This window comes from Lissotriton helveticus, chromosome 4_2 (assembly GCF_964261635.1).
Source record: "Lissotriton helveticus chromosome 4_2, aLisHel1.1, whole genome shotgun sequence".
NCBI classification, from domain to species: Eukaryota; Metazoa; Chordata; class Amphibia; order Caudata; family Salamandridae; genus Lissotriton; species Lissotriton helveticus.
The window spans coordinates 149,463,768-149,752,125 of record NC_136064.1 but is presented as its reverse complement, the minus strand read 5'-3'; the positions used below and the strand labels follow the sequence as shown (position 1 = coordinate 149,752,125).

At 45.3% G+C, this 288,358-nt stretch overlaps 2 protein-coding genes across 2 annotated transcripts; both read left to right on the top strand.

The window, feature by feature from the left end:
• Positions 1 to 54,675: 54,675 nt before the first annotated feature.
• On the top strand, positions 54,676 to 70,790 carry LOC144752002 (vomeronasal type-2 receptor 26-like). Its single transcript, XM_078639961.1, has 3 exons — positions 54,676 to 54,990; positions 57,525 to 57,648; positions 69,880 to 70,790. The coding sequence occupies exons 1-3, from the start codon at positions 54,676 to 54,678 to the stop codon at positions 70,788 to 70,790; spliced, it is 1,350 nt and encodes a 449-aa protein (XP_078496087.1).
• Positions 70,791 to 149,931: 79,141 nt separating this feature from the next.
• LOC144752001 (extracellular calcium-sensing receptor-like) lies at positions 149,932 to 288,156 on the top strand. The gene is made up of 6 exons (XM_078639959.1): positions 149,932 to 150,021; positions 150,625 to 151,464; positions 233,903 to 234,130; positions 237,795 to 237,851; positions 266,609 to 266,732; positions 287,246 to 288,156. The coding sequence occupies exons 1-6, from the start codon at positions 149,932 to 149,934 to the stop codon at positions 288,154 to 288,156; spliced, it is 2,250 nt and encodes a 749-aa protein (XP_078496085.1).
• Positions 288,157 to 288,358: the final 202 nt, after the last annotated feature.

The window sequence follows — 288,358 nt, the reverse complement described above, 5'->3', positions numbered from 1 at the left end:
TTTAAGCATGTTTATTCCACTTCCTGCAACACTTCATTAATGTGAATGTGAATGATTACAGAGTAGTCACTACACAGATAATAGTACCCCATGTGCCAGTTGTGGTAACTCTGAGGTACATTTATATATGACACAAGGCAAAGCTTTTCAGCTGCTGCTCTTTCATTCTGAATCTGAATGGAATATTCCATCTTCAAGTCTGATGGACGACAGAATGGGTTAGTGAGCATTGCTTCAGAAGTTTCACTAAACCTTCTCCTGAACGCAGCTGCAGTCATCCTCAGAGGATGCGCTCTCTGGGTCCAGTGGGTAATTCTCCCTTTTCCACAATAACACAGGTAGGCAGGTAGTTTAGTGACACCTCTTTAATAACAGTGCATAGCACACAAGGGGAATAAGGACGTCAGCTGGCAAGTGGTGTTTCCTGAACACAGTCAATAGCAATGTCTTTATAAGGCATGGTGATCCTGTCAGTCTTGGGCTTGTTCCATTAGAAGGCAATAATGGGACAGATCCACAATCCTGGAAACAAGAGGCAGTGAGACAATGAGTCAGATCCAGGGCTTGTGGTCACCCCTGGTGCATAGGTCCTGGTCACCAGAGCATGTCTGAGGTGTCTCTGCTGTGACTCATCCCTAAGCGGCTTGCAAGGATGGACATCACAGCTCACCCCAAGCAGTTGTAGGGTTACAATCTCTCATGAGAAATGGAGCTCCACAGGTATGTGATGACCACACTTGTCCTTTTTGCCTTGAAGCCAACCTCGGTGTCTGCCTGCAAGTTGTCTTCTGATAAGCTGGAAACCCTCTCCACGCCGGGGCAGCTTCTCTTGGGGGGTATAATGGCTGCATACGCTGGGGTGATTTTTACAGAGATCAGGTACAGTGAAAAACCTGCCCCAGCTTTGTGCAAAAGGTAAGAAGATTTAAGTCAGCAACCTGTACATCTGTTTTCTTAACTGATGATGGACCTTCTGTGTTGTAACCTCTCTACAAAATGTGCCTCATGGGCAGTTTGTATATCTTATCATTTCCAAACCCCCTAAGAAACAGAACAGCATATCCTTAATTTCCTACTCAAAGTCTGTCTATTAAAAATATCTACAATGTAACACAGCATGTGAACTGGTGGCCCCGACAAGGACTGCAGAGTATAGACGGGGCCCACACAACATCTGCACTATCCCCTCAGCCCCTGCCATCTACAACAAGGGCCTCGGTGTATGCATGGGGTCCACGCAGCATCTGTACACTCCCCCAACCCTGGCGTGTATGACAAGGACTGCAGTGTATGCATGGGGTCCACACAGCATCTGCACTCTCCCCCAACCCTGCCGTGTATGACAAGGACTGCAGTGTATCCATGAGGTCCACACACCCTTTTCACTATCTGCCCCTGTCGTGTGCACAATGACTGCAGGGTACATATGTGGTCCATGAAATGTAAGCCTTGGAACAATACATTTTGCAAATGCAGATTTTCCACATTTGTGCATTTACAGCTGCTTCCAATGAATGTGTCCACAGAAGCTGGGAATCCCACGCCAAACATGGGTGTGAAAAGGGATTTACAAATGAATGGCTCCATTCAAGCCCTGGGAATCAGTCATAATCGAGTAAATCAGCCATGAGTGCCGGGAGGAAACTTAGATATTGGTTTATTGGTTAGAGCTGATCCACAAGTAACTTACACCCACCAACCTCATAGAGTCAATAAAAATGACATAGAAAGGCTTCTAACATCCATTTATTATATTTCTGTTGATTTACTGAAGTAATTGAGCAGCAGCAGTGAGGACGGAATCGTGTAACATGTGGACAGTACATGGATCCGGGGTGGGCGGTGAACATGTATAACTGTAATACCAACCAGTTGTATGGATTATTTACACCAAATGCATGAGTCTCATTGGTGAAGACAAACACACAACTGAGCGGATAGAATACATTTAAACATATATCAACAAGGGCCTCAAAATACACAGAATTCCTCCTGTCTGTTGAGTTGTAATATGTGTTTTTACAGCACTCTTGTGCAGGTGAGCTGCTCCAATGTCTGTTTTTTGGGCCTTTCGATAGAGGCCTGAGCTCAGCCCTGCCTTTTACCACACATAAAGCATTAGACAAACGCATTTTAGTGTGGTGGCCCGCATCGAAACACTAAAATGCAAAGCTATACATTACTTTCTCCTTGACTCAACCAGCACTGACTCAGGGCAGACTGCACATCTGTTCACACTTACTGCGCAAAGTAAGTGTTCATGAACTCCAGGAGCTTGCACTGGCTGCAGCATTCATTATCATCACAGATCCTGCTGAGACGCGGCCCGGGCTGGCTGCAGCGTCATCATGTGACTGCAACAAAGAGTGTAGTGTGTATTCATTTGCTGACACTCATCTCTGAGTGCCTGCCATGGAGTAATACCAGTGCCTCATCACGCGACTGCCAGGGCATTCTTCAATAGCATTGGCTGGTGAGAGGGGATCACACAGCCATCTCAGAGGCTGCTTGTTCATCTATCCCTAGACTCATCACCCCCCTCTCATCCCCGATACCATTACCTCGTCTCTCTGATCTACCCCAACTTTTATTGCCTTCTTCTCCCTTCACCTCTCCCTCCCCCTATTGCCTCTTCCTGATTTTCCCCCTCCCTCTCCTACTCCCAATGCAAAAAAACACTTTAGCACTTTCTCCAAAACCCTCACACAATCCTCGAACCATACCCTCTCACCCCCTCTACCCCTAGATTCATCACCCCCCTTACCTCATCTCTCTGACCTTCCCCAATTCTTATTGTCTTCATCTCCCTTCACTTCTCCCTCCCCCTTATCGCCTCTTCCTAATTTGATATGCTCTGGTACACGCGCCTCTCCTTTCTACTTCCTCTCCAACATCCCCCCTTCTTGCACCACATCATACATCCACAAAACGATACCCCCTGCATCCCCCACTTACCAGATGATCTCCCCCAATTCCAAAAACACACTCTACTCAACGCTCCTCCCTCCACTCGACTCCCTTCCTGCTTCTCCCTTTGCCTCTTACCTCCTGGGACCCCCATGTCCCATTAATACACTCGCTTCAATGCCCCTCCCCCTTGACTCCCACATTCCTTACCCCTCTGCCACATATCCCCAGACTCTCCCCTTTTAATAAACTCTCTTATATACTCCTCCCTCCCCCTGACTCCCTTATCAATTCTCCCTCTGCCACTTACCCCATAGTACCCCCCTTTACAACTACACACTCTCTTCTATGCTCCTCCATCCCCTTGAATCCCTTACCACATCTATCTTTGACTCAGCTCCCCACTCCCCCTTAACTGCCCCCACACATCCCCCACAATCACCCTCCAACACCTCCCTGCTTTCTTCAACAACTCACAATCCAACAAATACACCACCTCCTACTTCCTCTATGCCACTTTCACCGAACTGTCTGTCCGAAATGAATACCTTTCCTACATCCTCCTGTTGTTCACCTCCACTCTCCAAAAATGATCATCCCCCTCATTATAATCCCACCCCCCCTCCAGGCTTTCCTCCTCATCCTCCACACGTTATCCCCCTAAACAACCTTAACTCGACCAACAGCCCCATAAATATGGATCCACAGCACTCGTCAACATACACACTGGCTTCCCCTACCATTGAACTTGTCCTTATGTCCCTCATCTTAGAACTCTCCTCACTCAGAAGCGATATCTCATTCCTTACTAAAACCATCTCCTCGCAAAACGACATTCTCCTCAACACACCCACATATTGTCCGCCAAACTCTATCCCCAACAGAAACACTCCTCCTTCTAGCTACTACACAACCAGCACCTTACCCACTCAACCTTCCTCAATCGTCCCTCCCTACAATACTTACATACCCACACCGCCACAACTTGGTACTCACCCAATACCCTCTGAAGCTGACAGTTCCACTAACTTAACTTCTAGAAACTACACAACCAGGACCTTACCCACTCAACCTTCCTTAATCGTCCCTCCCTACACTACCAACATACCTACACCGCCACAACTTGGTATTCGCCCAATAACCTCTGAAGCTAACAGTTCTACTAACTTAACTACCTCTCCCTCATCACCCTCGTCCACTATCCCCCTACTCAGCTGTCTACCATCCCAGTTCTCTTAGGAAAAGCAGACTAGCCCTTCCTCCGACCTCCCCTAGACCACCCCAACAACTTAGACCTATCCCCCCTTGTCCCCCCACTGCTCGCCCAATAACCTCTGAAGCTAACAGTTCCACTAACTTAACTTCTAGCAACTACACAACCAGCACCTTACCCACTCAACACTCCCTACAATACCAACATACCCACACCGCCACAACTTGGTACTCGCCCAATAACCTCCTGAAGCTAACAGTTCCACTAACTGAACTACCTCTCCCTCACCACTTTCGTCCACTATCCCCCTACTCAACAGTCTACCATCCCAGTTTTCTTTGGAATAAGTAGACTCCCCCTTCCTCCGACCTCCCCTAGACCACCCCAACAACTTAGACCTATCCCCTCTTGTCCCCCCTCCAAATTGCCCGACCCCACTCCCCTCTGTTGCATGCTGATTAATTGCCGATCCGCGTCCTGCCACGCTAATGAGATTGCTGAAACCATTCTTTGTGAAATCATTGACATTGCATTCCTAACTGAAACCTGGCTCACCTCCCACTCCACTGCCATCCTCGACTTGCTTATCTCCCCTGGTTACTCTATCATTAAAAAAGATAGAATCGGACAAACAGGAGGAGGACTCGCCATAATTTTTAAAATTGAACTTAACATCTCGCTCGTTCATCTACAAGACCCTTCATCCTTTGAATACCTCTGCGCTGATCTCATTATGCCTGACTCCCCCACCACCCGGTTGCACACTATCTACCATCCCCCTGGAAATAACAACCCCTTTACGAAAGAGTTGACTGATCTTATCATACAATCATCGCTCTCACATTCTAAAAATCTCTTCCTCGGTGACTACAACATCCATTGGAACAAAAGTGATGATCCTGCTGTCATCCTATTTAATGATACCATGGACATCACCAATATGACCCAACTCTGCCATTCTCCAACCCATAACAAAGGTGCCACCCTTGATGCCATTATGACAAGCAACGATCTGGCCTCCCTCTCAAATATACTTCCAGTAGACTGGTCTGACGACTACCTTATCCTCTTCACCATGAATAGATCCATGACTCGCCCCGCCCCCATCAGCTCTTTACCTAAGAAATCCACACGCAACCTTCACCTTATTCCTCCTGGCGAATTGAAATCCACAATTAAGGCCCACTTACTTCTCCCCCCTCTCTCGGATAGCACCACCGACCTAACTAACCATTATAACAATTCTATTCTTGAAGCCCTCGACCAAATTGCTCCAATCAAACTCAAACAATAAAAAGCAACCCTCCTAAATCTTGGTTCTATTCTGAACTTAATAATGAAAGACATTCTGAACAGGTTTGGAGGAATCATCCAACCGTTGACAATCTGGCTCTCCTTAGAACTGCTAGAGCCCAGAACAAAAAACATATCTTTAATGAGAAAGACTCATTTCTACGATCACAACTTGATCAGGCCAGAAACCGCCCTAGAGAACTCTTTAATATTGTTAAAAAACAAACCTCCACTGGCCCTCCTAAAATATTAGCCTCTATTGACAGATGAAAAGAAATTGCCAGTTTCTTTACGAACAAAATCAACAAGATCGAACTAACCTTCTCTTCCCTCCCACTCTCACTACAACCTACCCCCATCCTATACACCCTCCCCAACACTCCTAACTCTCCTCCGTCCACTTTTTCCACACCTCTCGATCCTTCTCATCCCCTCCCTGCTCTCCCCCAACAAGATACCTTTCCGAAAATAAGACCCCCTGCTAAAAACAATGCTTCATGAAGTGATTTTAGTCCAGTATCAGAATCTACGATCAATAATATCATTGCCAAACTCAGACCTTCCTCCCACTCCAAAGATCCTCTTCCCGCCCTTTTGGTACAAGAACTTACATCATTGCCCCTATATGGACCAAAATCATCAACTCCTCTTTTTCCACTGGCTGTGTCCCCACCTCCCTTCACCTTGGTCAAATCTCACCCATTCTCAAAAACACCACTGCTGACCCCAATGACCTTAACAACCTTCGCCCTATCGCTAACCTTTCATTCCTCTCTAAAGCCTTCGAAAAATGTGTCCTATTCCAATTAGAGAAACATATCGCCTCCTTCAACCTCCTTGATGTTTTCCAATCCGGCTTTAGAAAGGGATGCAGTACAGAAAATGCTATGCTAAATATCACTGACAACATTCATCGCTCCCTAGACAAAGGGGAATCCTCATTCCTAATCCTCCTCGACCTCTCAGCTGCATTTGATACCGTCCACCACCCCACACTTCTCAACACTCTCAAAGACCGGTTCGGATTAGATGGCAACGTATTCAAATGGTTCTCCTGATTCCTTCAAAACAGATCACAGCAAATCAAGCTCAGCCACTTTCTCTCTAAACCTCAACCTGTCTCACTCGGCGTCCCTCAAGGATCCATCCTCTCCCCAACCCTATTCAATCTGTTCATGGAACCACTCACCCTCATCCTCAAACAAGCTAATATCAATTACCACCTCTATGCAGATGACACCCAATTATATTACAAGATCAAATCCCACAAAGACATTATCCACCTCAATAAGACCTTGACAAAAATTCAAACCTGCTTCCATTGGAACCATCTCAAACTGAACCCGAATAAAACTGAAATCATCCTTTTCTCCCCCAAAAAAAACTCCCTTCCCATTTAACTCTGGATAAATGACATCAAAGCTCTTAACTACCCACTCTCCACCTCTAATTCTGTCAAATCCCTAGGCATCAGTATCGACCAGAACGTAAATCTCATCCCCCACATTAAAAATGCATCCAAAAGTGCGCTTTTCACCCTTCTCCACCTCGAGAAACTTAAACCATTCATTCCAGCAGACGATTTCAAACTTGTTGTCCAATTGCTTGTCCTTTCCAGGATTGACTATGGCAACGCCACTTTGGCTGTCACCCCTAAAATCCATCTTGCACCGATTAAATATGTCCTCAATCTAGCTGCGAGACTCATCTCTGATTGTAAAAAATGTGACCACATCTCCCCCGTCCTCAAAAATCTCAAGTGGCTCCCAATAGAAGGAAGATCCACCTACAAGACTGACTGAATCACTCACAAAGCTCTTCACCAAAACACCCCTTCTTACCTTACAACGAAACTACACAAAGCAGGTTGCTCCAGGTCCCTGAGGAGCACAAACTCCCTTGTCTTGATCCCACCCAGACTCAAATGTCAAAAGACCCAATCCCGTGCGTTCTCTGGAAACGCTCCTACACTTTGGAACTCTCTCCCTAAGGATCTTCGCTGCTAACCCCTCCTACCCTCTCTTCAAAAAGGAACTCAAAGTACTTCTTCTCAACAAGTACTGGGGTATCTAATGTTACTGACTCTGACCATGTCCACTCCTCTCTCTTCCCTTGTCCGCTCCTCTTTCCACCACCTCTTAAACCCTTCATTTTCTCCCGCCCCCTCTCTTCACCCCCTCTCTCTCCTAACTTTTAATATTCATTTTCCACTTCATGTTATCTCTCTGTTTCTTTGCCCCTTTAGCCCTGTTGAATGCATTATCATATTGTAACTCTTTTTCGCTTAATTGTTAATTTTATCTCATTATGTACACCATCCTTGTAAAGCGCTCTGATACTCTTGGGTCCAGTAGCGCTATATAAAACCTTTGAAATAAATAAATAAATAAATAAATAAAAGGATGCTGGCATAAAAAAAATCACTGGATGTTTGCACTTTACGTCCTGGAGATGTGCTTTTACCATGTGCATGATCGGAGGGTGGCTCAGTGCCCGGACCGCACAGTTCATTTTTAAAGCCTGCTTTGCAAGTTCACCTTTGTTGTTCTGGCCAAAGCTAACAAGTCTATCTAACCATACACACGAGAGGACCGGTGTCAGAAAAGCATTTTAGAGCAAACTCCTACTGCAGACGCTTGTCTCTTCCTGGAACCGGGTCCTATGGAGCTGGACAAAGGTTTGGAATCTTGCACTTTAGTCACCACCTAATTCCTTGCCTGGCAGGGTGGCCTACATCACTCTGCAGCAAACCAAACAGCAAGCCTCAAAGTGTAATGTGCTACTAGCTCCAAAGTGCCTCTGTTTTATTTCCTCCTCTTTTAGTCTCACTCTGTCTTCTATCTGCCTTTCCTCTCCCTTAGCTCCCCCTCTTTCAGTCTTCCTCTCTCCTCTCTCTGCCTCTCACTGTCTTTCTTTTCTTTCATCTCCCCTCCTTCAGTCTTTTCTCTAGCCTCTCTCTGCCTCTGCCTTTCTATCCCCCACCCTTCTCTTTCACCTACCTGCCTGCCTGCCATTGTTCCACACAAACCTTCAAAGGTGCTAGTGTTTGGAAAGGATGCTCTGGTGACATCATGCCCCATTGTATTGAAGGAATGTGTTTTAGGCAGTGGCTCATTTCTCAGTGCTTCATAATTTACCCCTTATTAAGGCAAGTATCAAAAGAATCGGTATGTGGTTTGATGAATCTTTCAAGTTTGACCATCAAGCAGTGAATTTAGCAGCCGTATGCTACGTCATGCTGAGAATGTTACAAAATATTCTACCTCTGCTTTCGTTCACCGCCAGGAGACTGATGGTCCAGGCCCTGGTCCTTTCCCGCCTGGACTACGGCAACTCCCTCTATTTGGGCGGCCTTAGGTCAACTATGAGAAAGCTGCAAGTAATAAAACATTGAGCAGCCCGGCTGCTATTTAACATTCCCATAACAGATGTGGCCCACCAAGCATTGAATACTCTACACTGACTGCCAATAATCAAATGAATAACATTTTAATCTCTTTGCATAGCGCATAAGACAATCTAGGGCAAAGGTCCCCAGCTCCACCATAGAAAGAGGCTAAGATCAGCCAATCTATTTTTGCCCACAGTCCCGCGTACAAAAAAGGGAAAGATACGGAGGCCGCTCCGTTTCATACAATGTCACTATGCTTTGGAAGGCCCTCACTCTTCAACTTCGTGCTGTGACACAGCATCTTTCCTTTCGGAAGCTACTCAACACCTGGCTCTACCAGAATAATGTGCTTCAATCATAAGCCATCCACACTGTTGTTCTTGTCTCACAGTACAAGTGCTGGGATCCCTAGGGTAGCCATGTGCTCTACAAGTGTATAATATAATATATATATATATATATATATAATAATTATCATAATGCAGGGACCCTTGCAGCATGACCCAAGGGTGTCTGCATTGATGCACTGCTGGCACAGAGGAGGAGGACAGGGATGTGTCATATCTTGTAGACATGGTGCACTCCTGCCATGGCAGTGCAGCAGGAAGGTTGGCTGCTCTGCCATGCATCAAAAATATAGTAAATGAGGCCCATATATTCCGGCACTTAAACCTGGACTTAACCCATTTCCGCCATGGACAGAGCAGACAGTCTTAACTTAGGAAAGGTTGTCAAAAACTTTGCAACTCTGTTAAAACACAACTCAATACAAATCTCACAACCATTGTCTAAAGATTATGAAACATAACCAAAGATACGAAGTAAAACTAAAATGTTAAGCAGAAATTGCTTATCATGGTAAACTAGTTGCAGTGACCTTCTGACTTAGGGACTAGTTTATTTCTTGGGGGATGACCCCTGTTCCAGCAGCGGTGACAGAGTAAATTACTTAGTCGACCTGGTGGTGTGACTGCCTGCTACATTTATAAATAACCACCAAGCTGGTGTTCATTTTTAAAGCATTGCCAGGAACTGCCGTCATAAAGGTTCCTTCCAAAGGATTTCACTGTTTGGTGCTGGGCTCGGTCAGAGCCCTGCAACAAACAATTTTCAATTTTTTTATTTTCAAAAAGAAATGCTCCCCTCACCATGGAAGACTTCTCCCATGGTATGGGAAACAATTAGCAGTTTTCACTGCCCCTTACCATGGCAGTGATGGGCATGAAAGGAGATCTCTAATTCCACCCATTTAACTTAGGAGGCCAGATTCACAGGTCAACTTCTGTCAGCCATTACTCCACAGGGCCATTGGTGGGTTTTAATCATGGCAGAGAAGGAGTAGTCTGCACCATGGTTCGACCTATGGTCAGTCCGCATATCAGTTTGGTGGGTGGGCCACTATGTTGGCAGTAGGTATACTCTTTGTGTATTACAACAGATTACTACATATCACAAAGTCACAAATGAGATCCTTGATCTTGTTTATGGAAGTTGGAATCCTGAAGCACCAAAATAAAAAAGAACACAAGCACTTTATTTCGAAGGAAAAATTACTCTTTTCCAAGGTGGATAGTGGCTGGACAAGGTTCAACTGAAGTCACTGGTTTTGGTGAGAAAAACTGTGATTGTGAAAATTCAAATTTTATGGCCTTTGAAGTTCTCTCATTAAGTAGACATAGTTCTTGTTTTCTCCCAGTCAAGATTTCTACCTTCTGACTGGGTGCTTTTTCGGAAAACGCTCGATCTGTATCTGTTTAAGTCCTCTCCAAAACAGACACCTTTTCCATGAGATCCTACTAAAGCTCAGGTTGTAGGAAGTCCCAACGTTTTGGAGTTTCTGGAGCAGTTCCTCCTAGGCACTTCTAAGGTTCTTAGGGTCCATAGAGAGCTCATACCACCTAAGGGACCAGGACACACTCAACCAAAGTCTAGTCCATTTCCAGTTGTATCTTCTCAACTGGTCGTTCCAGAAAAATGGCGTCTTGTAAATTTAGGGCCCAATTAGGATCCAGTTCAGAAAGCATTTCTACCGAATCGGTCCGGAATGCTATCCGGAATACTCAGATCGGATGAGTCCGACCGAGCGATTTGGATGTATCCGGATGCAGCCAGATACGGTTCAGTCTGACTCCCATTGACATCAATGGGAGCCTGTGTTCCGAAAGAGAACACAGGCTTCCATTGAAGAAAGGGGTTACTGGGGAAAACCTTGTATCCTGTGGCAGGCATCCAATGGTGCCTGACATACTGTGCATGGTTGGAAGGGGGTACCACCATGGACCTGATTTAGAGGGCCCTGGGTAAAGGGGGGCCTGCTATGGCAAAGTCAGATTCCAGCAGTCAATTTGTTCCAGAGAAACAGAATCGAAATGGCTGTCCAAATCGGTCATTGTAATTGTTTGCTTGGAAATTGAGTCCATACAGCTGTACGATTCAGCTCCAAAAGACTTGACCTGTCTGAATGCCTTTCGAAACTGATTTGGACAGCCCTTCCTAGTTTAACGGTATTGTAATCAATTGTTGGAAACTGTGTATGATTTGGTCAAGAACAAGATTCAAAACCCTTCCGAATCGGATCGTGGTCGGCCCCTGAGATGACTGTTGCCATAAAGGAGGTTGGTCTGCAGGAGCTACCAGCAGATAAAGTAAAACTTTCTATTTATTATGTTTCATCTGTATTTATCAAAAAAATAACTTTGGAATTTTTAATACATTTTTAAACAGTGGTTGAACTATCTCTGTAGCTAATTCCAAAACCAATGATACAGATTTAGTACTTCAACATTTTCTTTCTAGGACCATTTCCAGCCCTACAAAAGAATATTGTTTTTGGAGGCTAATTACTGCAGCAATATGCAAACATTAAGGGGGTGATTATTATCATGTATCGGAAATGGGAACGCCAGACAGTTTGTTGGAGGTCCCAACATAGGCATCACAACCCAACGCCACCACTGTGGTCGCAATGCCTATATTTTGTGTTGCAGTGAGTGCTGCTGACTGCAGCACATGCTGCAAGACAAAAGGGGTCACATGCCACACAGTGCCTGCCACATGGTGCAAGGATATATATGGGGGCCCTATAGGTTCCCCCAGGTTCCATGTCTGGTGTTCACGGGGAAGGGAGTCCGATACAGGCCCCAAAAGTCCATTCCCGCCTGCCTTTTCATAGTGGGTTACCCGCCATGTAAAGGTGGGTGGAAAGGAACATTGTAATCCATACAGCAGTGCCTGGCAAGCAAGGCCACCACTGTAGGCAATACAATTCCCTCCAACACACCGGCAGGCTCAAGGAGCTCGACAGATGTGTGGCCGTCAGTCTTTCCAACCACCAACATATCTCCCACCATCCTAATGTGGCAGGAGGGGATCTTGCTTAGGATGCTTGTGAGACCACCAGCTATTGATGAAGGTCTCACTGCCTTAGTAATCAGGCCCTACATTTGTATACATTCCCCATCTAAATAACAAGTGCCTTCCTTGTGGACCACAAACCCTGGCATGGGGTGACCTATGCAATATTTAGAAACAAATCTTCTTCTTTTCAAAAAGAAATTATTATTCTGACAGGTGTGCATTCAGGTTTAAATGCTGCAGCCTCAGACTACACATTGTTGTTGCTACGTAGGTGATTTATAGAGAGCATAGCTACTTTGCCAGGGTTTCCCAGCACTAGACCCGCAGAAATAGAGCCTTGGCACCTCAAACAGAAAACAACATTTAAAAAAGCCACATGTTAGGGTGCTTGCTAAAACCAATCCTCATGGGGGTCACTGCAACTGGGAAGGAAGATAGTTCCACAGTTTAGTGGCTAGGTATTTAAAGGACCATCCAACAGCCATCACCCGCTCAAACTTTGGGACCTGTGCCAGACAACGATGGGAAGAGTGAAGGCTTCTAGCTAGACAATAGAGAAAAATGAGGCAGCAGAGATTGGGGTGGGCGTAAGTCATGGAATTTGACTCCACAGAATTCCATTGAGTTACACAGAAACTCTGTGCGTTTCCATGTGGTTCTGCCAACGTGCGGAAATATGCATGCCGTGCTGTGATTAAGTGCCAGGAGCCAGTTTTGTGCTTAAAAATCAATGCAAACAGAACCAGGTGACATGCCATAGGGTCCAGCTACTTGAGTTGATTTTGCAGCTGCGCAAGTAGATTTTCAACTTGAGCCAAAGCCTCCTGAGCATGAATGATTGCGACCTTTCACAACTGTCTGCTTTATAAAAATGACATCAAATGTTCTCCAACTGACCAGAAATAACAATAGGGTACACCAAATCTAACCCCAATTCACCAATTTAACATCTTGGATCCACGAGCAAGAAAAAGTTCTGCTACGCAGCTATTTGTGGAAATTTGCTAGAACGCAGCGTTATAAGTGGGATGTGAAGTTGGGAAAATTCAGCACATTTCTCCAGTGGAATAGAATATGTCACCCATCTCTATCAAAGATAGACTGGGTCAATGCCCATCAAGAGCCTCTAAATAAAACAGAAAGCTTTAAACTGGATGTTTTGGCCTACTGGGAAGCAATGGAGATTCCTAACCTGTGCAGAATGTGAACTTGCTTAGACAAATCCCATGAGATGGGCCGCCACATGCTGGACGGCCTGTGAGTATTGAATAGGAGCTTCATTGACTACCAAAAAGAAAATGTTTCCATTAGCAATATGATTACAGCCTGGATGATGGTTTCATGGTCATAGCAGGAAGGTACCAAAACATTTTCCCCAAACATTTTAAAAGACTAACAATGAAGGTGTTATCATATTTATCTGATGTTCAAACTTGAGGTGGCTACCCAACCATATGCCCAGATTTTTACCTCCATTGTCATAGCAGTAACCTGTCTTAGATTTGGCAGTCCCTATTGATGCCTATCAACATATTTTCCATTTTACTGCCATTTAATTTTAGAATTTGTGCATCTATCCACCTGGCCACTGACTGTGGCAGTACTTGAGTTGGAGCATGCCCTTTCTATCATCAGGGGTCAGTCAGATGATTGTAGAGAAATCAAATCTTTCTTTATATCCTTTAAGATGCTCGGGGCACAGAGACACGCCCTAAGGGAATGTTATGGCAAATCAGCCCATTCGAAAGAGCAGAGCATTTAGGTGACACCGTAAATGAATGGTTGCTCAAAACAGAAGCAAACCAGATGAGAGCTACACCCAAAGGCCTACCCTCTTCTTGCCTCCCAAGAAACACCCTAAAGGACCCCATGTTAAAGGCTGTATTCAGCTCCAGAAGAATCAAGGCGGCAGTCTTACCCAAATCAAGAATGGATTTAAGTTTTCCATCAACATTAAACAAACAGACTCAGTGCTATAGACTGTGCAAAAGCCTCATTGAGAAACCGGAAGATAATGATGTTGCTTGAGATAGTCAGAGAGATGGAAATTGATAGGACAGAAGTTCATGAGTATAGATGGATCAAGTGTAGGTTTCTTCAATAAAGGGAGAACCACAGAGAATTTATATTTACTATTCCCACTGCAATCTAAGCAACAGTAGGGAAATTATCCAGTTTTGGAAGGGTTACATATGTCGTTGCAAACTTATTGTCTTTTTATTGACATTTTTTCAACACATAACAAGAAAAAGTATTAAAAACAAATTGATGAAAACGCATACATGTTATATTTGTTTTTATAAATAAATACTATATCAATTTAAATAACTGATTAATAAAAAAATAAACCAGGTAAATTAAATATGTCTATACATTTAAAAAATACATTCTCTTCATACCAAACGACAGATAAAACCACCGACAAGAAAATTATTATTACAACAATATTAAAATAGCAGTTAAATTAAAAAAACAATAATAAATATAAAATGCAATACTCAAATATTTTTATTGTTCAGACTTTTTTTTTTTTTTAACTTTATTTATTAATTTTTCTCGTCAAACAGCACAAGGAAGAAACATTCACTGAGGTCACACAGGTACATATCATAATCACTTAATCATCATTTAGGCACTGTACATGAGCAAATGGATAGCACGGGCAGATATTAGACACATAGAGTAGCGTATGCGATTCATTTTAGCAAACAGTACATAATAATAAGCAGATCTGGTTAGTCCTAGAAATATGTAACATGGGTAGTAGCAGTAATCAGCTAGACAATTGATATTAGCAGTCCCACAACCTTCCAAGAAACGACACCCTTTTGATTGCAAGGCACGTATAGTGTAGTGTATGTGTAATGTGGAAAAGTAAATTTTGCCATGTTCTGTGTCCCTACGTGTCCCCCATCTTATGTTATGTGTGTATGATTAATATGCATATGTATCCCCCATGTTCGATTAAAGACGCAATTACAGTTGTGTCCATCCCTAGTATGCCAGTTTCCAGTTCTCGTGAAAGCTACGAGTATTAGGCCTATGTAAAGTTACGTTGCCACGTTTCCCAGTGTGCACGTTATTTCATTGTAAAGTCCCCGTTTCTAGGCCTCAAAAGGGCCCGTACACCAGATTCAGCTCCTGTCTCCTGAACCCTCGCTGAGGAGCGATACAGCCCCCACCTGTATCCTCGACCCTTCACTTACTTCCTGCCTCACAGTGCCCGGCTCAGCCTGGCTCTGCCTACGAGTCTGCCAAGAATATGTTATGATTCTAGTTATCAGTCCAGCCCTCCTTCTCTGCATTCCTAAGCTACTGAATCGCATCAATAGTTTCCGTCATTGTCTAGCCTTTACGTCTCCATGTAAGAGAAATACTGTATTTATGGTCATTTAATATTCTTCATCACGCACTACATGTAGAATAATGTATGCTCCAGTCTTAGAGTCTGTTAGCCTCTCCCCTCCTGACTCTTAGTTTATATCAACATGTCCTCTAAACATTAGATACTAGATAGGGTTTAGGCACATGTCGCCCTGACTCTCCAGACTTCAGTCTCTGCTCCTAGCACAGAGTTCATAGCCCCCAGCTTCTCCTAGTAACACGTCATTGTCAGTTTGCGCGCACCATTAGGTTAGAGGTCCCGGCTCCTTAGGTAGCCCCCTCCATGTTTCCGCCCCATTTATGACATATTCTGTTACGTTTACATCACATGTCCATGTATACGCCTCTTGTTACACCTACTTTCACCCTTATCTTTCGCGACTGCTATTGACCACACCCACTGCTCCGCCTATTGTATGTATTGCAATGCAACAGTTTTAGTATATATGCTTGTGTACTGTTATTAAATGTTACGCCGATCCTGATCCTGCCCCCGGCAGCGCTGCCATCCTATTCCTGTGCAGGTTGTCCTGTTCCTGTCCTTTATGCTGTATTAAACCTGCAAACTCCTACTACCTCGAATCTTGACTCTTATTTATTGAGCTATCTGGTATTGCTATGTCCAGTCAAACCTAGATCCGGTATTATTTATTTATATACCACAGTCACCTTGTGTAATCCCCTATCCTGTCCGTGTATCGGGAGGGATCCTGCCTTCTCCACAATCTATCCCCTACAGCTTCCTTTTCAGTGGTGTACGGTGCCCCCCTGAAAATATCCTCGTGAAGGGTTCTGTGCAGGCGATAGGTATAACTGCATCATTCAATTGTCAACCTCCGAATCTGAAGAGGCTGCCGTGTCCTTTAACAAGTATATCTTAAGCGGTCCCCAAATATCCTTCGGCCGGCTCTGTACTGGGGTCAATTCTGCATAGGTGGTATTCTGGTCCTGACAATAAACCAAGTCATCCAACCATTCCTTAAACTTAGGTGCTCTCCCTCGTCTCCAGCGACATGCAACTCGCCTCTTAGCCAGCAACAGTGTGATATCCGTGAACTTTCTGATAGATTTGGGTACCTCCCTAGTGTATCCTAATAACATAATTAGCGGGTCTCTGGCAACTGCCCCAGACGTCATAACCTGTAGTGCAGCCTGTACCTGCGTCCAGTAGTCAAAAACTCCTGGGCATTCCCAAGCCAAGTGTAAGAAACCCGCCCCCGCTGCATTGCAGCGATCGCATCTATCGGTAGCCGCCAGTTGGAAGCGCAATTTTCTCACAGGTGTATAATAGAATCTTTGTAAAAATTTGAAATGAATGATCTTCAGCCTACTGCTAGACGCAATATTAGCCGTGACCGCACAGCAGTAGTGCCATTGGACGTCAGTAATATCTCGGTCGAAGTCTTCAGCCCAATGACGTCGCGCCGAGCTCTCCGGCCCCTGACGCCCTGACCTAATGGTAGTGTAAAGGCGAGAAACAAGATGGCGGCCATCTGACATAAGCATGGTATGCAATGATAGGTCCACCTCCGGTTCCTCCGGAAAGTTGGGCAATACTTCCTTCAATCCCTGTCTAAGGCGAATGTAGTAGAACACCTCCAATGGCATAGGTGTAACCGCGTGAAACAATTGGTCCTTGGTGCGGAACCGTCCATTTAGGAACAAGTCCCCCCATACAGAGATCTTTACGCGCCTACACATCAACTGAAACCCTGTTTCTTGTAAGAGTGTTATGCAAGGGTGATACGAAAGAGGAAGTACCGGGGAGTACAATTGCGTGGTGCCTACGTACCGTACTATCCTACTCCACGCATCGATGGTGCAAGTGACCGTGGTAAACGGCGTGGTTATATCCTTGACCGTCCCCAATATCAGACCATTAAGAGGAATAGGACGCGCGATCCAGTCCTCAGCAGCGATTTGCGGCATGCACGGCGTGGGTTTCACCCAATGATACGCATATTGCGCTAGTGCAGCGGCGTAATAAAGTTCGAAATCTGGCACATCAAAGCCTCCTGCCTCATAAGGCTGGGTAATGATGGACCAACGCAGCCTAGGTTGCTTGCCTCCCCAAAAGAGACGCAATAGCTCCGAGCGCAGCTGTTTAAAGAAAAAGACGCCTGGAAAGTATGGCACATTTTGGAACAGGTATAGGAATCGAGGTAGCACTACCATCTTTATAAGCGACGCCCTACCTGCCATCGACAGCGGCAGAGCTTTCCAGCGTGTTACATTATCAGCCAATTTAGTGATGGCCACGCCATAGTTCGATCTAAGTGTCACGTCCTTGTCCAAAGATATAACTATACCCAAGTATCTGAGATCTGTATCACACCATTCAAGCGGGAAGTCCAGCTGGAATTTCGGAACGGCACTCGTGAGCGGGAAAAATTGGGACTTCTTCCAATTCACATGTACCCCGGACAGTCTGCCGAATACAAGAAAGTCCCGCAGAATAGGATTGAGGTTGGTTTGGGGATGTTTTACATATAGCGTAATATCATCCGCATACAGCGACACTCCAATTTGGCGCTGAAAGCATTGAAAAGCACTGGCTTTGTGCAGCTGACGAATACGGCACGCCAACGGCTCAATTGCCATAGCAAAGAGTAGAGGGGAAAGAGGGCACCCCTGCCTGGTGCCTCTCGTGATCGGTATCGGGGCCGACAGCAGTCCGTTAACAACTACTTTGGCAGTCGGTCTGGTATATAATAGCTCAATCCAATCAATAAACAATTTAGGGAATCCCATCCTATGTAACACGGTAAATAGGTACGACCATTCGATCGAATCGAACGCTTTTGTGGCGTCTAAGAAAACAGCAGCGACAGGTAATTCTGGGGCAATCGTCTGAATCAAGGAGAATAGTGTTCTAAGATTATGTGTAGTGGCGCGGCCTGGCACAAACCCAGCCTGGTCCGGCAAAACTATTTTAGTCATAAGCAGTGACAGTCTGGTGGCTAGCACCTTCGCAAGGATCTTCGCATCGCAATTGAGGAGAGATAGCGGTCTATATGAGTCCGTATCTGTCGGCTCCTTACCCGGTTTCAGCAATGAGGTAATAACCACCTCCCTCATCGATCCCGGCAGCTCCCCCACTTCCAGCGACTCCTCATAGACCTCTTTAAGAACCGGCGCCATGACATCAATATAACATTTATAAAACTCCGCGGGGAGCCTATCTGAACCTGTCGCCTTACCATTGGCCAGCTACATAATGGCGTCTCTAATCTCATCAGTCTCCAACGGTGCACTAAGAAATTGCCGATGCACATCGCTGAGCCAACACAATGCAATGTCATCAAGAAAATTGCCCATATCGACCTCGGTATGTTGCCGTGAAGTGTAAAGTTGTTTATAGTGAAGTAGGAACTCCTCCTGAATCTCTCTCGTATCCTGACAGCGTGTACCGGTTGCTGTGACAATTTCTAATATATTGGCACTGAAGCGGGGCTTCTTCGTGATCGCAGCCAGCACCTTGCCAGGCCGTTCCCCTTCGCAGTAACGCCGTGCTGCCCAATATTTACCCTTAAACTTAACCTCTCTCGCTGCCTCCTCCTCAAACTCGGAAAGTTTGTCTCTAAATGTACGATGCAGTTCCGGGTCACCTCCTCTTGCCATACCAAGTTCAATTTCCTTAAGCTCACGCTCTAACCTTCCCAGTGTCCTCTGTATGTCTTTCAGTATCCCCCCACCCTTGGAAATGCAGATACCCCTAATCGTGACCTTGAATGCTTCCCACACCATCTCTACACTAGCAACTGAATCCTTGTTCCTGGGGAAAAACTCTTCGATTTCATCACCCAACTCCGTTCTAAAAACAGTGTCTAGGAGCATAGCAGGGAGCAATCTCCATGGAGGTCTAGACCCAGCATGACCGGGCACCAGCAGGGATAACAGCACAGGGCAATGATCTGAGTACGTTCTGGGCAAATGTGTTACCTTATCTATGCCCGTTACCAGCCCCCTCGACACAAAGCAGTAATCCAATCTAGCCCATGCGTTAGCGTAAGACGTGAAATGAGTGCCCTCTCTATGCGCGGGATGTGTGTATCTCCAGCTATCTACCAGTCCCGCTTCCTCTACGACGCCCAGCAACATATCCCTCCCCTGTCTTGTGATGTATTCCTATAGGTTCTGAATCGATCCCCCTATTCCTGACCCTATTCTGGTTAACAAACCAACAAGTTAACTAGCAGTCAGCCCATGAGGCAGCAAACCCCCATGATGCAGATACCGTTATCTGACGAAGCCAAACTACGGCACAGGAACGTGTTATCTGATTAGGTCATAACGCTTGCGATCTAATTAGACAAGCGATATTCCTCCAGCCCCTGATAAGGAATACAGAGTTCTCATAACAAATCAAACCTATGACAACCTGGGAAAAACCCCTGCGGCCATTGTTTTGATTTCACCAAGAACTTCAGCAAAAGAATGTGCTAACGACCTGGTCGTATGACATCCTTATTGACGTATCTATGTCCATCCTTACGTCAATCTCGGCACCTTAAAGGTATAAATATTACCGATATTGCCCTATGCAAACACAAGCGGTGGTGACGAGACAGAGCAGCCATACTTGCCGAAGCCCAGAGCAGAGCAGACCCCGCTGGCACAGCCCCGCCTTCCTGACGCGCTGAGAACGAGACGCGCTGCTTTCTCCTGCCGAGAAATCCAGCACCGGCGTTTCCGGGTAGCCCTCGCAGGCAGCCTGGAATATCGAGAGCAGAGAGAGAGATACCATCCCTCATTCATCCTAACTTCCAGGTACAGAACTGAATAACCCCTCACAGAGAATTCTTTAGTCAGTCACTTGGCAAAAACAAACTTAACTTAAACTGTAACTTTCTACTCCCGCCCACGTATTAGGCTTAGGTCAGGTACACGGGGTAGGCGTATCTAGAAACACCAGTTGAGTACGTTTAGTCAAATGTATATGTGTATGTAATATATTTTATTCATTTTAAACCTTCATATGGCTTAGAACCCATATCAATGTTTTTACAGTATTATTTTATACTTCTGCTTTTAATGTATGCACTTTACTTAACGATAAGTATTGCAATAATATCGATCCATTTCTCTTGTACGAGAAAAGAGACTGATCAATAAATAACATCTTTTATTGAACACGCCCGTCTCTTCCTTTTCTCTACAATCTGATGAGACTAAGAATGCACGTACTGACTGAGTAAAATAAATTGCCTTTTGTTCACACGACTCTTGAGATACACTCTTGATTAGGGGAGAGCAAAGTTGTCATGTTCTATGGTTGTCAGAAACTAAATCCCTTCTTGTCTAATCAGGGAAGTTAATTCCTTCCTGAACATTAGAGAAAGTTTCTAGTGAACTCTGAGCTAGCTGGCAAACCCAAAACTTTAAGTCTAATATCGACAGTAGTAGACCTAGTTAACGTCTGGTCTAGGCCTATACTATTGAAGGTATTATTCCAATGCGCAGAGCCTATTGGGATAATAGGAACTACACTACATGGCGCCCAACGTGTTTGGAAAGGGCGATAAAACTAACGTAAGACATTTAAAGTAACTCAGTCGTGCTTTCTCACTCAGACCCCTTTTTCCCATAATACTCCAAAGACGTCTGGAGTGGGTAATAAAGGTAATATCCGCCAAACATCGCAGGAGGAAACTCCTATGTATGGTACTTGGTTTAGTCAACGTTGAAGGATAAACAGTTCCAAAATATTGTGCATCTAATCTTTGTTTCCATAAGAAACCTGATCTGCAAACAAACAAAGTAACCATCCTGTCGGTAAAATGGTAGACAGTGATGATGAAAGAGAGGCAGTTAGATTAGCAACTGAACTCGCAGCAGCTGATACTGCACTGCAAGACGCAGACCCGGATATAATACTCATCCCGGTCATTAAAAGGAAATCTATAACTTTAAAACTTATAGAAAATGGACTGACACCTAGAGGTGGTACAGTCATATTCGTAATTGAGGCACACGAATATCGGCAGACAGAGGTATACTATTCATGGATACATTTTCCAGCAGCAAATGCTGTAACAAAGTACTTCCACTATTACAAAATAGAGGAACCTCCTGAAACGTACACTCCTTTCGAGGAGGTGGAAGTACCACTCAAATTTCAAGAGCACCTGCTCTTATTTGATGGCGCCCTAAAACATAATAATCACATCACCAGGCTCGGTCCCTTAGGTAGACCAGGAGCAACGTGGCCGGTCCTAGCCGGATACACACCACATCCAGACATCGACGGGATGTCTGCAGCAAACCTTTTAACACAGCTAAAACAATTAATAAAAATACATAGACAATTAGTCCAGTATGTGATGCGGACTTCTACAATTCAGCCAGCAATTAAAATTCCACAGCTGACCCCTCACCAGGGGAACACAAATAAAATTACACCACAGAACATACAGTCCTGCCTAGGTAAAGTACCAGCTAAACGGGAACAAATACCATTCTGGTTGGCACAGAAAATAACCCAAATAGAGGTGGTGTTTCCTGACACCACCCCGTTAGAAAAACACAGGATTCTGACTATCTGTCTTCCAATGGGAATCGCACCACACATTGAGGACTGTGACACTTGGGGTACAGTCTTTGCTTCCATTTACACAAAAACGCACGGTGTTCCATCCATTTCGGTAATACCAGATGTGCTAAAACAAATTCAAGACGAATATGGTCCAGAACCCGCTTTAACTCTTGGTATGAAATTACTAAAAGACTTCAAGCAGGTCTCAGCTATATTATTAGCCAACATAAAGGGAGAAGCAGCAAACGTGGCGATCCGCCAGAGGTTAAAGGAGACAGATATAGCAGACCAACCAGCTGAAATTGCCAGAATCATAGAAAAATCCTATGAGGAACTAGGTAGAGATAGTTTAGGTGGAATACCAGTAAAACCACAACTGATTGAAAGTCCTGAAAAAATATTTTTTAATAATAATTCAACATCACAGAAAAAGAGCTGGGATGGAAACAAACAATCCAATCCTAAAGAAAAGAAATTCCAGTCCAGAGGCAGGTCTCCAAGGCGAAGAGAAAAATCTCCGAACCAAAGACACAGGTCACCCCAGAGTGACCCCTCTGGGAAAAGATATAACCTTAGAAATAGGGATAATATAAAAAAGCCTGATAGATATCAAGACATTGATACACGTCCCTCTCAATCTTTTCAGACTTCCTCGCAGAAATCGGAAAGAAGAGGACGATCAGAACAAAGAGAAGAGCACGCCAAGTCCAAAGACAAGGAACCTGCTCAGCTAAAAAAGAAATTACAATTTCCAAAAAAGAAGGTAGCCAGTATCAAGGTAGTTAACAATGCCGAGAATACTGAGGACACAACTGAAAAACGGAGAATGGGCTCAGACAATGCTAGACAGCGCAGCAGAAGTGAGCATAGCTCGCAAAGTCCTTATGAATCATCTGGAGACAGTGGACACGAATGAATATCTTCAAGTGGAAACTGCAGACACCAGAGTTAGCAAACCTCACAAAATATACGAAATAACATTACGTATAGAGGGAGATAAGACTAGAAAAATAAGGGGACTATTTTGGGATAATCTCTCCAAGGGCTATGACATCCTTCTAGCTGAAAAAGACTGGCCACCAGAATTTGTCAGGGAGTGCCCTCATGGCGAAGAAGTAATTATGCCTGCCTTCTCAAACCACATCCCAATTCATAAAAAATACACACTTGCTAGAAAGTGGGCAGTAGCTCTAGCTCCTGCTTTATATAAAAATCACGTAGGATGGGATGAGGACTCTCCTCCTCACAAAATCCAGTTAAAATCTCAACCTACTGCACAAAGGCAGTACCCAATTAAGCAAGAAGCAAAAAAACAGGTAAAAGAAATTCTAGATCAGCTAGAATACCAGGGGGTGATTGAAACTTGCACCTCACAAATGAACAACCCTTTGTTTCCGGTCTCCAAACCAGACAATTCATACCGTCTAGTTTTGGATTACCGACACCTTAACTCATGTTGCAAAACTTTTGCAGTGCAAAACTCACATAGTGCTGCACTAATGAATAACATAGTGCGCAAAAAATACAAAACAACCTTAGACATCTCTAATGGATTCTTTTGTCAAAACATAGCACCAGAGAGCAGATATTTGTCTGCGTTCTCAATAAATGGCACTCAAAAACAATTCTGTCGGTTAGCCCAGGGGTACAAGAACAGCCCGGGAGTATTCTCAGCGAGAGTAACAGAATTACTACAAATATATGACGACGAAGCATTATCATATGTCGACGACATATACTTAACAGATGATGACTTGGAGACTCACTTGAAGAGAGTGAACACCATAATACTTGGGTTCGCAGCAGAGGGTTACAAATTCAACTTTAAAAAATCCAGAATTGCCCATCTGACAGTCCTGTTCTTAGGATATGAATTATCAAGTGAAGGCAAAAGCCTGGCTGACAATTTTCTAGAAAAATGTGCCGTACTCCAAGCACCTAGAACACTAAAAAACCTACAGTCAATTCTAGGCTTCCTAAATTTCGGAAGAACATATATTGCAAATTACGCAGAAAGGGTCAAACCCCTTTATGATCTAATAAAACCAGATTTTAAAAGATCTAATTAGACTCAAATACACACAGAAATATTGAGATCCTTACAAACAGACATGCTAATTAAAACAAAATTAGAAACACGTGATAACACACGCAATCTTGTGATCCGAGTCATCCCAGGGAGATGCGGATTCACATGCCTGACCTCTAATGAGGGAGAAAAGGTACCAATTGCATTCAAATCACACTTGTACACTAAGGCTGAAATGAAATTTAGCCCAACGGAAAAAATTCTTACCGCAACACAGACAGCTATAGCAAAAGAACGAGCCCTGGCACAAGGTAAACGAATAATAATCGTGACACCGATACCAGCCCTAGAGGCTGTAACAAAAGCAAGCATTCCAAATGCTAAAGCTCTCCATCCGAGATGGATACAATGGGCTAATTCTCTTGCTGCAACAGACGTGGCGTACGAATTTGATCCTTACTTAAAAACACAAGAATTTCTCCAATATGAATTTGAATGTCCTCCGCCGACCGAAATTCTGCCTCTAGAACACTACGGCTGTATAATATATACAGACGGATCAGCACAACCCGCAGTGGGGGGTAAGCAAGCTTACAGTGCTGCGTGCGCGATCGTTAAAGGTCGCTGGCACGAAGGAGAATTTAAACCAGCAATCACTAAAACAAAATCTCTAGGAGATTGTACAGCTCAGCGAGCTGAACTACTGGCATTCAAGATGGCGCTTGAAAATACCGATCGAGAATTCCCCACACTCATAGTGTGCGATTCGTATTATTGCGTTCAGTCTTACAATGAATACTTGCAGATCTGGCTTCAGAATGGTTTCAAGGATGCGAAAGGTGGCACAATCAAGCATAAAATGCTCTGGGAACAAGTAGTTCTTTTACAAAAAGAACTACCAAAGACTCACGTGATACACACGCTGAGTCATCAACGTGATGGCGTTCACGTTGCAGGGAATTCATTGGCTGATGAGGCCGCGAAGGCAGCTGTGCAAACGGCTTCCGTAGCTGCCATCACCCGGTCAAAAACAAAAATAGACAGCGAAATATTACAAGCTGTCAGCGCTTCAGAAAAGGATTCGATAGAAACACTCCCGAAAGGCTTTCCAGTAAAATATTCATACATAACTGATGCAAACAATGTTTCTTTTGCTCGAATCCCTGGAGTGGGGGATAGGGCAATTCCAAACATGGAACATAGGTTAGGACTAATATTAGCGGCACACGAAGGGCTTGCTTCTATACATGCTGGCGTCTCAGCCACAGTATCATTATTAAAACAGAGATACTGGTGGCCACAAATGAGAAGACAAACAAGGAACTATGTTCTAGAATGTGAAATATGTCAAAGAATGAATGAAAGTATCAACGGTGAGACGTCCAGCGCAGACGCCCCTTCTAATCTCGGATAAACCATTAGCCTGTGTTTACCTAGACCACTGTGGTCCCTTACAAAGGGATGGTAACTATAAATATATCTTGGTTGCAGTGGACTCATGTACGAGATTCATATGGATGTGGCCCCAGCGAACGGCTGACGCCAGAACTGTTATAAAAGATTTGCGAGTCTTTATTGGCACATACGCGATTGGCATGCTGCATTCGGACCACGGTCCTGCTTTTAGCTCTAGAGCTTATAAGGAGGCCATGGTCAGCATGGGCGTGACATTGCGGTACTCTTGTCCATTTCACCCTGAGGGGAACGGAATTGTTGAAAGAAAAAACCGTGACATAAAGCAATCTATAACGGCAAAGGTATTAGGTTCGAGAGCTGGGTGGGTCAAACATCTAATAAGTGTCCAACGTAGTCTAAATAACTTGCCAAGAAATTCTCTGAAGGGATTCAGTCCGTACGAATTATTATTTGGAACTAGGATGTTGATCTCTGACCTTGATAGTCAGACTTCAGTGGTGAAAGAAAAAAGCTTTGATATCAAAGACCGTTTGGCTATTTTGCAGGACTTAAACAAAACAAGAAAAGACCTGAGCAACATAAAGTTGAAACAACAGCCAACAACCACTGAAGAACCACCACCTGTCCCAGCAAGACCTGTCTGGATTCCAAAAGTCGGGGATATGGTCAGAGAAAAGATCGCGGTAAAGAAGGAATTTGGGCCTTCTTACAGAAAAGCAGTTCCTGTCTTGTCTGTCAACGGGACAAGATCAGTTGTACTACCGCCGCTTGCTGGTAAAAAGGAGAACCGAGTTGTATCCATCGACCTGGTAAAACCACAATCATGTGGCCGATAACAAATAGTAGGCCAAGTGGACTCCCAATAAGTAGCAGAACACCAAGGTTTGCTACCAGTACAGAGGTCCTAACTAAGAGGCTAATTACATTCGAAACGCCTACAAAAGAACAACAAGGACTATGCAACAATGCAATGGAACTTAGACCTCTGAAAACCCAAATAAAAACATTTAGCAGAGACACACCAATCTATAATGAAGTACCAAGTGCAAATGCAAGAAACAGTGATCCTGAACCAATTGGAACAATTGACAGAACTGCATCCGGCTACTTCATAAACTTCGATGATTCCTCTGAAGGCTTCAGTGAATCAAAGACACAGCCATCATCAAATACCTTTAAAGATAAAGCTAAAGAACTTTTGAAACAACTGAAAGAAACATATCTGGTTTCTCCATGGCTTGAATTTTGGGTGGGTTTTGGTGCATTTATCCTCATACTTTGGCTCATCATGGTACTAACTTTGGGACGCTTCATTGAGGGAAAATATGCTAAAATGGACACAGCAAGTCAGAAAATCAACTTGATCCTCAAACCACACACATCTTCACACGTCGAGAAAAGAGAACTTTCTTCAGCCAACTTCACAGCCAATCCTATACCGGGTGGGGTAGCATGGGATAACACTGACTATGAAATTTATGGTCCGGTCGAAATCCTGAAATATCCACACCAAATTAAGATCTCATTGAGTGACTTTGTAAAACCGAGCATATTTGCTGATGATTGGGACTTCGAAAGCATTAATAATATGATGTCTGACTTAGTAATGTCTGCTAAATTTACCAAACATGATTATTTGCAGGGTTCTACAAATTATGATAGTATGTACTGTTATAACCACTATGGTAATCATTTTCTACATAGATCTGCACAACCTAGAAATGTTTTAAATTATAATCAATGGGAACATTGTGCAACCCCTCCAAAAGGAAGCTCAAGAACCGTTTACGACAAATATTCATATTTTTCAGGTTTTAACATAAGTAATGCTGAAACATTTTATTTCAAATTGTCAAATAAGACAGGGATGAAGACCATGATAACAAACACGAAATTGATATATTCAGACTCATTCTTTGAACAAATGAATACTTTTGGTTTTGATTATTGGGACAAAAATGTTGAATTGAAAAGTGTTTGGGGTACAAAAGAATGGCAAGTACAGGGTATAGAATCTTTGTTTAGAGCCTGCATGATCCCGGAACAAATTATATTTTTAAATGACACTGTTCAACAAACCACCTGTCTTGGCCTAGCCAAAATCAAAGACTTAAATAAACCGTCTATTCCAAAACCAACAATGAACAGCAATAGTTCTACAGAAGAAGAGATAGACGTAAATTATGTATTAAACGAAAACAGAACACATCCAGATTGGAAACAGTGGTTGATCTGGCCCACAGATACTAATAACTGTCAAGACAGATTCCTGAACAAAACACAGGGGTTCAAAATGACCAGGCCAGACCCTAGATATCCTCAAAGACATCACCCAGGGATAATAACCACCTACAGTGTGGGCAAATTATGCCTTCAATGGCTACAAACTTCCACACTGGCAGAAATTAAGCAACACCTAACTTTACTTACTGATGGTGCTGACTTGCGTGATTTCACTATGGGACCACGCAAACAGCGTCAAAAGCGTTTCATAGCAGCCTCTGTATATGCAGCATACAATGAGGCCTGGAAGGTTACTCAAATTGAAACAGCAGAGAGAATACGGGAAATTGACCGTATTAATTTGGAAAAATCACTTTCTGTAGTGGACAATGGGTTAATGACTCTGTCCTCCAGAATTTTTTCTTTGGACAGCATTGTGTCTTCAGCAATCGACATATTATCGCAAGACTTATTGTTATTACAACACGGTCAGTCCCAATTGCGTTCTATTGTACAGCTTGGCTGGACGTTACAAAATCTGCGTTCAGGCTATGTGCCTTGGCGTTTAATCAACACAACGTCACTATTCTATATCTTTAACCTTACTGATAGACAAATCAGTATGGCCCAAAAGGGAGCTGATTATACAATCCTGAGCATTGAGAAACTTGAGAGATTACCAGTGACAATGTCAGAACGACCTGTCAGTGAATGGATAATACAAGGGATAATAAATATTCCAATTTCAACCTTCAGGTTTCAATACTGCCAAAAATATATACAGGCTGGCATGTACGAGAAATTGGGAAAGGGGTACATTAAAACAACATGGGACCTGCCCTATTCACATGCATGTGTCAGTAATAAAGGACAGAAAGTGTTTCTTAGTGGCAATAATTGTGCAATGTCACTAAGCGGTACACTTCTGTGTAACGGAATTAGTTTGCACGGAGCCTGTGAAGGGAACTCAAATAACCTTTCATGTCACCAGCAAGGCGCACCTGCAACAGAGATAGAACCATTCTTTCAAAGACTCTATAATGGGAGTTACATTCTAATTGTAGATCGCAGATGTTGTAGTCTTATGCCCGGGACTCCTTATCTCGTAACTACGACTGCGAAGGTCAAGTGCTGTGGACACTCATTGTTCCCCAGCTCCTTTCCAGACAGGGAGGCAAGGGCATGGCCCAACTTGAAAATTACTTCTATTCGAATAGATACTTTAAGCAGAATGAAAACAGTGCTTCTTCAGACGCCGACCAGGCTCACGTCATCAAAAGAAACATATGATCTACAAGTCGTAAGGACGACTGCAGAGATACATTCATTGTTATCAACTAATTCCCCCATACATTTCGCAGAAATCCTGAATGAAATCTTAAATATTTCTGATACCAGTGGGGTCTCACAAGTATTTAAGACAGTATTTTCGATGGCATTAACACCATTCAAAGCCATACTGGGTATTTTTCCAGACTTCGTCCATTCGATTTTTGGCGGACTTCCCCTCATTTTAGGACTGATTGCAGGAATCCTATTCCTAGTCCTTATTTTTCGTTATGGCAAACCATGTCACAGACAAAACACCTGCGACAAGGGAAGAAACAATCCTAGCCATTGGATACCGGGACCGGATATCAAGAATCCTGGGACTATCCCGGCTTAGAGACCTGAACATGACTTGGTTTCTATCCTTTCGACCTATGTGGCAACGATGTGTTTTACCTGTATTAAGGTGCCTGCTATGCGGAGAAGAATGCGTGTTAGACACCTGTCTGACACTACAATCGGATGCGCCAATGGATGCAGAAACATTGTTGAGTCCGATCAAGGCTCATGCTTTGTGTTGCCCTCAAAGGCTACCAATCCTGATGACGGCATTCATGGAAGCTTCACCACTACGATTAAGGGGTAGTGAAGTACAAGATGAAAGCAGCATCGATCAGGTACGACCTTCTGTCAGCAATCCAAATCGGAATGTCAATGGAGACAATCATGCGCACGAATGCATGGTTACACCTATTTCCGAGTTAGTGGAACTCTCCCAGGAAGCTGTTGACAACTTTTTCGAGAGTCTAAATGATATGATGTTCTCACCAGAGCAGAAATAGAGACTTTTGAGCAAGCTCGTACACGGCGTTCCCTGAATTTGGCCTTCAACTTTAATAACACAGTCACATGAACAGCTTTCCCTCCAGTTCACGGACAGCAATTTTTTCAGCAGCCCCAAATTATTTTTTACAATTTTTCGGGACACTTATCTTCTGCTTAAAGTAAGAGACTATTCCTAGAGAACTAAGATTTCTATTTTTAGACAGCTTATAGACATTAGCTGCCCGCTGGTCTGTTCATTGTATTATATTCTGTGATGAAGTGGTCTCGAACTTTTTTCTGTATTAAGAGCCATTTCATGTGTAAATCTCATATACCAAATAGCGTTATTGTATACAAATGCGTTATTACTTTAGCATTATTCTACAGCTTGAGTGCATACTATACAAATGACTGCATTTCTTCCGTATATTTGAAAATTTCAAAATGCATATATGTATTTTGGGGTGGTAAGGTATACACAATACTCTATAAATATATTGTACTATGTTTTACTATGCATAGATTAGTAAATATGACCATAGCGTGGAGTGGGTGTGATGTATTCCTATAGGTTCTGAATCGATCCCCCTATTCCTGACCCTATTCTGGTTAACAAACCAACAAGTTAACTAGCAGTCAGCCCATGAGGCAGCAAACCCCCATGATGCAGATACCGTTATCTGACGAAGCCACACTACGGCACAGGAACGTGTTATCTGATTAGGTCATAACGCTTGCGATCTAATTAGACAAGCGATATTCCTCCAGCCCCTGATAAGGAATACGGAGTTCTCATAACAAATCAAACCTATGACAACCTGGGAAAAACCCCTGCGGCCATTGTTTTGATTTCACCAAGAACTTCAGCAAAAGAATGTGCTAACGACCTGGTCGTATGACATCCTTATTGACGTATCTATGTCCATCCTTACGTCAATCTCGGCACCTTAAAGGTATAAATATTACCGATATTGCCCTATGCAAACACACGCGGTGGTGACGAGACGGAGCAGCCATACTTGCCGAAGCCCAGAGCAGAGCAGACCCCGCTGGCACAGCCCCGCCTTCCTGACGCGCTGAGAACGAGACGCGCTGCTTTCTCCTGCCGAGAAATCCAGCACCGGCGTTTCCGGGTAGCCCTCGCAGGCAGCCTGGAATATCGAGAGCAGAGAGAGAGATACCATCCCTCATTCATCCTAACTTCCAGGTACAGAACGGAATAACCCCTCACAGAGAATTCTTTAGTCAGTCACTTGGCAAAAACAAACTTAACTTAAACTGTAACTTTCTACTCCCGCCCACGTATTAGGCTTAGGTCAGGTACACGGGGTAGGCGTATCTAGAAACACCAGTTGAGTACGTTTAGTCAAATGTATATGTGTATGTAATATATTTTATTCATTTTAAACCTTCATATGGCTTAGAACCCATATCAATGTTTTTACAGTATTATTTTATACTTCTGCTTTTAATGTATGCACTTTACTTAACGATAAGTATTGCAATAATATCGATCCATTTCTCTTGTACGAGAAAAGAGACTGATCAATAAATAACATCTTTTATTGAACACGCCCGTCTCTTCCTTTTCTCTACAATCTGATGAGACTAAGAATGCACGTACTGACTGAGTAAAATAAATTGCCTTTTGTTCACACGACTCTTGAGATACACTCTTGATTAGGGGAGAGCAAAGTTGTCATGTTCTATGGTTGTCAGAAACTAAATCCCTTCTTGTCTAATCAGGGAAGTTAATTCCTTCCTGAACATTAGAGAAAGTTTCTAGTGAACTCTGAGCTAGCTGGCAAACCCAAAACTTTAAGTCTAATATCGACAGTAGTAGACCTAGTTAACGTCTGGTCTAGGCCTATACTATTGAAGGTATTATTCCAATGCGCAGAGCCTATTGGGATAATAGGAACTACACTACATGGCGCCCAACGTGTTTGGAAAGGGCGATAAAACTAACGTAAGACATTTAAAGTAACTCAGTCGTGCTTTCTCACTCAGACCCCTTTTTCCCATAATACTCCAAAGACGTCTGGAGTGGGTAATAAAGGTAATATCCGCCAAACATCGCAGGAGGAAACTCCTATGTATGGTACTTGGTTTAGTCAACGTTGAAGGATAAACAGTTCCAAAATATTGTGCATCTAATCTTTGTTTCCATAAGAAACCTGATCTGCAAACAAACAAAGTAACCATCCTGTCGGTAAAATGGTAGACAGTGATGATGAAAGAGAGGCAGTTAGATTAGCAACTGAACTCGCAGCAGCTGATACTGCACTGCAAGACGCAGACCCGGATATAATACTCATCCCGGTCATTAAAAGGAAATCTATAACTTTAAAACTTATAGAAAATGGACTGACACCTAGAGGTGGTACAGTCATATTCGTAATTGAGGCACACGAATATCGGCAGACAGAGGTATACTATTCATGGATACATTTTCCAGCAGCAAATGCTGTAACAAAGTACTTCCACTATTACAAAATAGAGGAACCTCCTGAAACGTACACTCCTTTCGAGGAGGTGGAAGTACCACTCAAATTTCAAGAGCACCTGCTCTTATTTGATGGCGCCCTAAAACATAATAATCACATCACCAGGCTCGGTCCCTTAGGTAGACCAGGAGCAACGTGGCCGGTCCTAGCCGGATACACACCACATCCAGACATTGACGGGATGTCTGCAGCAAACCTTTTAACACAGCTAAAACAATTAATAAAAATACATAGACAATTAGTCCAGTATGTGATGCGGACTTCTACAATTCAGCCAGCAATTAAAATTCCACAGCTGACCCCTCACCAGGGGAACACAAATAAAATTACACCACAGAACATACAGTCCTGCCTAGGTAAAGTACCAGCTAAACGGGAACAAATACCATTCTGGTTGGCACAGAAAATAACCCAAATAGAGGTGGTGTTTCCTGACACCACCCCGTTAGAAAAACACAGGATTCTGACTATCTGTCTTCCAATGGGAATCGCACCACACATTGAGGACTGTGACACTTGGGGTACAGTCTTTGCTTCCATTTACACAAAAACGCACGGTGTTCCATCCATTTCGGTAATACCAGATGTGCTAAAACAAATTCAAGACGAATATGGTCCAGAACCCGCTTTAACTCTTGGTATGAAATTACTAAAAGACTTCAAGCAGGTCTCAGCTATATTATTAGCCAACATAAAGGGAGAAGCAGCAAACGTGGCGATCCGCCAGAGGTTAAAGGAGACAGATATAGCAGACCAACCAGCTGAAATTGCCAGAATCATAGAAAAATCCTATGAGGAACTAGGTAGAGATAGTTTAGGTGGAATACCAGTAAAACCACAACTGATTGAAAGTCCTGAAAAAATATTTTTTAATAATAATTCAACATCACAGAAAAAGAGCTGGGATGGAAACAAACAATCCAATCCTAAAGAAAAGAAATTCCAGTCCAGAGGCAGGTCTCCAAGGCGAAGAGAAAAATCTCCGAACCAAAGACACAGGTCACCCCAGAGTGACCCCTCTGGGAAAAGATATAACCTTAGAAATAGGGATAATATAAAAAAGCCTGATAGATATCAAGACATTGATACACGTCCCTCTCAATCTTTTCAGACTTCCTCGCAGAAATCGGAAAGAAGAGGACGATCAGAACAAAGAGAAGAGCACGCCAAGTCCAAAGACAAGGAACCTGCTCAGCTAAAAAAGAAATTACAATTTCCAAAAAAGAAGGTAGCCAGTATCAAGGTAGTTAACAATGCCGAGAATACTGAGGACACAACTGAAAAACGGAGAATGGGCTCAGACAATGCTAGACAGCGCAGCAGAAGTGAGCATAGCTCGCAAAGTCCTTATGAATCATCTGGAGACAGTGGACACGAATGAATATCTTCAAGTGGAAACTGCAGACACCAGAGTTAGCAAACCTCACAAAATATACGAAATAACATTACGTATAGAGGGAGATAAGACTAGAAAAATAAGGGGACTATTTTGGGATAATCTCTCCAAGGGCTATGACATCCTTCTAGCTGAAAAAGACTGGCCACCAGAATTTGTCAGGGAGTGCCCTCATGGCGAAGAAGTAATTATGCCTGCCTTCTCAAACCACATCCCAATTCATAAAAAATACACACTTGCTAGAAAGTGGGCAGTAGCTCTAGCTCCTGCTTTATATAAAAATCACGTAGGATGGGATGAGGACTCTCCTCCTCACAAAATCCAGTTAAAATCTCAACCTACTGCACAAAGGCAGTACCCAATTAAGCAAGAAGCAAAAAAACAGGTAAAAGAAATTCTAGATCAGCTAGAATACCAGGGGGTGATTGAAACTTGCACCTCACAAATGAACAACCCTTTGTTTCCGGTCTCCAAACCAGACAATTCATACCGTCTAGTTTTGGATTACCGACACCTTAACTCATGTTGCAAAACTTTTGCAGTGCAAAACTCACATAGTGCTGCACTAATGAATAACATAGTGCGCAAAAAATACAAAACAACCTTAGACATCTCTAATGGATTCTTTTGTCAAAACATAGCACCAGAGAGCAGATATTTGTCTGCGTTCTCAATAAATGGCACTCAAAAACAATTCTGTCGGTTAGCCCAGGGGTACAAGAACAGCCCGGGAGTATTCTCAGCGAGAGTAACAGAATTACTACAAATATATGACGACGAAGCATTATCATATGTCGACGACATATACTTAACAGATGATGACTTGGAGACTCACTTGAAGAGAGTGAACACCATAATACTTGGGTTCGCAGCAGAGGGTTACAAATTCAACTTTAAAAAATCCAGAATTGCCCATCTGACAGTCCTGTTCTTAGGATATGAATTATCAAGTGAAGGCAAAAGCCTGGCTGACAATTTTCTAGAAAAATGTGCCGTACTCCAAGCACCTAGAACACTAAAAAACCTACAGTCAATTCTAGGCTTCCTAAATTTCGGAAGAACATATATTGCAAATTACGCAGAAAGGGTCAAACCCCTTTATGATCTAATAAAACCAGATTTTAAAAGATCTAATTGGACTCAAATACACACAGAAATATTGAGATCCTTACAAACAGACATGCTAATTAAAACAAAATTAGAAACACGTGATAACACACGCAATCTTGTGATCCGAGTCATCCCAGGGAGATGCGGATTCACATGCCTGACCTCTAATGAGGGAGAAAAGGTACCAATTGCATTCAAATCACACTTGTACACTAAGGCTGAAATGAAATTTAGCCCAACGGAAAAAATTCTTACCGCAACACAGACAGCTATAGCAAAAGAACGAGCCCTGGCACAAGGTAAACGAATAATAATCGTGACACCGATACCAGCCCTAGAGGCTGTAACAAAAGCAAGCATTCCAAATGCTAAAGCTCTCCATCCGAGATGGATACAATGGGCTAATTCTCTTGCTGCAACAGACGTGGCGTACGAATTTGATCCTTACTTAAAAACACAAGAATTTCTCCAATATGAATTTGAATGTCCTCCGCCGACCGAAATTCTGCCTCTAGAACACTACGGCTGTATAATATATACAGACGGATCAGCACAACCCGCAGTGGGGGGTAAGCAAGCTTACAGTGCTGCGTGCGCGATCGTTAAAGGTCGCTGGCACGAAGGAGAATTTAAACCAGCAATCACTAAAACAAAATCTCTAGGAGATTGTACAGCTCAGCGAGCTGAACTACTGGCATTCAAGATGGCGCTTGAAAATACCGATCGAGAATTCCCCACACTCATAGTGTGCGATTCGTATTATTGCGTTCAGTCTTACAATGAATACTTGCAGATCTGGCTTCAGAATGGTTTCAAGGATGCGAAAGGTGGCACAATCAAGCATAAAATGCTCTGGGAACAAGTAGTTCTTTTACAAAAAGAACTACCAAAGACTCACGTGATACACACGCTGAGTCATCAACGTGATGGCGTTCACGTTGCAGGGAATTCATTGGCTGATGAGGCCGCGAAGGCAGCTGTGCAAACGGCTTCCGTAGCTGCCATCACCCGGTCAAAAACAAAAATAGACAGCGAAATATTACAAGCTGTCAGCGCTTCAGAAAAGGATTCGATAGAAACACTCCCGAAAGGCTTTCCAGTAAAATATTCATACATAACTGATGCAAACAATGTTTCTTTTGCTCGAATCCCTGGAGTGGGGGATAGGGCAATTCCAAACATGGAACATAGGTTAGGACTAATATTAGCGGCACACGAAGGGCTTGCTTCTATACATGCTGGCGTCTCAGCCACAGTATCATTATTAAAACAGAGATACTGGTGGCCACAAATGAGAAGACAAACAAGGAACTATGTTCTAGAATGTGAAATATGTCAAAGAATGAAAGTATCAACGGTGAGACGTCCAGCGCAGACGCCCCTTCTAATCTCGGATAAACCATTAGCCTGTGTTTACCTAGACCACTGTGGTCCCTTACAAAGGGATGGTAACTATAAATATATCTTGGTTGCAGTGGACTCATGTACGAGATTCATATGGATGTGGCCCCAGCGAACGGCTGACGCCAGAACTGTTATAAAAGATTTGCGAGTCTTTATTGGCACATACGCGATTGGCATGCTGCATTCGGACCACGGTCCTGCTTTTAGCTCTAGAGCTTATAAGGAGGCCATGGTCAGCATGGGCGTGACATTGCGGTACTCTTGTCCATTTCACCCTGAGGGGAACGGAATTGTTGAAAGAAAAAACCGTGACATAAAGCAATCTATAACGGCAAAGGTATTAGGTTCGGGAGCTGGGTGGGTCAAACATCTAATAAGTGTCCAACGTAGTCTAAATAACTTGCCAAGAAATTCTCTGAAGGGATTCAGTCCGTACGAATTATTATTTGGAACTAGGATGTTGATCTCTGACCTTGATAGTCAGACTTCAGTGGTGAAAGAAAAAAGCTTTGATATCAAAGACCGTTTGGCTATTTTGCAGGACTTAAACAAAACAAGAAAAGACCTGAGCAACATAAAGTTGAAACAACAGCCAACAACCACTGAAGAACCACCACCTGTCCCAGCAAGACCTGTCTGGATTCCAAAAGTCGGGGATATGGTCAGAGAAAAGATCGCGGTAAAGAAGGAATTTGGGCCTTCTTACAGAAAAGCAGTTCCTGTCTTGTCTGTCAACGGGACAAGATCAGTTGTACTACCGCCGCTTGCTGGTAAAAAGGAGAACCGAGTTGTAACCATCGACCTGGTAAAACCACAATCATGTGGCCGATAACAAATAGTAGGCCAAGTGGACTCCCAATAAGTAGCAGAACACCAAGGTTTGCTACCAGTACAGAGGTCCTAACTAAGAGGCTAATTACATTCGAAACGCCTACAAAAGAACAACAAGGACTATGCAACAATGCAATGGAACTTAGACCTCTGAAAACCCAAATAAAAACATTTAGCAGAGACACACCAATCTATAATGAAGTACCAAGTGCAAATGCAAGAAACAGTGATCCTGAACCAATTGGAACAATTGACAGAACTGCATCCGGCTACTTCATAAACTTCGATGATTCCTCTGAAGGCTTCAGTGAATCAAAGACACAGCCATCATCAAATACCTTTAAAGATAAAGCTAAAGAACTTTTGAAACAACTGAAAGAAACATATCTGGTTTCTCCATGGCTTGAATTTTGGGTGGGTTTTGGTGCATTTATCCTCATACTTTGGCTCATCATGATACTAACTTTGGGACGCTTCATTGAGGGAAAATATGCTAAAATGGACACAGCAAGTCAGAAAATCAACTTGATCCTCAAACCACACACATCTTCACACGTCGAGAAAAGAGAACTTTCTTCAGCCAACTTCACAGCCAATCCTATACCGGGTGGGGTAGCATGGGATAACACTGACTATGAAATTTATGGTCCGGTCGAAATCCTGAAATATCCACACCAAATTAAGATCTCATTGAGTGACTTTGTAAAACCGAGCTCATTTGCTGATGATTGGGACTTCGAAAGCATTAATAATATGATGTCTGACTTAGTAATGTCTGCTAAATTTACCAAACATGATTATTTGCAGGGTTCTACAAATTATGATAGTATGTACTGTTATAACCACTATGGTAATCATTTTCTACATAGATCTGCACAACCTAGAAATGTTTTAAATTATAATCAATGGGAACATTGTGCAACCCCTCCAAAAGGAAGCTCAAGAACCGTTTACGACAAATATTCATATTTTTCAGGTTTTAACATAAGTAATGCTGAAACATTTTATTTCAAATTGTCAAATAAGACAGGGATGAAGACCATGATAACAAACACGAAATTGATATATTCAGACTCATTCTTTGAACAAATGAATACTTTTGGTTTTGATTATTGGGACAAAAATGTTGAATTGAAAAGTGTTTGGGGTACAAAAGAATGGCAAGTACAGGGTATAGAATCTTTGTTTAGAGCCTGCATGATCCCGGAACAAATTATATTTTTAAATGACACTGTTCAACAAACCACCTGTCTTGGCCTAGCCAAAATCAAAGACTTAAATAAACCGTCTATTCCAAAACCAACAATGAACAGCAATAGTTCTACATAAGAAGAGATAGACGTAAATTATGTATTAAACGAAAACAGAACACATCCAGATTGGAAACAGTGGTTGATCTGGCCCACAGATACTAATAACTGTCAAGACAGATTCCTGAACAAAACACAGGGGTTCAAAATGACCAGGCCAGACCCTAGATATCCTCAAAGACATCACCCAGGGATAATAACCACCTACAGTGTGGGCAAATTATGCCTTCAATGGCTACAAACTTCCACACTGGCAGAAATTAAGCAACACCTAACGTTACTTACTGATGGTGCTGACTTGCGTGATTTCACTATGGGACCACGCAAACAGCGTCAAAAGCGTTTCATAGCAGCCTCTGTATATGCAGCATACAATGAGGCCTGGAAGGTTACTCAAATTGAAACAGCAGAGAGAATACGGGAAATTGACCGTATTAATTTGGAAAAATCACTTTCTGTAGTGGACAATGGGTTAATGACTCTGTCCTCCAGAATTTTTTCTTTGGACAGCATTGTGTCTTCAGCAATCGACATATTATCGCAAGACTTACTGTTATTACAACACGGTCAGTCCCAATTGCGTTCTATTGTACAGCTTGGCTGGACGTTACAAAATCTGCGTTCAGGCTATGTGCCTTGGCGTTTAATCAACACAACGTCACTATTCTATATCTTTAACCTTACTGATAGACAAATCAGTATGGCCCAAAAGGGAGCTGATTATACAATCCTGAGCATTGAGAAACTTGAGAGATTACCAGTGACAATGTCAGAACAACCTGTCAGTGAATGGATAATACATGGGATAATAAATATTCCAATTTCAACCTTCAGGTTTCAATACTGCCAAAAATATATACAGGCTGGCATGTACGAGAAATTGGGAAAGGGGTACATTAAAACAACATGGGACCTGCCCTATTCACATGCATGTGTCAGTAATAAAGGACAGAAAGTGTTTCTTAGTGGCAATAATTGTGCAATGTCACTAAGCGGTACACTTCTGTGTAACGGAATTAGTTTGCACGGAGCCTGTGAAGGGAACTCAAATAACCTTTCATGTCACCAGCAAGGCGCACCTGCAACAGAGATAGAACCATTCTTTCAAAGACTCTATAATGGGAGTTACATTCTAATTGTAGATCGCAGATGTTGTAGTCTTATGCCCGGGACTCCTTATCTCGTAACTACGACTGCGAAGGTCAAGTGCTGTGGACACTCATTGTTCCCCAGCTCCTTTCCAGACAGGGAGGCAAGGGCATGGCCCAACTTGAAAATTACTTCTATTCGAATAGATACTTTAAGCAGAATGAAAACAGTGCTTCTTCAGACGCCGACCAGGCTCACGTCATCAAAAGAAACATATGATCTACAAGTCGCAAGGACGACTGCAGAGATACATTCATTGTTATCAACTAATTCCCCCATACATTTCGCAGAAATCCTGAATGAAATCTTAAATATTTCTGATACCAGTGGGGTCTCACAAGTATTTAAGACAGTATTTTCGATGGCATTAACACCATTCAAAGCCATACTGGGTATTTTTCCAGACTTCGTCCATTCGATTTTTGGCGGACTTCCCCTCATTTTAGGACTGATTGCAGGAATCCTATTCCTAGTCCTTATTTTTCGTTATGGCAAACCATGTCACAGACAAAACACCTGCGACAAGGGAAGAAACAATCCTAGCCATTGGATACCGGGACCGGATATCAAGAATCCTGGGACTATCCCGGCTTAGAGACCTGAACATGACTTGGTTTCTATCCTTTCGACCTATGTGGCAACGATGTGTTTTACCTGTATTAAGGTGCCTGCTATGCGGAGAAGAATGCGTGTTAGACACCTGTCTGACACTACAATCGGATGCGCCAATGGATGCAGAAACATTGTTGAGTCCGATCAAGGCTCATGCTTTGTGTTGCCCTCAAAGGCTACCAATCCTGATGACGGCATTCATGGAAGCTTCACCACTACGATTAAGGGGTAGTGAAGTACAAGATGAAAGCAGCATCGATCAGGTACGACCTTCTGTCAGCAATCCAAATCGGAATGTCAATGGAGACAATCATGCGCACGAATGCATGGTTACACCTATTTCCGAGTTAGTGGAACTCTCCCAGGAAGCTGTTGACAACTTTTTCGAGAGTCTAAATGATATGATGTTCTCACCAGAGCAGAAATAGAGACTTTTGAGCAAGCTCGTACACGGCGTTCCCTGAATTTGGCCTTCAACTTTAATAACACAGTCACATGAACAGCTTTCCCTCCAGTTCACGGACAGCAATTTTTTCAGCAGCCCCAAATTATTTTTTACAATTTTTCGGGACACTTATCTTCTGCTTAAAGTAAGAGACTATTCCTAGAGAACTAAGATTTATATTTTTAGACAGCTTATAGACATTAGCTGCCCGCTGGTCTGTTCATTGTATTATATTCTGTGATGAAGTGGTCTCGAACTTTTTTCTGTATTAAGAGCCATTTCATGTGTAAATCTCATATACCAAATAGCGTTATTGTATACAAATGCGTTATTACTTTAGCATTATTCTACAGCTTGAGTGCATACTATACAAATGACTGCATTTCTTCCGTATATTTGAAAATTTCAAAATGCATATATGTATTTTGGGGTGGTAAGGTATACACAATACTCTATAAATATATTGTACTATGTTTTACTATGCATAGATTAGTAAATATGACCATAGCGTGGAGTGGGTGTGATGTATTCCTATAGGTTCTGAATCGATCCCCCTATTCCTGACCCTATTCTGGTTAACAAACCAACAAGTTAACTAGCAGTCAGCCCATGAGGCAGCAAACCCCCATGATGCAGATACCGTTATCTGACGAAGCCACACTACGGCACAGGAACGTGTTATCTGATTAGGTCATAACGCTTGCGATCTAATTAGACAAGCGATATTCCTCCAGCCCCTGATAAGGCATACGGAGTTCTCATAACAAATCAAACCTATGACAACCTGGGAAAAACCCCTGCGGCCATTGTTTTGATTTCACCAAGAACTTCAGCAAAAGAATGTGCTAACGACCTGGTCGTATGACATCCTTATTGACGTATCTATGTCCATCCTTACGTCAATCTCGGCACCTTAAAGGTATAAATATTACCGATATTGCCCTATGCAAACACACGCGGTGGTGACGAGACGGAGCAGCCATACTTGCCGAAGCCCAGAGCAGAGCAGACCCCGCTGGCACAGCCCCGCCTTCCTGACGCGCTGAGAACGAGACGCGCTGCTTTCTCCTGCCGAGAAATCCAGCACCGGCGTTTCCGGGTAGCCCTCGCAGGCAGCCTGGAATATCGAGAGCAGAGAGAGAGATACCATCCCTCATTCATCCTAACTTCCAGGTACAGAACGGAATAACCCCTCACAGAGAATTCTTTAGTCAGTCACTTGGCAAAAACAAACTTAACTTAAACTGTAACTTTCTACTCCCGCCCACGTATTAGGCTTAGGTCAGGTACACGGGGTAGGCGTATCTAGAAACACCAGTTGAGTACGTTTAGTCAAATGTATATGTGTATGTAATATATTTTATTCATTTTAAACCTTCATATGGCTTAGAACCCATATCAATGTTTTTACAGTATTATTTTATACTTCTGCTTTTAATGTATGCACTTTACTTAACGATAAGTATTGCAATAATATCGATCCATTTCTCTTGTACGAGAAAAGAGACTGATCAATAAATAACATCTTTTATTGAACACGCCCGTCTCTTCCTTTTCTCTACAATCTGATGAGACTAAGAATGCACGTACTGACTGAGTAAAATAAATTGCCTTTTGTTCACACGACTCTTGAGATACACTCTTGATTAGGGGAGAGCAAAGTTGTCATGTTCTATGGTTGTCAGAAACTAAATCCCTTCTTGTCTAATCAGGGAAGTTAATTCCTTCCTGAACATTAGAGAAAGTTTCTAGTGAACTCTGAGCTAGCTGGCAAACCCAAAACTTTAAGTCTAATATCGACAGTAGTAGACCTAGTTAACGTCTGGTCTAGGCCTATACTATTGAAGGTATTATTCCAATGCGCAGAGCCTATTGGGATAATAGGAACTACACTACAGTCTGTTATACTGACCACACCCATCTGATCTATCCATACCAGGCACTAGTGTAACGTTAAAATCCCCCCCCCCAGATGATATGTGTAGCACCCGCCAACAACACATGTCCCCAAATTGTGGTGAAGAATTCCGGTGTGTCGACATTCGGAGCGTAGCAGTTTACTATAGCAACAGTATCCATACCAAATCTACCCCACAGTATCACAAAGAGTCCATCAGGATCAATGACCTCCCCCAGCACTTGATAGGTAATTGATTTTTTTATTAGAACAGCCACGCCCCTGGAATATGAAGAATATGAAGAGAACTTTCTGACCGAGGCCCATTTACTAGCATAGTTAAGATTCGATCTGGGGCAGAGATGTGTCTCCTGTAACAGAGCTATGTGGACATTATGCCTATCCAGATAAGCAAGGATATTTCTACCTTTTCTAGAGTCATTAATGCCTCGCACGTTCCAGGACATTATCATCAGTTTGCTCCCCGCCATATCAGCCATCATCATCGGTAGCAGCCCCCTCAATGCCTCCCCCCACACGCATTCTCCACCGCCCATACATGCCATCCCACATATCACAAGTACCATGCAGTTCCGTGTGTGACCTCTGTACAGTGCAACCAAACTCCCATGCTTCCCCCCTTCCCCCTACCCCCCTCCCAACTAGCTCAGGCATATCCCAGACCATCACCCAGACCAATCCAGTAGCCCACCCGTGCCCCGAGCATGCTGTCATCATCCAATCCCTGTCCCATACAATCAGACAGTTCCGCTCCCATCCAGCCCACTCAAGTTGGTGGCCCCCTCTCTTCGTAGTCTGCAACAACGCCATCCAGCTAGAACTCTGGTCAGTTACACCCCCAAACAGTCCCCCCCTGCCCATCTCAAAACGACCGACATGTAACAATTTCAACTTTGTGCCCACCCCCTCCCCCACCCACTGAAGTGTCCCCAATTCTCCAGCATTCACAATCCCCCCCCTCCCATCACCGCTAGCAACACGCCAACCAGCCGCAGTGTAACGAACAATGTCATAGGGGCACACCCTAGTAGGGTCATCCAAGGTACACACTTTAGCACCCCCCGTTCCTCGCCCCCTGTATCTAACCCGCCCTTATCGGGGCAAGCCGAGGGAGGGGGGTGTCGCCTGGCATACTTTACCACCCATAGTCCAATGTCGCCTTCATCTCTTTTGACCGTTCATTGTCACAATATCTCGGTAGAGCCACGAGGGCGGTGTCGTGAGAACAGCCCACACTCCAATTCCCAGATGTAAGTCACTGGAGGCTAGGAGAGCCCATAGCAATGTTCGTGCGCAGATCAGTCCTCTTCATTCTCCACCTCCACTTCCCCATGACGGTTGCCACGTTTGCGTCTCAGCTTTTTAAGGAAATCTTCCACCTGTTCCGGGTTCAAAAAGAAGTGCTGTTTCGCCTGATGCGTGATCCGAAGCTTGGCCAGGTACAGCAGTGCATAATCTATTTGTAGATCCCTTAGTTTTTTCTTTACGCCCAAAAATGTCCTTCTTTGATCCTGGACAATTGGCGTGAAGTCTGGGTATAGTGTAAAGGTGACCCCATCACATGTCAATTGTTTAGCAGTTCTGGCAGCACGGAGTGCAGTGTCCCTATCCCGATAATTTAGTAGTCGAGCAATTATCGGTCGAGGCGGGGTCCCGGGTTGAGGACCAAGGGAACAATGTGCATGTTCAACAATGAACTGTTTGGAAAAAGCGTCCGCCCCTATCGCTGTCTGAAGTATCCGTTCCACATATTCCTCCATACGCCCAGTATTCGTAGATTCCGGCACACCGACCACGCGTATATTATTCCGGCGACTGCGCGCCTCCAACTCCTCGTTCTTTGCCGCTATTACTTTAAGGATGTTATCCATTCGCGACAGTCTAGTAGCATGGGACGCGGTGGCATCATCATTATCTGAGATCCGTCTCTCCGCTTCCGTGAGATGTTCCTCGTGAACATCCATCTTTTGTGCAATAGCATCCATCCTGGAAGATAACCGATCCACGTTATCCACCACCGTCGCAAATCCTTGCTTCATTTCTTGCAGCAATAAATGCATGTCCGGTGCAGTCGCACCGCCGCTAGGCCCCTCTGTCGTCGGGCTCGAAGCTCCAGTCGGATCCATCCCCGTCTTCACGGTTTTCTTCGAGGTCGGGGGCTGATCAAAGGACAATTTTGGTTGTCGAGTATCTTGACGGCCCATGGTGGCACCGCTAGCCGATTTTTCCGCAGTGAGCGAACACGTGCGATTGTTCCCGCCTCGTGGTGATTTAGAAGTTCTAGACATGTATCGTTACGATCTTAGCGTTCAATTTCTCCGGCCACACTCGGGTCCCACTAGCTAGGTCCGCAGTATACCCTGTGACTCCACCTGACTTCAAGGAGCACGGCAGTTGGACCGGTCCACGTCGTTTAGGCAGCACCCCTGATGAAAACACTGCAGGCGTAGGCCCCGTGCAGCCTGCGTTCCAACCTCGTAACATGAGGTAATGGCCTGGGGCGTTCCGTTATGAGCCACGTGCAAGGCCTACAGGTACCGCACTTCCAGCAGCAGGATCCAGTATGTACTCTCAGCAAAGCCTAGTACCCCTGCCATACTCCTTTACATAACGCTGTGCCCCGCATTCGCAGCCGCAGCTTTCAATCCACTGGCCCAGGCAATGTCTCTACAGGGTACACCTCCTCCACTCATAGGTCGCGGGATCCCCAGTGTATAACTCCTACACCACAGGGCCGTCGAGTGAGCAGTTCAAGTCCGACACGCTACTCAGCTAGCACAGTGTAACCCATCCGCCTCCATTACAGTCAGTGCTCTCAGTCCACCGGCCGTTGCATCCATGTCGCCTGCAGTCGTTTCCCCCGGCGGTCACCGCCTTGAACTCCACCGGTGGCCTCCACGTGACAGCGCAGCTCTATAATGTCTCTCAACCGTCCCTACGGGAGGAACGGGCGGGGGAGGGGGGGGGGGTTCGCAGACCCCGGCTGTACCGTGATGGCAGCCTACCAGTGTCAGGGCAATCTCCACGTATGATACACCTTGCCGCCGATCTTCTGGCTGTAAATATGCTCAATGTTCACAGCACCGCGTCCGAAAACGAGCGCACTCGCGGGAAGTGCCCTCCACCAACTGCCGCGGCCTACTCTCCACACGGAAGCCTCGGAGTCCAGTAGTTGCAGCTCCCCGCCTCACGGTCACTCAGGCTCCACAGTTACTGTCGGTGCAATCTTCTCGCTAGAATAACTCCGCTCCACATGGTCCGATGCACCTCAAACTTGCAGCGAGTGTTAGACCATATGACGTGCACAATCTCACTAAGTTTCAACGACATCGGAGGTGGTTAAGGCAGGATAAGTGGTCGGATAGTGGCACAGGCTGCAGGAGCCTCATGAAGGTGCGGCCATGCTGCTCGTGCGCCCTCTAGCGCCCCCTTTATTGTTCAGACTTATCAAAATGTGCATGAATGACATAAAGGCAAACAAAATAAATTACACATTAATTACCAATTTAAAAAATAAATACTATGTAAACTAATTTGTAAAATAATTCTAATCTAAATATCTTCCAAGCTTAACTCCATGCAAACAAACCCATTAGTAAAATATACTAAAATAAAAACAACAAATTAACCTGAATGAACTAAAATACCAATAAAAGAATTGATTGATACACCAAATTTTAATCCAAATCAAGGCTTAGTATAATATGAAATATTAACAGTCAAAATAAATAAATTATACTTTAATTAACTTCCTACACTACTTTTCTACACACTCAATATCCTGATACTAGTGTATGAATGAATAATTAAAGTATTACTAAATAAATACAAAATATAAAACATACATAAAATAAACAAATTAAATATTAAAAAATAACAATATAATAATACTAAATTAAATATTTAATTTAACTTGTAACTTTATTAAACATTAAAATCTAACATATTGTCATATAAATAACTTCCCACTGCATACTCCTGCAAACCCAACAGCACGCTGCTATCATATAATTTGCTCATTAAATTAATAAATTATTGTTGTCAAACTATGTATAAAAAATATAACAATCATAATAAAAGCAGGATTTCGTTAATTTACTTCAAGGTATAGGATTAATAAGGAGATAATGGTGCAAGACTAAATTCTGAGCATATTCAAAGCTAAGTAAACTGAAATTAAAACATGTATTAGGTCAAGCAAAAAAAGACCCAGCCAAGAATAGATTTAAATGGTAAACCAGCCATTTCTAAACAATACCATGATGACTGTTTCTAGAAACATATGGTAAATAAGAGACAACATATAAGTATAGTGAATTTTTAGGCAATTTGCTTGCAATGAAAATAAGAAATAAAGCTGAAAAAATATAATTGAAGCTGCTCCAGATTTATGTAGGGAAAATAACAAATGATGGACATAATGCTGAACAGATCAAGCATTCATCCCCAGTCACAGATCAGGGTTTAATCCAAATATTTTTGCTCAGTTTGGGTTGGATGTTTCTCATGGAGAGCAGGGTCAGCATTGATTTGCATATGCCTGGATCCAAACTGGAATGGCAGAGAGCAAACAATAGATTAAAATCAGATTAATGTGGCAGCAATAGCGCTTTCTTCTGCTACTTTGCTTTCGGTAGGCGCTACACATGTAGAGAAAGGGCGTTGCCACGTATCCACCCATAGGATTCGATGCAATCTAAGATGCTGATGCAGTCCCAGATTTACTAACGCAAGTAAACCTGGGATTTTCCCAAAATGCTACAACTCCCTGAACGAGTTGTAATGAGAAGAAATATCTTTATTTCTCCTTGCTACTTCCTCTTTCTATGCCCGAACGCTGGCACTCTTGCACCACCGATTTACAGGAGGGGAGGGGTGTCATAGAGGATGGAGGACATATGTAGTTCATTCTTTGGCCGGGGCGGGAGAGAAGGTGATTCAGTTCTCAGTATTGGGAGAAGTGGTGTTTGAGCATACTCAAAAGTTCAATCAAATATTATAATATGAGAATCAGGGGCCCGTGAGTAACCTATATTCTGCCAGGGGTCTATCATTGTCTAATGCATAAGCATAGTGACCTGAGCAGTTGTTGTCCCCTAAGTACAAAACCTACATTTTATGGCGAGGCGTAATACTCTTACATCACCTATAATCTCACTTTCAACAAGGTTTTTCTATTTTTATTGGATGATGTATGGTCAGTGGCACAACACAGGTTTGAGTGGGGCCCCATCAGCACAGTACTCTGGCCTGAGAGCTCCTGAGTGAGTCTGGAGGCGCCCACTTTAAGTACCTTGCCGGGGGCCCCCTAAACTTTTGCTACACCAGTGTGTGTGATCTTCCGCTGTATTCACTAGTGTAAGCTAAAAGATGTTTCTAATTCAAAGTTTCAAAAGTTTAAAAAACACAGCCTGGCCGAGAGGTACACTGCAAGCTTCTCTGGCGAAATGACCTTATTTCTCTAACTATCCAACAAAGTAGCAAAGTGTGAAAAGTTGTTAAGTTTGTCATGCCATATTGTTGTGTCCAGTACAAAACCTACACTAGACATGGCGTAGACACGTTTGCACTATGGTGTTAAGGTTTGTGTGGGGCGATCCGAAGACTCATTGTGTGCCGGTGCTAGAAGGAGCAGGACAGTGGAATATCTTTGCAGATATGATGCTGTCCTGCTCTCTCCATCTCAAGCAATGGAGCACAGTAACTTTGAGTCCTGTGCTGCAGTGTGAGACATATTAAAAAATCTGGGCCTGATAATTTTATGTGTCAACCAGTTTGACATTAATTTCAATGCACTGACTCAAGCTTCCAGCAGGCATAGCTGATCTCATCCATAACACTTTCTTCACTGCCTGCTCTCATAAGCCGCTTCAGTACTTGAGCGGTCAGCAGGTTCCTTTTGTGTCCTATTTTGATGTTATGTGATTTGATACAGTATTTCTATGTGTTTTTGACAAAATGTGAAATCGAAAAAAGCTGGTGAGTGTGAATAGGAGGGGCGACAAAGGGTAGCCCTGTCGAGTCCTTCTCTGGATCTGAAATTCCCGAGATAGACTTCCATTAACCCGTACTCTAGCTCGCGGCGCAGTGTAGAGGAGCCGAACCCAGGCCTGAAATTTGGGGCCAAAGCCACATTTTTCCAGTACCCCCTCCAAAAATGGCCAATGAACCGCATGAAAGGCCTTCTCTGCATCGAGGGAGAGAAACCAGTGCGGCGATTCTCTGTCCCTCACCTCTTGTAGCCAGTTGTGTGTGCGTCTAAGGTTGAATTTAGTGGCCCTGTCAGGTAGGAAGCCGGTCTGATCCAAGTGTATCTGGTCCGGTATCACCGACCGCAGTCGTTGTGCCAAGACTGTCGCAAGGAGGTTCACCTCGGTATTAAGGAGGGATATAGGTCTGTAGGACGCGCAGTCCTCTCGCGGTTTGCCCTCTTTGTAAATTGGGGCGATGTTTGCCGTGGAAAGGTCAGTGGGGAGCATCCCTTCCTGATACGCTCCTAAGAAAAGGTTTCTCAAGTGTGGAGCCAGGATGTCTGCCGTGGACTTCTGCCGGGAAACCATTTGGTCGCGGAGTCTTCCCAGATCTCAGTCTAGCAATAGCCAGAGAGTCATCCTCGACCGTCATGTCGGCCTCAAGTGTCTTAACGGCCTCAGGGTCTAACGAGGGAATCTCAGTCCGGCTCATATATTGAAGAGCATCGTCGCAGGAGCCTAAGTCTCTGGCGGTGTAGAAGCACTCATAGTGGGTAGCGAAAGTCTCAGCGATGAGTGTATCTGTGCAGGTGAGCCTGCCGTCTGCATCTCTAACGTGCTCTATCCATCGGGCTGCCCGTTCCTTCCTACTGAGCCACGCCAGGAGCCTGCCTGATTTGTCCCCTACGTCATACAAGCGATGAAGGGTGGCCAAGTTTTTAGTCTTAGCCTCGTCAGTCACTAGCTCCCTGTAGTGGCGCTGTGCATCTATCAATTTCCGCAAGGTAGCGGGGGATTTTGTAGTCAGGTGCTCTCTCTCTAGGTCTAATATAGCCCGTTCAGCTGCAGCTACTGCTCCTTGGAGCTTTTTCCTTTCCTCTCCTAGTCGGTTCATTATCCTGTCTCTCATGACCGGTTTCAAGGCTTCCCAGAGGGTTACCCCTGAGTCAACCGATCCCTCATTTTCGGCCATGTACACACGCACATCAGCCCGCAGACCCTTCAGGACAGTTGGATTTTTAAGGTCCCAAGCATCTAGACGCCAGGTAGCCCACGTCGTTCCACGTTTCTGACCCACCTTTACCAGTAGCCGCGAGTGGTCAGAGATTCCTCTTGCCCTGTACTCTGCAGCAGTGTCTATGGTCAAGTCCTGTCTGGACATTAAAATGTAGTCCAGCCGTGAGAATACCTTATGTGAGGCTGAGTAAAAGGAGTATGTCAGTTGACCCGGATGTAACCACATCCAGACATCTGTAAGGCCTATAGTGGTAATCATCTGGGCTAGTGGGGTTTGGGTATCTTTAGTGGGTGGCGCCCCTGAACGGTCCATCTTCCTATCCATAACATCATTGAAGTCTCCGCCTATCAATTGTATGGTGTCAGCTGATTCGAGAAGTATGTTGGGAAGTGTCCTGAGTGCATTGGCCTGTAGTTTGGGGGGTGCATATACCGATATCAGCGTGTACGTGCGTCTACACCATGTCCCCTGAACCCCTATGCAGGTCCCCTGTGGATCTACCCAAGTGCGTGTAATGCAAAATGGGGAAGTGTTCTGTAGACTAATGGCTACTCCCCTGGAATCAGTAGTGTATCCCGCGTGTGCCAGAACTTTGTAACGTCCCCTGGCTATGAAGGAGCAATTAGATCCTTTAAGGTGTGTTTCTTGTAGGAAAGTCACATCTGGTCCTATTCTTTTAAGGTAGGCATTTACTAGTCCTCTCTTAACCTTACTACCAAGACCGTTCACATTTCAGGTCAGGACGCTGAGTCTGCAGTGGTCAGTAGGATGTGTTTCTAGTGCACTTGCCATTCTGAGGTGTCAACAAGATAATGTGGGTGATCCCTAGTGTGTGAGTGTAGAATGCCGCAACCATGTACATGACTGTAATCAACCAACTGTTTCCCTCCCGCCCCCTCCCAACAGTCCCACCACCAAACTGTTCGAACTTCCCAAATCCCCACCACCCCCTCCCCACCTTCTCCTCCCGTCCATCCCATACTTGTAACCAAGAAAGCACAGGACTTTCAGGTGGTAAAGGTCTGTCGCCCTCCCACTAACCACCCCAACTAGGTTGACACTAGGGCTCCAGCTGTTGCTGCCACCAGCTCAATTGTCCAGCCAGCGACAGGACGGGGCTCCCTTGCCCTGAGGGCCACAAGAGGTGGCAACTAAGCAATCAAACAACAATAGTGTCAGACAATACTCAAAGAGTAGTGGTTGTAACTTGCGTGTCCTCAGCAGCGGTGCACTGCCATTACGGATACCAGTTCCATACTTCCTCACAAATGGGAATCTTGTGTTTCCAGGTCGCCGTCGTCCGTTCCACCAGTCGCTCTCTGTTCCATCTCTCGGATCGCCGCGACTAGAGGGTGCAGTGAGTGGTCTGACGAATCCTCTAAGTCAGACAAATGTTCATTTTCCGCGTTCTCCAACTCTTCGACAGTATGGTGAGCCAGGCTGCTAAACCTGGACCCCGGCACCGGATTCTCCTCCGTGAATGCATTTTGGTTCCGTTCACCCCTGACTGTCGTGGGGCGTTCTGAATTCGGTGGCGAGTGTGTGTGGCGTTTCATTCTCGGAATATGGGACCTTTGCGTCTTAGGCGGGCTTCTCTGGAAGTTGGATGCCGCCATTTCGGAGCGGATCCTGTGACCCTCTTCCTCTGCCCCACGGAGCCGAGGTCGTTCCTCTAACCACTGCCAGGCCTCCTCAGGGCGATTGAAGAAGTAGGATCTGCCTTTGTATAGTACCTTCAATTTCGCTGGAAAGAGCAACATGTAGGATATATGCAGGTCTCGCACTTTTGCCTTAACCGAGTCGTAAGAACGGCGTTGTTTCTGCACATCCTGGCTATAATCAGGGAAGATCATGATATTTGCATTTTCCAATCTGAGTTCCCCTTTTTTCCTTGCCTCCCTCAAGATGAGGTCCCTGTCCGCAAAGTTAAGGAAGCGGGCAATGATCGGTCGCTGTCGTGCCCCCTCCGGAGGTTTTATGAGCAGGGCCCTGTGTGCTCTCTCTATGATAAAGCAGTTCGAGAATTGGGCCTGTGGAAATGTTGATGTCAACCAGTCACGGAGGAAGGCCGCTGCGTCGGTCTTCTCGATGCCCTCTCTAAAGCCCACGAAGCGGAGGTTGTTGCGCCTCGCCCTATTTTCAGCATCTTCTACCCTCCACAGCAGCTGTTTGTGTGACGCCTGCAGCTACGCCATATCTTTCCAGAGCGTGGCAAGAGAATCCTCCGCCTCGCCAATTCTGGTCTCAGTGGCAGTCACCATCTCCGTTAGATTTCGGAAGTCCTGGCGCAGCAAGAGGACCTCTGAGCCCACCTCACCTATTTTTGTCTCAAGTGCCGTTCTAGAGCTTTGAATATCCACCCTCGAGGCCTGGATCGCCTCCATAATTATGGCCATGTCCGTGCGTGCGCCGAGTGTCACCGGGGCCGCCTCTCTCTGCGACCGCGTTGTGGCATAGCTATCGATGGTCTCTTGTCTGGCCGGCTCGGCGTTGGGTCTCTTTTCCCCATGTCCAATCTTGGTCCTGGGAAGGAGCCTCCCGGTGTGGCCAGAAAGGAGGTGGTGGAGAGAGAGACACGCCGGTCCGGTCACCCCCAGATCAGTGGGTCCCACAGGTGAGCCACAGCCCGGGAGGCGAGGGCAGGGATGGAGGGGGGGGGGGGGAGGCACTCAGGATTGTGTCTACGAGTCTCTGTTGGACCGGGTACGGGCCGCCCCTCCTCCTGGGTCCGCCGCCCGTGGCGCGTCTCTCTTCGTGTAGGCGGCGGCGGTTGGTGTCTCCCACGTTGCACTCCCAGGGCGGATGGCAAGCCCAGCGGGGATCCCAGGCGCCCCAAGCCGTATCTCTCGGCACCCGCCTCCCTGGAAGGGGAATAGTCAAGCCAGGCCAGGCCTCGAGACAGCAGGCGCCAACTCGGTCCAAACCCACATATGGCGCACTCCAGGAGTCCCTTGGATGGTCGAGGCCGTCTCCCCCCCGGTGGCGACTCAGGTCACGGGTCCTATGTGACGTGGCCCGGGGTCTCAATCCACCCTGCGTTGTGATGGAGGAGGCGTGCGGGGTGGGGGAAGAGCGGGGGCACCGCTTCACTCACCAGCTGGTAGGAACAACGCTGTGCCCGGTCGTGGCCTGCCGTCAGGGCCCCCTGCCGAGGATGGCCGTCTACGTAGGCGGGGACCCGGCCAGCCAGCTGCAGGTGTATCAGGACCGGCGGCAGGAGCTCCAGCAATTAAGCCCCGGTCCCCGGGGGAGGGGGGGTGTCCACACTCGAGGCCTCAAGTCAAAATCGGCTCCTCTCCTCACCCGGATCGCCAGCCTCGTAGGGCTCCTCCACAGCCGTCTCACCCCAGTCTCTGCACGCCCCGTTCTCCGGCCCCAGCCGGGCAGCAGGCCCTCGCCCGGGCCTCCGTCGATCTCCACAGGCGCCCGCAGTCCCAGCTCCCCGCACAGCAGCCACCGGGAGGGGGAGGAGGGAAAGGGTCACTTCTCCGTCGGCTAGGCTCCGATTTAGGTCTCGCAATTGTGGAGGGCCCAATGGCCACGGGCGCCGGGGCCCGGGTAGAGTCCCTCTCAGGCCGAAGTAGCAGGCCCCCGCCTCCCTGGAAGGGGAATAGTCAAGCCAGGCCAGGCCTCGAGACAGCAGGCGCCAACTCGGTCCAAACCCACATATGGCGCACTCCAGGAGTCCCTTGGATGGTCGAGGCCGTCTCCCCCCCGGCGGCAACTCAGGTCGCGGGTCCTATGTGACGTGGCCCGGGGTCTCAATCCACCCTGCGTTGTGATGGAGGAGGCGTGCGGGGTGGGGGAAGAGCGGGGGCACCGCTTCACTCACCAGCTGGTAGGAACAACGCTGTGCCCGGTCGTGGCCTGCCGTCAGGGCCCCCTGCCGAGGATGGCCGTCTACGTAGGCGGGGACCCGGCCAGCCAGCCGCAGGTGTATCAGGACTGGCGGCAGGAGCTCCAGCAATTAAGCCCCGGTCCCCGGGGGAGGGGGGTGTCCACACTCGAGGCCTCAAGTCAAAATCGGCTCCTCTCCTCACCCGGATCGCCAGCCTCGTAGGGCTTCTCCGCAGCCGTCTCACCCCCGTTCTCCGGCCCCAGCCGGGCAGCAGGCCCTCTCCCGGGCCTCCGTCGGTCTCCACAGGCGCCCGCAGTCCCAGCTCCCCGCACAGCGGCCACCGGGAGGGGGAGGAGGGAAAGGGTCACTTCTCCGTCGGCTGGGCTCCGATTTAGGTCTCGCAATTGTGGAGGGCCCAAGGGCCGCGGGCGCCGGGGCCCGGGTAGAGTCCCTCTCAGGCCGAAGTAGCAGGCCCTGTCGCCATCTTGCCGCAGGTCCGCCGCGTCAGCCAACGTTCCCCTCTCAGCGCCGATGTCAGCCTTCCCCCGGCAGGATTTCAGGCGGGTTGGTCTGCAAAGGTGTCGGCGTCTCTCAGGCTCTAAATTGGTAGGCTTTTGGAAGTATGTGGTACAGTTAGGACGTCGGATTCATGCAGGACACCGGGAGGCGAGCAGAAGCACGTCCTACTCCTCCATGTCGCTGGCCACCTCAGGGTTCTATTCTTAGCCCTTTACTTTTTAATCTTTATATCACCCCTCTGGCCCACGTTGCAGATAGCATTGGATTAACATTATTTAAGTACGCCGATGATTCTCAGGTCGTCTTCTCCCTTTCTACCTCTGACAAGGCCGATACTTCCCTGCTTTAGTCCGGACTTGGGGAAATCGCTAAGTGGATGAGCCAAAACCTTCTCAAGCTGAATGGGGGGAAGACAGAAGTCCTTGTCCTTGGGCATAAACCTGACATTTGGACCTCCAGGCACTGGCCTCTTGATTTAGGCCCGCTTCCTTCCCCGGTGGAGCATGTGCGTAATCTGGGGATGATCATCGACAGGGATCTGTCAATGCACTGCCAGGCGAATAAGGTCTCATCTGCTTTACCATCATGAGCTGGTTAAAGAAGATCTTATGGATGCTGCCTAGTGACACCCAGAGGTCTGTGGTGAACGCCTTGGTCGCCTCCCAGTTGGATTATGGCAACATACTCTACCTGGGGGCAAACAAGGCAGTCATTCGACGCCTCCAACTTGTGCAAAATGCCGCAGCGCGCTTACTTAGTGGCTGTCGCAGAACTGATCACATAACTGGTCGCCTACCGGACCTTCACTGGCTGAGAGTGGACAGTCGAGTGAAGTTTAAGGCGCTCAGCTATATGCACAAGATCAGGAGAAAGCAGGCTCCCTACTACTTGCAAACCTTGGTGAATTCCTATTCCCTTGCCCGCTCTCTCCGCTCCTCTTCCCAAATTCTTTTCACTGTCCCTAAGTTCAGACTCTCCAGAATGGGTGGCAAATCCTTCGCCGTCCTGGGGCCAAGGCTTTGGATCTCCCTCCCTCTCTATATTCGTGCAGAGGACTGTTATACTCGCTTTGGCAGGGCCGTCAAAACCTGGCTTTTTAATCAATAACTGAGTGGCCTTCTCCAACTGTTGCTAGTTGCATTATCTCAGCACCGGGAAAGCCTTGTGGGTAGCTGTTGCACTCTAAAAGCTCAATAAATAAATAAATAAATGGTTCACCGTGTCAAATGCGGCTGAGCGGTCCAATAACATAAACACTGAGGGGAGCTTCTTATCAGCTGCTCGCCTTAGCTCATCCAGTGCTGAGAGCATCACCAGCTCAGTGGTGTTGTGAGCTTTAAATCCCGCTTGCTTAGCACGGAGCAGGTGATGCTCTTCCAGGACGGATGAGAGCACTCCAAGCACATGTTGCACACGCACCTTAGCCAGGTATGGAATTCTGGAGATCGGTCAAAAAAATTCAGATTCTTAGGGACTGCCCCTGATTTTTTTAGCAGTGGGATTACCATGGCTTCCTTAAATTTGTGTGGAACCTTCCCTGTTGCTAGAGACAGGTTCAGAAGGGATATTAGAACATTGGAATGTTGGGAGCTCCACTGAAAACAATGGAGTGCTCCGGGCTTATATTGGCTGGAGCTCCAACATTCCAATGTTTCTTTGTTCACAGCTATGGCTGTCAACAAAGGCTTCAGGGAGCCAGAGGGGATTCCAATCCCCTCACACTCCTTTAAGGCGTTGTTTTATTTGTTAGAACATTCTACCCTCTAGTGGCAGAATGTTCTAATAGCCTTATAGCCCTTCGTAGCTTGGCTATACCGGCTATTAACGGTGGAGAGGGTCTTTAATAGCCGGTATAGCCTGCTACAAAGGGCTAAAAGGATATAGTATCTCTTGCCTTACCACTGGTAGACCCATTTTTAACACCCTTGGCGGGCAGGGTTCTTCGGGTGACCCAGACTTTACCTTGGCCATGATATAAGCCAGAGCATTAAAATCAAGTGCAGGAAAGACAGAGAGTATGCCTCCCTGATAATCTGGTGGATCAAGCATTGAGGAAGGACACTGACTTTTACGAGTAGTGCCTAATTCTCCAATGATGTCTCTGACCTTGGTAAGAAAGAAGTCTTGTATCTTGTCACAGTCCTCCTGATTAATAACCAACGTCAATTCCTTCTTTTTGTCAGCTCCTTGAGTACTTTAAATGTCTCCTTTTGGCAGTGGCTTCCCTAATCTTTGAATCATAGCAAACAGATTTTGTGGTCATCAATGAGGCTTTGTAGAGAGCTAATTCTTTTATAGTTTTCCAGAGCTGATGGCGCATATGATTTCCGCCAATTCCTTTCACACTGGCAAAGCTCCTGTTTTTTCCTTGTAAGTGCTGCAGTATAGCAAGTGAACTGAAAATGGGCAAAGCAAAATATGGTTTTCAAATGGCAGATGTCAGGTGTGCCAACTCTCCCTTTCTGCATTGCCCAAGTGCAGAAGGATGCTTTGTCCACTCCATCCCATGTGTTTTACCAACATGCAGGTGTGGGCTTTTCCAACTTGCCTGGGCTCCACATCCCACACTCTCCAAGCACTCGAGATTGTACATTGTGATCTTAGTGCTGTCAGCTCCTCAGAGTGATCCTAATACTAAGATAAAAATGTGTCTTCTTAGCTCTTTGAGAGCTGTGACCCACTGACCGCACACACCTTTCAAACTGCTGAGATCCCTTTATATAATGTAAGGGCTGGGAGAATTGTGACAAGCTGACAACCCTACAGCACTGAGATCACAGGATGTGACCTGAGTGTTCAGAGAGACAAGATCCCTACTCAGAATCAGTGTGTCACTGCAACAAAATGTATAGAGCTGCCATAGAGGTGAGTATGAGCAGATATGATGAACCCTCCTATCCTTCTCACCTCTCTACCAAAATGACACTCAGACAGACATTTGTGCACGTGCTGCACATGCCTGAACCTGAGGCAAATTTCAGGATGACAAATGTGTTCATGATTGGATAATGGTCTACTGACACAAATTGCACAGCTTCTTCACTCAGATGTGTGCCTTTTATGAATGACAATTATTTACCTGACCCACTATGCATAACACATCTCGTGAATGGGGTCCATTGTCATAGTATTTGTGTAGGCCTGAAATCCTCAATGTACAAGTAGGGGTGTGTGTGCATGTCTGTGGGCCTAATCTCGATGGACAGGTTACTCTGCCACAACAGTCATCATCATCATCATCAACAGTGATGGATATCACGTACGCCAGGATATAAATCCCATTGTATCCAAAGGGATATCTGTGACCGTTGTGATGGAGTAACCCGCCCACCAACATTTAAATCAGACTCTGAATGTTTATTTTATGTTTGTTTACTCTCCCTGTTTCTGAGTTAGGGTTTATTTGTCTGACTTTTCTTCTGCTTTGACACCAGGTCCCCAGCTCCTTCTGCAGCGAGAGCTGCCCTCCTGGCTTCAGACAGGCTGCAAGGAAAGGGCAGCCCATCTGCTGCTTCGACTGTGTCCCCTGTCCTGCTGGAGAGATCTCTAATAAGACAGGTGAGAATAAGGTCTTACTAGTATTATATGTCAATCACACAGTTGGACCAGCATTGGCATGTTGATGAGTTGATAGCATGGTTGGATAACGCTGAGCCCATGCAAGCGACATAGTGCCCCTGCCTGGTCTTGGCTTGGAACAGTAAACTCAGCAGAAGTAGAATGTCCTCTCTGGGAGCATCAGATGAACTGGACTGGAGATGTTACTTGTGCTCTTTACACATAACACTTGTCTGCAAGCAGCTCAATTTCATGGACACATGATGTAGAAGACCCCTGTCCCCTCCTTTACCCTTCCCATGCTGTCACTTACTGCTGATGTTACTATTTTATCCGACCCCTGTATTTTGTACAGAGCTGGGTACACACTCTAAAAGTCAATACACAGATATAAATCCGCCAGTAAAAGAAATTCAATGACACAACCATAAACACAAATGTAATGTTTATGAAGCTTTACTGCTAACTGTGCTGAAATAAGCAATGAAACCAACACCAACTCTCATTAAAAGGATATTTGAGGCCGTTGAGAGTGCGGAATGTGCATTTCTAATGTTAAGAATGGTATCATATTTCTCAGTACAAGCAAGGAAAATGCCCCCCCCCCCCAAGTATTGAGTAAGAAATTAAACACTGCATTATTCCAGGGGTCAATGCACCCCTCAGGACTCTGGGCCCCATTTAAGTAGCACCTGCTCTGCCACTGGCAGCCACACCCCTGGACATTACATGGAATCTTTAGGCGAGTGGGTCACATTTCTTCATTTATTTCTTTATGCAATGGTTGTAAACCACACTTTTAGGAATTGGGTTTCTGGTTGGCAGAGGTATCCACCTGCGAAAGCAGGAACCACAATCCTAGTCAGGGTAAGTTACAAACACACCCTACATTAACCTGTGCTCACCCTCTGGTAGCTTGGCACAGAGCACTCAGGCTTAACTTAAGAAGCTATGTATAAAGTATTAGTGCAACACTTAAAAGCAGTCAAATAGTGTAAACACCACACAAAATAAATCCACACCAGGTTAGAAAAGTACAACTTAATTCAATAGATAAAACAAGACTAAAATGACAAAAATCAAATAAGTTGAATTTGAGATATGACTTTTTTAAACAATAAACTAAAACAATGCTTAAAAGCAATAGGCTCTTAAATGAGATATCTGGTCGCACTGGAACGGGACAAAGTCAAAAGTTCGGGACAGCCGCAATGGAGCATGGGCAGGATACAGTGACCCACATAGAGCCGCTGAACTAATGTACCTTGATCCTGGTTTGAATTAACGTCAAGAAAGATGCAGGTGCAGCCGAGCCGAAGTGTAGGTTCTGATCCCCCAACAGACATAGTCATCAATGTGTCAGTTCCAAGGATTATGCGCTGGTCCCAAATGCAATGCATCAATTCCATTTCTGTAGCAGAGAATGTGTTGGCTCTGAGTGTGATGTACTGGTTCCAAAGGCATTGCACATTTCTGCACCCTGCATCTACGAGTATACTCCTGTTTGCATCTACGCAAATGTGAAGATGCTCAGGTTCTTGTACCTACAGCGGCAAAGATGTGCTGGTTCCGATGAGGATGCATGAATTAGCTAGAGAAGCACCTAAGGCCTCTCTTCCAAGGTTTTAGGACTGAGGTGGCAGGGCAGGGCAGACTCACAGATGGCAGAGTCCAGGTGCAAAATGGAGGTAACTTGAAACTCTTTTATGTCACTGAGACATCAATCAGGAAGCAACCCAGCAAGCCCTTTGAGTCACTCTGGGTTCAAGGCTTTGGATGTCCCATCAACTCACACTTAAGCTCCCTTTGTGTGGGGCTGTCTAGAGGGAATGCACAATGCCCATCTGCCACAAACCCCAAACGTGTATTCAGAGACAGGCAAAAGGCACAGAATGCCTAAAGTAAGAAAAGAATATTTTTCTAAAAATGTAATTTTAATACCTTAAATGTAAAATCTGACATTACCATACATTGTGATTTTACATTGTGGGTCCACAGACACCAACATTGAAAATTCACAATAGGGAATTACACTTAAAAGATGTAGTAAGGTAATCTTAATGTTATCCAATGGGAGAGATAGACCTTGCATTAGTGTAAAATATATTTGGGAGTTTTTCACTACCAGGGCATGCAAGACTTAAACGTACATGCCTTACTTTTTAAATATACTGCATCCTGCCTTCTGAATTGTTCAAGGCCTACATTTGGGGAGACATATATATGCATACAAATGTAATGTTTAGCCCTGGCACAGGATCCTGAAGTTAAGAGAAACTGTGCTGAAAAGACACAATTGAATATCTGAAGTTGTACTACAAGCAATCTTTGATAACACAACATGATTGGAGACCAAGATTGACTGCTGAAATAACTAAATTCTAAGTATGCCACAAGAAGCTAAATGAGAGGGCCAAAATTAATGAATCAGTTATATCCGCTCTCTGACTTTGGTATGTGATCTACTTAACCAAATGAAAAGTTTCATTGGGTAAGTTCAGACATTGAGAAATGGAGTAGATGTTACTGAGGCATGTTGTGGTGCAATAATATGAGACTTATGAGTGTCCACAAAGCTATAGAAGTCTGAGATGCAAAGGAGTATTTAGAGAACTGGGACACACAAAATATTTTTACAAGTAATCAACGTAACTGAAAATACCCACAGGATTCCAGGCCGGAGTCCATTACTTGGGGTCCACAGAGACATTTAATTGCCTATGTTCCTGAATGGTTGAGATTGCAACCAAAGATATAAACATCCCGAGAACATTGCCCATAACTGATTGAAAATCCCTCAATACATGTATTTCCAGATTTCAGAGCATTAGGGCAGTGGTAAAGGAGACCCAGTCTGGTTATTACTCAGGTGCAGAATATTTGCTTTGGCCTCTTATAACAGGTAAGGTTACACATTGAAGTTAAGATTTATAAATCTACAGAGGAGAACTGGACCTGATTTGAGAGCATAGGAGTGACTCACATGGATCAGGTGAAAGAGCAAGTAGGCAACATTTGGAAAAGTATAAGGAGTACTTTATCGAGGGGTTGCAGAACACTTGTTGAGTGGATAGTGAGCCGAGCTGGAATATGCATGCTGTATGTATAGTTGTTCCTTAGGAACATGTCCTAACTATATGCCCCTGAGGAAAGTTTGCATAATCGGTTGGTGGAGCATTTCCAAAAACTCCAGCTGGTGGGAGTGAAATAACAACAGAAGGCTAATCAGAATCAACGCTGTTGGCTGAGGCTGGTGAATTGGGTGCAGAGCAGGAATATCGATGGGGAAATATCATGGGACAATAACATCGCCGCAGAAATATCGTTTGGCAGAAATATTGACAACAAAAATATAGATGACAAGAATATCGACTGACAGGTAATATCGATTACAAAAATATTGTTGTAAAAAATATTGTTTACAAAAATATAGTTTATTAATAATGTTAAATATTTTAGTGTTTTTAATAAGAATTGTTTGTCATTTTATTATATGTTTTAGAATTGTTCTACTTATTATATTATTTTAAGTTTAATTTTGTGTTATTAGTTCCGTAGCGGGTTGTGGGTTTATAGAGGAATGGGTGGGAAGTAATTGTTTAATTTCGTTTAGGTGTGTGTTGTGGTGTTTATATATGTAAATGGTGTGAAGGGTGGTAAGTAATTCATTTGTTATTGATTAATTATTAAATAGTTTGAAATTCATTTCTATTAATTATTTAGTAATTATTAATTGTAATTGTGTAATTCATTTTAGGTGTGTGTTGTGCTGTTTATATGTGTAAATGGTGTGAAAGCTGGTAAGTAATGAATTGTTTATTTATTAATTAATACATAATTAAAAAATATTATTTAATTAGTAAATATTAAATGTAATTGTGTAATTAATAGTAGGTGTTTGTTGTGGATTTTATAGTGCTAACTAATTATTTGTGTTATCTTTGTTAATAATATTATATTTATATTTATATATTAATTATGTTAAAATTTGAAATTAAATTTAAATAAAATGTTGATATTTTTATGTTTTATTGTTTCGGGATCACGCTCTTTCCCTACTGTTGCACTCTCTGGAGTAGGAATAGTCATTGAAGATTGCTCCCAAACTTATAGCCATGCATAACGACACCTAGTTAGAGGGAAGACTCCCATGCACAGTAAGTGTGAGAACTACTGAACCAGGATGGGGATCCTTTTGATGTAAAATTGTACAGGGCATTGTCATTATTAAATGTAGAGTACACAATATTAAGTATCATATTGGCCATTTGATTGGCACCACTGATGGTGGACAAGAGTGGGTTTATACCAGAGAGGAGCACACATGAACTTACAACACCTTTTCTGTATCTTGGACAAAACTCAGGGATCTCTGGAATGCCGATGGTAGTGTACTTGAATATAGGGAAGATGTTCTACATTGCTAAGACCGTTCCTGATTGATGTACGAAGAAAGATGGAGTTGGGAAGGGTAATTTATGATGGGTAACACTGTTGTAAAGTGACATAATAGACAAGTTAAGGATAGAGCAGACCTTTTCTAGGGAGTGGAAGAAATCTAGGTATATAAGGCAGGGGTGCCCACTCTCACCGTTCTTGTTCACCCTGAAAATTGAGCCTTCAGTGTTTCTTTTTTGAGGTTGGAATGGGTTACTTCGGCAGATGTTCTGCATGTGAGTTCATTTTCTAAAACTTTACTAGACCCCTGAGCCAGTCTCCCCATGGTAATTGAGCTCTTGACAGAATATAAGGAAATATCAAACCGGTGAGTGAGTCTGGATCATGGGAAAAGTGGGATTTCGATTGATCACAGTCTCACCTCTGGAATGGACTTCGGGCACATTTAAGTAATTGGGGGTCTGGATATACCATGGTATTGGACAACTGATTAGGAGAAATCTCAGCAGAGTGGTTTCTGTAATCCAAGGCGTGCTATCCTTCTGCAGCAAGGTCCCACTGTCGCTGAGATGAAGAGGGGCAATAAGCAAGCTCATAATCCTGCCACAGCTGCTGGTCTTTTTCCAGGATGGATCCATGGATAGATTTTAATAATGAATTAATTGCCATTTTGTCAGGGCTGATCTAGGCTGGGGCTAGGAAACTGACGATGAAATCAACAGGTGTTTTATGTGCCCATTCTGTGTCATGAGGTACTTAACCCACAGCTATGAAAGTTTTTAGGGACCCTCAAATACAGACTTTCAACATATGAGATTAGAGTGATTTAGTAGAAGGGTCAAATGGCAGGCCCTTTATGTGACTGAGCACAATGTCAGTGTGTTTAAGGTAAGTTGTCATCTTGATGAAACAAATCAACAAACTTTGATAATGTTTCCTGGAGGGAAGCTATGTAAAAACAAGTGTTCGGTCCGCCAGAGGAGAGTCCTGTTTGTGGATGTTGGGGAGAGTTTTAAAATAGAGTATGTTGGGTTATCTGATATCAATCATTCAGGTTCCCTTTTTGTCATGCACCAAGTAAAGACAACATCTAACACAAGAATCTGAATGCTGTCCTTTAGTTCTGGTGTGGGGTCTGCCTTTAGCTTGACATATCATGTTTGCCTTATAGAGTTCCTATTTCTCATTCACTTCAATTCTTTAACCTTCAACCTGAGATTATAGAATGGGGACGTTATCCTGCGTCCTGGCGCCCACTCTTTTTTCACTATTCTTTAACGGAGTGATGAGGTACCTAGGTGAGGCTCACGCGGATGCCCCCAAATTGGGAGGAGTGACAATTACAACCTTACTGTTTGTGGTTGATACCCTCTTGGTCTCAAAACCCCCCCAGGTGTCTTCAATTGCTGCTTGATTGCTTTATGTCCTTCTGTAAATCTAGAGGATTAGAGAAAACCAAGCTTATGCCGTTAATTCCACATTAATCATTTAAGCGGAAACTATTGCTCGATGGGACGTCCCTAGAGAGAGTGGACACTTTTGATTACTTGGGCGTAACCCTTGAGGAGAAAATGCCCTGGAAGCACCACATCTTGAAACAGTCCCTCCAGCAGAGGAAAACTACAGGGGCATTACTGAAGGAACACAGGCCTTCACAAACTAGGCAGATAGCAGCATTACTCCAAAACTATGACCAGAAAGAGGTAAGCTCTGCGCTTTATGGAGCTGAATAGTTGGGATTTGATAACCTTGAGGGTATTCTCCACACTGAAAATAAGTTCCTGAGGTCCCTTTGTTTCCTCCCACAGACTATTCCACTGCTCCCTCTACGACACAACATGGGTAGATACACAGTAGTGGACAACGCAGATCATGCCCCATTCTTTTTTAGGTTACGTCTGGAAAAAACACCTGAGCTTCTCCACTCTGTGGCTGCCCTTGAAGAAGTTTGTAGCCTAGATCGTTAAAAAGAAATTGGGTGGTTTACTAACATTTAAAAATCCCTCTTTGTGGTTGGTCTGGCAAATCTGTGGGCTGAGTCTGATATTAGTTTGCTACCTAGTAGGGACTGCATCAAGACCGGTTATTAAAATTGGTTAGACCAGAGAAATGTATCACAGCAGGTGGCCGCCGTACAACAGAATTCAAGCTATTTAGTATGTACGAGCAGTATATGGAGGTAATCACCATCCCAAATGATAGAAAGCTATACATACAGTTCAGATTTGGTACTGGCCCACTGAATTAATTTACAGCTGACTGGCAGCGGGGACCTGACGACACACTACCCTGCTGTCTCCACTGCTTAGGGGCTTATGAGACATTTAACCATGTTTCCTTTGCATGCCCACTGTACAAATCCCATAGGCTGATGTGGTTAGCCCCCAACTGTAGGCCGATGGGTACCCGATGCCATCAGGAGGTGCTGTGTATTTTAAAAACAGACTCCATGCCACTGTTATTTGTACAGTGGCCACATGTATTGGGAAAATGTGGCTTATAAGAAGACTTAGACTGAAGAATGCCTAAACTGCTTACTGTAGCTCTCTAACTTCACCCGGCCCTTTTAGTTTACAGATATAGTTAGAGCATCTTACATCATTAGCAGTAGTATCTGCACATCTGTTATCTTGGCTGTGGTCTCTAAAGTAAATGTTCACAAATTTCATTACGGACTTGAGATGCTATGGGAACAAAGCGCTTCTAGTATGTATATATGCCCTATTTATTTGCACAATTGTTTCCCCTTTAAAAGGGTTAAACACTGTAGGCTGCCTTTATACTAGCTAAATAACAAGTATGTACAGTGGTGTTTTATGTCTGAGAACACTGTTTGGAGCTCATCTTTGCACTTAACTTCATCAATATGAAGCTTTGTATTTTTATGATATCTGTAAGCTTAGTCGACTCAACTAAAGGAGCTACTCAGATGAACCAAGGAAACTGCGCCTATTAGACATTAGTCGCATGTTTTTAATAATTGTTTATTGCTGATGTATGTTTTTGGTCGACAAGCTCCAATGTCTCTTTTCTCTTTTTAAACTCACGATGTTTTATCTATTGTTAACCTTCTTATGAATATGTATTTATTGTCAGCTAGTGTTGTATATAGTATCATCTGTAATCATCGTAAGTGTTGGTGAATTTACTATCCATTGACTGACACTGGGATGAAAGTTTAATTTCTGCCTAACGCATGTTTTCCAGTGGATATGACACAGCAATCTACAGGGTAACACCAGCAAAACACAACATCTGCTATTTGGTTCCCCTCCTCCCATTTGTGATAAAGACTGCTGGCCTGATCTCATTTCTCCCCCTTCAACCCCATTTATGTCTGTGCATAATCCGGGGATTACATTTGTCAATTTCATGTTTTGGGGGCCTCATCTGACAGCAGTGGTTGGTGCTTGCTTCGGACTTTTCAAGTCTATAAAGAATTCTCATGCCTACAGCTGGGTCTGGCCCAGAAGATGGCCATTGATGCTCTCATAACGTGCCGGCTAGATTGTGCTAACTCTCTTTATGTTGGTCTTCTGGCCTAACAGCTACAGAAACTTCAGCTGGTACAAAATGCGTCTGCCCAGCTACTCTTAAATCGCCCCAGTGGAGCCCATATCTGTCATCACCTTAAGGAGCTACATTGGCTGCCCATTACAGAGAGGATCAAGCTCAAATGACTCACTCTGGCCCATGGGGCCTTCTATCAGGTTGGCACAGGTTCACTTCATATCACTCTGCCAGATTCCTCCACTCTTTGGGCGCCATGCTGATGGTGGTGTCTCGATTTAAGAAGCAAAAGTGTGGTGTCTCCTTCTTTGACCTGTTTGTGGCCAGGACTTGAAATGGTCGTCCTTTGGACCTCCGGGCCATGAAGCATATACCTGCCTTCCGACGTAACCTTAAAACTTGGCTGGTTCAAGCTGTCTCTCCGAATATCAGCTCCTTCCTCCGTCAATTGTTAGTCTGCCTAGCACCAGGACATCTAAGTGTAGCTGCGCGCTTTATAAATCTTCCTTGATTGATTGATGTAAGACGCTCTCACTTGTTGCCATGTCAGCAATAGCTAAATTGTAAAGTTGAAATGCAGGCAGATTTTTTTCAAAGAATTGGCTATTTATGCACTTCCACCCAGGTGCTTGAAAGGTTGTACCTCAGTGGGTGTAACGGCTACATTTGAGCAGTTCAGCACATGTTTCTGTTCTGCTTTGGTTTTCATGCTTCCTCTTCCCTTGCTCCTGTTCCCTCTGGGGGGGGCATGCATCCAATATTTCTAAACTTCTCTTCCATTCTTTACTCTTCTGTGACCTTTGCTTGTTATGTTATGAACCCTATCTCCACCACTTCTTAAGTCTTGCAACAAACCCAATCAGCATGCAACTCACCAGCATCCTCAACACCTCCTTCTCCACAGCAACCTTCTAGGACAGATGGAAACACATAGACATCATAACCCTTCTAAAGAAAGCTTCCACTGACCCCAGTGATCTCCAACATTCGGATCATCCTCGTTGCTCCCTTACCTGTCCAAAGTACTCACTAAATTCCTAGAACAAAACAACTTACTGGTCGAGTCACAATCAGTATTCTGTGCTAGCCTCAGCACTGAAACCACACTGATTGCTGCCACAGAAGATATCAGAACACTCCTCAATCATAGACAAACTGTGGCTCTGAAACTTCTCGGCCTCTCTGCTGCATTTGAATACCCTCTCTCAAAACACCCTTATCAACAGTCTGTGCAGCATAGTCTTACAGCAAGACTCCCTCAAGTGTATCACCTCTTTCCCTAAAGGATGCACTCATAGAATCTAGCTGCCTCCTTCACCTCTGTACCTAAAGATATCAAATGCATCACACTGCAAGCATAATCCGTCAGTTCCACCCTGTTCAACATCTACATGACACCCCCTTGCTGCCGTCTGATGCCATGGAATCAACATAATCTCCTACACAGACAACACTCAACTGATGCTCTTGTTGACTGAGGATCCCACCAACACCAAAACAACTTCTGCAATGCCATAGCCAAATGGATGAGAGACAACTGTCTCCCACTCAACTCTCACAAAACTGAAATACTGATCTTTGGGAAGAACCACTCTGCATGGGACCAGAGTGGTGGCCTGCAAAACTCAGATCTACACCCACACTGAGTGACCATGCATGCAACCTCAGTATGATCTTTGACAGCCAACTGACCATGTAACAAGTCAATGCAGTCGCCTCCTCCTGCTTCCACACGCTTCTCAAGCTCCACAGAACCTTCAGATTGATCCCATCCAACACCAGAAAGACAATAACTCAGGCCCTCCTTACTAGCCGCCTCGACCAAGGCAACACCCTCTATGCCGGCATCTCCACCCAGCTCCTCAGAAAATTCCAAACCATACAGAACACTGCAGCCAGACTCCCACCTCAAAGACCTCCACTGGCTCCCATCCAGAAGTGATGCCAGTTCAAAATTCTCTTGCACACATATAAATCCCTCCATGACCTCTCACTCACGAAGAACCCCAAAGGCACCAGACTGAGCTTCCAGGAATGAATGAAGAACGTGGCAGCCTGGATGAGTGACAGCTGCCTGAAGCTCAACTCAGAAAACACTGAGATCCTCATCCTCGGACCCTGCACCTCTGCTTGGGACAACACCTGGTGGCCTGCTGCCCTCTGCCGACCTCGCCCTGGCAGCGGTTCCCGCATGGGCAGAAACAGAACCAGGGAGAGCTTCCTCCTACATCACAGCCAAAACTTGGAATGAGCTTCCTGTGAACATCAGACACTCCCTGATCCTGCACACATTCAGGAAGGACCTCAAGACCTGGCCCTTTGACTGATCCGGAGCCGCCGCCCCCACACCACCAGCGCCTTGAGACCCTCATGGGTGAGTTGCATGCTATATGAACCCTTGATTTATTGATTGATTGATTGATTGACCTAGGACCTATGTACATCAACCATTGACTGAACTTTCACCAGCTCTCTAGACACCTGCACTCCTCTTCATTTGCCCTTGCACACATCAGTCACATCAGTTGGAGCCGCAGGGGTAGCCGCAGGGGTAGCCACTCCTTCTCCTACATCGCAACCAAGACCTGGACCAATATTTTTCTCAATCTCTGCAGAGCTCCCTAACTGGCAGATTTCAGGAAGAGACTCAAGACATTGTTTTTTGAAGGGTACACAGCACCCAGATACCCCTAGGGGCAACAGTGCTGCACTCTATAAAGGCTGTTTGTTTGACTGATTGATCTATGTGTAATTGTAAAACACACTATCTACCGCAAGTGCGTCCTGGTGCTGAGCAGATGTGTATGCCTTGATTTGCCGATTGTTGGTTGATTAATTGAAATTCCAGGTCTTCAGCTTCTTAGGGAATTCAAGAAGAAAGGAGAAGGTTTTGATGCTGAGAGGGAGCTAGTTCCATTCTTTAGGAGCGATGCAAGAGAACAACTATCCTCCTGATCTGGTTCAGTGTATATGTTGGAAGCGTAGGATGAGTCTGGCTGCAAAGTTCTGGATAGTTTGTAGTTTTCTAGTGAGTTGCTTGGTGATTCCGGTGTAGAGGGTGTTCCTGTTTCCAGCTTGCAGTGACTAGGGTGTGACAATATGTTTTTCTAGTGTTCCATGCCTTAATAGGCTACTCTCTCATCTTTCAGTAGATTACTCCTTTTCTGGTCATTACCAGCTACACTTGACTACCACACCCGGGAGATAATATAACAATACAACACATATAGGTGGCCCCAGCACCAAATCTGGCCCCTTAAAAGTAACTTCTAGAGACAAAACATCACTGACTGGTGACTGCTGTGCTTCTACCAGACATGGGTGTGTTGCACCAACAACCACAATAATTTGGGATATAGGTGTTTTCTGCTTACACAAAAATAATGAGTACAGCAACATATGTTGCCATTGAATACAACACAGGAGCATGCAGAGAATGTCAAGCTGAATCAAGATGAGGTGAGTTATAAAATGCAAGGGAATTTATAAATAGATCCTGGGGGCTTAGGTGCCCAGGCATAGTTCCAAAGAGTTATTTGGTGTTTTGGTACCAGCTATGAGTTTGGCATAACTGGAGCTTTACCTGAGTTATGTTTTTTTGTTTTGCTTTGCAGATGAGAAGGATCCCTAGAAAGAAGATCCCCATTTAGTAGACCCAGGGGCACATTTCAGAGGCTAGGTAGAGGGACGTGTAGTCATGTGTTTAGTGAACAGAGGATTGTTTGAACATATTGAGGTTCTCCTGTCGTAAAAACTATCTTATTCACCCCACTGGAGTCTCAATCAATCAATAAGGAGTTTGTAAAGTGCGGCTATTCACCCGTGAGGCTTTCAAGGTGCTGAGATGGGGGGCTGCTAATCCGTCTGGACATGGAGGCTCAGGTGAAGAGCCAGGTCTTCAGATACTTCCTGAATTGGGTTAGTGATTGGTTTCTCAATTGGAATTGGAAATGTGCAGTCTGTGATTGGAGGTGATACAATGAATGATTTTGATCTATAAATATTAAGAGGAATAATAAGAGGAATTCAATCTAGGATTTTGAAAAAGTGTACTAACATCAAACACAATATGCTTCATTACAGCACACTCTGCATTCACTAGATCATTCTTGCATCATAACCAATAGTTGTACAAGCCTCCATGCCTTCAACAAGACCCCAACATTTCTACATTGATCACTCAAATGTTATTGCAAACAGCAATGTTGTTATCGTTGTACTTTATTAGCTTATTGTTTGTGCTAAAGTCAACTTGAATGCTGGTTCGGATAGTATTTCATTTGCCATAAAATTCGTATCTACAGCCTCAATCTTTCCTTTCAGATTCAGCGGACTGTTGGCCGTGTCCTGAAGACCACTGGCCAAATGAAAGACAGACTCAATGTTTCTCAACCACTCTACAGTTCCTCTCCTTTGGAGAACCTTTGGGGACAGCTCTTTCATTTTTGACCAGCCTACTTTTCATAATGACACTGTTTGTTCTCTGTGCCTTTAGAAAGTACCAAGACACACCAATCATCAAAGCAAATAACCGAGTCCTCAGCTATGTGCTTCTTGTTGCCATCATGCTCTGTTTCCTCTCCTCCTTTACCTTCATTTCCTATCCATCGATGGTGACCTGTATGCTCCGACAAAACTCTTTTGGTATTAGCTTTGCCATCAGTATCTCCACTGTCCTGGCAAAGACCATCACTGTGATTATAGCGTTCAATGCTCGCGATCCCACCAGCCGTTCTTCAAGGTGGATTGGAACCAGAGTCCCCAGTGGTGTGGTGCTTCTATGTTCATTTCCTCCAGTCCTGATTTGCACAGTCTGGCTGATCCTTGATCCTCCGTTCCCAGTGAAGATACAGATACGAGACACCACCATCCTCCAGTGTGACGAGGGCTCTGTTCTCTTCTTCTATCTGATGTTGGGATATCTGGGCTTGTTGGCCTCTGTCAGCTTTGTGGTTGCATTTCATGCCCGTAATTTGCCTCAGAGTTTTAACGAAGCCAATCTCCTCACCTTCAGTATGCTTGTGTTTCTGGCCGTCTGGATCTCTTTCATACCTGCGTATCTCAGCACACAGGGGAAGTATATGGTGGCCGTAGAGATCTTTGCTATCTTGTCTTCAGCTGCTGGGTTATTGGGCTGCATCTTCATTCCCAAGTGCTATATCATCCTTTGGAGGCCGGATTTGAATACCAAGCAATACTTAATGCAAAAAAACAGCTCTAGTCACAACCAATAAAGTTTACATGTAATTGGTAATTTTTTGCAAATGTGGATTTTGTGTTTTCATACCACAGCACGGCTATTCAAGACCTCTTCATTGGAGCTTTGATTCCTTTACAATGACCAGCAGAGAGACTACAAATCTAGGACATTTAGATTCATGTGTTTGTTCTATCTATGATTCTAAATGTTACATCACTTATTACACTGAATAATGTACAATTTTTGTCCTTTTGATTGTTATAAGGATTGAAAATAAAAATGGACGACACAGGGACATCATGTACTCAGCTGATGCATGGGGTCGAATCTTTACTAAAACAGTTATGGGGTGCACATACCGATATAATGACAGGACATTTATACTTCCTCTTTTAGTGGAGGTTGTGATATTCTGAGTGCAGAGGGGAAACAGGTTTCTGCACCTTCCTGTTGGTGATTACTTGGAGCGTATGGTAAATATGTGCAGCGGGGAAAGGAAGAGAAGGGAAATGACTTCAATGGACAATAAAAGAAGCAAATCTCCATCTATGTCTTTTCTGGATCCTTCTTACAAGCACTCATGTTGTATAGAGACCCACCCATGGAGCAGTGAGCAAGGGCAGGGCCCGATTCACAGAACTAACTTAAGACAAAATACTAAACTTACTACCATTTTGTTATTCACAGAAGGTACTTACTCATTTCGGTATTCACAGAAGTTAGGAGTCCTAACTTTAGGACTCCTAAATACCTTCTGTGAATACCGAAAGTCTTAAAGTTAGGTTTCTTCTCAGTTTAGGAGTAGTAAAGTTAGGACTCCCAAGTTTAGGATTTTATCTTAAGTTAGTTCTGTGAATCAGGCCCATAATGAGGGGCCTGTTGAGTAGGGTTAAGGGGATCATCCTTCCCTGGCTGAGCTGCAAACCTCTGCTGCTGGCAAGGTACACTGACCCTTTAGGGCAACTGTGACGGCATCACCACGCCTGAAGGTGAGGTTGGCGTGTAAACAGTAGTACGGTGAGTGCCTATTAGAACAAAACATCCCCAGCATGAACTATATCCAATAATTAAGGACCACATTCTTGACAAGGTGTATAATTGAGGATTGCCTGCTTTTCTTATGTTTATTCCCCGTGACATTGAAGAATGCTTTTGGAAGAAAATGGATTATTATGCAGTGAGGCTGCTTAGGCTTCACTATGCAATAATCTCACAATAAACCAAACCCTAATAAATTGCTAGTTTAGTCCTGGTAGTGTGGCACAGAACAGTCAGGCTTTACTAGAGGAACATGCGATAAGAATGTCAGATTACTGACATGCAAAATCAGTAACTGACATGACTCGTAAGAAATCTACATCAATTTAAAAAAAAATAAAGCAGATTCATGAATATAAATTCAGACATCAAAGCAAAGACAATCAAATGGAGCATAAACAGAGTTAGGGATTTTTAAAGGTAAAATAAATCAGTGCTTTTGAATCTTGATAACGTTGCTGTCATTCAGAACATATATTTGTGACAATCAGCCACTTGCAGGTCGAGTGGAAAACATTGAGGGGTGTAAGTTGAGGCCGGTCCCAGGATCAGACTCCGAAAGCCAGTTGATATTTACCTGCGCAGACTAGTCCTGGCAGTCCCTGGTGCTAAAGAATGGGAAACCCAGTTGCTGATTAGGATGCTGCTGGTTAGGAACCGGATGCAAAATCTTGACAACGAGGTCACAGTAGTGGCAGGATGAGGATGCTGCAGGGTTCCTTCAAGGCATAGTATCAAACAAAAGTAGTGGTAGCAGGAGTGGCCACCAACACGCCTTAGCAGCAGAAAGATCAGCCTTCGGTCCCTGGGATATCCTAGAGTTTGGTGGAAAAAGCAAGCCGTCTTGAACTTGCTTAGGTCAGTGCTACACTTTCCACAATTACTAAAACATTTACTTTTAGGTGATTCCCTCGGCAGGCCCAATGACCAGTGATTCTTTGGATCTGGGTGTGGTTTTTGCTTGCAGGTTGCATCGGACTGGTATCTGCCTTTCGCCTGCAGAGGGGGTTAGCCATGCAGTTGCAGGTTGGTTGCCACAGGTGCAGTCTTTAGAACTGTTTCTTTGTGCAGGTCCTGCAGATACATACTCTGGTCTCTTCTCAATCAGATTTGAGGTTCTGGTGCCAAGGGTGCCCCTTAAATCCTGCAGTTAATGGTGTTAGGGATGAAGGAGCTACTAGCCAATGGGCTACTAGCCCCAGCAGCTTAGCTACCCCTGAGGTCACCTTTTTGTACTCAGAAGTCTCTGTTCTGTCACTTTTAAACTGATAGAACCCTTTTTCAACTGTTCAATCCAGGTGGCCAACTTTAGGGGCATGCCTAGCCTTCTGGGAGTGTTTGATTCCTGAATACCTAATGTATCGGTCTGCCCAGTTGCAAATGTGCCCCGGACAGGGGGTGGCCTTTTTCTCCTCTGTGAGGCAGTGGGAGCTTTAAAGCTCACCGCCTTGTTGTGCTACTTCACTACCCTTCCTGACAAGGATGGCAGTGACACTTCCTGCTCAGGCAGGCCTTTGTTTATGACTCCTGGGAATGATTACACCTCCTGGCAGGGGGTCATATTCCTGTTTTTGGGGCAACAGCTGCAAGTTGTCAGCCAGGGAACAGGAAGGGCTGGGGCAAATAGGTGGGCTACCTTTAAGGTAGCCACCTGTGTGCATGTCACATTAAATCCGACTTTGGCAGAAAGTTGAGTTTGATGAGGCAAGATATTTGATACCAAACATTACACATTCCAGTGGGCCCATAACGGAGCTGGCTACCTGGTAATGCTCGGGTGGCAGCCAATGTAATACTATGGGCACCGGGACACTTATAGTAGCTCCCAAAGGACAGAGGTTACTATAGGGACATATAGGCTTGCACTTATTTTTCCACACCCTTAATATATTGCACCCTGCCTTCTGGGCTCAGGAGGCTTACCATATTGGTGACTGACATATTACAACTAGTGCTGTGACTTTGCCACTAATATTGAGGGCAAACTCGAGTTTGAGATGTTGGCACTCCAGGCCCTTGTGACCCCTTTAATGTCCATGCCCTGTGTACCACTAGTACCATTTACATGAATGTAGATAGGGGTTAGAGTCCTTGCCAATCGGGGTGCTAATTTAATTGCATCATGCTTTCGGGACCGAGCACCAATGCTGGAATCTGGTTAGCGGGCTCCAAGTACTCTTTCAGAGTCAAAACCATCAGCTTTCTAGAGAAGAGTATGGGGTGATCATACGAAAAAGGATGCTTTCCTACAGCAGTTAATAGATCTGCATCCGGCCTTGTAATGACAATTGCATCGAGTGTAAGATGCAACTCCTGAAGTTTCATGCATTGCATATAGGCAATCCTCTTTTAGGGTTAAACCTATATTAACTGCTAAAATCCCACATAAAGGGAAACAACCCTCATGAATGAAAACATATAAACATAGACTAAAATGCTATTCAAAGAAAGGAAAAAGTGAGAGAGAAAGAGATATTTTTATTATTTTTTAGGGCCACCACTATGCAACTATGTAATACAGGGTAGCGGCAAGAAAGACTTCTCTAAAATTATTCTATTAAGGTTTATTTTCAATAAGATATCGTTTCTTCTTCCTTTTGTTTCTTCAAGTTGGTTTTAAAGGTGTAAGATTTGAAAGCTTGCTTATGCTCTGATCTACATACTGTATACACTGTAGAGAATCTTGAAATAATAAATCCATACTTGATCATTTTACAGTATTTAATACTAGACCTGGCTCTCTGAGAAGAATCTTGGCCAATATTTAGCTGGTCATCTGTCAAACATCCCAGGCATTAAACATTCATGCAAGGTATAGTGAAAAGTATCCGTGAAAAGTGCACACGAGTATTGGTGAGAAGATGATATAAGAATTTTCATAAGCCCTGCCAAGGAACCCAGTTACATGTGTGATGTGCTGCTCGAGTCCAGGTTTTTTCTCTGTATTCTGAACTTGTAGAACATGGAGTGGAGCAACGCATCTCTCATGGCCCTGGGAAATGTGCCAACCATGCTTGCTATATATGGGCCCAACATGGGTCTGGTCTGAAGTGTATAATTTATCTTACTGAAAAGTGTTGTCTGAACTGTACATTATTGACCAAGATTTCAAAATAAAACTGCTGAAAATCTGCAGATATCCCAAAAATCCTCCTTGCGGATAGCATCAGGCTTATTTTAGCCAATAAGAGTGACCTGCACTGGCTTTGGATCGAGGACCAGACTACCCTTAAGGGTTTCAGCCTTTACTTAGATGGGTCTGCTGCAGACATAATGATCAGAAATGCTCTGGAAATGATTTGCTAAATGAAGAGAGAGCCTCCTACATGGAACCTCTTCCTCTCTATATAAGCCTAGTACTTCAGGGTTCCAGGAGATGGACTTTGATTAGTAGAGAGGCCTATAGGATGTCAAGGATGCTGCCGCTTTCCTGGGACTGCATTGGAAGCCAGGCAGGCTCAGGAGAAAAAACCTCAGACCTACAAGGGGGCGGGTTCAGCTTCCATTTGGGGGATTCCTAGACATGCCTTGCCTTCCAATGGTACATTCTAATAATCTTCAAGTATCAAAAGAGAGAGAGGACTAGCAGGCTAGTCCGTATCCCCAGGATTATTATCTGTCATCAAAGAGGACTAGTCTATTTATGTATGATACAGGACTCAGGACTATAGGGGAGGGGAAGACAGGAAACACTTTTGATTTCCTTATAAAGCCCTCACCCAGTAACCTAGTTGGCGGCATGCTTCATCATCAGGCCCCACCCAGTGACACCGAATATGTCCCGGGTGTGCTACAACGCCTGTGTTACAGCGGAGTGGGTATTATGCTGAGTGTGCAGTGATAGTTAAATTTAAAAAAACTATCCAGTTGTCCCAATACCCAGAGGGTTTACTTTTCATATATGGGCCTCTGGTAGTGATAAAAACAAGGCGGTGGATGTAGGTGGAGTGATAGGAACTCCTGCATTCAGTGGGCGGTGTACATGTTTCAGCCAGGCCTTTCGTTAATAACTGACTTTCCTCAAGACCTTGATTATGTGAATGTGAGATCTACACTAGAGGTGAGTGTATGGTCTTAAATGTGTTGCAGACGCTAATGTGCCCTGCGTGTGGGAGGGGAATTCCTTCTCCAAGCATTACTGTACATAAAATATACGAGACAAACAAACAGTAAAGAGTTTTTGGCATGGTTTAGAATAATCAGGTCAATACATATTTGCCGTTAAATTTGTGCGAATTAGCAGAAAAATGCGGCAAACGTGAGACTGTGGCAGTGGCATAGTTTGGTGATTACCGGTATATGCGCTAATGAGTGTGGTGGTGTATATTTGAAAATCACAAATACAGGAAAAGAAAAAGAAATTTTGGACTATTCTCATGTTAGCAATTTAACTGGGTCAGTGGTTCTTCTCAGTCTACGCACTACTTTGGTAATCAGGACCCTCGTGAAACCTGTTGTGCTGCAGCAGATCTCCATTGGTAATGGACCCGGGTTCATGCCGTGTTTAAATATCCAACAATGCACGTTCAGGTGTTCCCAATGACTCAGGTGCTCTGAGTAGCATCTGTGAGAAAAAGACATAGAAAAAGACCTTGTGCCTGCAGTGACGTAGAGGCAGACGCACATATACTGGCGTACGGGCATAAACATGCCGGTCATCATGGTGACTATGTGTGCAATTAACTCCGAAGTGCTAGTAAGTGTAAACTAACTCGTTTATGATACAGAACTCATATTGCTTATGAGCCCTGATACCAGACAGTTTGGTGGGCATTCTTCTTGACAGATGTGCACATGTATATTTGAGATAGTGGAAGGTGGCAACAGTGATGGATGGTCATGCGTATGTTTTGGTCATCAGTATGTAGGTAAAGAGTAGCTCTCAGAGCTCAGAGTCGATATCTTGAGAGGAAAACATTGTGTCCTCTGGGATCAGGCCAGGGTACAAGAGGTGTGTGCAAATGCATTCAGGCCTTCAGGCTGAACCATGGGATGGAATCATTTAACCCGTGGTGTTGGGTTGATAGACAGTAGATCCATTGTTGTTCCTTAGTAAGTAGGATTTTTTCATTATTCTGGTGATTGTATTCAAACTGTTCAATCACCGCCCACGACATGTCATTAGGTGTGTGTCCTAGTTGCAGATAGTGATCCATAAGGCGACTGATGTGTTTCTTGCACCTTATCATGCTGCGGTGTTCGACTATTCTGGTCCTGGCCTTGCGTGTTGTCATGCCCATGTAGCGGAGGCCGCATGGGCATATAATTAGGTAAACAACATTGGTGGAATTACAGTTTATATGGTGTAGTTGTTTCCAGGTCAAGTGTTTTAGATTGGTTGTGTCTCAAATGGCATATGCTGCAATCATTTCAGGGGTAGTGTCCGGTTACTTTGGGGAGGCCCATTGTGTTCAGGATTGTGTTGGTGGTTGGTCTGTGGGGTACCCTAGGTTGTGTAGACACTAGTGAATCCTTTAGGTTACTTACGCATTTATATGCAAAGAATGGTTCCTCCCATTGTCTCGTACTGGAGTTTATAATGCACCAGTGTTTTCAAATGATCCTGGACACTATATTCGAGGCCACATTGTACGTTGTGATGCATGCCATGGATTGGATGCTTACCGTGTGATGGTATCTAGTAGAGCCTTCTGGTTTTGATTTCAAGCTCTTTTCTTGGTTTTCTGAATAATTCTCTGAGGGTAGCCGCAGTCCTGTAAATAGGAAACAAGTGCGGCTGATTGTTTTTTGTAATCTGTGTGTTGGCTACAATTCCTGTGTATGCGCAGGATTTGGCCAAATGGAAATTTTGACTCAAAGCTCTGGGGTGAAAGCTGTTAAAATGTGGGAGGGAAGTCCTGGCTGTAGGTTTGTAATAGGTGTTGGTGGTGAGGGTTCCCGCCTCAGCTGTTCTATTGAGGTCCACAAATGCCAGGGTGGTGGAACTGAATGTGCTTGTGGACCATAGGTAAGGGTCTCTCTCCTTTAGCCATGTCAGGAAAGTCATCAGGATTGCTGCTGGGCCTTCCCAGATCATAAAGATGCCATCGATGTAGCGTCGCCATACTTTGATTTCAGCTAGGTGTGGGTTGGTGGGAGATGACATGTGTGTCTGTTCAAAATGGTGGACGTAGAGTCTTGCTACACTGGGGGTGAAAACGTTCCCCATAGATGTCTCATTGGTCTGCAGATAGAACTTGCCTTCATACTCAAAGTAATTATCTTTTTTAAGAGCAAGCGTAGCACATATAAGGATGAAGTCCCCGGGAGTGTGGTATTCTCAGGGTGTGTTCATTAGTATGTTGTGAAGGACTTGTAATGTGGCGTCCGGTGAGAGGCTGGTATAAAGACTTTCAATTCTTTCAATTTCAATTCAGACCTTTGGTAATATTGAGTAGGTGTTTGGTGTCTTTTATGTAGGTTGGTGTCTGCTGAACCAGAGGGTTTAGAAAATTGTCACAGTATCTGGACAGAGGTTAGAGGAGGGAACTGATTCCAGAGACGATGGGATGTCCTGGTGGGGGTCTTGTTCCTTTATGGACTTTGGGTACTGTGTAGAAATATGGTACCCTGATGTTTTTGGCACCCAGGTAGTAGGCTTATTGTTTTGATAAGTGGTGCAATTCACGTGCTTCTTCCACAGGGTCTTGGTGGTGGCCTGTAATGTCATGCTGGGGTCATTTCTTAGACGTTTGAAGTTTTGTTGGTCACTGAATAGCCTGCGGCATTCCCTGTCGTAGTCCGTTTTGTCTTGTAGCACAATGCCGCCGGCTTTGTCAGCTGGTTTGATGATGAGCGCGGGGTTTTCTTGTAGGTTTTTGATGGTCTCTCTGTCTTCTTTGGAGAGGTCATTTTAGGTTCCGGGAGTGTTTATTTCTTCTATGTCATGATAGTCATCTTCTTCGAAAGTGGAGAATTCTACAGGGACACTGGTGGGTGTGGGTATGAAAGACAGTTTTAATTTCAGACCTGTTTCATTGATGTTGTCATTGGTGTCTTCATTGGTCATTCTGGGTTTCTTGCAGAAAGCCTTGAGTTTGAGTGTCCTGAAAAAATCAGCGAGTTCCACATGTAGTTGGAATTTGTCCAATCTGGTGGTGGGGCTGAACGATTCAGTACTGTTTCTTCCTGTGATGATAATGGTGTGCTTGATAGGTTGAATAACAGTGTAGTCTGTGGTTCCTTGTTCATAGTTTCTGATGTCCGTTCGTACCGGTTTGTTGTTCTCATGTTCTCTTCCGGTTGTTTGCAGTCACTGGTTCTTCTCCTTCTGCCCAGTCTATTTATTGGTTATTTCTTCTTCTGCCGAATGATTTGCAGCCCTGCCCTAAAACAGGCAGTCTTTGATTGCTTTGGAAGAATGAAGGTGGCCAAAATTGGTACATGTGAGGCCAGCCAAATTAAGGGTTCTGCGGAGGTGCAAAAGGCGTTGGCCCATAATTGTGTCCTTGTGGTTGTCCCTGCAAGGGTTGTTGCCAGCGTTGTTGATGCCCTTGTCCTCGTGACTTTGACGAACCTGTGCTGGAGTCACTGGATATTGAGCTACTGTCTCCAGATGCTTCACCGGACTTGTCCGATTTGTTTGGAACTATGTAATTATCATCTGTGTAAGGATATGTTTTCACATAAGAACATTTTTTTAAGTCTTTTTGGAGTTTTGTTATCTTGGATTGGGCCAGGCATTCTTTGTAATCGAGAAATCAACAGAGGAGTGTATTAACAGTAAATGTCAAAGAAGAGCAAGCATGTAACAGCACTCACGGTAGAGATTACCTGTGAGGGAAACCAATTCTGGTTATTCAGAAGGCCCTCACTCACCAACCTAGTTGGTGACATTCTTCATCATCGGGTCCCACCAGGAGTGGCCTAATGCCACCTTAGTGTGCTGCAACGTGAGTTTACTGCGGAGCTGGTTGAGTGATTGGTGAAGTGTGAGATAAGTGAGTTAATAATGTCCAAATTGTGTCAAAAAGATAGTTTATTTGTTTTGCCAATTGGACATGAGTAAAAATAAAAAGTTTTAGGATAAAGGACCACAATTAAAAGTCCATTTTTATCCCTGAGGTGTGGTCAACATGTTTCTGCCTATGTGTGAGCAATTAGTCAGGCATTCGTCAGGACCAATGAAGTAGAGTGGTGAGCCCCGGCGGTATGGGCGTGCTAATGCCCACCCGGACCACGGGTTGCTAATATTAAAAAGGTACAATTCACCCATTTGAGGTTGATAAAATGAGTATCATTGAGTTGGGTAACAACAAACATCTGTTTTTCAGTGCCTTGAGACCCATGGGTGACAAGTGTGCTTTACTAACACACATGTTATGTAATGTGCCATGAAAACCAACACATTTTTTGTAAACAAGCAGGATTCACCCAGGATATGACACAATGGGTGTGGCAGGCTGCGTACTAGGGAGGGTGCAAGGTAGTTTTACTTTCTCATGCTCTCTGTCGGTTTGTGTTGGTTTTTGGAGAGTGTCTGGGATGTGGAGGGTTTTTAGTCTTGTTGATGCCTGATCTGTCCCGGTCTTGTTTGTATTTTTTATCCATTTGTGTCTTTTGTACTGTGTTAATGTTTGTCTTTGTATTGCTGGGTGTTTGTCTTTTTGGAGGTTTTCTAAATGATGAAAAGGTATAGTTTTAAAGGGTACTTATTTGGGGTTTTGTGTGTCAGGGAGGGATAGGGACATGTCGGGAAGGGGGAAACACTTTCAGAGGAAGACTTGGATGGGCTCCTATGGCTCATCGTTCATTACCTGCCCTGGATGCTGGTTTCTGGGGATAGGGTCAGCCAGGGAAACCCGCCGAAGGCCAAAAAGGACAATGGGGAGTATGTGTGCTGGCACCTTATCAAATAATTTGGCCTTAATCAGACTTTCATTCAAATAAAACATTGTTGGGCTGGCGTGGTGGCAGTGAGATAGAAGGGCCAGTAATTATGGGGGACCATCAGTTGTAGCTAAAGTAGTAATGCAAAATGTAAACAAGGGACATTATTTGATTTGTTGTATTTTCACATTTCATCATGCAACGAGTAACGTACTTTGCAATGAATTCATAAAAATAAATCTACCTAAGGGAACTGTGTGTGCCTTGGAGTGGGTACATTAAGGCAGTGTAGAGCATCACAGTGGCAATAGGTACATTGCCATAACCTGGCACAAGGGGCTGATCAATGAGTTGTGGGTGGTTGTGTACAATGACACTGCATGGCATTATGAGCATTGCCTTATGTAACATACATGAATGACTAGGGAATGCTTCCAAAATGCCAAAGTTCCACCGTTAATGGCTAATCAGGAAATGTTCCATCTTCATTTGTGTTAAAGGGTTCATGTGTGTTGCATTGTGCTGCACACCTACACAGATTAATATGCCTCAGACAATATTAAATGTGCAGAAATGTGGGCTGTACAGGGCAACACAAAATAAAACCTGCTTACTAGGCATGCATCCTTGCACACAGTGGGAGGGTACCAAGATTTACTGCTAGTCAGCATGTTGTGCTCCATTGCTATTAAAACTCTTCTATGGCTTTAACAATGGCACATATGGTGTATACCTGCTCTTTCCACGGACACGGACAATGACAAGATATGGCCCGTCCTTAATGCAACCTTATATCTTCACCCTGCTCCTGGCGAATAGATTTGGGGCCCTAGAGGAGGTCGATTGACTCTCTATCATGGGGCAACCTTGGACATTTCAAGCGAGCGATCACTCAATGGGAAAGTCCCTGGTCCCAAAGCAGACTTTACCTAGTCTGCATGAAATTAACCCTACTTTGACCATTGAAGACACCTACATTGGGGAAAGCACTCTCCCTGACCGCCCCTTCACTTCAAACTCACCTGCCAGCCTTAAACCCTCCCCTACCCCCATGGTCTTACAATCTGGTATTATTACTTACCCATTAGCACTGATCCATCCATGTGACAGCAGAGGAAATAAATACAACGTAGCCAGGGGGGCAGATACCACAATAATTTTTAATCCCCCCGAACAAGCCTTCAGCAACAACTCTAGCACGGTACCCAAACTAGTCACTGCTATTCACACAAAGATTCTAGAGAAGGAGGATCTTGTAGACAGTCAGACGCAACAGACGAGCTGTCCTGGAATGTGGCAGGCATCAAAGACAAGCTTGACTGCCCCGACTGGGGGATGTTTGGAGATAAGTGTGATATCTGTATATTTCAGGAAACCTGGTCGGTGGTGGACCCACTCAGTAAAGGTTGTGCTTCATTCCACATTGCAGCTGTAATTGAGGGCGGGCTCTGCACTTGGATAGGGAGCCATCTCGGAGGTAGGACCACTCTAGTGCCACACATATCCCTAGACATAATTTGCCTTGTACTGAGGTGCAACTCAGAGCTAAAAATTGCCCTAATTAATATATACTCAAGGTCGGTTAGGACTGGCCGGGAGTCAGCATCTTTAGAACAACTTGATAATTTGCTAGCTAGCCTCCCGAATAATGCCTCAGTAGTTCTGGATGGCAATATAAATTGCCAATTTGAACCTCTGAAAGATCTAATTGGGCTCATTTTCTACCGAGAAGGATAAGCTGTGGGCTATTCCTGAAACAAATATTCCCCCTATCAGGGCCTGGCCACCAATGGTGTTTCAAATAAAGGCGCTCACCCTAAAGTACTCTTTGCAAGCCTGTAATGGTCATTTTGGTTCAGACTTCCCTGGGAACTATGCTTTAATAGAGCTGGCTATTCCTCTATTTTTGATTATATTTTTCTAGAAACCCAGCTCTGGCCTTTGGCCAGAGATTTTATTCTTTGCTCATGGCACGACAGCGACCATAACGCCTTACTACTCACACTAACTTTGCCTCCTATTGGGAATAAACCTGTAAAATCATTTGACGCTGACCACAGACTAACCCTTTCAAACAATAGACGGAAAGTTAGGTGGACCTGGGTGGAAAAATCACATGGCCTTTTTATTTTCTACCATTATTCCAAATATTGAGCCACTATAAGAGCTAATGAAGTCTGGAGACCTTGCTGTGTCTCTGGACAAATTTAAAGTAATTAATGAATCTACAGTCACAGAGCTCCAGGAGACGTTTTGGTCATCATGCACTAAGGGCCGTGGGAAGATGCCAAGATGTTCTTGGTTTAGCGAAGACTGTCGGGCGGCCAAAATGGCACTAACAGAGGGCATAAGAAATCAGAGTAACACCACAGTAAAAGCAGCTAGATATAACTATAAAACCACCATTGCAGGTGAAAAACTCTTATGGGAAACTGAACAGTGGGACAGTCTGAAATCCCCTCTGGACTCTAAAGGTATGAAATCTTTTTGGAGCATTAAAACTACTGGTAGTAAAAAAAGGCCATGTGGCACTCAAGCCAAACATTGTGGCTGACAGTTGGAGAGAGCACTTCCTAACCTTCTAGCCTCACAAGATGATGCAGAAGTAGGTCAGACCTTAGACACCCAGATTTTGCCATGGCCTGGGATAGACACTCCTGAGATAACCCTGACAGAGGTCCATAAAGCTCTAAACAAAATTATACCTGGTAAGGCAGCAGGACTGGATAAAATCCCAGGGCATATTTTTGGGTGATCTTTAATGCCATCTTCCAGGGAATAGTCCTACCCACAACCTGGCTAGGTGCTGAGATCCTTCCAGTGTATAAGAAGGGATCACCCTTGTCACCTGAAATTTATAGACCGATCAGTTTGATCGATGTCTCGCAGAAAATATTTGCTACTGGTTGCAATCCTTGCTTGAAGAACAAAAGATCTTGACCCCTTGCAGGCTGGTTTCAGGGAGAAAACGTCAACAATAGACCAGATATTCAGGCTCCAACTTCTCTATTGGATAATAGTCCATCTAGAAGGGGGTAGCCTGTACCTGGTCTTTTTTTATTTGAAGAGTGCTTTTGATCTGGTACCCAGAGACGCACTTTGGAGGGTCTTAAGTGAGTCGGGACTTCCCTCTTATCATTTAAATATACTGAGTAGATTACACAATGGAAATTATGCCCAAATCAGATTTGGGAAAAATGGAGAATTAACGCAGCCCATCCCCGTCAAAAGGGGAGTCAGGCAGGGATGCGTGCTTGTCCCCACCCTGTTCTGCATCTACATCAATGGGTTGATAGATGCTCTGAGGTCATGCAAAGACACAGACGCTCCGAAAATCACCCAAAAGCAATTTCCTGCTATGATGTCTGCAGATGATACTCTCCTCCTCTCTAAGTCGCCAGTGGGCATACAAAGACTCCTGGATGGGTTTTGCAAGTTTTGTAGGAGTAGGGTATTAGAGATTAACATCAATAAAAGAAAATTCACGATCTTTAACCCCAGTAAATCCACACGCCCTAACCCACATATGAATGGCATACCTCTGGACCAGGTCTCTGTATTTGATTATGTGGGCCTAACCCTTACTGAAAACATGACAGATGAAGAAATCCAAGCTCAAATTGGCACAAACTACAGGCGGCCTGGCCAAGTTTTTTAGAAAGACTTCCCATAAGCCCGTTAGTCCAGTCATGGAGATATATAAATGCCAGGTGAGGAGTGCCGCCTTATATGGAGTCGAACTCTGGGGGCACTCCAATCATAGGTCCTTAGCCATCACAGAGAACAACTTCCTTAGACAATTACTTGGGCTACCGGTACGCTCCCCCTTGGTTCCATTGCATATGGACCTAGGGGTTAGATCCTTTGCAGAGGTAATTGCCTGCAGGCCATTACTCTTCTGGCAGCGTCTTTGGGTAACACCGGAATTATCCCAGTACAGACTAGAGCTTTCGGAAATCTTGAGATTCCCCAGTTCAGGGAAGCTGCCATGGCTTCTATTTGTCAGGGAGAGCCTCTATGAAATAGGTCTAAAACAATTATGGGACAATCCTGAGACAGCTTGTTTGAGCATATCATGCAAGTCATTGAGCACTAGCTATTGGGGTAGACTATCCCCAAAACGTCATGCAGAACCCGCACACCGCACCCTCACCTCCCTCTTCTTGGAAGTAAGAGACACTTGAAGGCAGGAGGCATGTCTTGACGGAATCCGACCGGCACTAGGAAGGAAACTATGCATGCAGTTCCACCATGGCTGCCTCACCATGCTTGCTTTCATGGGTAAATGGTTGGGTGGAAACACAAGTGGGTGTCCGGCATGTAACCTATGTGATGAGACCGAAGTACATGTTTTCTTTTTTTGCCCGGGGTATGAAACAGAAAGACATAGATGGGTGCTTCAGCTGTGTAAAAACCTGGGCAGAGCACACTGCATGGAAATATTTAGAATCTTAAAATATAACACAAATTCTCATATAGTCTTTGCAGTCTGACGTTTTTTGAGCTCCATGTGGTCAGTCAGGTGAAACTTCCTCAAGATGCAAGGCCAAGGATTTGACTGTGCCTGATTCTTCTATCTTTTTTAATCTGACAAAGTTTTATTTCTGAGGAACTGTTTTTATTCTTTTTAACTTTTTAACCTGTTTTATATATTTGTGGCTGTCCTTTTTTAATGATGAAATACCGAAATAAAAAACATTAATACTAGTACTGTCCTTCCCATCACAGCACTCATTTATTCTGCCCTGAAAGCTGACTAGCTGCCTCTCATATTAATACAATATGGACATATGTGTGTCACGAGTGTTGGATACATCTGAAATACTGGGATGTTATTGTTTTTAACATAGAAATGTGACTATGTTTAACTGCACTATTCACAAAGCTATGTGCAGTTCTTTCTACTTTAGCTGGACATCTTCCATACAACCAGGGTGAAGTGGACAGCTACCAGCAAGTGTAATAAGGACATGCATGTCATTTTCTGGTGTCAGTGGAATGAATGAATGAACAAATGAGTAAAATTATTGTTCAGTAAATTAAAACTTACAATTTAAAACATGGAACAAAATCAGAGATCACATTGATGAAAAACCACAATAAAAGCCAGCTTTTCATGTGTTCTTGATTCCCCGGAGTCCATATATCAGTCAACGGCAGATCCCTTTTTTTGTATCAATGTTTCTCTCCTCAGTCCCAAAAATAGTCCTCTTCCCATCTGCAGTGAGTTGTTCGTACTGTTAGAGCGTTGAAACGTGTGCGTGAGAATAATGGGGAGGCTGGTATGAGCATGTTTTGGGAATTTACAGGTTTAAGTGCTTGGCGCATTAGCAAGTGAATAGGAATGTTGAACTAAGTGGTCTGGTTGCAATTGGAAGAAAGGTCAAAAAGTAACAAGTCCTTGGTCACAGAGACACTCTTAGTAAGGGTGCTTAAAACTTTTGGCCAGATGCAGGACTGACTGGAAGAAAGGATAAGTGCCTTCAAGGGGCGTTAACAATCCTAATGGTACATCGGTCTTAAAGGTTCACTGGATGAGAGTTTCTAGTACATTAGCAGGTTACTCCCAAAATAGAAAAGGGAGAAATACAGGCTCCCAACAGTGGAAATTGTACCTGTGATATTAGAAACCCACTAAATAAAGTGCTTATTGCATTTGCAGGTTACAGAATGGATATCATAAATGAGTAAGCATAGACAAAAGTACAATAAAGCCATTGACAATAAACATTGTGTGTCCTGTAACTGCAGATCTGGTTTAGGCAGTTTTCGTTCAACCAGTGACATACTTTTCTAGAATTTTCCAGACAGTCCTTGAAGACAAGCTGTGGATTCCACTCCTTAGGAAGTGGTGTTTCAAGAGTCCCTTTCACTCCTCCTAAGCAGACAATATGGCAAATGTCTTCCTTTGCATATTGGCACAACCGGCACGCGGTAACCGTGGTTTGTCTCAAACAGACAGGAGAGTTTCATACGATGTTAAAAAACCAATAACTAAGCAACTTGAGCTTTTCCTTTAGCCCAAACACTTCTCCTTTTTAAAAAAAATCTTTTTATTGTCAATTTTTTCCATTATATACACAAACTCCACCCTCCCACCTCCCCCACCCCCCAAGACCAATAATATACAAAAAGACTTATTACATTCATAAATCTCTGGTTAACACATTAAAGTTCATTAGGACATATGAAGAGGCAACAGTTAAATCATGATAAATAGATAGTAATATGAGATAATGGATATATGGCAGCCTATGTATGTCTCTGAATCCACTGCAGCAGCGGTGCCCAGATCTGCATAATCTTTCTTCTTTTGTTAGATCCTTTATTTTCATAGATTGCGACTTCTAGGCTGCAGGTTCCAAGTAGCCTAGCCCTCCACAGTTGGAAGGCAGGTGGTTTGGGATCGAGCCAAGATGAAGCAATACAGAGTCGGAGGATTGCCATGCCCACAAAGATCAACCCCTGCATGTTTTCCTGCCGCTCGCAGTTTGCTACCCCAACATAATTTCCTCGATTGAGACGTCCACTCTTATTTGGCACAATTCAGACAAGAATTCGGATATATCTTTGATCAGAATATTAAGCGTGTTACATGTTGCAAACATATGTATAATATCAGCCCCAGATAATGCACAACGTGGACACGTAGTACCCTTCCCTGTCGCCCATTTTGCAATTTTCTCAGGTATATAATATAGACAAAAGAATCTTTTATAGCATTGTGCTTGTAGTTTTATCGACATTAGTGATGTTTGGGTTAATTCATATGCGCGGCGGGGAATAGTAGGCTGTACTCCCAACTTGATGTGCCAAAAAGAATGCTGTTTATTCATATCATTTGGAAAGACTGAATTCAGGGACTCATATATTTCCCCAATCTTAGGTGTGTTATTTTTACAGAGATTATCAATCAGTTGATTGTTCTTGAAATTGCACCTCCCGCCAATTTTCTTTGCTAAAAAATCTCTAACCTGCAGGTACTTAAAAAAATCCCTGTGGCTAATTTTATATTCTACATGTAGATCTTCAAACACCTTAAGGCCCTCTGGTGTGTAAAAACAGCACAACTGTACCACTCCAGCCGTGACCCATCTGTTGATACAGCTATCCAGAAAATATCTGGTAAATCATTATTAAGACTCATTGGAGTGTAGTATGAGTATCGCCCAAACCCCAAGAGCCTACGTACATTGCTCCACACTTTGTACACCCCCGCAATTGATTAACCCAAACCGATACGCCTCTACTTCTATCACAGGCATAGCTAGATTGGGATCCCTAGTAACAAGCGCAATATCATTGGCGTATGCTAAGATTTTAGTATTATGATTGTGTATTTGAATCAGGGGTATTGATGCAAGGTTCTCCAGCCATCGGATCAATGGATCAATATAAATTGCGAAAAGAAGAGGGGAGCAAGGGCACCCCTGCCTTGTCCCTCTCGAAATCGCAAAATTCTCTGATAGAAGCCCATTTACCAATACCCTGGCGCTTGGTTTATTGTAGAGCCTTTGGGTAGCCTTGATGAATCTGTTGGTGATTCCACAATGAGACATTGCAGCCCATAAAAATCTCCAGGAGACCCTTTCGAACGCCTTCTCTGCGTCCAGCAGGAGAAGCGCCATAGGGTCTCCTGTTGACTACGTATAATCAAATAGAGAGATTACCCGTTGTATATGGTCAGTTGTTGACCTTCCTGGTATAAACCCATGCTGGTAATATGATACTACTTTATTTATTTTTGGTGCATGTCTAGTTGCTAAAAGTTTTGAGTAAATTTTGGAATCACCGTTGATCAATGTAATAGGACGGTAAGATCCTAAGTCGAGAGCGTTTTAATTTTTTTTCCAGGAACACCACAATCTTAGCCTCTGACCATGAGGCCGGTGGGCTCTCCCCCTGGAATATATGAATAAAGAATTCTGCCATTATTCTTTTTAATTGGTCAGCAAATTTCTTATAGAATTCTGTCGGGATCCTGTCCAATCCTGCTGCCTTTCCACTAGCTAGCGAATTTAAAGAATGGAGAATCTCAACCCAAGTAGGTAAATCATTCAGTATATCCTGGTCTTCTTTTTCAAATCTAGTCCCTGGGATTGTATTTAGATATAGATCAGGGTCCCCCAACCCCACAGTAGGTTCTGTGTATAGATCTTGATAAAATCTCTGGAACGATGCTCTTACTTCAGATGGTTCCGATGTTAAACCTAATCTTGGATCTTGAATTTCTTTTATAGTGCCTGTTGATATCTCCTCTCTTATACGTACTTCCAATTGATGTCCAACCTGTTCACTTAGCTCATATACTTTCTCTTTCTGTAATGATGCTTTGATGATGGCTTTTTCCCCTAATATTTCTGATATAAGATTTCTAGCTACGGCTACCTGAGTCAAAACATTATCTATCGCCTGGCCCTGTTGTGTTGCTATAAACAAATCCTTCTCAATTTTACTCAGATTTTCTTGTAATGCTGCCATATGGAGTTTTCCTTCCCTATTTTATCTGATTGAAAATTGTAGTGTCTCGCCCCTTATGCCGGACTTCAGGGTGTCCCACACTATTGCAATAGGCGCACTACCCAAATTGTCCTCGATAAATCCCAGGATCCACCCCCTCATGTGTTGACAATAGTTTTCATTCTTCAATAATGCCGTCTCAAATGTCCAGTTCATAAATGGACGGCTAGTCTGGGTGCATAGTAAGTTCAACATTAGTGGATTATGGTCCAACAGTACACGTGGAAATTTTTCTATCGAACACAAAGATTTCAATGAGTTCGTCATAAACATATAATCTAACCGTGCATGTCGGGAATGAGGATATGAATAAAAGGTGAATCCGGGATCTCCATTATGATTATGTTGCCACCCATCTATTAGACCATGTATAATGCACAAATCTTTTAGTGCTTGGAAAACTCTTGGTTTCCTACCATGATATTTGTAATCAGGACCAATTGTCCAATCCCCTGGCAGATGTAAGTTGAGATCCCCGCAGATCATGAGGGGTAGAGGCCAGTGTGTTAACTCGTTGGATGTATCAATCAGCATCTCTGGTTGATCTGAAACGCTCCCATAGATGGTGCATAGTGTCAGCCTGTTTAGCCCCTTATTATACAGGCATTCAGCAATTGCCCATCTACCGAATTTATCAGACAACACTTTATTGAATTGGAACCCCCCCTTTTGCTAAAATCGCCACCCCCTTAGTTCGTACGCCCTGTGTTGAAGCAATAATAAGTTTATACCCCAGCGTTTTAAGCAAATATTGCTGAGATCCTTCAATGTGTGTCTCTTGCATACAGACGATGTTGGCTTCCATTGATTTCAACCCCACTGCGACCTTCTGTCTTTTTTTAATATCGTTGAGGCCACATATGTTAAGTGAGACTATTTTTAGTGTAGCCATATTGTTGTTAGAGCTATTATGGATCGCCTAATGTCCTGATAATTATATATTTGTCTGTCTCTATACCCCTTGGCAATGTCTTTTCCAAACTCCCTGTGCTCGAAATCCATTGGTCTTGTGCCCCCCCCATTCTCCCTCAAACCCTCCCTTGGCCCCCTCTTCCCCGCTTACCATCCTATGAGGCTTCCTGAGTCCCCGGGTACCTTGGTATGGGCGTCTGTGTGGTCAGAGCGCCTCAGCGCACCCCGTGAGCTGGCCCTATATACTTGATTTGAACGGGTAGGGTCAATTATGAAATTAGACATTGACCCTGAGGTTTTATGAGAAAACAAAATATATATACCATATTTTAGTTCACAGTTTTTTTAAGTTTTCCCCTCCCCCACCCCTTCTGATTGCTCCCCATGCAAATTGCTGAATTGTCAATTCCCCCCCCTTTTTTTTAAATTATTTTTTCAGATTTCCTTTCCCAGTCTCTGAAATTTCCCTCAGGTAACCTTCGGCTTGGATTTCGCTTAAGAAGCTTCTTGTTGATCCCTTGTATACTATTTTCAATTGGGCCGGATTTTGCAGGAAGACTGTTGCTCCAATTTTCTCAAAGGGCGTAAATAATTGTCTCATTCTCCACCTTCTCTGAACGGTGGCTTGGGAAAAATCTGCTCTGGCAAAAAACATAAAGTCTTTGTGTGGCCTATGCTTTGTAGGCCTTGCCAGATCATAGATGGCTTCTCGTAGGAGGAAGTTCCCAAAGTGGACTAGCATAGCCCGAGGATATTGGCGTGTCTTTTGAGAATGTTTGGGTAGTGTTAAAGGAAATTGATGGGCACGCTGGATTTCTCTATCCATGTCCTAGGTGTCAAGTTCCGGGAAGGCATATTTTAGTAGATTGATCATCGAGCCCCTTGGGTCATTCTCCTCAAAGCCTTCTGGTATTCCAAGGAGCCTCCGGTTATTTCTTCTCGATCTATTTTTGTGATCTTCAACTTTCATCATGAGGTCCTTTATAATTCCATCATGTTCTTTCTCCTGTTTTTGTAGCTTAATTACATCAGTTTCCAAATTTTCTGCACGTACTTCCACTGAGGCCATTCTATCCGAGATTTCAGTACAGATATTGCCCACCTTTTTAATTGCCCCTTGCAGTTTTTCAATGGCAACATGATTCCTTTGGGCATCTTCTTTTAATGTCCTTATGAAAATTCTTAATGAAGCTCAGTACTTCGCTCAGCTAGGGCTCGGCCATTGTTCCCGTGCTCCGTCTATTTCCAGTTTGTTTTTGATTTCTCCCTGCTGCCTCATCCATGCTGTGCTGATTAAGGAGTTCTACTTCTCCCGATGATTTTAAGGTCGGACTTTTTCGTATGGGTTTAAGTCTTGCTCTTGACTGGTCAGTATTGCAACCGGGATCTGTAGTCTCTTCATTTGTTACGTTACATCTTCTTTTGTGTCTTGCCCTCTTCTTTTCCAGTTTTTTCCTTGAGTTCGTGAGTTGACAGGCTTCACTAAATTTTCTGGACTTATTGGAGTCTACAATATCCGAGGTTGCTACATCTGGTATTTGTTCTTCATTTGTTTCACTTGGTTCGCTTGTTTCGCTAGAAGTGGACATCCCTGTTTCATATAGGTCTGAGTCTGCGTCCGATTCCTCGGTAAGTACGTTATTTCCTAGCTGTAGCATTGTCTCAGGGGAGGATATTTGCACACGGGGAGAGGAAGAGGTTTGCTCATGGCTCAATACTCCCCTTGAATGCTTAGGGAGATTCTCTCTTTTCTTAATTTGCTCGCTTTGCTCGATTGTGGTTGCAATTATAGTTGTATTTATAGGTATAGGTGTCCTACTCTCTTCATTTCCCAGGATTGGGTCTAATATCTGGTTTCCTGATTTCGGGCCTTGGACCTTTTTTCTGCCTTCACACTGATTTGTCCAAAGGTGCATCAAAGTCATCCCCACAAGTACCGCTCACATTGCCTGCCAGATTACTCTGTAGTTTTTCAATTTTTGCAGAGTTGCTTGGTCCTTCTTTGACTAGCAGACTAAAGATGTTAGAAATCCTAGGCTGTGAAGAAGCTGGGAGTCCAGTGTCTTTCACGGCAGCTTTCAGATTTTTTATTGTTTGTAGCCTCTGTGCTTTTTTAGCCATTAGTTCCATATTTGCGTTGTCCTCTGTATCCTCTGTGTCTCTCCCCTTCTCTTTCTCTATCTCATTCTCTTTCTGTTTCAGTCTTCCCTTTTCCTTGACCTTTTCTGGGTTTTTATTTTATTTTTATTCTTGTCTCTCTCGATATATTGTGTACTCTCCACATTATTCTCTTTAGCTTTAGATCCTCTAGTTTCAGGTCGCCTTTGTATGTCCTTAGTTTTCTGCGGGGTAGGGTTTTTTGCGCTTTGAGTGCTTTTGGTGTCTTCCCGTCTCCCCAGATTTTCCGGGGTCTCTGTGCTCTCTGGGATTTCAAGGGTCTGTACGTGCCTCTCCAGCTGTGTCTGCATCTCATGCATATCTTGCATATCTTGAAAGACCTGGGCTTCCCCTTCTCCTCTTTCTTGGATAAGCTGTGATTGGCTTTGCTCTGGTTGTGCCCCTATTCCGTTATTCCCAGCGATATTCCCAGCCATACCCTGCATTTGTATTGGTACTTGCACCTGACCCCGTAGCCGGTTTTGACCCTTTGCTTTTCTGGAGGGATCTGGTGTCTTTCCTATTGAGCTTTTGTTTAATAGAACTGTCATAACTGTCCAGGCCCTTTTTTTGACACAGTAATTGATCTACTATACTCTTAATAGTATTTCAGTTTATATTAGTTGCATGGATTTTGAGTTGTAGCTTGATCGTGATCGCAAAATTGGGGGTGATATCTGGGTCTAATAGGGAACCCAGCCCCCTCCACTTCTCTACTTTCTCCTCTGTTCCTATTCCTGTTCCTATATCTGTACCCCGCTCCTGTTCCTGTTGTCGTTGTGGTTGTCGCATACTTGGCTGCGTCCTCGTTTGTTCTCTTTCGTCTCGCATTCGCAATTGCTATCCCTTTCTTTCTCTGCTTAGGTGATTAGCTCTGGCTCTGCTATTGACCCTGCGCTCCGCGCTCCTGATGCGTTTCCTTGACAACGATGCACGCGTAGCTTTAAAATGTCTGCTAGCAAGTCAGCAGATGACGAGAGAGAAGAGAAGTTTGAAGGCAGGCGCAGAGAGTAGTGAGCTGATGATATGGCACCGAGAGCAATGAGCGCGCTAAACAATGAGCAATGAGGAGTCAAGGCAGGACCAAGACAGGGCCGAGGTAGGCGGGCGGGGAATTCGAATAAAAATAAAATATCTCTGTTTCTCAACACAGAAAAACACAGAGCACCAATCATTCAGCTGCAGTTTTAGTTCACTGTACGCTGTAGTCGCTATAAGCGATGTAAGCAGCCTCGCTCTGTTCGGGCGTCCTCGAAGCTTAGGTGAGCGCTCCCCCCGCAGCACAGGTAGGGTTTTCAGGATTTCAGTCAAGGACTTTTCAAGCACGGGCAGAAAGTTAATTATCTTCGAGTTATCTTCAAATCTTGTAATGTCTTGTATTCGTGGTATACACTCTATACTCAGTAATAACCACCATCGGCTGCCGTCGCCACCATCTTATCAACTTGCAATTAGTACTCACAGTTCTGAGGCTGATGGCTTGACGGCTTGACGGCTTGACGGCTTGTCGGAGGGTGGTTTGTAATTACGATTGCAGTCTCATGCCTCCTTCTCCATCTGTAGCTGTAGTAGTCGTAGTTGTAATAATAGTGGAGTAGCTGTAGCTGTAGCTGTAACTCCCTCTGTCCTGGTCCATCAGCTCACTCGCTTGCCGTTTTTACACAATCTTATTGTAACACTCAGCCCCCAGCTCTGTCCTTTGTCTCAAGCTCAGTAATTCTTAATATTCTCAGTTTCGGTTTTCGGGGGTTTCAAGATTTCAGTTTTCCAGTTTTTCCCCAATAGAGATTCAACTTAGATCATCCAGCAATATTGCAATATTGCGGCACATCATGTCCTAAGCGTGTGTCTCCAGCATGAGTAAATTGCATGGGTAAATCAAGATGATAGGGCCAAGAGCTCACGGAGCGATCCTGCTGCTGCGACCTCTCACTCCGACGCCATCTTGCCTCTAATCCAGATCACTTCTCCTAATTAAGGTTGTGACTTGAGAAGGCCATATGAGCCTAGTGTCATTCACACATGCAAACTTTTTGTCAACAAGGGTTTGCAAAAAGAGAAGAGAGCTACTTGGCAGCTGAATTGATTGCTCTGATCAAGGTAGCCTGAGTAAGAGTTAATGCCCAGAGTGACTCCGCCTGCAGTGTTGTTAAAACTAAGCTCATGTATTCATGTGCATGGGTGTTGTCTAGATCAGATATAGCGCTCCACAGACATTGCTTAGTGTACCACCAGACTCATTTTTATCTTGTAGCAAGTTTTTAAGTAAGCACCAAAGCTGTTCAGGTTCTGCCTCCATACACCAAATTCCAATCATATTGGGGCTGGTGAGGAATGCCATGGGAGCTGAAACTGTGGTTATAAAATAAATGAAGGGGGAATCTTCACTATTGGATGGTATAGCCCTGACACACCCAAGTGGGTGTCATGCTTCATCACTGGGCTTAGCTCCTCATGGAGCTGGAACTGCAATGCACCATGAGCCCCGCAAGAGGGTTCTTTTGTGGAGATCTTCTCTTTTAGTGAGAGTAGATTGTCAAGGGGGTGTTACGAACTGTGACAATCTTACAATGTGCGATCAAAAGGTCAACATGTTTCACGTCTGCGTTGTCCCGGAGGGATCTGTTGTGTTTCTACAGCACCAAATGAAAACAAATATCCCTACCCCACTGCTGAGCGGGATGTGTGATCTAATAATGAACAACTACTTGCGATGCTCTCTGGAGGTGTTCAAGGGTCTTTGTACCTAAAGATAAACTCCCTACTTGACTCTCAAATTCTAACCCTGCTGGTGCTATTATGGTTGCGCTTTAGGTCAAGTCAGAGAACTATGCATTAAACTGCGGCTTCAAATAGTCTGACACAGAGATTAGCATGTGACCTACCCCTCTCTGTTTACCCAAGGCCCCCTCTTCAGTAAGCAGGGGAACATTCGAAAGCTTAGTATACCTGTAACTGAAACCACAGAACTAGAGCCAGGGACATTGACATTACGACTAGTGTCAAGTACCTCATAAACTGCCTCTACTCCATTTTGAAAAAAGCAGGCTAGTATATCAAAAAAGGATGGGGCATTAGGGCATTAGTTTAATTAATGCCACAGAGGATTTTTACAGTATTAAAAAGTTATTTTGATGAGTTATGTTATGTTATCTGGAATTTGTAGAGTGCGCGGCTCCTCCAAAGAGTGTCTCGGTGCTGAGGAAAGACCACCATAACCACTGACAGATAATCACCCTCATCCACAGAACCAGAAAAGCTGGAAAAGCCACGTTTTCAGATTCTGCCTAAAAAGCCAGAAGGTCCGGGATTGGTCGCAACGGGGGTGGGAAGGCTGTTCCAGAGTCTGGATGCCACTACTTTAAAATATCTTCCTCCTACCCGTGAGAGCCTGACCTTAGGAGTCAAGATCAAGCACTGGGTAGAAGATCTTAGGGAGCGCTGAGGCATGTAAGGATGAAATCGTTCCCTTGGGTATGGAGCCCCAATCCCATGGAAAGCTTTGAATACCAGGACCAAGGCTTTGAAGTGAATTTTTTTTTGCATTGGAAGTCAGTGAGGTGAGGACAAGAGATGAGAGGTATGTGTCTTGGGCCTAGTTAGGAAGATGGCCCTGGCTGGCATGCTCTGAATGATCTGCAGATGACCTAGTAGGTACTCTGGATGTCTCAGATACAAAGAATTAACATAATCCAGTCTCAATATCACTAAGGCCTGGACAACTGTTTTACAAGTTTTTCAGCATTTTCAAAGTCCCAAAACAGGTATCTGCCACTGATTGGACTTGCACCTTCACAGAAAGAGCAGAATCCAACTTCACCCCCAGATTTTTCACAGAAGTGACCTCAGACAATGGGAGGACATGTCTTGTGGCCACCAAGAGTGCCAAGCTTCGTGTGAACGAGGGCCAAAGAAAAAAATCTCTGATTTATCAGAGTTTCATTTTAGTTGATTAAATCATGAGACGATCTCAGAGAGACATTTCTGTATACTGGTCCCATCGAAGTCAAAGCCCTTCTCGCATGTGAACAACAATTGTGTGTCGTCCGCGTATGACACTATTTTAGCACCATGCTTCTCGGCGAGAAGGACAATACGGGCCATGTACAAACTAAACAGCATGGGACTGACAAATCGATCCCTGTCCCATCCCCACATTCAAAGATGGGATTTCTGCCAAAAACGATGGTGCCCAGTCTGTTTGAGAGCAGTTGCTGAGAAAAAATGTCAAGCGTTTCAATAACGTGCCTCCGAACCCACCCCCTCAAGTCTTTGTAAAAGTCACTTGTGGGGGACGGTTTCGAAGGCCGCAGAGAGGTCGAGTAACACCAAAACTGCGCTCCCTCTTCTATTTAACGTGGCTTTAATCATCTCAGCAACCTCCAGCAAGGGAGTTTCTGTGCTGAAGTTGGCTCTAAAGCCCGATTGACCGGGGTGTAGGAGATCATTGGACTCAATGTAGTTCATGATAACTTTGTTCATCTATTTTTCCAAGACCTTGGAGGAAAAGGGATGGGGGGATATAGACCTATATTTTCTCCTTACCTCAAGGTCTGCCGTAGGTTTTTTAAAAGAGGGAGGATTTTGGCAATATTCCAAATTTGAGGCATAAGGCCCTGCAACAATATGGTGTTTTAAATTGAATTAACAGCTGGATTAATCACTTCCGCTATGGATGACAAAACTTTAGAGGGACAAGGGTCTGAGGGCAAACCAAAATTAAGGTTTTTCATAAAAGAAAGAGATTGATTAAGGCTGATATTCGGGAATTGCAGAAGACAGGCATCCATGCTGTAGCAAGAGGGTGGATCACAAACTTTGTCCACCTCTAAAGGTTTTTCAATGAAGGAGCCCTGAATACTTAAAAAATGTGCATGGAAGAAGCTGGCCATATGATTGGTCCAGTCGCTAGTGGGGGTGAAAAGGCGGCTGATATGTGCAGGAGATGAGGAACTTTTTACAATAGTAAAAAGTTCTCGACTTTTGTTTGCTACCTGTTCAATTGTGGTGGCAAGAAATGATTTTTTTCTCCTCTCAAACTTTCCTGTAGTGTTCTTTTAATGTTTGGTTATAGATGGCTTTATCAAAAGGGCTGTAATGCCTTCGCCATACTCTTTCCAGATGTTTACACACACTTTTGCTCATTTAGCCAGTTTTCTAGGGAAAGTATATCCTGCTCGGGCTGGCAACTGAGGTGGATAGGGCATTAGCGCAGAGCACTCTGTATTGCCTCCGGTGAAATCAGGTGAAAAGGTCTGAAACTACCATGGGAGAGAGATTTTCCCATCGGGAATGATTTGTCAGGTGCCTTTCATATATTAAAATTTATTAAGTAATGGTCGGACCAGGTTAGGGCAAGAGGAGCCTCAGTTTCAATCCTCATAGAGGAAAAGACTTTGTACCTTTATCGTACATGGGTAAATTAAGATACAGGGTTAAGTTAAACATGTCTAAAGATTCGTACAGTTTTATTGTGTCTAGATCTCGAGCATTATCCATATGGATATTGAAATCGCCCAGATTCACGCACTGGCTGTGATTTTCGGCAATGAAAGCAGACAACTGGCCAATAGATTCTAAGTACGGTCCTGCCAGGCGCAGAGGGCGGTAAATCAGGGCCCCCGCGATGGACTGATGTGCTGAGACAGTTAAATGGAAACCCAAACTCTCCTCACCTTCCAGATCTGGCAGTGAAAGGAGAGTACATCTAAGGGAGCTCTTAACCACATCTGCTGGTGATGGAACCGCTCCGTCATCAGCCGCGGTGGCGCTGTGCTGATGACGGAGCGGTTCCATCATGGCCCACCTGACGCGCCTGCGCGGTGCTGATTTTGCGCCTGCGCGGTGCATTCTATTGAGCGGGCGGGGCCATGATGGAACCGCTCCGTCATCAGCACAGCTCACCCGAGGCTGGTGACGGAGCGGTTCCGTCACCAGCGTGTGAGCGCCGCGCACCCCCCGCCCCCTTAGCGCTGCAGCAGAATAGCCGCCGCAGCGTAGGTGTTAAAAATTAAGGTTAAGCTGCCCCCCCGCCCATAGTGGGGTCTTTCCTTATGATCAGGTACCCAGGTAGAATGGCATTGGCGATGGTAGGTTTGGAGGCATCAGTTAGCCATGTTTTCTGTCAAAAATACCACATCTGGGTTTAGATCGAATAATACATCGTATGATTGAAGCTCATGTATTTGTACGGAGCGTGTGTTTAATAAAAAAACTTTTAGATGTTTTCCAGCATATTCCTGAGAAGACCTATGTGTGCAGATGACGGATGTGACATCAGGAGACCCCAGATTAGGTGGCACTACCCAGATGCAGTCTTTGCAGCCGGTAGGGGTCTTACTCCCGGAAACGTAGTAGTGAGAGCTACGTGGCGAACACCTGCCAATGTCAAGAAGACGCTGAATGCTGTACCTGATCATGGGTCTTTGATATGAGTCTTTAGCTGAGCCAATTTTATCAGAAAGGAAATTATTTTTCTCCAGAATAATCAAATCCTTATACTCTTGGATGAATGATTTATATTTCTTTCTTACATCTAAGCTATAATGTTCTCTTTGCCTTTTCTCTTGTCTACTGCACTTTTGTTTAAAAGGCCATACATTTAGATGAAAACCATGGAGCTGTGGGATTACTTCTGTGATTTTTGACGGATTAGAAAGGAGGCAATTTGATAACTGGGGAATTGACTGAACATGTGAAATTTACTGTAGCTATGTTAGGATCATTTGGATGAAAGGGCACAGTACCAGTTAAAAGATCAGTAAGTTCAGCTATGTTGATCTCGTATCTGGTGCCTGTAAGGTATAGCCTAGGCAGTTTTATTGGCTAACTGGTTATCGACCAGATTATTTATCTTACAATGAATTGCTTTGTATTCTGACCAAATGAACAACTGCCCTGCTTCCTACCACAATTGAAGATTACCGGTAAAAATACCATTAAGGTATTACAAGCAATGTGTGTAGTGGTGTTGACCAATTGGTTAAGATTAAAACAGCTCATGTTATCAACACATTAGTTAAATCCTCTAGTTGGAAATTAAAGTCACCTAAAATAGTGTAATTTGAGTGTTGGATACAGGATTCCATTACATCATTTCCGAAAGATAAAAAAATTGGCCCTAGGTCCAATCGGCCTATACATTAAGAGTCAATTAAAGGTGTGATCATTGGTCAGTTTACATTTGAATGTGAGAGCTTCACAATCAAAATGTTTAATAGATTTGCATAGAGTCTCCAGGTATTTACGGTACACACACGATGTTGCCCAAAAGCAACATAGAATGTCGAAATGTAAGCAGCTAAATCAGGATCCTGCACCTCATCTGTTCATACCTCAGAAAGAAAAGCTATGTCCAGAGAATATCAGTCTAAATATTCAAATAATATGTATTTGTGTTTATTTATTGATCTGGAATTGATCAGGACATAACACACAAGTCAAATTATGAATGCTATCTGGAGTTGCAGTGAGTGGTGCAGGGGGCTTTTGACTGGAGATAAGAAGTGATGCTAGAGAGCTCAAGTGACATGTGAAAGAGCAACCTTTCCTGTCTGTTACTTAGCTCAAATGTGTTACATAAGGAATGCTTGCATATTTCTGAACTGGGGTGGCGGAGTGAGCTAAAGAATGATGATGGACTCAATCCAGATCTGTGACTGGAGTGAGTGTCTGAAAAGTTTCAGCGTCCATCATCTCCTTGTGTTTGCTATGTTTGATCCGAGTTGGCAGGCTATGCGCAGACGTGGGTCTCTTGCTCACTTTGAAACTGGATTCAAGCTAGCCATGTCTGATGAGGGGTGTTACCCTGAAACCAGTCTCAAGATGCTTGTTTAAGTTCTAGGAAGACCTGGCTTGGCAGTTCGGTCTGGATTGTTCCCATAGTGAACAGGGTCAAGATTGATTTGCATTTAGCTGGGTCTGAACTGGTGTGGTGAAGTGAGCTAAAGAACGATGATTGACTTAACCCAGATCTGTGACTGGGAGTGAGTGTCTGAAAAGTTTCAGTGTTCCGTCTATCATCTACTTGTGTTTGCTTTGTTTGCCCTAAGTTGGCAGGGTATGCCCAGTTGTGGGTAGTTCAAACGAGTCCCAATATGGCTGCCAACACTTGCTGGTTTGAAGTGTTGGCAGCCAATCAGATCTCATGCACAAAATCGGGAGGGTGTGCAGGTCCTCCATGTCCCTATTTGTATATTAGATTTTTTTTTACATTTCCTAGGAACGACTGAACGGGTTTACACCATTTAACAAAAAGAGTGCCCTCTAGACCCAGAGCTACCTTTCTGCCAAATTTGGTTTAATTCCATTAAGCACTTCAAACTGTAGCTGCGTCAACAGTTTCCTATCGAAATTAACATGGAGTAAAAGTGTTTTGGGTCCCCGTATTTTTATTAAAATATATATATGCACACTCAAACATATATGTGAGCAAGGCAGGAGATACTGCTGAAACGCATTACAGAATAAAGTAAAGAATGCGAAAAGTATTCCAGCCTGCTGAGTCGATGTCTGGTTTGGCAAAGAAAACTGGAAATTGAAGTTTATATATATATGTATATAAAAACTGCCAACAATTTAAAGGTATGCGTGGTAGAGGCATATTTCTTGTAAAAATCTGTGTGATTAAGGCATGCATTGTAAGGCCTGTCTGCTAAAGGCCATGTCCCCTGTGGTGCCTGCTGACATTTTAAAGGCAGCTCAGCTTTGTAGGCGGCTTTAAAATAAAACTATAATCCAAAATTAGATCTCAGCAGATGGATTAATCTGTCACAATAGTGACAGATAACCAGTTCCCTAAAATATAAATCCCATAGGAAATTTTGGGATTTTTATTTGGAGGACTGTTTATCTCGTCACCGTTGTGACAGCACAACCTCTCCGCCGTGATCTAATTTGCCATTTCTTGGGGCATAATTTATTCAACCCTGCTGCATAATTTGGCCCTCTCCTGTTGCTTAATTCCAGTAGCCTGAGCTGAGACAAAGAATACATCTAGTGGGACGAGATCTGCTGCATGAAGATGCCAGGACAGTAAGGGGGTTGGGTAGCCAAACTGGTCTAAAAAGGGAGAAAGACAGTTAGGGCAGGAACCAGGCCGACCTCTACTTCCATCGTCCACCACCAGATGGGATCCCCTGTATTTGAGTGTGCAGAGGAGCTGGAAGGTTAATGTATTGAAAATGTAGCCACACCTGTAGGAAGGACTAGTAATCCTGAACATCCACAATAGATTTTCACCTTTTTGTTCTTTGTGTTAAGCGTGCTTTCTGGGATACAAATATGTCACGCTATTACGGGAGTGGTCATCACAGAGGGCAACGCCCTGCACCCCATTGGTCAGGTGTTTCCCCCTTCCTTGCCATCCTGGAAATATGGAAAAATGTGGGATAGCTAGTCAGCAACTCAGATCCCTGCCTGAAAACAATAAGAGAAGGAGTGCCCTGCTAGACTCATGATATGCACCAAGGGAGGACACCACTCAGAGGACAGCACTCGTAAGGACTGAACCTGCTGCACACTCTCACCTTCTCAAAAGAGGACCTTGCCTTGCTTTGAAGTTTAAGGAGTGGACTCTCTGAAAGTAACTAATACAAAAGAGCTTCAATAAGTCACCTACATCATCTCCACCAAAAAAGACCAGCTGACCAGCGTCCAGTGGACTTTTAAGGATTTGAACAGGGGCAACTCAGAGCTTGTAGAACCTTGGAAACCCAAGACCCCAAAAAGGACCTTCTGGAGGAAGATCCAGAATTTTGAGACCAAGTGGAGAATAATAACAAGTGTGTAAAGCATTTAATAACACAAAGACATGTCTTTGTGTTATTAAATGCTTTACACACTTGTTACCTACGGTAGGCCTAACTGCTCATGAGTCAAGCTACCAAGGTTTGAGCAAGGAGTAGTTTTTTGAGACTTGACTGGACCTTATTTTCTGATTGTGGTATTATTACTACTTGTAGGTACCTCACCTGCACTTTCTAATAAACCACTTTCCAACAGCAGCTTACCAAAGTGGATCACTTCTCTACTGAATATTTGGCATGACGACATCTCATACAAACGGAGCATCATGCCTACAAATATGGAAAAGAACATCTCCATGGAAGGCTTGCCATCTTAATCTAACATTATAAAAGCAGTTTCCTATCCAACTGTCTTTGTAAGAAAAGCTAAGACCAACCCATAACTTTCTTCTCCTAAAGAAGCCCAGCTTCGACACTTTTAACCTTATAGTGTACAGTCCCTCATCCGCCAGCTCATGGGAAAGACATTGAGAGGCCATTATCAACCCCATGATACGATCACACCCCACACCCTCGGAGCTAGCAGTTTCTGTCCATGAAACAGTTCACTGTGGAGACATCAACACCCCAGTCTTTGCTCACACCCTACTGACCTAGGGCGGTGGTGACACCTGACACATTTCTGTGCTTGCTCTAGCCATGTTGTGTCCTCTTTCACAGACTCACACCCACAAGGGCTTAGAGCACATTGGGATGCAATAGTTTGATGAATAGGAGGAAACCGAAGACTCGCTGGTCCAGTTGAGCACCTGCATATCTGAGCCCTAAAACCGGAATACTTTACCTCTCAAATCAATTGTTTGTCCACTTTCCACTGATTTAGAGGTGTCAGATGCAATCTGATGTGGATTTTCAGCTCATTTACCCTTTTCTACACAGAATAGTTGCAACTCTTGTTATACTTTCTAGTTAAACAATGTTTATTCCACTTCCTGCAATACATCATTAAAGCAGATGATTACAGAGTAGACACTACGAGGAAGATTTACAAGCCCCGTACGCCACATTTGTGCCGCTGTTGCATCACTTTTGTGACGCAGCAGCGGCACAAAGCCAGCACCATGCTGTGGGTATTTACAACGTGACGCATCTGGGACATGCATCACATTCTAAAGCCCTGCGCCACAGGTGGGCGTTTCGGCACAGGGGGGGCGTTCCGGCGCAGGAACGCCTCGGAAAAGTGGCTGAGTGAAATCTACAAGATTTCACTCAGTCACTTTTACGGCCATACTGCGTCAAAACCCTGCACCTGCTTGAAGCAGGCGTAAGGATTTACGCAGCATTTTAGGCATAGGGGCACCCCGAGCCTTGCTGGAGCTGCTCCACGCTTGCGACGCAACTCTAGCAATGCGCCGCCTTTCTGCCGGGAGATGCGACATGCATCTGCCCTTTCCTGCGCCACAGAGGACCGCAGTTTAAATGCGGCGCATCAGTGGTGGCGCACGGGTGGTTTGGCGTGTTGCAACTGTTCTGGCGCATCCCTGCTGATTAGCAGAATTGTGCCAGTAGTTGTAAATCTGTCCCAACAAAGATAATGTTACCGCATGTGCCAGTTGTGGTAACTCTGAGGTACATTTATATATGACACAAGGCAAAGCTTGTCAGGTGCTGCTCTTTAAATCTGAATCTGAATGGAATATTCCATCTTCATGTCTGATGGACGACAGAATGGGTTAGTGAGCATTGCTTCAGAAGTTTCACTAAACCTTCTCCTGAACGCAGCTGCAGTCATCCTCAGAGGATGCGCTCTCTGGGTCCAGTGGGTAATTCCACCTTTTCCACAATTACACAGGTAGACAGGTAGTTTAGTGACGCCTCTCTAATAACAGTGCCGAACACTCAAGGGAAATATTGACGTCAGCTGGCAAGTGGTGTTTCCTGAACCCAGTCATTTTCACTGTCTTTATAAGGCATGGTGATCCTGTCAGTCTTGGGCTGATGGTCTAAACTGAGTCTTGTTCCATCAAAAGGCAATAATGGGACAGATCCACAATCCTGGAAACAAGAGGGTGTGAACCAATAAGTCCGATCCAGGGCTGGGGGTCACCCCTGGTGCACATGTCCTGGTCACCAGAGCATGTCTAAGGAGATTCTGTTGTGACTCATGCCTGAGCGGCTTGAAAGGATGAACATCATAGCTCACCCCAAGCAGTTGTAGGGTTACACTCTCTCTTGTGAAATGGAGCTCCACGGGTTTGTGATGACCACACTTGTCCTTCTTGCTTTGAAGCCACCCTCGGTGTCTGCTTGCAGGTTGTCATCAGATAAGCTGGAAACCCTCTCCACGCCGGGGCAGCTTATCTTGGGTGGTATAATGGCTGCATACGCTGGGGTGATTTTTACAGAGACCAGCTACAGTGAAAAACCTACCCCAGCTTTGTGCAAAAGGTAAGAAGATGTCAGTAGGTAATATGTACATCTGCTTTCTTTGCTGATGATACACCTTGTGTGTTGTAACCTCATTGGAAAGTGTGCCTCAAGGGCAGTTTGTATATCTTATCCTTTCCAAACCCCCTAACAAACAGAAAAGCCTATTATTAACTTCTTGCTTGCTCAAAGTCAGTCTATTCAAAATCTATACAATGCATGTGAACTGGTGGCCCCGACAAGGACTGCAGAGTATAGATGGGGTCCACACATCATCTGCACTATCCCCTCAGCCCCTGCCATGTACAACAAGGGCCACAGTGTATGCATGGGGTCCACCCAGCATCTGTTCTCTCCCCCAACCCTGCTGTGTATGACAAGGACTGCAGTGTATGCATGAGGTCCACACAGCATCTGTACTATACGCCCCTCAACCATATGTGACACAGACTGTGGTGCACATATGGGGTCCATACACACTGATTCCATGTCCATGGTTTATTGTACATTATTGGAAATGTAGGCCTTAGATGGTATAATACATTTAGCAAATGCATACATTCCACATTTGTACGCTTACACCTGCTTCCAAGGAATGTGTCAACAGAAGCTGGGAATCCCACGCCAAACATGGGTGTGAAAAGGGATTTACAAATGAATGGCTCCGTTCAAGCCTTGGGAAGTAGAGAACACAGTCTTAATCAAATACGACAACAAAAAGTGCAGGGAAGCAACTTAAATATTAGTTAAGACTGATCCACTAATAACTTACACCCACCTAACCCTGGGGTAAGCCCCGAACCACAGAGAAGCAATAGAGGGGCAATAGAAGGGCTTCTTCATCCATTTATTTATATTTGTGCTTATTTATTGAATTAATTGAGCAGCAGCAGTAAGGAAGCTGTTTCACAGCACGGGACAGTACATAGGTTAGATGCAGGAGGTGAACATGTCACTAGACAACAGACCAGTTGTACGGATTATTTATGCCATTTGAATGGCTGTGATTGGTAGAGACAAACACATCTGAACAAATTGAAAATATTTAAACCCATGGAAAATAGGGTCAAAAAATACATGGCATCCCTCCTGTCTGTCAAGTTGTGATATGTCTCATTACAGAGCTATTTTGGAGCAGATATAGCACCAATTTCTGGTTTCAGGCACTCCTGGTACAGAGGCCTGAGTAGTCAGATCCGGCACCAATGTCTGGTTTTAGGGCCTTCTGGTACAGAGGCTTAGGCGGTCAGAACTGGCACCAATGTCTGGTTTTAGAGACTTCCGGTAGAGCGGCCTGAACTGTCAGTGGACCGGAACTAGGAGCCCCTCCAGTATGGCTTTGGAGTACTAGAAGATGTTGGTTGATCAACTGCTGGTTTCAGGGATGGAGACAGGATATCAGGGACAGATACTGTTAAGGCCAGGGCAAAGTGGGCTCTGGACCAGGGTTCCAGCCTTTCAGGGGGACCCTGATAGAGCTAGCTCTGGTCTGTCCTGATAACCTTGAATAATTTTTAAACAGGTTCTTTGATTGTTTGTATGTGATTGATGTGTGAGTCTGTCATCGATATTTTGCAGAGAAGTGTTGTGTTTATATTTCATGCAACATCCTAAAAAAAGATTACTTAAGATAAAAACAGGACCTCACATTTGAGAAATGTGAGGGTGTCACAGAGATGATTTCCAATAATGTTTGTGATCTGCTACTGTGTTAAAAAAGCAAAAACACACCTCACTATCCCTAAAAATTAGGTGTAAACACATTTAAAACTGTGTCTGTGCACTGTCAGTGACCTGGCCAAAGAGGGCTGAAGGAGCTCAAATTGGATCATAAATTCAAACCTGTTCCAAACAGGGGCCCCCAAAATATATCTGGCTCAGGGACCCCCAAATCCTTAAGATGTCCCTGGTCAATGAGGTTTCTTGGAGCCAGGCAGAGCACCTATCTCAGAATCGGTGAAGGTGGCTTGCATTCAGCCTAGTTGGTGGTGCTCAGTCAACTGGGTGGAGGTCTGGGATAAATTGTACAGAGTTTGTCATAAACATGTATGGATGTATTTAGGGGTTTAGAGACCAAAAAATAAACTACATGAATTGAATGAGTCTCAGCAGCATTTAAAGGTATATGAATATATATTGCATATATTCTATAAATTACATCTGGCTGTATTAGGGGTGTTTGTAATAAAGGCTCCCATTGGTAATATATGGATCTCGTAGTGCCACGATCAATGCAAAATTCAAACTCCCTGCCTCTGCACCGTCAGACTGCTTAAAGTAACTCCACAGTGTTCCTACTAATCCCTCTTATACAATTTCTCTCTTTTTTCCCCTACTCCTTTCAAATGAGTCACAAAATAGCTGCCAACACTTCCTAGTTTCAACCGTTCACAGACAATGAGCCGCAAGCTCGTGCTCGTAAACCCTCAACAAATCAGAAGTCAGAATTATCAAATATCGATAGCTGTAAAATTTGATATTTCTCAAAAACTACTGAACAGATTTACGTCATTTAAACAAAAGCGTGCTTTCTGGAGCAACACCTTTCTCCCTGCCAAATTTGGCGTAATTCTGTTCGGTAATTTGTCCTGTAGCCTTGTCCAATGTTTCCTATAGAAATTGCATTGAGAAAAAACATTTTGGGACCCCCCTTTTTTCTCACCCCCCCCTTTACCAATCATCCCCAAACTTTGATGTTAGGAGCTAAGTTACAAAGAGATACTTTTAGGAAAATCTTGTAAAGATTTGTCAAACAACGCCAAAGTTATAAGCACTTTTCCTATGGAAATGTGGTCCTAACTATAACTACCTACTGGCGACCCCCATAGGTTTCAGGCATGTTTTAGGTAGAAATTTGTATTTAAAAAACCTTTGAAATTCACTGGAAAAAAACATAGGTTTCAAGCACAATATAGTTAGAAATTAGCATCTAAAAAAACTTAGAAAGTCACACAAAAAAAACATAGGTTTCAGGTACGTTATAGTTAGTTGGACATTTTACTCATACAAAACAATAGAAATTGCCCCGTTATAGTTAGTTCAGCTAACTATAACTTGCACCCCGGAATGCACTGCTACTATAACGTGCCTAAAACCTATGTTTTTTCAGTGAATTTAAAAAGGTTTTTCTTAAGTGCTAATTTCTTACAATAACGTGCCTGAAACCCCTGTTTTCTTTCAGTGAATTTCAAAGGTTTTTTAATTGCTAATTTCTAACTATAATGTGCATGAAACCTATGTTTTTTCTGTGAATTTCAAAGGTTTTTTAAATGCTAATTTCTAACTATATCGTGCCTGAAACCTACATGTTTCGACAATATATTCAATACATGTTTGATCTTTTTTTCGAGTCGCGATCACAGATGACACAGTCCACTAGGGAAGAGACATTGCTTGCAGTGCAGCCCACCGAGACCATTTATCATTGCTGGCTGTGCACACGCTAAATGCTTCTGATGCCCCTACCTCAGTGCACCACAACTCACGCACCCTTTATGATAGAATCTCTTCTGTATGATTTCAGATCTGGTGCCCCTACCTTACTGCAGCACAAGTCGTAGACCCTTTATGCTTGAATCTCTGTGTATGATCCGATAATTACTATTGTACTTGTTACCAGCACCAACCATTCACGGAGGGCTGGTTTACACTCACCCCACAAGCATCCTGCACATACGTCACTGGACATTTGACCGTGGTAATAAAAAGGAGTTGAGCGCACATGCCCGTACCGAGTTCCACTATCTATCTGTGCCCCTGAGTTCATTATGTATGCAACATGCTGCCCCTAGGCCCTACCCTATGACATAGTGCTCTGGACAGCGGATGCAACTATCTTACCTCTGACAGTGGAGGGAAACTTTAGTTATGTAACTTTGTCTCGGTCATTGTTAGGAAAAATGTAGTGTCGGCTCCCGCACTTCATTTTCCTGAAGCCACTGGTTAGGCCAGTTCCAGGGGGCAATATAAAATTATATTGGGGTGCCCTTGGGGGTCCCTGCTGCCTGCACGGACCACCACCTCCGTGGGGCTATGTTTGTTTTTTGTGGGGGCCATGCTGGCCTCCACAGTCTTGTAGACTGGCACCAGGGACCACCACCTCCCCAGGGCACACATTGATTAAATGTAGGGGTCTGTTGCAGACTCCCAGCCCTAAGGGGCCACTACCTCCCTGAAGATTTCTAGATGTTGGAAGGGGACTATGGGGTCCTCCTCGTGGAGCCCTTTATGGCCCTGGGGACCGCCATCCCCAAGGGTCGGCTTAAGCAATGTCTCTTGGTGCCTACCCCCGCGACATTGCAATTTGCTATTGCAGGGCGGGAGAACTGCTCCTGTCCTGTGATAGCAAACTTCTGCTTTGCTTCATGTAAGAGAGATCAGAAAACTGCTCTTTCTTCCATGAAGTGAAGTAAATTTGCTTTTGGGCAAAGGGAGGTGCATGTCATCCTCTCCCTTTGCCCAAAAGCAAGGCCGGCTCACACTGGAGGTGAGGAGCTGGCAGGAACTGTGAGGGTATTGGGGCTCCCCCTGTGGTCCACAACACAGAGGCCATGCCCTGGGCGATGGGGTCCCCAGGGCCAGAAATGGCCCGGGAGGGGGGCGCTCAGCCCCCTCCCTTTAGTATTTTTTTTTAATGAATGGGCAGGCCTCTGTAATCGGCCTTGAAAAGGGGTGCACGTGGCCCCCCTCATTAAATTTATGTTCAAAGTAATCAAATTCTGAGGTCCTGGGAGATGGGTCCCCGGGCCAAAATGGCTGTAAGGAACACAGGGGTATTTTTTTTCTAATGTGATAGAAGTCAGAACCCTATCACAGTGCTCATCGCTGATCTTGTGTAACGTTGCAATGGATTCACAGTTCCATCCTAAATAAATTATGAAATACTAACTAATTCAGAAGGTTATAGTTGTGGACTTTTTATACATGTCCTGAGAGTGAAATCATAATCACATTAAATTTGCCAGAGTTTGATATGTGTTGTAGTACATTGAATTCGTGCTTTTGTTTTGCCAATTCATGATGGGTTCGCAAATCCCCCCAAAATTTTGTATATTTGTTAGAAATATATCACTTTCAATGTTGGGTGATATGGTGGCTCTAAGACGAGCTGGTGTGTTTATTATGACTTTGTTACAGGTACATGAACGTGCGTATACACATCTTAACGTTGTTGAGAAAGACTCGGTTCCCTTCGTCTGCGAAATGAACTCGATCACGTCCGTAGATGTTGTGCATGTCAAAGCATATGTTCTTGTTATAGATGGAGCCCATCTTATGGTCTCTGAGGTAAGCAGAAACAGCTTTCTTGACATTCTTCCTAGCCTTTCCTATCTGTGGATAGAATTGATTCGACCCCTTCCATTTCTGTCTTTGACATTTTGAGGTAAAAGCAACATCAATTATGCAAATGTAGCCTTCATAATGATTTCCAGCCCTACCCCAGTCAATGTGCCAAGGTCATAGCCACCACAGTGCACAATCATAAGGTCCGAGTGTTGGAGATGGAAAAAGGTTTTAACAAAAGGCAGCAATTGGTGCCACTTTAATCCGCGCTTCCAAAACATTTAATACTCACATTTTGCAAACCTAGGTCTTTGTCATTACCTCTGTGTTCAGCATACCGTTTGCCCTAGAAAACATAACTGTGTCCTACAATCCATACTGTTAGCATTTTGAAGGGTTGTCTGAAAGGATTCAAATGATATCTGTAGCTAAGTAAGTCAGTTGGTAGAATGAGAATGAGAGTTATCTAAAATGGTGGAGATGGTACTGTTTTAGAAGAAGCAGAAAACTGATTGGCTGCTCACAAAGATTGAGTACTCAAAAATAGGATGCATGATACTTTGTAGAAAAATAATCTTTGTGATTGATTATACAAAAACATTTTGAAAGTTACAGTCCACAGGATAAGGTAATATTTGTAAGACTCAAACACACCTGCTGTTTACATTTGTAAGCTAGTGTGCTGAACTTGAAAATATGGTGAACTTATGAGCTGGCAGTACAGTTGAATGTTGCAGACATTGTTACTATAGAAACTAGGGTTACGGAGAATGGGGATGGGCTGGAAGTTAACTGTGGTTTTAAAATATGAAACGGTAAGTGATATGGTTTCATAGTTAGTTTTTCTAAATCAGTGCTATTGTTTGGAAGTGGTATGCTCTTAAAAAGTAAGTGTAATATTGTTGAGAATAGGTTTTTGAACTCTTATAATGGTTCGCAAATTCTACGTGAACCCACACTAAGGCACTGCGGTGGAGTCCCGACTACTATAATTTATAGAAGCAGAATGGGCACTTTTAGAAGGGAGTAATCAAGAGTTAATATGTGTATCCAATAGAAGTGGGTTTCAGAATTTGAAAAAATGAAGGGCGCATTTTGATTTGTTACTTACTTAAAGTCATGGGGAGGCCCTTGACTTTACTATTGTTATGTCCCCCCATTACACACTGGGCGGCTCTTTAGTCTACCGTCCCCCTGGTCCTTCCGGAACATTCTTAAAAGCCCTGGATGATGTCATTGTTCCCCGTGCCCTCCACTTCTCATGCTTCCTCCTCTTGGGCGATTTCAACTTCCATTTAGATTGCCCGGAGGCTCCCGATTCCAGAGATCTCAGGGATCTGTTCGATCTGGCACAACTGACCCAGTGGATCAAGTCTCCCTCTCACAAGGGAGGACATATGCTTGATCTAGTGTGCTCCAACTTTGCCATGTCAGTTTCCGACACCCTTCAGGTCACTTGATCTGATCAATATTTTAACCGGTTCTCTTGGACTATAGGGATACCCATTGACCTGTCTGCTGCGACCTAAAGTAGACCGATTCGGAAGATCGATATTCCAACCCTCTCAAAGGCCCTTTTAATCTCACGCCCACCGGTAGCCTTTGGTCTTGAAGGGGCGGTAGAGAGTTTTATCACCTGGAATCTTTACCTAAACCCTGGTTCTCGGATTCTCTTAGAGAGCTTAAATTTAGTTGCAAAAAGCTTGAACGCCGCTGGCACTGGGAGTTTTGCCCCGAGGCCAAAATTGCTCTTCGCAAAGCCCAGAGCAACTACTATGCAGCTATTAGGGAGGCAAAGAGTAGTTATTATGTGGAGCAGATTGCCAAGGCCAACAACAATAGCAAGGAAATGTTCTCTTCTGTCTCCTTGCGCGGAACACTCAGCCCTTCCAGCCTCTTTGCAATGGTGTGAGGAGCTGTCTTCCTTCTTCATTGATAAAATACAGACTATCCAAGACAGCCTGGGGACATCTACCCAGGAGTCAAGGGATCTTTTTCATAGGCTCCCCCCAGTTTATGCCCATAACTGGGGCCAATCCATTGGCTATTCTTAATTCTCTCAAGTCGGGTTCTCCAACTGACCCCTGCCCAGCTAGATTCCTGGCTGGGATGGCTGAGGTGGTCTTTCCAGAGGTTACCACTATTATCAACCTATCCCTACAGACTGTCACTGTACCCCTGACTTGAAAACAGGCTAAACTTCTGCCTCTTTTTTAAAAAAAACCTCCTTAGATCCACTTAACTGGCCAGTTATCGCCCCATCTTCCCCCTCCCGGCACTGTCTAAGGTCTGCGAAAAGGTGTTTTTTCGACAGCTTGAGGCATACGTGGAAGCATCCGGTGTCTTAATCCGGCGCAATCCGGCTTCAGGGCATCATACAGCACCGAGACTGCACTAGTGGAAATGGCTGAGGCGATTAGGGAATGTCTGGACGCGGGCGGCAGAGCAGCTCTGGTGCTTCTTGATCACTCTGCCGCCTTCGATGCGGTGCCCCACCAATTACTTCTCATTCGACTCTCAGACATTGGCATCGCTGGCCCTGCCTGGGATTGGCTGAAATCTTTTTTGGAAGAACACACCCAGCAGGTCTGGATGCCACCTTTCTCATCGGTTGCCAGGAAAATATCTACTTGTGTCCCACAGGGTTCTACTTTGAGCCCTTTGCTTTTTAATATCTATCTGACCCCGTTGATTTTTCTGGCAGAGGAGCTCGGAGCAACAATATTAGCTTATGCTGACGATACCCCGCTCCTATTTACTTGGAAGGACTCTGACTTGTCGAACGAAACTGCTCAGAAATGTCTTGCATCGGTGTTTCAGTGGCTTGCACTTGCCCAACTGAAGTGCAACGAGGACAAGTTGAAGGTCCTTCTGTAAGGTCAGTTCCCGCCTGCCTTTAGAGAATCGCTGTGGCCACCAGATTTCCCCTAACCCATTTCTGTGGGTAACGCAGCTAAGAACTGGGGGGTATGGTTTGGAGAAGATCTTCGGTTCTCGGTGCAAATTAAGAAACTCACCGGAGTGTGCTTCAACACTCTCAAATCACTAAGACGATTTCTCCCCCTGCTTCCCAGGCCAGCTAAGGAAACGGTCGCCCGGGCTCTTGTACGTTCTCACATTGACTCTGCCAAAACCCTGTACGTTGGCATCCTGGGCTATCTGGTAAAAAAACTGCAGCCCATACAGAATGTCGTGGCTAGAATTCTGTATAACATCTCCAGAAGAACAAGCATAAGGCAGCATCTTCGAGACCTACACTAGCTTCCTGTGGCCCAGAGAGTGCAATTCAAAGCTCCCACCCTGGCCCACAGAGCCCTGCATGGTCTTGGACCAATGTACCTTAGGAAGCATTTTGCTTTCTATGCTCCTAGTAGGCCTCTGCGCTCAGCCACCCAAGAGCAGATGGTGATTCCCAGATTCCGCAGGAAGCGGCTCGGATGTCAGTTCTCTCCCTTTGAAACTCGGTTATATTCAAGACTCCAGGCTGTTTAAAAAACAACTTAAAACCTTCCTCTTTAACCAGCTGGCTTAAACCCCTGGCCCGTCAGGCCAAGTTAACTTTACGTGTCAGGATACTCATGAGTAATTGTGCGCGGTATAAAATTACTCTAACATAACATTTAACATAACATTCATTTGTGTGGAAAAAGAGAGGAAACTTTGCCAATACTAGTTTAACTCTGTCGAGAGTGGTACATCACATTTATTGTGTTGGAAAGAAAAACCTTTTGGAGCTTCTGACATTTTCAAATTCTGCAATCGTATTTTAGAAGTGAGTTACACATGTTCAAGGTGTGTTATATATTGTGTGTGAGTGATTCAGTGTATGTAATGATCATTTTAACTTTATAATGCATTATTTGTAAAGATTACAAAGTATTAGAGAAATGTGATGTTTGAAATATGTTACTAAATGTAGGAATATGTATTGACGTTTGTTTTATTGTAATGAATTGACGATTAAATTAGGTTGTGCGTAGTAATATATATTGTTGCTTAGTGTCTAATTGTTATGTTGTTATGTTATTCGTACTTCTAAAGTGCAACATTCATCCTGACAGGATATCACGGCGCTAAGATTGTAACAGTATGCGGTGAGCAGATACCTAAGACTAGAGAGTTTATTCTGTTTTGGGAAACAACACAGTTTTTAATAATTTCCTAAAGGTAAGGTAGAAATCGTGCGCCTTAGATCTATTGGCAGATCATTCCAGATATTAGCGGCTAAGTGTGAAAAAGCACGCCCGCCCAATCTGGCTCTCTTTACTCGCGTAGTAGCTGCTTTTGCTGTAAATTGTGAGCGGAGGTTCCGGTTCGGTGCATAAAACCTGATCCTGTTTTTTAGGATGTTGGGACCGGTTTTATGCAGGGTTCTATGAGTAATACATAGCATTTTAAAAGATGCTCTTTGCCTCATTGGGAGCCAGTATAGAGCTCTCAAACAGCTCTTAGCGGAGTCATATTTTTTCTTGTTGCAAACTGCTTTTGCTGCCGGATTCTGGGCAAGCTGTAATTTCGTAAATAAATAATCTGCCATGCCGACAAACAGTGAGTTCCCATAGTCCAGCCTACTTATCAGTAATGACTGGACTAGTATCTTTCTGCATTCAATGGGTATCCATGGGAAAACTCGTCTTAGCATTTTTAATATTGCAAAACCCTTGCCACATATTGTAGTAACATTATTTTTTATGGACAAAGTGTTGTCGATATGAACTCCCAGATTTCTTGCGGTCAGGGTTGGATTGGGCGGTGTGCCAAGAGTGTTAGGCCACCAGGTGTTGTACCAAAGCTGTTGGGATCCGCCGAACAGGAGGATTTCTGATTTATCGGCGTTTAATTTCAAACAGTGACTGTGCATCTAGTTGGATAACTGTAATTAAAGTAGAAGAGACAACTGATGTTTAAAACATGTTGGTTGGTGTATTAAAGTGTATTCCAGTGTATATAACTGTGTACCCTGGTGTCTTTTATTATGATCAGAAAGGAATATATACACTTTGTTTTACACACATTTAGAGAGCCTGTGTGTGAAAGGCAGTATTCAACTATTTGGATGTTTCTTGTTATGTCTCATGTCACTAGCAAAAAGGTATACACACATGTATGCATGCCTTTAGAAACATGGGGGCAGATTTACGAGTTCTGGCGCATCTCTGCAAATCAGCAGGGATGCGCCAGAAAATATGTGACAACACAATTCCCTCCCTGTGCCACCACGAATGCGTTGCATTTACAACGCTGCGCACCGTAGCACAAGGATAGGGCATTGCGTGTCACATCCTGTGGAGTAAGGGTGGCGCATTGCTCTATTCGTGTCGCAAGCACGCTGCAGCTCCAGCAATGCTTAGGGGTACCCTATGCCTTTCATGCTGCATCACTCCTTACGCCATAAAAGTGACTCAGTGAAATTTTGTAGATTGCATTGCGTCACTTATAGGAGGTGTTCCTGCGATGGAATGCCCACGTGCTCCGAAGTGCCCACATGAAACCTAACGTTTCTTGAGGTGCAGGACTTTACAACGTGACACATCTCCCTAGATGCAGCACGTTGTAAATAAAGGTGCAATATGTCGCATGGTTTACGCTGCCGCTGCGTCACAGAAGTGACGCAATATCGGCGTAAATGTGGCACATGGGGCTTGTAAATCTGCCCCATGGTTTGAGTTAGAAAAGTTACATGGGAAGGGTTGCTGTTTTAGAATTTGCTAAGCGCAATATATTGAGCAGTTGGTGAAAACTGAAGCTGCAAGAGAAAAGTGAGGTTTAAGACATGTTGGTAAAAGTATTAGTGATTAGGATACTTGCTATGAGTCTGTGGAAAGGTATATTTGAAGTGCTCTTGTGAGTCAGGTATGTGTGTACTCGTACATCTATTGTCTGATATGTGATACAGCTGAAGATGAGAGCTTGAAAACCTGGTCAGGCTGGCTACCAGTGGACAAATCTCTCAGTTCTTCTCTGTCATTCGGTCACACAGCCTGTGATGTCTTCTACATGAAGGTGTTGTGGAGCCTCTCACATAGCCCTGCCCCCTCCCTGCACCTATGCAAACGTGCCTTCTGGCGCATTCTGGGTTGGAGGATTAAATCCCCTTGAACCCTGGGGGTCCTAAGTAGCCCACCAGGTACCTCCAGTAAGCCCCACATGGTGGGATTGCTGAGAGGTCGTCAGAGGCCATGCCCCTTTTTACACCACTCTGCTAACATGCCACTTTGACTTAACTGGTGGGCCGATGAGGTCCTCTTGTGTCCTGAGGAGCTCAGGACTAAAGTGAACTTCATCCCCTGAGCAGCAGTGTGCCAGGAGGTGCGTTTGCAGGGTGGCCTCGGACCACTCTCAGCAATCCAGCTGTGTCAGAATTACTAGAGATAAGAGGAGGGATAGTTGGCCCCCAGAGACCCTCAGGAGGTAGGGGGCTTCATACAACAACCAAGAGCATGCCAGGAGGCATGGTTTCAGAGTGGTGGAGAAAGGGGACCTGGCCTGTGTCCCCCTCTCAGAAATCCCACTAGCTGGGGCTACTGGAGGTATTAGGTAGGCTAGTTGGCCACTAACAACCCCCAGCAGTGAAGGAGACTTTAATCCCCTTCCCAGAGTGAGCCAGGGAGCGCCTTTGTAGAATGGTGTACAAAGAGGGGCGTGGCCTGCTCCTAGTACTTACCATTGCTGCTGTCTGGGAGTTACTGGAGGTAATATGAGGACTAGTTGGCATTCGTAGGTCTTGCCCCCCTTGCTCCACCACTCTGCAAATGCACTTCTTGGCACACTATGGTTTGGGGGATAAAGTCCGCTGTACTCCTGAGGGACTTTGGGGGCCATGCAGCCTTCCTGGTACCTCCTGTAAGTCCTATGCAGCAGAATTCATGAGCGCTAGTTAGAGGCCAAGCTGGCTTTCTCCACCATTCTGCAAACGTGACTATCTGTTAAAGAATCATTTGTAATGTAATAGGTCTTGCATTTACAAGAGTTAGAGTTATTGGCAATGTAAATGTAAACTTTTTTACTAATGTTTTTTGAAGTGGAGTGGATGTACATTTTGTGTAGTGGAAGTATGTGCTATGTTGTGCCGTGAAATTATGTAGATAGATGGTATGTTGTATTTAGTGTATAAGAATTATCGAGATTTGGTATATGTTATGGAGAGTAATTATGTGGTATGGGAGTCTGTGTTGTGGAGTGGTAACCTCAGGTTTAGTCTTCCTCATTTCCATAGAAGTTCAACTATGCACTCAATGAGACAAAATAAAGAAGAAATCATCGAGGAGCACTTGTGGACCTAGTCAGAGGTATGAGCAGGTCCACTGGAATTATGGGACTGTTTTGCTGCACTGACTTTCGCACAAGTATACATTTTACCACATTAGCCACATAATCCATCATCTGCTGCCTAATCTGCAGATTTGAACAAAAAAAGCCTTGTTTTATAGCTCAAACTTTACCAGAAATGCAGCAACAAGTGATACAGTGTGATACAGTGTGTTGGAAGGTCATTTGCAAACTTAGAATTGTCACCTGTTACTTATTTCTCAATGTGTTTGTTAAATTGGTACTAATGGTGTGCAGCCATTCTTGCTTCTTTCTGCACCTCGCTTACCTCTTTATGCATTTCTGTTGCTTCTTACTGGACCTTGCTTTCTTTGTCTGCACTTCTCTTGCCTCTTTCTGCTAATCTCTTCTACTTTTTGCTTCTCTTTTGCCTCTTTTGCACATCACTTGCTTCTTTGTGCACCCCTCTTGCCTCTTTCTGCACCTCTCTTTCCTCTTTCTGCACTCCTATTCCATTTTCTACACCCGTCCTACCTTTTTCTGTACCTCTGTCCCTTGTTTCTGCACATATTTTGTTTCTTTCTGCACCTCTCTTGCTTCTTTCTACACTCCTCTTGCCTCTTGCCTCTTTCTTCACCCTTCTTCCACCTTCCTGCATTTCTGTTGCCTCTTTCTGCACTTCTATTGTCTCTTTCTCCACCCCTTGTGCCTTTTTCTACACCTTTGTTCCTTTTTTTCTGCACTTCTTTTGTTTATTTCTACACCTCTCACTTATGTCTGCACTCCTTTTGCCTTGCTCTGCTCCCCTCTTACCCCTTTCTGACCTCTTTTGTTTATTTGTCACCTCTCCTGCCTGTTTCTGTCCCTCTCTTGCCTCTTTCTGTACTTTTGTTGCCCTTTTCTGTACCTCTGTTAATTCCTTCTCCACTTCTGTTTCCTCTTTCTGCACCCCTCTTGCCTTTTTCTGCACCTCCGTTGCTTCTTTATGTACTTCTCTTGCTTCTTTCTACATCTCTCTTGCTTCCTTCTGCACCCATCTTCCATTTTTGTGAACCTCTCTTGCCTCTTTCTGCAACTCTCTTGTCTCTTTCTACAGTTCTCTTGCTTCCTTCTGCACCTCTCTTGCTTCTTTCTGAACTTCTCTTGCCTCTTTCTGTACCCCCTTGTCTCTTTCTTCACCTATGTTAGTTCTTTCTGACTGCTCTTCCTTCTTTATGCACTTCTCTTGCAGATTTTGGCACCTCTCTTGGCTCATTCAGCATCCCTCTTGCCTCCTTCAGCACCTCAGTTTCTACATTGCTCTTGCTTCTTTCTGTACCCATCTTGCCTCTCTGCACCCCTTTTCCATATTTCTGTACCTCTTTTGCCTCTTTCAGCACCTCTGTTACTTCATTCTGCAATTCTCTTGCTTCTTTCTGCTCCCCTCTTGCCTCTTTCTGCACCCTTCTTCCCTCTTGCTGCACCACTCTTGTCTCTTTCTGCACCCCTGGTTGATTTTTCTGAACCTCTCTTGCCTGTTTCTGCACTACTCTTGCCTCTTGTGTACACCCCTCTTGCCTCCTTCTGCACCTCTGTTGGTTCTTTCTGTACTTCTCTTGCTTCTTTCTGCACCTTTTGTACCTATTTCAGCACCTCTGTTGTGTATTTCTTTCTTTCTACACCTCTCTTGCTTCTTTATATATTCATCTTCCCTTTTCTGCACCTCCCTTGTATCTTTCTGCACCTCTGTTGCTTCTTTCTGCACCTCAGTTGCTGCTTTCTGCACTTCTCTTGCTTCTTTAAACATCTCTCTTGCTTGTTTATGCACCTCTGTTGCCTCTTTCTGCCCCCTACGTCCCTCTTTGTGCACCTTTCTTGCCTCTTTCTGCAACACTCTAGCCTCTTTCTTCAGTTTTCCTGCCTCCTTCTGTATCTCTGTTACTTCTTTCTGAACTTCTCTCACCTCTTCTGCACACCTCTTGTCTGTTCCTGCACATCTGTTGGTTCTTTCTGAACTGTTCCTGCTTCTTCCTGCACCCCTCTTCTCTTTTTCTGTACCTCTCTTGCCTCTTTCTACAGCTCAGTTGCTTCTTTCTATACTTCTCTTGCTTCTTTCCGCACTTCTGTTGCTTCTTTCTGCAACCCTCTTCACTCTTTCTGCACCCTTCTTCCCTCTTTCTGCATCTCTCTTGCCTCTTTTGAACCCCTGCTTGATTTTTCTGCACCTCTCTTGCCTGTTTCTACAATTCTCTTTCCTCTTTCTGAAGATCTCTTGCACTCTTTTGCATCTCTGTTGGCTATTTCTGCACTGTTCTTGCTTCTTTCTGCACCTCTATTTCCTGTTTCTGCACTTTTCTTGCCTCCTTCTGTTTCTCAGTTGCTTCTGTTTTATCTTTTCTTGGCTATTGCTGCACCCTTCTTACCTCTTTCTAAACCTCTGTTGCTTCTTTCTGCACATCTCTTGCCTCGTTCTGCACCCGTATTCCAACTTTCTGCACCTCTCATGCCTCTTTCTGTACTCCTGTTCCCTTTTTTCGCACCTCTTTTGTCTGTTTCTGCAACTCTTTCCTCTTTCTGAAGTTCTTCTTTCTCCTTCTGCACCTTTGTTGCGTCTTTCTTTACTTCACTTTCTTCTTTCTGCATCCCTCTTGCCTCATTCTGCACCTCTGTTGGTTCTTCTGCACTTCTCATGCTTCTTTCTGCACCTATCTTGCAAATATCTGTACCCCAAATGCCTCTGTGTGCACTTTTCCTGCTCTTTCTGCACACCTCTGGCCTCTTTCTGCACCACTTTTGCTTCTCTCTGCTTTCTCCTGCCTATTGATGTACCCATTTTGCCTCTTTCTGCACCTCTGTTGCTTCTTTTTGTACCTCTGTTGCTTCTTTCTGCACTTCTCTTGCATCTTTCTGCACCGCTCTTCCCTCTTTCTGCTCCTCTCTTGCCCCTTTTTCATCTCTGTTGCTTCTTTCTGCACTCCTCTTGCCTCTTTCTGCACCTTTGTTGCTTCTTTCTGCAATTCACTTGCTTATTTCTGCACTTCTGTTGCTTCTTTCTGCACTCCTCTTGCAACTTTCTGCAGCTACAATGCTTCTTTCTGTACTTCTCTTGCTTCTTTCTGCACTTCTGTTTAGTCTTTCTGCACCCCTGTTCCCTTTCTCCTCAACTCTCTGGACTCTTTCTGCACCAATTTTTCCTCGTTTGCCACCTCTCATGCCTCTTTTTGCAGTTCGTTTGCCTCTTTCTGCACCCCTCTTGCCTCTTCTTGCAATACCTCTCGTGCATGTTTCTGCACGTCTCTTCCCTATTTGTGCACCGCTCTTGCCTCTTTCTGCAACACTTTTGCCTCTTTCTTTAGTTCTCTTGCATCTTTCTGCACCTCTGTTGCTTCTTTCTGCAATTCTCTTGCTTCTTTCCCCACTTCTGTTGCTTTCTTCTGCACTTCTCATGCTTCTTTTTGGACCTCTCTTACTTCTTTCTACACCCTTCTTGCCTTTTCTGCACCCCTCTTTCCTCTTTCTGCATCTCTCTTGCCCCTTTTCTCACCCTGTTGCTTCTTTTTGTACTTCTCCTGCCTTTATCTGCACCCCTCTTGCCTCTTTCTGCACCAACATTGCTTCTTTCTGTACTTCTCTTGCTTCTTTCTGCACTTCCACTTCTGTTGCTTCTTTCTGCACCCCTGTCCCATTTTTCCTCATCTCTCTAGACTATTCATGCACCCTTTTTCCCTCTTTCTACACCTCTCGTGCTTCTTTCTGCAGTTCTCTTGCCTCCTTCTGCACCCCTCTTGCCTCTTTCTGCACTTCTCTGGCTTCTTTCAACACCTCTCTTGCGTGTTTCAGCACATCTCTTGATTTTTTCTACACCTTTCTTCCCTCTTTGTACACCGCTCTTGTCTCTTTCTGCAACATTCCTGCCTCTTTCTTTAGTTCTCTTACCTCCTTCTGAACCTCTGTTTCTTTCTACACTTATCTTGCTTCTTTCTGCACTTCTGTTGCTTCTTTCTGCACCCATCTTCCCTCTTTCTACACCCCACTTCACTCTTTCTAAATCTCTCTTGCCTCTTTCTACACCTCTGTTTGATTCTTTTGCACCTCTTTTGCCTGTTTCTGCAACTGTCTTGCCTCTTTCTGCAATTCTTTTTCCTCGTTCTGCGCCTCAGTTTGTTCTTTCTGCCTCTCTTGTGTCTGTTTCTATACTTTTCTTTCCTCCTTCTGCACCTCTGTTGCTTCTGTATGCACTTATTTGGTTCATTCTGCATTCCTCTTGCCTCTTTCTGCACCTCTCTTGCCCCTTTCTGTAACTCTGGTGCTTCTTGCTGCACTTCAGTTGCTTCTTTATGCATTTCTCCTACCTCTTTCTGCACGCCTCTAGTCTCTTTCTGTACCCCTTTTTCCTCTTTCTGCACCTCTCTTGGCTCTTTCTTCTACTCTGTTGCTTTTTTCTGCACTTCTCTTGCTTCTTTATAAACTTCTGTTTTTCTTTCTGCACTCTTCTACCCTATTTTTGTAGTTCTTGTGCCCCTTTCTGTATGCCTGTTTCCTTTTTCTGTACCTCTCTTGCTGTTTCTGCAACTGTCTTTCCTCTTTTTGAAGTTCTCTTTCTTGCCTTCTCCCCCTCTGTTGCGTCTTTCTGCCCTTCTCTTGCCTCTTTCTGTACCCCTCTTGCATCCTTCCGCATATCTGTTGGTTCTATTTGCACTTCTCTTGCTTCTTTCTGCACATCTCTTGCAATTTTCTGTATCACACATGCCTCTGTATGCACCTCTCTTGCCTCTTTCTTCTCCTCTCGTGCCTCTTTCTGCACCCCTCTTGATGCTTTCAGTCCCTCATTTGCTTTTTTCTGCACTTCAATCGCCTCTTTTGCACCCATCTATACTCTTTCTGCACATCTGTTAGTTCTTTCTGCACTGTTCTTGCTTCTTTATGCTACTCTCTTGCACATTTCTGCACCCCTCTTGCCTCTTTCTGCTCCTCTGTTGGTTCTTTCTGAACCTCTTTTGACTATGTCTGCATCCCTGTTCCCTCTTTCTGAACCACTGTTTCCTGTTTATGTGACACAATTGCCTCTTTCTGCACCTTTCTTGCCATTTTCTGCACCTCTGTTGCCTCCGTCTCCACTTTTCTTACCATTTTCTGCACCTCTGTTGCTTCCTTCTCCACTTCTCTTGCCTCTTTGTGCACCACTCCTGCCTCTTTCTGCACCTCTGTTGCTTCTTTTTGCACTTCTGTGGCTTCTTTCTGTACTTCTCTGGCTTCTTTCTACTCCTTTCTTGCTTCTTTCTGAACCCTCTTGGCTCTTTCTGCATCCTTCTTCTCTCTTTGTGAACCTCTCTTGCTTCTTTCTGCAACTCTTGTGCGTCTTTCTTCAGCCTTATTGCCTCCTTCTGCACCTCTGTTTCTTCTATCTGAACTGCTCTTGCTTCTTTCTGTGCCTCTCTTGAAACATTTGGCACCACTCTTGCCTTTTTTGGCACCCCTCTTGCCCCTTTCTGCACCTGTGTTGCTTCTTATGCACTTCTCTTGCTTCTTTGTGCACCCCTCTTGCTTCTTTCTGCACACCTGTTCCCTCATTCTGCACCTCTCTTGCTTCTTTTTTCACCACTGCTGCTTCTTTCTGCACTGCTCTTCCTTCTTTCTGTACCCATGTTTCTTCTTTCTGCACTTCTTTTGCCTATTTATAGACCCCTCTTGTATCTTTCTGTACCTCTCTTAGTTATTTCTGTACTGCTCTTATTTCTTTCTGCACCTGTCTTGAACATTCCTGTTCCCCTAGTGCCTCTTTTTGCATCCCTGTTCAATTTTTCTACACCTCTCCTACTCCTTTGTGCATTTCTCTTCCCTCATTCTGCACCTCTGTAGCTTCTTTTTTTTCAACTCTGTTGCTTCTTTCTTCACTTCTCTTGCCTCTTTTTGCACCCCACGTGCCTCTTCCTGCACCTCTGTTGCTTCTTTCTGCACTTCTCTTGCTTTTTTATGCACATCTGTTGCTTCTTTTTGCACTTATTGTGCCTCTCTCTGCACCCCTCTGTACTGCTCTTGCTTCTTTCTGTACCTGTCTTGCACATTTCTGTACCCCTCATGCCTCTTTCTGCATCCCTGTTCAATTTTTCTGCACCTCTCTAGCTTCTTTCTGCACTTCTCTTGCTTCTTTCAACACCTCTCTTTCTTCAGTTCTCTTATCTCCTTCTACACCTCTGTAGCTTCTTTCTGAACTTCTCTGGCCTCTTTCTACAACCCCCTTGTCTGTTTCTGCACACATTTTGCTTCTTTCTTCACTGCTCTTGCTTCTTTCTATACCTCTCTTGTCTATTTTGGCACCCGCTTGCCTCTTTTGGCACTCCTCTTGCTTCTTTCTTCACCCTCTATTTCTGCACCCCTCTTTCCCTTTTCTGTACCTCTCTTGCATCTTTCCGCACCACAGTTGCTTTTTTTTGTACTTATCTTGCCTCTTTCTGTACCCATCTTGCCTCGTTCTGCACCTCTGTTGCTTCTTTATTCACTTCTATTGCTTCTTTCTGCATTTCTATTGCTTCTTTCTGCACCAGTCTTCCCTGTTTCTGCGCCTCTCTGCCTCTTTCCACACCCCTGTTCAGTTTTTGTGCACCTCTATTGCATGTTTCTCCATCTCTCCTGCCTCTTTCTGCAGTTCTCTTGCCTCCTTCTCTGCCTCTGTTGCTTCTTTCTGCACTTCTTATGCTTGTTTTTGTACTTTTCTTGCATCTTTCTCCCCCTCTGCTGCTTCTTTCTGAACTACTCTTGTTCTATATGCTTCTCTCTTGCACAATTCTACACCCCTCTTGCATCTTTCTGCTACTCTGTTGATTCTTTCTGCACCTCTCTCGACTCTGTCTGCACCCCTGTTCCCTCTTTCTACACCTCTTGTGCCTGTTTATGTAACTCTCTTGCCTATTCCTGCACTTTTCTTGCCTTTTTCTGTAACTCTTTTGCTTCCTTCTGCACTCCTCTTGCCTCTTTCCGCACCCCAATTGCCTCTTTCTGCACCTCTGTTGCTTCTCTCTGCACTTCTCTGGCTCCTTTCTACATGTTTCTTGCCTCTATCTGTAACTCTTGTGCCTCTTTCTTCAGTTATCTTGCCTCCTTCTTCACCTCTGTTGTGTATTTCTGAACTACTCTTGCCTCTTTCTGCACCCCTCTTTCTTCTTTATGCACCCTCTTGCCTCTTTCAGCACCCCTCTTGCTTCGTTCTGTACCTCTCTTTCCTCTTTCTGTATCCCTCTTGCCTTTTTCTGTTGTTTCTTTCTGCACTCTTTTTAAGAGTTTGGCAACCCTCTTGAGGCTCCCCTCTAGCCTCCTTCAGTACCTCTGTTGGTCCTATCTGCAGTGCTCTTGCTTCTTTCTGCACCCCTCTTCCCTCTTTCTGTACCTCTCTTGCCTCTTTCTGTACCTCTGTTGCCTCTTTCTGCACTTCTCTTGCCTCTTACGATACTCCCCTTGCCTCTTTATGCACTTCTGTTGCTTATTTCTGTACCTCTGTTGCTTCTTTCTGTACTTCTTTTGCCTTTTTTGTACCCCTCTTACTCCTTTGCACCTCTGTTGCTTATTTCTGTACTTCTCTTGTCTCTTTCTGTACCCCCTTGCTTCTTTCTGCATCCCTCTTGCCTCTTTCTGCACCCCTCTTCCTGTACCTCTATTGCCTTCTTCTGCACCTCTGTTGCTTCTTTCCGCACTTCTCTTGCCTCTTTATGTACCCGTCTTGCCACTTTCTGCACCTCTGTGGGTTCTTTCTGAACTTCACCATTTTCTTTCTGCACTTCTGTTGCTTCTTTCTGAACACATATTCCCTCTTCCTGCACCCTTCTACCCTCTTTCTGTACATCTCTTATCTCTTCCTGCACCCCTGTTCCCTTTCTCTGCACCTCTCTTGCCTGTTTCTGCAACTCCCTTACCTCTTTCTGGAGTTCTCTTGTCTCTTTCTGCACCTTTGTGGCTTCTTTCTGCACTTCACTTGTTTCTTTCTGCACCTCTTGTGCTTCTTTCTGCACTCCTCTTGCCTATTTCTGCACACCTTCTTGCCTCTTTCTGCACCTCTGTTGCCTGTTTCTGCAACTCTCTTACCTCTTTCTGGAGTTCTCTTGTCTCTTTCTGCACCTTTGTGGCTTGTTTATACAATTCACTTGCTTCTTTCTGCACTTCTGTTGCTTCTTTCTGCACTCCTATTGCCTCTTTCTACATCATTCTTCCTTCTTTCTGCACATCTCTTGCCTCATTCTGCACCGCTGTTTCCTTGTTTCTGCAACTCTCTAGCCTCTTTCTGCACCTCTGTTGCTTTTTCTTGCACTTCTCTTGCTTGTATCTGCACATCTCTTGTTTCTTTCCATACTCCTCTTGACTCTTTTTGCACCTCTGTTGCTTTTTTGTGCACCTCTGTTGCTTCTTTCTATACTTCTCTTACTTCTTTCTGTATCCCTCTTGCTACTTTCTGTGCCACTCTTCCCTCTTTCTGTACCTCTCCTACCTCTTTCTTCACCTCTGTTGCTTCTTTCTGTACTTCTCTTGCCTCTTTTTGTACCCAATTGCCTCTTTCTGCACCTCTTTGAGTTCTTTCTGCACTTCACTATCTTCTTTTTGCACTTCTGTTGCTTCTTTCTCAACCCTCTTCCCTCTTGATGCACCCCTGTTCCCTTTCTCTGCACCGGGCTTGCCTGTTTCTGCAACTCTCTTACCTCTTTCTGCAGTTCTTTTGTCTCTTTCAGCACCTCTGTTGTTTCTTGCTGCACTTCGCGTGCTTCTTTTTGTACCTCTTGCACTTCTTTATGTGCTATTCTTGCCTTGTTCCGTACCCCTCTTGCCTCTTTCTGTACCTCCATTGCTTCTTTCTGCACTTCTCTTGCCTCTTCCTGCACTTCTCTTCCCTATTTCTGTACCTTCCGTTGCCCCATTTTCACCTCTGTTGCTTCTTTCTACACTTCTCTTGTCTCTTTCTGCACCCCTCTTGCCTCTTTCTGCACCTCAGTTGCTTATTTCAGAAATTTACTTGCTTCTTTCTGCACTCCTCTTGCCTTTTTCTGCTTACTTCTTCATTCTTTCTGCACCTCGTTCTAAACCACTGTTCCCTTTTTCTGCACCTCTCTAGCCTGTTTCTGCAATTCTCTAGCCTCTTTCTGCACCTCTGTTGCTTCTTTCTGTACTTCTCTTTCATCTTTCTGCAACTCTCTTGCTTCTTCCTACACTCCTCTTGCTTTTTTCTGCTCCCCTCTTTCGTATTTCTGCACCTCTCTTGCTTCTTTTTGCACCTATGTTGCTTCTTTCTGCACTTCTTTTGCTTCTTTCTGCACTTCTGTTGTTTCTTTCTTCACCCTTGTCCCCTTTCTTTCATCTCTCTTGCCTCTTTCTGCACCCTGTGTCCCTCTTTATGTACACCACTTGCCTCTTTTTGCAACTATATTGCTTCTTTCTGTACCTCGATTGCTTCTTTCTGCACTTGTCTTGCCTTTTTGTACCCCTCTTACACTCCTCTGTTGCTTCTGTCTGTACTCCTCTTGTGTCTTTCTGTACCTCTCTTCCCTCTTTCTGTACCTGTGTTACCTCTTTCTGTACCTCTGTTGTTTCTTTCTGCTCTTCTCTTGCCTCTTTCTGTGCCCCGCTTCCCTCTTTCTGTACCTCTCTTGCCTCTTTGTACACTGCTGTTGTTTCTTTCTGCACTTCACCATCTTCTGTTTGCACTTCTGTTGCTTCTTTCTGAACCCCTCTTCTCTCTTTCTACACCCTTCTTTCGACTATCTGTACTTCCCTTGCCTCTTTCTGCACCCCTGTTCCCTTTCTCTGTACTTCTCATGCCTCGTTCGGTATGCTCTTGCCCTTTTTTACACCTCTGTGGGTTCTTTCTGCACTTCACCATCTTCTTTCTGCACTTCTGTTGCTTTTTTCGGAACGACTCTACCCTCTTTCTGTACTTCTCTTGCATCTTTCTACACATATGTTCCCTTTCTCTGCACCTCTCTTGCCTGTTCCGGCAACTCTCTTACCTCATTCTGCAATTCTCTTGTCTCATTCTGCACCTCTGTAGCTTTGTTGTTTCACCTCTGTTGCTTCTTTCTGCAATTCTGCACTTCTCTTGCCTTTTTTTTCACCCCTCTTGCCTCTTCCTCCACCTAAGTTGCTTCTTTCTGAACTTCTCTTGTGTCTTTCTGCACCTCAGTTGCTTCTTGCTGACCTTCTGGTGCCTCATTCTGCACCCCTCTTGCATCTTGCTGCACCTCTCGTGTTTATTTCTGTACTGCTCTTGTTTCTATCTGCACCTATCTTGTACATTCCTGTAACCCCCGTACCTATTTCTGCATCCCTGTTCAATTTTTCTACACCTTTCTTGCTTCTTTCTGTACTTTTCCTGCTTCTTTCAACACCTCTCTTGCTTGTGTCTGTATCTCTCTTGGCTTTTTCTGCACCCTTCTTCCCTCTTTGCGCACCTCTCTTGCCTCTTTCTGTAACACTCTTGGCTCTTTCTTCAGTTCTCTTACCTCCTTATGCACCTCTGTAGCTTTTTTTTAACTTCACTTGCCTCGTTCTACAACCTTCTTGTCTGTTTCGGCATACCTTTTTGTTCTTTCTGCACTGCTCTTGCTTTTTTCTGCACTCTCTTGCCTATTTTTTCAATTCTCTTCCCTCTTTCTTTACCTCCCTTGCCTCTTTCAACACCTCTGTTGCTTCTTTCTATACTTCTCTTGCCTTTTTCTGTACCTATCTTTCTTCTTTCTGCACCTCGGTTGCTTCTTTCTACACTTCTCTTGCTTCTTTCTGCACCATGTTGCTTCTTTCTACACCAGTCTTCCCTCCTTCTGCACATCTCTTACCTCTTTTCACACTCCTGTTCAGTTTTGCTGCACCTCTCTTGCATGTTTCTGCATCTCTCTTGCCTCTTTCTGCACCTCTCTTGCCTCTTTCCACATTCCTGATCAGTTTTGCTGCACCTCTCTTGCCTGTTTCTGCATCTCTCTTGCCTCTTTCTGCACCTCTCTTGCCTCTTTCCACATTCCTGATCAGTTTTGCTGCACCTCTCTTGCCTGTTTCTGCATCTCTTTTGCCTCTTTCTGCAGTTCTATAGCCTCCTTCTCTGCCTCTGTTAGTTATTTCTGCACTGCTCTTGCTTGTTTTTGCACTTTTCTTGCCTCTTTATGCACCTGTCTTGTTCTGTATGCTACTCTCTTGCACATTTCTGCACCCCTCTTGCCTCTTTCTGCTTCTCTGTTGGTTCTTTCTGCACCTCTCTTGACTCTGTCTGCATACTTGCTCCCTCTTTTTGCACCTCTTTTTCATGTTTATGTAACTCTCTTGCCTATTCCTGCACTTTTCTTGCAATTCTTTTGCTTCCTTCTACACTTCTCTTGCCTCTTTCTGCACCCTAATTGCCTCTTTCTGCACCTCTGTTGCTTCTTTCTGCACTTCTCTGGCTTCTTTCTACATCTCTCTTGCCTCTTTCTGTAACTTTCTTTCCTCTTTCTTCAGTTCTCTTGTTTTCTTCTTTACCCTCTTGCCTCTTTTAGCACCCCTCTTGCTTCTTTATGTACCCTTCTTTCCTCTTTCTGTACCCTTCTTGCCTTTGTCTGCACCTCTGTTGCTTCTTTCTGCACTTCTATTGCTTCTTTCTGCACCTCTCTAGAAGAGTATAGCACCATCTTGCGGCTCCCTTCTTGTCTCCTTCAGCATCCCTGTTGGTTCTTTATGCACCCCTCTTGCCTCTTTCTGCACCCCTATTCCCTCTTTATGTACCTATCTTGCCTCTTTCTGTACCTCTGTTGATTCTTTCTACACTTCTATTGCCTCTTTCGGTGCCTTTCTTGCCTCTTTATGTACTTCTTCTGCCTCTTTATGAACCTCTGTTTGCTTCTTTCTGCACTTCTCTTGTCATTTTCTGTACCCCTCTTACTCTTTCTGTACTTCCGTTGCCTCTTTTTGTACCCCTATTGCCTCTTTCTGCACCTCTGTTGCTTCTTTCTGCATTCCTCTTGCCTCTTTCTGTGCCTATCTTGCCTCTTTATGTACTTCTTCTCTTGCCTCTTTCTGAACCTCTGTTGCTTCTTTCTGCATTTCTCTTGCCTTTTTCTGTACCACTCTTACCCTTACTGTACCTCTGTTGTTTCTTTTTGTACTTCTCTTGCTTCTTTCTACACCTCTCTTGCTTCTTTCTGTAGCCCTTGTTTCTCTTTCTGCATCCCTCTTCCCTCTTTCTGTACCTCTCTTGCCTTTTTCTGCATGTCTGTTGCTTCTTTCTGCACGTCTGTTGCCTCTTTCTGCACTTTTGTGGGCTCTTTCTGCACTTCACCATCTTCTTTCTGTACTTCTGTTGCTTCTTTATGAACCCCTCTTCCCTCTTTCAGTACCCTTCTTCCCACTTTCTGCATTTCTCTTGCCTCTTTCTGCATCCGTGTTCCGTTTCTCTGCACCTCTCTTGCCTATTTCTGCAACTCTCTTACCTCTTTCTGCATTTCTCTTGTCTCCTTCTGTACCTCAGTTGCTTCCTTCTGTACCTCTCTTGCCTCTTTCTGCAGTGCTCTTGCCTCTTTCTGTATCTCACTTAACTCTTTCTGTTCCACACTTGCCTGTTTCTGCTCCTCTCAAAGCTCTTTCTGTACTTCTCTTGCCTCTTTCTGCACCATCTCTTGACTCTTTCTGCACTTTTCTTGACTCTTTTTTCACATTTCTTACTCTTTCTGCACCTCTCTTTTTTTGCAATTCTCTTGCTCCTTTCTGCACTTCTCGCTCCTGTTTCTATATTCAAATGTGAATTGCAAGCTGTCAAGTTTAAAGGTCTGTGTGCTCTTGACTGAGGTATATGTCTTCTTGCACATGTATTTTCACATCTGTTATGCATCTGAAGATGGTTCCTTAAAAAGGGGATAGCGTCTCTTATAGGTGATCAAATCTTCTTAGTTCTGCTCTGTCATTCGGTTGCATAGTCAGACATGTCTTATGTATGTATGTGTTATAGAGCCCCTCAAATATACTATTGAATACCTATGTGTCCTATATTGTGAGCAGAAAGAAATTCATACACCTTTTTTACACCAATTTATAGAGTCTGCTGTTTGAAACACAGGCATTCAAGTATTTGTATGTTTATTTTCATTTAACTTGTCACTCGACGAAAGCATAGACGTGCATGCATTGCATACCTTCATAACCTTAGTCAGACTTACAACAGTTATATGCTTAGGATTGCTGTTTTATATTTGTTATGCCTAAGATTCTAAGCAGTCGATTAATAGTAAACCTGCATGAAATTCGTGAGACTCTGCTGCAAGAGATGCTGCGCAGAAGCACAGGTACTCAAACCAGCCAGAACTCCAAGAGTAGCTGCATGCAGTCCTGACCGTGGGCCAATAACTACCCCACCTACAGTTCATAATCCAGATCAGCGAGAGATGTATTGTAGAGGCTTATACCCAGGGACCAATTGAAGGGGCACCGGCAACAGTTAAACACAAGTTTCATGCAGGTGAAATAGGTGTAGCAGAAGTTGAGCCGATAACTGATACCCAAATTGGCTAATGGCATGCATCCAAAAAGCAACTGCATTCGTTCAAGGTCCAGCCTCAATTGTATGGGGCTAGGCTGAACCACATGACATGCAGTCATTACAGTAGGCAGAAAACAAGCAATGCAGTGCCAACCAGCAAGAGCAAGAAGGGAAACCCACAGACAAAAATAGAATGAATAAAAGCAGGTATAACACCAAATATAGTCTGAAATATTTAACACCAGGCTTGATCCCACAATTTAAAAAAAATTAGCCAGTCCACGTTAAAAAGGACGCAAAAGTGGAGCAAGGGGCTTGCAAATAAGCCCCTTGGTGTATTAACTCCCTAAAATGGAGTGGGAGATTTGTATTCAGCAGTGACTGAATATCACTTGACATTCTAGCCACCTACAATTTTAAAGTCTGTCTAGCCGATCTGAGAGAGACTTCTTGTTGAAACAATAGCGCTTTGAGTCTGCTTAACTTGTTGAAGTCTGTCTTCAAAGTTGGAATTGAAGGCAACAGTGAGGTATCAACAACTCCCCATGGGGGTGGAAAAAGAACATTGCTGCAACATGTAACATGTTGTGAAACAGTTACTATATACTGGATGCCTGCCCATAAGCCGCAGCAATTATGTTTATTCAGGATAAGATAACTACTATTAGAAAGTAAAGTTAGCTTGAGAATTATTCCAGGAACTGGAGTCCCTTTTAAAAAACAGTACAAAATAGGGGCTGACACGTTGCAAGTACCATGCAATTTAACTTGTTTATATATTAGGGATTCCCAATGGTAGAATCACAGTCCTCTCTTGTAAGGAATACTTCCTTCCCCACCTGTTGATAGCAGAACTGAAAGGGTAAGGACCATAATTCATGGAGAAAAGTACTACCAAGCGGTTCGTACCTCCCAATCGGATTATGCTGTTCAGTGCCACAATGCAATTGCTCCCTATGGTAAATTGTTGTATGGATTAATGACTTCATGGTTGGCTGGTTTGGTTTACTTGTCAGACCCTAGTACAGTGCACTGAGTGTGACCAGGGCTTGTAAACCAAATGATGCTGGTGAGCTTGCAACACTCGTTGTGCCACCCACAGAAGCAGCCTGTAAAAGTGTGTCTCAGGTCTGCCACGGCAGAGCCAGTGTGCAGTCTGGTACTGTTAATTAAAATGTAACCCTACCTCAACCAACACAACATCCACTTTCTTGACCACAACACGGGTAAACGACCACACTGTCTATTTTTATACCCTTGGTGGGTAAATAACACTCCTCCTTAGGTCAGGATGTCTCAATAAATCAATATGGAACCATATTACACAGGCCAAAACTTACTGGAAACAGAAAAAGTGTAGAAAGTAGAGATAGTACCTCACGGTCATAACACCCGAGGGGGTTGCCGGTTTAGCAATATCCGGTATACCCACTTCTCATCATCGGTCACTCTCTCTACGTGAAGAAAAGAAAAGTGCACAAAAATATACTCGTGCACAGAATGAGAATAGTGACAAAAGACAGTGAGTGAATCTAAACAATTCTGTGACAACAGCGGCTTCTCTTATCCTTCCACGATGGGTTTGGGAATGCAATATCGCACATGACAGTCGGGTGAACAATACCGGGTTTTGGCCACTATGATGAACGTTCATTTGTATACAAACTGGCCAGCCCATTTACTTTTGATTTATTTTAATGTAGGTGGCTCTAATCAGGACGAGTCACTGTGAGACACGTGGTCATGTGACACGGTGTCGATTGGATGGTTGCCGGTATACAATGGCTGGGCAACCATAAGGTAAACAAATAAGCTCTTTTTACGAGAGTTCATGTGTGTCATGTGGGACGTCTTTGACTGCACCCTCTCGCCTCAGGGGTACAGTATGATCAGTACAAACCCTGTAATGCTCTGGTTTTATCCACACAGGTCCTTGTTCAATCAAGTTTTGATGTGAAGTTCGAGAATAGTGAACCGCCTTTCACGCCCTGATAAAGTTGCTGAATTTATAGCAACGAAACATGTTGGCCTGAAAAAGAAAGGAGTATGGTATATAATTAACCATTTTTAACGGAAGGTCTTGCAGCATCAGAATAAAGAAAAAACGGCCAGCAAGACCTTGCCAGGTTTTATCTATTTGTTTGTTTCGTTGTCTTGGGGTCTTAGTATGTATACATGTTGTCACAGTATTGTTTAGATTCACTCACTGTCTTTTTTCACTATTCTCATTCTGTGCACGAGTATATTTTTGTGCACTTTTCCTTTCTTCACGTAGATAGAGTGACCGATGATGAGAAGTAGGTATACCGGATATTGCTAAACCGGCAACCCCCTTGGGTGTTATGACCGTGAGGTACTCTCTCTACTTTCTACACTTTTTCTGTTTCCATTAAGTGTTGGCCTGTGTAATATGGTTCCATATTGATTTATTGAGACATCCTGACCTAAGGAGGAGTGTTATTTACACACCAAGGGTATAAAAATAGACAGTGTGGTCGTTTACCCGTGTTGTGGTCAAGAAAGTGGATGCTGTGTTGGTTGAGGTAGGGTTACATTTTGATTAACTGTGACTGAGTGGGGGGTAGCCTTACCTCCTTTTTCCCCCCTACACCCCTTGAGATTAATGGTTACAGTCTGGTACTGCCATGCTGACTGGGCAAGTGCACCCTCTTGCTATTCCCTAACCCTTCCCATTTCTGCATATTAGTCATCCCTATTGTAGACCCAAGGGCAGGGTGTATTGTACGTAAAAGGGAGGAAAAGCCCTGATGTGTGTGGCATGTCCTAATAGGGAATTGCAACCATTTTCGTTTTTTACTATTGCAAGGCTACCTGTTCCCCGTAGGCTAGAATGGGCAGTTTGATTCTAACATCTTATAATCCTAACTGATTCAGGGAACGAGGTAGAAATTTGAGTTTAGTATGCCTGAACGCAGAATGATACAATACATCTTTTAGTGAAGTTGGTTTCAACATTCAGTGTTTGAAAATACCACTTTTAGAATGTAGGCATTTTCTTGCCTAACTATCCAAGCCTGCCTCTGCTAAGTTGTGTATTCCTTGTCTGGAGTTTGAGTGACAGGGGCTGGGGGAGTCCAGGAGACAGGGTGAGTCAGTACAGGGCTGAATAGATAGATTTCCATGCATATGGGAGGGGGGTTGTACCTGGGACCTGAATAGGGCTGTACCTTCCCTCCACAATGCTGGCTCCACCTTTTGAGGAGCCTGCTGTGGTGTTGTGCCTTCTGAGGGACTGCGTGTCGCAAGGAGTTGGAAGCGCAACTCACGGATAAGAAGTGTGTCGCCGGCGCAGCCAATGTCATCGCATCACTGGAGAAGGGTGTTGCCCGCTTCGCATCGCAGAAGCGCCTCGCCACGCCAGGGATGAGTGGCACCGTCTCAACAGACGCAGTCGCATCCTCGGGAAGCGTGTCGCCGCTGCAGGCACTTTTAGCATCACTGAAGAAGGGTGTCACTGCTGCAGCTGTCGCATCGCCGAAGTGTCTTGGATCACCGGATAAGAGGACCGACTTTGCATAAGATGTCGCGGCATCATCAGAGAAGGAAGTCGCAGGGCCTGTTGCGACTCAGAAGAATCATTGAATCACCACACTGCCATAGGGCATGCACGCATCATGCCACAACAAGGAGAAGACACCATTTTTGTTTGATTGCACCGGATCTTCATCGCATCATGGCGCTGCTGATCGCACCATCACGGAAGCGCAGTAAGAAACCGATGCATCACCTCTTCACACCGAGAAGAACCAGCGCATCCCCTACTCATCAGTAGGAACCCGACGCATCACCGGTCTTGCGTGTAAGGAACCGTTGCATCACCTTCCCTGCAACACTTTCATTGTATAGCGTTACGCATCCAATGGTACATTGTACTCAAAGTGTCGCATTTTTACTACTTATGAGAACTAAGCTAATTTTACCATGTTTGAAGTGCAGTATTATGGATTTTTGTTGTTTGTGGTCTTGTGTTAAGTCTATATAAAAATACTTATTTTTATACTACAACTTGTCTGTTGTCCATCTATAGTGTTGTCACTGGGTTACTGTATGTATTCACACATGCTTTACACACTGCCTCTGAGATAAGCCTGCCTGCTCGTGCCAAGCTACCAAGGGGGTGAGCAGGGTTTATTTTAGGAGTCAATCAATCAATCAACGCATTTGTATAGCGCGCTACTCACCCAGAGGGTCTCAAGGCGCTTGGGGGAGGGGGGTCCGCTACTGCTCGAAGATCCAGGTCTTGAGTTGCTTCCTGAAGGAGAGGTGGTCTTGGGTCAGACGGAGGTGGATGGGGAGGGAGTTCCAAGTCTTGGCAGCCAGGTAGGAGAAGGATCTTCCTCCCGTGGTGGCTCTTCTGATGTGTGGAACGGCGGCAAGGGCGTGGCTGGTCTATCGAAGCTGGCGGGTGGGGGTGTAGAAGGTCAGGCGGTTGTTGTGGTATCTGGGTCCCTGGTTGTGGAGGGCTTTGTGTGCGTGGGTGAGGAGTCGGAACGTGATTCTCTTGCTGACGGGGAGCCAGTGCAGGTCTTTCAGGTGACCGGAGATGTGGTTGTATCGGGGGATGTCCAGGATGAGTCGAGCGGAGGCGTTCTGGATGCGTTGGAGTCTTTTCTGCAGTTTGGCTGTGGTTCCGGCGTAGAGGGTGTTTCCGTAGTCCAGTCGGCTGGTGACGAGTGCCTGGGTGACCGTCTTTCTGGTTTCGGTGGGGATCCATCGGAAGATCTTACGTAGCATGCGTAGGATGTTGAAGCATGACGAGGAGACGGCGTTGACTTGTCTGGTCATCGAGAGGGAGGAGTCCAGGATGAAGCCCAAGTTGCGTGCGTGGTCCGTTGGCAGGGGGCCACCAGGAGTCGTCCCAGGCGGAGGTTGATGATCCCAGGATGAGGACTTCCGTCTTGTCTGAGTTCAGTTTCAGGCGGCGGTTCTTCATCCACTCGGCTACTTCTTTCATTCCTTCGTGTAGGTTGGTTCTGGCGGTGGCGGGGTCGCTGGTGAGAGAAAGGATCAGCTGGGTGTCGTCGGCGTAGGGCTGGGTATACCCACTTACCCTGACTAGATGTTTGGTCAAAGGTACCTACCTCTGCCAACTAGAGAGCCCCAAACCTAACAAGGTGTGAATTAGAACAGGGAAATAGTTAATGATATAACCCCATGTATTAACCACACTGAAGATTCAGTCTCAGCTATAGTAAAAGGTAACTGATCGAACTTTTCAATGTGTAACATAGTGTCTGTTGCGTCTTTCATAGACAAAAGCTTCTGCTTATCTGTCAGAATAATTTGTAAAAATAAGTCAGAATCATTTAAATAATCCCATGGAACTTTTCAATTTTTCAACATTTGCAATGTCCAACCAAACTGCATTACAGACCGTAATTGATGTTGACCAACGCATAGCACAGATACATCATTTTGTACATTTTCAAACACAGAAGAAACAATATTATCCTGTGTGTAAATATGAGAAGACAAATTGTAAATGCTATTATCAACCACATCAAGAACTTTTCATAAATTATCCTGATCAAGTTATTGTAAGCGGAACGCAGCTTCTATTTGGGACAATTTCCAAAATTCAATATAAGCAGCATACATAAATAGTTTTTTATGAGGGGATTTTTTCCCTAAAAGGAAGTTGGGCATATTTATGTCCCTATTTAAAAGTGACAACTACCTGAACAACAAACTGGTAAGAGCCGGTCAACCCAGAACTCTGAGAAGCTCCAACTCACTCCTTCTTATTCCTCCGAAACTGAAAAATAAAACCACACAATATCGATCATTTACTGACAACACTCCCAGGATGTGGAACGCTCTCCCTAGAGTCCTCAGATGCAACCCCTCCTTCTCCTGTTTCAAAAGGGACTTCAAACTCCATCTCCTTAACAAATACTTTCCTAACTAACGTCAACTAACCTAGACTTCAATATCCGAGTTTACTCCTCTCTCTTGACATTCAAGGATAGTTGGTGACCGGACTGTGTTAACCACCTTATTGTTCATGATGTATTTTATTTTTTTGTGTCCATTGTTTGCTTCCTTACTACCTGCCTACGATGCAATTTCCGTCTGTTTTTTTACAGGGTGTATGTAAAGCGCTCTGATACCTACGGGTCAAGCTACCGCTATATAAAACCTTTTAAAATAAAAATAAAGCAATGTGGAGTGTCCCAACCATTGCTGCCATAATTTACCTTCTGAGTATGTAGTAGCGGTATGTGACTGAGGAAAGCGAGGGTCAGGTCTACTCAGTGTAAACCAGTGGAAGCATTAGAAAAGCGTAATTGACACGCATTGGCATTTATTAACCACATCAACCAGCCAAATTGATTACAGTCTGATGAGTTAAGAGTATCATTCAGAACCATGTCATATAGGTAGGCCATATAATAATGTTTGTAGTGTGGCCATGCTCCATAGGCAACCATTTGCTGAAGTAATGGAGCATTTACATTTTCTGTAGTAGTTTAACCAAAACATGTAGTCTGTTGCACTGTGTCATTCAAAAATATTAACGGTGATGGAATTAAACAAGCATGATGTATCTTGGACCTGCCAAACTGTATCAGTAAACTCCCTTTAAACTGTGTTGGACAACATTCCCATTGCGTATAATTCACTAAAGGTCTGACAGTTTTGTGTAAATAATGATGACCCTAATGTTGGAAACAGAATACGTCAGCATAGTTAGCAGAATTTAAATACAAATCTTCAGTCTCAAAAGCTGTGTAATATTTCAAATCTGAAAACAGAGAACGGGCTGTGTTGACATCCCAGTCATCTGAATGTATTCCTGGTGTGAGGACAGCCCCTAAAGAAACACAAAACATGTATGGAATTTGAATTATCTTAGTCGCACCATATATTTCGAATGGAATTTGGTCCCAAACGACACCATCACTACCTGCAATATGTTGAAATATTGAAAAATGTTTGCTCCCGTTTGGTCATCTGGTAGATGGCCAAAACGCCATCTAACAGATGGGCTGCAGAGCATTCAGGTGAGTAATGGCCATTTATTAGAAGGAAAAAGACTGTGACAAAATCATATAAAGAGAAACACCTTTGTTAGTACCATCCAGATGTACGCCCAAAGTGGAATCAGATAAGTTTTGCGAAACCAGGAGATGAGAATGCAAATTTGAGTTGGAGGCTCTTGTTCAGTGGAAGCTGAAGAAGAAGTAAACGTTGAGGAAAAGCAATATCTGTCCATATATCAACCACTGGCACCCAGGTGAAATATGTTTATATACAGTGTCAGACATCAAAAAAACACAGTCTTCAAGATAAATACAACCAAATGGTTGATTTGAATTGTAAAGCTGTGTATGAGAAGGACATGTAACCGTAGAGGGATTAATTAATTGACAAATGTCAAAAGAACGTACATAATTATGAGTCTGTCTTTATAAGCCATGCCACCAAAAACATTGCTGTAACAGAGAAACTGTTGCAGAGACTGCAGCATGTGCAAAACCATGCCTTCATGAGCGACAATAATCAACGCAAGTCTTCGGTCCTCGTTGGGAATCAGCCGATTCCCAACGGACGGAATAGTTTCCAATGGAACTTGATCAGGAGATAAGTGATCGAAATATTGTCAAGGAAAACCTTGTGGGAAGTGGGAATTCTGGGGCATATTACCATATTGTCTATCGCCGATTTAGCGGCCGCTAAGCGGCGATAATTCTATCGCCCCATTAGCAGGCTGTCGCTAACTGATGTTAGCGACAGCTTATAGGCAATAGCGAGCGGTTTGGGGCCACTTTGCATGTCAGCGATGTTTATCGCTAATGACATGCAAAGTGGGCGTACCCAACCCATTAGCGACTGAAAGCAGTCGATAACATCGCTATCGCCTATTAACAAGGCAGGCGTAGCGTTGGAAATATTTGCGCTCAGCGCGAATATCTCCAAAAACGAACGCCTGGTCAGACCATTTCTTAGCCATGTTATCCAATGGGAGGTGGATAACATGGCTAAGAACATTTTGTCGCTAATGCGTGAATATCGCTGTATTCTCAGCGATATTCACGCTATCGTAGGAAAAATTATTGCTTTGGAGATAAACCTTGCTATTAGCAATTTATCTCAGCGATAATTTCCGGCGATGCTTAGCGATACAAAAATCGTTGCTAAGCCTACTTAGCGATAAATATCGCTAATCGTTGGTAATATGCCCCTCTGTTCTGTCTTTCGGCGCAGCAATCGCTGCAAGAATATCATTATCAATTTTAGTCATGGAAATAGCTGCTACTTAACATGTGACAATTACAGATTTGGCTGCCTCATCAGCCAAAGAATTACGAACAGTGTGTGCTCTCGCACGCTGATGCCCAACAGTATGGATAACATGTGTGAGTGGCAAACGTTCCTTTAGTTCGGCAACTCAAACACAAAGCGTTTTATGCTTACTCGTGCAACCTTTAGAGTCTTGATAATCATTCTGAGACCAGAAGAATACATTGACATTGAAAGCCTGCACACAGTAGAAGGAATCGCACACTACAAGCAATCTACAAGCGAGTTCTAGAGCTAAACTCAAAGCATGGAGCTCTGCCAATTGAGCAGTGACTGTCCGTGCACTATGGAAGATTTAAACTCTCCAGCAACAGTTGAGCCTGTCACTATAGCCAGGCCGCTGAATAAGCATGTTTCGACCCAACGGCAGGCTGAGCAGAACCGCCGGTGTAGTTAATACATTTGTACAGATCAAGAGGAAGCAAAGACAACGGAGGAGGATGAACATGTCCCTATTGTAAAAACTCATGTGTCTGCAAAGAGGGATCAAAAATAAAAGTGACATCCGTCTTTGTCAAAAAACTTGCCCATTGTATCCAAAGGGATGTAAAGCTTTAGAATTTGGAACACTGTCTTTGTCGCAGCTTCCAAAGCTGGCTTTGGCGGGACCGTAGAAATGTGTTTTCCCAGTGCCAGAGAGCATTACTTCAGAATCACCATTAGCACAGCTGTCAAAATCTTTTCAATTGTCGAAAAGCACATTTCTGCTGATGTGTACTAGTGTGATTTGTAAGCTATTGGTACTGTGTCACCTTAATTGAATGTTAAATAAGTGAAACCTACAGTCCCTGGCACAATTCTTAAGAACAAGTACATGGAATTGTCACGTGTTAACAAGAAGTTGGTCACAAGCATATCAGACTGCAAAAAACGAAGAATTTCAGTGTGTTCCGGATGCCATCTGGATGATAAGAAAGTGGGCTGTATCAATGCGTAAAGCGGTTTGATACACAAGGCATAAACAGGAATTTATGTCCTCAATAAGTATAAAAATACCAGCAAGTATTGCTGTTTTTTAATGTAGATGGAGGTTGCAATTGTGTGCCTTTCTCCAGAAAGTGGGGGCCAACAGCCTACCTTCATTATTCAGTTCGTATCCCAGGAAAAGTACCGCCAAGCAGGCGATATGGGATTTTGCAAAGTTGAATTTGTAACCCAAGTCGGCAAAACTCAGTATAATACGATCTACATGCACAAGATGAGGTATATTAATTAATTTTCCATCAAATAAATGTCATAGACGTAAGAGAATGCATCAGGATCAATATCACGCAAAAGCGACACTATACGTGCCACAAAAGCTCAGGGACTATTCTTATAGCTCATAGGCAAATGTTGAAATCTTTTTTGATTGCTGACTGCAGTGAATGCTGTCCCGCTACAGCTTTCAGGAGACACATTGTGACTTTAAAATCCGTTGGAAATATCAAGTGCTATTTAGTATTTTTAGCAAAAAATGTTATTCACTAACACAGAGCTGTGTGCATTCGGTACGGCAAATGTACGACCCTGACTATTTAAATGTCTGTAATCCAAAAAAATACAATTTTGAACAATCCAGTTTCAAATCAATATCAGAAAAAGAGGATTATTCATAGATGAAAAACAGGGTTCAAGGACACCCTGATATTCCGATTGGGTCAATATTTCCCATACAGACGCTTTCATGCCACACTTGATTGGGTATTGTTGGTGGGGCTGTGGCCTAGATCGCAAAGGGATTTCATGTTCTGGGGAATACTTATCTCAGCCCACCTGATTACGATACACATCCAGAGCAAGGGCTAACACCCAATCTGCCGCATAAGCTTGTTTAGCCTCTTCTGAATATAACGTCCTCACCTCGAGAAGAAGCTAAGAAAAATAGTGGAGGCCAATCAGCCTCCCCCAACACAATGTCATAAAGAAGATGTAAGGGTGTCCCAAAAAGACCGCCTTAATCGTGCATTTTATATCAGTCATTTTCGAGGCTTATCTCATCAAGCCTATCAGGGGTGCCACTTGTGTGTCTGCCGTTTCCACGGTAATGAACGTGTCAGTTGCTTTGACCTCCAGACATTTATGGAGTGCTTCCCACATTATGGAAACTTCTGGCACGCTCTCTATGAGTGTTACCGCCCATGACCAGTCGAGGAGCCGGTATTCACCATCTGAATCATACTTTGCTGTTAACGCTGCACCTTCTTTCTTCTGAAATTGGGCTTGTTACATAGGTGGTCCCTCTGGTTTGGTTTTCACGTTAAACTGGCAATGCGGATCACATCGCTGTGGCATGGTCTCACCTTGTCTGTGATCTTGTCACTCTCCACCACCAAATTGTTTCTCTGATCTTTCCTGAAATGAACAATGAGAACGAGAATCAGGAACTTGAAACCTCTGGGGAGTTTTAATAGTAGAGCAGTCACGCAAATCATATCTACCCTCAGAAGCTGTAGGTGATGGGGAACATACATGTGACTCTGGCTTCTGTTGTTGCTGCAGCTGAATTTTATTCCAAGCCTTTTTAGGAAAGACTGGATGCCCGTCCTTTTCAGGAGGAGGTTTATTTTGAGGAGGCTGTGTAAAAGGTTGGACTCCCAAACTTTTGTGACCCAATGATTTATATACATCTGAAACAATAAGCGACAACTCCTGTTGCTTCTCTATGTCCACCATAGCTTATAGCCACTGACTTGGAAGCTAACTGCCTCACCTTTGACTTTGGTAAGGATCATATCAGGGACTGTAGGAAACATAACCACTAATCTTTTCCCCAATTCCAGGAATGACCCAGCCCCTGGTCATCCTGATCCTTCTTTAAAATGGTCTGTAGGACTGTCATGGATGGGGAGCCAAAGTGCAATGAATAAACTGCAGCAAACTCCGTCACCAAGGTGGTGCAATCAGTGACATCAGGAGTTATACCTTTAGGTAAACTTATTGCCAGGATACAGTGTTTTTCAGCAGGGGTAGTGTGTGGAAAACAGCCTCAAATCTGTCTGCTAACCAAAACAGTAATCATTCCTATTCTGAGGAAGCTTGCCCATCACAGAATTAACCCTGACAAGGCTAATGACTGCCACCACCATGCCCTGGTGGTTGTGGAGCAGCTCCAGCCGGGGCCACTTCTATATATTGTGACATATATTGTATAGCACTTCTGTGTATATGAATCAGAGATGTATGTAATTGTCTTAGCTCTGCGATTGTTACACCAAGATAATTTGGATGAGGTATAAATCTGGCCAAAACAGGCCATGTGACTCTTTCAACTTATAAAGGGCCTAAACTGACCACAGAAACAGGGTGAGGAAGGACGCCATAAAACCAGATGGTATGCTCCCAAGCTTACAACAGAACTTCAAGTAAGCTATAAGAACGATATTGTTCCGAAACATTGGCTCGTGCATATTCCCGAAATAAATTATCATTTGCATCCACTGCTGGAAATGTAACCCACAAGTATAAAACCTCGAAGCGGAATTCTGGATCCGCCTCGACTACAAATATAAAATCAGCCCTTGCATTAGGGACTCCATGTTGAGTCAAATGTGCTTTGGCCAGCATGCAGCTATGTGCCACAATAGCTATTGCCATTACTAAAATGATACAGAAGAAACAAGAAAAACTGCAGTGCAAAATCGGGTTCCGATGAGAAATACAAAATCTTCCATGGTCAAGTTTGAAAAACCTATAAAACTCTAATATAGGAGGAGAAACCCACACACTACTGATGTAAATGGTGAGAGGGTATTATGGACAAGGACACGCACTACTCAGGTGCCTTGTGAAAAAGAACCAGAGCAAACGTTGGTGGCGCCATGTTGCAGTCTGCACTTACACAGAACTATGCGCAGGTTTATGGGACCTTGGTGTATAGGGGCTAAGCCTTCCCACCACCTTAGTGCCCACTAGCCTGGGACCAACTAGCTATAGTGTCTCACTTGCTCTCCTACACATTCACAGAGAAGCAAATGATTTGACACCCCAGAACACAACACTTCTGACTCTCTCAGGAATCATGGTAACGAGGCAAAGCCCTTTCGCATCCACTCTTATTTTTGTCCACAATAAAGTCTGACAGAGACATGAAATAGCTTAGAATATTTATTCAAACTATCATAATCTATAATGCAGTATACATGCCACAACAAGCAGAAAAATCATGGCTGAAAGGCTCATGCTAACTGAGGGGCATATTATTAAGAACAGCGTTAAAATTATTGCCGCTTTATCGGCAGGAAACTGCTGCTAAAGCGGAGATAATGGTCTTGATAATATGCCCTTGTGAATTCCAATTGAAACCCATGTTCCTTTACCTCTCTCACTTTCTTCCCACTCTATTTCTTTTTTCTGTCCCACTTCCCTGTCTCTTTCTATCCTTCTTCTCTCCCCACCTCCCCTTCTTTCTCTCTTCTAATCTCTGTCTCTCTGTCTGTCTGTCTCTCTCCAACATGTACACACAGACATACAGACACACACAGACACCCTCCATCACACACATTCCCACATACCCATGTAGCAAATTATACATACACTCATACACACATAAAATGACTCACACATCCACTCACAAACCAACACCCACTCACAAACCTACACAAACATACACATACACACCCGCACCCAAACTCACACACACAATCCACACACATACACATACACACTCACTGCTGTTGGGACATTCAATAATTTGCCTAGATATTCCACCCAGTGCAAACATGTGTAATACATCTCAAAAAGCCAGCCACATTCATGAACACCACAGGTTGAAGCTGATACAACTTTAACCCTTTGCTAGTTTTCAGATCCGGTACTACAGGGACACACTGGCCATACGTCTTGCTGCTTCTGAGATCAACGAGAACCCGCATCTCCTTCCGAACATGACCCTGGCACTGAAGATATCAGACTCATGCATGTGGGAGATGAGAGCCCTGGGGGAGATTCTTGCAATGCTTGCTGGGACAGAGGAGATGGTTCCTAACTACCACTGCCAGCCTCACTCCACCATCGTTGGTTTTGTTGGAGGGAGTGCCTCTTCACTCTCCATAGCGATGTCTAATATATTGGACCGCTACAAAATTCCTCAGGTATGAGTTTTAATAATTATAGGATATATTATGCTATTTTTCCCATTTTTGTAGTGTTTAATGTGTTTGATTGTGTTTACTGTGCTGACTCCATGGCCCTCATTACGAGCAGCTGATATGAATTGCATGTGATAAAATCCGACTCCACTGTATAGGAATTTGTTGAATGTGATTAATAACATCTAATTATAAGGTTGTATTAGGATTTTGTTGCTTATTGCACCAAAGTCTGCAAGCTCCAGTAAATACTGGATATTTTCCCCTAACAAGTATCAGCATGTAAGACCTGCTGTTATTTAACAAAAACTTGTAATTGTAATATATGCATTAAGAGTAGCTACTCCACATACACAATTAACCAGGCAGCATATGATAAGTGTTTAAAAGTTGTCTGTGTTACCTACCTGGTCCTCATTAGCTCCTCCTTCCCTGTCCCTTGAATTAATGTCATATGGCCAGTTTTCATTCTTGGCAGTAAGGATACTCGATCGCAACACAGTACCTTCACCCCAAGAATGCAGTCTGCTCACAGAAATGAGATGTTGATGGACCTTCAGAATAATCACCTTGAAGACTACTCTGCCTTCTCCTTGATTAATCCTCTATGACGGCCTTGGGTAGTAAGGGCCATTGGAGAAATGACTACATGTCCACCCACCCATTTTTTACTGTTCCTGGTGGTAAAGAAGACTAAAAACATGTTAGTGCCTCCCCTGCCATGGCAGAAGCAAGGGAAGCATTGCTTTTTTCTTTATAAAAGAAAATCCTGTCACTGTGTGTTACCATGCTGCATCCTTCCTCTGCAGCTCTGTAACAAATAGTGAAATACATTGACAGGAACTGCTGTGACAGTGGTTCCTGCCGATGACTTTTTAAATGACTGTTTGCGACTTGGTCATTTATAAATTTGGCGGACGGAGTAGTCACGGCCTGGCAGACATGATGTCCTCCGTCTGGCTCCTGGTGACTACTCCATCTGGCTCAGAGTGAGGCATACATGTCCCTGACCTATACTTGACATACTGTTTTATTGTGATTTTAAGAGATACAACATTCCTCAACTGGCTCACAGGACAGCTATTGGCTCACTGGAATTCATCATGTCAGGATCTGTCCTACCAAACCCAGAAGCTCCAAGTGTGAGGCAGGAGTTGCAGTGGTGGATGAAGACCAGAATGCATAAAAGGGCGAGTCATTGTCTCTTTTCAACAACAGATGCCAGTGAGGTGAGATGGAGTTGAATGGATAGACTCTCACCAAATTCAAGGCCCTTGGTCATCAATTCAGTATCTCAGGGTATCAAATTGGAAGGAATTAGAATCCCTCAAATGTTCCCTTCTCTCTTTTTCTACCCTGGTCATTGTAGGGACAGAAACTATGATAGGGAAGTCATACATCAGCAGGTACGGGGGAAAGAGGTCAGCCTCCCAGGTCAGGATACTGGACCTACTACTCACTTGAGTGGAGAGCAAATCAATGTATTAGCACCAATGCACATTAGGGCATCTGGAACCTAGCAGCAAGATGGGCTGGGGAAATTCATCATGTCCTCCCAGGATATTGTTCTCACTCTTCAGATGTTTGTTCAGATTTGTCATATTAGGAGGAAACAAATGGTGGATTTGTTTACGTCACACAGAACTCTCTCCTACCTGTTCAAAATTAAGGATGAAGCAGTCTTAGAGGGGGATGAACTAGTGTCTTTGGCCCAGGGGTCTTCTGTAGGACTTTCTTCTGTTTCAATTGATTTTGAAACTTTTGATCAAGGTGAAGGAGAGTCAGTGACCAAGGAAGTTGTCAAAAGGAAGGAAGAAATTTTGCCACAAAACTCTCAAGTTACTGAATGCAGTTCCGAAGAGAGGATGGTTTAGGCAGAACTTTGTTGTGGATCCGACTGAGGCAGTTTTTTTTTGTTTTGTTTTTGAAGAGTTTTATATAGCGCAAACTAGACCCAAACCGAATTGGGTATCAGAGCGCTTTACATATCACCAGTTACATTACATGAGGACACACATTCATTTTAGGCACGGGGAGATTACGTGATTTGCCCAAAATCACAGGAGGTTTTGGTGTCATAACCGAGACTCGAACCCAGAACCCTAGGTTTAAGGTCGAGCGCCCTAACCGTTAGGCCAACTCCTCTTCAGGCAAAAACTCATGCATAGATGTACCATAATTAAAAAAGTTCCCCAGTGAAAATTTATGCAATTAAGAAGTTGAGCCTGCCTCAATGGGGCACATCACTCTACCCTCCCAATCAAATAATAATAATAATAATAAGGGAGATTTGTATAGCGCCTGGTTACGCTAAAAGCGTGTTCCCGCGTTTGAACTGAAAGCTCAGAGACAGAAATAGGGGAAAGGCCCGATTATCCTAAAAATAGATGTGTTTTAAGTTTCTTCCGGAAGCTCGGTTCAGAAGGATCCAAGCGAAGGTTGAGAGGTAGGGCATTCCAACTCTTCGCCACCAAATAGCGAAAGGACCTCCCTCCCATGCGGGTCCTGCTCACCGTAGGGACCTTTAAAAGGCCTCCGTATGAAGAGCGCAGAGCACGAGATGGTACATGCCTAGTAACCAGGTTCTGGAGTGGTGCTGGCGCCTTCCCAGCAAGGATGCGATGGCAGGTGCAGAGGGCTTTGAATTCAATTCTGCTCCTTACTGGCAGCCAGTGGAGGGTCTGAAGGGCAGCTTTGGAGTTCGATCTTTTAGGGAGATTTAAAGTAAGGCGAGCTGCTGCATTCTGTACAACCTGAAGGCGGTTTGTTGCCTTACAGGTTGCTCCCAGATACAATAAGTTACCGTAGTCCAACCGCGATGTGACGAGTGCATGTACCAGCGTTCCACGGGCGGACGTAGGAAGGAGAACAAGGACCTTCCGTAGGCTTTTTAAGACGCTAAAGCATTCACCCGCCACCCGGTCTATCTGGGGTCCAAAAGATAGGTCAGTATCGAGCCAGACACCTAGGTTTTTGACTTCTTGACGGGGCGTTGGGACCTCTCCTAGGCATGGGGGCCACCACGCCGACGACCAGACAGATGGGTTCCTCCCCACCACGAGCACCTAGGTCTTGTTGCCGTTTAATTTGAGGCAATTAGTGGACATCCAGGTTGCAAGATCTTGCATGCAAGCTCTGAAGCTGTCCATGGCAAGGCCGGGCGCACTTTAAAGGGAGATAACCAGCTGCGTGTCATCGGCGTAGGACACAATTTGCAGCCCATGACCCACAGCAATGGGAGCCACTGGGGAGACATAAAGATTAAAAAGGGTGGGGCTCAGGGACGATCCCTGGGGAACGCCCTGGCACAATCCAATGTCCCTGGAGTAGTGGTCGCCCTGGCGAACCTGAAAACTTCTCCCAGTCAGGAAGAATTGGATCCACTGGAGTGCAGCTCCTGATATTCCTCCATTGTTCAGACACTGTAGCAAGGTGGTATGGGCTACAGTGTCGAACACTGCACTCAGATCAAATAGGATGAGGGCCATAGTATGACCCTCATCGGCCCCCTGACGTAGGGTCTCCACCTCCATCAGGAGCGCAGATTCCGTTGAATGGCGGGGACGGAAGCCAAATTGGGTATTGTGTAATAAGGCAGCCTTTTCCACGAAGTCCATCAATTGCAGATTGACCGTTTTTTCAGCCACTTTGGCCAGGTAGGGTAGAAGGGAAATTGGCCGGAGGTTCTCTAGTTTATCAAAACTGATATTTGGTTTCTTCCTAAGGGGTAGAACCACCGTCTTTTTCCAATCATTGGGCACGGTCTTGGTGCTAAAAGACACGTCTAGTAGATGTCTAATGTAACGTTCCAATACCACTAAGCTATCCGCTAGAAGTTTTGGTGTAGTGGGGTCCCGTGGAGATCCCGACTTCACAGATCTGCAGATTTTTAGAAGTTCTTCTGGAGGCGGGGTGATAAAGTTGGTCAATCTTTGTCTATCCCCCCATTCCCTAGGGCTTTCCACAAATTCCAGCCCATTAATGGGTTGAATTGGAAATGACGAGTACATTTTAGATATTTTTTCAGAGAAGAAATCTGCGATCCTATCGCAGGATTCAGGTGAGCAGTCAGCTGGAGCAGTGGCTGGTTTTCCACTCGAGAGAGTTTTCATTGAGTTACCAGCTTCGCTGATTCTGGTCGTATAGTATGCGGATTTGGACTTTCTAATTAGTCCATGGTAAAGGCGCCTCTCAATCAAGTAGGCGTCTCTGGTTACTTCAGAAAGTGCCCTCCGCCAATGTCTTTCGACTCTCTTCAGTGCGGCTTTCCTGACTCGTAGTTCGTCATTGAACCATGGGGCAGTTTTTTGAACACGGCCACCAGATTTGGCTTTTGAGAGAGGAGCTGTAGAGTCTAGCGCCTCATTAATGCGCTTACATAGATTGGTATTAGCCGTGTCTGCATCATTCCCTCCGGGGTTTCCCCCTTTAATCAGCGCCTCGCAAAATTTATATTGGGAGAAGGTAGCACATCTCCGCCTAAGGTGGTACAGTGCCGCTGGCTGCGGAGATCTTCCTCCAGGAATTCGTATAGAGAAAGATACTAGATGGTGGTCCGACCAGGGAATAGGGATAGGGGTCATAGCTTCTACTTCGTCCCAGTTAACAAATATAGGATGGAGCAGATGTCCTAACTGGTGAGTGGGACCCTTAACAATTTGGTTCAGTTGAAGGGCTCCCAATGCCCGACAGAAGTTCTTACTGACGTTATCTGAGGGATTGTTAAGATGTAAATTAAGGTCTCCAAGTACCAGAAATTTTTCTTTACATAACGCGGTCTCTATAATGCCCTCAACCAGACTCTCCTCAAACCTGGCCAAAGGGCCTGGGGGTCTATAAATTAACACGCCCTTCAGCGTGGAGCCATTATTCACTTTAATGGTGAAACTCCCTGCCTCACTGTCTGGGATGGGAGAATGGTCTAGTTGGCATCGTAGATTTTCTTGGACTATAATTGCAATTCCCCCTCCTCTTCCTGTGGGTCTATCCTGCCTGTGCATTATATATCCCTCTGGAAGTGCCTCTAGGGCATCAGGTGTAGAACCTTCATCTAGCCAAGTCTCAGTTAGAAACATAAGATCCCACTGTTTCTCAGTGAGTAGATCATATACATCTAACTTATGTTTCCGTAGCGAGCGTACATTGAGTAATCCGCAATGCAAGATATAGGGGTCCATTAGGATGTCGGGCGGATTGCCCCCGCCAGCGTGGCGGTAGCCACCGCCACCCTGGCGGGGGCAATCCGCCCGACATCCGCATTCTAATTCCCCCCCGCCATATTAGGATGGCGGGGGGGACCGCGGTGGACGAAAACACCGTCCGCCGCTTTTCCGCCCCGGTCGCATTGCGGCCGGGGCGGTAATGGAACCATATGGTGGCGGTGTCTATCAGACACCGCCATCCATATTAGGGTGCCTGTCTGCAGCTGCTTTTCCGCAGCGGCAATGCCGCCACGGAAAGGCAGGCGGGGATTGCTGCGGGGGCCCCCTGCAGGGCCCCCAGGTTCACACCACTGTCAGGGGGCACATGGGGGGTACCTATGGTACCCCCCCACATTTGCATATGCAAAACGGCAGGCACCGCGCGGTGCCTGCCGCTTTGCATATGCAAATGCAAAAAAGCATTTTTAGCATCGTGGCGGGCGGTGCAGAGTGCACCGCCCGCCACAATGCTAAAACTACAGGATGTGCCCGCCACTGTGGCGGGCACATCCTAATGCCCCCCACGGGACCCCCGCCCTTATGGCGGGCGGTCCCGTTTCCCACTATGGTGACGGGCGGACAAAGTGCGCCCGTCATCATAATGACCCCCATAGTCCGTAGTGGCCATATTCTTATCAGGATCAGGATCATAGGAGAAGTGACAATATTCGCAGCCTATGTTATCCTCCACTCGCAAGTTATGCTTACAAGACTCAGCAATGTTGTAGCGGAAGGTTAATAGTTCCTGCTTACTCCACCGTATATGGTCCTCCCGAGGGGCATAGGGTATGGCCCTGGACCGCGCACGATCGCGGACGGGTGCAGACGGGCTTGCCTTAGGCGCGCCCGCTGCGCTTGTCCGCTGCGCTTACGTGGGAAACACATTTATAGAAGGAAGTGAATGGCCGTGGCCTAAAAGTGGGCGTGTCCCAGCGTTCGAGCCGCGATGGTGGCAGTGAAATCCTTCCCTGTGTCAGTGCTAAAGTCCGCTGTAACAGGGAAAAAGGCTGGCGTTTTTCAGGGGAGAGTGCTCAGGGTAAGTGCACAGGGAATTTTAAAACCACAAAATACAATTTCAAATGTTAAAATGATTGCGAGCAATCTCTCCCGGCTTTCCGCCTCAGGAGTCGGTCAGTTACGTTTATGGCGCGCTCGCAGATCAGCGCTTTTAAAGGGCAAGGAGAAAAGTGGGCGTGGCCTAAAAGTGGGCATGTCCCAGCGTTCGAGCCGCGATGGCGGCAGTGAAATCCTTCCCTTTGTCAGCTCTAAAGTCCGCTGTAACAGGGTAAAAGGCTGGCGTTTTTCAGGGGAAAGTGCTCAGGGTAAGTGCACAGGAAATTTTAAAACCACAAAATACAATTTCAAATGTTAAAATGATTTCGAGCAATCTCTCCCGGCTTTCCGCCTCAGGAGTCGGTCAGTTACGTAATATGGGGCAGAGCTCCTCACACTGATGTGGACCAACCATCCTTGACCCCAGGTCTGAATGTATGCCATCTTTGTTATTCTTACATTCTAAACATATGTATTTTGTTCAATAAGCGCTTATACTACACTGACTTTCAACATTGATGAGTGGCGTGGATGTGGCTTGTCTACCACATAGTGCTTCAATCTGTGCCTGCTGTTTCCTCATTAGGTCAGTTATGCTGCACAACATGATGTCCTGAGTGACAAGACCCAGTATCCATCCTTTCTACGTACCGTCCCACCGATGCACTTTCAGGCCTCAGCTCTTGCCAAGGTAGTGAAGCACTTTGGTTGGGCCTGGATAGGAATCTTGGCCTCAGATTATGACGTATGCTACGTGGCGATGAAGCAGATGAAGGAGGAGGTGGAGGGGATGGGAATCTGTGTCTCTTTCTGGGAGAAGATCCAAGACTCTTACTCCAAGGAAAAGATGAGGGCCATTGCTCAAAGAATAAGGAGCTCGTCTGCCAAGGTTATCGTATGCGATTGTTTCGAGCTGGACCTAAAGCCGCTTCTACTGGAGCTGATCGACCTCAATATGACTGACAAAATCTGGATTTTTCCAACTGCTTTTATTCTAACTCCAGGATATTTTCCAATGACCTCTTTGAGAATACTGAATGGCTCCCTGATATTGGTGCTAAATTCCCCAGAAATGCCAAATCTCAAAACATTTTTAGAGAGCCTTCAGCCATCAAGATACCCAGAAGACATTTTCATCTATTCCTTCTGGGAGGAAGCCTTTGGTTGTAAGTGGCCGAGCAATGACAGCTCTACAGTGGCAATGCCTGGAGAGACAGGGGGTGAGAAGCTGTACTGCACAGGCACTGAGGTGTCGGATGACCTGGAGTCAATGTTTGTATTGTCGGATATGAGTTATACTTATCAGAACTATCTGGCCGTGTATGCCCTGGCATGGGCTCTGCAGGACATGATGTTGTGCAAACCAGGGAAGGGTCCGTTCCTGAACGGCAGCTGTGCCGATGTGGAAGATCTGAAACCATGGCAGGTAAGGGGATAGGAGAGACCAAACTCAAACATTAAAATATATCTCTAACTAAATAGTGAGGACCTTCATAATAGTAGTGTTGGCATTGGCACGCACAACAGCCCTTAATTATCAAGCCAAAGTCCGCCAATGACTAGGACTGGGAGCGGTGCAGTCCTGATACAGACTTTTGGTGCTTCCCGACTGGGCCCGATATAAGTTCAATTCGTGTAATCAAGGCTGTAGCACTCTGAAATAATGACAGGCACAAGTTTAAATTTGAATATTTATATAAGAAGTTAATTGGCAAAACACTGGAAATATGCCATCAACACGTTTAGTAGCAAAGCGTATAATTCATAAGTACAAAGGGGCAGATTTACAGTAACTGGCGCATCCCTGTAAATCAGCAGGGTTGCGCCAGTTATTTTGTGTGAGGTTAAAAACGCCTTGCGCCAATATGGATGTGCCTCATTTATAATGCGGCGAACCGTGGCGCAAGGCTAGACAGAAGCGTGACACATCTGTCAGCGTATAGGTGACGCAGTGCTGGAGTCGTGTTGTAAGCATGCTGCAACTCCAGCACTGCTCATGGCCAGCCCATACTTGCTGTTCTGCGTCACCCCTTACACCTACTACAAGCAGGCAGCGGGGATGTAAAAGTAACTCAGTGAAATCTTTTACATTTCACTGCATCACTTTTACAAGGCTTCCTTGCAACGGAATTCCCACTCTGCAACATTATACCTGTTCAGGTATAATGTAGTGCGGGGATTTACAACATGATGCATCTCACTAGATGCGTCACTTTGTAAATATGTTGCATAGTGGCGCATTGTTTACGATGCCGCTGCGTCACATAAGTGATGCAACGGTGTTGTAAAGATGTTGCAAGTGGCTTGTGAATCTGCCCAAAGAACTTAGTAAAATCTAGAAAACATCTGGCATAGTTTGCTTATATACGAATGGGACATGGGGTTCCCAGATACAGAGGTAAGTGAGGGTTAGATTTATGAACATGTGAGTGTAGTGTAGTTAGTCATTTTGCTGCACTGTCCTGCTTGACAGTCAAAGGGCAGGAATGCACCGTATTTCGGTCAGTACGATGAATTCCTGTGTTTTCCTCTGCTCTGGCGCCCCTCAGCAACTAAGGATCAATGCAGGCACCATTGCACCATGGTTCAATGGTGCCTCGGTTGCACGCAGTATTGTTTCCGGATAAGCATATTCCTCTTTCTATTGTTGCTGCAGAATAGAAAGTGGAAGTAATAAGGCCTTGCCTGACTTCATGAATTTGACTTAAGGTCTGCATTGCCCATGTACCACATTGTGTGCAATATATGTCATGAATATGCCCCTCAATTCTTCCATCCTTTTACAGGACTTTACACAATAGTGTTCATACATTACTACACAATTCCATGGTTCTCAAGATATCTACCAATGAAGAGCAAACAAGAAGAAACATTTTACTGCGGAATACACTTTTCAGGCAGGGATTTTAAAGTGAGTTGACATCGAAAATAACCAGACAATTCAATTTTTCTCCCATCGTAGGTTACAGGATTCCTGTCAGGTGTAAATAACTCTTGTTTGCCCCAGATCTTTGCAAACAGTTCATCGGTCACCATAGTCATTCTGGCACCAGATCAAAAAGAATTCTTAAAATGTTACCAGTGACTTCAATATCTTCATAAGGGTCTTCACAATTAGACTCATCATCTTGTACAACAATAATCATATCTCTCAGACCTCTCACATAACTTTGTTCGTCATCTGAACTATCACACACATCTCCATCAGGAATGGTGTTTATTTTTTCCTTGGGTGTCTGGCAATCCTTTGTGAAATGCCCACATTTCGTACACATCTTACATTTTACATGTTTAGCTGGACACAGCCGACCATGTGTGGTAAATATTTTAGTAATTTCTATAATATCAATAGGGTGAAGCATGAAGATCCGTCGGTGTCTGGAGAGACAGGTTCGGGTCCGCATCACCGGCGTGTGGGGAGAAAGGGAAGGTCCTGTTCGGGCGCCAATTTGCCGTGGTAAATATTTTAGTAATTTACCTTGATCGGAATTTCTATAATATTAATAAGGTCAAGCATGAAGAGCAGAGCCCGTGGTGGTTAGAATTCAGGGTCTTTATTCAGTAACTCGAGTTAAGGGAGAGCTCCGTCACCTAAGGAGGCTCGGGAATGGTCTCTACTTTAATCACAGAAAACATGGCATTTATACACAAAAAAGAGGAAGGAGCTTCCCTTGAGTAATGTTCAGTTACAAAATGTGGCAATCATACAGAGATCATGGCAGTAGTGACGTTACTGTGTCATAATCATGAGGAAGTCATGGCAGAGGCGGAGAGTTGAAAAATAACCCTAGGCTGGTTCCTTAGATAAGAAAAGGAGAAATGGTCGTAATAGGATGTCTGGTGTCGTGTGTTTAGCAAACAGGAGCTGGTTTCTCGGAATTGGTTGTCGTGTCTTGGCAAACGGAGGCTTATTTCTCGGAATCGGCTTGACCATAAGAATGTGCAGTTGCAGTTTGAGGAGGAGATGTGTTTGCGCGCAACCTTACGTGTATGTGCCCGGGTTTTCTAGATACCGTCATAATGAACTCGGGACGTGGAAGAGAGGGTGTATAATGGGACATACATAACGACAATTTTCTATTTTCCACATTCCCTCCTTGTCCCATAATATACCCTTTTAAGATTGTCTTTCTTAATCTACCTCAATGTTCATTAGGCTGTCCACTTGTTCCTGTAATATAATCTTTTCCTTGTTTTTCTTTTTAGTTTAGGGTTGGGGAATGCAGGTTGTGATACAGAAACTACAGAGTGCTGGACCGCTCTGAATACAGAGGCAACAGGTGAAGGGAATGGCTAGAGCAAGACCTATAATTGTAAGTGCCTTCCATCCCCATGAGGACAGGAGGCCCCAGAGCCAACCCTTCATGGAACAGGCATCAGTGTCTGCGTCTAGTTTTCTGGAAAGTATATGAAGGCTGGAAATAGCGGAATACACCAAGGGTGAATTATCTGGAATAAATATACAGCAGCTGGACCCGATCAGTTCACATACGCCACCGCGGTCGGCCAATATTATGTCTAGAACCATGCGGTTCTGTAACGTCATGAGTCTGTCGGCAGCCATCTCAGCGGTGATGTTACTTAATGCACCAGCTGTTTCGTTTATGGCTCCCTGGAATACACGAGTCAGTTGTCTTATGTAGCAGCTGTTGATCATGGGCCCCCAGAATGGGATGATTCCTTTAAAGAAATCGCCAGCCTCTTGGTCCGCTGTATCTTCAGCATCTATGGCCCCCCTTTGCCGTCTATTAATTACGGTCGGAGGGTCGCTTAGATGGTAATCTGCTGGGGCGGTGTAGGTAGGGGGAAGGTGAAATGCAATGTAGCACTTCCCGGACCAGCCTTGAGGTAGCCAAGTGCGTGCGTGAGGTCCACAGATAAAATAGGTGTTGGGGGCAGTGGCCATCGTTGGGAAATTTAGGTCCGGTAAGGTGTATGTCTTATTACACTCACTGTCTCCCATTTTCTGACCCTTGCCCTTTCCTCTTACACAGAATAGGCCCTTATGGGGCACGGCCAATCCTCCCTGTTCTGTCTGTCTCTTCTGGACTGAAAATGTTTCCCTAAAGGAGGTAGTGTCGTTAAAAAGGGAATAACTGGTGTTTTCATTGTTGTCTGCTCGTCCCCATGTCGCTGTGAAATTTACCATCTTTTCGACAGCTCGTACTGTTTTTGTTTTTATCTCGTTCCAGGTACTAGTGTTCTTGGCCTTAGTCTCAGGAATGTTTCTAACAGAAGTGGAGAATATCATAGAGAGGGCATAGGTAGATCCAGCATAGCCAAAAGGGAGAGGGATAAAAGGCATTCCTCCGTGTACAGAGTGTGGCATTAAACCACAGACCCAACAATTGGTTTTGTTAATAAACATTTGATGTTGGTGGAGCGTGGAGATAAAAAATGTTATTGAAAAATTCCTTTCTTCTGTTCTCGAGATGTGGAGGAAGATCTACATGTGAATGCATAGCTGTGTTGTTCAAAGGCGTGGGGGAAGATAGTGGGAAAGCTAGATAAAGGAAACAACCTAGGCAAGCCGTGATAGAAAAGATAGAAATCATAAAGAGTAGGAAGATAGAAACTTTGTTATGCAATAATTTTACATTTTTAAATAAATTTTCCATGTTTTGGCTGCTAGTCTGAGTAAATTTTGCATACGTGACCGGACACTTTCCAGCAACCGCTTCACCAAAACTACGTCTTGGACTTAAATAGCCACCGGTAGGTCGAGGTTGGATGCAATGTCTCTAGCTTGTTTCTGATGGGATCGCAGCCGCGATCTGTATTCTTCTTGGGGGGAAAGTTCAGGAAGGGGTGAAATAGAGTCTGTTGTCTCGATGTCGATATCCTTGGGGTTAGCAACAATGTCAGTAGGAGTTGGGCCGAAGAATTTTTTACAGTGGCTGACGTGAAGCCATCCTTTTCGTCCTTCAACCTTGACTGCAGTTCTCGTCGTGAGTAGCACCAGCTTGGGAGACGTCCACCTTCTTTCCAGGGGACTGGCGCGATCAAAGTTCCTCACCAGGACCCAAGTGCCAGGTTGGATGGCGTGTTCCTCGGGCGTTGTTTTGTCTGGAAAGGCTGCAGCCACCTGTAAACGACAAGAACGTAGTGAAGACATCAAGGAAGCTAGGTAATCTGTCAGTACATTAGAATCAATGTCAGTTAACTTTTTAGGGGATGGGATACCCCAGATATTCGGAGGTCTCCTAAAGGGTATTTCATAAGGCGTCAGACCCGTCTGGGAATGTGCCACCATTCGCATGTAGAAAAGAGCAACCGGAAGGGCTGTAACCCTGTCTATTTGCTTGTCAGCACATATTTTAGCTAACTTTGTTTTTAGGTTCTGATTATGCCATTCAACTAGACCTGCGGCTTGGGGGTGTCGGACACAGTGGAATTTCCAGGTGTATCCTAACAGTAAGGAAACAGCCTCCATCAGTTTGGAGGAGAATGGTTGTCCGTTGTCAGAGTATATGACTCTTGGCAACACATACCGAGGAAAAAATTCCCTCACCAATTGTTTAGCTGTCATCTGGGCACCATAGTGTGGGACGGGGTATGCTTCAGTCCATCGGGTTAAGGTACGGACTACTACGAGGACATACTTATGTCCCCGACATTTCTCTATTTGTATGTAGTCCATTTGGAGGACTTCGAAGGGGTAATTTGGAGGATGGAACCCTCCTTGTTCAACTAAGACACTCTTCCCTGGATTGAACTGACAGCAAATCATACAGGTTCGTACTTTTTGTTTAGCCGCTGAACGTAGATGCTTGTTATGCCATATCAAATTTAGACTGTCTAACATCCCCTTTTCTCCTAGATGTGCGGGGCCGTGAGCTGTTTCTATGATTACAGGAACCATTATGTCAGGGAGAAACCATCTGGACCTATCCTTTGTTACCCAACCCTGATCTGTGTGAGAACCTCCCTCTTCTTCCCATTTCCTCTTTTCGGTCTCTGTAGCTTGGTTTTGGATGTCTACTACATCTTTGGTAGGGTCGATAACTGGATAGACAGTTTTGATGGAAATTTCAGTGTTTAGTGTTCCTGTCTGAGCAGCGTGTTTAGCTGTGGCGTCTGCCAGAGCATTACCTTTAGTGACAGAGTCTATAACCTTTGTGTGTGCTTTGCATTTCAGTATAGCTACTTCTGTGGGTCTGTGTATTGATTCTAGTAGCTGAAGAATAAGATATCCATTTTGTATCTTAGTTCCATGAGAGGTAAGGAAACCTCTTTCCTTCAATAATGTACCGAAGTTATGGACTACCAAGAACGCGTATTGCGAATCGGTGTAGATATTGACTCGTTTTCCTTTGGACCACTCACATGCTTGTGTAAGAGCTATGAGTTCTGCTGCTTGGGCTGAATGCACGTGTATTCTAGCTGCCAGAAGGACTTGTAGAGGTTGACCCAGAAACCGATCAAGAGAACGACCCTGAGTCACAGGTAGATGCTACAGTAGAGGATTCTCCTATACAGGTGGACTCACAGGTGGACACAATAGTAGAGGAACCTCCCACCCCTGTGCCTGCTATTCGGGCGGTTAGAACATGTAGAAAAGCTCAGTCTAATCATGGAGGGTCTCGACCAGGGAGAAAAAGGGTTGTATCGCCAGTGAAAACAAGGGAAAAAAACAGGGGGCATGGGGAAGATAGCGATAAACAAATCATGGACGATTACTTATTTATTAGGATAGCGGACATGATTGATTGTAAGATCAAGGCCATCATTAAACCGCTGGTGGCTAAAATAGATAAACTCACAGCTGAAGTAAAGAAACTAGGTGGGGCCCAGAAAAAGACAGCGGAGGAGGTGGTAAACACAATAACCCTAGTCACAAATCTAGTCAACACAAACAAAGAGCACACAGTGAGGAGGTCAGAGAGTGGTGAAAATGTGGCATTGACTATCCCCCCTGGACTGGAAATACACCAGTAACAGAACATAACCAGCCAGAGATAAGAGAAGTTTCCCTACCGAGACCAATTGTAACGACCACATTAAGGGGCTCATTAGGAAGGCGGACGGAAGAGCCACCGCGGCCCTGGAGTAGGCGGAAAAAGCCTTTTCCGTGTCCGCCTGCCGCGGATACTCCGTCTGCCATATCAGGATAGGAAAATGTGTCAAATTTCCGTCCGCGACGGAAAAGCACGCACCGCCGCCGAACTACACACGACCACGCGGCGGACGGAACACATCCGGAGGCTCCGCCGTACGTACTGACGTCTAAGACCGTCCCCCAAATCAAGATGGCGGAAAATACACATAAAACCGCAGCGGAAAAACAACCTGTCTGAACACGGCGGAATCCCCACAGCGAACATAGGTGACATAGCAGAGATACCCACCGCAAGCTGACCACCACCAGGGACCCAGCGCTACACGCTTTCCCGATGCTCTTCGCGATCCACCACGTCCTAGTCATGGCCCACTATCGACGACGACGCAGGTAAGGCACAAACCATTGGCTGTCTGGAGGGGAATACCAGCAAGGGACGTGACGTAGGGAGGGGGAGTGTCATGTTACCGAAACCACTGATGAGAAGCAAATACGAATACACATTTGTAGTAGGCAAGCAGGAATGACAACGACAGACCACGAGACTTGATAGACTACCTTTATTGTACATAATAGGGGTATAATCACAGTGTATGCGTGAGCATGGGCAAAGTGGGCACCAGAGCAGCAACATCATTGGTAGTAAACGAGAGGGCAGAATGCAGTATCAGAGCATCAACAGGGCATTGTGGAGTACAGAGCAGGTACATCAGAGGCAGTAAACGAGAGGGCAGAATGCAGTATCAGAGCATCAAAGGGCATTGTGGAGTACAGAGCAGGTACATCAGAGGCAGTAAACGAGAGGGCAGAATGCAGTATCAGAGCATCAACAGGGCATTGTGGAGTACAGAGCAGGTACATCAGAGGCAGTAAACGAGAGGGCAGAATGCAGTATCAGACCATCAACAGGGCATTGTGCCCAACAGAGCAGCTACATCAGAGGCAGTAAACGAGAGGGCAGAATGCAGTATCAGAGCATCAACAGGGCATTGTGGAGTACAGAGCAGGTACATCAGAGGCAGTAAACGAGAGGGCAGAATGCAGTATCAGAGCATCAAAGGGCATTGTGGAGTACAGAGCAGCTACATCAGAGGCAGTAAACGAGAGGGCAGAATGCAGTATCAGAGCATCAACAGGGCATTGTGGCGTACAGAGCAGGTACATCAGAGGCAGTAAACGAGAGGGCAGAATGCAGTATCAGAGCATCAACAGGGCATTGTGCCCAACAGAGCAGCTACATCAGAGGCAGTAAACGAGAGGGCAGAATGCAGTATCAGAGCATCAACAGGGCATTGTGGAGTACAGAGCAGGTCCATCAGAGGCAGCACGTGAGAGGGGCTAAGTGCATCAGCAGTCCATTGCACAGACCAGGTCCATCTGAGGCAGCACGTGAGAGGGGCTAAGTGCATCAACAGTCCATTGCACAGAACAGGTCCATCAGAGGCAGCACGTGAGAGGGGCTAAGTGCATTAACAGTCCATTGCACAGAACAGGCCCATCAGAGGCAGCACGTGAGAGGGGCTAAGTGCATCAACAGTCCATTGCACAGAACAGGTCCATCAGAGGCAGCACGTGAGAGGGGCTAAGTGCATCAACAGTCCATTGCACTGAACAGGTCCATCAGAGGCAGCACCTGAGAGGGGCCAAGTGCATCAACAGTCCATTGCACAGAACAGGTCCATCAGAGGCAGCACGTGAGAGGGGCTAAGTGCATCAACAGTCCATTGCACTGAACAGGTCCATCAGAGGCAGCACGTGAGAGGGGCTAAGTGCATCAACAGTCCATTGCACTGAACAGGTCCATCAGAGGCAGCACGTGAGAGGGGCTAAGTGCATCAACAGTCCATTGCACTGAACAGGCCCATCAGAGGCAGCACGTGAGAGGGGCTAAGTGCATCAACAGTCCATTGCACAGAACAGGTCCATCAGAGGCAGCACGTGAGAGGGGCCAAGTGCATCAACAGTCCATTGCACAGAACAGATCCATCAGAGGCAGCACGTGAGAGGGGCTAAGTGCATCAACAGTCCATAGCACTGAACATGTCCATCAGAGGCAGCACGTGAGAGGGGCTAAGTGCATCAACAGTCCATAGCACTGAACATGTCCATCAGAGGCAGCACGTGAGAGGGGCTAAGTGCATCAACAGTCCATTGCACTGAACAGGTTGATCAGAGGCAGCACATGAGAGGGCAGAATGCAGTATCAGAGAATCAACAGGGCATTGTGGAGTACAGAGCAGGTACATCAGAGGCAGTAAACGAGAGGGCAGAATGCAGTATCAGAGCATCAACAGGGCATTGTGCCCAACAGAGCAGCTACATCAGAGGCAGTAAACGAGAGGGCAGAATGCAGTATCAGAGCATCAACAGGGCATTGTGGAGTACAGAGCAGGTACATCAGAGGCAGTAAACGAGAGGGCAGAATGCAGTATCAGAGCATCAAAGGGCATTGTGGAGTACAGAGCAGCTACATCAGAGGCAGTAAACGAGAGGGCAGAATGCAGTATCAGAGCATCAACAGGGCATTGTGGAGTACAGAGCAGGTACATCAGAGGCAGTAAACGAGAGGGCAGAATGCAGTATCAGAGCATCAACAGGGCATTGTGGAGTACAGAGCAGCTACATCAGAGGCAGTAAACGAGAGGGCAGAATGCAGTATCAGAGCATCAACAGGGCATTGTGCAGTACAGAGCAGGTACATCAGAGGCAGCACAAGTACGTGTCCCTACCAACCCGTCACAGGAACCACAAGAGTGCCACGCAGTTCTCAATGGACACACCATGTGAAATAACATTTGAGTGAAGTGTTCAGCACCTCACATCACAGAATCAGGGGGACTGCGTGAACTACCTGCCTCGGACACACTGCCAGCACCAGCAACAGGAGTGTGAGACACAGCCACAGCCCGAGTGACACACACATGGGCCACGGACCCAGACACACTGGCAGCACCAGCAACAGGAGTGTGAGACACAGCCACAGCCCGAGTGACACACACATGGGCCACGGACCCAGACACACTGCCAGCACCAGCAACAGGAGTGTGAGACACAGCCACAGCCCGAGTGACACACACATGGGCCACGGACCCAGACACACTGTCAGCACCAGAAACAGGAGTGTGCAACACAGCCACAGATGTAGTCACTGACACGTGACCCACTGACCCAGACAGACTGCCAGCACCAGAAACAGGAGTGTGCAACACAGCCACAGATCTTCTAACTGACACGTGAGCCATAGACCCAGATACACTGCCAGGACCTGCAACAGGAGAGGGCACAACTGAGACTGTGCCACTACATGATGCATGACAGCCAACAACAGACACAGTGCCACCATCTGATACATGAGAGTCAACTGCACCAGCGCCACTGGGACCACTGAAATGATGAGCCACAGGGCTGTATGGGCCAGGAGGCAGGGTGGGCCTGGGAGCTGGGGATAGCTGACCTTGAGCCAAATCGGGGTTGGCAGGTGTCAATGGTGTGTGTCTGCGTTTCTTAGGGATGTGTGAGTGCACCCTGGACAGGACAGGACTGCCAAGTGGTGGGGACTCTTAAGAATCACCACCCACCATAGGTGGAGCATCTGCAGCCGGGGATCGGGTTTCTGGGGACGTGCTGGAGCCTGCTTGTCGTTTGCTCTGTGCCTGCCGCCTGGACTCGGAATCATGTGTAATGGGGGATGCAACAACAGGGGACACCCTCCTCTGCTTCTGACTGGCCTGGATGGGAGTGGAGGTATGGGGGGACTCCGCCGCGGAGACATCTGTTTGGCGTTCAGTAGAAAACATCAGCCTCAGTGCAGCCAGGGGTGAAGTATGCCTGTCCTTGATTGCGCCATTGTCCATGCTAGATGCCTTGTCCGTAGGATGTGCCTTATCCTTAGGTGGAGTGTTGTCTCTGGATGTAGCCTGTGCCCTGGTCGCCGCCCTGTTCCTGCCAGCAGACTTGTCGTCTGTGGTGCACCTGTCTCCAGTAGACACCGGCTCTCTGTGTGTGTCCCTGCCCTTGGGAGATGGACCTTGCTCTGCTGTGGGCCTGCCCTTGGTAGTCTCCCTGCTCTTAGGAGGTGCCTTTGTCTTTTCACTGTCCTTGGGAGTGTCCCTTTCCTCTGCTGTGGGCCTGCCCTTGGGAGTCTCCCTGCTCTTAGGAGGTGCCTTTGTCTTTTCACTGTCCTTGGGAGTGTCCCTTTCCTCTGCTGTGGGCCTGCCCTTGGGAGTCTCCCTGCTCTTAGGAGGTGCCTTTGTCTTTTCACTGTCCTTGGGAGTGTCCCTTTCCTCTGCTGTGGGCCTGCCCTTGGGAGTCTCCCTGCTCTTAGGAGGTGCCTTTGTCTTTTCACTGTCCTTGGGAGTGTCCCTTTCCTCTGCTGTGGGCCTGCCCTTGGGAGTCTCCCTGCTCCTAGGAGGTGCCTTTGTCTTTTCACTGTCCTTGGGAGTGTCCCTTTCCTCTGCTGTGGGCCTGCCCTTGGGAGTCTCCCTGCTCCTAGGAGGTGCCTTTGTCTTTTCACTGTCCTTGGGAGGGTCCCTTTCCTCTGCTGTGGGCCTGCCCTTGGGAGTCTCCCTGCTCCTAGGAGGTGCCTTTGTCTTTTCACTGTCCTTGGGAGTGTCCCTTACCTCAGTTGTGGGCCTGCCCTTGGGAGTCTCCCTGCTCCTAGGAGGTGCCTTTGTCTTTTCCCTGTCCTTGGGAGTGTCCCTTTCCTCTGTTGTGGGCCTGCCCTTGGGAGTCACCCTGCTCCTAGGAGGTGCCTTTGTCTTCTGACTGGCCTTGTCCAAGGTACAGTCCATGGACATGTGAGTATCCCTTGCCTTGGGAGTACCTTTTGCGTAGAATGCCTGTGTAGCTCCTGAAGGCATGTCCCCCAACAACACTTGTGGATCCTGTGTGTGTACTCCAGTGTATCTGACGTTGTCTATGTGAACAGATTTAGCTGATCTAGGGGATGGGGTCTGTGCCCTGCGTGCCCTGACGTGCTGTCTGACGCTGCTTCTAGTGCAATAACCTGCATTTGAGTCCTGCTCAGAATAATTACTACCCCCTGAGACATCCAGTGGTGTAGATGGGGAAACAGAAGTAGCACCCTGTCCATGCGACTATACTATTGCAGACGACACACTGCTTGCCAATGACTGCACTGTCCTGTGTAGACCTGCAAGATCGCCATGCATCCCTTCCATGAATGCCACCACCTGCCCCAACTTCCTATCATGGTCCTGGAAAGCATTAGTCATATTTGTCTGCCCCACACACAGCTGTCGCAGCAGATCAATGGCCTCAGCACACAGTGCATTTTAGCTCACCGTGGCAGGGGCAGCGGTGCCTGCACCGAACGCCACTCTGCTCCCCCTACTCCTCCGGCCACGAACAGTACATGGTGCAGTTGGCGGAAGTGTGGGCCCTGTGTGCTGTCTTCCGACAGAAGGTGATGAGTGCCCACTCCCAGTCTGTGACAACAGTGCAGGCTCACCAAGAGTGTCCGACGAGGAGGACGATGGTGTCTCCACATGCGAGTCCTCAGGGACGGTCCTGTCCCACTCTCCGGCGCTGGCCTCCTCTGTGTCAGTCTGCGTGTGTGCGAAGTCTGAGCCGGACTCATTTCCTCGACTACTCTCCACCGTCTGTGGCTGAGTGTCCTCTGTCATCGCTGAAATGCACATAAAAGATGTGTGAGTCATGGTCAGACTGACGTACAGAAGGACCAGGATGGCCAAATTACATAGCTGACAAAGATTTTGTAGCCCTCATCCTGCACACGGCCCACCTCTACCAGTCATCCTCACATTTCCTGCCATGGGGCCATGGACCACTAGGGGATGTGCTTCAACACTCAACTACTAAGCAAGTGGCGTGTCAACATGGCGGACCTGGATGTCAAATGAGAACCACCCAATGGGACCAAAATGGCATCACAGAGATACATACGCAACACGGAACTCAATACTGTGTCTGTGCACCAATACATGCATAGCACTCACAGGTTTCCTACACAGACAGTATGCTCACCGCTAGTTTGCTGTTGATCGGCACTCAGACGTTCGGCCAGTTCAGGATGCGTCACTGCAATGATACGGTGCATGAGAGGGGTCATGGAGCGTCGGGCCAGACGGGGCGTCCTTGGAATAATGCCCAGTGTTACTTACGCTACATTGCTTCTCAGCCTGGAAATGTCGTCCCAGCGTTTGTGGCAGTGTGTATGTCGTCTGTTGCACACCCCCAATGCCCGTACTTCCCGTGCTATGCTCCTCCACAGGTCCTTGCGAAGGTGCAGCTTGACCTACCATGATGGGAGACAACAGAGTGTAAGTCAGTGGACAGTTGGCCTGTCACACACATAGGGGCAAGACGTAACTGTCAGCAGCCATGCACAATCAGGAATATATGTCTAGCCCACACTACACAGCTAAGATTGCAGTAGGCCTGATTATTTTGCCCCCTCATGCACACCAACATGTCCCACACTGCACTCACCACCCGTCCGGGTGCGCCGTAGAGGCGTCCATAGTTGCGGAGCACACCGTCTACGAGGACATCAAGTTCCGCGGCGGTGAAGGGTCGAGACCGGATCTCTTTGCCTCTCGACATGGCAAGATCACGGAGTATGGCACTAGAGCAGCAGTCGGTGGTCAGCTCAGGAGTAGCAGCAGGTCGAGGTGATGGTCACAGGTAGGAGTCGGTGGTCAGCTCAGCAGTAGCAGCAGGTCGAGGTGATGGTCACAGGCAGGAGTCGGTGGTCAGCTCAGCAGCAGCAGGTCGAGGTGAACAGCCAGCACTGGTCCCCAGGGTAGGAAGTGTCATTTTGGCCAACACACATATATAGGGCCCTCAGCACGTGTCAGTGGCATACGTCGGCAGCAATTGGTCAGCCCTGGAAGCGTGTTCGTGAAATGGGCCAATGACTGGCCCTGTTGTTGCGGTGCACTGCTACCGCTACTTGCGATTGGCCATATGCGGCCAGCGTCCCTCTTCCCGTTGGCTGCATGTGCACAGACCGTCACGGGCACACATCGGCAACCGCACGTGCAAGCTTCAGTCACGGATGCTTCAGTTGCAACAATGTCCTATCACTGGCGCCACCATGGAGGTGCACGTACTCAGCGGGGGAGGTGCAGGCCTATACACTCTTTAGATGTACTCAATGGACATGCCAGTTCATGACCCCCCTTACAGTCACATTGCATCATCCACCGTACACCGGCCGGAGCGGCCGGGCCTAGGACGGCCGTGCCCGGCCATGTCCACAACCGCCGTGCCCGGCCATGTACAGAACCGCCGTGCCCGGCCATGTACAGAACCGCCGTGCCCGGCCATGTACTGAACCGCTGTGCCCGGCCATGTCCACAACCGCCGTGCCCGGCCATGTACAGAACCGCCGTGCCCGGCCATGTACTGAACCGCCGTGCCCGGCCATGTACAGAACCGCCGTGCCCGGCCATGTCCACAACCGCCGTGCCCGGCCATGTCCACAACCGCCGCACGGTGGTTGTGGACATGGCTGGGCCCGGCGGTTGTGGACATGGCCGGGCACGGCGGTTCTGTACATGGCCGGGCACGGTGGTTCAGTACATGGCCGGGCACGGCGGTTCTGTACATGGCCGGGCACGGCGGTTCTGTACATGGCCGGGCACAGCGGTTGTGGACATGGCCGGGCACGGCGGTTCAGTACATGGCCGGGCACGGCGGTACAGTACATGGCCGGGCACGGCGGTTCTGTACATGGCCGGGCACGGCGGTTCTGTACATGGCCGGGCACGGCGGTTGTGGACATGGCCGGGCACGGCCGTCCTAGGCCCGGCCGCTCCGGCCGGTGTACGGTGGATGATGCAATGTGACTGTAAGGGGGGTCATGAACTGGCATGTCCATTGAGTACATCTAAAGAGTGTATAGGCCTGCACCTCCCCCGCTGAGTACGTGCACCGCCATGGTGGCGCCAGTGATAGGACATTGTTGCAACTGAAGCATCCGTGACTGAAGCTTGCACGTGCGGTTGCCGATGTGTGCCCGTGACGGTCCGTGCACATGCAGCCAATGGGAAGAGGGACGCTGGCCGCGTATGGCCTTTGGGAAGTAGCGGAAGTTGTGTCCCGCCATGGCGCCGCCAATTATGTTATCTTGTCAGACGCTGCACCGTGATGTGTTGTGTGCAGTTGCGTCATGAGGGTTGTGAGCGTGATAGGGAAAGTTCATATGTCATACAATATAGCATGTGTGTCCATACTATGCCCATCGATCGGCACACAATGGGCAACAGATGTGCATTTGGACGTGTTGACGTCGGGTGTGACCCTACAGACGTTCTTACATCTTCACAAATTCACAGTACATCACGGCTGTATGGCCACATTATGCATCTGTTGTCAGTGTCTTATTCTGGCGAGGTGACTACAGTGGTGGTGGTACACATGCATTCCGTGTATGCGTTTAGGACGTTGTGTCACCATGCATGTAATTACCGTATGCACAACATTATTGGTGTTGCCATTGGTGCTTGATGACATGGCGTGTGTATAATTATTGTTTGTGTGCATGCAGTTGCTTGTGTGTCTGTGATGTGGCTACTAAACATTAGGGTGAAGACTGAAGTTTTGTGAGTAAGGTTCACATGTGATGGAGTTGTACACGTATGCGTCGTTTGTAAGTTGACCTAAGTTACATCTCTCTCCCACACAGGAGGGCTCCAAATGTGCATCGGCCATACACTGTGCTGGAGGATATGATTGACGAGGAGGTGATTAGGAAATTCCGTCTGGATCGACGTCGGTTGCTGGAGCTTGTGGCTCAATTTTCTCCTCATCTGCAGCCACGTAGGACGTATCCTGGGTCGATTACACCCACTGCAAAGTTCATGGCGGTACTACATTTCTTTGCTACTGGCACATTTCAGTACACAGTTGGACATGCCGGGGGGATGTCACAGGCCATGTTCAGCACGGTTCTTCGGGATGTCTTAACAGCTATGATGCTGTACAAGAATGACTACATACATTTCCCACGACCGGAAGAGTTGGCAGCAGTCAAAGTTGACTTCTATGCACTGGGCCACATACCTCCCGTTGTGGGTTCAATTGATGGCACACACATCGCTATCATTCAGATGACCCCCAGGATATGGCAGCTAATAACTTGCGTGCCAACATGCAAGCGTTAGACCTCTGCCAGAGAGGCCATCAGGCGACCCACAAGAAGGGACATCTCCTTGATCACATATACAGTAATACCAACCTTAATGTAGAGTCCCCTGTTCCACTGCCTTGGACTGATCATTTTTTGATACCGTTCACCTGGCTTTCTAACTCCTGTTCCCCCCGTGAGGCCTCTACCAAGTACATGGGCAGGAAATGGTCCTCACTTCCCCTCACCGACTGGACATTGGCTCTCACTCAAGACCCCCCGAGAAGGGCCTTGACCCCTGCCTCTGCTTCTAGCAACTTTGATCACTGGATCTCCAGCACCCTAGACCGAGTTCTTCCCAAACGCCCCTGTAAACTCATCAGAAGACCTAAAGTTGCACCCTGGTACACTCCTGCTCTGAGGTTATTAAAGCTTGACTGCCGCAAACTAGAGAGAGCGTGGAGGAAGGACCATTCTCTGTCTAGGAAAGATGATTATAGGTCCGCAATAAGGCTCTATAAATCAGAGATTAAATTGGCGCAAACCTCCTTCTACGAAGGGAAAATTAGTGCTGCAGCCAACGCGCCTAGGGAAATCTTTAGGATAGCCAAGTCCCTTATTTCACCCCCGGCTGAGCGTCCTACTGCTGAAGGGGCACAAGACCGCTGTAATGAGCTAGCTGCCTTCTTCTCCAAGAAAATTTCGACCATATACTCTTCTTTTAGTAATCCTACGGTCAACGCCCCCTCCGTCCCATCTAAGCCAGCTGATTCTCCGGCTCTCTGCAAACTGGATATAATTCCGCTTCTTGATGCCGGCAGCCTGGATAGATTAATTTCTAAAGTTTCTTCCGGGTCTCCCAATGACCCGGCACCCCCCCGGATCCTTGTCAAGGCACTGGACGTTATTCGTCCTGTCATCCTGGAAGCCTTAAACACCTCCATCGTGGCCAGGTCGGTCCCACTCCCCTGGAAGTGCGCCATGGTGAGGGCGCTTCTCAAGAAGCCCTCCCTGGACCAGAGCAACTTGTCCAACTATCGCCCCATTTCGTTGCTCCCCTGGCTGAGTAAACTGCTGGAGAGGCACGCCAACAATATCTTAACAGACTATTTGGAGTCCAACTGTCTGTTGCGTGCCTCCCAGACAGGTTTTCGCCCTCAACATGGCACAGAAACCGCTATGTTAGCGGTTACAGAGGAAGCAAGAACGACTTTGGATCGGGGAGGAAAGGTGGCCATTATCCTGTTAGACCTTAGCGCCGCGTTCGACACGGTGAACCATGCCACGCTATTACACCGACTGGCGGGCATGGGCGTGTCGGGCGCGGCTCTAGACTGGCTTACCTCCTTTCTGAGTGAGCGCTTTTTCCAGGTCTTCGAGGGTGAGATAGTCTCTCCCAAACACCCTCTCAGGTGTGGGGTACCTCAGGGCTCCTCCCTGAGCCCGACCCTCTTTAACGCCTACATGGAACCTCTGGACAGGATAGTCCATCCCTTTGGTGTGCGTATAGTCACCTACGCGGATGACACGCAGCTTGTGGTCTCGTTAGACCACGCAGATGGATCATCCGACACCTTAGGCCCCTGTCTAGAGGCTGTTGCCAGATGGATGCAAGCCTCCTGTTTGAAGCTTAACGGGGAGAAGACAGACATCATTCTACTCGGAAATCCCTCCCCGTCTGCTCTTGCACCCGTCTGGCCACCATGTCTTGGCGCTCCTCCTGCCCCCAAGTCCCAGATAAAGAGCCTCGGGATCTGGCTTGACACCGCCCTTGATTTCTCGGTCCAGGCTACTAAGACTGCCGCCACTTGCTTTGGACTAATGAGGATGCTCCGGCGGGTGCTCCCTTTGCTCCCTTTCCAGGCGAGGAGGACCATGGTCCAGGCCCTGATTCTCTCTCGCCTGGATTATGGGAATGCTCTCTACCTAGGAGCACCGGCTTCGGTACTGCAGAGGCTTCAGGTCACACAAAACAGTGCGGCCCGCCTACTGTTCAATCTCTCCCGTCGGCAGTCGGCGAGGAAGGCTCTGAAAGACCTCCACTGGCTCCCAATGGCTGCCAGAGTGCAGTTTAAAGCTTTGTGCATTATGCACAAATCCTTTCACCGTGTAGGCCCAGCGATTCTGCACCCTTTGGTCACGCCTTATGTCCCAGCACGCCCCCTTCGGTCTGGTACCTTGCAGCTGGCCACCTCCTCTAAAATTAACAAAGCCCGTTGGGGTGGCCGCTCTTTTTCCCATTCGGCGACCAGACTTTGGAATGCCCTCCCCTTTGCCATCCGAGGAAATAGCAACCTCCTCTCATTCAGAAAGGCCTTGAAAACGCATTTGTTTGCTAAATCCTGCTGATCTGCCCCGAGCCTGCGCTAAACCATTTTATCTTCAAGCGCTGCGAGGCCCTAGGGCAGTTATGCGCTATACAAATGCAATTTTTCATTTCATTTCATTTCATTCCACCACGGGCACGGGAGCAAGTCTTTAGGAATCGCAAACACTTCCATTCGCTGAACGTGCAGGTGGTGTGCCCGGCAAACAACATCATCTCCCATGTGTGTGCAAGATTTCCTGGCTCCGCACATGACGCCCACATCATGCGGAGCAGCATTGTCCCACGACTCATGGCAAATCTGCGACCAGGTCAAGCGTGGCTTGTTGGTGAGTGTGCAGTGGGGACTCTTGTGATCTCTCTGTTGCATGGGGTACCCACCATATCTTGTTGTGATGTTTGTGTCTGTCATCCCCCTACATAGGCGACTCGGCGTACCCAAACCGGCCATGGCTCCTCAGTCCCCTACGTAATCCTACAACAGCGGGTGAAATGCGGTACAATGATGCACATGGAAGGACACGGAGAGTCATCGAACGTACCTTTGGACTGCTAAAGTCTAGGTTTCGGTGCCTCGATAAGACCGGAGGGGCCCTGCCTTACTCACCAGGAAAAGTATGCAGGATCGCGATTGCCTGCTGCATGCTCCACAACCTGGCAGTACGCAATGACATTGAACTGCTCTTGGACCCTGAAGACGAAGAAGTTCCTCGGCCTCCCATCCCACCCATGTCGACTGATGAGGATAGTGGTGAGGAGGAAGGTGTGGACCAGAGGCGCCAGCTCATAGATCGCTACTTCCCTTGATTGTGAGTAACTACCTCTAGTGGCAGTTGACAATGCCTCATGTATGTTTGCTGGTGTTGTGTGGATGTGGGGTGCATCAGCTGTGTGTTGTTTGTGATGGTTGCATATGTGTGTCTTCATTTCTTCGGACATACAAGTCTCCATGATGTGTGTGCTCTCATCCCATGCTTTTGTGATGATTGTAGTTTGTGTAATGTTGCTGTGCATTGTGTTGTGATGTGTGTCAATCTGTTTCCTGACGTGTGTTTGCTGTCTCTGATTTTCCCTAGGTCACTCCCGCTGCGCCATGATCATGTACGACTATGATCCCTGAACCTGTTTACGTCTGTTTCTGAAGGCAATCATGTGAATAAACATGGAGGCAAAACATTATTGTGTGTGTAAGTGAAATTTATTTACAGGTTGTGCTTTTGTGCTGGTGAATATTTACAAGTAAGTGGGGTGGAGGGAGTTGGAGTTGAAGGTAATGGCAGATGAAATGTCCGTGCTGACACCACATTGGGGGGTGTCAGGGTAGTCCAGCAGACCAGTGGGAATGATTGTCTATGTGGGACAGGATTCTTAGCAGGGTGAATGTCTGGCACAGGCAGTGACATTGTCATTGGCGTCCCCTCTTGGAGCGTGTGGCTGGCGCTCCAACACTGCTCTCAGCCACTTCCTGCCTCGGCCGGCCCCTCCGTCTCTGAGGTGGAACAGAGGCAGCTGGGGGGGCAGGTTGTGGATGTGCCACATCTGTCGCCAGGGGCGCAGGTGGTGGTGGCGGCGGTGGAGGCGGAGATGACGGTGGCGGTGGAGGCGGAGGTGACGGTGGCGGTGGAGGTGGCGGTGGCGCTACGACACTTGGTGGAGGGGGGGTTGTTCCGGCCAACCCAGTCCCTCCACATCGTTGCCTGCTGGCCCATGATGTCCACCATCTGTCCAAGGGAGCCAGAGATTTCGCGCAGGATGTTGGTGTTGTCCAGTGAGTCCTGGTGTGCACGATCAGCGTTTGCCTGGGACCGGTCGTATCATGCCTGGCCCCTGGCAAGGGCTTGTAGGGACTCTGCCACTGGTTGGGGTAGCTGTCCATCCTCTGCACGGCGGTGTGTGGGTCGCCTGATTGGCTGATGTCCCGTTGCCTCTCTTTGTGGCACACTCACCCAACTTGTGTGTGGGGCCGATGGACCAGCGTCGTGCGCTGGGTTAGGCTGGGTGGCACTGGCAGGAGTGGTGGTACTGGTGGTAGTGGTGGTACTGGTGGTGGTGGGGACTGTGCAGATCACAGAGACAGGTGTCGCTGGAGTCACACATGCGACGTTGGTCGGTCCCGGGAGTCCCTGTGAGCCAGATGGCCCTGGCTGGGTGCTTGGTCCCGCTCCATCCTCCGCACCGGAGCTGCCTGTGTCCTCCTCACCAGAGAGTCCTGTATGTGTGGGTGGCGAGGCTGGCGGCCGGGTACTGGTTTCCCCAGTCAGTTCACGATCACCTGAGAGACAAGATAGAGCTGGTCAGTGATGTGGACATTACATGGTCATATAGATTTGTCGACATTTCTGTTTCCTGTCGCACACACCCCACCCTCCAGCACCACCACCCTCCCCGTGAACATGGGGACCTGTTGGGAGTTGTAGTTTGGGGCTCTCACACACCCCACCCTCCAGCACCACCACCCTCCCCGTGAACATGGGGGCCTGTTGGGAGTTGCAGTTGTGAGCTCTCACACACCCCACCCACCACCACCACCCTCCCTGTGAACATGGGGGCCTGTTGGGAGTTGTAGTTTGGGCCTCTCACACACCCCACCCTCCAGCACCACCACCCTCCCCGTGAACATGGGGGCCTGTTGGGAGTTGCAGTTGTGAGCTCTCACACACCCCACCCACCACCACCACCCTCCCTGTGAACATGGGGGCCTGTTGGGAGTTGTAGTTTGGGCCTCTCACACACCCCACCCTCCAGCACCACCACCCTCCCCGTGAACATGGGGGCCTGTTGGGAGTTGTAGTTGTGAGCTCTCACACACCCCACCCACCAACACCACCACCACCACCACCACCACCACCCTCCCCGTGAACATGGGGGCCTGTTGGGAGTTGTAGTTGTGAGCTCTCACACACCCCACCCACCACCACCACCACCACCACCACCCTCCCCGTGAACATGGGGGCCTGTTGGGAGTTGTAGTTGTGAACTCTCACACACCCCACCCACCACCACCACCACCACCACCACCACCCTCCCCGTGAACATGGGGGCCTGTTGTGAGTTGTAGTTGTGAGCTCTCACACACCCCACCCACCACCACCACCCTCCCTGTGAACATGGGGGCCTGTTGGGAGTTGTAGTTTGGGCCTCTCACACACCCCACCCTCCAGCACCACCACCCTCCCCGTGAACATGGGGGCCTGTTGGGAGTTGTAGTTGTGAGCTCTCACACACCCCACCCACCACCACCACCACCACCCTCCCCGTGAACATGGGGGCCTGTTGGGAGTTGTAGTTGTGAGCTCTCACACACCCCACCCACCACCACCACAACCACCACCCTCCCCGTGAACATGGGGGCCTGTTGGGAGTTGTAGTTGTGAGCTCTCACACACCCCACCCACCACCACCACCACCACCACCACCCTCCCCGTGAACATGGGGGCCATGTACATGTTTGTGAGTTGGTGTCCAACGTGCATGGGTTGGGGCGTAGGAGATGTTTCTTCCCAGTTGTGTGAGCCTGACCATGTCGTGCTGCTCGTGGTGCTTGGTTTGTACTCACCAGCCTCTTCTCCTTTGTCAAGTCCGTCTAGGCTCTCTGGGTGTAGTATCACCAGCACCTTGTCCTCCCAATCGGTGTAGGGTATGGGCTCCGGGGGTGTTCCACCGCCAGTATGATTGGCTCTAGCAAAGTTTTTAGCTCGGATGCCCTTCACCCTGGTCTTCAGGTCATGCCACCGCCTCTGAATTTCATGCTTCGTCCTCGGCACAGTCCCCGACGCATTCACCCGAGTGACGATCCTGTCCCACATGTGGTTCTTTTGCGCCACGGACGTCTGCTGGACTTGGGCCCCGAAGATGTGGGGCTCAACACGGATTATTTCATCTACCATTACCCTCAACTCGGTCTCCGTGAATTTAGGTTTTTTTTTGGGTGCCATGGTGTGTGGTGCTCAGTGTGTAAGTTGAGTGAGTTGGGGGGTGCAGGTGTGTGGTGTGTGATGTGTAGGATTTGTGTGGTGGGTGTTTGTGTGGTGGGTGTGGTAGGGTGGTGGTTCTGTGTCTTCTATGTGAGTTTGCAGTATCTCGAATTGGGCCTCTTGCTAGCAGCAATGCTGTGATGCAAAGGATTGTGGTAGTGTGTGGGTGTCATTTTATAGTCGTGTCTCAATGGTTGTTGGCAGTCAGGTGGTAGGTGGGCGTGTTGACTAGTGTGCATTATTGGATACTTGGGACGTGTCATGGTGGCTTGTGCTTGGTGTTGGTGTATGGGGGGGCGTTGTCAATGTTCGTATGTTTGCTTTGTACTTGCGGTACACTTTCTAACATTTGTTTGCCACTAGGGATGTTGTGCGTCTTGGCCTTCCGCAGTGATGCTGTGTTTATCGTTGCATTCTTTCCGCCGCGGACGTGGATGGCTGTGCGTTCTGTGGTACGTGCGGATTTATCCTAATTGCGGCCACGGAGTGTTCACAGGTATGGCGGTACATGTGTTATTTTCCGCGGTCATTTCCGTCCGCGGCAGTGGTTGTTCATTGGACTCCGTCCGCCGCGGACGGAGATGGATGTGTTCCGTCCACCGCGGATGGTGTTGGTTATGATCCGTCCGCCGCGGTCGGTGTTTCGTGACATGTTTATCCTAATCCCAACCGCGGAATCTCCGCGGCGCAGCCGGGAGTAAAATTTCCCCCACCATGGCGGACAGTACCCATTTCCGTCCGCCATCCTAATCGACCCCTAAGTCCAGAAAAAGATTCACTACAATTTATAGCAGAAGCCTCACCCTTAGTGTTGGTACTGGCAAATGTACCCCCTCTGACACCTGGCCAATCAGAATCCCCAACATCTCTGACAAGCAAGGCTCTGCACTGGCTGTCTGGTAATATGCAGATGGCTCCCTGGGGGAAACAACAGTTAGCAGGAGAGGTCAAGTCGGCCAGAAGGGTACCCTGGATAGGGAAGAAGCCAAAAAAGTTCAAAGGAGACTGTATAGTACTAAACGTTTCCAACTCGGCCGTACTCCCTAATGTCCTGTCAAACATACTCCCCCCCCCAATGTAGGAGTGGTACCATCGTTCCACTTACCTTAGAATTCTTTTGTGGAAAACAGCGCAGCATGACATATCCAAAGACATTCCCTAATTCTACAAGGCCAGAGTGGAACGTAATGACAAACGGATCGGGTATAGGTGTTCCGGTTAATGACTGGGGGAGTGGTCTAGAGAGGAGGGAAGGCCCACACCATTTATATCAACACAAGTACCATTACTCAACCCATTTAAATAACCAGTACAGTGTCCCTATTTCAAATAGGTTTGACGCCCTGCATGGACAGGGAGGACTGGAAGGGGTTGAATGACTACCTGGAAGACCACTTTCGTCTGATTACACCGACTATATACAATATGATATAGGTCTGGGAAATGAGGATAACATTAAAGCGTCATATGGACTTATTTCCATAGAAAATTCTGAAACAAACAATTTTAGAGATCAGGAAATGAGATCCTTACCCGAGGTGGCAGCATCATTAGACCGGCTAAATCGTTCCATCAACTTATTAAATGTGTATAACCCTGTTCCCAGTCAAGTAGACCAAACTTATAACATCACGGAAGAGCAGGCAGACAGATGTACAGAGTTACCGTATGTTACAACAGCTGAAAAGGCAAACACAGACACAGACATCAAAACTTTGTGCTCTTCAACATCCTGCAGTGCAAGTTTAGTATCCTGGAATATTGCAGGGTTGGCTGATAAAGCCTGTAACATTACCTGGTTGTCTTTTGTTAAACAATATGCAGTGATATGCCTTCAAGAAACATGGCTGGTGGAAACAAATGTTCACATTGAGGGATATCAAAGTTTTTTTACCCAAGCAGAACCATCAAATAGCGGTAGAGCAAAGGGGGGCCTGGCAATCTACGTTAATCTGGATCTTACATGTCATAAAGTTAAGCGTCATTCTGGAAACAGAAATATCCTGGTTTTGGAGCTAAAGAGGGGCAAAACCACATTTACTCTAATTAATTTTTATAACGCAGTGAATCAGGGTGGAGATTGCAATATATTGCCCTTGTTTGACTTTTTGAGAGACAATGCGGGGAAATTGCAGCGTCAAATTGGGATGTAACAACCTGAAAGGCTTCCATTTTGATCATTCGCGGCGTGGAATACAACTAAATACCCTGATGAATGAAAATAACCTAATCACAGCCATGACTACAGTGGCGGAACAAACTCTCTTCCCTGTTCCAACGTACAAAGGCCATACAAATGGATCATTCATAGATCACATTTTATTATCCGCTGACCTGGTCAACACTGTCTTGGACTTCTCCATCCAAATGAACATTCACAGTGATCACAACCCTGTTTGCATTAAATTGGGTGGGGGAATCTTTGAACAGCGAAAGCCACAAGTAGATCGTGGGACCTTAAAGTGTATAAACGGAAAGCGTCGATTAAAATGGACAATGGTAAACTGTTAAAATTTGTATACCTCTATTAATAATCTGTGCAGTTCTGAACTCTCTCTATGTATGTCATCAGTATCATCATCGCAACAAATCCTGGCTGCTTTTGAGGGTGTTGCATTGACAGTAGGGTCGTTGTTAATGGTGCCAGTTAAAGGGAACGCCAGCAGTAATCCAAAATGGTTTGACAACTCTTGCTCTAAGGCCTGCCGAGATCTCAAGATGGCTCTGAAAACTAAACCCAGAGACTCGGATCACATTAAGACCATGCGCGCCAGGTACAAAAAGTCCCTTGCTACTCGAAAGAAAGAGGTAAAGAAAAGTGTGTGGGAGACCCTCTTAGACCCCAAAACTTTGGGAAATAGTGCCAAGTTTTGGGAAATTATAAATAAACCCTTGTTTGATTATCCAAGTAATTCCGCCCTTGGCACAAACATTCCTGAGGAAGAGTGGGTTAATCATTTTAGCTCGATTTTTAAAAGCAATGAGTCCCAAGCAGAATATAGTTTTGCTGCATCTAAGGAGAATTTCTTACTCTTCTCATTAAATGAGGTTGTAAAAGGAATTGAAGATCTAACAAGCAATAAGGCCCCAGGGCCGGATGGCCTCGTACCGGATCTTTTTAAATCCTGCATATCGCTATGGGCGCCTGTCCTCACTGCGGTACTTAATGCGACCGTGGTTTCTGGCTGCCCAAATTCGTGGGGGGTGTCCACCATCATACCCGTGTTTAAGAAAGGAGATCGCATTAGCCCCCTCTGCTATAGACCAATATCTTTAATTAATTCTGTGGTCAAAGTAGTGGGTGGAGTAATTTTAAACAGGCTAGTTGCATGGGCAGATGAAAATAAAGTAATATCCCCTATTCAATATGGTTTCAGGCCCGGTCACTCTACGATTACCCAATGTTTGAACCTGTACCTAATTATAGGGAAATACACCGTGGCCCGCCCAGGTACAATTAACATGGCGTTCATGGACGTATCGTCGGCTTTGGACTGTGTAAGCTGTAGAAGGCTCTGGGACGTCATGGCCAAAATGGGCGTAGAGCAGAACCTAATTAATTTGTTAGCAGATATGCATTCTGACACAAGAGCAAACGTCCGGTACACACAAGATCTAAAGGTGACAAGAGATTTTGGAGTGAACCGGGGTGTCCGGCAAGGGTGCATTTTAGCCCCGTTCCTCTTCAATTTATACATAAATGATCTGGAAGAGCATCTTTTAAGTACAGGAGCAGATTATCCTTATGTCGGACGGAAGGGACTGCCGGTTCTGCTTTATGCGGATGACGCAGTCCTTCTATCCAGAACTGCAATTGGCCTTCAAAAACTGTTAAATTCTTTCTTTGCTTTTATGAAGTCTCGAGATCTGAGCATAAACAACTCCAAATCTTTCGTAATGAAGGTTGGCCAAGGTAATAATAAGCCAAATTGCCTAAATGTTAATGGGGAAATAATCCCTGTAACAAAAACATGCTCATATCTCGGAGTCCTGTTCGACAACCAACTGAACTGGGGACCCACGGTACAGAAGACAAGCATTGGAAATGCAATAGGTCTCGCAGCATTAGAGTTCGTGCTTTTAGAATTGTTTATGGGTTTTTTTTGTAAATCTTTAGCATTTTTGTTTCCTGTAGCCAATGCTAAAGAATTAAAAAAAAAAAAAAAAGCCATTACAGGCAGAGCAGATTAAAGAATGATACAGACTAAAAGAATGCCGTACAACACGGGTATCCTTGACTCGAGCTCCAGCTACAGCTAATGTTTTTCCTAATTGGAACGTGACTTTATTTTACCTTTCTGTCACATTTGTTTACAGGTAGTGGTGTATAATGTAAAATATCCTACCTATTGAGAGGGAATTCAATTCTCGTCTTGTCTCGAACAGACTGCGGGCAGGGGAGGGGGCGGAGCGGGGAGAGGGAACAGACGGAGGGAAGGCCAGATAAGGGGAGGGGGGAGGAGAGTAGGAGGAGGAGAGTAGGGGAGGCACGGCCTAGCGGCCGTGCAATCAAGAAGTGAGGGGGCGGGAGAGTAGGCAAGGCAGGCGGCTGGGGGGAGGGGGGAGGAGAAATGCGACGCGACATGGCAGGCAGAGAAAATGGGGAGGGGGCGGATCCGGAGGTGCGTCGTGACACTCGTGAGGGGGAGTGGAGAAGGAGGGGGGAGTAGAGTAGGGGAGGCACGGCCTAACGGCCGTGCAATCAAAAAGTGAGGAGGCGGAGCTGGGGGAGGCTGTGACAGAGAGAGCAGGCAATGCAGGCGGCTGGGGGCTTGTGCACGCGCTTTGAAGCTCATTGCGCATGCGCATTGAGCTTCAATTTCTCGTGCACTGCAAGGAATCGCCACGATTCCTTGCAAGTTGGATAAAGAGTGGATAAGCCCCCATAGTCTCGCAAGCTCGATGCGCATGCGCATCGACAGGCGAGACCTAAAAAAGGGAGAGGTAACCCGGGCAAATGCAGCAATACTTGACTTTGCTAGAAAAATGGGCAACAGCCCAGTGACTGCATTGCTCCAACTTTACCAGGCCAAGAGCATTGCTATTGCATGCTATGGTAGTGAGCTATGGGGATATGCCTCACTAGGAGCCCTGGAGGTAGTAGAAAACAACTTCTTAAAACAGTTATTGAGGGTTCCTAGGGGAACAGCCAACTTTTCAGTACACGAAGAGCTGGGTATGTCATATTTATGCGATAAGGTAGCAGTAAATCCCTTATTGTGTTGGTTAAACTGCTGGTTAAACAGCGATGTACCTCTTACCCACCTCATATTGAGAGAAGCACTAACTTGGGAAAATAGGCTCAAGGTCCCATGGATAAAGTATTTAAGTAATCGCTTTAATGAATTGGGGCGCCCGAACTCTTTTTAACCCCATAATCCATTACGAAATTGGATGTTACCATTGTGAAGAAGGCTTTTATTTCTTCTAGGTGTTTGGCTAGGGAGGATAGTGAACTAAAGAAAGGAAGTGTACCGAAACATGTGCTATTAAAAACATCTTTGCTCATGGAACCGTACCTGTCTTGGCCCATGTCAAGTTACGATCGCTTCCTGCTGACGAGGTTTCTCCTGGATCTATTTCACTTACTACTGGCCGTGCCTAACGGGATTCACCGCAGTCAAGTGTTGCCGGCTTGCGGCTGCGACGAAAAGTCTCCGCAAGACCTGGCACACTTTCTCCTTATCTGCCCCTTCTACAATATACCACGGAGGCTATATTTAAAACCCTGCCTCAAAAAAATTGAATTTTAAACAAATCAGACCAGCACTTCACTACCTTCAGCTGTTAAGTTGTGACTGCACTTTATTTGTATGCAGCTTTTTAAAACTAGCACTTAAATTTAGGAAAAGCATGGAGGGGTAATAGTGCCGCTGACAGAAATATTCTCAGCTTTCTTGTAAGTATGAGTTACCATGTGTCTAATGTAATATGCTTTTATGGTTGTTATTACTAATAACCGAATTAAGTTATTTGACTTGACTTGACTTGACTGTATTTTCTGTAGTGACAGCATAAGCTGCTGAAAGTTCGCCTGTTTGGAGGCGCATACAGGAACCATCTACAAACAGTGTGTGTTCTGGTGCATTTAAAGGTACATCTACAAGATCAGACCGGGGCTTTGTGACTAGTTCGACTATCTCTAGGCAGTCATGTTTTTGTTTGTCTACTGGAACAGTGGGTAATAGCGTAGCTGGGTTGAGGATATTGCATCGCTTGATGATAATGTGGGGTTGGAATAATGTAACTTCATAACCTGTGAGACGAGCTATGGTCAAGTGTTGTGTCTGTGTCCTATTCAGAAGTAGTTCTACTGCATGTGGGACTTGTACTTCGAGAGGATGTCCTAACACAATGGAATCACTTTGTCGTATTGCCAGAGCCGTAGCTGAACCGGATTTTACACAGGCAGGCAAGCCTTGTGCAACAGGGTCGAGAGTACTGGAGAAATAAGCACGGGGACGATGTTTATTGGCCTGTGTTTGTATGAGAACTGACAAGGCTGTACCTTCCCGTTCCGTGACAAAGAGGACAAAAGGTTTGGCATAATCTGGTGCAGCTAGGACAAGTGCAGAGCATAATGCTTGTTTAAGGGTGTTAAAAGCAAATGTATGATCAGGTGTCCATGGCAATGGAGAGGAGGTGGCAAAATCGGAGGTCGTTAATTGTATCAGGGGTTTGGCCAAATAGGCGAACTGGGGAATCCACTGCCTACAATAGGAAGTGAGGCCGATATAGGCACGGACTTCTTTCTGTGTCTTAGGGATACGAATGTTAAAAATTAGTTGGATTCTTTCAGGTGTGAGTGCCCTACCCTCCTTTGACAGCAGGTGTCCTAAGTATGCCACCTGCTGTAAACACAATTGCAATTTAGAGGGTGACACCTTGTGGCCATGTTGTGCAAGGAACATTAGGACAATTTGTGAGGCCTGGTCACATTCTGGTTCGGAACATGCGGTGATCAGTAAGTCATCGACATATTGTAACAATGTCGTATTGGAGGGCAGAACAATGTCGTCCAACTGTCTTTTATGTGCCTGACTGTAAAAAATGGGACTTTCTGTATACCCTTGAGGAGCTCTTGTGAAACAGAAACTACGACCTTGTAGGGAGAATCCGAATAGCTACTGACTGTCTGGGTGAATGGGTATACTGAAGAAGGCATTTTTAAGGTCAATCACGGTAAAATGTGTGGCATCAGGATCTATAGCTGTTAACAGAGTACTGATGTCTGAGACCACAGGGTAATGTGGTACCACACATTTATTGAGTTCACGTAAGTCAACCATGAGTCTGTAAACTGGTGGTGCACCATCATCAGTTTTCTTCCGGACTGGCAGAACTGGCGAGTTACATATGTTGGAAGGTACTTCTCTGACTACTCCTTTTTGTATCGATAATCTGAATAAGGGCTTGTTCCGCATCTGAAGGTAACTTGTATTGTCGGACACGGGGTAGGACAACACCTTCCTTTAATGTCACTAGGTGTGGTGTAATATCCATGAATCCTACGTCTGTTGGATCAGTAGCCCATAATGTAACAGGAATGTCCCATAATCTGACATCTAATTCTCGTGTGGTGAAATGACCTTTGAAATCTCGGAGGAATAGTTGGATCCCTTCCGGGGTACAGCATATCACAGCACCCAGTTCCTTTAACGTCTGGATGCCAAGTAGATTTTCGGGACAGGACTTTGTAAGTACCAAATCGGTGGAAGTTGTAAGAGGGCCAACCTGAAGTGATACTGGTTCAGAAACTTTGTTGATGACAGGTGTACCTGAAAAACCCACGGAAATACTATTTGAGCCAGAGAGGGGTACCTAGGGAACTTCGCTGTGTTGCACTGTCGTCCTACTAGCCCCGGTGTCAATCAGAAATTTTGTTTCTTTACCTAGAAGTTTAGCATGTACATAGGGACCCTTTTGGTCGACCGGGACCGGGATCAGCGGACGACTATCGTGTTCCTCCCAGCTGTCTCATTAAATCATGGGGAATTCAGGATAGGATGACACTGGATACTGATAGAGTTGGGTGGCTAACTTAGTATCAGCTGGGGTAGCTGATGTTGGATCAGAGGGACGAGTAGTATAGGTGCGAGGTTGTATCTTTCCAGTAGCAATATTGTGTTGTAAGACTGGACAGTCACGTACAAAGTGACCAGGCTTTTTGCAATAGTTACAGGTAACCCTTTCTTGTGATACTGGAGTTTGCTTATGGGTCTGAGGAATTGTATTAGTCTGCGCTACCAATACCTTCATTTTAGTATCTTTTGTCCTTCTTTTCTCCTGTTCTTGTTCGTCCCTAATTCTGTTCTGATGATACTGGAGCATCTGTAGTGCTTGTGAAGGGGAACTAGCTTGCCAAGTGCTTTCAACCTTTAATACTCTATTTTTGATCATAGGTAAAGCATTTTCTACGAATTTTGAGACAAATAATCGACTATAGGCGTCTCCACCTGAGGAGAGACCGCTATTGATAAGAAAACATTTCTTTAACATTGTATAATAGTCCCCTACATCCTCATCTGGTTTTTGTTTGCATGCAGAGATAGCATCCCAATCTTCTTTCTTGGTGGCCAATAACTGAGAGAGTATTTTTGGGAGAAGCTGAGGGAGTTCCAGAACTAGAGGTCCCAGGCCTTCTCCAGGATCACGAGTAGTGTCTTCTTTCTCTAAATCTGCCCATGCTACCTTTTTCCCTTCAATCTCCCAATCCTTTCCTTTTAGCTTGTCGTACGTTCCTTGAGGTAGCAGGACTTTGAGGAGAATATTGAGGTCCTTATAAGTAAAGGAGCCCATTTGAAGAATGTCCTTGAGTTCCCTATGGAATCCTGTAGGATCTTTTGCATGAGAAGGGACCATTTTCTTCATCTCTAATATTTTTAATTTTGTCAAGGGAGTATAGACAAATGTCTGTTGTAACTTTCCTGCAGAATCTATGACGGGATGTACTTCTCGGAGGGGAAATTGACCTTGGCCGTACTGAGGGGGATTTGAGTCATATGCATCAGAAAAGCATTGGACATAGCGTTGCCGCTGATCCAGGAAAATATTGAGGAATTCTTGTCCCCGTGCCACCCACCTCCCTTCTAGACAATCCCGTAAGAGAGGACGTAACATTTTGGGCGGGTAGCCAGTGTCTTCGTACAAAGTAATGAGGTGCTGAACCATATATATGCTGGCTAGTCTTTGAGATGTCATAGGGAGCGCTAAAAACATTTGAGCAACTATGTCAGGGCCGTATTTAGAGTATTGAGACACCCAATGAGCACTTGATCGAGGAGTTATTTTTCTTATGTGGTGAGTGGAGGCTCGTCGTCCAGCCAATCATCCAAGGCTTCTTGTGTTTGTTGGAACAATCTATCTGAAGAAGCTGACAATTTTTTAGCCTTATTCCTGAGTTGTCCGCTACCTAGGGAGCGAGCGATACGGGAACGTAATGCTCCTTGAAAAGCAGTTCCTTCTTCCCTGTCTTCGTCTGTACCCTCATTCTCGATCTCCAGGGTAGGGGCATTTTTCTGGTGTGAGTCGGAAACCTTACTAGTAAATAGAGGAATGAAGAGATCTATCTCTTTTATTTTATTATAATTTCCAGCTACTACTGCTTGATCTAGCTGAAGTAGGTCATCGGGAATCTTTCCCGCACTTGAGATCATGCGGATGAAGCAGGTAATCATAAATCGTGAGAGTCACTTTCTATGAGCGATAGGTCTATTTTTAACAGCCTCTTGTAGGACTTTAAAATTTTCACCTGTTCGGAGAGCCTCGTAAATTTTATTTAGGCAATTTGTGATATTTGGTACCTCCCGTATGCTTTCTAGAGCTTCCCGTAAGCGATAGGAGACATCTGCTTGAGGGCCTTCCCCTGGAATAGGTCATATTCACATTCTACCATAGGTAGAACACCACCCGAAGTGTCAGGGATGGGTTCCGTCTGGGTAACTACTCGTCTGTTTGTTATTTGATTAGTATAAGCAGGAGGTGGTTCCATTAAATAGGTGGTAATGAAGTCTTCGGGCACAGAAGGAACCTTAGGACGTGGAGGCGCTGTGGGGATGTTAGGGTCTGAACTACCATCGGACCCTGTCTTTTGCGAGAGGACGGGATATATGCCCGTCACGGAGGCCGAGACCTCCATTTTCTTTTGTTCAAAACAAATATCATCATTCTGATCCTGTAACTTTCTCATCCTACTTTCTTCTGACATTCTCTTTGCTTGCACCACTTTTCCTTGCTCTTTCTGTTCCCTTCGATGTGCTTCCTTTCGCCATATTTCGACACTCTCTAACATCAAGGGTCTTGCTTTCTTTTCCCAACATTTCTTTTCAACTGCCATGATACAACTCAAATCCCATGTGCCACTCTTTGGCCATCTAATCGCAATTTCTAAATCTTTAGTGTAACCTTCCCAAAGATCCAAATACAAGAAGGCACCAATTCCATATTTCGTGTACATGAAGTAACCAGGAGTATCCTTCGGGGGGACTGGTACAGGTTGTTCCAGTAACCCTTTCCGGGTACCCAGTTTACACAATTTAGAAAACAAAGGCATTTCCGTCAGTAAATAAACAATTTACACTTGATAACTTGATATGCCCTGAGTATCAGAGTACAAATATACCGTTTTCTAGAAACCTAGAACCCGTCTTGACCGTGCTCTGAAAATCAGAACCCGTCTTGACCGTGCTCTGAAAAAGATCAGAACCCGTCTTGATACACCCCCAGCAGTACTCACTGAGGTGCAGAGAACTTGAAGACCTTGGAAAACCAGGTCACTGGACTTGTTGTGCTGTGCTCTTGATCAGGGGCTTGTCGGGGTTCTGAAGACCTCGGACTCAGCAACTTCACAATGTTCGGGCTCTGGGTCGAGACTTCCGCTGTCGTCCTCACCGCCTCGTGTGGATGGCTAGGCCGCAGCATGGTCCCTCTTCGACACGAAGGAGTTCATGCAGGAACACCCTTCAGCGTGCACTTGGAAATCCGTCGGTGTCTGGAGAGACAGGTTCGGGTCCGCATCACCGGCTTGTGGGGAGAAAGGGAAGTCCCTGTTTGGGCGCCAATTTTCCGTGGTAAATATTTTAGTAATTTACCTTAATCGGAATTTCTATAATATCAATAAGGTCAAGCATGAAGAGCAGAGTCCGTGGTGGTTAGAATTCAGGGTCTTTATTCAGTAACTCGAGTTAAGGGAGAGCTCCGTCACCTAAGGAGGCTCGGGAATGGTCTCTAATTTCATCACAGAAAACATGGCATTTATATACAAAAAATGGGAAAGAGCTTCCCTTGAGTAATGTTCAGTTACAAAATGTGGCAATCATACAGAGATCATGGCAGAAGCGACGTAACTGTGTCATAATCATGAGGAAGTCATGGCAGAGGCAGAGAGTTGAAAATTAACCCTAGGCTGGTTCCTTAGATAAGAAAAGGAGAAATGGTCGTGACAGGATGTCTGGTGTCGTATGTTTAGCAAACAGGAGCTGGTTTCTCGGAATTGGTTGTCGTGTCTTGGCAAACGGGGGCTTATTTCTCGGAATCGGCTTGACCATAAGAATGTGCAGTTGCAGTTTGAGGAAGAGATGTGTTTGCGCGCAACCTTACGTGCCCGGGTTTTCTAGTTACCGTCATGATGAGCTCGGGACGTGGAAGAGAGGGTTTTTTAATGGGACATACATAACGACAATATTCTATTTTCCACACATGTGGTCCATGATTAGCATAACCACACCTAAAACAGATGTTTTTCTGTGAGAAAAATCCACCTTTGTATTATTTCTTCTTAACATTTTTCTTAAAATGTGTTTTTTGTTTAGCTACTGTGTTATGATTCACCACAGACACACCACTATTTTCTTTATGAGTGAGTTCCTTTAAAGCTTAACCCGAGACTTCAATACCTTTTAATATTTCAATTGTTTCTAATAAATTTAGATTTCTTATAGTGAGATGTTTTTCTTGTACCACTTTGTCCCAACAATGTGCCACTATCTGATCACGTATAAGTTGATCGGTAACATTTTCAAATTCACATTCTGCTGGTAACTTGTGTAAAACAGCAACATAGGTATCGATAGATTCATCTTGTTGCTGCTCTTTAGTTAGGAACTTATGCTTGTTAACAATAAGACTTGGTTGTACATCAAATTGCTTCCCTCATTTGTTAAGAGCCATTTCATGTTCATGTGATTCTTCTTGATCCTGCTGAATGGGATAGGGTGGAAGATGCTCATGAATAGATTGCCTTCAAAACCTAAATTGTGTTCTGATAAAAATCTCTTACATTCAGGTAGATACCTATTACCTCTGATGGCTCCTAAATACTTGGAAAAAGCCTTGTACCAATTTTTCCAAGGTACAGGAGGATCTCCACGAGTTTGACGAAAAGGAGGAGGAGTACTTACATTGTGCATATTTGCCATGTTATTCCTCTTTTTAAAACACAAAAAAATGATGAGAAATAAATAAATAAACACAAAATGCAAAAGTGAATTAAACTTATGTCTTGTAACTCAACATACTTAAGAAATAGTTAATTTTGACAACCTGTGCGCATCACGGACGTGCAAGTTCATCTGTAATGAACCGTAACTTGGGAGTGTGTAATTAATACTCCTCTTTGCCAGGTTCTTACCTTGGACTGCGTGTGCACATTACTGGTGTGTACCAAAACAAACTTGTATAAATTAATTTAACTTCTTCTTTTACTCTGTACACTTCCACAGTTTGTTTTATTTATATAAAGATTTTTTCATTCCTTGTGCTTGTGCTAGATTGGACTCCAAAATCCACAAGTTGAGCGTTGAATTCCATAGAAAAATTACTTCCTGAAATCTTAGAGAAAAAGATTGACGCTCTAGTTGATTTTCTGAAACCGGGACTTCCTATTAGCATACACGTAATGTGTGTAACAATCTGAATTCCACTCAATAGGGAAGACGTCTCTACTAGAGGATAATTAGTGAAGTGACGAAAATCACCCAAATTGCCCAGGAAGACGTGCTGCATGACGGCTGACAACAGAGAAGGTGGAACGAGCAGGGCCACGCGCAAAGCTCTCGAGCTGTTCGTTTTGTTATAGAAAAAGTCACATCCAAAATGTTATTATCTCTTGAGCACACGCTAATTTAAATTAGGCAATGTCAGATTGTGTAATTGGACATACATTCAATCTTCAGCATAACTGCCACACGCTTCTTATAACAGTGTTTTTTGTTAAACAAAGTGCGTTAGTTTAATTCCCTCGTACGATACTGATAACTAGATGAAAGCCATAAATATCGCAGCACTTAAGCAGAAGACAGTCTTGAAAATTATACAGGCCCGTATCTCGTCTCAAGAACGTCGTTGTTTTTCCAAACAGCACACAAATTCCTTCTCATTTAGAGTGGCAGAGCTTCTTTTAAATGTAGGCTCTTGGCTGTGGCTAAATCGACGTCAAATTGTAGTGAAGTATATTCATATGTAGATTCAGCAGACAGAAATACTTCAAGATCTGTATTTATTAACCACAGCCTAAGCAGTCCTTCAGGTAACTGACAAAGATGGAATCTACTGATTACAAGGAACATTACAACATTCTAGTGATTTCATGCAGGCATGTAGTGCACATAAGATCACAACAGAATGCTCTCCATTTATGTGTGAAAAGCTTTATTTAGAAAAATAAATAACAGTAAGAGTCATTAGATGGCGTTCTATAACCCCAATTCAAGGTGGAGCACAGTGTAAACATAGTTTATGTTAGTGTAAGCTCCTTTCTTAAATGTATTTGAAGTGAAGAAGAGGAAACGCCAGCTCTCACTCCTCCCCCTCTGATGACTTCAAATTTATGAATATACAACTTTATTTCAGTAGAGCGTTCAATACCCTCTGGTTCTTCTCCTCACATTCTCCCAGATCCTTCACTGTGTCATAGAGACCACTTTGTGTCTCTACAACCTTTACGTCAAGTTTCTTCCTTGTTTTAACTCTCATTGCTGATAGCTTCTTACACTCAAAGTCCATACCATAGCTTGAGGAAATTCCCTTGTAAAATTTAAAGTAAGCAAGCACACATGCAATGCCAATTAGTATAGCCAAGAGAAGGGTTAAAAGCAATTTCAGTATTACTCCACCTAAGCTTCCAAGTCACTCCCATATCTTGGCAAAACCTCTCCCAACAGATTTAAATACAGACCCGATTCGTTCCCAGGCATCTCTCCCTTCTAATTCTGTCACTTCATGTGTTATGTTTGCAATATTAGCTATGTAGCAGTGAAGCTGCGTATATATGAACAGCATTTACAAGCATGAATGACTTTGCAAGTTCCAGCCTTCTTTGCAAGGAGAAAATCCAATTTAAATTGGTAATGCTCCAATGGTGTTAGAAGCAAACCGGTCTACTAAAGAAGAGAGCTTCACACTTAACATAGTTCAATGCAAATCCAATTGAAGATATATGCGCTCTGAAGATGTCACTAAGGATTGTATTAAAGCTTCCCTTACTCCTGTTTAATGTAGCAATCATGTTTGTTAATGTGAGTGATAGATTCTGGGTGTAACTAGGACTGCATAACAACTACCTAACCAGTTTTGTGGAACTGGAAATAAACTGATGTACCACACACATAATAAATTTTCCCGAATCTGGACCCAGGGGGGTAGAAAAGCCCACTAGATACCAGGGATTGTTGTTTTATTTATAAAGGAAGCAACCCTTTGGGCAAGGGTCGCTTCCTAGGGGCAAACATTTTTTTTTTTAACTTTTCCGTTTTTTGGGCCAAATCTGGACCCGGGGGGGTAGAAAAGCCCACTAGATACCAGGGATTCTTTTTTTTTATATAAAGGAAGTGACCCCTTGGGCAAGGGTCGCTTCCAGGGGGCTAAATAATTTTCTTTTACTTTTCTGCCCCAACTGGGGGCAGATCGGCCTTTTTGTGGGCCAAATCTGGACCCAGGGGGGTTAGAAAAGCCCACTAGACATCAGGGATTGTTTTTTTTTTATAAAGGAAGCAACCCCTTGGGCAAGGGTCGCTTCCAGGGGGCAATATAAATATTTTAGACTGTTCTGCCCCCCCCCTGGGGGCAGATCGGTTGTTTTTTTACCGATTCTGGACCAAGGGGGGGGGGGGGGGGTAGAAAAGCCCACTAGACACCAGGGATTGTTTTTTTATAGGAAGCGACCCTTGGCCAAGGGTTGCTTCCTTGGGCCCATATGTTTTCAAAAATATGGGCAGATTAGTGTCCTAATTTGGCCTTTCTGCCCTCTGTAGGGAGTAAAAAAAACACTAGACACCAGGGAAATCTTTTTTTTAAGTGGAAGCGACCTCTTGGGCAAGGGTTGTTTCCAGGGGGCCCGAATTTCAAAAGTTTTATATTCTGCCCCCCATGGGGACAGACTCCCCATTTGTGCCATACCCTGTGACATAGCCTGTTGTAATGTGTATTGTTTTTTTTCTTCTAAAGTGTATTGTTTTATTTTCTCTTTAGACTGTTGCAGTGTGCGGTTCCGTTACTGGTGGTTTTGCTGTTTGTGTAGTTGCATGTGTTTTGTAAGAGACCTTTTTTGTTCAATTTTAATGTAAATGTTTTTTTGTAAAGTGTGTAATAATAGGAGTATGTTTGGTTTCTGTTTTTTGTGATTGTAAAACATGTTTTGCATTTGTGCTTGATGTGTACTTTGCTTTCTGTGGATGTAAGTTTTTTTTCTTCTTTCTGGTGGAATATCGTTACCTATTTGCTGTGTCTTTGCAGAGTAGGTGCTGGTGAGTGTAGCTGTCTCTTGTAAGTGAATTGTATATTTTTTCAGTATATAGATCTTTGTGAAAAAGGCTTACATTTTTTTACCTACTTTGCACAGTGTTGGTTGTTGACTTGTTTGTGCAGTCTCCTTTCTTAGTGAGGATAATGGCTAGCCGCCGGATTACTGCTCAGCACGTTGTTGGAATGCTTTTTGATTCTTCCTCTGACCATGGTCCAGAGACTGACTCTGATTCTGAGGCAGGGGTGGGAGGTGAAGATTCAGGTAGTGAGTTTTCTCTACACATGGCATCATCTGATGATGAAGATATTCTGAGTGCTGATGAAGCTACTTTTGGTGTGGATCAAGTGCCTGTGGTTGCGGAGGATATTCCTGTGGCAATAGTGCAGCAAGAGGCATCTTGACTGCAGCCTGGGGCTGTTAGACTTCCAGTTGGTGTAGTGAGACAAGAGGCAGCTGGGCGGCAGCCTGAGGCTGCAAGACATGTTGTTGAAAGTTCTAACCTCTGGGTGGCCCCAGGCATGGTGCAGCCGGCATTGCCTGAATTTACTGGTGTTCCAGGGTATAGGGTGAACACTGAAAACTTTTTGCCAATTGATTTTTTAAAATTGTTTATGGATGATGTGTTTTTGGCAGAGATTGTAGAGCACACTAATTTGTATGCAAAACAGTTTTTGAGGGAGAACAGTGCCAGCCTTAAGCCCCACGCTAGAGCTACCCATTGGAGGAGATGAAAAAGTTTTTGGGTTTAACTTTTTTGATGGGCTTGCTTAGGAAACCATCAATAATGGCTTCATATTGGTCTACTAGTCCCTTGATGTCAACAGCTATATTTCCGGCAGTCATGAGTCGTGATAGGTATTTGCTTCTGCTTTGGATGATGCATTTTGTTGACAATGGTTTTGCTTTGCCACGAGATCACCCTGACTATGACCATCTTTTCAAGATTCGGCCTCTCATTGATCATTTTGTCGATCGATTTCCTGAGATCTTTGCTCCTGGGAAAGAAATTTCAGTGGATGAGTCTTTGTTGTTGTTCAAGGGCCGCTTGGTATTTAGGCAATACATTCCTAGTAAGAGGGCGCCCTATGGAATTAAGCTTTATATGCTGTGTGACAGTCAGACTGGATATGTCTCTAATTTCAGGGTGTACACCGGTAAGAAATCCAGGATTAACCCCCCTGGTTGTCCGTCGACTTTTGGAGTGACTGAGAAAATTGTGTGGGAACTTGGTCGAGGATTTTTTAACAAAGGCCATCATTTATATGTAGATAACTTCTACACTGGTGTGCGGTTGTTCAGGGAATTGGCCAAAGTGGACACTGTTGCTTGTGGCACAATCCGCTCTAACCGTAACGGTTTCCCAAAAGAACTTGTTTGTCAAAAGCTTGCTCGGAGACAGTGCAGGGCATTGCGTTGTGAGGAGGTTCTAGCTGTGAAGTTTTCAGACAGGAGAGATGTCTACATGTTTACTTCCATACATGATGAAAGCACTGAACTGGTGACTGTTTGGGGTCAGGTTGCAGAAGCGCGCAACCCTGTGTGCATTTTAGACTATAATAGGCACATGGGTGGTGTTTACAGAGTACATCAGAGGTTGGAACCGTATGCTGCTCTTCGTAAGGCTTACATTTGGTACAAGAAGTTGGCTATCCATCTGTTCTACTTGGCAACCTTTATTGCTTTTTTTGTGTTCCAGCAATCTCGTCCTCAGTCAAAGATGACTTTTGTAAAGTTTCAGGAGTCTGTAATAGGCAGCCTTGTTTTAGTGGAACATGCAAGTGTTCCTAGAGTTGGAGTGGTGGAGTTAATACAATGGTATATACTGAACCATCACTCACCCTCGTGCCAAATCCAACCAGCATGTGTGTGTGTTTGAGAACTCGATGTCTGTGTATTTTTTTTTTTTTTTTTGAAGTAGGACGCACCTTGTCACTTTTTTTGTGAATGTTGTGATGTGTTGCTTTTGTGCCTGGTGGTGTGAATGGTCTTCTGTGTGTCAGGTATGAAAGGTGTGTGAATGGCCTGTAAAGCGGTTGGTGCCTTGAAGTGGCTTTACAGCTCACGAGCTGCGAGTCATTGGTTCAGTTTTTTTGTCCATGTAATTGACAGTGCATTTCATTTTCGTGAAATCTCTTGTTAATAAAATTATATATACTGAACCATCACTCGCCCTCGTGCCAAATCCAACCAGTATGTGTGTGTGTTTGAGGAATAGATGGCTGTGTAGGGATATTGTTTTTTTAGTCTCTCTGCCAACGTGTACATTCCGCCTACGAATAACCTGCCAATTGTAGATATTGTTGAAAACCCATGGGATTACATGGTGATGTCTCTCTGGTGAAATCTATCAATTAATTTTATCCACAATGTCCTGCAAATCTCACAATGTCCGTCATATTTTCCTTGCAATATTGCGTCCAAATTGTCACAAGTAAACAACTAATTTTGTCAAACTTAATTGGTTTAGCTAGGGGGGTCACATGGGTTTTTCACTCCTTCCTCGGTTGCCATCTAGGGAAACCTAGCAAACCCACACATTTTTTGAAAGTAGACACCCAGGGGCTTTCAAGGGGGTATGGCTTGCGTCGATCCTTCAACGTTCCTTTTCTCAGAATCCCTAGCAAACTTTAAATGTAGCTGAAAAAAAAATTTTTTCAAACATTTTTGTGTGTAAAAGTGTTGCATCACTGGGCTCACACAAATTTCCACCCACCCAGTGTTCCCCCAGGTCTCCCGATAAAAATTGTACCTCACTTGCGTGGGTGATTCAAGGACCCGCAACAGGCAAGGGCCCAAAACCTAATGAGGCGACATCAAAATTACCTATCACAAAGCAATCTGGTTTTGCAAGAGGGTTCCCATGAGTTTTTGGCCCGGGGCTCGGCGGCCATGTAGGGAAACCTACCTAAACCATACATTTATGGAAACTAGACACCCGGGGGACTCCTGCGAGGTATGGCTTGCGTGGGTCCCTCATCATTCTGCTACCCAGAATCCACTGCAAAGCTAAAATGTGGCAAAAAAAAAGCTTTTTTTCTCACATTTTTGTGTGGTAAAGGTGTGGAATCTGTGTGGATCCTCACATTTCCTCCCACACAGCGTTCCCCCAGGTCTCCCGATAAAAATGGTACCTCACTTGCGTGGATAGGCATAGTGGCTGCAACAGGAAAAGGCCCAAATTGTACGGTGGAGACTTAAATATTACCTATAGCAAAACTACCTTGTTTTGGGGGGGCACCTGAGTTTTTGGCCTGGGGCTTGGTGGCCATCTTTGGAAACTTCCAAAACCAAACAGCTCTGAAAACTAGACACCCGGGGGAGTCCAGGGAGGTATGGCATGCATGGGTCCCCCAATGTTTTCCTACCCAGAATTCCCTGCAAACCTTAAAATTAGGTTAAAAAACAGTTTTCCATACATTTTTGCGTGGGATCTCCGTGCCGGCACAAATGTCCTACCACCCATCGTTCCCCTTGTTCTCCCGAGTAAAATGAAACCTCACTTGTGTGGTTGGGCCAAAGGCCTGTGACTAGGATGACCCCAAAACAGTAGAATTCTCGGTGCTTTATTTGTCAATCCCGAACGCTACAATTTCTTACAAATAGATTTTTGGCCTGTTCTGCTTTGGCCCACCCGCACAAGTGAGGTATCATTTTACTCGGGGGAACAAGGGGAATGCTGGGTGATTTTAAGGTTTGCAGTGAATTCTGGGTAAGAAAACGTTGGGCAACCCATGCATGCCATACCTCGCTGGACTCCTCCAGGCGCCCCCCCACCCGTAAATAAACGTAGTTTTTTTGTAGGTTATTTTTAAGTCTCCACTGTACGATTTGGGCCTTTTCCTGTTGCAGCCACTATGCCTACCCACGCAAGTGAGGTACCATTTTTATCGGGAGACCTGGGGGAACGCTGGGTGGGTAGAACTTTGTTGATCCACGCAGATTCAAGAACTTTCCACCACAGAAATGTGAGGAAAATGTATTTTTTTGTCAATGTTTTAGCTTTGCAAGGGATTCTGGGTAACATAACCTGATGGGAGGCAGTTGAGTCACCCCATCCTAAATTCCCCTGAGTGTCTAGTTTTAAAAAATGTATAGGTTTTCTAGGTTTCCCTAGGTGTCGGCATATCTAGGGTGCAAAAACTACAGCTAGGCACTTTGCCAAAAAAGGGCCAGTTTTGACTGCGAAATTGAGATGCGACCACGTTGAGTTTTGCGCTGTTTCCTGTCACAGGCACTAGGCAGACCCAGGCAAGTGAGGTACCATTTTTATCGGGAGACCGGAGGGAACGCTGCGTGGGTAGAAATTTGTTGATCCACGCAGATTCCAGGACTTTCCACCACAGAAATGTGAGGAAAATGCGTTTTCTTGTCAATTTATTAGCTTTGCAAGGGATTCTGGGTAACAGAACCTGGTGGGAGGCAGTTGAGTCACCCCATCCTGAATTCCCCTGGGTGTCTAGTTTTCAAAAATGTATAGGTTTGCTAGGTTTCCCTAGGTGCCGGCAGAGCTAGGATTCAAAAACGAAAGGTCGGCACTTTGCCACAAAAAGGCCAGTTTTCACTGCGAAATTGAGATGCGACCACGTTGCGTTTTGCGCTGTTTCCTGTGGCAGGCACTAGGCAGACCCAGGCAAGTGAGGTAGCATTTTTTTGGGGAGACCTGGGGGAACGCTGGATGGGTGGAAATTTGTTGATCCACGCAGATTCCAGAACTTTCCACCACAGAAATGTGAGGAAAATGCATTTCTTTTGTCAATGTTTTAGATTTGCAAGGGATTCTGGGTAACAGAACCTGGTGGGAGGCAGTCGAGTCACCCTATCCTGAATTTCCCTGGGTGTCTAGCTTTAAAAAATGTATAGGTTTGCTAGGTTTCCCTAGGTGCCGGCAGAGCTAGGATTCAAAAACGAAAGGTCGGCACTTTGCCAAAAAAGGCCAGTTTTCACTGCGAAATTGAGATGTGACCACGTTGCGTTTTGCGCTGTTTCCTGTGGCAGGCACTAGGCAGACCCAGGCAAGTGAGGTTGCATTTTTTTGGGGAGACCTGGGGGAACGCTGGATGGGTGGAAATGTGTTGATCCACGCAGATTCCAGAACTTTCCACCACAGAAATGTGAGGAAAATGCATTTCTTTTGTCAATTGTTTAGCTTTGCAAGGGATTCTGAGTAACATAACCTGGTGGGAAGCAGTCAAGTCACCACATCTTGAATTGCCCTGGGTGTCTAGTTTTCAAAATTGTATAGGTTTGCTAGGTTTCCCTAGGTGCCGGCAAAGCTAGAGTGCAAAAACTACAGCTAGGCACTTTGCCATAAAAGGGTCAATTTTTAACTGCAAAATTGAGGTGTGACCACTTTGCATTTTGCGCCGTTTCCTGTCGCAGGCACAAGGCCGACCCGCACAAGTGAGGTACCAATTTTATCGGGAGACTTAGCGTAATTCATATTTTTGTAAATCAACTGTTATTACCTATTGAGTTTTTATGCATTTCTCCCTTCCCAGTGAAAGACATTGTGTAAAAAAAAAAATCATTTTGAAAAAACTCTATAAATTGTACCCAATTCAGAAATACATAGTTGTCTTTTATACCGATTTTTCCATGTATACATTTTCAAAGAAGAAGTGCTCTATACCAGGTAAATAATAAAATACCATTGCAAGTTGCTGCTCAGTTTTTGCCTCTGGGTTCGTCGGGTTCTTGGTGAAACTGCAAGTCCTATATATCCCCACATCCAGGAGGGTCAAACGGATGTAACGGTATATTGCTTTCAAAGAGCTGTCAAAATTACAAGAAGTTACAGGTGAAAACGTTGAGACAAAAGGCTGTTTTTTTCAACTGATTTTCAATTATTCCAATATTTAACTGTTAGTTTCTATAAAAAAAACTTCATGGATTTAGACAAATGACCCCTTTCTGGATTCAGAATGTTGTCTACTTTTCGAAAATGTATAGCTTTCCAGGATCCATTATTGCTTTCAAACTCATGTCTACCATTAACTGGAAGGAGGTTGAAAGCTTTAAAAATAGCAAAAATAGGCTTTGTCCCAGAAAAATGCCAAAACTGTGTGAAAAATGTTGGTTCTCTGACAAAAGACTGTCATTCCCTAAAAGCTGAGAAAATGGAGATTTCAGCCTGTTAAACCCTTTTTTGATAACATTTGCAGGGAAAAACCCAGAGGCTTTCATTTGCAGCCCGTTTTCCCAATTTTCTGAAAAAAACAAAAATGTTACTGTATTTGGCTAAATTTCTGGGACCCCTGCAAGGGAATCCACAAACTCTGGGAACCTTTAGAATCCACATGATGTTGGAAGAAAAGGACGCAAATTTGGGGTGGATACCTTATGTGGTCAAAAAGTTACAGGGGCCTAAGCGCGCACTACCCCAAATCGCCAAAAAAAGGCTTAGCACAAGAGGGGAAAAGGCCTAGCAGCGAAGGGGTTAATGCTAACACTCGCTCCACCCACATTTATTGACAATCTTCTTTCCGTCCTGCCCTCTTATCACACATTCATGGCAATGTCCATACTCAATCTTGGGGGTGGTTCTTTTAAAATCTCCTCACCCTTTACGAGATTGTGTTCAGCACTAGTTTTATTTTCCTCTTCCTCTTCATCAACTCTTATCCTCGTATTCAGTTAATCTACAAATACCTTCTCATCTGTACCAATTCTACACCTTACATTATGCATGCTTTGTTTAGTCGCGCTCATATTAGTTATAAGAGTGAACAATTTCATGACACGCACGCTGATCCATTGATTTAAAAGACTTGTAAGAATGATGAAACTGTTTTGTAGTCGAGAAATACATATTTACATCATTCCCAAAGAATTAGCATAATCAGAAAAATATAGCTTACTAGAGTTTGTTGATAACAAAGATTCAAAAAGAGAGAGCATGACAATGAGTAGGACAGGGCTCTATTAATACATGCTGCCCCTTCAGCTGCATAGGCAGGAAGGTAAGAACCCACATAACAGTTTCCTACCTGCATTACTCTCACATAATCAGCTAGCATTTAGAAATGGACATTGTAGCTAAAATACTCTCAACGTTGTGGAACGTGTGAAACTTTGTTTTTGAGTACTGGTTTATTGATAACAGGTTTAACTGTACTGTTCACTGGGGTATTAAGGATTTTACCGCCCAGTAAATAAATATCTAACAGCCATCCACTCATAAAAACAGAAAATCCTACTGCCAAAGCTACAAGCAACAATTTGCAGTGTTGCCACACCATGTTAACCTAAATCTGATCAACGAAGTATCAGAATCTTAGATTAGAGCAAACTGTCCTCTAAGCTTTACGCCTACCATCACTCTTCTATCTCAAAAGCTATAGGGATTTTTATTCAGTGCCAACTAGATGACTAATGCTCCAATGTCCTCTGACTGTTACCCTAACTGTAGTCTCTGCTCGCCCTTTTAACTGTTTGTGGGTGATTGACATAAATGAACTCTTTGCATAACTTGCCTTGGCCTCAAGGAGGTTCATCAATGTTGGTCAGGCAATCATTTTACTCTAAGTTGATTTTGGCTCGGTATGTCGAATCTGGGCCTGATTACTTCCGATTGATCTTCTTCTTTCTTTTGGGTCATTTGGAAATAGTCAATTGTATGCTTTCATCCGCGATCTCAGTTTGATAATCGTGCTCTGGCTCTTCCAGTTCACTAACTTCCCTTATTGTCTCAGGTCCATTTCTGGATGTCAGTTGTCAGTAGTCTCTTCTGAGATGTTGAATCAAGATGAACTGACATTCTGAATCCTGCAGCAATAGCTTAGCCACTGTCAGACTATCACATCTCCTGCTGTGGTACACCTGAACCCATTGTGATATACCTCAACTGATTATATCAGGACATTTCCACAATATAGAACTAGAGATGGTTCAAGGGACCGTCGCACTTTCCAATGACGCTCATGGCCGCCAACATTTTTTTCCACATTTTGCTTCTGGTAGATAGTGTAACACTGACACAGACTTTCTGCCATTCGGAAATGAGGTTTGTACTAGGACAACTTAGAAGTTATGTTTATGTTTATGTGCTTAGATAGCGCACGATTGCCGAGGCGTATTGGCGCTGTGAGGTGTGGGTAAAGGGGGACATTATGGTTAAAGCCTATGTGGCTGTAAACACCCAGGATTTGAGACTCCTCCTGAAAAGCTGATGGTTAGATTGAAGCTTCATGGGGAGAGGCAGTTTGTTCCAGAGCTTCGCCGCGCAGTGTGTTATTGCTCTGCCCCCCCCCCCCCCCAACTCGCACGCCTAATCTTTGTGGTTTTAATAAGGCCTTGACTAGCCAATCTTAGATTGTGGGGAGGAACATATATTGGGAAAAGATCTTGTAGGTCCTCGGTCCCGCCACCATGAATTGCCTTATGTACAAGACTTAAGGCTTTGAATTCAGGGGCATATTATCGCGGACGGGCGATATATTATCGCCGCTTTTATCGGCAGGAAACTGCCGATAAAGCGGCGATAATGGCCTTGATAATATGCTCTATGAACACATCTATGTGAACACATCTAACATGGGCTTCGATTGGAATTCATGGAGCATATTATGAAGGCCATTATCGCCACTTTATCGGCAGTTTCCTGCCGATAAAAGAGGCGATAATGTATTGCCTGTCCTTGATAACATGCCCCTCAATGCTTTGCTATATGGGTAACCAGTAAAGTGATTTAATACCGGCCGAGGATGACTGTCCTCGGGGTCTGCCCAGTAGAACTCTCGCTGCGTCATTTTGTAGGGACTGCAGTTTTTGCAGGTGGTATTTGTCAATTCCCAAAAATAGGGCGTTGCAGTAATCTATCTTAGATAGAAACAGAGCAACCATCACTGTCTTTTGTAGCTCTTGCGGAATGTATGGAAACATCTTCCTCAGAGTTTTTAAGAGGAAAAAACACGATGAAATGAGGCTGTTTACCTGGGGTCCAAAGTTCAATTTACCATCAAAGATGATCCCTAAGTTTCTGACCTTCTCTACTGAGCAAGGACACTTTCCACATGTGTGATGCCATGCATGTGCTGTACCATTGAAGGGAACATGGAATCGGGGAGGGATTCCATCTTTCACACATCCCATCCTATCACACTTAGCTGTCTCTACTTCTGGGGTGGTATATTGCAATTCTCTTAGTTCATTGAACATCTGTACAGTATTAAGCAGCATAACGAATACAGTCTCTTCCTCCTCATTATGTGGCTCATCCATGTGAAAGATGCAGGACTCAAGAGCACAGGATCAGGCAAATGTAAGCTGCATAATGATAACCTCTTGACGGAGTGTTGCCACTCTTGTGTGTAGCATATTTCACCACTGCTATTTCCTTCGACAATTGCAAAGCTTCCAATAGATTGGACACGTACACTCTATTTCTAATGGGGGAACCCGTGAAGCTCATGAAACCTTGTTGCAATTGTTACTTGATCACAACTGTCCAAAATAATACACAACTCTGAACCAATACTGGCTGCCATATACATGGTGACTCGTGATGCTTCAGTCTCTAGTAAAGGAAATTAGTTCAGCTACTTGTGCAGATTTTACATGACATGGGTAGGATGCTTGCACAACCCCACTTAGAGTGAAAACAGCATAGGTAGCCATCAAAATTCCACATCAATCTCTAAACAAAATCAATAAAAAGGGTGTGATCAAATTCAGGATGAGGTGCATTCAGTCTGTCGGGTCTTGGCTTTGTGCATAATTTGGTAATACTAATAACATCATAGTCAAAGTTACTCTCGTTGTCTCTCTCCAGGGTTGGCAAAAGAGAAGCTGGGTTTAGTAGAGATATTTTCACCTGCCAGGATGATTCTCTCATAGCTGGTTAAGTAGCTGTTAGTCAGATGCTGTGTGTGGGTGTGGGATTTCAATTGAGTGGGGGACCATTACAGTCAGTGGCTAACCCATCACTACCCCTTCAGTTTTCTGAATGGCAAGATTCGCCATGGCGACCACTTTGAGACAACTAGGCAATGCTGCTGCTTCTGGATAAAGAGTCACTGAGAAGTACTCAGTAAGGCCCTTAGTCGCCCCCCAGCCTCGGGTTAGTACAGACAGAGCACACCCTCTCTTTCATGGCAAAAGAACAGTCTGGCATTGCAAGAGTGGGTGAGCGGCAAAGTAACTTTTTAAGCTCATGGAAGACTTTGATGCATTCACCATCCTTTGGTACCAGGTCATTGACATCAGTGTGCATCAGCCTCAGTAAAAGCTTCGACACGAAAGAAAAGTTTGGGACCCATTGTCATCAACAGCCAATCATGCCGGAGAACATTTACACTTCCCTCTGTGTGGTTGGGAACTTCATATTAAGGACTGTCTATATGCGTTCCTGTGACACTCACCCCACATTCCTTTTTCTATTTGGTGTCCCAGGTATATGACTTCTTTTTGACATTACTGTAATTTCACAGAGGGCACTTCATGCTGATTCTCAGGCATGTGGTTGAGCATAGCAAGTGTATCTTGTTTACAAGCTACCTTGCTCATTGATGCAATCAGAAGTTCATTGATGTTTTGAATTCGAGTTAAACAGCATGGTAACTGCAGAGAGACCAGATTCATTCTGTGTGTCTGATTCAAATAGGATGGACTTCCAGTATAGCCTTGAGGAGCAAAACACCACATAAGTGTTTTCTCTTGGAACTGGAAAGTAAGATAAAATGGCTCTTTTCCTGTAAGGGAACAAGGCTTGGCAGAGGTCAATGACTGTCAACCATTTGACATCTGGGGGAATTCAAAATAAAATCACAGCTGGGTTCGGTGCCACAGGACAGCATGGAATTACAATTTGGTTAATTTTACAGAGATCCTGAAATATCCTCCACTTTTTATGTGCTTTCTGCAAGGCTATGATCGTGGAGTTACATGGACTCCAGATGACGTCCTTTAAAATATATCCTGCTATATCATGCTCTCAGTGACAGTGGCGTCTGGGGTTATCTTGTAAGGACAAGGTTGAGGGAAAACAGTATTGGTCAAAGGGTGATCCTTAGAGGGTTGTCACCCTTAATCCAAGTTATCACCCAGTGAAGGCCCAGGCATCCTCCCTAACTGTCTCTCTCAAATTATTTTGAAGATGGAAGATCCTCCTTCTTAAAAACTGGATACAATCTGACAACAGACCGCAGATTCTGTCTTTTGTAGCCTGAACTCAGCATCAGCTGTTTGGGTCTAAATTTGGCCTGGGCGTGAAATTCTGCTCTGCTCCCAGAGTTTGTGGAGTCCCATTCCACGCTCACCAATGTTAAGTTGGCAAGTGCGAGCGAGGAAAATCTTACTCCAGACCATCACTCTGGAAGATTTCTCAATGTGGGTGGCCAGGCATTGTTGCCACCACCCACACTGGGAAACCTTCCATTCATGTTGAGGAAGCTGCCACTTTAGTAAAACATCTACTCAAGTGGCAGAAAGAAGCAGTGTCCTCTTGTGATGCGTGTGGTGCCATTTGCACTGATTTTACACCGTGGGACAAACACCCATCACAAAAAATCGGCACGAATGGCACAACGTAACAGACTCCGCCTCTTGCGGATCTCCGTGTAGTGCGGCACATATTTTGCTCCATGAACTGTGCCCGAGCCTAGTCTCAATCCCGACTCCATCCTGCATTCCCTAAATGAGACCGTTAAGTTTTCATAGAGACCCTTTCCTAGCAAGGTTACAGGACTTCAATCACAAACAACATGCTGGTGTTGTTCTTTAATGTCTCCTATTTTTATTGTGACAGGGTCAGTAATTTGGTTGGTACGCTGTTCATTAGTGATACCTATAATTTGAACTTCTTTTTCAGAGAGGGTTAGGCTAGTGACCTCAACTCTTCTAACGGTTGAGTGTGTGGCTCTTGTGTCTATCAAGAAAGATAAGTGATGTCTATTAACCTCTCCATCCACATATGTATGGTTCAGTCTGATACTCCTCCAGGACTATGCCAAGTATACACTCCTCCTCCCCTCTCATGCATCATCATTGGTCCTGATCAAAGTCTGTAGAACTCTTGAACATCGTAGGAACCAGGCCCTCGTGAAGTATGAAATGCCTCCAAGGGAGTTTGTTCAAAAGATTGTTTTGGATATTTTGGAAATAATTATGTGTAGGACAAGTTAATGGTCCTAATGCAGCTAAGATCAATTGGTCATGTGTATCCAATACACTACTAACTTTACATACATAAATACAAAGAACATTTAAACAATAAACAAGAACAACAAAGAGGTGTATCTACAAAATATTAGATTTTATCAAAAAAGATCACAAGGGGTTTAAAGTACAAATATACAGACAGGAAATACAGGAAGAATACAATAAATTTCAGTTAGCTTCTCTGTAGAACCTGTAAACACCTATCCAAAATATAAATGTTATTAAATCATATAGGATAAAGTTCAGAGTCGACGTTTCGGTCACCTATGAATAATTCCTTGAGACCATCATCAGGACTGATCGATTAATATTTGTAAAGCCCTATTGTAAAAGTGAAACAAGAAATATTTACATTTACAGTCCGATCAAATCATATAAATTCATTAAGCATTATACACCAAAAGTTGACATAACTAACTAATCATAGACTGACATAAACTAATCATAGACTAAACAATACATAATTAACATAACAGACTAACCTTTAAACTAAACAATACATATAGTTGTACAAATACAAACAAAGGCAATTAGCCATGATTTCTCAGACAATAAAAGTTCACTATTTTGTGTGGCATCATAAGGGCCTCTAAGTTTCTTCGAACATTTAACTAAGGCTGCTATGAAAAACTCTAATCGGCATAGATAATGATACAGATTAAACACCAATAACTGTATTCTTATTATTTGCATTGTCATAATGGTCAGAAAAGTTGCATACCCACCGTAATGGAGCAACCTCAACAAAACCCAAGCATTTTAAAGGGACAACAAAGTCAATATATTAATTGTTGATGTAACAAGGTGGAAAACGAGTTTAGAGGTTAAGGCGCAATTAAATTTTAGCGCTCAATACTAAACCCTACATTTTAGATCTAATTTTGAAAGGGATTTGTATAAGGACTCTAGTTTTGAGGTCTGCAGAATATTAAAAAATATATGACTATCTGGTCCTACCTATGGAAGCGTCCTGTATCGAAGGGTGAAGTAAATGCAGCCCCACAAGCAGGAACCAAACAATAAATCTGTAATGGCATATATAAAATGAATTAAAAATAGGGGACATGAGCTAAGACGAGTCACCTAATGTGATTACATGTTATAAACGGTTACCTCATTAAAATCCAAGTGGTCGTATTGGATCAATATCGATAGTGCCTCCGGCTGCCAACGTTTTTTCGGAGCTTTAAGAACCGGTAGTTTTAAACCATGTAATCTGTAAGATTATAAAGTCATAATCTAAATATAATTTTAACCATAGTTTACTAACGCTCATTGATACTTCGTATAAGTGAGCTCAGATGTAATTACCTTAAGTAGGGATGCAGTAATCACAATCAATGGGGCATAGATACAATGTATCTTGCAAGTACAGAAGTCGTCTTGGATCAATCTAAAAAATAAGAGTCATGGCGTATTTTTTTGACCTATTAAAGAAGGTGACTGGAGCTAACTTAAAGAATTTTTAATGCCAAAGGGTAATTCCAGCAATGTTACCTGATAGAGAGCTTGAGTCGTCTGGTAGAGGAATACACGCCAGATGGAGAGGAAAGTCCAAAAAGCGTGTTCCAAGGCGTTTTTTTTAAAGGCATTTGTTTGGAGATCAAAAGAGGACTTGTTACTAATGACGGGCGCCATCTTGGAGGACTAGCATAGTTACAATGGTCGAAATAAGTTCTTATCTCGATATTAATGTCTGAAATGACAAATTATGTTGAAAGCTAGAATTAACGGCTGAAAGACTTTTAATTATAACAACTACATATATTCCTGTTGATAGGTTGAGTAATTTAAAGATTGAAAACAATTAAGAAAACAGCGTATCGAGTGCCATCTTAGAATGGTCTGTCCCAGCTGGCTGTAACATACTTTAGAGGTTTAGCAAGATGTTTGTTCATCGACATATTCAATTGTCACGATCATTTAGAGAACAGTGTGATACGGTAATAGTTATATTTCACTAGACATTGTCTATAGATATTCCCGTTAAAGTTAACAGCTTTAAGATTATTTGCTGGCAAACATTAATAGAGTCAAAAACATTCGTATAGTATATTAGATAGTCCAATTCATTTAATAGAATATTGAAGTATCTAAATACTAGCTATGATGATATCAACAATTTGTGAGCCATTTAGATATATCAACATTAAAAGTTCCAGCTTTTATTGTACATTTTATGGTTCAACCCAACCCTATTCCCTAAAAGAATATCTATTGGTCAGAAAACCAATTTAGCACAATGAAAAAAGAAATTATAAATTGACTTCATTTTTTATAGCCATGTCCACATCACCGACAAGAACAGCTTGAGTTTGTATTCGGACTAGGCCAGAATCCATCTCAGTTCCCAGGGTTAACCCTGCTACACCCTTCTGTTGAGAACCACCACTATTAGCTGAACTAGGGGGAACAGTTGCCTTAGGGGCAATTGTGGCTGGAGCTGCCTCCTTCCTGGTGCAATCACTGGTCCAGTGATTATTATTTTTTACAAACATTACACCATGGTTTCTTTGGGCCTTCCTTCTTTTTGGATTTCTTGGAACCCCCCTCATTAGAAGCTTTTTGGGGACCTGGCAAAGACTTCTGGTCTTTTCCTTTCTCCCCACCCTTTTGGTCTTGCTTCTTCTTATCACCACCTTGGTTTTGTACCTTCTGCTTCACCCTGGTTCTGACCCACTTGTCTGCCTTAGTTCCCAATTCTTGGTGAGAGGTCAGATCAGAGTCAATCAGGTTCTGACAATTATTAAGAATTTGCTCTCTCATAATCAAATTATACAATCCCCGATAGTCTTTGACCTTACTGCCAAGTAACCAGCCTTCCAGAGCCTTAGTGGCACAATCTATAAAGTCAGTGCAGTCTTGAGTCTGTGTCTTCTGGGTGTCTCCGAACAGCAACCTGTACTGCTCAGTGGTTAAGCCAACCACATCTATCAGAGCACTCTTCAGGAGACTGTAGTTGTTAGCATCCTCATTACTAACTGTGAGGAGCTTGTCGCTACCATTTTCTGAAAAGGAGAGCCATAAGATTGCTGCCCACTGACTTTGGGACTTTGGGGTACCTGCTGTACTTTGCAGGCCCTCTCCAAAGCAGTTATCCACTTGTGGATGTCATCCCCACGCTGGTAGGTAGGGACAATCTTACTTAGGTTTCTATGGTCATATGACCTTTGCCTATCTCTAGGGATGTTGCAGCCACCAGAGGGTGCTAACCCGTTAAATTTTCTCTCTCTCTCTCAAGAGCCAGGGTCTCTTTCTCAAGGGCAATTTTTTGCCTCCTGATTCTAAGCTTGGTTTCTCTCATCCTAGCCTTATGTTCTCTTCTCTCAGGGGAATTCATTCTCCGGAGAGCTGAGGCATCTGACCCTATTGAGTCACAAGGGTGGTTGGATTCACTGGAAAGTGATCTCCTCCTTCTGGGCTCAGTGTTAAGCCTGCTTGGGGGTCTGGTTTGGATTCTCTCCCCTCCAGCCCCATGTAGCCTTAGGTTGACCGGGTTCAGTTCTCCAACTTGGACCTGATCATCATCCTCTTCTTCATCAGCACCCCCTAGATTTTCATCATGGGAATCTTCTGTTGAGAGATCGCCCCCCTCCACTACCTGTCTGATCTGGGGTTGCTGCCTTTTCTGCATCATACTCCACTAACAGATCTAATAGGTGTCTCAAGGCTGGACTCTGTCCTTGTCTCAGTCTCCTGAGTGAAAATAAACTTTTAAGTTCATTAAAAGTAAATATATCATAGTTAGAAGGTGCCCTGGGAGGGTCAACTTATGTGGGGAGAGACACACTAGGTTCTCCTCTTAAGGACATTTTCTAGTGAGGTGTGGTGTGCGCACCTACCTACACTAAGTGTTATCTACTAGAACCTCCCTAGGAGTTGTAGTCAGGGTGTGCTAAGCCCTTTGCTCTACAGCAACTAAGTGTAGTAGAACTTAAGTATTATAAGAACTTGATTTATATGTACCTTCAGGTACCTTAACCCCTCCACTGCGCCAAACGTTCCGCGTTGGTGCGGAACGTTCTATTGCGCGGGCGGGCCGGAACGTTCAGCGGTCGTGCGCAGCACTACCAAGGTAGTGCACGCGACGTCCGCTGAACGTGGCCAGCACTGAATGGTTTAATGTGATCTTTCAAATGATATCTTAAGATTATATGGTAAAACAACAGCAAGCTCTTATCCCATCCGCTGCACACCAATGTGAGTAGTTTGCCTGGCATATGATGTCCACTATTCTAGTGGGCACCTTGCACCAGTCTAAACAACCCTTATTGATGGTGGTTGTAAAATCAACCTTATGGACAATCTATCCTAGTGGTAGCATGCACAAGAGAGCATGTGAAGCCAGTTGTTTTACCATATATAATCCCTTTAATACCAAATTAAAGGACACCACACAAGGTATATATCAAATATATATGTATTTATTACTAACACAACCCCTCTGCACTTTTTATGAGGTCAGAGTTTGAGATACGTTAAAAGTTACCCATTAAGCATACTATAAGTTGCACAAATACAATTCTGCCCTAGGGGCCTCACGAATCATATACTAAGTAAGTGGTATAAGGACCACTTCAGGAATAGTAAATAGCCTAGGGCCTAGGGAATCACTGGGGCTACACTACAGAACCAAAGGTTAGGGAGTAGGAGACCCACGGGAGACGCGTGCAGTGTGGGAACACAGTCGTGAGTTACCATAGAGTTATAAAGGGAACGTAAAAGTTACAAAGTAGTTGATTAAGGGCACTCCCGGATGGACTACGGTAAAACCCTTTCAAACTAGGACACTTCGAGAGTCAACACCCAGGGGAGCACCAGAGTACTCGAGTTACCTCACCCAGGGAAGCCGGGTGCATAGATGTCTTCATGTTGGGTTTCGTCGCTGTTTCCTATGGAGAGCTGCAAAGAAGTGCTGCAGGTGACCAGGAGAAAAGGGTCCGGGTTGATCCAAGGGTGGATCGAAGATGAGAAGAAAATGAAAGCAGAGGGAACAGAGTCTCAGTCACTAGCCAGTGACCAGGAAGGAACCAGGAAGGAACCAGGCGATGTTGAGTGTTTCAGGTGAAGAAGGTGAAGCTTGTCTCTGCAGCCACAAGGACCAGGAGGCGTCGATGACAACCTGAATCTGGATTCGAGCTGTCCTACAAAGGATCTAGTTGACTGCGGTGTCGTTATCCAGATTGGACCCAACAAGCCTTGGCAAACACAATCCATACAGGATAGGAAGATGGGCTTCAGTTCAGACCAGCAAGGGCTGGGGCGCTTCTCCTTCGCAAGGAAGCTGGAGCAAGCCTGGAGCAACCAGGAAAGTGTTGTAGTTTCAAAAGGAAGTCTTTGTAGGGCTAACTAGCCAATGGGCTAGCAACTGGGAAGATGCATCGAGCTGAAATGCAAGAGCAGGCTCCATGCAGCACTCGTGGAGTGTGGAGGGCTGAGCTTCAGTGCAAATGGCGCTCATGTCAGGGGCTTCTCAAACCCCAATGCACAATTGCGAGGGTGCCTTGGTAGTTGCACTGTTAGCAAAGTGCAGGTAGTCCATGGTGTCTGGTCCCACGTCTCTAGTGTCCGCCACGGATCTCAGCTTTGCTGTGGATGTGGGTAAGAGTCAGAAATGTCTGGAAGTCCAGTTCCTGAGTCACTGCGTCTTCGGGTTCCGGCAGGAGCGTCGTCAAAGCAAACTGGCAAGTTACTGTGTGTGCATGTTTGCATAGGGTGGTCACAACTTGACCAAAATGGAGATATCTTCAGTCTTCTAGTCGGTATAGAACGTCGAAGGTCCAAGAGTTTAATTTCAGAGTTTCAGTCCAGGATAATCTAATGTCTCTAGACACAGCTCCTATCTTTATACTGATTTTAAGGGCTGGATTACCTGCTAGGTCCCTCCTATGGGTGGACCCTGAGAAGGGGGTGGTTACACTCCTTTCTTTTTGTCCAGTTTCATGCCAGAGCGGGGCTGGAGTGCCCCAGAAACTGGTCTGAACCGGTCTATGCATGGAGCACCTTGTGTGCCCCAGGCAGTGTCTGGAAAAGCATCTTTCCATTCAACCCACCCTGCTCCAATACACTACAGGCTGTCTGGGGAGTTGCTAGCACCTCCCTCGACAGGAAACCTATTGTCCAGGCCTCCCTGCGGTGTTTCGTCCAGCTGAAGGTCGGACTCATGTCTGTGGCAGCAGCATCCATTTTGTGAAGCTGAGGCTCTGTTTAACTTTAACCGGGTAAAGCAGTAACTACATGTCTTCTCCGTCTAGAAGGGTGGAATGCTACCCCCGCCATCAGAACTGGCGGGGGGGGGTAGTATTCCAAAGTGTTTGACACCTTACACGACATGTTTGGATAAAGCCAAACCAAAGTTAGCATTAACCACGAGGATTATAATGCACTTAATAGTATATGGCATGACTATATCATAGAACAGGTATAAGAACATGGTTCCGAAAGCGGCAGAGGGGCTCAGCTCATGCTAGGGCACCCTCTCACATAAAACCAAGCACTCTGCCTCCAGGGTTGTTAAGGCCTGTCATAGGAGTAACTTATAGCTGCATATGTGTCTATATATAAGGTAGATATAGGTATACTATATCTAAGTAAGTGGTTATTTGTACCACCTTAACAAAGCTGAGTGATCAACCTGTGGTGTCAGTTTGGACAGCCAGCCAGGGGTGGCATAATACATGCTGCAGCCCCTGGTAGGCCTTAGATGCACCTATGCCCTGGGTACCTATGGTACAATTGAAATTGAGATTGAAATTAAAAGACTTGTAAAGCGCTCGGTCACCAGGCGGTTTCTTGGCGCTGGGGACACTAACCCAAGGGAAGTAGGAAGAGACAGCTTTAGGGGGAGAAGGCTTGTGAAAAGAGAAGGGTTTTTTGAGCTTTGCAGAAGTCAAGGTAGGAAGAGGAGGACCTAACGGTGAAAGGGAGAGTGTTCCAGAAGGAGGGAGCCAGGGTGGAGAACCTCAGACCCCCGGATTTCTTTTTCCTGAAACGGGGGCCTGATAGTAAGCATTGTGTGGAGGAGCTTAAATCCCTGGTTGGGGCATATGCCTTAATTTGGGAACTAATAAAGGCTGGCGCAGTACCGGCTAAGGCCTGAAAGATCGTACAGCCCATTTTAAAGAGAGCACGTTCGTGCATAGGGAGCCAATGGGGGGCTTGTAACAGAGGAGTAACGTATTGAGACTTGGGGAGTTTGTAAATGGGCCGGGCTGCTTGGTTTTGAATAAGTTGCCGACGCCGGAGGTCATAAGCAGGAACACCAGTGTACAAAATGTTGCCATAGTCAAGACGTGACATGACCATGGCTAAAAGAATAATTTTAAGGGCAGAAAAAGAGAAGAAACGTGAAATCTTACGGATTGTGCAAAGGGTCAAAAAACAAGATGAAACTACAGAACTGATCTGAGAATGCAAAGTAAGATTGGCGTTAAGTTTAATCCCCTGTGATTTCACAGAGGAAGAAGGTGAAGGGGGGGGGGGGGGTGCCCAAGGATGGAGGCCAAAAAAGAGGGGTCCAGGGACTGGAGCTGCCACCTGTGAGCACTATTTCGGTTTTATCCGGATTGAGCTTAAGGTGGTTACAGTTCATCCAGTCCCTGATGAAAATCATGGTAGATTGGAAATTATGGATAGAAGCCGGAGAAGAAGAAAGGTTGAATATCAGCTGGAGGTCATCGGCATAGTTAAATACCGTGACCTCCATTTGCTGTAAAGCAAAAACTAGAGGAAAGATATATAAATTAACCAAAAGAGGAGAAAGGGAAGAGCCCTGTGGGACCCCACATTGGATATTGCGCGGGGGTGCCGAGAAGTCAGCCAGATGGATAGCCTGAGTGCGGTTCTCCAAAAAGGAGGTGAGCCAGGCCAGGGCGGACCCCTAATGCCGGCCGCCTCGACACGCGTGAGAAGAATACAATGATCAACCGTGTCAAAGGCGTCGTACAAATCAAGGAGAACGAGCACCTGCGGCAGATTTATATCTGCCCCCCATCTAAGCTCATCCAGGACAGAGAGAACTACTGATTCGGTGCAATGCGACAGGCGGAAGCCCGCCTGACAGGGGGCTAGAAAGTGGCTCTCCTCAATGAATGCACTAAGGACTTTGGTGACATGACATTCTAGGATCTTTCCCAGAAAAGGGAGAAGGGAGATAGGTTGATAGTTAGAGAGGGAAGTAGAATCAGCACCTGGTTTCTTAAGGATAGGGATTATTATGGCCGATTTATGAAAATCGGGGACAGTGCCCCGCATCAGAGAATTATTGAGAAAGGATAGAGGGGGAAAGGGGCAAGCGGAAAAAATATTTCTCAGTATATGTGCCGGGCAAATGTCAGAAGGAGATCCTGATTTGACCTTAATAAGTAGGGTCGAAAGGGTTTCCTCAGTAATAGCAAGCAATTGATCTAAGAACAGCGGATTGGGCGGGGGTAGGGGACTGGAAAAGGTAGGGGAAGGCAATGGGATATTCGACTTAATGATGGCTATTTTCTCAATAAAATAGTTATTTAAGGAATCGCAGAGGGAATGGGAGGGCGTTGGTTTGAGAGTGGCTCTATCTGAAGAGGCCAGCTCGCGAACTATGGAAAAGATTTCCTTCGGTTTGTTTTCCGCAAGGAGGACCTTAGAGGAGAAGTGGTCAGTTTTTGCACAGAGGATGGTTCTTTTATAATCATTAAGAAGAGAGATGTACTGAGTTTTTTGGGCCGGACAGTAGTCGCGTCTCCAGGCGCGCTCAGCCTGCCGCAATGTGATTTTTTTCACTTTAAGCTTGGCGTTGAACCATCTGTTCGCCTCATGAGCGCGTTTAGTCCTGACGCGTCCGACGGGAGCCACGTGATCACACCCTTCCGAGAGCCATTCATTGATAGTGGCTACTTGGGAAGAGGGCGGAAGTCCTACCAGGTTTGGGGGGGGAGGCTGAGAGTGAATAACAAAGGGAGGTTGGGTCAGCGTGGCTCCAGTTACGTGCCCAGGTATTCCTGGGAAGGGGGGGTTTCTCAACTGAGTTAAGATTGAGAGAAAAGGAGACTAAGGAATGGTCCGACCAGGAGCAGGGGATAACCATAAGAGAAGAAATTGAGGTGTTGATTGACCAAACCTGGTCTAAAATATGGCCATGAACGTGGGTAGGAGTAGAGCCTTGGGGAGTAAAGTTTAGGTTGAAGAGCGATTCTGTGAATTTTTTTGACATAAAGTCCTCTAGGGGATCCATGGACCAAAAATTAAAATCACCAAGTATCAAAACCGAGGAGTTGTTCACCACTAAGGTTGCCAGCAGTTCCTGGACCGCAGAGATAAAATGCGACATTTGCTGAGGTGGGCGGTAGAACAATACACAGGTTAGGGGGACCTGGAAAGAGGTCGACCGGACGACCAAGAAGTCGACCGTCGCAATGGGAGGGAATGATAAAATTTGAAAATGGAAGGTGGAGCGAACAATCAATGCTACCCCGCCTCCCGCCTTCTCCGCGGGCCGGTCGGCGCGCAAGGCGTAGTACGAGGAAGGAAGAGCCGCTAGCACATTCGGTAAGGAGTCAGGGCAGAACCATGTTTCAGTAAGAAACAACAGGTCAGGATTATGTGTATCAAGGAAGGTGAAAAGCTCAAAATGGTGCTTGACCGCAGACCGGGGGCCTTATTTATGAAAAGTGACGCATCGCTGCGTGAAAACAGCGATGCGTCACTTTTCACTGCGCTCTCTCTGCGACATGATTGATGCGTCATATTTATAATATGACGCATCATGTCGCAAGGAGTTACAGATACGTCAGTATTTCTGACGTATCTGTAAGCGCAAAAGTCACGCATTGCTGGGGTGTGTCACAAAAGTGACGCAACTCCAGCAATGCCTCCTTTCACATGGGGAAAGCCCCATGTGAAAGGGCTTGCGTCAGTCTTACGCCTGCTGTGAGGCAGGCGCAAGATTTGGACGCACCAGCGTCCTAAAAGTGACGCAGTGAAATCTCATAGATTTCACTGCGTCACTATTACGAGGCTTTTTGCGTGTGAACGCCCCCTTTGCATACATTATACCTGACGCAGGTAACATGTAGCGCAGGGGTTTACAAAGTGACGCATCTGCTTAGATGCGTCACTTTGTAAATAGTGCGCAACACGACGCATATTTTACGCCGCCGATGCGTCACAAAAGTGACGCATCGGAAGCGCAAAACTGACGCAAGGCTTCATAAATGAGGCCCCGGGTGTTTAAAAGATAAGCGGAGATAACAAGGGCAGGACAGGAGGGTGGGGGAGACCCCGATGAGATGGTTAGAAGAGGGGTCGGTCCTGGTGAATCAAGGGGGGGAGGGGGAGTGAAGTGAATTGGCTAAGACCAAGTGTCCCAATACGAGCAAGAGTGGAACTGCTAAGTGGCCAAGGGCCTTGCCAAGAGCGAAGTAGCTCAGGGGAGTAGGTTACAAAATGGTCATGGACGGGCGCAGATGGGCTTGCCTTGTGCGCACCATCGGTGCGCCGCCGGCGTGCCCGCTGCACGCATGGATCGTCCCTTATGTAGATCTAAAGCGCGAGGAATAGAGCGCTGACCTGCGAAGCCTGTATTGCCCCCTTTCAATATGGCACCAGCAACCCCGTCAGCCCTCCCGTTACAAGCGGCACTCAGCCGTGCCGGAACGAGGCTGGGGGAGCTGGTAAGCGAAAAACGGGCACGAGCAGTAGAAGTAAGTTAAAAAACAAACAATTGTGAAGTTACAGTTTTAAAAATACAAAGTGAGCCGCAGCGCACAGCCACAGCTTGCTCAAACCCTCTGCCACTGGGTGACCCAATACCCAATCAGGTATGTACCTAAAGTACATGGTATCAATTTAGAGAGAGCTGAGCTGTTGTCTGATTAGCCACACTAAAGTCGAAAAACAGAGAATCACAGCAAAAAGTGGGGGTGACCATAGGAAGCAGACCCTACTCTCCTACACCTCTCTTGCCTCTTTGAGTACATCTCCTACCTCTTGCTGCACTCCTCTTGCTTCTTTTTGCACCTCGGTTGGTTCTTTCTGTACTGCACTTGCTTCTTTCTGCATCTCACTTGCTTCTTTCTACCTCCCTGTTGCATCTTTCTGCACCCCTCTTAGTGCAACTCTCTTGCCTCTTTCAGCACCTGTTACTTCTTTCTGCACTTCTCTTCCTTCCAACTCTCTTGCCTGTTTCTCTTGCCTCTCTTGCACCCCTCATACCTTTTTCTGCACATCTCTTGCCTCTTTTGCACCTCTGTTGCTTCTTTATGCACTGGTCTTGTTTCTTTCTGCAATTACTTGCCTCTTTCTGCAATTATGTTGCTTCTTTTCTACACCTCCGTTGCTTCTTTCAGCAATTCCCTTGCCTCTTCCTGCAGGCTTTTCCTTCTTTCTGCAGCCTTATTTATTTATTTATTTATTTATTTAATTTCTTATATCGCGCCAGAATCGACCCTGTCGGGGTATCTCCGCGCTTTGCACGCCAGGTTGGTAAGGAATGTAGCTATGTGGATGGGCTAGGGTCTCAAATAGATGAGCTAAGACCGTTATTCTTCCAGAAATAGGTTTGTTTTGAGCATCTTCCTAAAGGATAAGTGGTTAGTGTTCTGTCTGAGAACGAAGGGCAAGTTATTCCACAAGGTCGGCCCCACAAGGGAGAGGGCGCGGCCACCTTGTCTGGTCTTCTTAATGAGTGGGGGTTTTAGTAACAGTTGGTTACTTGATCGAAGAGAGCGATCTGGTTTAAAGAGTTGGAATTTTTGGGCTAGGTATTTGGGTCCATCTCCAAAAAGGCATTTATGAATGGTACAACAGATTTTGAACTTGATACGTTGCTGTATCGGTAGCCAGTGAAGTTCCCTCAGTAGGGGCTTGGAGGGAGTTCTTGAAGGAGCGTCCAGTATCAGTCTTGCCGCCGTATTCTGGACCACCTGTAGCCGGTTTAAGGCATCCTCGTTAGCTAGTATCAGGAGCCCATTTCAATAATCTAACCGGCTTATCACCAGGGCCTGTACAAGAGTCTTTCTATACATATCAGGCAGGAGAGGGAAAACTCGCCTTAACAGGCCAATGGTGCGGAAGCATGCTCCGGAGATTACATTTGCGTGCTCCTTTAAGGTTACGTTTTGGTCTAACTTCACACCCAGGTTTTTAACGGTCAGCTTTGGGGAGGGCACTGGTCCCAGATCCATAGGCCACCAATCGGGGGACCAGAGTATAGTAGCTTTCCCAAAGAGCATTACCTCCGTCTTCCCGACATTACACTGGAGGCAGTTGGAAGCCATCCAATTTGATACTGTCCTCATACCCTCAGCAAAATTTTCCCTGACATTAGAGTTCAGAGAGTGGAAAGGGTAGAGAAGTTGGGTGTCGTCGGCGTAGGACACTGGAGTGAATCCATACTTCCTCACAATCTCAGCAAGGGGGGCCACATACACATTAAACAATGTGGGGCTTAGGCATGAGCCCTGTGGCACCCCCTTCGTGAGCACCCTTGAGGTGGAACGATAGGGGCCCAAGCTGACAGATTGTGAACGCCCGGAAAGGAAACTCTCCAACCAGGACAAAGCTTGTCCTCCAATGCCCACTCCCTGCAAACGGCCCAAAAGTATTTGGTGAGACACAGTATCAAAAGCGGCCGACGGGTCTAACAGCACCAGAATCATTGAGCCTCCTCTATCCTGTGACATCTTGATGTTGTCGGTCACGGAGAGGAGTGCTGATTCGGTGCTGTAGTTGAGACTGAACCCAGATTGAGAATGGTCCAGGCCCCCTGTCGCCTCTATAAAACTGGAAACATGGGTGTTGACATGTTTCTCAGCCAGTTTGCTCAGGAGGGGCAGAAGAGAGATGGGACGGAGGTTAGAGAGTTCCGTCCAAGGTGAAGCTGAGTTTTTACGTATGGGATTCACTACTGCCTCTTTCCATTGCTGAGGGAGTTGCCCTTCTTTGAAGTAAAGGTTCAAGATTTTATAAATGATTGGGCCTAATGTTCTGCTCAAAGTGGTCACCAGTCTAGCAGGGAGCAGATCAAGAGGGGAGCCTGTTTTCATGTTATTTAATAGTGATATAATGTCGCTCTCAGTAGCTTCAGGAATGTCAAGAAAGGTGTCTCTTTGAGTCTCCATGCGAGGGGTACTAAGGACGTCGATGTCCATGGAGTGTTTGGCCAAGGTGATTTTATTGTAAATAGTTTCAATTTTATCCTCAAAGAATTGAGAGATATTACTACACAACTCTTGGGAGAATGTGTCGGGGCTTTCGCATACCAAGGGGTTAGTGAAGGTCTGCAGAATTTTGTATAATTCCCTGGTCGAATTGCCAGCTTCAGCTAGCTGTGATGTTAAGCAAGTTTTCCTAGCTTTTTTAATATTTTTATAATAGGTGGACATTGCCTGCAGGTAGTGTTCCTTACTAGCGATGGTGTGGGTTTTCCTCCAGAGTTTTTCCAACCTTCTGCATCCTTGTTTTTCTAATTTTAATGTTTCAGTATACCATATCTCTTTTTTGGCAGTGGAGGATTGTTTAATTAATTTTTGGGGAGCCAAGAAATTGATAGCATCCAGGAGTGCATTGTTCAGTTTCGATAGAGCCGACTCGATATTATCAGAGTCTGATATTATTGGCTCTCTCCAGACTTGCTCAAATGTGTCCGGGGTGACTTTATGCCAAGATCTCCGCTTAATACTCAGAGTGGTAGGGGGGTCAGCAGATGTGACTAACTGCAAGAAGGAGAATTCCAGCATACTATGATCTGACCAGTTTATGAATTTGGGGGGGTGGCAGTGTATAGAAGAGTGGTTGGTAAAAATTAAATCCAGGGTATGACCTCCCCTATGAGTGGGGCCACAGTTATGCAGATGAAGACCTAAAAGAGCGAGGTCAGCTAAGAGGGACTTTGTGTCAGAGTGTTCTGATACATCAGCGTGGAAATTAAAATCTCCAAGTAAAATAAAATTTTCTTTGGCCTTCATGTGTGGGGCTAATTCTCTTGACTCTTTCTGCATTACTATTGCTGGTTTCTGCACCTGTCTTGCGTCTTTCTGTACCTCTGTTGCCTGCATTTTTCTTGCTTCTTTCTAAACCTCTGTTGCTTCTTCAGCAATTCTCTCTTCCCTCTTTCAGTATCACTGTTGCCTCTTTCTGTACCTCTGTTGCATCTTTCTGAACTTCTGTTGCCTCTTTCTGTACTCTTTGTGCCTCTTTCAGGACCTCTGTTGCTTCTTTCTGTGCCTCTCTTGGCTCTTTGTGCACCTCTCCTACCTCTTGCTGTACCCCCCTTGCTCCTTTCTTTTTACACCTCTGTTGGTTCTTTTAGCAATTCTCTTGACTCTTTCTGCACTACTCTTGCTTGTTTCTGCACCTCTCTTGCGTCTTTCTGCACCTCTAATGCCTCTTTCAGCACTTCACTTGCTTTTTTCTATACCTCTCTTGCCTCTTTCTACACCTTTGTTGCTTCTTTCTGAACCCCTACTTTCTCTTTCTGCATCCCTCTTCCCTCTTTGTGCAACTCTCTTGCCTCATTCTACACCTCTCCTCCGTCTTTCTGTACCACTCTTGCCTGTTTCTCTACCTCTGTTGCTTCTTTCTGTACTTCTCTTGCCTCTTTCTGTGCCCTTATGGCCTCTTTCAGCAGATATGTTGCTTCTTTCTGTATCCCTCTTCCTTCCTTCTTCGCCCCTTGGGCTTCCTTCTACACCTCTGTTGCCTCTTTCAGCACCTCTGTTGGTTCTGTCTGTACTGCTCTTGCTTGTTTCCGTACCTCACTTGCCTCTTTCTGCATTTTTCTTGTTTTTTTCTAAACCTCTGTTGCTTCTTCAGAAATTCTCTCCTCCCTCTTTCAGTATCACTGTTGCCTCTTTCTGTACCTCTGTTGCATCTTTCTGCACTTCTGTTGCCTCTTTCTGTACTCTTTGTGCCTCTTTCAGGACCTCTGTTGCTTCTTTCTGCACTTCTCTTCCTTCTTTCTGCACCTCTCATGCCTCTGTCTGCACCTCTGTTGCTTCTTTATGCATTTCTGCTCCTTCCTACACTCTTGCCTCTTGGTTCACCCCTCATACCTTTTTCTGCACACCTCCTGTCTCTTTTTGCACCTCTGTTGGTTGTTTCTGCATTGCTCTTGCTTGTTTCTGAGCCTTATTTGCCTCTTTCTGCAATTCTGGTGCTTCTTTCTATACCTCTGTTGCTTCTTTCAGCAAATCATTTGCCTCTTTCTGCAGTTCTTTTCCTTCTTTCTGTACCCTTCCTGCCTCTTTCTGTACATCTCTCGCCTCTTTGTGTACTTCTCCTACCTCTTGCTGTACTCCTCTTGCTTATTTCTGCACCTCTGTTGGTTCTTTATGTACTGCTGTTGCTTCTTTCTGCATCTCACTTGCCTCTTTCAGCACCTGTTACTTCTTCCTGCACTTCTCTTCCTTCCAACTCTCTTGCCTGTTTGTGCACCCCTCATACCTTTTTCTGCACACCTCTTGCCTCTTTTGCACCTCTCTTCATTCTTTCTGCACTGTTCTTGCTTCTTTCTGCACCTCTCTTGCCTCTTTCTACAACTCTGTTGCTTCTTTCTGAACCCCTACTGTCTCTTTCTGTATCCCTCTTCCCTCTTTGTGCAAGTCTCTTGCCTCATTCTGCATCTCTCTTCCGTCTTTCTGCACCACTCTTGTCGCTTTCTGTACCTCTGTTGCTTCTTTCTGTTCTTCTCTTGCCTCTTTCTGCTCCCGTAGGGCCTCTTTCAGTTCTTCTATTGCTTCTTTCTGCACCTAACTTCCTTCTTTCTTCGCCGCTTGGGCTTCCTTCTACACCTCTGTTGCATCTTTCAGCACCTCCGTTGGTTCTTTCTGAACTGCTCTTGCTTGTGTCTGTACCTCACTTGCCTCTTTCTGCACTTCTCTTGCTTCTTTCTACCTCTGTTGCTTCTTTCAGCAATTCTCTCTTCCCTCTTTCAGTATCATTATTGCCTCTTTCTGTACCTCTGTTGCATCTTTCTGAATTGATTTGATTTGATTTGATTTGATTTGATTTATAATTTTATAGAGCGTGCGAATGCCCACGGGTGTCTTGGTGCTATGACAATTCAGAAGACTTCGGGATCGTCAGGACATGATCTAAGTGTCCGAAAAAAGCCATGTTTTCACTGCCTTCCTAAAGGAGAGCAGAGATGCAGTGTTTTTGATGGAGATTGGGAGACGGTTCCTGCACTTCTGTTGCCTCTTTCTGTACTCTTTGTGCCTCTTTAAGGCCCCTTGCCACTTTCTGTACTTCTTTTCCTTCGTTCTGCACCTCTCATGCCTTCTTCTGCACCTCTGTTGCTTCTTTCTGCCCTTCTCTTGATTCTTTCTGCACTTCTCTTGCTTCTTTCTCTACCTCTCTTGTCTGTCAGCACCTCTGTTGCTTTTTCTGCAGATCGCTTGCCTCTTCCTGCACCTTTCATGCTTGTTCTTTACCTCTATTGCCTCTTTCTGTACCTCTGTTGCCTCTTTCTGTACTTTTCTTGCTCTTCATGCACCCTTCACACAACTTTCAGCACCTCTGTTGGTTCTTTCTGCACTGCTCTTGCTTGTTTCCGTACCTCACTTGCCTCTTTCTGCATTTTTTTTGTTTTTTTCTAAACCTCTGTTGCTTCTTCAGCAATTCTCTCTTCCCTCTTTCAGTATCACTGTTGCCTCTTTCTGTACCTCTGTTGCATCTTTCTGCACTTCTGTTGCCTGTTTCTGTACTCTTTTGGTGCCTCTTTCAGGTCCTCTGTTGCTTCTTTCTGCACTTCTCTTCCTTCTTTCCGCACCTCTCATGCCTCTGTCTGCACCTCTGTTGCTTCTTTATGCCCTTCTGCTCCTTCCTACTCTCTTGCCTCTTTGTTCACCCCTCATACCTTTTTCTGCACACCTCCTGTCTCTTTTTGCACCTCTGTTGGTTGTTTCTGCATTGCTTTTGCTTGTTTCTGAGCCTTATTTGCCTCTTTCTGCAATTCTGGTGCTTCTTTCTACACCTCTGTTGCTTCTTTCAGCAAATCCTTTGCCTCTTTCTGCAGTTCTTTTCCTTCTTTCTGCACCCTTCCTGCCTCTTTCTGTACATCTCTCGCCTCCTTGTGTACTTCTCCTACCTCTTGCTGCACTCCTCTTGCTTATTTCTGCACCTCTGTTGGTTCTTTATGTACTGCTTTTGCTTCTTTCTGCATCTCACTTGCCTCTTTCAGCACCTGTTACTTCTTCCTGCACTTCTCTTCCTTCCAACTCTCTTGCCTGTTTGTGCACCCCTCATACCTTTTTCTGCACACCTCTTGCCTCTTTTGCACCTCTCTTCATTCTTTCTGCACTGTTCTTGCTTCTTTCTGCACCTCTCTTGCCTCTTTCTACAACTCTGTTGCTTCTTTCTGAACCCCTACTGTCTCTTTCTGTATCCCTCTTCCCTCTTTGTGCAACTCTCTTGCCTCATTCTGCACCTCTCTTCCGTCTTTCTGCACCACTCTTGTCGCTTTCTGTACCTCTGTTGCTTCTTTCTGTTCTTCTCTTGCCTCTTTCTGCTCCCGTAGGGCCTCTTTAAGTTCTTCTGTTGCTTCTTTCTGCACCCCACTTCCTTCTTTCTTCGCCGCTTGGGCTTCCTTCTACACCTCTGTTGCCTCTTTCAGCACCTCCGTTGGTTCTTTCTGAACTGCTCTTGCTTGTGTCTGTACCTCACTTGCCTCTTTCTGCACTTCTCTTGCTTCTTTCTACCTCTGTTGCTTCTTTCAGCAATTCTCTCTTCCCTCTTTCAGTATCATTATTGCCTCTTTCTGTACCTCTGTTGCATCTTTCTGATTTGATTTGATTTGATTTATAATTTTATAGAGCGCGCGAATGCCCACGGGTGTCTTGGTGCTGTGACAATTCAGAAGACTTCGGGATCGTCAGGACATGATCTAACTGTCCGAAAAAAACCATGTTTTCACTGCCTTCCTAAAGGAGAGCAGAGATGCAGTGTTTTTTATGGAGATTGGGAGACGGTACCTGCACTTCTGTTGCCTCTTTCTGTACTCTTTTTGCCTCTTTAAGGCCCCTGTTGCCACTTTCTGCACTTCTTTTCCTTCGTTCTGCACCTCTCATGCCTTCTTCTGCACCTCTGTTGCTTCTTTCTGCCCTTCGCTTGATTCTTTCTGCACTTCTCTTGCTTCTTTCTCTACCTCTCTTGTCTCTGTCAGCACCTCTGTTGCTTTTTCTGCAGATCTCTTGCCTCTTCCTGCACCTTTCATGCTTGTTCTTTACCTCTATTGCCTCTTTCTGTACCTCTGTTGCCTCTTTCTGTACTTTTCTTGCTCTTCATTCACCCTTCACACAACTTTCAGCACCTCTGTTGGTTCTTTCTGCACTGCTCTCGCTTTTTTCTGTACCTTACTTGCCTCAACCTACACTTCACTTCCTTCTTGCTGCCTCCTCCTAACTCTTTCCGTATCTCTCCTGCCTCTTTGTGCACCCCTCCTACCTGTTTCAGCTTCTCTTGTGCCTCTTTATGCATGTCAGTTGGTTCTTTCTGTACTGCTCTTGCTTCTTTCTGCACCTCACTTGTCTATTTCTGCAATTCTCTTGCTTCTTTCTATACCTCTCTTGCTACTTTCAGCAATTATTTTGCCTCTTTCTGCACTTCTCTTCCTTCTTTCTGCATCCCTCTGACCTCTTTCTGTACCACTATTGCCTCTTTCTGCATCCCTCATATCTTTTTCTGCACTCCTCTAGCCTCTTTTTGCACCTCTGTTGGTTCTTCCTGCACTGCTCTTGCTGCTTTCTGTACCGCACTTGATTCTTTCTCCACTTCTCTTGCTCTTTCTGCACCTATCTCTTTTTCTTCTTTCTGCACTACTCTTGCTTCTTTCTGCACTGCTCTTGCTTCTTTCTGTACATCTGTATCCTCTTTCTGCACCTTTCTTGCCTGTTTCAGCACCTCTCTTGCCTCTTTTGGCACCTCTGTTGCTTCTTTCAGTATTTCTCTTGCCTCATCTGTATCCTCTTTCTGCACCTTTCTTGCCTGTTTCAGCACCTCTCTTGCCTCTTTTGGCACCTCTGTTGCTTCTTTCTGTACTTCTCTTGCCTCTTTCTGCACCTCTGACTTAGAGGTAGTTCTAATCCCCCTGCCTTATTATGTACTAGGGCCTTACAGGGGAGGTCATGCTAATTACAGGGGTACCAGAGTGTACCGTAGTGTATGTAGGTGTTTTCACTGTATTCTAAGTGTCTTTCAGGATAGCATTTTCTCCGGGCCCGGTTAGTCAGAGTCAGTTACCACCAGTACCAGTCAGAAAAATGTTGAGGGCACAGGATGACTTTGCAACAAGGCCTCTTTCTGCACCTCTGTTGGTTCTTTGTGCATATCTCTTGCTTCTTTCTGGACCTTTCTTTGCCTTTCTGGACTTCTTTTGCCTCTTTCTGCACTTCTCTTCCTTCTTTCTGCATCCCTCTGACCTCTTTCTGTACCACTATTGCCTCTTTCTGCATCCCTCATATCTTTTTCTGCACTCCTCTAGCCTCTTTTTGCACCTCTGTTGGTTCGTCCTGCACTGCTCTTGCTTCTTTCTGTACCGCACTTGATTCTTTCTCCACTTCTCTTGCTCTTTCTGCACCTATCTCTTTTTCTTCTTTCTGCACTACTCTTGCTTCTTTCTGCACTGCTCTTGCTTCTTCCTGTACATCTGTATCCTCTTTCTGCACCTTTTTTGCCTGTTTCAGCACCTCTCTTGCCTCTTTTGGCACCTCTGTTGCTTCTTTCTGTACTTCTCTTGCCTCTTTCTGCACCTCTGACTTAGAGGTAGTTCTAATCCCCCTGCCTTATTATGTACTAGGGCCTTACAGGGGAGGTCATGCCAATCACAGGGGTACCAGAGTGTACCCTAGTGTATGTAGGTCAGTCAGTCAGTCAAAACAAACTTTATTTGGTTTGTTACAACCATAAAAGTACAATTTACCTCTTATATTACTATAACAGAGAAAAATATAAACAACAGTAAATACATATCACGGCGGTATCGATAGATGTATTACATCTTAATATACGTATACTTTACCTATCATTTTTAAAATCGGAATGTTATAACAATTGATTTAAATAAAAACACTTAATTCATATCTATACAACATCTTCTTAAACATTCAGCACTATTTTAAACACTAATTGTTTCGCCTTTATTTGGTGTCAAGGACTTAAATTATTAGATCTTACTCTGTGCAGTTGAGGAATACCTTAACTTTTTTCATATATTTCCCCAACGCACATGCTATATCTAAGTTCTCCATTTCCATCAACAATTTGGCGGCTTGCATCCTATTTGTAATATTATAGTTTTTTTTAAATCGGACATAAAATCTCCTTTCGTAAATCTAAAAACGACCTACAATCTAATAAAATGTGTATAATATTACAGGTAGTGCCTAAAGTGCAAGTGCTGATCCCGTTACAACTTATCATTTGATTTCGGGCTCCATTATTAGCATAACATGGATTTATTCCGATTCTCATTTTTAGGACTTCTCGCCTTAAATTATGACTTGGTAGCCGGTCCACATACGGAAAGTGTTGGTCGAGCTCCCAGGCAGATGTCATGTGGGCTACCGAGCTTTTCTGTGAAAGGTACCCCCGGTCATAAGTGCGGGACATCTCAACACCTTGGAGCCTTAGTTCTCTTTTACCTATTATTATATGATCTTGTAGCGGGCAAACCTTCAGACCGAGCACCCTGTATGCCTTCCTTATTGATGCTCTAGCCTCTTTTGCCCAGGGTAGGTCACTCTTTGTAATTTCCTCTTTGGCCCACTGAGAGATTTTGAGGAGCTCATCTGTACCCAATCGCTGCCAGAATCGTACAAGGGCCATACAGGCGGTTATCGCCCACGAGGTAATTCCCAACTCAAGTCTGGCCGCCTGTGCCATAGAGGATTTGGGAAGTGCAAAAAGGCTTTTTAATATATTTCCCTCCTCTCTATCCCAGGAGGTCTTACTGCTTAAGAAAATAACTTCGGCTCCATACAAGAATTGAGGAGGCACCATTGCTTGATAGGCTTTCAGGACCGGTCTGTCCGACATTTCTCCGTAACTATTGTTGAATCTTTTTAAACCTTTCACGGAAGCCAATGCCTTCATTTTTAGTGCTTGTAAGTGAGTATGCCATTTCAGGGTACCAGAAAACCACATTCCCAAATATCTATAATCAGCTACCCTCTCAAGCAATACTGTGCCCAGGTACCAAGAGAACTTTGTTTTTCTCCTACCAAAACAAACAATTTTTGTTTTCTCCATATTTACAACTAGTTTTTTGGTAGTACAGTATTCTATGAATCGATTTAATTTTCTTTGGAGCCCAATTTCCGTCTGATCCATGATTACCAGATCATCGGCATAGAGGAGGCATGATATCTGGTTTCCTCCCAATTTTGGGTTTGCCCCTCTAACCTCTGTCAACTTTTGAGGCAGGTCAGCTAAGAACAGAGAAAATAGTAGGGGGGCAAGTACACAACCCTGCCTTAAACCGTTCCCAATTGGGATTCTCTTCTTCAATCCTCCCTCCTTATCCAGGATTATCTGTGCCAATTTTCTGTATGCAGTTCTTGGATTAAAGCTAGCAGGTCACCCTGTATTTCATAGCCAACCAGTGATGACCACAGCTGCTCCCGGTCCACCAGATCGAAAGCTGCACGGAAGTCCACGAAACAGGCGAATAATTTTCCCCCCTGATCGATCGACATCCGTGCAATGGACCAAAGAGCGAAACAGTGGTCAATAGTTGAGTGGCCTTCTTTGAAACCTCCCTGTTCTGGTGGGACTATCTGATTGTTATCCACCCAGTCCTTTAGTATACCCAAAATTACTTTAAAAAATACCTTTTCCCCTATATCCAATAGGTTTATTAGGCGATAGTTTTTTGGGGAGTTGACAATCACCTTTCTTATGTATTGGCCTGACAACTGCCCCTTTCCAATTATCTGGGAACTTACCAGTATTTAGGATCTCTTGGAACATATTAGAAAAAAACTCCGCCCACCAATCTATATTCATTTTTATTATAATTGCTGGTAAATTGTCAGGTCCTGTAGCCCGTGTTAGGTTTAGTCTTTTTATTATACCTCTAATGGCATCAGGGGAGAAGTGTGCTTTAGTTTCTTCCCTTATTCTAGGCCAATCATTGGCCGTTCTCCCCTCCCTATCTGGCCATATACCATAGATTTCTTTCAAATATGTCACCCACTTGACCTCTGGCACCGAGCAGTGTAGGATTCCTGAGGCTTTCCCAGTACATTGCTGGATTAACTTCCAAAAGCCTCTCACATTCTTTTCTTCAATTGTCTCCAGTAAATTCCCCCAACATTTATCCTTAAATGTCCTTTTTTTATCTCTAATAATGGCCTTATATTTTATTTTTAGTTTCTTAAGTTCTGTTACCGCTTCATCACTATAATTTGCTCTTAGGTGTCTCTCCTGTTTTCTAATACTGGCCTTGACCTTCCGACATTCATCATCGAACCAATGGGAAGTGCTACTGGGGTACAGTTTCACATTATTTACTACTTTACGATTACGTGTTTTAATTTTATCCTGAGGCATTTCACCATATCCCTTATTGTATCCTCGTACCAGGTTATGCCCTCCACTGGGGCTAGGTTATCTAAATTCACGATTAACTGGTGTGCACTCAGTTTTTTTATATATTCATCGGTAATTCTCGTAGTAAGTCGTTTTGGGTATTCCACCTCTACTGAAAGCACTTTTTGTCTATGTGGGGAACTGAGTACCTGGAGTTCTACCTGTAGAGGGTAATGATCACTACCCTCAACCCTAAGAATTTCAAATTGTTTAATTAGATAAAAGTTCCAGGCCTGAATGAATGCATAATCTATTGGGTACATTTGTTGTCCTTTCTTAAAGGTACGATTCGCGGGCCGGTCTGCATCCTTCCTTCCATTTACGCAGACCATACCTATAGCCCCCAGCAGTTGCCCAAGCTCGTCGTCTTGGGTTGAAATCTCACAACAGGGAAAATGTGCGGGCTCTATTTTATATACTCCCAACATATCCCTCAACCAGGGGTCCATTTTAATGGGATTTAATCTGTGATTGAAGTCCCCCAATATCATTAGCACATCTCTTGGATAGCAATCGCATAGGTATTCTAGGTCTGATTTTAAACATTCTAAATCATTCTTATATTCGTTTGATTTCCCTTTCTGTATGTACACATTTATAATACATACGTTTTCAACCCCCGGCATATTGTTTAGGGTGCACACTCTACTACCCAACGCCCATTTGCACTTGAGTTCGAGGGGTACCATATCATTGGCTATCCTTGTTGAGATCAGCGTCATCTGGCCACCGGAAGGTCTACCTGATTGGTTCTTTTTTGCTGGTTTTACGTGGTGAGTGAAGCCTTCCGTAACTTTGGTTTCGTCGCACAGCCATGTTTCCTGGAGGCATACAATATCATTTTCCTTCAAGATGTTTTTGAAATCTTCCTGTGACTTTATTCTATTGTATCCATTTACATTCAGGACAGAATGGCTAGGCTGTGCAACGACCCTTCTTCCTAATCAATGTTACTCATGTAGCCGTCTTCCTCACCATTCATGTAGGCCAGTTCTCTATATCTATTCCCAGCAAGGACATCTTCCACGTCCCACCTCTGATCTTTTGGTTTTATCGTAATTTCAAGGGCATCATTCTTGCCTCTCCCCAGGCTAATCATCTTTATTTGTCTTTCATCTAGTGCTGCATGGTTCCTAAGGAAAGAGTTCCCTGTCTTATTCAGTAGCACCTCTTCCCTTTTTACTATTCTAATTCCTTCCCAAAGCATCTCGGCCTCTGCCTTTTCTATTGCATCTTTTATTAAGGCTGAGTGGAGTAGAACCTTAGTTATTTCCTCCCCCTTGCCATTTGCCATAAACCCAACTTCTTTTAGATCTGCAGTACTGACATATCTTAGGCTGGGACACATTGCAAAAGATGATAGGAGCTGTGAACGATTTAAAGGGTTTAATTTCCTTGTTCTTTTCCCCCCCTTTTCCTGTCCTAATGGCTCTACTAACACCCAGTTATCTGTAGGGAGTTCTGGCTGTCGATGTTGTAATATTCCATCTGACATCTCTCCCCTATTATGCCTGCTTACTTCTTCTCTGTCTCTGGCTCTAACCCCCTTCACCTGGTTTAGGTTTCTAGGCCCCCCCACCTACAGGTGTGTCCTTCCCCCAATCAACTGTGCTCTCCTTTACCCCGGGTTGGGTCCTCCTGGGTGCCTTTTCAAATTTTCCCAATCTATTCCTTATTATCCTCCTGCTTGGATCGTCTGAACTATTACTACTTGCTCCTGATTCAGCAAAGTGTAATTTCTTAACTCCTTGCCTTAGTTCCTTATCCTTTATCTTATGGGCTGGAGAGGCCCCCCTCCCATGCTCCTGTTGCTTTTCAGGGTTGCAGTTAACTGGGGCCTTTTTCCCCCTCCTTTGTTGTTATTTGTTTTCTATAGCTCCTTCCCCCATATCTTTTTATTATCATTGGGCGATAGGATATGTATTCTGTGGGTGCATCCTCTGAATAACTACTCTCCCTTCTCGCTACATCCCCGCTATGCACTATATTCTCTTCCTGGTCTTCTACTGGTCTTACTAATGCGGGCATCAAGTTTTTAATCTGTACCAATTCTCCAATTATATCCTTGTATAGGTCACCTTGTCTTTTTATAATGTCGTTATTTAGGACTGAAACTTCTAAAATGCCCTGCAAGGTCTTTTGGAGCATTAACATAACCTCCAGCATGGATAAACTGGTTGATCCAGTCACCTCCAAATTACACAGGGGCACATCTGTAGCATTTAGACCGATACCAATTGGGCTCTTTAGTCTGTTGTCCATTGAAACTAATTTCCCGCGCAGCATAATTCTCTTCCCCCAAGTGTTTGCTACTATCTATTTTATCTTCGTTCACCACCTCTGCTCCTATGACCTGGGTGAATAGTGACTGCCACATCCTAGGTGAGGAAGACAGTCGAGGTTCCAATGGTAACTCGGCGATATTGAAGTCAGACTGGTTCAGGGGTTCCGTGCTAGATTCTGCCGAGTCTTCGATGGTTTGCGGGATCTCTAATACACTTGTCTCCTTACATACTGTCTCTTTCCCTTTAAAATGTTTCCCGATAAAATCCTTAATAGTTTTTGATACCGCCGACCCCCCTATTGCGCCAGCTGACTTAGAAGATGCAGGTGCTGGCAAAGGAGTTGAACTCGGGGGTGAAGTTTCTCCATTAATCATTACTCTGCTGCCGGTTGGTGTTACCATATCTTTATTTGCATTCTCCAGACTTTTTGATACATTGGGCACCTCCACCATTTCAGATTTATTTCCTGCTTTTTTAGAGTTTTTCTGGGCCTTACGTGGTTTTGTTTTCCCTAAGGCCATTTGTTTTCTAAGTTCTTCTTTACAGCGTAGCCGAGGGTACGAGGGAACTTTGTTGCACTGGGAGGCTTCTGTCGCTTAAGTATGAGCAACTGCCCTCTCCCCCGGATGACTTCCCTTAATTATTTAATTTAGGGCAAAATAAACAGACTTAAGAAGAATTGCCTCTTTCACTTACCTCTGTTTCTGTGGGCCCGCACTCCTTCCTCACCTCGCCAAATGAAATCCAGGCACCTCAACAACTTCAGTGTCCGTGTTCTCCTCTCCTGGTCATTTGTGACTTTTCTTCAGCCACCGACCGCCTCTTAGTTATTTGTTCTTAACGGGCTCCTCTCCAAGCAGTGCAGACTCGGATTTAGCTTGCCCACACTCTTCCCCACGTTGATAAGCTTTCCTAGGTGCTTCCTGTGCTGAAACTTAGTCAGCGCGCCGGGTCCTGGGTCTGTGGGCCCCCCAGTGGGGGGTGTGGGCGCCGCGCCCCCTCTGTACCCCTCTGCACGGCAAAAACACGGCTTCAGTATTTGCCGCTTGGTTCCAATGAGGGTTCAATTATCGTTTCGTGGCGGCGGAAAGTGCAGCAGGCGGTGGCTGCGGCGGCAGATAATGCAGCAGGCAGCAGGCGGCGTTCAAGGTGTTCCTTGCGATGCGCTTACTCGCTCAACCGGAAGTCGAGCGTTAAGGAGTTCCGAGGTGGGCGGTTCGATGGGAGTGCTACGGTCGGGCACAGAAACAGAAGTATGTAGGTGTTTTCACTGTATTCTAAGTGTCTTTCAGGATAGCATTTTCTCCGGGCCCGGTTAGTCAGAGTCAGTTACCACCAGTACCAGTCAGAAAAATTTGCAACAAGGCCTCTTTCTGCACCTCTGTTGGTTCTTTATGTATATCTCTTACTTCTTTCTGCACCTTTCTTTGCCTTTCTGGACTGGACTTCTTTTGCCTCTTTTTGCATTTCTCTAGCTTCTTTCTGCAACTTTCCTCCTCTTTCTGCACATGTTCTTCCAATGTAGGCATATTTAAAAATTAACATTTAAAAAACCTTTGAAACTCACTGAAAAAAACATAGCTTTCAGGTGAGTTATAGTTAGGAATTAGCATTTAAAAAACCTTTGAAATTCACGTAAAAAAACGTAGGTTTCACGGACTTATAGATAGTTGGACATTTGACTCGTACAAAACCAGAGAAATTTATCCATTATAGCTCACTCAGTATTATTAATATTATTATTATTATTTTAATTTATAGAGCGCGTAGTCACCCATGAGTATCCCAGCGCTAAGATCAATCCAACTGAGGTTCAGCAAGGAGGGCCTGGGACAGTGTTAGGGGAAGAGGTGCGTTTTTAATCGCTTCCTGAACCGTAGGTAGTTGGGTTCAGATTTTAAGTCAAGAGGGTGTTCCAGAGGCGTGCGGTGTGAACCGAAAAACGCCTTCCACCTGTTCGGGCTTTCTTGATTCTGGGGATGATGATGAGATGTTCCTGGTCGGATCGAAGGGATCTGGGGGCTTTATAAGGTTTAATGAATTTTTGTAGGCTTGGGGGGCCTTTATTTTGGAGCAATCTGTGCGCCAGGCAGAGGGCCTTAAATTTCACACGCTCTCTTACTGGGAGCCAATAGATCTGAAGTTTCGTAACTTGCTAGGTTCATGGTTAGGTTATGCAAGAAGGGCAAGAATGTGTGTGAAAATATGTCTTTTTCATAGAGGAGATAGTAACTTTGAGAAGTAAAGGTGCTGGCTAATGTGCGTAAACCAGTGGCGCTTGGATCGGATCTTTGACATAAAATGGAGAACTGGTAGAAAATACAATTCATTTAATGCATTGCACAGCAAATTGTTTGCATTTGTTTACATTTTGGGTGATTCTTTCCAGTATGGTGAAACATGACGATTTTATAGTTTTTTTTTACTTTTCTTTATGGATTACTTGAATTTATTGGAATAGAAATGTACCATATTGTTGAAACTGATAGTAGAACTGGTAATATTTTGGAGTGACACTCAATTGGTGCTGAGTTGAATGTGCTGGTGGAGACATCGTAGTCATTTTGGCCCTTCTTCTGAAAACGCTTGTGTGTCATAATATCGTAGGCATGGTCATCATCTTAGAAGAATGTGTAAATGTGTGTAAATTTGTGGGACTTGTAAAGCGCACAGCTTCCTGTAAGCGTCCCGGCGCTGAAGACCGCTGGGGAACCCGCCCTGGCTTTCCCTATGAGATGGCCCCTTCTGGGTATCTCCAAGGTGAAACCAGGCATCCCCGGCGTCTGTGGGGGGCCGTTGTAGAGATGAGGCAAGCTTAATGCCCAGAGTTGCTGAGTGTGATCCCTGGTTAGAGTAGGCACCGAGGCGAGAATTATCGAGTCCGCTGACCCTGGTCCACGACCGTGCCGTGTCGGGAATTGAACCCTGGTCCCGGGCCGTTCTCTGCTTCCCAGTCTGCCGCCTCTAACCAGTGAGCCACACCACTCCTCAGAAGAATATTGCAATAATAAGTCCAATATTTTTGTACATGATATTTAGGACATGATATTTATGTCAGGCCATATTCTGATTACGATATATTTGTACCGCACTTCTCAAGGCAGTCTGCTTTTTCAATATGACATGGTATTGTTGTGTGGCAACCCCCATTGTGTGCTGACTGGTATAGCTTTTCTTTAAACTCTAAATCTGGGGTACTGCTGTCCAGTCACCAGTGCAGGTTTTCACACCCGTGAACAAGGTGAAACTGGCATATTTAACTTTCCAGTAAGGCCATCGTATGTGGTGCAGTAAATACTGCAGTGGCATAGAAGGTCAAGTGTTACCTGGTGACTAGAGGGCCTATCGTGCCAGTCACTAGACTGACAAGGAAAACATGGCTTCAGGCCTACACAGAGAGCCTGAGAGGTGTACAGCAAAGCAACCTTACTTTTACAGCTTAAATAATCCACACCCTCAGTAGGCCTCGTAGTCTACAGGATAGAGTATATAGTACACAAAAGTGGATTATGTTAGAATTTCATCTTGACGTGTTTCTACAGTGACTGGCCACCAAACACCCTTTCAACTTTGAATGGTTATAGCTGTTCCTATGAAAAAACTAAAGTAATATTAAAATACCATTATTGCAACCTTTGGTTTGGTATACCGGGATAACCCAGATAAATGATTAATTCACATTCAATATAAATTCATCGATGAAGCTCGATATTTCATAAATATACAGGAAAGTACATTTTTACAAGTTAAATATTTCGGGGCAGATTTATGAGGCTCTTGCGCCTCCTTGCGCCGCAATTGGGTCACGTAATGTGACGCAACGGCGGCGCAAACAATGCGCCCTATTTCCAACGTGACGCATTTAGGAGATGCGTCACGTTGGAAACCCCTGCGCCATAAGGAGGCGTTCCTGCGCAGGGGGGGGGGCGTTCCTGCGCAGGAACGCCTCCTAAAAGTGGCTGAGTGAAATCTATGAGATTTCACTTAGTCACTTTCTACGTCAATTCCTTACGCCTGCTTGAAGCAGGCGTAAGGGTGACGCATCATGCATTGAAGTGGTGGCTCCTGTGCATTGCAGGAGTCATGTCGCACTTGCGACATGACTCCTGCAATGCGCCGCCCGTACGCCGAGAGATGCGTCACGCATCCTCACTGCCTTGCACCATGGTGCGCCGCATCATAAATGCGGCGCACCATGGGTGGCGGAGCAGTGGCGCACTGTGGCGCACTGTGGCGCATGTTAACTGGCGCATCCCTGGGGATGCACCAGTTAACATAAATCTGCCCCTTCATGCCTGAAACTCTAGCTGCTAATGCTGCTCCCAGAGCAGGGATGATGGATTGGGTGAGTTATGTAATCCAGGTTATCCCAAGTGGGGCAGTTAAAGAGGGTCCGGGAATATCACTTCCTTGAAAGAGATCTAGGATGTGGAGGGGACATCTGACTTTTATAGTTTAGTATAAGGGAATCCTAAAGCAGAGGTGTCTTTTGATCCAGGATACACTTTAGGCTTCCTACTTTAGTCTCACGAGAGGAAGGAGCTCTCACCAGAACTCGTTTGGCTTGCTTGATTGGGAGAGGACTGCTCATTACTCAGGTATGAATTAAACTCTCTCTAGGAGCTCAATGGATCTGCCATGTTGGATTGTACTGAGAGTGGTGCACGTAGGGATAGTTTGTGGTGAGGAAAACACTATGGGGCTTATTTACAAGGCACTTCACCACTTTTCCGTCTCTTTTACCATGTTAAAAAAGGTGCAAAAGTGGCACAAGGGCCTGGTAAAACTGCCCCTATGTGTTGTAAAAATCATAAGGTTTGCTCTTGTTAACTTTCTAACCATTGCTTAAGGAGTGGGAATAAGCCATCCCCACCCACAGGCAACTGAACTGAACAAAAGCAGCACCTCACCCCAACTTTCTGGACCTATCGCAGAATCGTAGAGGATTGGACCTGCAAACTGTTTTGTGTGGAGACCTTGTTGTGAGTTCCCTGTGGGCCCATAGCCATTCTACCCTATGTTAGCCTAACTGCACAAGTTTTAGGCTGCGTTTGCTTTGCGCACATTACAAAATATATTGCTTTTTTTGTGCCACACTGCTATTTTACACGTAGGCTGCACACGTCTTGTTATTCAGCGCTTCTGCTGAGATTCAGCCTGAACATTTCATGCAAGATTAAACAACAAGGTGCCCTGTTCTTCGCTCTGACGGTTACCAACACTGAGACATGGTGAAGAGATCCAGCTGCTGTGAACAAGACAATTCTTATCATATAAGTCACAACTTCTCGCAGAGAATAGGCCATGAGACGAGAGAGTTGTGCCATGTAAGGTGTAGGACAGCTGTCTAGGAATGTCAGGTATGGGCTTCAACGCTAATCCCCGACATCTCCAATATACCACTGTGCAGGTAGGCTGAGGCAGATTTGTCAGTCGCTCTGACAGGGCTTTTCATTGTGTCGAGTTTATTGATTATGCTAATCCCATTGCTAACATGCATATGTTTTCTGTTTGCAGCACAGTTGCTTCATGATACAGCACAATAGTTTCAATAAATATTGTAAGCTTCCTTTGTCTCTTTTCTGTTTATCGTGGACATGCATGAGTGAGAGAAGGTGATGATCCGAATCCACATTCCCTGAGAGGGTTTACAGTGTTGTGTTCTGTGGTGAAAGCTTACTTGTTACTCTGGGAATGTTAAAAGGGCAAATAAGGTACTATGAGCTAGTTTTGATTTGGGCCCATAGGTACTGATGTGGTATGGTGACTCAGCCCCTACGTACTGATGTTCTGTGGTCCCGGCAAAGCTCTCTTTCTAAATAGAATCCCTGCTGCAGCTTAAAGGGCCGGACCTGCCTCAACTTGTCCCCTGGACTACGAAATAGACTCCAAGGGTTAGGGTTCTGACCTCTTATGTGATCACAAGACAACAAAGCTGTAATAAGCCTGTTTCTGGAGTCACAAACCAACCAGCTACAACTGGACCTGGACTAGACGTTGCAGGTAGCCTGAGGTTACATCTGTCCTGACCCCTAAATGTTGTCCCAGAGTTCCTGGGGCTCATAAAAGGGACCAAGATGAACTGTACAAGAGAACCTCAAAATGTGGAACTCAGAAATTAGTTCAACTTCTAAGACCTCTATCTCATCAGCGAGATCATAAGGTAAATGTAACACATTTTGAGAGGACATTATCAGATATAATTTCAGTCTTATCATGTTGGCTTGCTGCTGTATCTTGCTTCAAAAAGAAGACTAAGGGACAGATTTACTGGATTCTCATGGAGCGCAGTGCAGCAGCTGCAAATGCTGAACTACACTGCATGAGAAGGGGATCGCTTCTCGGCCTTTTGACTAAGATCAAGTGTAGTACGCTGCATGAGAAGGGGAGAGCAGGAGAGCGCAATACTTACAGAAAATGCCACTCTCCTCGCCTCTCCCTAGTGCCGGTGCATAAATATGCTGTCACAGACACATCTTTGCACCATAGTGCAAGTGAGACTAACTGGTAACCTTTGTCCACTTTTATGTGTGTTGTACAGTTCAGCACACATACAAAGTCGGAAAAGAAATGAGAAATGAATGCATTTCTCCTTCTTGGTGCCTATTTGAAATGGGTACTAATTTCTAACCCTAAACCCTGTCTACTTTTTGAAGAAAGTAGGGCCTGGTGTCAGCGACTTTGGTGGTGGCATGGTAAGCCCCCTTGGCACTAAGTAACGCAAAGCATGCCCTACATTTGAGTGATTAGTAAAACATGTGTAAACATTGAATTAGCCTCGATTTGCATATCTTTTAGGGTGCAAGCACAATGCTAAAACTTTGTAAATATACCCCTAAGTACAAAAGCATAAATCTCGAGCACGCTTGAGTATCCATCTGATGAGCGGACTTTATTGTCCGCATATAGAATATTCTCCCTGCACAATGTTTGGAATTAGTGAAACTGTGTGTTTGACATGACAGGATTTGGGGATTTATATCTTAGGTTGGACTCATTTCCTGCTCAACATTTTCATCCACTTACCAATTAGTCTCAGATTGTAAATCCTTCTTCCAGAAAGCATGCAGATGTTATATATTGATCCAGACAACATTTGCATGCAACCATCTTACCTCTTAATTGTCTGCTTCTGGGTGGACAAGGAAATCTGTCAAGCATGAGGGTGGGCACTGTGGCGTAGAGATGGGATGGGTTCTGTTGGCAGCTCCAGAATTGCTAAGCATGCATTCTTCTGTCCCTTATATTGAATCCAGCTGTGGAAACCAAAGAACATGAGAATGACATTATAATTCCTGATTAGTTATCAAAGACATATCTGCCAAATGTGGTCCACAAGCAGTGGTTACCCTAGTGACACTCCACCACAAATTGCAGCCAAGGATGGTGTTAGCATTAAAGTCATTGAGCACTGTCACTTGTGGTAGTGGGCTTGTCAAGCTTCTGTGGAAATAAATTAATTGGACATTAACATATGGTATGTGCCTAGTGTTTTTTCAAAAATCCAAGGCATACTTTGTTTAGTTGAAAACAAACTGACCTTTATATTAACTGCAGTGTTAATTTCAATTATGAAGAAGATTCTCCTGGTACAGGTTCTGAGTTCATATGACATTTTTCACTCTGTTCTGTGATTTCTTATTCCAGATGTTGCACTATGTGAGGAATGTGCACTTTACCACTGGCACTGGAGAGGAAATCTTCTTTGATCAGAATGGAGATGTGCCCCCTGTGTTTGACTTTTTAAACCTCCAGATCTCGCTGAATGACACAGTACAACTGGTGAAAGTGGGGATGTATGACTCCAGTGTCCCTGAAGGGAAGCAGGTCAGGATGAAGAGTGGAGCCATGATGTGGAACACTGGACACGGCCAGGTGAGGGTGGACAGCGATGGCCTGGTGCTGTCGCCTTACATAAGGATTAGATTAATAGAAATAAAGTTGACGTATCTAAAGCTAATAAACTGTCTAGTAGTAAATGGAAAAGATTTGCTGAAGTTTGACAAGAAATAAAAAAAATATTAATAATTCGAAGATACCATCAACTTTTTTTGTTTAATTTTTATTGGTTTTTGTAGTTGAACATCAGGTAACATATCTATGCATACAATCATTATAAGTAGATTTGGGGACATGGATGTTACAGCTCAAAAAGCAAGGAGGCAGCAGTATGCATGGTTGTCAATAATTTTCCTTGGATTGAGTGTTACTGCAGCTCCTGTTGCCTGGTGACATGTGACAAATAAAAAGTGGCTGTTGCTGCTGGTGTTATTAGCACCCGTGTCTGCATGTGGTGTGCTAGGGGTAGGAGAGGAAAGGCAGGAAGTGAGGGTGATTCCACCCACAGCTTCAATCAGTGGTCATATACACCCTACCATGCAAATGTTGTGTTTCCTGGGATTGCGAGTGCGGTCCTAGAAGGAGAGCAGGCCAGATATCTATCTGCTGAGCCTTGTGTGTGTACCCGCTATCCTTCACAGCATGTCATCACCAGTGGTTTTGAGCCAATGCGGTATTTGGGATACGCACTCTTGGTTCAAGAAGTTTGCTTCAAAGTATTTAGTTGGTGGGTGGTGCCCGTGGGGTTGAACCCCCTGTACCAGGATTGTATACACAAATGATTTAATTGCGCTGCTCCCTTGGGAACAGCGTCTCCCCAGAGCACTCGCGTTTAATTTCAATAATGTTTCAATGCTTGTGAATAAAGTTCATTGCTTTTTTATTTTGATTTTTATCTTATCCTTTTACACATGATATTTGTCTTCCATATCATATTAGCTCATTTGGCCCAATGCATTTCGGGCTGTAGCCCTTCCTCAGGGGCCATGTGGTTCCTGTAAGGTAAACAAGTACAGTTTCATTTCACTGTTACATCTATATTTGCACATATATATACATTGAGTTTAGTTTTCAACTTTCACGAACATGCTGTTTGAGAGAGATCACGTTTCCAAATTTCATGTTTTAAACTGAATGAAACCATAATAAGTTCTGACGTACACATTAATGTCCATAATCATGCAAAAAGATTGTATAATGGTACTGCCTGTAAACCGTGTTGCTAAACAATTGTATTATAAACGGTTGAATTGATTGTGAAGGGTAACTCTGACCTTGTCTGGCGTGTGGGCTGTTCGTTCAGTGACGGTTTGTGTAGGTGAAAGCCAAGTCTGTACATAAATGAGAACAGAATCAAAAATTGTTCTACCATGCGACTTGCTAGTCAATGCGTTGCTCTATCAGTAGTTATCTGGGCGGGTGCAGCCCGAATGCGGGACTTACCGAGAAAAATTCTGTCGCGCGTTCTATGTTTCTCGTTCAACGGCGTTGAACACAATCAAGTTTACCGCGTACTAAATGGACGTCTGAAGTCACGTGGGTCATGAAAATGCGTGACGGCGTGTGATAGGTCCAATTCGTCCGTGACAGTCAGCTGTATGTGTCGGAGGTCCTGTTTGGTGGTCTCGTAGTCACGTGTGTAAACACAAAGGTTTTGTGATCGTGCGACTGTAAAAGGATGTTAGATGTGTGTAATGCGCTATATGTAAACAGCACCACCTCATGTGATATATTATAAGTTGAACCCAAATTTTACCGTTTTTATGGCAGTAACTTTTCAAATCATATTTCAAAACAAAATTATATAAACTGTAATAAATACATTACATTTGAATATTTTCATTAGTTGTTGACAAAGCTCAACCGGAAGTCTATAAATGGCAACTAAATTCCAAACGTTCATTGAGCCCTCTAGGGGCGGTCGATGATAGTCTGTGTATCCAGTATAATTCCCTTCTTAAGAGATATTGTTCATTGTCTCTTCCTGGTAATATCGGAACCATTTCCAGAATACAATATTTGAGTTGGCTGGGATTATGTTGGTGTTCATTAAAGTGTACCGCTACTGTGGATTTTGCAGATTTCAGTCTGATGTTTGAACGATTTTCTGTTAGGCGGATTTTTATCTTTCTAGATGTTTTGCCCACATAGGGGAGCCCACATGGGCATTTTAGCATATAAACCAAGTTAGTACTGTCACATGTACCATTTACTTTTAGTTTGATTTTTGTACCACTTGATGGGTGATTTATTTCATTGCCTCTGATGATAGAATTGCAGTTACCGCAATTGTGACAAGCCAATGTACCTTTGTATGTAGTTGGTGACACAGTGGATTTGGGTTTTAAAAGTTCTTTTAGGTTTCTGGTCATTTCATATGCGAATCTTGGATTCAAAGTGAAGATTCCTTTAAAATTCAAAAGATCGAGGATACCCGGAAGCCGCACTGGAACTCGCGGTAGACAGAATATCTTCGATGAACAGACAAAATTTACTTACTCAATCAACCAAAAGAGAAGAGCAGAGATCCGTATTCATTTCAAAATTCTCAACAAGGAGTCAGAACATCAAGAAAATTATTTTAAAGCATTGGCAACTACTGGCCCTTGAAGACGATTTTAAAGGAATCTTCACTTTGAATCCAAGATTCGCATATGAAAGGACCAGAAACCTAAAAGAACTTTTAAAACCCAAATCCACTGTGTCACCAACTACATACAAAGGTACATTGGCTTGTCACAATTGCGGTAACTGCAATTCTATCATCAGAGGCAATGAAATAAATCACCCATCAAGTGGTACAAAAATCAAACTAAAAGTAAATGGTACATGTGACAGTACTAACTTGGTTTATATGCTAAAATGCCCATGTGGGCTCCCCTATGTGGGCAAAACATCTAGAAAGATAAAAATCCGCCTAACAGAACATCGTTCAAACATCAGACTGAAATCTGCAAAATCCACAGTAGCGGTACACTTTAATGAACACCAACATAATCCCAGCCAACTCAAATATTGTGCTCTGGAAATGGTTCCGATATTACCAGGAAGAGACAATGAACAATATCTCTTAAGAAGGGAATTATACTGGATACACAGACTATCATCGACCGCCCCTAGAGGGCTCAATGAACGTTTGGAATTTAGTTGCCATTTATAGACTTCCGGTTGAGCTTTGTCAACAACTAATGAAAATATTCAAATGTAATGTATTTATTACAGTTTATATAATTTTGTTTTGAAATATGATTTGAAAAGTTACTGCCATAAAAACGGTAAAATTTGGGTTCAACTTATAATATATCACATGAGGTGGTGCTGTTTACATATAGCGCATTACACACATCTAACATCCTTTTACAGTCGCACGATCACAAAACCTTTGTGTTTACACACGTGACTACGAGACCACCAAACAGGACCTCCGACACATACAGCTGACTGTCACGGACGAATTGGACCTATCACACGCCGTCACGCATTTTCATGACCCACGTGACTTCAGACGTCCATTTAGTACGCGGTAAACTTGATTGTGTTCAACGCCGTTGAACGAGAAACATAGAACGCGCGACAGAATTTTTCTCGGTAAGTCCCGCATTCGGGCTGCACCCGCCCAGATAACTACTGATAGAGCAACGCATTGACTAGCAAGTCGCATGGTAGAACAATTTTTGATTCTGTTCTCATTTATGTACAGACTCGGCTTTCACCTACACAAACCGTCACTGAACGAACAGCCCACACGCCAGACAAGGTCAGAGTTACCCTTCACAATCAATTCAACCGTTTATAATACAATTGTTTAGCAACACGGTTTACAGGCAGTACCATTATACAATCTTTTTGCATGATTATGGACATTAATGTGTACGTCAGAACTTATTATGGTTTCATTCAGTTTAAAACATGAAATTTGGAAACGTGATCTCTCTCAAACAGCATGTTCGTGAAAGTTGAAAACTAAACTCAATGTATATATATGTGCAAATATAGATGTAACAGTGAAATGAAACTGTACTTGTTTACCTTACAGGAACCACATGGCCCCTGAGGAAGGGCTACAGCCCGAAATGCATTGGGCCAAATGAGCTAATATGATATGGAAGACAAATATCATGTGTAAAAGGATAAGATAAAAATCAAAATAAAAAAGCAATGAACTTTATTCACAAGCATTGAAACATTATTGAAATTAAACGCGAGTGCTCTGGGGAGACGCTGTTCCCAAGGGAGCAGCGCAATTAAATCATCACCAGTGGTTCGTCGGGGCCCGCAGTAGGTGCCTAGGGCTCCTCATCCATTTGCCAGACGTTGCAGAGGTCCTGGAGGACTGCATCCCATGCGGCATTGATCAGGAGTTCACAGAGCCCCGAGATATTCTTGCGGTGCACGGCGACACTTTCTGCCTGCGCCCAGGTTGTCAACGAGTGGAACCACGCCATCACGGGCAGGGGCTCACAACGCTTCCAATGTCTGGAAATCAAGGGGCAGATTTATGATGGGAATGCGCCACGTTTGCATAACGCAACTGCGGCGTAAACGTGGCGCATCCCTACGACCCATATACAACGTGACGCATCTAGGCAGATGCGTCACGTTGTAAAGCCCTGCACCACTTGTGGGCGTTCCGGCGCAGGGTGGGCGTTCCGGGGCAGGTGCGCCTCGCAAAAGTGGCTGAGTGAAATCTATAAGATTTCACTCAGTCACTTTCAGGCCAATGCTGCGTCAAAACCCTGCGCCTACTTGAAGCAGGCGTAGGTCTTGACGCAGCATTGTAAAGATGGGGCACGCCGAGCCTTGCTGGAGCTGCGTCGCGCTTGCGACGCAACTCCAGCAATGCGCCACCTTTACGGCACAGATGCGTCACGCATCTGTGCCGTTTTTGCCCCATGGTGCGCCGCATTGTAAATGCGGCGTACCATGGGTGGCAGAGCAGTGGCGCAAAATAACTGGCGCATCCCTGGGGATGCACCAGTTATCATAAATCTGCCCCCAAGTGTTTAACTACAAGTAATCCCAGGTTTATGAACCTTGACATTAACTTGTAATTTTTTGGACCTTTAATAGAGACCCAGGAGGTACACCTCCCAGGTATACTCCACTGTGCACACGGTACAGATCGTCAGGTAAGTGACAACAGCAAGCCAATAAGTGGTGAGAGCAATACAGTTCCATAACATATGAATTAGATCCGCATCCTCCAGGTTGCACCTAGCACAGTGGACATCAGTGCCTTAAAATATTTGTTTATTTTGGCTGGAGTGAGGCATGCTCTGTGTATTATATAGTACTCTTTGAGGAAGGATCTGGCATTCCTGGGATGAATGTGGGCCCTTCTTCTATGGTCGATCATTCACTATCTGTACATGGAAGATGGAGATCTATGTCCCAGTGGCGTCTGAGGGGCACCAGATGTTGTGCTGCACGTTCATGCAGTGAATCAGCAAACCTCTTTGTGAGGTGACTCACTGTGCCCATCATGTGTATATATTGGGTGGTGCGGTACTGTGGGTTCTTACTTTATATCTCCCCGTATTGCTCGTAGTGCCATGATCACTGAGGTATGAAGCAGGAACGGACCTCGTGGCGGGCCTTCCTCATCTGCCAGGACATCGAAGGGTGCCAGCTATCCGTCACGATAGGGGTCTCCCAATGTCTGCCGCTCCGCCTCTCCCAGGCCAGGAGTTCTGCCCCACTGGTGATACTTTGCCCTCTCGACGGGCCTTTAGAGACAAAGTGGGTGCATATGGGACTGCAGTGATTGTGAGGTGTAAGCTACGTATAAAGCATTAATAATAATAACAATAATATTAATAATTATAATAATTATTAATAATAATAACAATACGGACATTTGTAATGCGCAACAGCTACCTCAAACAGAGGTGTCCCGGCGCTACCACCAGCATCAGTTGGGTGGGTGCCCCACTCCTCCGCCCAGGATGAAATAACTTTAGAATAGACAAGTGTGTCCATGTAGTAAATGTGTGTCCTTGTCTCCTAAGTTCAGTCTGCAGGCCCATTTGGCAATCCACTGCAGCTGCGCCATCAGATAATAGTGTTACATATTGGGTACAGTAAGCCCCCCTTTGTCAGCTGGCAACTACAGCTCAGATAACGCAACCCGGCATCAAGGTACACTTGAAGGAGTGAAAGATGGGGGGTCAGATGTATAGTGTCAAGTTATTGAAGAAGTACAAGAGCTGGGGTAGTAGCACCATCTTAAGTAGTGCTATGCGGCCCATAACTGGTAGGGGCAGGCTCTGGCACAATGTCATCTATCACTTGATGGCACCTATCGCCCGCAGTAGGTTCCCTTCCATCAGCTCCTCTGGTTGATGGTAGATCCTGATCCCCAAGTAGGAAAATACAGAGGGCTGCCATTGCACACGCATGCCGTTAACAATCGATGCTGGATCTGGAGCAGCTGGACTAAAAGGTTAGAGGCATGACTTTTCCCAATTTACACGCAGGCCGGAGAGGGACACAAAGTCAGCGAGTGTCTTCGCTAAGCCATCCCATTGCTCCCTTATATCTCTAATGTATAGATTCAGTTTGTCAGCTTAAAGAGAAACCGCATGCGTCTTGTCTCTTAAGGGGATCCCACGGTCTGCTCTACCTCTCTGGAGGGCTTCCGCTAATGGTTCAATGGCTAGGGAGAACAGTAGTGAGGAAAGTGGGTACGCTTGTATGATACCACGGCTGATGGACACTGACCTGTTTTAACCCCTTACCTGCTAAGCCTTTCCCCCCCCCACCAGGGCTGGGCCCTTTTTTTTCGCTATTTTGGATAGTTTGTGCTTAGGGCTTCATACCTGTTTTTCCACCTAAGATATCCACGCCACATTTGCATCCTTTTTTCCAACATCCTGGGGATTCCAAATGTTACCAGGGTTTGTGGATTCCCCTGGAGGGGACTAAGAAATTAGCCAAAATACAGCTACGTTTTAGTTTTGGAGGGAACAATTGAAAAAAGTGCTGAAGAAGAAAGGGGTCACCGTCTAGAAATCACCATCTTCCCAGCTTTTAAGAATAGACAGACTTTTGTAAGAAAACCAACATTTTCTTCACAGTTTTTGTATTTTAATGTTATATAGCCTATTTCCCCTTTTCTGTGCTTTCAATACCCTTCCAGTGAGTAGTAGAAGTTAATATGAAACTTAAGGAAAATATGACCACGTACAACTATTCATTTCTGAAACATAGATACAATTCTGAATTCAGCAAATGGTCATTTGTTAAGATCCTTCAAGGTTTTCCTATAGAAAGTAACAGTTGAAATCAAACAAATATTGAAAACTAGTTGAAAAAATAGCCATTTATACTTGCATTTTCAACTGTAACTTTTTCTAAGTATGAAAATTGTTTAAAAGCAATAGATCATTACATCCACTGGACCATTCTTGTTGCAGGGGTATATAGGACTTGTACGTTCACCAAGTACCCAAGGTGCGCAGAGCCAGTAACTGATATGCACCTTGCAATGGTTTTTCATGGGGTTTTGGGTATACAGCAATTCACATTCTAAAATATAAAGAGTGAAAATAGGTATCAAGGAAAACTATATATTTCCGAAATCGGACCGACATATGGAGTTCATAAACTTTGGTTATTTGCACAACTGCGAATAGGTAAGTACCTATACTTGCATTTGAATTAGAAGGCATTTTTGAAGACAACTTATTTTTTTACACACTGTCTTACATTTGAAAGGCAGAACTGCATAGACATTCATTGGTAATAACACTTGTTCTACTATTCTGTGTTCCCCTAAGACTCCCAATACAAACTTGTGTGGGTAGGGCTAGTGGCCGCAACAGGAAACAGCCGAAAACACAACGTAGATGCATCACATTTTTTCCAGTGTAAATTGACCCTTTTCTCGCAAAGTGCCTGGCTGTGGATTTTGGACCCTAGCTCAGCCGTCCCATAGGGAAGCCGAGCAAACCTATATATTTTTCAAAACTACACACCCAGGGAAATTCAGGATGGGGTGACTTGGGTGGCTCTCATGAAGGTTTGTTACACATAATCCCTTGCAATTCTGGGATGGAAAATTCTGGAATCTGAGAGATTCTAGAAACTTTCTTTGACCCAGCATTCCTCCGAACTATGGCCCTTTTGGTGGGGTTGGGGGTAAATCGCATGCCCACCTCCGGGCAGCCCCCACCCCTAAATATAACAAAAGCATAATCCTTGGTGCCTAGTGGGCTTGCTCCCCCCCCCCCAGGGAGAAGATCAGGGGCTATTGCCCCATCTTCCTCCTGTGGGAGCAGAAAGAGTGTCATTTTTTGGGGGGGTGGGGGCATTGCATTGCCCATTTTGGGCAGGCAGCCTCCATCCCTATAGACAAAAATAAAATAAATCCCTGGGGCCTAGTATGTTTTCTTCCCCCTAGGGAGGCAGATTGGATGCTATTACCCCATCTGCCTTTCAGGGGGGGGCATAAAGACTGAACTTTTCCAAAAACATTGGTGGGGCAAAAGCCCTTGCCCAAGGTGCTGCTCCCCCTCCCTGTAAGCAGGAATTATTTAAGGAAGGATACCATTGTGAAAGGGAGATTCTCCCCTTTGCACAAAAACTCTCCCATCTGCCTACATGCTCTGGGCTGAGATAGCCCCCTCAGCATGTAGGCAGTGAAACTCAAACAAGCATATTGGTTTGTTTCCGTTTTGGTTTAATTGAAATGCCGATCAGCACGAAGTTTGCGCTGATCTGCATTTCAGTGAAAACATCAGAACAGCCTCAAGAGCTGGCAAAGCCTTTCCCCTGCTCACGAGGCTGTATAGATGCACCGGAAATCCCTTGTGTGTGGGCACCAGAATGATTTCCAGTGCCATATGCAAGAAGGGTACGGAGTTCCTCTGTGTCAAAGTAAAAGAACATGGAGATACTAAAGGTGGGACTGAAGAGGAATAGCCCCACACTGAGGAACTAGGGCTCTCACACACCTAGCAAGCTAGGTGTCATGCTTCATCATATGAGCCTGCTGTTGGGGACAGCTGTAAGCTCAACTGAGCATGTGTAAAGCAGAAGAGGCTAAATATATCTCGTCTCCAGGCAGATTTCAAGAGCAGTTAGCATGAAGGTAGGGCAGAGCACAAGGAGATCACATGGGAAACAAAATGGTTGCCAGAAATACAAAATGGATTCCACACAACGGACAAGATAGTCTCTAAATACAAGATGTCTTCTGCTAATCCTTAACCTAATCGCTGCTTAATTACGATATTCTGATCTGACCTCTCCCCAAGAAATGAGAAAGAAGGCAGACAAATGGGTCAGAACCAAGGTGAAGCAGAAAGTTAAGAACCAAAGATGTGGCCAGAAGAAGCAACATCCTAATAAGGGCGGGGAGAAGGGTAAAGACCAGAAGTCTTAACAAGGCCCCCAAAAGTAACCGCGGTGTAAAATCTGTAAACAGAATACCCAGTAGACTAGTGATTGCACTAGACCCAAAGACTCAACTCCACCCACCATTGCCCCTAAGCCAACTGTTCCCCCTAGTTCAGCTCCAAGTGGTGGTACTCAGAATAAGGGTGTAGTGGAGTTAACCCTGGGCTCTGAGATGGACTCTGGTCTAGTCAGAGTTCCAACTCAGGCTGTACTGATCTGTGATGGAGGCATGGATATGTGTTCCTTTGTGAGTCCCAGTAACTTGGGCAAATACAGACAGCAGCCTTTGATTAATGGAAAAGAGACTATGGCCTACAGAGACACAGGGGCAAGTATCACAATGGTGACACAAGACCTTGTGGCTCCTGAGCAGCTCATACTTGGTGAAACTTACACAGTGACCAATGCCAGCAATGTCACGACCAACCATGTCCTGGCAGTTGTTAATCTCTCTGCAGGGGAGGGGTAACTAGTCTCAAGAAGGTTGTAGTTAGTGCAGAACTCCTTGTAGAATGCTTGCTTGGCAATGATTTGGAAACTTCAGCCTGGGTTGAATTGGAGCTCAGGACCCATGCAGAAATGCTAGGTATCTCTGCACATGTGTTTGCTGTGAGTAGGTCCAAGGCCAAAATGTCTAACACTGAACAGGCCCTGGATTCTGGAAGAATGGGCCAAGTGCCTTCCAAGAAAAGGAGCAGTAGGGCTAAGGCCCTGGCTCAGAATAGAGATCAGTCTCTTGAGGGAGATGATTGTGGTCCTGAAGCAGGAACTGTCCCAGATGAGCTTGAGCTCGATCAGATTGAGTTCTTGGGGACAGGGGGCCCTTCCAGGGCAGATCTGAGTCAGGAGCAGCTGAGCTGTCCTTCTCTTGAACCCCTCAGACAGCAGGCTGCTGCTGAGGCTGCTAGGAATGCTGGTAGCACTCATAACATTTATTGGGATGATGGACTCCTATTCTCAGAGAGTAAAGACCCCAAGCCTGGTCCAGCCAGGAGGTTGGTTATACCTTTGAAATTCAGGGGCTTCCTATTGACACTAGCCCATGCTATTCCTCTAGCAGGTCATCTGGGCAAACACAAGACTAGGAACAGGCTTGTCCCTCACTTTCATTGGCTCCAAATATCTGAAGACACAAAGGAGTTGTGTCGCTCCTGTGTCACCTGTCAAGCCAGTTGTAAGGCAGGCGGTACAACACAGGCTTCCATGATACCACTACCTGTGGTGGGGGTTCTCCTTGAGAGGGGAAGGATTGACCTCGTAGGTCTCATGGATACTCAGACAGTATCTGGGCACCTGTTGGACTTGGCCCTTCTGGCAGGTTCACCCCTAAACTTTTTGCTTTGTGAATGTGAATTGGTGGTAGTGATTTTTGGTTTCTGCGCACTTTCACTGTGTCCCAGTGGAAAGTGCGCGCGCACTCTGAGTACGTGGAGTAAGGTTGGCCTGCCCTCCCATAGGAATGCATGGGAAATGTATGTGTCCCTGGTAGTTCCTGATGCGTGGGGTGTACAGGCTCGAGTCTGGTATGTGCGGACTTGTGTGATTGAATGCTTCGCAATGATTTATGTGGCATGATTGTGTCGTGTGGTGAAGTGCCACTTCGAGGAGTTGGCATATTAGTGTAAAATGTGTCTGGCGTGTGATTGGCTGGAGCTGGCTGGGATGCCAGGCTCCATGAGTCTGGATGGGTCTGCCCAGGAGTGAGTGGAGAGATCAGCATGAGTGATGTGAGGGAGGGCTGCACCTGGTTCCTGATGGGGCTGGGCTTTTCCCACACAATGCTGGCTCCGCCCCCCTGTGGTGCGTCTAATGACCCTAGCCTCCCCAGTGAATGAAAGGGGAGGTTGGGCCATCAAGGGTGCTCCAAAACCAGCTGCGACTGGTTTCCCCCTACCCTGCACCCTGAGACAAAGGATTTACCTGTATAAGAAGGGGCTGTGTCCCCTTACAATTTGTTCTCTTCCAGGATCCTGCCAGAGGGGGCTGCTGCTGTTGCTGGGCCAGGAGGACCGCCACTTGGACTGTCTCCCTGCCTGGAGACCCAGTGAGCTGGCTCTGGGCCCAGCCTTGCCCCCCCTGCCTGCCTCCAGACCCTGCTGGAGCTTTTGCTGTGCCTATAGCGCTGAGAGCGCTGCTCTCTTGTCCTTCAGCGCTGGGAAGCACTGTGCCTAGCGCTTGAGAGCGCTTTATTTGGCCCATAGCGCGGTGAGAGCTTTACTTTTGCCCTGCAAAGCGCCTGGGAGCGCTTTACCTGTGTTCATCTCGCTGGGAGCGCTCCGTGTGCCGTCAGCACTTGAGAGCGCTTTACTTCTACCCCGAGCGCTGGGAGCGCTTTATTCGTAAAGGCCGGTGCCTACCCGGCATTGTCCCCATCGGAGGAAGCTGACCCCGTGTAATATTTAATTCAAGGGAGCCTACCCCTCGGTTCATTTAGCCCCCGCCTCTAGTGCCTGGACGGGCCGCCACGCTGCCCGCGACGACCCGGAAGTGGTTGGCCGGCCGGCCAATTCGAGCGTGGCCCGGCCAGAAGTCCCGCCCCGCTGCCGCGGAGCGAGAAGGAGCCTGGAGCAGCTGTCCTGACTTCAGCGAGGCCCCGGAGAGTAGGGGCCTCGCCCGCTTGCTGACGCCGCTAGCTGGGGAAGAAGTCTCCACCCTGCAAGAGTCCCGGTGAGTGCTGCTCCGGTTCGATAGGCTCTTGGGGGACTTTGGTAATTGTTTCTGAGCCCCCCGAAAGGGACTCCAACGTGCCCGCAATTGTGTATTACGAGTCCCGAGAGACTCGAGGGGTGGATTCACGAGCCTGCGAGGCTCAGCCCCGGCCCCATTGTTTTTTGAGCCCCGAGAGGCTCCACCGCCCAGTGAGGCTGCCTTCCTTTGTTTTACGAGCCCAGCGAGGCTCAACTGCCAGTTGGTCTTCGAGCCCTGTTGAGGGGCTCATGGCACCACAGTGGTTTTGCGAGCCCAAGAGGCTCAAGGCGCCTTAAGTGTTCCTGAGTCCCCCGTGAGGGACCCCACTGCCCAGTAAGGCGGCATTCTTGTTTGAGAGCCTGAGAGAGGCTCAGGAGGGCCAGTTATTGTTCAGAGCCCAGAGAGGCTCACAGCCCAGATTTGTTCTGCGAGCCGAGAGAGGCTCAGGGTGCCATTTTGAGTTCTTGAGCCCACGAGGCTCCAACGTTGCCCTATCATTACCTACACCAGTTGCCCAGCACTTTGTGGGCAACTGCCATGTTTAGGCTTGTGTTCTTGGCTGCCTGCGCAGCCTGCCTGACATTGGGACTAAGGGCATTTCAGCCCTTGTGAGGCTAGTTGGCCTATGGACAGTCACAGGTGGTGACTTATGTGAGTTTGGCGCAATTGTTCTTTTGCTGCACCTCTGAATGTGCTTTTTTATGCGTCATGTGCCTTGTTGATACACCGCTGAATGTTTTTAGGCATCATGTGTTTTCCTTCCCTGCACCTCTGAATGTGTTGTCTACGCATCATGTGCCGTGTTCCTTACACCTCTGAATGTATGTTATGCATCATGTGTTCTGTGCTTATACCCCTACAGGTATTGTGATACTTAGCTGGTTGTTTTTCTTCCTAGTACAGGTGGTGCTAGTGAGGTCCTGGTTACCAGTAGATACTGGTTGTGTGCTCTATTTTTATATTCTGTGCTACAGTGAGTTCTATGCTATGTTCTAAGTGAAATTCTAACAGTATTTGAAGTTCTAAAAGTGCATTCCCCTGACAGTGGTCCAGGTGGCCCTGTCCTGTACATAATCCCTTGTAAATTCTGCCCGTACCTGTTGGCACACTGTAACAGTATGTGTTTTATCTAATGTGTTTTTATTATAATACAAAGGCTATTTTTTATATAACCTGGTGTGGAGTTTCCTTTGTGGTGGGCCTTGGGAGTTGGTACTGGGGTGCGTGCGCAAATACTTAACTCACATCGCCTCCAAGTTTAGCCTTGCTGCTCGTGCCACGTTACCTAGAGGGTGAGCAGGGGTTATCTTGGCGTGTAACTCCCTTGCCCTGACTTGGGAGTGGTGGTCTCTGACTGACTTTGGCGCAAGCCCTGGCCAGCCAGGGATCCCGTTTCCAACAGCACCAATGTATCCTGGTGGTTGTGGACCATACCACTAGGTACCCAGAAGCAATTCCCCTTAGGACCACCACAGCAACTGTGGGGGCAAGGGCCGTCTTGGGAGTGTTCTGAAAAGTGGGTTTCCCTAAGGAGGTAGTTTCTGACAGAGTTGCAAACTTTATGTCCAGTTACTTGACTGCAAGTGAATTACAAATTCACCACACCCTATCACCCACAATGCAATGGTTTAGTGGTTCAACAAAACTTTAAAGGATATGATCAAGGGTCTCCCAGAAAAGCTCAGGCGGAGATGGGACATCCTACTGTACTCATTTTATTTGCATACGTGGAAGTTCCTCAGAAGGGGGTTGGTTACAGCCCTTTTAAACTTCTGTTTGGGCATCCTATAAGAGGTCCATTTTGTCTGGTGGAGGAGGGATGGGAGTTACCCCTTAAACCCCCTAAACAGGACATAAGGGACTATGTACTTGGTCTTCACTCCAGGATGGCAGGGTATATGAAAAAGGCAACCAAAAACCTTGAGGCTAGTCAGGAATTACAAAAGGCCTGGCATGACCAAAAGACTGTGCTGGCTGTTTAAAAGCCAGGACAGCAAGTGTGGGTGTTGGAGCCTGTGGCCCCAGCAGCCCTCCAAGACAAGTGGAGTGGACCCCACACTATTGTTGAACAGAAGGGAGAGGTTACCTATCTGGTAGACCTTGGAACTCCCAGGAGCCCCCATAGGGTGCTTCATGTCAACAGACTGAAACCATATGTTGACAGGGTAGACATTGGCTTGCTCATGGCTACTGATGGAGGACAGGAGGAAGAGAGTGACCCTCTCCCAGACCTGCTCTCTCAGAACCCTGATGATGAGTCAGTTGATGGTATAGCCTTGGTAGGCATCCTCACTACTCTGCAACAAGCTGATTGTAGGAACTTGTTTTCTCTGACTCCAAGTCAGACTACCTAGTGCACTCATGAAGTGGACACTGGGGACAGTCTGCCTGTTAAAAATAAGATTTACTGGCAACCGATCATGTCAGGGACTGTATCAGGACTGAAGTCCAGAAAATGTTGGATTTGGAAGTTATGGAACCCTAAGATAGCCCTTTGTCTAGTCCAGTGGTCTTGGTACCCAAACCCCACACCCAGGGTGGTAAGAGAGAGATGAGGTTTTGTGTTGACTACAGGGGTCTCAATGCAGTCACTGGGACTGATGCCCATCCAATTACAAGAGCAGATGAGCTTATAGATACTTAGGCCTCAGCCAAGTTTCTGAGCACCTTTGATCTTACTGCTGGCTACTGGCAGATCAGACTAGCTGATGATCCAAAGCCGAAGACAGCATTGTCGGCCCCTAGTGGGCACTACCAGTTTGTGGTGATGCCCTTTGGTTTGAAGAATGCACCTGCCACTTTTCAAAGGTTGGTGAATAAAGGGCAGCATATCTAGGTGATATTGCTGTTTTTAGCTCCACCTGGGAGGATCACCTGGTCCACCTGAGAAATGTTTTGGAGGCCCAGCAGAAAGCAGGCCTAACTATCTAGACTACTAAGTGCCAGATAGGGCAGAGTCAGGTTGTGTACCTGGGCCACCTTGTAGGTGGAGGCCAGGTTCAACCATTACTATCACTATCCATATCAATTAATGCCCAAGGAAACAAAACAACATTGATTGTAGTGTAAAATCTCACACAAATAAAGCACTCTTCCATTGTAAGGCCGCCACAGACTGTAGTAGAAGTCCTTCCAATGGTCTTGTACCATGTGGGTTCATCACAGCAAGTATATGAATTCAAATTCAAATGTATACTGATGGCAGATACACATGTCATGAAGGCATGGCCAAACTATCTATTCAAAGTTAGATTAGTCGCTAAAGACTTGCTAAGCCCAGTATATAGGTGGAGTTCATACATTTACCTCAATTAAGGACCATCTTTCACCTCTGACTTTTTAGCTGGAGGCACTTTCTGATGTGAGAGCAAGTCTCTGATTCGCAATCCCCGTTAGGCCCAATCCAAGTAGCCCTGGTTACATCACCTGGATGGAAACTTTACACAGTATTCCACAACTTTTATTGAACTGCCCCACCTATCACACTAGTGCTGGCCACAAAAGAAATGAAAACAGTGATTCTATCACCCCTGTGAACAGGAAGCTGTATCCTTTGGCCCATCCTGTGCAGCAGACAGCTGCAGCTTCTGAAGCTACCACTGACTGTGCAGCTTTCAGGTTGAAGTCCTGAATATCAAGTAGGCAATCATAGCTAAAATATAGAACACAAAAACCGAAAGGAAGAGCAGCACCCTTTTTAATTAATAAATACCACGACTGAGGCTCCATTTAAAAAATTGATCAAAACACACTTATTCATTGACCAATGCTTCTTTACCTGAAGAGCCATGAAGAGCACTGGGGCACTCTTGAGTAGCCACTTGCTCTGACATGCATTCATTCCAATATGAAAGTACAACATTACTATTTGTAACTACACATCTACATATCCATATCTTCAAAGTAGGTACATACATACTTGTTCATTTTTTTGTTATTGATTTTATGGGTACAGTTTTAAGGTAGAATGATATTTTACTGAATGTTTAGAACCCAGACCCAACTATAAAAGGTGTCACATTTGGAAACCCCCAAAATCATCAGCAACTGGGTCCGAGCATAGATTGACAAGTAGTAAGCACAAAATTCAAACAAACTAATATTACTGTAAGAAAGTGGATTACCAGTTGATGAGGTAAAACCCAACCCAAGCAGCAACACAATACTTGCCAGAGTGAACTCACAAACAAACACCAAATTAACCCGTGCGCAACTCAGGCTTAAGATAGAGGCAGTGTGCATTTGGCAAAATTTGAAAACAGCAATAAAAAAACACAACACACAAAGGATCCCATACCACATGAGGAAGATAGATTTTAATAAATAAATCAAGACCAAAATGACAAAAATCCAATCTGTACAACCAGAGATATTAAAGTTTAAATAAATAAGTGAAAATTGCGTGAAAAAGCCCACACGGCACTTGTGGCCATCTGGTCTGGCCAGATTGGGAGAAAGTCACAAGTTCAGGCTGACCACGCTGAGGCACTTGTAGGATACAGGGTAGTCATGCTGAAAAGCTCCCTTCTAAGTCCAGCGCAAAGGAGAAAGGGCAGCGAAGAGATTGGAAGAGTTGCAGACATCATTTGATGTAGCACAAAGAGCAAGCCTGCCATCGAGATGGTCTTCACCGTAGCATTCAGATCCTGTTTTTGTCATAGTTGGTAAGGTCGAAGCTTTGTGATTGCACTCCCCTTGAGCAGTCAATGCTGATGAGTGAAGGTTTTGCAGGGATTCTGCACAAACATAGAACTATGCACAGGATTATGTGGTGGGAGATGGCATAGATGAATGGCTTGCAGCCTATGAGGTGACTCCACATGAATCATGTTTAAAGGGAGAGCACAGGCACTTTACCGCTAGTTAGCAAGGGTGAAGTACACAGAGTTCCCCAGCCGGCAAATCTGTCTGTGTACTACACAAAGGATGGTCATTTCCTAAACTTGTATTCACCCATATACAGCATGGGGTCAAATATGAGTCAATAAGTGTTGACACTAATTCATTTAAGGGAGACAGATTGAACATAGGGTTTTAGCCATAAACCATCAGTTAGTGCTGTTTGAACGTCCCTCTGCCTAGACTAAGTTTGGGGTTAGGAGAAATGTATTTTCTTCCCTCCAGAGCAGCATTTCCCCAACTGTGGGTCACGACTCACTAGTGGATCACCAGCAAAAGAGAAAGAAATAAGTGTCAAGCTGTGTCTTCTGCTTGGTATTTTAGGGATTGCCATTTTATTTTCTTTGTCTGACTGAAAAGTAAGAGGAGCTTTAAAGTGAATTATCTGACACCTTTGCCGGCTTAGAGGAGTACAGAAACTGTGAAAGAAAGAGTTGTAAGATGCTCTTCTTCATAACACATAACACAATGTAATACCTGTAATGGGCTCTATGCATATTTCCACTGGAGCCCACATACCTACAATGTAGGGTAAGTGACTACACCGATTGAAGCCTGAACCTCTAGAATGTAGGGTAAGTGACTATACAACTTAGATGTACTAAAAATCCTTACATGTATTGTATGTATTTGATGTCCTGTGTGACTCAATAAAAATGCATTGGGATACCAGGTAACAATAAGAACATAAAGGAGATTCTGTCTTAATTTGTAGTGCTATTGTGTGGTTTGTATACTTACCTCAGTTTTTTCTACAAACAGCTTATATTGGACGGAATTAGGAGGTAAGACCTTCTCACATTTAGCACAGGTCTAGTTAGGAACTTGATATACATGAGATCCTGGTTACCCTGATTAAGGCACAAGGATAGAGGCCGAAACATGTTAGGAGAAAGGATGACAGAGACATGATATATCTGTTTCCTTTAGTAGGTGCTGTTAATCATGCCTGGTATACCCAATAAATAAAGAAATATCTTCTGTGTTTACACCAAGGCGGTTTAAACATTTTTCTGGATCCCAGTTCGATCCATTACCGATTTTTTTGATGTCCTTCACCTTGAGGTAGAGATAATCCTGGTGGTACTATCTGACCAAGATGGGACAGGATTCTATGATGAAGCATTCCACAAAGATGTGGTTGAGGCCTACCTGTCTATTCTTCTCATATGATCTTGTAAGGGTAGTGGCACTCCTCAAGTTGAGATCAAGTTAATCCCACTATCATAGTTATATAAACTTCCTGTTAGACCTGGTCCTCTCTGCAGGGTTACCCCCAGACCTTTTGCCTTCAACCCTCCCATGTGTTGCTGAATTTGTTGTTGTTGGCCTTAGGACTCTATGCACCTCACCTCTGCTACCCAGTGCTAAAGTGCTTGTGAGCTTTCCACTAACCATAGTAGTATTGGATCATACTCCTTTGGCACATCAAAGGTACTTGTAAGTCCCTAGGGAATTGGTACTTTATGTTCCCAGGACCTGTTCATTAAATGCTACTGGTGGGCCTGCTGCACTGACTGTCCCACCCACGTAAGTAGCACTGTAAACATAGCCCAGGTCTGCCATTAGAGTCTGTCAATGCATTTCAAAACTGCCATTTCGACCTGACACAAATCTTCCTTTTTAATACATTCAAGTCATGCCTAATGTATGCCCTCAACAGCTTAGTGTACAGAGCGTGGTGTATTTGAGATGCTGGGCATGTACTTTTAATATTGACCTGTTCCGATAGAAAACAACTCCTGCATCTGTTTTTCACTACAGCAGGCCTAACTCTCCCATAGGCTAATATTGGTTTCCCATACTACATTTAATAGGTGTTCACTTTCAATTGGGAGCAGATCATCAGGTTGTGTTTGGTGTCAAAATAATGGTAATTAAAAGCCCTCTTCAATGTTAAAGTCATATTCAGTCACAATCTTGAAAATGCCACTTTTAGAAAGTTTCCATTTTCCTCCCACAACTATTTGGTATATGCAGCATGTTACTGGTTTACATGACTAGGTGTAGCTGGTAGTTGGTTAGTTGCACATCACAAAGACTCTGTCTGAGCACTCTCAAGCAGGGGATTGAAAACTCTAGACACCCCTACTACTTGAAAGTGGGCACTGGTATAAATATTGGACCTAAGATCCCAACTCTACAGTGCTGCTATGCTGACTTCCTCCCTTAGGCTGAAGACTTGATCTTAGTCCACCAGAGTGACCACAAAGGCTAGTTGGCTGGATCCCAATCAGAAGCCTCAGGGACAGAACAGGCTTCCTCCATCTTAAACCCAGCATCGGGGCTCAGCCAGCTGTGAGTCACGTCTTCCCAAGTGGTGCCAAAAGAGTCCTGGACTTGTGGAAGTGGGCCTGAAGGTGCATTACCAGCCCAATTGTGATGCAAGCAAAACTGATGTGCCAGACACCAAACACCACATTGGGACCACTGCGTTAGAAATCACTGATGCAGGACTTGGCATTTCTGCCAGCCACCTCCTAAGAGCCGCGGCTGCACAACACATCCTCCTTGAAGGTTTTCGTATCCCAAGCCCCTCTTCGGCGGCATCCTCCATGACAATGAAGGACTATGCATTGCAAGCCCTGCAAGTTCTTTTGAACCAGCCAATGCATCACGCATCTTCAAAGAATGACTTTGCATCGTTAGGCCCTCATCAATGACATCCTTGATGACAACACAGAACCTTGCATTGCAGAAACGCAGTTCCTAAGAACCACTGCTGCCCTACGATCCCTTGACGTAGGACTCCACATTGCAACTAGCTTAGTTCCTATAACTGACCTGTGATTTAACACAGTCAGCCTGAACTTATGACTTTGTCCCAGTGCAACTAGATAACTACAGTTAGTGCTTAGATTTTGGTAATTGTGGTCTTAAATTATGTGTTACATATAACTAAATTTGTCTGTATTGCTGTGGGGTTTTCCTTGTGTTGTTTTACTTTATTACTGTTTGAAGTGGTGCATAAATACTTTACCCATTGCCTTGAGGTTAAACCTTTAATGCTTTTGTGCCAAGCTATGAGAGGGTTAAGCACCGGTTAATTTGGGGTTTGCTCATGACTTCACCCTGACAAGGATTGTGGATGTTGCTTGGGTAGCATTCTACTCCCTCAACCAGTAACCCAATCTTCAACACTTTACAAACATGAAAGAACATTGTTCACCGACCTTTGGGAGGTGGCAGGTGCATTTGTCAACACAAAGGACATCACTCACTCTGAACTGAAAGTGGACTTCAGGAGTTGAAAAGCCTGACCTCTCCTTAGTCCCTTGTGTGAGGGCTATCTGCCAGTAACCTAAAGTGAAGTCAAATGTACTTAGACACCTGGCAGACCCCAACTTGTCTATGAGCTTATAAGCTCTCGGCATGTGGAGAGCATACGTTTTGGGTGAATATTAAAAAGAACGTGTGCTAAACATAATCAAACAATGCTAACACAACTTTACACATCGCAGCCTATCGCAGGAAAATAACCCTGTGTCAACGTGGAATTCACAACAAGGCGATACCATGCGATAGTCTGCTGAAAGCATGGCCATTGTGTCCGATACAACCACCTCGACGGAGATAAAAACACAAACCACAACACAAAAAAAGTGCAATGAGCCCATTTGCGATGAGGAAAATGGGGTAACCACCGCCAGGCCCAACACACACATGACAGGTGGGAATAAGAACCACAAAAGCCTGAAAAAAAGACCAACCAAACAGAAAACAACAGCCAAGCACAATGGAGGCAACCCGAGCCAGTATACAACCCCACAAGGCCCATTGGCAACAAAACATTGCACATGGCAGGCCATCTTGGACAAGGTGAATGCAGCCTGAGAGCGGAGGAGGATAATAGAGGAAAACCCGAACATCCGAAATGATGCGAAACGCACAAACAAACAGAAACACGCTGACAGCAAGAAGGCAGCAATGAACACCAGAGCTGGGAGTCCAGCGCCACACCAGGAGCTGGATGACATGGAGGAAATAGTGTCCACCACATCATTCTGGAGACGGTGGCAGGACTCGGAGACCGGAAACTGCCCAAAACAACAGACACAACAGCAACAGGGAGAGGAACCAGCAGGGACTGGGGGGGACATGGGAGATGGGCACAATGCACACATGCACAATTAGGCACAGCACAACTGCAGTCAAACCATGCCCAAGCGTAACTACACCAGCCAAGAGCTCAAGTTACACAACCCGGCAATATCATACCACAGAACAAGCACAGAAGTAAAAACCACGCTGCCAGAAAGGGAGAAGGGTGAGCCAAATCAGAGCTGAAGGGACATCTCATACACAATGCAGCACCCCAACCACGAACACAATGTGGTACAAACACAAACATATGCACAACTGAATGCAGGACACAAGTGCACCTGCCTATTGCCGGTAAATGGCCATACGCATATGGCTAAACAAAAAACAGGGACATGACAATGGACTAGTACATGCCCACAGTCCTGATGGGGTAGCATTGCACGTATGGCAGGGAGCCAGAGAGTCCGTGACACACATATTGGCATACAAATCAAGACACAACCCAGTTGGAGACAAGAGAAAGTGCGGAAACTTTATCAACAAGTACGTGTCAGTTCGGCCAAGAGAAGTGCCACGATATGCAAACCAATGCAGCAGCATGTCTGAATGCGGAGCGTCGGAAAGCGCCCATGTCCACCTCATGGGAATCCATCACCAACACAAGTCAGTGCCAACCTGCGTTGGTTGTCCGCGCCTGGATCATGAGTCCAGGCCAATGCAGCCATGTCCACTGGCGTCTTGGGACATGTGACCAGATTCTCAACATACAACCAGGTGTCGGGACACTTGGAATGGGTCACATCCAGTTGTGGCTGCAGGTACCTTGTCACTCATCCATGAACGCAAGTGCAGCTGCGTAGGCCAACATCTTCAATGACTGATCGTCGTCCACTACATCTGACAAGTCATTGACGTAATCTATCAGCTGACCCGGACAGATGTGTTGACCCCAACCACTGGACCCAATGTGCACCAAAGCCCAATCGGGTAGTGGCTCAATGTGCTCATGTCATATAGATGGGCTTTGCCTTCACCCTGTGTTAAGTTAGCATGAGCTTATTAGGAGTTTAAACACCATTTTACCTTTCTGCTGCTTCTGCACACGACACATAATTGTTACTTTAGCTTTGAGCCTAGTATAATGTTTTCCTTCATACAAGAATAATATGTTGTTGCTCTGATAGCAGCTTTGCTTGGTGAGCTGTGTCTGTACAGTGAGTGCTGAAACCTTCAAGGATATCTCAACACAGTAGTTGTTATGAGGTCTGATGGTCTGTCCGGTATCCCCACGCCACACCTGGCATTGGGTAGGTTCACATTCCTTAGTCACTTGCCACTCTCGGACATGCCTACTCCATGCCTCTCCTCACATCCTGCTATTGTGTGTCTGTGGTGCCATGCCGAGGCTTAGTTGTGGGCATGGCAAGGTCAGATTTCCAATGGAGTCATGTTACCGTGTCTGGTCAGTAGACATATTGTGTGTCATGTTGAATGTAGTTGTGCTGCGTACATGCATGTGGGCAATGTCCTCCTCTGATGTTGGGTCAGGGCGGTAGGTGCGTTTCAGGTGGGTCTGCTGTCTTTGTGTACACTGCCTCTGTGGTATTCTGGGGGGCAGGACGGGTCCTGGGGGTGGTGGCGGGCCTGGGGTGGTTGCGGTGGGTGTTGTGGTTCTCATGGATATCAGTGTTGCATGATCATTGTCTCCATGGCATCTGTGGGTCTTCCGGTGTGGCTCTTGGCTGGACTCCCTTTTATGCTGCAGGTAGTCATCCTGCTTATCACCAGCAAAAGGCAGGTGTCAATTCCCTGCTGCTACCGCGGCTTATTGTTTGTTTTTCGTTTGCATCGCAGATCTGGCAGTTTGTTGTGAAAGTGATGTTGTGGTTTTTCCATGTGTTTTGTCACTGGAACGCCTACTCTGCATCTCATTAGTGTTAGTTGGTGGTGTCCACCTTGGAGATAGATTTTGGAGCAGTTAACACTAGAATACTGGAGATGTCTGCAGTTTGCACCAGCTTGTGAATGGAGTGTTAAATCTACCTCCACTTTTGATGCGTTAAAGATGGGGATAAATCAGAGATAAGTCCTTCTGAATATCCCCCTTGGTGACTTCATCTATACCTCTGTAGTCCACATAGAAAATCATATCAGGTTTAACCCCCTTGCTTGGTGTTGGACTTGGCATCTTTTGACGTGTTTCCGCTGACTTTTTGCTTTCTGACCTCCCGGTTTTAACACTGTTTTTGCTGGTGTAATGATTCTGCGTACTTTCCTTACTGCGGTCCAGTGGTAAAGTGCAAATGCTCCTGTATAAAATGTTTTATGGATTAGTGTTTCCATCATTGGTTTATTTGATTTATGTGACAATCCCTAGTAAAGTGCACTGTGTGTGCCAGGGCCTATAAATTGAATGTTGTTGGTGGGCTGCAGCACTGGATTGTGCCACCCACGTGAACAGCCCGTAAAGTGTAACTCTGGCCTGCCATCGCAGAGCCTCTGCACAGCCTGGGGCTGCCGTGCTGACTTCACACACTTGCAAGTCCCTAAACCTTCCCTTTGCTACACGTAAGTAGCCCCTAAGGTAGGCCTAAGGAACACCCATGGGCAGGGTGCATTGTACGTACAAGGTAGGACATGTCCTGGTGTGTGTGGCATGTCCTGATAGTGAATTACAGCCTACTTCGTTTTTCATTATTGCAAGGCTACATGTTCTCCATAGGCCAGAATGGGCAGTTTGGTCATTACATCCTATGATCCTAACTGACTCAGAGAACATGGTAGAAATTTGAGTTTGGTATGCCTGAACTCAGAATGATGAAATACATTTTTTAGTGAAGTTGGTTTTAACATTCTGTGTTTGAAATTACCGCTTTTAGACAGTAGGTATTTTCTGACCTAACCACCCAGCCTGCCTCTGCTAGTTTGTGTATTGTCTGTCTGGTTTGTGAATGACAGGGGCTGGGGGAAACAGGGTGATTCAGCCGGGCTGAATAGGCACATCTACACCTAGATGGGTGGGAGGAATAGCGCCTTGGTCTGAATAGGGCCGAGCTCACTTTCCAAAATGCTGGCTCCACCTCCTGTGGTGCGTCTGAGGACCCTGGCCCACACTGACAAACAAAGAAGGTGCACCCTGGTAGAATGCACCCCGAACTGGTTTGAACTATTTCGAGGCCCCTCTGCCTTCAGAGGACAAAGGATTTGCTTGTATAAATATTGGGGCCCAGACCCCAAGACTTCGGAACTCGCTTGAATCAAGGAACCTGCAAAGAAGAAGAGCTGAAGGAGCTGGCAGGAGGAGTACTGCTCCTTTGCTGAGTTGTTGCTTTTTTGGGTTGGCCTGCAGTTGATGCTTCTGCCTTGGGCAGGGAAAGGACTGGACTGAACTTTCTCTATGTGTGCTGAGTATTTCCAGTAAGTATGGGAGAAATTTGCGAATTCGCGTTCCGCGAATTTGCGCAAAATCGAATTCGCGAATTTGCGGATTTCTGTTTTTTTGCGTGTTCGCGGGGTTTTTTGCGTGTTTGCGGGGCTTTTTGCGTGTTTGCAGGGCTTTTTGCGTGTTCGCGGGCCGCTTGCATGGCGAAGTTACCCATGCAGTCGTGTATGGGCACAGCACCCTCTGGTTCACCACTGCCACCCTCTGGTTCATCACTGCAACCCGCTGGTTCACCACTGCCACCCTCTGGTTCACGCCTGCCACCCTCTGGTTCACCCCTGCCACCCTCTGGTTCACCACTGCCTCCCTCTGGTTCAGCACTGCCACTCTCTGGTTCACCCCTGCCACCCTCTGGTTCAGCACTGTCACCCTCTGGTTCACCACTGCCACCCTCTGCTCCACGACTGCCACCCTCTGGTTCATCACAGCACCTCTGTGATGGATCAAGCCCTGATCTGTTGACTGGGTAGGAGTGTTCTGATTAACTCAGATACTCTGTCCATCACCACCCCTTTTTGAAATTATTTTGGCCACCATGAGTGTGGAAGGGTATGCTCAGACATGAGTCCCTTGCTCATTGCACCATCAGGATTCAAGCAAGCCGGGCCGAAGACGGCTGTAATGCCAGAAACCGGTCCCCGGAAGCTTGTTTCCTTTCCAGTGAAGAATTGGCTTGGTAGTTTGGTCTGCCCTGTTCCCATGATGCACTGGGCCAGGGACAGACTAATTTGCATGTAGCCAGGTTCTGAACTGGGATGGTGCAGTGAGCTAAAAAACGGTGATGGATCAAGCCCTGATCTGTTGACTGGGTAGGAGTGTTCTGATTAACTCAGATACTCTGTCCATCACCACCCCCTTTTTGAGAGTATTTCCAGTAAGTATGGGAGAAATTTGCGAATTCGCGTTCCGCGAATTTGCGCGAAATCGAATTCGAAGTCCGCAAAATCCGCGAATTCAAGCGAATTTGCGGATTTCTGTTTTTTTGCGTGTTCGCGGGGTTTTTTGCGTGTTTGCGGGGCTTTTTGCGTGTTCGCAGGGCTTTTTGCGTGTTCGCGGGCCGCTTGCATGGCGAAGTTACCCATGCAGTCGTGTATGGGCACAGCACCCTCTGGTTCACCACTGCCACCCTCTGGTTCATCACTGCAACCCGCTGGTTCACCACTGCCACCCTCTGGTTCACCCCTGCCACCCTCTGGTTCACCCCTGCCACCCTCTGGTTCACCACTGCCTCCCTCTGGTTCAGCACTGCCACTCTCTGGTTCACCCCTGCCACCCTCTGGTTCAGCACTGTCACCCTCTGGTTCACCACTGCCACCCTCTACTCCACGACTGCCACCCTCTGGTTCATCACAGCACCTCTGGTTCACCACTGCCACCCTCTGGTTAACAACTGTCACCCTCTGGTTCAGCACTGCCACACTCTGGTTCACCCCTGCCACCCTCTGGTTCACCACTGCCACACTCTGGTTCATCACAGCACCCTCTGTTTCACCCCTGCCACCCTCTGGTTCAGCACTGTCACCCTCTGGTTCACCACTGCCACCCTCTGGTTCATGACTGCCACCCTCTGGTTCATCACAGCACCTCTGGTTCACCACTGCCACCCTCTGGTTAACCACTGTCACCCTCTGGTTCAGCACTGCCATCCTCTGGTTCACCACTGCCACTCTCTGGTTCACCACTGCCACCCTCTGGTTCACCCATGCCACCCTCTGGTTCCCCACTGCCACCCTATGGTTCACCCCTGCCACCATCTGGTACATCACTGCCACCCTCTGGTTCACCCCTGCCACCCTTTGGTTCACCCCTGACACCCTCTGGTTCAACACTGCCACCCTCTGGTTCACCTCTGCCACCCTCTGGTTCACCCCTGCTACCCTCTGGTTCAGCACTGCCACCCTCTGGTTCAGCACTGTCACCCTCTGGTTTACCCCTGCCACCCTCTGGTTAATCACCGTCACCCTCTTGTTCATCACTGCCACCCTCTGGTTCACCACTGCCACCCTCTACCGAGACCTTTTGTGATGCAGCGGCAGCACAAAAGATGTGCCATGGTGCTGGGTATTAACAACGTTGTAAAGCCCTGCGCCATCAGGAGGCGTTCCGACTCAGCCTCCTAAAAGTGGCTGAGTGAAATCTACAAGATTTCACTCAGTCACTTTTAGGCCAATGCTGCGTCAAAACCCTGCACCTGCTTGAAGCAGGCGCAAGGCTTGATGCAGCATTGGGGAGATAGGGCCCCCCCAGAGCATTTCTGGAGCTGCGTCGCAAGCGCGACACAGCTCCAGCAATGCGCTGTTTTTACGGCACAGATGCGTGATGCATCTGTGCCATTTTTGCCACATGGTGCGCCGCATTGTAAATGCGGCGCACCATGGCTGGCGGAGCTGCGGCGCACAATAACTGGTGCATCCATGGGGATGCGCCAGTTATTGTAAATCTGCCCCTATACATTTAGCCGACGAGGGAGCACTTACTGATTAGACAGTAGAAAGTACTCCAGTTGAGTAGAGGTATTGCACAAAGAGGGGGCATCTTCGTGGACAAACATGCAGGGCGGGATTCATTCTGCCCCCTGTTAGACTTGTTTTTTGTGCCCTTCTGCCCTCTGTTAGACTCGTTTTTCCCTTGTTTTTCTGCCCTTCTGCCCTCTGTTAAACTCGTTTTTCCCTTGTTTTTCTGCCCTTCTGCCCCCTGTTAGACTCGTTTTGTGTGCCCTTGTGCCCTCTGTTAGACTCATTTTTCCCTTGTTTTTCTGCCCTTCTGCCCTCTGTTATACTCGTTTTTTGTGCCATATTGCCCTCTGTTATTCCCTTGTTTTTGTGCCCTTCTGCCCTCTGTTAGACTCGTTTTTTGTGCCCTTCTGCCCTCGGTTAGACTCGTTTTTGTGCCTTTCTGCCCCGTTAGACTCGTTTTTTGTGCCCTTCTGCCCTATGTTAGACTTGTTTTTCCCTTGTTTTTCTGCCCTTCTGTCCTTTGTTAGACGTTTTTTTGTGCCCTTCTGCCCTCTGTTAGACTCGTTTTCCCTTGTTTTTCTGCCCTTCTGCCCTTTGTTAGACTGCTTTTTGTGCCTTTCTGCCCTCTGCATCACCACATCATCACTCAGCGCTACCCCAGCATCACTCAGCTCCACCACATTATCACTCAGCACCACCACATTAACACTCAGCACCACCACAGCCCCACTCAGCACCACCACAGCATCACCACCACAGCATCACTCAGCATCACCACAGCACCACTCAGCGCTACCACAGCCCCACTCAGCGCCACCACAGCGTCACTCAGCGCCACCACAGCCCCACTCAGCACCACCACAGCATCACTCAGCACCACCACAGCACCCCTCAGCACCATCACCGCATCACTCAGCACCACGACATTATGACTCAGCACCACCACAGCATCACTCAGCACCACCACAGCATCACTCAGCACCACCACAGCATCACTCAGCACCACCTCAGCACCACTCAGCACCACCACAGCATTACTCAGCACCACCACAGCACCACTCAGCACCACCACAGCACCACTCAGCGCCACCACATCACTCAGCGCCACCACAGCATCACTCAGTGCCACCACATTATCACTCAGCACCACCACAGCACCACTCAGCACCACCACAGCATCACTCAACACCACCACAGCACCACTCAGCACCACCCCATTATCACTCAGCACCATCCCAGTATCACTCAGCACCACCACAGCACCACTCAGCATCACCACAGCACCACTCAGCACTACCACAGCACCACTCAGCGCCACCCCAGCATCAATCTGCGCAACCATTCAACAACAACTGATTCAAATATGTTCTCTCAATGTTTCAAACTTTATTACAAATGTCACAAAAAGATGTTAATATTTCACTTCTGTTCTTGGATTTTCGTCACAATAAAATACACTGAACATAATCTTCACAAAAGTTATTTACAAAAGTTTAAGCTATTGCCATTATAAATCAAAATCACTTTTATTTAAGTATTAATTATTTTAAAAAAATTACAAGCCATTGTAATTTATAATATCAATACAGCTAAGTCATGTAAATACAAAACATGCGAGACCTATTGCAATGCAAATGCTTGTTTGTACTTTGTTCTCTACGAGATCTTTGCAATGTTTCAAAAGAGAGAAAGAGAGAGAGAGAGAGGGAAAGAAAGAGTGAAAGAAAGAAAGAAAGAAAGAAAGAAAGAAAGAAAGAAAGAAAGAAAGAAAGAAAGAAAAAAGAAAGAAAGAGAGAGAGAAAGAAAGAAAGAGAGAGACAGACAGAGAAAGAGCAAGAAAGTGAAAGTGAAAGGGAGAGAAAGGGAAAGAGAGGGAGAGAAAGAGAAAGAGAGAGTAAGAGAGAGAGGGGAGAGAAAGAAAAAAGAAAGAAAGAAAGAAACAGGGGGAGAGAGAATGAGAGATAAAGAAAGAGAGAGACAGCGAAAGAGCAAGAAAGTGAAAGAGAGAAAGAGTGGGAGAAAGTGAGAGAAAGAGAGGGAGAGAGAAGAGGAGAGAGGGATCGAGAGAGAGAAAGAGAGGGAGAGAGAAAGAGAGAACGAGAGAGAAAGAAAGAAAGAGACAGAGAAAGAGCAAGAAAGTAAAAGAGAGAGAGAAAGAGAGAGAGACATGGAAAGAGAGAGAGAAAGAGAGAAAGACACACAGAGAGGGAGAGAGAGAGGATGAAAGAGAGAGAGAAAGAGGGAGAGTGAGAGAGAAAGAAAGAGAGAGAAAGAGAGAGAGAGAGAGCGAGAAAGAGAGGATGTGAGAGAGAGAAAGAAAGAGAGGGAGATAGAGAGACAGAAAGAGAGAACAATGGAGAAAGAAAGAGATAAGCAGAGAAAGAGGAAGAACTTGAAAGAGAGTGAGAAAGAGATAAATAGAGCAAGAAAGGAGAGGAAGAGAGAGATAGATAGAGAGACAGAGAGAGAAAGAGAGTGAGAGAGAGAACGATGGAAAGAAAGAGCGGCCGGATCTCTGAAGGGCCAGATTCCTGAGTTGCCCCTACAGAACATACAGCTTTTTATATTTAGCAAAATGCATATGAAAATTGTGCTGTAAAGGTCTCTTTTAGTTTAACCCCTCCTGACAACTCAAAATGGGTGTATTTGCCATCCTCTCCCTTCTTCCTGTTTTTTTATATCTGTAAGTGCTTCCTGATGAGGTTTAATTCCTGGGACAGGTGCCTCGTTGCCTACTTGTAACTATTCTCTGACCCTGCTTCAAGGGTCAGAGCGGGGTCAGAGAATAGTTGCAAGTAGGCAACGAGGCGCCAGAAAGCAATTAGCAGCAGGTGTCCAAGTTGAAGTTAATTTCTTTGTAACCCTCTTGTAAAAGGTTACAAAGAAATTAGGTTCAACTTTTGCACCTGCTGCTGTAACCCTTGCTTGGCTGAAAAGTCGTCCCCGCTGATTCGCGGATTTTACCACGATTTCGCGAGATTCGCGGATCGCGAAATCGCAAAAAATCCGCAAATTCGCCCACGAAACGGATTTTACGCCCACCCTTAATTTCCAGAGGCTTGAGGTAGAGCTTGCCCCCGTTTACGAAGTCTCAGGAACATCAAAGACTTCAAGCCCGACGCCATCCACGACGCCACTGCCGACACCGTGTCCTGAAGGCACCGCAGAGAGTACTGCCGCAATGCCGCACCTCGACCATGGTTTCACCAATAAAGCCTGCTGACGCCGCCACTGAGCCGCAGCTCGCACCGCGACCTGTGGGCACCGCACCCCGCAATGCCTTGCTTCATGATGACAGCTTGGTATACCCGACACCGCCGCTCCACGCCGGACTCGATGCCGGACTCTACACCGCTGCTTGCACCGTGGTTCAGGGGCACTGCTCAAACAGCTATATGACGCACTGCCCTCATTCAGCATTGCAGCCGTGGCCTACAGACACCGGTACCATCGACTCCAGCTGTCATCCAACCTCAGTTCTTCAGCGACGCCACAGCTGCACCATGACCTGCCAGCACCATGACAAGCACTGCTTTCATCTCACACTGAGACCCTGGTCTCAACGACCTGAGGGCACCTTACGCCGTACCACTGCACTTTGCACCGCAGCACTCGATGCCTGCCAACGCCAGCGCTCCTAATTCTATCAGAGAGCAGATTGACCTCCAGCGGGTGTGACAACGAGAGGTCATTGACGACCTGCATCTCTGTAAGGTACTGTTGGCAGGTCTTCCCGACACCACAGCTGACGCCGCGGCCAGCCAGAACTGTTTAGTCTTGCTTGTTAATGACACCGTGATAGCCCGGACGGAGCTATTGACATCAAAGAACTGTGTTTTTGAGACATATTGCGACGCAACTACTTTAAAAGAACTGTACTGTGGATTCTAATAGTTTGAGTATATAAAAATATTGGATATTTTTCTAAACTCGTGTAGTGTCCGTTTGTAGTGCTTACAATGTTACTGTTGGTTATGTGCACATGCTTTACACACTGCCTCTAAGATAAGCTTGACTGCTCGTGTCAAGCTACCAAGGGGGTGAGCAGGGGTTATTCTAGGAGGGTAACTACATTATCCTAACTTGAGTGGTCCAAACCTCAGCCAACCTGAAATCTCATTTCTAAAACATGGTTACCCGAACCATTGGACCTGCCCATGCACTACTAAGGGCTCAAACACCCCTAACTCTAGCATCCTAGCAACCGCAGACTTGATGCCAGATTTGACTTGGTCTGAGAATCTTTAAATCTTACTTTTGATGGGCAAGCTGTCACCTGTGTCCACATCATGATTATACCAAGTTGTCAGACTTGGGTTCTTGAAAACAGACCAGAAAACGTGCCCACAGTCTGATCAAAGCATATCAAAGGATGTGGTTAAGTCCATTACACTTACAATCACTTAATATTAGAGGGGACTACAAAAAGTGTAATTTTGAAAGCATTTATACTATTACACCCCACTTCATGTCTGTTAAAGCTAGGTGTGTTACGAATGAGTGTCGTTTTAGAAAGTGGGCTGTGGTCCTAAAACGTTTGGGCAGCAGTGCTCCAGAGATATTCACAAGGGCCAAACAGCCTTGACCCAAAGTAATTAGGGTCTTAAAAGAAAGAAAGTCCCAGACTTGCCCAAGTATATGGTACAGGCTTTGCCACCAAATCACTCTTGCCTTACCTACTTGCAAAGGGTAGAGTGGTCAAAAAATGCCAGAGCTGTGGTGTACCACATCTCCATTTCTGCATTTCCCAAGTGCAGAGGGTTGCTTGGTGCAACTTAACACACTTGTTTTATCAACATGCAGGGCAGGGTATCATGGCTTACTTGGACTCCATGTCCCACACTCTCCCAGCACTCGAAACTGCACATTGTGAACTCAGTGCTGCCAGCTCCTCAGAGCGATCCTAATAATACGGTAACAATGTGTCATCTGAGCCCTGTGAGAGCTGTGAACCACTGACAGCACACACCTTTTCAAACTGCTGAGATCCCTCTGTGTGATCCAAGTGCTGGGAGAATTGTGACCTGAGTGTTCAGAGAGACAGGAGCCCTACTCAAAACCAGTGTGTCACTGCAACAAAATGTAAAAAGCTGCCATAGAGGTGAGTATGGACAGATAGGATAAGCACTCGGAGCCATCTCACCTGTCTATCAAGATGCAGTTAATAGGTGACACTCAGTCAGATATTGCTGCACATGCCTGAACCTGAGGGCAATTACAGGGCAACAAACTTTTTTTGATTAGATAATGGTTTACTTACACAAATTGCACAGCTTCCTCACTCAGATGTGTGCCTTTTTCGAATTTCATATATTAACCTACTCAAAATGCATACAACATTTCATTCATTGGGGTCCATTTTCATTTCTTTGTCATAGTATTTGTATGGATCCTAAATCCCATATGTGGCACTAGGCTGTCTATAAATGTGAGTGTGTGGGCACCTGTGTGAATGTGTGTGTGGCTGTGAGTGTGTGTGTGTAGAGTGTCTTTTTCTTATCGGTGTGTGCGTGTGTTTGTTTTTTATGTTTCTTTACTCTCCCTGTTTCTGAGTTAGGGTTTATGTTTCCTCTGCTTTGCCATCAGGTCCCCAGCTCCTTCTGCAGCGAGAGCTGCCCTCCTGGCTTCAGACAGGCTGCGAGGAAAGGACAGCCCATCTGCTGCTTTGACTGTGTTCCCTGTCCTGCTGGAGAGATTTCTAATAAGACAGGTGAGCAAAAGGTCTTTCTAGTATTATATGTGTATCACACCTTTAGGCCAGACATGACATGTTGATGAGTTGATAACATGGTGGTATAACGCTGAGTCCATGCAAGTGACATAGTGCTCCTACCTTGTCTAGGCTTGGAACAGTAAACTCAGCAGAAGTGGAACAACAGCTCTGGGAGCATCAGATGAACTGGACTGGAGATGTTTCTTGTGCTCTTTACACATTCGACTTGTCTGTAAGCAGCTCTATTTCATGAACTCTTTAATAAGAAGACCCCATCCCCTTCCTTCACCCTTCCCAGGGTTTCACTTACTGCTAATATTACTATTGTATCCTACCCTTGCATTTTATACAGATCACCACTGATTGCCCGGTCGTCTCACACTCTATCTAGAATCTTGGCATAAACCTTTACATCACTGTTAATTAATGTTATAGGCTGATAAGACCCCAGCTCCTTACCCGATTTCCCTTTTTTGGGAAAGACCACAATGTTGGACGAGCCACATGATTTGGGTGCCCTCTGACGAGACTGAGCTTTGAGAAAGACATCAACCACTAGTTCCAGTAATCAGGGAGACAGTTTTTTATAGAACCCCCTGGAATAAAATCAGTGACAGCTGCCTTACTGTTAGCCAAAGAGCTGATGACATCCACAACTTCTACAGCCGTAATGGGTATCTCCAGGGCTTCTCTTTCCTCCCTAGTTAGTTTTTCCCCTGGAAGCTCTGCTGGATAGTCCTGAATTTCCTTCTCACTTCCAGTGATTTTTTCAGTATAAAGGAGTTGATAGAAATAATGAAAGGCAGCCCGAATATCTGAGGTCTCTGGAACTAACCCAACTTGAGGATCATCAATTGCAAGAATTGCTCCCCGTGTCACCCTTTGTCTAGTGCGTACCGCAAGAAATTGTCCCACTTTCTCACTGTATTCATACATTTTGGATCTCCAAGCTGCATATTTCAATGCCGCTTTATTTGTTGAAACTTCTAAGATTTTAATTTTCGCTAATGCTACCCGAATTTTTATCCGGCCCACCTCTCCCCCATTCATAATAACTTCTACTAATTGTGCCTCTGCCTCAGCTAGTTTGTCATAGAGTTCCTAAATATAGAGTTTACCCGCTTTCTGAGACCGCCCGCCATACCTTCAGGTTTCCACTCTTATCCCAGCTTTCAGAGCATCCCATACGCTATCCACCCGAGCGCTACCCTTATTCTCAGATATAAATCTAGGAATCCATACTCTCATATGTGTGATGTACTCCTCATCATAAATGAGCGCTCTATCAAAGGTCCACTGTGGTACCCCCTCCTTTGACGCTTGAAGTAGAATCTCAAGGACTAACGGATTATGGTCAGACATGACCCGTGGAAATTTAGAGATCTGGCAGTTAATCGAAAGACCCTGGGACAGAAAGAAATAGTCAAGCCTGGCATGTGCCTGATGTGGGGCTGAAAAAAAGGTAAATCCTGAGTCTTGGGGTTCTTGGGAGGCCCAATCATCAATTAGTTCATGAGTCATACATAAATTTCGCAAAGATTTAAAGACTTTGGGTTTATGACCTCTGTATAGACTAGGACCAAGCTTCATAGTGTTAGCACTCAAATCTAAATAAAAATCACTGCAAATGATTAACCATAATGGCCAGCCAACAAGTTCCATATCTAACCAATTAAAAAGGGCGGGATCATCATGCACTGTGCCATAGAGCGAGCAAAGCTTGAAGGAATAATTATGCACATTGCATAAAGTGATGGCCCATCTTCCCAGGTCATCCGCTTTAGAGCGTGGGAAACTAAAAACCTTTCTGCGAGCCATGATGGCTACCCCTTTTGTGTGTGTGCCTTGGGTTTCGCAGGAAACTAGCTGATAACCTGCTAGTTCAGTCACTTTTTGTCTTCCAGCTTTGATATGTGTCTCTTGTATCCACATTAAGATGCTGGATGTCTTCATTTTAAGCGGACAGTTCAAACTGCATATATTAAAAGATGAAATCCTTAGCTTACGCCTTGTCATTTGTTAAATTTCCAATTGTCATAAATGAAAGATTACCTAACATTCTACATAATCTCCATGAAATTACATATACTTCTGGCCAATGGACCAGCCAACATCCAAAAGGAACCCCACCCCCTCCCGCTTCACTCCCTACTTTGGGGAAAAACCGGTCCAAAGATCCTGTGATGCCTCCTGCATGAAACTGCTTCCCCCCACCACCCATCATACTCCTTTATGTAAACAACAGAAAATAAATGTGATTATTGCCCAAGTACATCAGCCTATAGGGTCCTTATGATTTGAGGCTCCCCGTAGGAAATCTTGTGCTTGTATCTCAGAGGAGAAAACCCTTGTGCTTCCCCAGTAGATGACCTTAAGGCGGGCAGGGCTCAACAAATACACCTCAAAGCCAGCCTTATGGAAGGGAGTAATTAGCTGGCGTAGCCTCCACCTTCTTTCCACAGTAGTGTGGCAGAGGTCTGGCCTGACGAAAAAGGAATGGCCCTCCGCTGAACGTCTTGCTTCAGGGCACGCCTTGTAAAAAATTGCTTGTCATAACAAAAAATTGCCCAAAGAAATTAATATAGCTCGCGTGTATCATTCCCTTCATTCTGACCCTTCCTTTTTTCAGCTTGACTGGGAAACGATGCACACGCTGTACTTCTGTATCCCAATCCCAGTGTGCAAATTCAGGAAAGCCGCCCTTCAGCAATCACAGCACAACCCCTCTGATGTCTTCACCTTCTGCTTTTTCCGGAATACCCAATAGCCTTAGATTGTTATGCCGCTGGCGATTCTCGACATCTTTGAGCTTTCACATAACATCCGTCATCCTGGATTTGTTAGATGTAACATTTATTTTCCGGATGGCTCCTTGCATCAACTTTGTTGCATGTTGAGCCCTTTTATGTTCCTGTCGAGCTTCAGATTGTATCTGCTTAAGAGTGGAGTATACAAGATCCATTGAGGGGGACACCTCAGTTGTAGACTTTGTTATTATTTTCCCCTTGAGTGCGGTCATCTGGTGCCAACCCATCATCAATTTCAAAATGCGTTGTGGAATAGTCCCATTTTAATTGTCCAGATTGACTTTGGTCGGAATCAGTTTGCCTTGTGTACAGCATATTTTTCCACCCTTTATTTCCATTCTGCCGTATCTGAGTGGGGAGACGGTGTTTTGTACAGGGATTACAAAATGCACTGTCCGAATCCGCCTCCGAATCCTCAAGCGTAGATTCTTCACTAGCATTGGATGGCTCAGAATCCTCATTAAGAGAAAAAAATTGTCACCTCCTTCAGGAGTCCCAGCAGTCTAAATACTGTGTCTGAGAAGGTCTAGGGTTGACAGTGAAACCTTCATTAGTGACCTGTTCATGCTCCTCACACCCATGTTTCGCCCACCATGAAATAAGCCTCCAGGCGCTGTGGCTCCATTTGTAAAATTTCCCCTTGTTCTAGACATATGGGTGTAAAGGGCACAAGTTCCGTACTTACAGTGGCCAGGGGTGGAGGGCCATCACCGCTTGTAGCCGACACTGGTGTAACCTCGGTATTGCTCGCCACAGCCTCACTGAGTGTTTTGCCTTTCTCCTGGGTCTTCCCACAGCTGGCAAACATTCCAGGAATCACTCGCTGCCAGTCAGGGGCAAAGCCCACCTCCTCCCCAAGATGCTGATCATTTGCTTTCGGTTTCCCAGGGGCCGCCTCCACGCTTCCTGTTTCCGCTGTGGGAGTAACATGTCCTCCCTTCTTCCCGCTCGGCGATTTTCGAGTCACCTAGGGCTGCGCTTGTTCCCAGCTGTTCTTGCTCCATTGCTTGCAGCACCAATGTCCCCACGATCCTGTGCAGGTTTGGATACATTTGGCAGCATATTGGCTCATCGATGGTGGCTGCCACTGCTACATGCAACCAACAGGATCCTACGGCAGTACAGATCAGCAGGTAAGGAAGTTCTCTTGTTTTACCTTACGATCTCCCCAACAGTCGCCTCAAACCATATATCGAGCAGTAAATGGCCATTTAATGCATGTTCAGCAGATGTTGCCTCTGAGTTTCCTTGGAGTCATTGATGGGTGGTGGACTGCAGAACCTCACGCAGCAGTCATCTTGCCTGTAGCCCTTTCCAATAGCGCATGGAATTCACCTATGCCAGAGGTTAATGAATTGGCCGCCGGTGGGTGACTAGTTTTCAAAGAGATCTGGGTTTGGTAGGCTTCCCTAGATGGTCGCCAAGTGCAGGGGAAAAACCCATGTGAGCCACAATGCAAAACCAGGTTGTTTTGGGATAGGTAATTTTGATGTCTCTACAATATGTTTTGGGTCCTTCCCTGCCGAGGGCACTTGGCCCACCCACACAAGAAAGGTACCATTATTATCAGGAGCCTTTGGGGAATGTGTAGTGTGAAGTATTTTGTGGATCCACGCTGATTCCAGAGCTTTCCATCACAGAAATGTGAGGAAAATTTATTTTTTAGACAAAGTTTGAGGTTTGCAAGGGATTGTGGGTAACATAACCTGGTGAAAGCCATACAAGTCACCCCATCATGGATTCCCCTGGGTGTCTAGCTTTCAAAAATGTATAGGTTTGCTAGGTTTCCTTAGTTGCCGGCAGAGCTAGGGTCCACAATCCACAACTAGGTTTACTGGAAAAATGTGATGTGTCCACGTTGTGTTTTGGGCCATTTTCTATTGTGGGTACAAGGCCTAGCCACACAAGTGCAGTCCCATTTTTATCAGTAGACTTGGGGTAATGTGGGGTTGTTGGAATCTTGCTGCTCCTCTTAGATTCCAGAACTTTCCATCACAGAAATGTGAGGGAAATGAGTTCTTTTTACTAAGTTTGAGGTTTGCAAGGCATTCTGGGTAACAGAATTTGGTGAGAGGCACACAAGTCACCGCATCTTGGATTACCATTGCTGTCCAATTTAAAAATGTTTACAGGTTTGCTAGGTTTCCCCAGGTGACGGCTGCTCTAGGGCCTAAAATCCACAACTAGGCACCTTGCGAAAGAAAGGTCAGTTCCTAGTGGCCTTCTGCCACCCTGGGGGAGTAGTAGATTGGGGCTATTGCCCCGAAATGACTCCTGGGGGGGCAGAAAGTCTGTTGTATTTTTTGAGGGGATGGGGCATTGGCATGCCCAGTCTGGGCAGCCTGCACCCCTGACAATTGGTTAACAAAGGGGTTAAATTCTGATTTCAGAGAGCCTAAACTCCATTCCTCTATCTTGTCTCAATGTAAAGTGACACCTGTAAGGTGTTACACAACAGCTCACATGTTTACCTATGGGATAAACAGCCTTCAAAAGTGAAAAATCAAATGTGGAGCATTTCACTATCGTGGCATGTAAAACAGACTACTACATGTCCTACCTTTCATGTACACTGCACCCTGCCCAAGGGACTACCATGGACCTACCTAAGGGGTGAATTACATGTGAGAAAAAGGATTGTTAGGGCCTACTTGCCAGGTCAACATGGCAGTAAAAACTTCACGCAGGCACTGCAGTGGCAGGTCTGTGTCACCTTTGAAAGGCCAGTTGCGTGCCTGGCACAACCAGTGCTGCAGATTCCCTTGTAGCATGTGATTTATAGGTCCTGGGCACACACAGTGCACTGCTCTAGGGCCTTACTGGTAAATCACATATACCAATCATGGAAAACCAATCATAACACAATTTACAGTAGGGGCACTCCAGCACTGGATAGCAGTGCAACAGAGTCCAGAGACACTAAACCAGCAAAAACAAAGTCCAGTGTACCAGAGAAACAGGAGTTAAGAAAGCAAAAAGAAAGGGGCAACACGCCAAAAGATGCTAGGTCTTAAGGACCGCATTCTAAAGACATGCATTCTAAATGCGTTTGTGTTTCACACATACAACCCAATTTTGGCCGATGTTCTGCATGTGAGTTTATTATAAGAACATTTATGGGACCTTAAATCAGGATCCCTGTGTTAATGGAGATGTTGGCTGAATACAGGGAAATATTTAACCTGCAAGCTACTCTGGATCATGGGAAACATGGTACTCCTCCATCAGCCTTTACTGGTCACTTGGCAGCTCTACTTGACTACCTCCACCAGAAGCTAATATATACATATAAAACACTTGTAGGTGGCCACAACACTTTCCCTGTGGCCCAATGTGTGTCCCTCTAAAATTCTCTTCCTGAGACACCAATGCCTGTTGAATGCTGTGTTTTTGACAGACAGGTGTGAGTTGCACCCACCACCACAATCATTTTCTATCTGTGTAGGGGTTGTCCCTTATGCTGTGTTCTGGTGTGTTTTCCTCTTATTCAAAAAAGAACAGGCACAGCCACATCTGTGGAGTAGTGTGGCTCACTGGTTAGAGGCGGCATACCCGGGAGCAGAAGTCGGCCCGGGACCAGGGTTCGATTCCCGACGCGGCAGGGTCATGGACCAGGGTCAGCGGACTCGATAATTCTCGCTTCGGTGCTTACTCTAATCAGGGGTTCCACTCGGCAACTCTGGGCATTAGCTTGCCTAATCTCCACAACGGCCCCCCACAGACACCGGGGATGCCTGGCTCCACCTTGGGGACTCCCAGCAGGGACCATCCCACAGGGAAAGCCAGGACGGGTTCCCCAGAGTTATACAGCGCCAGGAAACCTACGGACGGGTAGCAGTGCGCTTTACAAGCTCAAATACATTTACATTTACATTTACATCTGTTGCCATTGAATACATAAGTGTTGCCCTTTGTCTTTCATTGAAGTACTTTTTTTGTGAACAAAAACAAAATGAAATGATTAAATAATTGGATCAAAGTATTAAGTGTTTTGGTTCTAGTCTGTCATATTAGGGACAGCACCCAAATGGTCAGCTAGTTTCTCTTTGTATGCATTGAATACAACACAGCAACATACACAGATTGTCAAGCTGAAGCCAAAAAGGCAGTGAGTTTATAAGTGGATACTGGGGGCTGAGGGACCCAATCGTAGTTTCAAGGAGTTATTTGGCTTTTTACTATCAGCTGTGAGTGTGGCCTAGCAAGAGCATCCAACAAATTGTGTAGAGTTGAGGTTGTGGTAGTACTGTTTTGACATTTGTGGATACCTATAAAGTATATGTGAAGGAAATCAGTGTTTTCTGGCTTTACTCAAAAGTGAAACCCCACAGTGGTGAGGTTTTTATGAGTTATATGGTTCTAACTGTAAAGTAGAAAACCTATTTATTTGTGTTTTTTTCCAGCAATAATATGGCTCAAATGTGTTAGAATGCTTTACAATTAACGGGCAGGTTGCAAGTGAAAAACCAAATTCCAATGGAAATAATTAACAAATATTTATAGATATATGAGAAAAGTATCATGGAAGCCAATAAGCAGTCATGCTACTCAAAGGTGAGGTCAATGTGGGACACTATAGCTACATGGTCGTATTTGTAAAAACAATTTGAAGCATCTTTCAAGTAGGGGAAGACTCGGCACAAAATTGTGGCAGAAGTAATACTTACAAGCGTGTTGTAGAGAGCACAAAGGGATCAAGACAAAAACATGGTATCATTGAATTGAGCAGCAAAACAAAGAGGAGATATATTCAAGAAGGGGGATGTACGGGTTACAGTGAAAAGAGAGGGGAGAGGATTAATGAGAGTCTGAGCAGTTTAAAGAAGACAAAAACTGTTGAGCCAAGGTGCCCATGTGTAGTGAGTCAAGAATGCGGACTTGTAGTAGGGCTTTGAATGAAGGACCCAGATAGAGAGCCAAGATTAAGGCAATATCTTTCAAAAGAAGTTCCAGATCCTTCATGATACAGGTGAGGATGCCAGCAGGTGTGTCCACAATCAGGAGAAATGACTTACATGCAAAGATTTTCAGCGTTGTGATCAGGTAAAGTCACAGAGTTGTGTGTGTGACCTTATGTGTAATCCAGATCATTTCTACATCAATGCAGCTTCATCGTAAAGCCACTGAAGCTTTACTTAGAATTATTATTCTTTTTGTTTTGTTTCTTGGGAGAATGAGCCATTGATAGAAGATCTCCTTTCAGTGAAGCCAAGGCACATTTCAGGTAGAGGGACATGTAGTCATGTGTTTATTGAACAAGCGATTGTCCTTAAATCTTGAGGTTCTCCTGTCCTAAGAACTATCCGATTCACCCCACTGTAGTCTCACCCAAAGGGTTTCATTTTTAATTGTTCTTCATTGGATTTTTCATTATAAACAGATTACAACACAACAGCCGAGTCAGCAAAACAAGGGCGGTAAATCAGGTCGGTAGAGAAAGAGGAGCGGGTAAGTGTGGAAGACATCAAGGGAAGGTGCAAAGGGCATTGCCATGTTGAGCAGGCCAACATAATAAATTTTACATTGTCAATTACTTGCCCGGCTTTATATTGAGCCTTGTAACAGACGCAGTATTAAGAATGGCAACAGTGAGGAGGAGCTACGCAAGCAACCAAGATGGCCGCATAAGATCCCGGCTCCGTTGACCTCCGTCGCTGGCGGACTTATCCTGCACTTCATCCTGACCTCCCGCCAGACCCCCGTGTGTCTGAATCGTTGCTGAGCCCAGGGGGGCAATCCCGGAGTTTTTATCGCCTTTATTGACGAAGTTACACCGTCTTTCATTTTTGGGCCTACTCCAGTGTGTAAGCCGGGGCCTCGAGTACTGACCCAGCCGGGTTTCAGTTGAACAACATCGGCAGCGGGTACCCGTCAGAGTCCGGTCTCATCGGAGTGGAACATATTCTCTATCCTGATGGTGGTCTTTGGTCCCTGCTAATACTGGACGAACGGCGAAGAGACGTGGCTGCCGCGGTGGGTGGGGGGCCAGGTCCCGGGACCCTGCTGCAGCCCTCGGGGTCCACTGGTGGGGCCCCCGCTCTCGGCAGCAGTGTAAAGATTGCCTAGCCTGTGAGTCGCCAGTCGCCTCCGTCCACTCCGCGCCTGTTGGTTTCCCCGGAGTAGCCGGCCTCTGGGGGTGAAGATCTGCCTTGTTATCGTGCGGAGATGGATCGGACGATGTGTGTACCGACCCTGGGGACCGTAATGGCTGCCATCGGGGCTCTTCGCTTGCAAATGGAGGCTGCTCTCCACAATTTGACTGCAAGTCTCGATACTGTTTGTTTGAGACCGGACTCTAGCCTTATGTCAGACCTGCAACATGCGGTGACCCCCGCGAAGCTTGATCTACCTCTAGAGGAGAACCCCGACTATGATCAGAAACTGGTGCCAATTGAACCCGCACAATTACAGCGGTATGTTGCTGGAACCCCTGAACGACTGGCAAGATCAGCACAGTTATCGCCCGCACAGGCCTCATTTCTTCCTTTACTTCCGGAGACCTCCACTACTATTTTTTGTATTGACTTTCGTGTATCTGATAGACTTCGAGACTTAACCTTTTTGACTCTCTCAGGCTATATTGATCTCCTTTTTCCACAACGCTTTGACTCTTTTGCTACTATATTGGTCTTACTGGATGGGGTTTGTGCAATGGATCGTAAGGGCCAGGGCTGTATTTGACTGTTTGTATTCGATACAATGACTTTCTTTTGCCTCTGCTGGGTTGTATCTGTGGGAGTGTGGGCCAGATGGAATTCTGATTGTCTGGGTTTGGTGTGACTGCTATGTTCGAAAAGGGATTTGTTGCCTCTGTGGTGCCAGGGGCTGGGCGGGACGGTCTTTTCTCTGTCAGAGGCTCCCCTATTAGTTTGCTTATCAGTCTGTTATAACTCGCTTACTACCACGGTAGGGGATGTCTGCTTTTGGCGGGGGGAAGGGAGTCCGGGAGCCCGTATCGTTTTGTAATGCATCTCCTCCTCCATCTTTTCCCTTCCTTGGGTTGTAGTTTAGGGGGCGACAGGCACGCTGCTAGTGGGATTAGGTCGTAGCCATCCGCAGGAGTGCAGGGTGGGGGGTTGAGGGTTTTTTGTTGTTGTTTTTTTCCTTTATTTTGTTCTATGACCTTTCTATTTCCCTTTTCCCTTCTTCACAAAAGATGTGGCATATTCTCCTGATCCTTTTATTCCCCATATCCGGGTGTCGAATGTCCAATCTTCATATCCTGTATCCCTGGTGGGCGGGTTCTGATAAGGTTTGCTTATGGTTATCTGTATCGTATTGTTTTGCCTCAGCTCTAAGCTGGTATTGATATTTTTCAGATGCCTATATTTGTAGTGTATTTCCTCAATTCATTTGCCCGTTCGCCGCTGCAATATGTTCCACCAAATGACACCCGATATGTACATTTTTACTCTTGTGTTATAATCAATAAAAATATATAAAAAAAAAAAAAAAAAAACAGTACAGACATAAATAGCATTGAAAGGAGATAACACAGGGGGCCAGACTACAATCCTGAGCATCCATGACATTGAGGCAGGCGTGGGTCGGTCTGAGTCTCTCTGTCAAAGCCCGGATGTAAAAGCTCTCAAATATCCTTGGGTTGGGAGCAAAGTGCCATAAGGTCCCAAAAGGTAGTTAGCTGCTTTCGGCAGTGCTTAGGATCATGCAACCTTGCCTTGGTAGTGGGTTTCCTGCCCCAGTGAATTACTACTCTACGTTTGACCAACCGGAGCAGCATGGAAATAAGTTGTCGGTGTGTATCAGGGGGAAACATCCTTTACAACGCAACTTTTACCACGCACTACCATTACAACGCAAGTCATTACAACGACTTGCGCTGGAGGGCGCTGTAGGATAGGGAATAGTTTAATTTTCTATCCAACACCTTCCCTACTATCCACGGGGACTGGAGTTGGAATAGAAAATTAAACTATTCCACTATCCAGTGATCCACAACGCAAGAGGTTGTAACGACTTGCGTTGTAAAAATTGCATTGTATTGGCTTGCGTGGTAAAAGCATGCGTTGTAATGTCATACAGCCTTATCAGGGGTATCTTTGACATACCCCAATAGTCCTACCAGAGGAGAGTGAGCAGCCCTGTGTCCAGTAATCAGTAGTTCAGGGAGAAAAGTTTTAATTATAAACAGCAGTAGGATCATTATGAGTCCATGATGACCAGGTCAGTGTCAGTCTAACACAGCTCCCCAGCCCCCGGAATAGCATAGTATTGAAGAAGCACGTTATCAATTTACATGGGGAGGGGTCGTAAGGACATGTTCCAGTGCCAGGATGGCCGGGGTGGAGCAGGATATGCATTGTGAAGTGTGCGGCACATGCTTGCAATTGATAATGTAGAGGTGGGGACATGTGGAATGGAATGGTGAGAGGAATTGTCCGTCTGGGTAAAGGTCAGAGATTAATTTAATTTTGTGTTCATGCGCCTGCAAAACTGGTCCTTTATCCAGCAGCAGCTTTATCTGGGCATGTTTGACCTGTGGAGTGGAGGGAGAGTAGAGGAGTTACAACTTTGCTTTCTTCCAGAGATCTTCCCCAACTCAACAGATGCACTCGAAATGTCAATCACCCTCCGCGGAGCTCTTGAAGAGTGATATAGGACCTTGGATAGCGGACATGGGCGGCACGGTCTGTCTCGATGGCCACATACGGTTGGAAAGGGTTTGGGTACAGCCAGAGTATAAATAATAGGCCTCAGCAGTTTAAGCATATAATGTCAAGTCCGAAGCTCCCATTCCACCTTGTTTGAGTGGAAGAGTGAGACGTTCCCAGGAGAACCTTGGTTTTTTACCTACCTATTGTATGGTAATCATGTTGGATTTTAGGCATCTGATGAATAGAGTATGGCCCGACCATTGTTTGCACACCATACCTCCTCTGTCTCACTACTGAGATATATTCCCAGATAGTAAACTGGGTCCACTCGCCATTGTAAGGGGTATTCAGTTGGAAAAATTGGTGAATGTTGTCAGTAAGAGGGAATGATATGGATTTGACCAGTTGATTTTTATTCTTGAGTAGCCGCCAAAGCGAATCACCTCCCACGTAATAGTGACCAGACTATAGGGTACTACAGGTATTTATAGTGATATCATCCACATACATGGATACCACCAGTCCCTTGAAGGTGAATGCAATGTCCCTCTTTTTGTGGTGTCAGCAAAAACTTGCCACCAATGGCTCAATTGTGATGGCAAAAAATTGCGCTGACAGCAGTCATCCCTGGTGCGTGCCCCGTGTAGCCGGAAGGGGGTCAGAGATTTGCCTATTTACGCATAACCGTGCTGTGTGGAGGGTGTACAGAATATGCACTTGTTTGACAATGCCATGGCTGAGACCCAGCCGGGTTAGAAGGGGACAGAGGTATTCCTATTCCGGCAAGTCAAATGCCTTAATTGCATCAAGTATGGCAGCCACTGCAGAGACCCACAGCTCGAGAAGGTGCATGACTATTTATTCATTTATTCATTTTGTGTTTTATACAGCGCAAACCAGACCCGTGAGGGTATCAGAGCGCTTTACAGAAGTAATATAGAAAGACATAGGGGGAAAAAGTCAAAGGGGTTGGGACAGGTGGATACAGCATGTGGTAGAACAATCATAATATCCAGATACATTTTGGGGTAGGAACAATTCGATACATTAAGCTAAAGAAGCAGTCTCAACACCCAGGGGGTTTCTTCGGAATTGCTGGGTGGCACTTAATGACTTAATGACTGCATATATTGTGCGAAGATTGTGAGATGCTAAGCGGCCAGGGATAGATGCAGTCATACTATCAGGCAGGAGTGGATGGAGTCTATTTGCAAGTATCAGGGCTTAGATTTTACTGTCCACAATTATTAATGAGAGGGGGTGATAAGAACCGCAGAGATTGGCAGGTTTTCCTGGTTTTAGGAGTGTAATGATAACTGTTCTCAGTGAAGGTGGCAGTGCTCCTGTGTCCAGGGTGTCCTGGAACATGGCTAGAAGGTCTGGAGCTAGTAATGAGGCATTATCCTTATAGAAGTCAGTGGTGAGCCCATCAAGGCCAGGCACCTTATCTCCAGATAGGCTTCTAATAGCTTGCTCAATTTTTTCAATGGGAATGGACGTGTCTACAAAGGCACAGTGAGCACAATCATGCATGGAATGGGTGTGAGAGTTGTGGCAAAGGGCCAGAGCGGCTGACTCCGGGACCCCGGTTTTATCACTGGCAGCAGCTCAGCTCAGCATCATGTGACTCTGAGAAATAGGTCACTTAATCTCCCTGATGGCCTCCAGCCTCTTGAAACACTTGAGGGGTGATATGTTCGTGCTTTACAAATACAAGTTATTATTATTAATATTATCAAGTAAAAGCAGCTTTAAAGTGTCAAAATAATCGACCATTGCGGCAGTACCTGCAGTTGGGGTCTGGAAATATAACTGGGCATGAAAGTAGGTCATGACTTCTAGCTGTTCAGTTGTGGAGGGCACAGATTTGGCTTTGGAGGCCAGGAGTTCAGTAATTTTAGCGGCACTTCAAGGGGTAAGTAAGATATTTCCAAGAGTCTTGCTCTGACGGTCACCCTCCTCATGCATTTTAGCTTGAGAATGGTGGTGTAAAATGCGACTTTCATGAAGGGCTTCCTCTTGGAATCCCGAGAGTTTATCTTGACTCGATGACTATGGGGTCAGTGTCATTAGAGTGGAAGTAATGTTGTTCCAGAGACAGAACATCTCTTTTAAGTCTAGCTAGAGTACCCCTGATGGACTGGGACTGCAATACAGGCGCCCCTAATACCACCTTGAATGCCCTCCCTATGTGTGGATGGTGATTGGACGGAGCTTAACTTATGTGTGAAATATTTCAATATGTTATCATGGATCTCCTCCCAAAATGCTGCGTCTAGTAGTGCTCCTTCTGACAAGCAACAATTAAAGACACGAGGAGGCACCTGGAGAATCTGTAACATCAGCATGACCGGGCATTGTCAGAAAGGGTACGTGGTGGGTGAGATAATGAGGAGATCCAAGTTTGGACATCCCCGGAACCAGCGAGAAGTCAAGTTGGGACCAAGCCTTATAAAAAGCTGAAATGCAAGTGCCCTCTCGAGTCAGAGGGTGTGCTTTTCCCCAGTCATCTAGCAGGCAATTGTCAAGATTTAACTTGTTCAGCGCTATAAGGGGACATGGATGTAGACTTTTTGAGGCCCCAGAGAGATCCAATTGGAAATCCATGATGGCATTTAAGTCATCACCCCATATGAGAGCTGGGGGCCAAAGCTGGAGATTTTTGCCCAAATCCCAGAAATAAGTTGGGTCGTATCTTTAGGGTCCATACACTGTGGCCACCATCACCGGCCACCCATGCAAAGACCCTGCTGGTATAATATATCACTCTTCAGAGTCTATGAGAGAGTGAGATAACTGTCATTCGAGTTCTTTGTATAAGACCCCTAGTGTAGTTTGAGTATGCAGGAGAATAAATCAGTGTGCCCACAAGCCATGGGCTGATGCGCCTCACAAATGTGTCTCTTGTAAAAAGCAAACGTCTATTTTGTGTCTGTGTAAATACGCATGAACAAGGCATGACTTTTTATAACCATTAAGCCTGAGAATGTTCCATGTAATCCAAGAGTTATTAGCTATATTATCTCAAGGAAAATGTCATATGAAGAAGCTGTTGGTGGCTAATGTCATGGTTCCAGCAGTTGACAACTGTAGATTGAGAAATTGTGGCAGCATGGTGTTGAAAAGGGTGGGATATCAGTCAGAAAACCGAACAACAGCTCAACAATATAATACACAACCCCCCACTGACACTAACTCCCCAATCAGGCTGCTATGCATTAGCCTCCCACCCACTAGTTTGGGAGTCATCCCACGGGGACAGGTAAACACTGGGCGAACAACCCTGCATAGGTGGCTGGATGGCCAGACTGAAGATCAAGAGTGCAAGCTCTGCCATGGGGTCAAATTTATAGGAGGTTAAAAAGATAAAGGCCACACCTGGAACCACCGAGGGAGGCAGACAATCGAAGATATCCTTCATGGTAATCAATCAGTCATTATCACTGAGCTGGGCATCCGCTGACGGGTGAGGCAAGGCCGCAGGAGACTGCAGTGTCTTTGATACATTTTTGGCAAATTTTAGAGCAGATTAAACATCAGTAAAAGGTACATTTTTCAGTCAAATGAAACCTGCAATTTGGCAGGGTAAAACAGCTTGTAGGTTATATCAGCTTGAAGAAAGAGTTTTTGGCAGGTAGTAAGTCACTCTGGGCAGCTTGCACTGTTAGGGGGAAATCTGGGTAAAATGAGATGTTATTACCAGGGTACTGAATTGATCCTCGTTTACGTGCCAATCACATGACTCTATGAAGGTCTCAGTACCTCAATAATCGCTGCACTATGTGTCAAACCGGTACACCCGCAGGCAGCCTCGGGTCAAGAGAGAGGTGGGCAGGCTCTACAGTGAAGACCACCGACATGCCTTCTCCAAAAACTTCACACATCAAGTTCTCAACATAGTCTGCCATCTAGGTAATAGCGGTAGATTCTGGTATCCCACTGGTATGGAGATTTTTTTGTCTGGACTGTATTTCCAGATCTTTGTTTTTAGCTTTTAATATGTTGAGACCCTTGTCCATTTGCAGCAAATGATCTTTAGAGTCAGCCTGGAGACATCTAGATCCAGTTTCCCAGCTGGTCGAGTCAGATTTTGTGTTTGTCGACACATTGTTTGATGTGATCTACCTGGTAGTAAGAAGGTCAAATTTGGAATCAATGACTTTCAGCTACGTTTTTCCATACATATATAATGCACAAAGGTCTTTATCCTGCGAATCACTTTCCCCCAGGCTATCTGCAGGGGGCTTAGGGTCTTGACTCCAGTCAGCTTGGCGAGGGAGACACCTGTTCTCAAAGGAGAGCTTGGGTTCTTTGGTTTTGTGTTTGTCCATGATGTGCAATGGGAGGTGTGATCGGCGTAGGCAAACATAAGCATGGAGCACCCGAACAAAGGAGGGCAAGTGGGCAATCCCTTCCAGGTTGGAATGAAATTGTGAGCTGATGTATTCAGCCTGGAGAGCAGAGGTTTGCAGAGATCTGCCTTACCCTGGGCTCCTACCAGGGGGCACGAGCAGACTCAGGGGTGGTGCCAGCGCCAATCCTCTTCAGTTAGTGTAGCCAGCAACAGGGCACCGGGAAGGGGTATAGTAGTTGTGGTGAGTGAGTCCGAATTTAATTGGCTGCCCAATGTGAGATGGCATAGGGCCTCACCGGTATAGTCCAGCTGTATGGCAGCTGTGTAGTGAAGGGTGACACTACGATATGTGGACTGGAGCCCTCAGGCAAGAATGGCACCTGGGAGAGATGTAGAACATACAGCACCCGTGGCAGAGTACAGAAGCTCAATTGTTCACGAAGGCATGGACAGCCGGAGGAGCAGGGCTGTATGTAACATGCCGACTAAAGTCTGCCCCGGGTATACAGCCCAAAATCCAATTCAAGGCTGCACAGTAGGGCTTGCCAGGTCAGATGCACCAGCGCACCACTCCCCCCACAGATGAACCTGCCATGACGCCGGGGACAGGCAAAGCTGAGGGTGCTATAGGCAAGTGGGAAACAGCACCATAGGAGCAGCGACGCCACGGGGGACAGAAGGCTGGCAACCCCCAAGCCCTGCACACTCACTGGTATAAGCAGCCGGCCGTGTGCATGTCTATGGTGCCACAGACCTTGCTGTAGCAGTGCCCAAGCCTCCTCCTCCAGGGATCTCAGAATGATGGGCTGCCCAAAGCGGTAGCAGAGAATCACGGGCTGCCCTCCCAGCACAACATTATCAAGCAGGCATCAGGTGGGTCCTGCTCATAGCCCACGGTACACAGCCAGCCACAACCATTGAGCAGCAATGACACAAGGTGAGGTAAACAGGGGAGCCCAAGTAGTAAGTTCCAGCTAACTGCAACATCCCAGCAGGACCAATTTAAAAGGCCTCACTATGGACCCTGGGAGCAACCAACCAGTGGCGTGTACTGTTTGGCTGCGCCAGCGCTCTGTGCAATTTTTAAAATTATAACTTACTTCTTGATTTACTAGGAAGCAGTTTTTACTTGTGTCCTTGATCGCCTCTTTGCCCTCGCCTCCCGCTCCGGCCCCGTTCCACCGCAGCTGGTGCTGTTTGTTGTGGAGGGCGGACCAGTGGAGAGTGACACTCCCCCTCGGCCATGCCTCCTTTGACCACACCCACCTCAGTACCATGGGAACACAAAAACAAGCACTTACCCAGAATGCGCAGCGGACGTGCGCAGCGGGCGTGCCGGCGGTGCGCCGAAGGCAAGCCTAAGGCAAGCCCGTCTGCGCCCGTCCGCAACCGGCCGGGACCAGGGGCCAGTCACTATGCCCATCGCACCTCCTATACCTCCTGCGACTTCCAAAAATTACAGGGCAATTGGCCCATCAACCCCAATATCAGGGCCGCCTTAAAAGCAGAAGGAATCCTGCCTCTTAATCACATACTCCCCGACCTTCACCCCCGTGTAGCACTCCCTTAGGACTGCCGGCACCTGCCGCCCTCTGCCCCCAGGCCACAAGCCCTATGGCCATCATTTACTTAAACACTTGATCGATGGTAAAGCACCAGCTTGATATCTTTCAAATGCGGGATTCAGACAAACCCGACATTTTACTCCTTTCTGAAACTTGGCTTACTGCCGACTCCAACCCCGATATTCTGGCAGCAATACCAATGGGCTTCTACATACTCCATGCTAATAGGGCATCGGGTAAGCCTGGAGGTGGAGTGGCAGCCGTCATTCAACACAAACATAAATGTACCTCCCTCCAGACCAGCGCTTTACCCCATGTTGACAGTCTTATCCTAAAATTCGACTCCCCCAAGTCCTCTTTTATTTGTGCTCTCTTTTATCGCCCCCGGTTCACATGCCTCTGTTTCCGCAACTCTTTGGCGAATTCATCTCACATCTAGTCATCAATCATGCCATGATTCTTATCCTTGGTGACTTTAACTTCTGGCCTGCTGACACTCATGAGAGTCTTCCTCGGTTGAGTTTATGGAATATTTACAGAGCATTAATTTTCTCCAACACGTGCACGAACCCAGCCACGCTAAAGGACATACCTTAGACCAAGTCTGGACCTCTAACTTAGAAATCACTCCACCCCTAGTCTCTCCCTGTACATGGTCTGATCACCATTGTATCTCCTTTAACATAACCGATACTCCCTTTACCATGCCACCTCCTATCAGCAATCTTTCGGCTAGGAACTGGAAACGAGCCAACTTAGACGAATTGCAGGCCATCCTAACTGCTACCCTCGCCGAGGAAGAAGAACAGGCCCCCATCTCCCTTCAAGCAGCTGGCTAGAAACAGCCAGCAACAAGGTAGCCCTTTTGAGAAAAATCTCACTCAAACGCCCCCAAGATGCGCAACGCTGGTTCTCTGATGCCCTAAACAAGGAAAAATGTGTACTTAGGCAGGCAGCAGGCAATTAGCGCAGAGCCTATGCTCCGGAGGAGAGAGCGAAATATGCCGCTTTGCATAAAAGCTACAAAGTGTCCATTGTTAAGCCTAAAACGGCATACTTCTCCCAAAAAATCATGAACTCTTCTACAAAGGCCAAGGACATCTTTTTGATTGTCAATGAGTTAGCTCAACCTGACAGGGTCACCCAAAAATCTATACCCTCACAAGTACTATGTGACTCTCTAAATTTGTTCTTTATAGACAAAATTACCTCTATCAAAAATAATATCCCTACCCCCACTTCCCCCTCCACCCTTCCTGCTACTTGTAAAAACAATTCCACGCTCGACCGCATTCCTCTGATCTCCAGAGAAGAATTTCTGACACTCCTAAATAGAGTGGGATCTGGCTCCCCCAATGACCATTGCCCCCCTCATATCCTGAAAGAGGCCTTTACCACCTGCCCGGACCCGCCGCTGTCGCTCATCAATAACTCTCTTAAAACAGGTGTTCTTCCAGACATCTTTAAATGTGCTACAGTCGACCCCATACTAAAAAAGCCCAATGCAGATCCCGTTGTGCTAAGCAATTTTCGTCCCATTTCTTTGCTCCCCTACCTCAGTAAAGTTCTGGAGGCCCATGTCACGAACTGCCTCAGTTCATTCATTGAGCATACTCAATTCCTTGATCCTATGCCAGCATCCAGGGCATGGCCCTAAAATGTATCATCTCCTTTCTTAACGGGCGCTCCCAAGCAGTGCGCCTAAATAATTTCTCGGCAAAAGAAACCAACCCCTGATCGCGTCTTTACGAAACTACCCTGTCACTATCTTCAATTATGCTGACGACCTCCAGCTGGTCTTTAACATTGACTCCTCTGACACTTCCATCACTGACTTCCAAACCACCATGACCTTTATCAGTGAATGGATGTACCACAGTCAACTCAAACTCAACCCCGACAAAACCGAGCTGGTTTTAGTCGGAGGTTCCGCCAACCCCTGGAATCCCAGCTTCTGGCCGTCTTCGGATTAATCATCTGCAGAGACCTATCGCTTAAGCCCCAAATCAATGCAGTAGTTTCCTCCTGCTTTTTCCACCTCAGATTCTTTACTAAGGAAGCTCTCATCCTGGTCATCATGCCTCTTGTCACTTCCCGCATCGACTACGCGAACGCCCTGTATGTCGGCATCCCAGCTTACCAACTTCATCGCCTGCACCTCGTACAAAATCAGGCAGGTAGGCTCATCTTTCACCAACCTAGACACCAACAGGTCAGTCCCCTTATGAAGAGCTGCATTGGCTACCTGTAGCCAAACGCTGCCTCTTCAAACTTGGCTGCACCATCTTTAAAGCTCTCGCCGACCAATCCCCTGCATTCATCTCTTCCCGGATCCAACGCTACACCCCATCATGTGAGCTCCGTTCCTCCCATCTGCATTTGCTCACCATTCCCACCTTCAGACGGAAAAAGCACGGAGGTCTGAGATTTTCCTCTTTAGCCCCCCATTTCTGGAACTCCCTCCCTAACGAGCTAAGACTTGCCACATGTTACACTAAATTCAGAACTCTCCTGAAAACTCTCTTATTCTCTCAAGCATACCAATAAGTACTTTACGACTCAGCTCCTCTTCTCTCAGCGCCATGAAACCGCCTGGTGTAAGTGGGCTTAAGAAATATTTTTAACATAACATAACATAACCCAGTTATTGTCTGCAGCAGGTAGGTCACGGGTGGAGTGCAAAGCTGTGCATGTAGATTTACAGGGTCACGTACCCCTGGAATAGAAGATAGTTGAACAGATTCGGAGTCGGGATGGTAGAGCCCTGTAAGGAGTGGCCTTCTTGCTGGTCAGCAAAGATATGGCTCGACTCACCCAAAGTGTTATTGGAGATGATATCTCTTGCCAAGAGTCACAACTAAAGATTTTGACCTACAAATACCTAAAGGAATTCAATCTAGGATTTCGAAAAAGCCTACAATCTCCAAACAGAACATGCCTGCTTAGACCACTCTGCATTCACTAGATCATTCCTGCATTATAGCCAATAGTTGTACATCTTCAGCAAGACCCCAGCACTTTTTACATTGATCAGACAATCAAATTATTCAAATTGTTATTGTAAACAGGATTGGTGTTATTGTTGTCATTTCTTAGCTGATGAATTGTGCTAACCTCAACCTTATAGCCAGTCCATACTCTCTTTCACAACCTCATCCTTTCCTTTCAGATTCAGTTGACTGTTGGCCGTGTCCTGAAGACCAGTGGCCAAATGAAAGACAGACGCAATGTTTCTCCACAACTCTGCAGTTCCTCTCCTTTGGAGAACCTTTGGGGACAGCTCTTTCATTTTTGACCAGCCTTCTTTTCATAATGACACTGTTTGTTCTCTGTGCCTTCAGAAGGTACCAAGACACACCAATTGTTAAGGCAAATAACCGAGTCCTCAGCTATGTGCTTCTTGTTGCCATTAAGCTCTGTTTCCTCTCCTCATTTACCTTCATTGGCTATCCATCGATGGTCACCTGTATGATCCGTCAAAACTCGTTTGGTATTAGCTTTGCCATCAGTATCTCCACTGTCCTGGCAAAGACCATCACTGTGATTATAGCGTTCAATGCTCGCGATCCCACCAGCCGTTCTTCAAGGTGGCTTGGGACCAGAATGCCCAGTGCAGTGGTCCTTCTATGCTCATTTGCTCCAGTCCTGATTTGCACAGTCTGGCTGCTCCTTGATCCTCCGTTCCCCATTAAGATACAGATACGAGACACCACCATCATCCAGTGTAACGAGGGCTCTGTTCTCTTCTTCTATCTGATGTTGGGATATCTGGGCTTGTTGGCCACTGTCAGCTTTGTGGTTGCATTTTATGCTCGTAATTTGCCTCAGAGTTTTAACGAAGCCAAGTTCCTCACCTTCAGTATGCTTGTGTTTCTGGCCGTCTGGATCTCATTTATACCTGCGTATCTCAGCACACAGGGGAAGTATATGGTGGCCGTGGAGATCTTTGCTATCTTGTCTTCAGCTGCTGGGTTATTGGGCTGCATCTTCATTCCCAAGTGTTATATCATCCTCTGGAGGTCGGACTTGAATACCAAGCAATACTTAATGCAAAAGACCAGCTCTAGCAACAACCAATAAAGTGAGCATGTGATTGATCTATTTCTGCACGTGTGTTTTGTGTTTTTGTGTATTAAACACCTCCGCATCAGATCATCGGATCATCGGTTATTTTACAATGACCATCATAGAGACTAAAAACCTAGGACATCTAGACTTATTTGTTTGTCCTATCAAGGATTCTGAATGTAACATCACCTATTTAATACTGAATAATGTACTC

Coding starts and splice junctions, on each gene's coding strand:
- LOC144752002 (XM_078639961.1), top strand. CDS start 54,676: ATGAGCTGGTTAAAGAAGATCTTATGGATGCTGCCTAGTGACACCCAG. Junction 54,991..57,524: donor CCTACTACTTGCAAACCTTG/GTGAATTCCTAT, acceptor CTTTGACACCAG/GTCCCCAGCTCCTTCTGCAG. Junction 57,649..69,879: donor AGAGATCTCTAATAAGACAG/GTGAGAATAAGG, acceptor CTTTCCTTTCAG/ATTCAGCGGACTGTTGGCCG.
- LOC144752001 (XM_078639959.1), top strand. CDS start 149,932: ATGGTGGCAGTGAAATCCTTCCCTGTGTCAGTGCTAAAGTCCGCTGTA. Junction 150,022..150,624: donor TTCAGGGGAGAGTGCTCAGG/GTAAGTGCACAG, acceptor TTTCCTCATTAG/GTCAGTTATGCTGCACAACA. Junction 234,131..237,794: donor GGAACACTGGACACGGCCAG/GTGAGGGTGGAC, acceptor ATTTATGTACAG/ACTCGGCTTTCACCTACACA.